Source organism: Gallinula chloropus, assembly GCF_964237585.1.
Source record: "Gallinula chloropus genome assembly, chromosome: Z".
In the NCBI taxonomy this organism is placed as follows: domain Eukaryota; kingdom Metazoa; phylum Chordata; class Aves; order Gruiformes; family Rallidae; genus Gallinula; species Gallinula chloropus.
Window position 1 is genome coordinate 68696374 of NC_140089.1, and position 288358 is coordinate 68984731.

At 40.7% G+C, this 288358-nt stretch overlaps 2 protein-coding genes across 2 annotated transcripts; one reads left to right on the forward strand and one right to left on the reverse strand.

Moving 5' to 3' along the window:
• Positions 1-40770: 40770 nt before the first annotated feature.
• On the reverse strand, positions 40771-158836 carry RAB3C (RAB3C, member RAS oncogene family; the record flags this gene model as incomplete). The annotated part of the gene is made up of 4 exons (XM_084278243.1): positions 40771-40958; positions 56728-56852; positions 108498-108616; positions 158609-158836. 4 exons carry the CDS (start codon positions 158834-158836, stop codon positions 40771-40773), a joined length of 660 nt encoding a protein of 219 aa, XP_084134369.1.
• A 63387-nt stretch (positions 158837-222223) lies between these two features.
• Positions 222224-228364, forward strand: PLK2 (polo like kinase 2). The gene is made up of 14 exons (XM_084278244.1): positions 222224-222490; positions 223007-223114; positions 223279-223395; positions 223598-223727; positions 224006-224093; positions 224498-224593; positions 224821-225019; positions 225112-225259; positions 225680-225777; positions 226406-226529; positions 226785-227025; positions 227124-227253; positions 227346-227456; positions 227578-228364. The coding sequence occupies exons 1-14, from the start codon at positions 222266-222268 to the stop codon at positions 227767-227769; spliced, it is 2007 nt and encodes a 668-aa protein (XP_084134370.1). The 5' UTR covers positions 222224-222265; the 3' UTR covers positions 227770-228364.
• Positions 228365-288358: the final 59994 nt, after the last annotated feature.

The following is a 288358-nucleotide window of genomic DNA, read 5'->3' on the forward strand; positions in this document are numbered from 1 at the left end:
TTCTTCTGCTTTACTCTTCATTAAAATTGCAGTTTTGAGCTTAGAAGTTGGGAAATAGTTGCCTGAGGAAGCTAGCAGACTTCCACTTTGTAAAATTCTGATAAAATGACAATACCAAGATTTCTTAACAAAAGAAGATAGCAACAGCCATTATTTCCCCTTTGGATTCATTTTGTCATAAATTCACAGATACAAAAAGATGAAAATTTAAGTTTCCGAGATCTAGAATAAAAACCTGCTTAAAGATTGGCTAATGAGTCAGCCTTTGAATGCATTTTACATTCTTCTATATCCAGGTCATAGTTTTCTCTGCCTTTAGCCCACAAAGGGCTGTAGCACAAGAAGTGCTTAAGAAGGAAAGAGAATGAAGAGAACTCACAGAGTGGGTTGTTCTGGCTTTTCCCCCATTTTTAGGCTCTTATATTAATATAATTTATCATATTTCTTAATTTTTTCCTGAATCTGATGCATCTAAGAATCCTTTCAGTCCTCAAGAGTGCCTGGAACCTGAATAATGGAAAAGCAATATAAATTCCAAAATAACTAATAGGGACCTGAAAAGGTTTTGTATCTGCAGTAATTGAAAGTAAATGAAAAGAATAACATTATATATATATATATATATCTCACATGTATATATGGTGAGCTCTACACCCATACATGTGGACAATCACATAATAGAAAGTTTTATCTTTTCTTAGAGATGGGGATATAATGCACTGTACAATCTTTTTTCCTCTTTTGCCAAAGTGTGTTTTAGCATTGCACATTGCTTTAATACAATACAATTTATAAGTGGCTTTATGTGTTGTGAATATTTTTGCCATTAAAATGCAGTGTGTATTGAGTGGGTGAAAAAATTGAAATTCACCTTGCTTATAGCAGTACACTTTAGCTTGCAAGTTACTGTACTTAGTAATGCTGTATTTTAATTCTTTGTTTTGTGTCATTAATAAAAAGTGATAATGAAAGACTATAGATAGAACAATAAGCATTAAGAAGTTTAAACTTGAATGAAATGGCTATTTAGAAAGCTTTGTCAGTTCTTTTCAAACGCATTATTTATTTTGTGCCATGCATTTTTCTCACCAAATGACCTTACCTGTAATACAGTCTTGTTTGTCTCTGTTTACAACCATGTATTTATTGTAATGTACATACTGTAATGTTAACTGTAAATTATCAGTTCTTACTATAACATCGTCCTTCTCAGGGTGGTGTTGCTATACTTGGAAACTCTTGGTGAGAGAATGATTGTGTATACATATTCCTTGTACATTTTCTTCTCCTGTAATATATTCTGTGTCACCTTAGAGCTTGTTTATGGAAGATTCAAGAGAAGTATAAAATACATAAAGATATATCAATAAAAAAAAAAAAAAGCTGCAGGTCTTTGGTCCCAGGGCTGTGCCTTAACTTTAAACAATATTTTCTTCTGTTTTGCTGCATTTGAAAGTAAGGTAGCTGTGGGGCTAGGGCTGGGCATTTCTACCATATTTTCAGTTTCTAACTGATGGGGTTACTTGTATGAGCTAATATGCATGATACTACAATGAGCTTTCATTCATGACCATACTGGAAGGTCAAGCTTTTCCAGACTTCTGGGGATATAATTGTATTGCCTCTCTGATTATCTTTTTACAGGCTATCATCAGGGATTATTGCAGCCATTTTTTGCTCCTAAAATAACTAAATAATTGATGCTGTATTTCAGTACTGAATTGCATTGAAATGGCTTTGGAAAGCATCTCTAAGTATTTGTTTTTAAATGCATATTTGCAAATGGAATACTCGGAATTAAAAGGATGTAACTCATACACTTTTAGAACTGTCTAATATCCGTTCTTGGTTTAGTAGCACAAAGTATTACTGTATAAGCAGAATCCATGAAGTAGCACAAAAGACAATTTTGATCTTGGAAATGCTTTCCAATGCTGATGTAAGTGTTACAAGCAGCCAAAGTTTTATTTTATATAGATGTATCTAAGGCTTTGTACAGGTGTGTGTATAGCATAATGCACTATGTAGATCTACAGGAGAGTGATAAACCTTTAGATCTTTTAATAACACTAGTATTAGGCTTGTGGGTTGGACTGAGCATCTCTTGCTGTTTGACTTGTCACTATTGCTCCAGATTGCTTAGATCTGGTATCAGTGAATTTGCCAGAGCGAGGTAAATACCTCTCCTCCATTCCAGTGATGCCCAGCCCTTGTAGCATGCGACTTCTTTCTGAAAGGAGATACTCTTTTTCAAGAAAAAAACAGAGCCTCTTTTTTGACACAAACTGTAGATTTTAGCAGCCCTGGCCCAAAGGAAATCTATTTCTTTTGTTTAAGCGGTATAAAAGGGACACTATAACAACAGAAATCCTGAACAACTTTTTTGTTACTGTTTTAATTTGATTTTTTTTCCTTTGGGGATGTCTCGAGAGTGGCAACTTGTGTGAACATTGCACATGACTATTGTTTCACTGGTTTCTTAGCCTCTCTTACAGCCTATGGGATAGTACTGTACATCAATACCTTCATATGAAATTTTATATGCAATGGAAATAAAAGCATGGGTTGATTCTGCCTAGTTACTGTATCTGATTTTCTTTTGCAAGTTAATTTTTACATGCATCCTGTAGTTGTGTCATCTTAAGAGAAAGCATATTTCTAGAGTAACTTGCTTACTGTATTTTTGTAATCATGCTGTTTTGCATAGATAATACAAAATAAATGTGGGGGCAAATCATAAAAGTCAATCAGGTGTGGTATTTCATAAAGAAGTCTAATCCAGAATGCTGCCATACAGTTACACAGAAAGACATTCAGTTTCACTTTTCAGGTACCTTTTATCACTGGCTTCGGTGGCAGAAGCAGCCTATCCTGAGAACTTCAGCTTTAAATGAACTAGAAGACCTACAGCCTGCCTAGAGGAGAAATACTCTGGGGGGAAAAATAGAGAAAAACAGTACTGTAGTTAAATATTGATCAGACAATCTTGGCTCTATACAAATGATAAAAAGAAAATAGAATTCATCAATTACAGCTGTTGAATAAGAAAAGTCTTAATGCAGGTACAACTTTTGAAATTACTTTCATGTGCCTCTGCTTGATCATAGGGTTCTGTTGTTTTTATTTGTTTCACTGAAATTAGTTTCTGATTGAATACAAAAATTCCATGTCCACTTTTTCCTTAAGTCTCTTAGAACTTGCTTTGGGTTTGGGGTTAGTTAGCAAGGAGTACCAATCCTTCAGACTCCTCATTCATCACATCTTGGTGGCAGAAGAGGGTGGTTAAGTGCTGTGCTGGGAAGATGAACGATGCTGCAATGAGTATGGAGGGGCAGATAAACCTGCCTGTTCCTCTTGGCAGGCTCATCCTTGCAATGCCCCTATTGAGAAAATGGTTTGCATGCATCGTGGCTGTTGGGAAGGGAAGCAGGAATCTCAAATGACTGTTGGCACTACTAAAACATTTTCATTCAGGAGCCTGGATACCACAGCTGTGTACATGGTGAGCTCGAAGCTGGCAGGATTAGCTCACTGCTTCCTACATCTGGCAGCATTTTGTCAGTCTCTCTCTGCATGGCAATAATGCATCAGAAGAGGCAAGTTTCAGAGCAAATCCAAAATGGATCCTGTTTTACTGCAGCCAGCTGCTGCTAGAGGAGTTTAAGGCATTTTGATTTTGAAGGAATGACTCCTCTGATTTCCTAAAGAGGCAAATAACCTGAATAGCTGCAGCTTTGTTTGCTTGATCTCCCAGCTCCATTGAAAACCAGTCATAGCTGCCTGCACACGTAGTATTTACTGTGATGACCAGCCCTATTTCTCTACCAGCTGTGAATAATTTTGCCTAGTTTTTCTGGGGGGAAAAAAAAAAAAAAACCACAATAAAAATGTAAAGTTCAAAGATGTTATAAAAGCCTTTAGTTTGTTCAATTTAGTTAAGCCTAGCGGGTAAAGAAAATCTCCAGCTTCCTCCTGTCAAACTGTTTGAGAGATCTGAAAAAGTAATTAAGGGATGGGAGAGGTAGGAAGTCCAAACAGGAATCAGAGTGACAAATTGGGGGCAAAGCCTGGGCAGGCGAAAATACCCTCCAACTAATGGAATCTTACCTTGTCAAAGGCAATCCTGTGTCTTGGATATGGACATTAGGAGAATGGAGTTTGACTCTGTCTCAGTTCCTCGGCTACAAAGCTGTATTCTTTTCCTTGTCAGAAAGCAAGTATTTTGAGGTCTTTGTAGTTACCATGGTAGTAAAAACTCTGTGTGTGTGTGTGTGTAAGATCGATATTTAGGAAGTAAAATATTGTTTGATACAATGCAGAGTTTAGCACAGTTGTAAAGTCTAAAATGTGTGATGATTATCTTTGCTAAACAACCCCTTAGTATGGAAGGAGAATGATGACATCAAGCCTGGGTAAACAGCCCTTAGTGAGAAGGAGGAGGTATAGGACACATGCCCCAGATAGCATTAGCTGTCTAGTGCTGGTGAGCTGCGCAGACAGTAAATGCTGATGAGAAACTCAGCAGTCACGTTGCACCGTTACCTACACACGTTGAACTTCTCACTCCCTATCCTCCCCCTGCATCCATGGAGTTCAGATGCCTATGCTGTCAGCACCTTGAATGTGTAACAGAGACCATTGTTTATCTGAAGAGGGCTGGAAAGGAAAACAGGTTATGCAGCATGCAGCAATCAAAGTGCAGTTGCTATTGCACAATGTTTGTGTGTAGGAGTTGGCCTACGGCAAATGCCTATAAGCCATCATTACATGGGGCTAAGGACAGTTAAAGGTGGCTTAAAACTTAAGTATGTTCCGATAGTTGAAACTGTCCAGGAAACTAGTACTCCAAATTTCTTAACAAGTTTTCAAAACCTTGACTGACTGTAGTGTTGACCAAACTCAGAGCTGTGCAGAGCTTCTTGCCTTCTCAGACTGTGGTTAGTGGTTTATGCTGACTGTCCTGACCGCAGACAGGGGTAGACCTCCTAAATTGTGGTAGTGGATAAAGCGTGATACCAAGCCTGTTTGATACAAGGAGTTGTTTGTGTGTGGAGACACTGAGCTGTGCTCCTCCTCTGATGAAAAGGGCAGGACCAGCTGATGTAGAGCTGCCTTTATAATCCAGCTGGCTGTGGATCTCCACCGCCACCTGGGTTTTTTTACAGGGCCCCACATATAGCAATTTGTGGTTTCAGGATCTTTGCTGTGATGTGGAAAGAGAACAGAAGAGCTCTGTGGAGTTTTAAAATTGTATGTGTCTGTTTATTGCATATATCACAAAAGACAAATTTTGCAGTGAACAAAGCAGCAGTCCTAGTCCTTCAAAACAATCTTGCCTGCTCTCTCATTTTCTCTATTTTCCTCCCATAAATTGGGGTTGTGTGTCTGTAATAACCTCACACATCTAGGGATAAAGAATGTAGTACACATCAGGTGAGAGATTATCAGTAATCAGCACGTGTTTAGTGATGCTGTGTTGATGTCAGCTGCAGAGAAATGTTCCTTACAAAGCTGTGCCCCTATACGAGCTAAAAACAAATGCTTGAGAAGCAGTAAATGTGCTTGAGAAGCACAACGAGTATTGCTAAGGATGTTACTGCAATCACTGTGTTCAGGTTTGGTAGCAATGCTTGGAGATGCAGTCTGAGAGGAAAAAAATGCAATGGAAAATTAAGTTAATGAACTGGAGTCTTGCTGTCTACTGGGATTCAAGGAACATGTGCTATTTATCCTAACCAAACGAAGGTTAAAATATGGTTTGATCAGGTGAGGACAGAAATGCAGTCGTCCCTCAGTCCATGTTTTTGTCTAGCAGGCAGAGCCAGCTGCTGGCAAGGGAATCAAGTCACCCGAAGCTGACATGCGACAAATTCAGGCTGCAGGATGGAGCAGCTGTGTCAGCTGTTTTCATTCACTCTCTGTGCTTTCAGCCACAATACTGTGGAACAGGACCTGGGGAAACATCACCATTACAAGTGAACGATGTGCTGCTATGTGTGCTGGGAGCTACACACACTGCTTAGTGCCACGTGTCCTACCTATAAAGATATTTGATGATACATGCAATTCACTTTGGCTTAGTTTTGCCTGAGAATGGGCTGGTCCTCTGTGTGAATGTGGAATGGGGGTGTGCGGTGAAGAAGAGGGAAGTGCTCTTTGGAAAGCCTTTTTCTATTACAGTAATCCATAAAGCAATCAGGCTAATTATTGCAAAACAGCAAAGGGGTGTGTGTGTGGGGGGGGGGGGGGGAGGGGGGGCGGTGTTCAGGCAAAAAGTATTTTGTCTCTAATTGCAGTCTCCAAACTGAACTGATATTCCTGCTTAACCTTCTTTGTTCTGCTTCATCTCCACATGCTCAGGGGAGGAAAAGGACACTGCTGGATTCAGGTGTGCTGCCAGTCATGGCCCTCCTAATGCCATTGTAGGGTCCTGGGCTGGTGAGCTGTGCAGGGAGAAGAGATGGGGCTGCAGTGCTCCAATCGTTGCATTGTGTTGTTCATGGCAGCAGTTGTGGTCACCCTGCATTGGCAGCACAGCGGCAACTCAGAGGAAACTCAGCTGAACTCAGACTGTGGGGTGTAATTGCAAATGAGCCACACTCCACTTCTTCAAAGTGCACAGCCCTCATCAAGCAGCCTGCCAGTGGGGTGAATGCATCCCAAAGGCTCATACCGCTCTGCTTCTTTCTCTTACCCAGACATGTTTAGGTTTGGATTGCCTTTTCTCATCTCAGGTAGCTGAGTTTGATGGGGTTGTTTCATGGTAGGGAAGACGATGTTGCTGTTGCAGGAACAGGTGGATGCAGCTCATGGAGGCATACTCTTGCTTTCTGCTTTAGTGGTACAACTAAGCTGTGTGCACAGAGGATGTGTGCATTTTCAAATGTGTGACTTTCACTCCCATGTACACTAAATAACTTTGCACTTGGATGACCTCACCAGCTCCTGGAGTTTACACTTCATGAACCACTCTTCCCCTATTCCTAAGGCAGGCAGTTAGTGTCCTATGGAGGAGCTGCGTAAGCCTCCATCATGCACTTTGTGCTCAGACACCCCCCCCCAACCAACAACTGGAGGACTGTCGGGTCGCTTCTCCCAGTTTCTCACTCTCCAGGTTACACTATGCCAAAATCCCTGCGGGAGGGAGAACTGTGGTCCCAGTGCTGGAAGAAACTCTCCCTGCCTGGACAGAGAGGAAAAGTTCTGCAGTTTGTCTGCAGAAAAGCCAGAGCACTGAATGCTGTGCTGGGCTGCATGACAATGCGTGGCATGATGGCATCCCACCTCACATGCCGCTGGGGGCTACTTCTCAGTGGCAGATGAAAACTTGCCATAAAACACCTGCTCCTTTCTGCACGCTGCAGAGCTTATGAGGCCATTTTTTTGTTTGGCTCTCATTTGTTTTTTTCTGAATCCATAAGCTCCTGGCTGAGCTTACTCATGCATGGGTAGATACATACGTGTGGGTTTTTTTCCTCCTTCAGCTGGCTGTTTATTTTCAAGAAATATTAGAAATTTAGGCCCTTAAATATGGGAAATTTGGCAATGGGTTCAAAAGTTCAACCATGTGGGCAGCTGGCGTTCATGCGTCGACTGTGTTTTCTGGTGGTCCTGGGGGTGAAGACGCCACTCCTTACAATTAGCAGCTGTCTCCTTGGAGGTGTCATTTTTCTGGGAAGTTAAAGCATGACGGTTCCTGGTGCATCCTAAATATGAGAGAAGTGAGTGGCAGATACCCTCCTGGGGGGCTCTGCCTCCTACCTGACAGCACTCGGTGTCTGAGGGAAGGGGCAGGGTGCTGCATAGAGTGGGGAGAGGCCTAGAGCAGGGAGTGCTGCCCTCTGATAGACTTCCATTTCATTAAACAAGTTACTGTCTGTGTGTAGGAGCCAACAGTAGTTGTCAGCCGGCATGTTTGTTTAGGAGTGTCTATGTAACACCTCTAGTTTTGCTGAAGTTTAGTCATAGTGCAATTACCTAATGAGATTTCATTGAAAACTATCCACACTGATCTTTCTGGAATTGCCTTGAAGTCAAGAATGAAACTTTCAGGGAAATACACAAGTGAGGAAAGGGAAGGGGGAAAGGTTTCAAGGAAATTTAGAGCAACCAAAGGGTAAGGAATGAAAGTAAGATTATTGCCATCTGGCCCAGGCTTGGCAATTCTTAGCAGACATAACCTGCTGCTGTGTCCTGTGATCTGGGCAGTTCCCCAGTGCTCTAGGGGCCTGGGACTTCATGCTGAAAAGGTGTGGAGGGACCAGGGAGACTGAGGACGGAGAGGTAGAAATTAATAGAAACCAAAGAACAAAGCCTCAATGTCTCAACCACAGACTGCTGCTCTGAAAGGATTGAAGAGCTACAAATCTCACCCAAAAGCCCCCACTGTGATCTGAGGCTGTTACGTTGTGGTGCATTGGCCTGCGTAGTTGCTCTTTCGCCCTTGCAGTGCCACAGCAGACTTTCCCGAGCTGAGCCAGAGCAGCTGTTCATTGCTGAATTCAGCACACAGGTTGGGGTGCCGGCTGCTCTGGAGCCATCAGAGGGATGGTTCCCCCAGAAAACTGCCAGTGCCCTACAGCATCATGGCTCCCACTGTGTCCTTGCTTGAAGGCAGCCAGGACCAGATGGAGCAGTCTGTAAATTTTAAGGCTCTTTAAATGCTACTTCCCAAAACATGAGCAAGGTACTACACTGTTGTGCAGCCTCTGATCTACAGTGCTCAACATCACTGTGAGGCCAGGGCAGATGTGGTGCCTGGCAGTGGCCCCAGCAGGGCCACAGCTCTCCTGTGGGAGCTGTAAGACCCAGGTTGTCTCCTCCTCTCCCACGGTCAGTAATTAGTATTGATGAACACCATTAGTATTCAAAGAATTTATTCATTAGACTGTCCAAGCTGAAAAAGCCTGCGGCAGCATAACTGGTAACTGAACTGGTCATGGTTTGACTTTTTTAATCCTGCAGTTAGGCAAAGCAGCTCCCAAGCTTGCACTTCATCAGAAGTATTTGGTAGTATTGCCCCTTTTCCGCCACCAAAATTCTCTGTGTGAGCCCCACTTGCATAAATATTAATACCTGCTGGTGCTTCTCACAGGCCCACAGCTGTCCAGAGAGAGACTAATGCCTTTTCAAAACATGTTGTGGCGGATCCCATTCAAACCTCATGTCTGACTCAGGTGGCTTCAAGCCTCAGGCCTTCCGCTCTGCTGGGTGTGCTGGTCCCGGTGTTGTTTCCCCATGAGATGGCTGTGGCGGCAGTGCTGGAGCTTGTCTGTTCCAGATGGGCTGTTTGCACAAGCTGCCAGGCGGGAGGAAGCGTGGGTGGTGATGCAGGATGTTTTTCTGGCAGGTTGATGGGCTGGCAAAATCCTCAGGGCTTCGTGCTTGGTAAGCAGTGAAAATCATAACTGAGAGCAACGGCGGTGCTGTGTGGGGATGAGTGGGAGGTGGTGTGGCGAGCGGGATGAGGTTTTGGTCTACCTGTACTCTTACCCCCAGACAATCTTAAAAGCCTGAAGGTTTATTTTTAGATACGTTTAGGCAATTTTCTGCTGCCTTTTTGCAGAGTCCTGCAGCTTTCCTTGTAGTCACAGCCCTCCCTGACAGCCTGAACAGCAGCTTTTTTCCTGAGGAACAGATGTTAGGGTCTGGCTGCTTTTAACAAAAGGTATCTTCACAGTGGTACACATGCTTTCCACTGCTGTACTGGATTCAGGAAGAACGGGGTTGAAATCCCAGGGTCTCCCCTTCCCAGTGCCTCACAGTAGCTACCCAGTAGCAGGCAGTGGGTTCCTACGACTTTCTGAGGGCAGGTGGTGCACCCATGGGGACCCTTGCTGCCAGGGTGCTGCTGGTTGTGTGTTTGTGGCAGATGGGAAGTGCTGCTCTGGGCACATGCTAATCTCTACTCATTCATTTCACTATAGAGCAGCATATTGTAACAGGTAAAAAAACCCCTTTGAAACAGGCTTTATATCCAAAACCCCATACTGCATTTCAGCTATCGCTGTGGGACTGGTTTCTATATGGTCTGATGGAGTCATATACAGACTGCTCTGCCTCTGATAAATTGAAACTTCCTCTACCAGGGTAGAATTTTGTGCCTAATTTAAAAAAAAAAAAAAGGGGCGGGGGAAAGGGGATTTAATTGTGGGTCACTGGAAATCCAGTGAACTGCTCTGAAAGCGTTAGTGAGAGTGGGTATGAATCGCTCCTTTCTCCTTTGTGCTGCTTCAACTGAACTGCTCCAGTGTTCAGTGTCATTAATAATTAATACATTGGGAAGCAGGGCTCAGCCACATTGTCTTCTGTGACAGCCAAAGGGGAGAGCACATCTGCAGATTTGCACAGCCACTCTTTAACTCAAAAGCTCTGGAAAGGATGGCTGAGTGTGTAAGAGAAGTATACAAAAATATGTGCCTCTTGCTAACAGTGGTAGGTGAGAAAAGATGACTGCACCATTCACGGTGATGTGAAGGTTCCTCAGGAGGAGGAAACAAACACACAATAGGTAACATAACCTTGACATCTGCAGCAAGGCTCACACAGCAATGTAACTGTGCTTGTTAAAGTAGGGGGAAGCATAAGGCCTCTGAGGATCCCTTAATTAATAGCCAAAAGCCTGAGTTTGTTCATAAGGCAGGTCACAGCCAGATGAAGGACTACCCAGATCCTGCCACCTCACAACCTCCTGGACCTGTGCAGTGAATGTGCCTGCTCTGCTGCTCGCCCAGTCCCCACTTGGGCATCTCTTGGGGAGGGCTGATAGGTGGGGCAGAGTGGTGCGGGGTGGGGGCCATAATCCTAGCTGAGGAATAATTTCCAGTAAGCATGTAAAGACAGAGAGTGACGGTGAATGATTGATGCTGGGATCACCCTTACAGCATAGGTAAAGCTCAGCACCCAGCAAATGTTGAGAGACAGCGTCCTCAGCTTGCTTACAAAGCAAAGGAGGGGCCTCTTGCTGTCACGGTCCTGGGACGTCAGGGGAAAAAGTCCTTTAATGAACATCCACGTGAGAGCTTGTGCAGGGCAAGTCAGGCCCCGGTGAACAGCACTGGTGAACAGCTTAACCGTGGGCATGGCAGATTGGGATCCTATTTTAGTCCAGCTACAACTTATTTTGTCATCTCTTCTCACCAAGAATAAACCAGCAACTTCCTCCAACACAGAGGGAAGGTAATGTCTGCTTACTTTGAGCAATTGTCTGTGTCAAGGGGGTGGGTTGGTGTTTGACATCACTAGCAAGCTTTTGTTCAGCATGGAGTTCATTGTACACGTCTGTGATTTCAGGCTTTCCAAGAAGCTTTTGCAGTACAGAAATCGCTAATTCTCAGTGAGCTTTTCAGACTGGTACCTTGGGAAAGCGTTTTATGTTTGTATCAGTAAAAGACATATAAAATAATCATTGCTTGGTGTGAAAAAGGATATATGTGTACACACACACACATATATATGCATTTACACATATCTCTTTTTCACTTGATGAGAAGAGCAAGCTCAATGTGGGTACACCAAGCAGAACAGAAGTGCCCCACACAGCTCATTAGTGCCCAGGCCGTGAGTCTACCTGGAGCAATTCAAGCAGTTATCAGGAGTGAACATCTGGTTGGGCTGCCTGCAAGAAAGGACCTTCCTTGCAAAATTGTCAACAAGAAGCATAATATGAATTTAGGACTTTAGTGCAAGGCCTGTGGGCTTTGACTACACTCACATCTGGGAACATTGCACTGCTGTGGCTGGTCTCCCTCTTCCAAGCTCTGCTGTGAGGAGGCAGAGAGCTGGAGGATGAGTGCAGTCTTGAGCCACAGCCCCCCTGCTCCAGACACAAGCAGTAAAATTCACGTCTTAGAATCAAGATTTAAGATAATTAAGTAGCTAAACTGAAGTGATGATAAGCACACACAGACATACATGTACAAGATGGAATAAGCTCACAGCCCTGTTGCTTGTGTGTTCATCTTTGCTGCTGGAGAAGTGAGCTGGCCAGGGAGTTAGAGAGGCTGACATTGCAGACTAGAGTGAGTGGTAAAATACTGCCTCTTTTTTTTTCTTTCTTGTTTTTCCTTTTTTTTTCTTTCTTGTTTTTCCTTTTTTTTTTTTTTCTTCTCAATTTAAATGAAGAGAGAGAAAGAGACCGGAGCAAAGAAAGATAAAGAAATAACAAAATTGCAGAAACCCATAATTGTTTATGTCTGTTTTGTTCCAAGTCATTGGCAGTAGGTTTTGGCAGTGCCAGCTTAAAAACTACTGAGTGAGTCGAGAAATGAAAGCTGATCAATCCTATGTCCATCTGCAATGGTCAGTAAGTTACTTGGATAGCAGTGAGGACTGTCTGTGGAGACAGGACAAGGGGCAATGGCTGCAAGTTGGAGCACAGGAAGTTCCGCACCAACATGCGGAAGAACTTTTACACAGTGAGGGTGACAGAGCCCTGGGACAGGCTGCCCAGGGAGGTGGTGGAGTCTCCTTCTCTGGAGATATTCAAGACCCATCGGGATGCCTATCTGTGCAGCATGTCCTAGGGAACCTGCTTTGGCAGGGGGTTGGACTCAGCGATCTCTGGAGGTCCCTTCCAACACCTACAATTCTGTGAATCTGTGATGCTGTGCAAACCCGGGGCTTGCTGCAGCAGCTAGGCAAAGGGGTGGACATCATGCTAACACCCTTCTCCTGGGACTCGCTGCCTAAAGCCTTCTTTACTCCAACTCCCTTTGGCTCCAACAATGCACATTAGCCAGGGCAGGTATAATAGCTCAAGGCTTTTTTTGTACCACCAACACCTCCATATGGCATAGTGCAGAGAGCTCCCATTGTGGCTGTGTTAGCAGCATGTTTGTTTTACTGGCTTCCACACCCTTACCCCCAAACTTGTTATCTCGATCTCCTCTCCTTTTCTGTCAGGCACTGAGAAATGGGTCAAGTATCACCTCCCCTTCCAGTGATGAAGTGCTCAGCCTCTTGGAGGAACAGGCTGGAAGAGGTTGCAGAGCTGGAGGGGCTGCAGCCTTAGCCTGCACACCCCCTCCTCCCAGCCTTCTATTGCAGTTCTGCAGAACAAGCCCACTTGGCAACTGCATGCTCACTGCAGTTCATCATATCCTTCATGTTTCATCATCAGCTCTCACCTTTTTCCTCTGAGGAACTCCCTGCGCTCTCACAATTTTGCTGCACTCATGGGTCCTTTCCTTTAGGTCCAAGGTGTTCAATCACTGTCATTTTCCCTTCTGCCACGAGGTTTTTATTTGTACATCATCACCTCAATACTGTCACACTTTCTGCTTCCTTGGTTCAGCACTGCAAAGGACGTCATTCTGCTCATTTTGCTGTTGCTAGTATGGGGCAACTCACCTTTACCTTAGTATGTTGTTTGCAGTGGATACTTACAGTGAGTGATATAGGTAAATAGGTACATAACAGACAAATTTCTTCTCCTCATGGTGCTGCATCTCCCAGAAGCATCTTCTTTAGATGCTCCTTCCTTGTAAGCATCATCCCACAACAACTGTTTTCAACCATAAAGGCTGTATTTGATGCCTCATTAGAAAAAAAGCCCTTGCAGCATTTATGTAAAAGGATTTAGGGCCCCATTCTCCCATCAAAGCATAAACTGCCTCCCTCCAGGTGCCAAGAGATGCAAGATTCCCTCTGGTGACTCTGGATGAAGTAGACTGAGCATGTGGGACCCCTGACCTGCCTCCTGTACCCTTAAGGAAGGTACCTCTCCGACAGCAGAGTTATCCACAGGGAACATTGCTCATGAGTCAACCATTGCAATGAAGACCCAGCATCACCGATGACACAGCCACCAGATTTGTGCAAAGAAGTGGAAGTGTGCACTGAATCGACTGATGTTTGGGTACCTGTTGTCTTCCCCATTTCTTTGCAGAGGAAATGGGCAGGCAGCTTCTCAAACCATGCAGATGATGCTCATCAGAGAATATAGAAGTCAGGGCAAATGGCATACTGTCATCACATACTCCTGCTCATGCAGACAGGTGTGGCTGCGTTCACATTGGCCCTGTCTGCATCTCTGTACAGGATGGAGTGGGACGGTTCACTGTGTGTGCAAACAGGCTCTCTGCTATTCACTGAACTGTGAGGGCTGTGGTCCATCAGTACAAGGTTGATACCTTGTGTTAAAACTCCCAGCAGCCTTCTCTGCTGCCTGGAAAACTTGCAACCAGAACAGAAAAGACGGAGGTAAAAAGCTGAGCTGGTCTTGATGGATGTCAGCATAGAAGAAAGGTTTAAAAAAAACCCCAAAAAACAACCAAAAGAAAAATAAAAAAGAAAAATACAGCCCAAGTGCCCAAATGTAACTGTGGGGCAGCTCAAGGAGGTCCAAGCAACTTGTCAAGGTTGCTTCTCAGTGCATAAGAAGCTGGTGATCCACTTGGAAAGGGATGAAACCTGGTCTCAAGCCTATATTCTGAGCTCCTCTGTTTGGTGGGGGCAAGAGCATCTTCCACCTGCATTAAAGCTGTTTGCGTACACTTGGAAGAGGGGCAGGCCAGAGCAGTGTCTGGGCCAGGCAGAAGTTCACCACTAGGTGCATATACACTGATTAAGTCTAAAATTAAGTGATTTGAACAATGGTCCAAAGCCCTACTTTAGCCTACCTCTCATCATACTATATCTGGAGAGACACGACAGTGGCATATCACAGAATCATGGAATCACAAGGTTGGAAAATACCTTTAAGATCATCAAGTCCAACTGTTTCTGTCCTAAGCTAAACCATATCCCTAAGTACCTCATCTACCCTTTTTTAAACACAGCCAGGGAAGGTGACTCAACCCCCTCCCTGGGCAGCCTGTTTCAGGCCCTGACAACTCTTTCAGTAAAACATTATTTTGTAATATCTAATCTGAACCTGCCCTGGCACAGCTTTGTGCCATTTCTGCCCTTGTGAGGCCCCATCTGGAGTTCTGTGTCCAGATCTGGGGCCCCCAATACAAGAAAGATATAGAACCGTTGGAGAGGGTTCAGAGGAGGCCACAAAGATGATTAGAGGGCTGGAGCACCTCCCCTACGAAGAGAGGCTGGGGGAGCTGGGCTTGTTCAGCCTGGAGAAGAGAAGGCTGCGGGGGGACCTCATTGCAGCCTTCCAGTACCTGAAGGGACATACAAACAGGAGGGGAATCAACTTTTTAAAAGGGTAGATAATGGCAGGACAAGGGGGAATGAATTAAAACTAAAGGAAGGAAGGTTTAGATTAGATATTAGGGGGAACTTTTTTGCAGAGAGAGTGGTGAGGTGCTGGAACAGGCTGCCCAGAGAGGTGGTGGATGCCCCATCCCTGGAAGTGTTCAAGGCCAGGTTGGATGTGGCCCTGGGCAACCTTGTGTAGATCCTGGCCTGGAGATTGGTGTCCCTGCCTGTGGCAGGGGGGCTGGAGCTCTATGATCCTTGGGGTCCTTTCCAACCCATGCCATTCTATGATTTCCCCTTGTTCTATCTCCTGTTACACGGCTGAAGAGACCATCGCCCACCTCTCTACAACTTCCTTTCAGGTAGTTGTAGGTGGTGATAAGGTCTCCCCTCAGCCTTCTCATCTCCAGGCTAAACATCTCCAGCTCCCTCAGCCACTCCTCATAGGATTTGCCCTCCAGCCCCTTCACCAGCCTGGTTGCCCTTCTCTGCAGTCGCTTGAGTACCTCAATGTCCTTCTTATGGCGAGGAGCCCAGAATATATTAGGGAAGCAAAGAAATGAGGTGTTCATGCCAATGCCAAGCCTTGCTATGGGTTGTCTGGGTAGGAATACTGTGCTTGGGCCCACCAGCATCAGGCATGTGGTCAGTGAGACAGGTGTCTCGGTCTCCCTAGAAGTGCTGCAGGGGAAGGTGCCTACAGACAGTTAGATCCAGGTGTTTCCCCTGGCCTGGAAAAGTGGTCCATAAACTGAGTCTGAGAAGTAATTTTGCATGGACACCAAGATAAAACATAGATGGAGCAAACTGATGAGTAACCACAGAGATAGATCACTTCAAGAAGAAAATGGAATCCCAGAACACTGTCTGGCCTGAAAAGCTTATTAGTGTGGCAAAAAAAAAAAAAAAAAAAAGCTGCACAATAAGCTCTGACATGAGTCTCTGTCTACCTTGCAAGGGGAGAGGCTTTACAAGACACTGGAAAAGTGAGAGAGAAGGGGACTGCTGTGCAAGCTGGCTTCCTTTGGCTCCTGGAGACTGCCCAGGGCTTTGCCCTATCTCATAGAGGGATCTCCCAATGAAAGGTATTTCCTCTGCTGCCTGGGTTTCCCTGGAGTATGGGAAAACATGTGCTAGTAGCCAAATCATGGCGAGGGGCCTTAGTGCTAGTCCTGGATATCCTCCCAGTACTTAATTAGAGGCAGTAATGAAAATAACATGCTGTTCTCTGCTGCTGAAATGAGCAGGGAGCTGCCGAGCCGGCAGAGATCACGGCACCAGGTCTCCAGGACACCCATGACTCACTCTGCAGCAAAACACCTGACACAGAGCAAGACACTCCTTGGGAAATCCCATCTGTGTCTGAAAGGATTCCTTTCAGAGAAAAAAGCAAACGGGAAGGGGGGGTGAAATGACAGTCACGAGACCTGTTTTCCTTTAGGGATGCAGCAAAGCAATGTCTATACAGCACTTCTCCCTGCAGCCTGTGCCATCTACCACACTAATAAGCAAGTTTCCTGACCTAGATCAGAGTCCATGTACTAAGATGCAAATTGTGCAGTATGGACCATTGAACAAGCTCTTTGAGGGCAGGTGTGTGCAGCGAGCCAGAGCTATGCTGGGTGTGGTATTCTTCCTGGGCCAAGGCACGCTGTGACATCTGCCCTTCTCTGTCATGGCTGCAGCTGTAGAGACGTGTAAGTAAGAGACATGTCTTTAAGGCCTCACCATTGCAGGGAGCTGCCCCATGCAGAGCCTCTCTGCTCCGTGCCCAGTCCTGGAGGCACGTACACCTCTCTAGGTACTGAATGCCTCACGGAGAACTCATCTCAACAAGCAAGGGATGCAGAGTGAACAAAATGGTGGGGATCCCACGCTGACAGCCAACCCCAGGTGGGTTCAGCGGTGACAAATCATCCATCTCTCTAGTGTGACACATAAAATCCAATGAGCGAATCTGCTACCTGATCTAGGGATATATAAAAGGATAGGCACACTGCCTGTGAGTCGCCTGCTATTCCTGCCTCTGACGAGTCCCCTGATACCTGGTGACATGCTAAACCATGGGAAGCAATGACTGATACCTTCCCCCCTCTTTTCTCACCTATATCGTCTGGGCAGGTATATGTAGCTTGACAAGAATTTGGGGGATGAAGGGAGGCTTATGAAGTAATGAGGTTTTATGGGGAGTTAAAATAAGGTAGAGTTCAGTTTTCTGCTTTCTTGCTGTGACATCTGACAATACGAATGCCTGTGAATAGAAGCAGGGGTGGCAGGGCATGGCAAGCATAGGTAGCTTTGTTAGCCTGCACTGGGTCATGCTGTGACCCAGTGAGTGTGCGCAATGCCCACTAAAACTGTGGAGCTCTGCCAGCCAAGGCAGAATTACAACACCCCCTTGCCTCATTGTTCTGCAGCCCAGGGTCATCATTCTGACCATGGCAACCCTGGGATGCCCATGTTCAGGCTGGTCGGTGCTGGTCAGACCTAATCCCTCATGCTGTGGGGAAAAACTTCCAGGTATTCTGGAAACCCTGTCTCCACAACAGCCTCAGGCTTCACTTCCCATAGCAGTGTTGTATCTTGACCCAGGCTTGTCATTCAGTCACACAGAGGACATCCCAGTGTGAAAGCAAAAATTGTTCCAGGGGCTGTGTTGTTTACAAATTACTCTTACAGCACTTGAAAGTTTTTGAGGGTAGGAGGAAGATGCAAAAGGATGAGGATAACACACAGCTGTAACTCCCTGCTCTCTGCATGGCTCAATGCTGTGAACAAGCATAAACAAGCAGGTACTTTGGCTTGACATGTCGATTTTCCTCAATACCCTGCAAAAGCTTGAGCCTTCCAGCTTGGTCTGCACTCTGTCCTGCACCCAACACGTGTAGGATGTTGGGAACAGAATGGGAAGCTGAAGCGGATGTCTTTACCACATTCACAAGGAGGCCATGGTTAGGGCTCAACCTGTGTTTTGACCTGGCAGGACTGCTGTAAACCACCATGTGTCCAGTGGCTTCATTTCTGATTGATATAAAAGGTGGGTGCGATTCTTCCCCAAAATCAATGGAAATTACTGAGCTGCTCAAAACACTGCTTAACAGCAGGATGTATGTAGAGCACTGGTCTTGATGGGTTCCCCATGTAGGTGCAAATTTCATTCTGCTGTCTTGTAACTAGGATTATAAATGTGCCTTGGAAATTTGGGTTCCTAATGAAAACAACAGGAATTAGAGAATATTATGTCAGCTCACTGCCTCTATTAAACCACCTCCAACACAACCAGCATCACATTGTGGTACAGGCATGGCAGTGACACCTAATCCTAACCTAATTCAATCAATTTAAAGAAAAAATCTTGCTATGCAGACCTTGAAGGGCATATGTAGAAACAGTTATATACCTGGTGGATGTTTTTTCTTCCATCTGAAGCTATGCAGACTTTATTAAAAACATGGAGAGTTTTAAATGCCTGTCATGGAAAACTGATTAAGGTTTGCTTTCAGGAAGCTGACAGCAATAAATTCATTCATGAAATTTTTTTTCCTAAGTACTGAAAACACGTGCTTTAACATGTCACCAAGTGAAAACAAGCAGAAAGCCGAAAATATTTCACAGAACAGAGGGTCAAAATTGCACGTTTGCAGGCATGTGAGGGTTTTTTCATCTTCCCTCCCTCTGATATCTTCAGCTTTTAGCAGCTCCTGCAGTAGGAAAACATGTGAGGCTTTCCAGCCTGGCAGGCAGCAGTGGGAAGCTGGGCACGTTGCCCTGACTGAGATCTGACTTGTGCTTCCAGAGGTACTGGTCGAAGTTGTCATCGTGAAGGAAAATAAAATAGCCCTGAGCCATGGTTGGTGTGCTTGCTGTGTTTAAACCAGGCTGTACTGCTCCAGGAACAAGCAGCTTTTTCAGACTGCTTGAGAATGATAGCATCAGGGAAATGATTCAAGGGGTTTAATAGTGTTTTTCATGCCCTTGTATTATGCCTTGAAATTGTGTGTTTTTTTGAGAGCAGGGCTGAATGGCAGGTGACTCATAAATGCCTTTTCTAAAGATGGACTCTAGTTTGAAAGTCACATATGAATCGAGTAACATGTGAGTCCACTGGTGAAAGCCAGTGACATGATCTGGGGGGGAGAAGGAACTGTCAGTCCCAGTGATGGAAATGCTATAGATACTGAAAGTGGAGGCAGGAATTCTTTGTGGTTTCAACTACGGAGTCATTCAGCTGAGAAGAGCCAAAATCCCCAGCTCCCTCCTCATTTACTTATGCACACGCAAACTTTGAGGATTGCAGAGTCATTAGATCATGTAACATGACCTCTTCAGCTCTTGGAATCACACATACTTACTCAAAGTGACATTTGACTAAAAAAACCCACAAATCTTCCAGTATGATATTCAAGTAGCTGGAAGACTTTTTTTTTTTTTTTTTTACCCTCTTTCATGAAAGTCCTTTATCTTTCTTTTGGAGAAAATGCCTCTTCTGAAGAGACTTCTTCCCTCAAGGGTAACTTTTACCCAGAGCTGGACTGACAGGCTTCCCAGCTGCTTTATGATTCATTCTCTGATTGTCGTCATCAAAAGCGAAATTCACTTTTATGCAAAAGGGAAATTCATTTACATGCAAAAGTCCTGCCTGGACTGGCAAGACAGGAAAGTCCCCAGATTCTGAGCTGCTGAGGATGAGGAAATCCCTCCTGAAGGCGTGTGGAGTGAGGCATCGGTCAGTGCATCTCATGGTGCTGCAGAACAGTGTGCGATTAGACCAGTCTTTAATATGTAACGAGTATATAAGCATGATCAACAGCCTTCCTACATATAACAGAGCATTTCTGAGAGGAAAAAAATAAAGGATCTTTGAGGGCTAGAAGTAGTTAATAGCACGGTGATAACGTGTGTTCCTAGAAAGTTTTTATTGGAGCTTGGGAAGGACACAGCAGAGTGTACGTAGGCAACGCTTCAGTGCAAGCGAGCTTAGGGAAGGCAGTGGATGGTGTAGGTATCTAATCCTGTGCTATGTGACAGAGAGCTCATACAGCAAGGTGGCCTTCCCAAAACAGTACACATGTGGTTAGTTCTGGTAGACCAGAGAGACCATATCAGACCACGGATAGGTTCAGCCTTTATGAAATTATGGTGCATGGACACCTGTTTTGACAGCTGCTGACTGATACCAATGTCATTGTAATTCAGGGACAGCTGAAGGCTCTGAATAGGTACAGGAGTGAGAAGTACATGGATTCCTTCTTGCAGTCATTCCTGGCTATTGCTCAAGTCCTACTTTCTCTCCAAACCAAGCAAAACTGAATGTGATCGTATAAAATCCACCTGCTCTGCTCCCTCTCTGTATTTTTCAGAGGCTTTGGCAGCACTTGTTCCTCAGAGCTCAGCTTTTCATCCTCTTTGCTCTCTTCTGTGCACACTGAGTTTCCTAAATATTAAAAAAGATGTACCTCAGGCACACCCACAGATTTCAGTGAATATAAATAGAGAAGTGAGAGTAATCGTTAGCATTTAAATTAATAAGTATTTTGTGGTTACCTTATCACATCACTACCCTACTCTAAAGCATGTAATACACATACTGGCCAGCAGACTGACCTTCATTCTCCATGCAGCAGCACTAAGATACCCTTTTTGGAAATGAAACACCATGAACTGGTAACCTTGCAGTAGGTAATTTTGGAATTTTATTGACAAATTCTTGTTCAATGTGAGCATGAAAGGTGAATCAGGCTTCACACATTTAATATTCTCTTATCAATGTGCTATGCTGTGTCAGATAATTAGTCTTGTGTTGAACACCTTTATTTATACACACAGGTGCTTTTCTCTTCTCGTGCAGATTCTGACCTTTTTGCAGGGACAAGGAAACCTTTGTTAGCACATAATGACAGTAGACTTTAATTTTGTTGTTGTTCTGCTCAGAAAATATTTTTAAAGAAAATTAACTAGAAACTCATGTAGTGATGTAAAAAGATGAGATGGATGTGGCATTTAACAAATGCTTCATTGGATTATGTTAAAAAATGCTCACTTGAAACTCTGAGAAGCTACTGTCTGCTGGAAGTGGTGTGTTGTGGGGGAATCTGTTTGGGCATTGAGAGCTGGAAGACTCTGGCATAGCAAACCAGCATTATATCATGGTAAGTCCAAGACATTTGTTTCTTCCTCTCTTTGACAGTATGTGATCTAGCTTTAAAGGAATTTGGGAGAGCTTAACAGTCAGAACACAAAAATACAAGGAAGGGGTTTTCCACTAAAGTGATAGGAAAAGTCTTTAATCCTGTGAGGTGGTTCTCCATGCCAGGTTTCCACGGGAGGAACTGCTGCCTGAAGACTTTACATGACTTTATCTTTGCCTTCTATCCACCACCAGAGGCATTCTGCCATAGCAGATGTGGTTACCATCTCCAGCAGTTTCTCATTGCCCTTCAGCTCCTTGGCATTTTGAGGTCCTGCTGCAGAGTTTTGTGAAAAGTCACTCCTGGGCCACCACAGTCCCTGGACCTGGATTAAGGTAGCCTTCACCCAGCATTATGGCAGCCAGCCAGGGAAGTCACCTTGTGAGAACATCGGTACTGTCCCTGGGGGCTGTTGTAGGTACTGTGGAGTCAGCCACAAACCAGCAGATTTCCAAGGTTTCTCATCAAATTAAGGTGCAGGACATGACTGTGGATCACCACGTGTCATGCAACAGTAAACTCTTATCGCCCTGCCTTTCCTTTCCCTGTGTCCTTCCCATCCCGTCTCGCTCAAAAAGGAGCAACTACAGAGCTGCTTGGGATGAAAAATAAGAAGTTTTCATGGTCTGAAGCAGCTCCCATGTTCATCTTTTCTTATTGTTTGCACTTTTCACTCAGTACCTGCAAACTTTCACAACCTGTTCCGTATCTGATACTTACTAATTCTCACATGCCATTTCCTCCACCTAGACACTTCATAAATGGTTCTGTTCACTGCCACATCTCTCAGTAAGGTCTAAGTTTGCAACCACTGCCATGCTACCCCTTACACTTGGAAGCACTTCTCCCTGTCTGACACCTGGAATGTTATCTGCTCTGTTCTGCAGTTAGATCTCGTTCTGCTTCTTTAGGCCTCACCAGTCAGTCCTAGTTTGAGCTGAGAAACCAAGGATGGTTCTGGGAGATGGGATGAGCTCTACCAGGCTACTCCTGGCCCGCCAGAGAAGCAGGGTTTTTACAACACAAATCTCTCTCCCAGAGATGCTGTTTAGAAAGAAAACCTTGACTGGTGTCACAACCCAACTGATGGCCAAGATAGAGCAGGCACATAAGAGGGTGAAAGCAGACATGACACGTCCCATGGCTGATCACACCAGTCCTCCCCAGGAAAAGCCCCTGAGCAGTGGACTCATGCCTGAAGTGAGTTGCTGTGTCTCACCACCATTTCTGGGTTTTGCTTTTCCTGTTTTAATCCTTCACGCTCTTGTGGGCAATGATCACTGTCGTTGCTATAAAAATTACAGCTGGACTATTTCTCCTAATCACTTGCTCGAGGCATATTCAGGCAGGATGCTGAGATCTGGGAGTGCATCCCCAGCAGAGCCAGACATCATCAGAGCTGTCTGTGGCTGTGGGCTGGGCCAGGCTGTCTCCCTTGGGATAAAAAGGAGTACAAAAGAAGTCACATCTTTAAATGAGAAGTGATGGGGAAGACTGTGAGGGAGAAACACATAGCTTTAACAGGTTTTACATGGAAAATGCACATTTTTGGTAGAGGCTTTGGCAGTGCCCTTTCCCTTGGCCCTGCCTCATGGCCACTTTGGCAGACAAAGAGCAAGAGCATGTGTTCCTCCCCCCAGACCCTTCAGAAATTAGGTCGGTATCCTCTCCAGAGTCATAAGGCAGCACTGGGACTCATGCCCTGTGTATGTCTCTACTGAGAAATATTTCTGTGTTGTCTATAACAGAGGTTAAGAAGGGACAACACCAGGCACTGCATGAAGGCTGCCTTTGTGCTTCTGGCCACCCGCCCCACAGACACCCTAAGACCAGGGCCAGGGAACCCACGTGGCTCCCTGGTCAGGGCAGGAAGATCAAGAATTGTCTGTCCAACCTAAGTATCTTCTCTCCCTGTCTTCTGGCTGGACAGGGGTGGAACAGTAAGTTGCAGTATTTTAGATGTGGGGGATCTGAGGATATAAGCAGCCTCATCTTCCATACAAGAATGAGGCAGGGTCCTCCCATATTTTAGATCAGCTGAGCATTTGCAGCTAGCTTTATGCTGTCTCTCAAAGCTTTAAAACTCCAGTTAATGCAAATGCCACCCCAAAATCTCTAAACCTGCTGGCCCCCATCTTTGGGGCAAATGGTAGGATGGACAGGACAGAGATAACCACAGCCTCTGCTGGGTGCAGGGTGATGCCAGTTGTCCTGTATCACTTCATACCACCATGTACTACCCTATATAGGGTATCAGAGAATCATAGAATCATTGAGGCTGGAAAATACCTTCAAGATCATCACATCCAACTGTCAGCCCTACACGACTGTAAGCTCTAAACCATCTCCCAAAGCACAACATCTACCCATTTTTTGAACAGCTCCAGGGATGGTGATTCCACCATAGAATCATAGAATCATGGGGGTTGGAAGGGACCTCGAGAGATCATCGGGTCCAACCCCCCTGCCAAAGCAGCTCCCCAGCACCTATTGCACAGATAAGCGTCCAGATGGGTCTTGAATATCTCCAGATATCCCATCTCCCTAGACAGCCTGTTCCAAAGCTTCATGACTCTTTTGGTGAAGAAATTTTTCCTAATATCCAATCTGAACCTCCCCTGGTGCAGCTTGAACCTGCCCCCTCTTGTCCTGTCACTAGTTATTAGGGAGAAGAGGCCAACATCTGCCACACTACAACCTCCTCTCAGGTAGCTGTAGAGAGTGATTAAATCTCCCCTCAGCCTCATCTTCTCCCAGCTCCCTCAGCTTCTCCTCATAAGACTCGTTCTCCAGACCCCCAATCAGCCTAGTTGCCCTTCTCTGCACCCTCTCCAGCACCTTGATGTCCTTCCTACACTGTGGCACCCAAAACTGCACACGGTACTCGAGGTGCGGCCTCATACTCAGGTGTGGCCTCACCAGGGCTGAGTACAGGGTAAGGTCACCTCCCTGGCTCTGCTGGTCACACTGTTCCTGATACAGGCCAGGGTGCCATTGGCCTTCTTGGCCACCTGGGCACACTGCTGGCTCATGTTCAGCTGGGTGTCTGTCAACACCCTCAGGTGCCTCTCTGCTCAAGCTCTCCAGCCACTCTGCCCCAAGGCTGTGGTGCTACCAGGGGTTGTTGTGGCTGACGTGCAGGAGCCACCACTTGGCCTTGTTGAAAATGATACAATTGGCTTTGGCCCATCAATCCAGCCTGTCTAGATCCCTCTGCAGAGCCTCCAACCCTCAAGCAGATCGACACCTCCATCTAGCTTAGTGCTGTCTGCAAGCTTACTAAGGAGCAGCTTGCTTATCTTGGGTGCCTCCTGTTTCTCTGGGTCTGGTAGTTCAGGTTTCATTCAGGTTTTCAAGTTTACCTCTATAGTAAATGTTTTGGAAAATGTAAATGGTTTTGAGTATTGATAAGTCAATCTTAGGGCTAGATTTAAAAAGAAATCTTAGAGTGAGAACTGCAATAATATGTGAATTATCAGTGGGTTACACCATTTTATCAGACTGAAGCCTCCTGTACCACATGTCTGTCATGTGGTAAAGCAAAGGTAGCAAAGGATTGTTTGTAGCATGCTGAAGGGTGTTCCCTGTGCACTGTGTGAAGTTTCCTTGCTTTGCTATCTTGGCAAAAGCCCTTCCCATGGTATTTCTTGGTGCTTTCTCCACTGGATGAGGGGTGCATTATGGTTCAATGAAGGGGGAAAAGGGATTTCCTATTTCCCCACTGGAACCAGCTCTTCCCCGCTCCTATGCCTGGGGTTACATAGGGGACAAGAAGTGGGGACAGACATGAAATGTCTGCTTACGCAAACAGCACACCCTGCCTCATGGGCCCACTTTAAGCTGTGTTTCCCCCTCCCAGCAACTGCTGTGGATGGGAAGCTCTCCCTGCCTGCCAGCCCCCTGCCTAGGCCACCACAGGCTGTGGGTCCTGTGCAGCAGCACCTCCTGCTTCTGGCTGGGTCTCAGGACTGGAATTGGAAAGGCTGTTTGGGTGGCCCTGTGAGCCCACCTGGAAGTGTTGGCGAATGTACAGCTAACTTTGCTGTCTGAAAAACATGCATTAGTTTGAGTAAGCCTCCAAGCTTGTCAATGCTGAGGTGTTTCTGGCTATGGAACAGTAATTCCTGCTCTTAAAGCTGGTAGGAAATGATTAAAAAGCCTCTCAGCACTAATTCTCCAGAGAGTTTCTAGCACTTGGTATTTGGAGCAAGGCTGACAACATGGGAGGTGTCAGGGACAGATTCAGCACTGTGGTGCTGGGCTTGAATGGGGAGGCAGGGACTGGGGTGCTCAGGAGGGATGGTGGGAGAGCATCTTTGGTCATTTTTCATAATATACATGGGAAAGCTGACAGGATGAAATATGTTTTCTTCTTCTTGCTTTTTCTCCCTTCACCTAAGCAGCAACTCTTAACACGCTAAACACACATCTCAGATACACTTGGCGTACAGACAAAAACCCTGTGCACCAGACAATGGAACGGATGAAACCAATATATTATACGGCTTTCAGGCGCCCATCTCACAGCTCTCCTGGAGTCAGACTCATGGTTTGGGAAATCAGAAGAATGACAATATTGAAATCTGTAATTAAAGACAGAGTTGAAAAGCGTCAGCAGCTGCCGTCAAAATGTGTGCTGTGGGCAAAGCAGGATGGGGTCCGCCTGGGAAAAGGGGAAAGGGCCGGAGCGGGAAAGAAATCGTTCCCATGCTTGGATCCAGAGAGACAGAAGGTTGCAGATAGGGATATCTGCAAGGGATTCAGCCGGCGGCACCGAGCTGAAAAAAAAAAAGCCTTGTCGCCACATCGTGGCCAGGAGAGGCCTCTCCTTGCGGGAGCATAGGAAAGAAACCCAGAAGGACCCCTACGCAGACGTAACGGCAAGCTGCAGGGAATCGTATATGAAAACATTAGCAGAGTATAAAAGGGTCACAGCAACCCCGGGTGCATCCCGAGAGGGGCGGGGGGCGGCTCTGCCCCCGGGATGCGCTGCGCTGGCTCCGGCTCTGCTGCCTGCTTGCGCTGCCAGGGCAGCCCCGGGCCGGGCCGAAGCGGGAGGTACCCCCACGTCCTCACTCACCCGGGACAGAAAACACCGGGATGGGGTAAAGTACACGTTCGTCAGAGAGAGTCCCTGCTGGATTCAGAGCCGGGCTCTTCCTGGGATAAAGTCCTGCTCCTCTGTACAGCCTGTTCTCCAAGCGGCCCTCTGTGGCACACAGCTGTGGGGTGAGGCAGAGGAAGGCTGTCACGGTGACAGCACGGGGTCACCAGCGCAACAGCATGCATTGTAGGCTCACCCAGCCCTCATTTCAGGTCTTGCCCTGATCAGAAGAGCTGCTCTCAGGCATCATCCCCTCCTGGACTCTCTGCTTGCCTTGCCTTGTGGCTCGGAGTGAATGATGTGGCGATGCTGCTGCCACAAAGTGCAGCCTGGCTTAGTGCTTAGTTCTGACACTCAACTACAGAGATGAAAGAGATGGGAAAGGTGAACTGCACACGATGGGACAGCTCAATCTGTTAGCCAGGCTGAACAGCAGCCCAGTGTTGAGTGAGCAGATTAAAAATGTATATTTCTTCTGATGAAAGCTGAAATGACAAAACTGCTCCCAAGGTGAAACACTCTGAAAATAAACTGTAAATTACTGGTTAAAGAAATGGATTTCTTCACTAAAAAAAAAAAAAGAAGTTAGGGTGGTTTATTCCCCATAGCTGGCCTCTGTAAAGGATCACAGTATTTTGACTTGTTTTCTCTCCATTTTTAGGTCATACAAAAATTGTCACATCTTAAAGTATTACAGTCATATTTGCTGAACCATACTGGGCAGCCCTTCCAGCCTCTATGAACATCTCCATGTGACACTCAGCTTCAGAGCCATTTGCTGCTGCACAGGCGTCATCAGCACCTTTGTGGTGAGTCATAGAATCATAGAATCATAGAATTGTAGGGGTTGGAAGGGACCTCAAGAGATCATCAGGTCCAACCCCCCTGCCAAAGCAGCTCCCTAGGACATGTCACTCAGATAGGCGTCCAGACGGGTCTTGAATATCTCCAGAGATGGACTCCCCACTGTTGCTTCCCATCAGTAGGGTGCTCTGCCAGCTCTTCCATCTCTCTCCTCCTTTCCATATTCCTCAGATTGCTTAATTTCAACCCCTTTATCATGTGTTGCCTGGAGTCCATATGTTTCTGTCCTGGTGTTTACCAACTGTCCTCAGAGCTGTACATGTCCCTGCCACCTGCACTGCCACATCCTCTGCTCCAGCTACATAAGCCAAAACCTGCCCATTTTCATCCTGCCTCTTGGCTGTGCCTAGGGTGAGCTCTGGTTTGCACCTTTCTCTGTCCATGCATCAGCCTCTGCCCTCTCCCCTGATTTGTCCCAGTACTGATCTCTGTGCTGTTCCTAAAAACCCCAGCTTTGATGGTTTGAGCTGCTGCTGGATGAGATCAGTTTCTGCACTAGCCTTTTTCTAAATGGCTTTCAAACAGTTAGGTGACAAGTAATCTGGGGAGCTGGGTGGATGCTCTGGTGATCATAGTAACACCCACAACAAATACAAAAGTAATAAATAACAATCACCCCTTTGACAAGCAGATCTCCCCACCTTAAAGGAAAAGGCCAGTGGCGACCCCTCAGCCTGCATGCACAGTCAGGAAAGTAATTTCTGATCCAGATTCATCTCAGCTGCTTTCTTTTAGGCAATTTAATGCAAATAGGTTGATTTTCCCCTCTTTTGTGCCGGTGTCTCCCCTTGCTGCCTGGATGTGGCCCCGTCAGTTGGCTCAGAGCAGACGCACTGAGGTGCGTTTGCAGCACACACACATTAGAGGGCTATCTAATGCAATTATAAACTGCACAGCAGAAAGGCACCTGCCACTTCTTCCTGAGGGACCTGGGGGAAAAGAGAGACTGGGAAGTAGCTGAGAGAGATTTGAGCCAGTTGCACCCATATGGGGTGCTGGGCAACACAAGGCCTTGTTCTTGCTGTGAGACCAGAAGTTGAAAGACATTTCTGGCACTTGATTTTCATTCCAGTGCAAAGAGAAGTACAGCGCAGGACAATGAAAGCGAGTTTTAGATGAGCCCATCAGTGCAGGGCAGTTCAGTGCCATGCCAAAATAACCCAACTAATTTGAGGATTGGCTAGAGGAGCGGGGCTGCAGCAACAAGTGCTAGGAACACCCTTTTGTGACATTGGTACCCAGGCATGCATAGCCCAGGGTGAAATATCTGTGGCAAGATGTACCAATTGCACACGTCAGAGCTCTGACTTGCCAGAAGACCTGGGAACTCTAACATGAACAAAGGGACTAGGAGATTCCTTTACTTAGGAACTTCACTCCTAATTCCTGAAGCATATTGCTTTTGCACCAAGATTTTGTGCAGCTCTTGTAGACCCTCATCTTACCCTTTCCTCATAGCTTCTTTTCAATCTATGAGATGAAACCGTTCTCTGAGTTGTGTGACTCCCCACTTGTTGCACTGAAACAGTGCTTTCTGAGCAAATCATGAAGGGTGACTACAGGCAAACAGACAACCAGGGAAGACTTGGCTGCCCACAAGATCATAGTTTCTGTTGCTCATTCTTACAAGTGGTTTTGTGTGTATCTGTGGTTGTCAAAACCATTCAGGCGCAGTTGCCTTTTCCTGCTGTGGCTTGTCTGTCATCATCATCATCGTGTGCATATGCCATGTCTTGTTACATGAGTGCAACATTTATCCATACCTTTCCTGGTAGAATGAATTGTTCTTCTGGTTATGTGACCTCGTTTTCAAGAAATACGAGTCACTTCCCGGAATTCCAGCACTAAAAGGCCAGAGTTTCTCTTTGGAATGTAAGTGGTGAATTGAGGAGAAAGCATCTGCTTGCGTAGCAGTGAGACACCAGTGCCACTGACTGGGCTCATGAGGTTAGCCCACCAATGAGCTCAATGCAGGTGGAAAGTCTGTTGCCATCACATCTCCAACATGTAAATCTCTGTGATTTCTCTGTTTCACTTTGGTAGCAGATTTCTTTAGCCAAGATTGGTAAAGCAAGAGAGAAGGTTTAGCCAACTAATAAGCTGTTTTTCTGGCTTTCTCTCTGAAATGTAATAGCAAGGCTGATACAATAGGGAAAATCCCTACTTTTTTATTTTAGGTATCTCTATTATTTTATTTCAGGAAAGTAATTAGTTGGAGAAAATGAGAAGTAATATGCCGAGGGGGAATGAAGCAATTTCCAGACTGAAATTCTCATCCCAGGGCCAGGTGCTGATGTCCCTTGTTATAACAGTGTGGAAAGCACCCATATCATAAAAGCAGGTTGGAGCCAATCTCTTGACCAAAAGCATAGGCATCATGAAATGAAAGGCTGTGTCTGAAATCCTGTGCATGCCCTGGGTTGAGTGACCTCCTGTAGCCTTCAAATGGCCACGAAGTACCTCCATCCTGGAAAATGGTACCCCTTCCCTCTGAGGTGAAAGGAGGCTGTAAACCAGCTTGTCAGAAATGCTACCACAGGAGGTTTTATCCTGCATAGATGCAAGGTAATGTTTGTTGCATGCTGACTTAGGTTATACAGGAAAACCTTAGTGGCTGGCTTTCCGTTTTGCCAGGTGGCATGAAGACAGTTATGTGCCCTTGTGTCAGGAAGACATCAGAAAAATCGTCTTGCTATTGTTAACTACTGAAGAGAGAAACTGCAATTTGAAATGGGCTTTATTTCCTACACAATTTCTGATGTTGTTCTCCAGCAGAAATAAAAGAGATGGCCCGGAGGCAAGTTCCACGTCAGACACCCACCAGATGTTGCCTGAACTGGTGGACACCTCTTCTGCTGCACAGCAAGGCTGGCTGGGCCACACGTGGAGCAGCACAAGCTGCACACATTGCATTGCTGACCTGCAAAAGATCTGTTGGTACTGGGGTCAAGGGCTTAGGTTGAAGTTTTTTTGCTTTGTTCAGAAGTAAAGATAACAGTAAAAAAATGAAGACATGCTGTGGCCAGCTTTGCTCTTAGAGCACATATTCTTGAAAGAAGAGCAGGACAGGGTATTTTTAAAAATGACTGCCTGGTGTTACATTCCTAAAACCTTATCTAAGCCGCAAAATTTTGAGAGGCTGTCAAGAGATAGATGTCCCATGTGGCACACCCAGATGTTCTGCAGCTATTCGCAGACTTATGAAATCAAACCACAGGCGCTGGTTTGTGACAAGTGCATACGCACTTCCTGGGACCTCAGAAGACCCAGCACAGGCCATGGAGTGAGGTTGCTGTGCTGTGAGCATGCTTACAGGCACATCTGGTTGAGTGGTATTGGGCTGGCTGCACTACGTTATTAGAGGTGTCTTAATTTGCCTGCCCAAGGTCATTCTTTCCATGTGCTTGGGCATGAGGAAGAGGCAGTATCTCCTCAGGAGAGCATGTTCGTGCTTATGGAAAGCACCCAGATACCTGACCCTGGAGCAGCTGTTAGGAAGTGGGGTGCAATGCTAGAGTTTCTAACTCTCCAAGATGTTTTCTATCTTCCTAACAACAGAGAGTTGGGTGGCTTTTTGGCCTTCTTCAACTTTTTTCTTATGGTTGGTATTGTCTCTGGTCTCATTTTCCATCCTGCAGTGGTGGGTTGCAGAGCTGAGCTCACTCTTGGGCTTAATCACTCATTGGGCTCCTCATGCTGGCACTCCTCCAGCACTCCTCTGGGTGGAGTGCTGGGACCAGACGCTCACGGAGAACATCACGGAGGACAGGACTGCACGCCAGCTTCCTTCTGCCTGTGCTTGCAACTGATCACCTGAGTTCATCATGGCTTAAAGCACATCTTTTCCTGGTGTCAACCATTTAACCTGTAAATCTTCTGGTTTACAGTTTAATACTTCAAGATCTTTCTTGGGTGCAAACAGGAACAGAGATATACCAGGCACTTAATAAGATTTCTGGAAGAGCCTTTGTTTTTCATTTTACAGCTTGAGTTGCACAGATCTGTACAAAACCCAACTAACCCTCCTTGCACCCAACTGCCTCAGTTTTCTCCTAAACTTGAAGAGTCCCTTCTGTTGGGTGTAAACCCACAGTTTGCCTATTGATTTTGTTGGATCACGTTGCTAAGTCACCCACCCTCACTTCACTAGTACATTCTGCCTGCTTGACCTTTCTTACTTAAAGTCAGGAACCTTTTCTGTGCCATTTTATATCTCACCATTCCAGCATCTTTTCTGATGTCTTTTTCTTTGGTAGTTAGGAACTGTCTGTCTCTGTTTCCAGCCTTCTGCCTGAAAATAAGATTAAAATGGGGGGTTTTGAGCAAGAAACACCTGTTGTTGAGACAGTTTTAATCCTAGTAGATCACCATTCTCATCTACCCATCTGTGATTTTCTTGTCTAGTTTTATATGTTAAAAGTCCCAACATATTCAAAATAACAGCGATTCAAAAACAACCTCATTCAAAGGTATCCATCAGAAATCATCTCCTCCTCCAACGTTATCCTCCCCCTCCCACCCCCTCGTTCTCTTGTCTTCCACTCACCCTAGTGGGCAGGCAAGTGCATTAGGGCCAATCACAAAGCAATGGCATGGGGAGGGTAGATGGACAGGACACTACATTGTCTGGTAGCCAGGAAAAATGAGGGTGTTTCATTTTCAGAGGTGATTTGATGACAGGAGCTGGTTCTAGAAAGAGAAACTCTGTGAGAGAGGGCAGTGAGCTGCTCAGACAGCCCCCTTAGCAGAAACCTGCTTGGAGATGCAGGATCCCAAGCAAAAAGCTAGGAAGCACTTGGTGTTGGATGAGAGCAAGGCATTGATCAAGCGACCATTACTCTGCCGATGAGATATAAATTTACGAGAAGGACTGGGGGACCTGACTGAAACACAGTGGAACAAGAGAGAATGGGTGTTAAAGGAGTTTGCAGGTGAACTCCTGCAAGTGTTTGCTGAGGGGACACAGGAGACAGTGTGTTCAACACATCCCTTGAAGGTTAGGAATCCTGTGAAGGGAAGATAAATTCAGGAGTCACAGTAGGGTTCAAAGTAGCGCACAGAGGGATGCATGTCCAGAAAAAAGCAATACCTGGACAGTGATGTATCACACAACTTGTGTGAAATACTACCCACTGCAACTGAGATGGCTCATTTGCACTAAGATTACGTGACCAACTAATAACAGCAGACAAACAGGCACAAGCAGTGTTTAGCACTTCTTATACAGTGAAAAGTCAAAAGAAAAAACTTTGCCCCATTTTGAAAAGTCAGCATGCAGGCTGAGACAAGTGTGCTTTTGGTAGGGAAACGTCAGGCTCTGAGGGCAGGTTCCAGAGAATTCTGTGGGATATAGACAGAACTACAACTCACCAGTGACACTGAGAGGATATTAATGAAATTAATTATTGCAAAGGTGGTACCAATGTCCATTGTTTTTTTCAAAACTGAAGTAATTCTCTTCTAGTTTTATTAAGTGAAAGGAAATAACCAGACACAGGAGGAGGGTAAGGCCATTTATCACAACCGAGATATTCATGAATATAGTCTCTTGAATATTTATTGTAATCGCAAAAGGAAAAGAGAACTTCCAACAAAAAAGTAAACAAAATCCACTTGGTATACAGAAGTCACATACAAACGGAATACCCAATGGAATACACATGGTCTCTACGTTCACATAGAATTAAAACTCTGCACATGGATAAAACTTGTACTTCACATTCAGACAAGAGCTCCCGTAGATGTATGCAGAAGATTCACAAAATTTGTCACCCAGCAGCATTTTAAACTAACATGTTTTTTAGAACCGCAGTAACTATATTGCAGTAAGAGTTGGGTGAAGAGGGACAGATTGAGTCTCACCCCCTCACATACGTATCCTAAGCAAGTACTTCAACTTTTCTTCAAGAACAATTCAGCAAGCAAGTTAGCTTGACAGAGCTAGAACAGCTATATGTTTTCAAGGTAAGCCTTTGTCTTTGTGTACATAATCAGATGTCTAGGAGGAATAATGAAGATACTAGGTAAAATTAATCTGCCAGCCCTTGAACAGTCAGGTCACATAGCAAGAAAAAGTTTGGGTGAAGCATCTTCAGTCCTGTAGTTGTCAGTACATCTGTATTTAAATGGTACCTCATTTTATGACTGTTACTTTGTTTGCTGCTCAGCTATAAAGATATCAAGAATTTCCTTTTTTATTAAAGCAATCTCAAATTTCTCTTCACATACATTTTCATATCACTCTGGTCTGTATTATTTTGCAGAAGTCTTCATGGCAGAAGGTATAAAACCAGGGAGATTTTTAAGGGCTGCTTGGGTCATCGCAAATACCATCCTGTGATATTTAATGCAATCAGGCTACTTCGCTTTCTCAGAGAAACTGTTTAAAAACAGGAAAGGAAATCCATGGTACTGATTTCCAGCAGGCCTTAGAGTTTGATTCTTCTCCTGATTAAGTTAATTAAAACCCAAAACAATCCCTATGTAAATCAACCTTGAACATTGATACAAAAGTGCATCAGGTCAAACTAAAAATCTGCTCATGTACTTTTTAATGTGGTACTAATGAAAATAATTTGTTATGAAAATTGTTCAGCACAACCAGTTCTCCCCTTGGCTCAGATTCAGTGGCCTGTCTCTAGAAAATCCCCAAGGCAGATGATGTATTTCTTTGAAGTCAAACGTGCAGCAAGTTTTAACAGAATGAACTTGTCCTCTGCAGAGACTGTAGGCACAGCTGCGAACTTGTGGCAGAGCAGTGATTCAGGTTTTAAGGTCCAAAATGTAGCCAAGCATTTGGCTGAATAGTCATGGCCTTGTTCATGTTCTTTGAGAACTATTAGAAATATGCAAGGATAACAAGAAAGGAAGAATAAATGACTGGATGTCTCCTTTTAAATTATGGTTAGAGTCTGGGATGCATTTTGTTTCCATTTCTACCTCAAGCTTTACTGCTAACAGTGGGTTGTTCAATATTGAAGGTATGGAACAGCTGAGTGAAGAGTTTGGGTCAATATATTTAAGGGTATATCTTGCGCTTTTAGGATCTAAAAAGTTAAGAAATTTAACTGGCAGAAATGACTAATTAAGAAACACCACCCACTGTGCTGGATCACTTTGACCATGAACTTTAGGCTGTTCCCAAAAATGTTAACTGAGGGCAGCAACTGAAGTTTGCCAAGTCATCTGCAAGAATACTGGGTACTCCTACTTAGTATTTCAGGTAAGTATTAGAAGTTAACTATTTCAGATTAAAGAAAACCATGCCCATGTGGTATTACGAAATGCAGGCAGAGTATGTAAATGATTCTTTAAGCACAAATAACTCACTGTAACTGCTGAGCTCTAGGAGGTTCCTTTAATGCTTCTAGAGAACATGCTTTAAAAATATAGACAGGTAGTTTAGAAATAGCTACAAGTATCTTCTGACTGATTGTACTGTCCTGCTATCATTCGTTGTTATTTTTAAAAGGGACACTCACAATTCTAAAAGTAAAATTGACATGCACTTGCAATAAACATACAAATATCTTTTACCATTGTCTTATATATAATAAATAGTTTAAATGACTTAATAATATTCTTACGCTACACTGGTAAAGTTTTTGCTATATAAATTTTACTACGAGACACATACATCTACTGAAAATCTTAAGCCATGCAGGCATCATCAACAGCTTATCACACACACATGACACTTCTCCCTTTCACACAAGTTTATATACACTGAGTAATTAAATATTGCACTTATTGGCCCATGATTCCTCAGTTTTGAGGTATTCAAAAATAGGAAACTTATCTATTTTTATAACATATATTCATGCAACATTTAAGACATTTCAATTCCACAAACACTAGTATATAGGTTACATATTCTGACAGTCCAACTGAGCCACAACACATTTGACATTACTGACAAAATATTAAACAGGAGTTACAACACAAACATTTCATTTAACACTAGTTGCAGGTACATGTCAAAATTACTCAAGGAAATTTATCACAAGTAGTAGGCAATCCCTAGCTTTAATTTCTTCATGTTTTGCATGATCCTGAAGTTCTTGGAAGTTCCCCCCCCCAATCAAATACCAGGTGCCTTAGTCTACAATTGACATGCCATCTCCATCTGCTGGAGCCATGGATAATAAACCTATGGTCTGCAAATGTAACCCAGCTGATTTCTGGTGCTAATGAGAATATATGGATAAATTCCACTGTAGCATTCAGGAAAGGCTGTACTGAACAGCAACAAGCAACAGTGGGAACTGAATTAGCGTTAAAGATACACTGCTATGTATATGTGTACACTATGTGTGTTTAGTTACAATTTCTGCTTCCATGAATATCCACGGATAAACAGGAAGAAAAAACAAAGAAACCGAAAAATAGCAGCTTAAATTGCAAAGGGGAAATATATTTACACTTTAATAAAGAAAACTGGTAGAAATAATGCAAATAATTGAATTGAGTTGCCTCTTTAAATGTGACGACAGATTATGAATTTGGGAGAATCTGGTGTCAGAGAGTGCTGAAGAGACTGTGTGTATAGATTGGACAGTGTAAACCAACACAACTCACTCCTCTGTTGGCTCAAGAGATGTTGCTTTACACCCCTGAGGGTTTATATCTGAGGATTTACATACTCATGGTCTCACACTGCTGAATCTGCCAGCCTCAAGAAGAACTAGGCTCATACATGGTGTATCTGTCTATATAAAACAGGCCAAGGATGAATCTGCCCACCAGCAGAAATTTAGTCAATGCCCTTAAAAATGTAAGTAATAAAACTTTCCTCTTGCAAACAAATATAGAAAAGAGTAGGGGTTGGGGTTGGAATTTGGGAGGGGGTCTTCTTTTGGAATGCAAATGCAGCATCATTCATCTGCTATTGAAGAAACAAAGGTAATCATCCCCAGGTGTAGAATTTGTACCACCATTTTTGTCCTAAAAATAACGATTAAACTCAAAGAATTTTTAAAGTTAATATCAAACTGCAGCAGATTTTGTGCTGAAATAGCACTTAATTCCTAAAATAAAGAAGGTGCAGGTGATACAGCTGAATGTGCAGAGCTGAGCAGACTGGGAAGAAATCTTAATTTTTTCAGACTGGTGCTCTGGAAAGGCCACATAGATGTAGTTGCTCAGGTAGTTTCTCTAGGCATTACATTAAGTATAAGCACAAAGGAACAAACCGTTCCAGGTAACAGTCACGTACACAGCTGTTCAGAGAGAAAGAGTATTTTTTGACAGAAAATCAGGCTAGCTCATACGTATTCCAAACACCAAACAAACAGGTCTAAATAAACAAACCAACAACAACAATAACAGAAAGATACAGTATTAAGTTAGTTGCACTATAAGGACCGAACGCTTGTGAACATGAACTCTTATCAGAATCAAAAACATGCATCTGAAGGTTCAACCCAACAGTGCTTGCTAGCAGTTCGGCAGGTCATGCCAAGAGGCACAGCAGGAACTAGTCACATCCCCTGCCCCTGTGTGCTCCCAAGGCATTTTCTGAGCCCTAGCTTCATCATGCAGCAAGCGAGACACTGTTGGAGCATGATAAGGCTGGTGCATTACCCATGCACAGGATTAGCTTGCTGCTAAAAGCTTTATTTCAGATCATAACTTGGAAAATGAGTTGTGTAGTATTATTTCAGCTGGCACTATGGAGCTCAAGACCCTTTACCCAAAGACATCTAATCTCTCAGAAATTTAATACACTCTTCGTGCCAACTGCTGTAGCTCATCAAGTGGTCTGAATCTCTAAACCCACTGAAGGGGTTATCTGTGGCTGGACCAGTAAGGCTCCATGACATTCAGTCCTATTTCTCTTCTGAGAGTGACAACGAATTAGTTGAAAGTATGTGAGCACTTTTTTACCCAGAATTGTGGTGAGGCTGAAAATAGTTTTAGATCTCTTATACCTGGTGTCAAGTTAATGACACCATCACTAAAATAAAACTCTTCTTACCCTGGTACATTCTTTTGATGGAATTGTGCTATAACTGTAGATAGATCAGGGATCTAACAAACTCCTGCTTGTCTCATCCAACAACAGCTAATCAATGACTGTTGGGTCAAGCCATCGATTGTTGCAATTTTGGCCCTTGCTCAGGTTGGGATGAGTTTTCCAAAAATGTTCAGCCTAACTCTACCCACATTTAAGAAAGCTGTTTTTCTATCACAAAAGTCAGTTGGAGCTGAACTAGATTGAATCAGGCTGTTTTGGGATATTTTACCCTACATACAGGCCAAAGCATAATTTAAAATAGAATGAAAATCCCAATCCTGCTAGTTCCCCCAGAATTCAAGCTAAATGTTTAGAATGTTTAGGAAAAGGATAGTAAGTTAGTCCACAAAAGCTTTTCCATGTTTCATGTTTCTCTACAATGGCCATGTTAAAGCTGAGAGAGGTACTGAGATAAGGACTCTCCTGAGCTAAATCTGACCACACTTACAGCAGAAAACTCAATCCTGCTGTGAAACATGTGGCTGCAAAAGTCAACCTGTGATGGAAAAAATTAAAGCCTACTTTTCCAGCAGTAGGCAACCCTGATTGTTAAGAAAAGGTCTCTCTGAACTTCCATACATTTTCAATTCCAGAGGAAGGGCTGATAGGATAAATTGGATTAGATGGGGCATCAGCAGGTCATTCATCCCAACCTCCTGCGCAAAACTGTGTCAACTAAGAGGTCTGAGGAGTCTGCCCACTGCTTTAGCCAGTCTGGTCTTGAAAACCTCCAAGGACTTGTGAGCATTTTAAAAATTAGTCTGACTAATTCTGAACTCTGAGGCAATGTCTGAGTGTCAATACGAAGTTCCTAGGGGGTTCTAAATACTGACTGGTTCTGCTGCTGTACTGAAGATGAGCCTTTTCCTTACAAAGCATGGCTGGCAGCCTAATGAATGATGTTACTGTGGCAGCTGCTTCCTCCATCCTCCCAGAAGGTCGGACATGTAGGAGGCCTGGGATGTAGTTGTCACAGAAACACGAGAGAAAGATTCTCCCTCTTCTATTTTTGCCATTACTTCTCTGCCCAGAGTCTTGAGGCAAAATGATAAGCAATTAATCCTATGTAAGTAAAGAACTACTTATCTATTAGTCAATTTATTTAAAAAGATATATGCTAACAATATATTGCCAACAGTGATTATAGTGTGTATGGTCATACAGAGGTGGTGAGGCTCTGGAATTCATTGCAATGGAGTACAAGCAAGGTGTGGCTGCAGCAAGGGGCATCTTGGGCATTTTGTTTCCTTGCTACAGTGTGCACAGGAGATTACCCCTTTGTAGCAAGCATCCCAGAGCAAAGCTGAAAGAGCATCTGCACCTGTAGACATGCTGCATGACCCAAGATACACCCAAGCTCCTTGACTGAGATGGCTCAGACAACCCACACTACTTCTAAAGGACTGAAAGCTTCAGGGCTGAAGCTGAGTGCAGTCTCATGGCTTCCCTGCTCCCTCTTCTCCAGCAGGAATTACTGCACATAAGAAGAAAAAGGATGGAAAACTGCAAACCACACTGCTTCACACATGAAGCTCCCTCGGCTTTTTATCACTTCTTTTTCCAAAGCAGCTGATACCTTGTGGGTGCAGAAGTTACCAATGCAAGTCCTTCAGTGCAGTCATCAACAAGCCGCCTTAGATGGGGAGAGAAAAGTAGCATGGCTTAAAACCCCAGACTGAAGAAAGAACACCTACTCATTAAAGTTAGGCAGCAAATGTAGTGCCTGGATGGAATATGCCTTTTTTGTGTGTCTATATGCCCTGTTTGGAAGCCCCGGTGCCTTGTGATCAGCCAGCTGTATGCATGATAGTTAATCAGTGAAAAAAAAAAGGGAAAAGTGACCATTTCCTCTCAGTGTTTTTCAGGAATTATATAAACTAACTTCAAAAAAAGTAATGTGTGCAGATGGATTTCTTTGTAGTTGTGAGGTTTGCAGTACTTTGGGTTACTTTCTTTCTTTTTATTTGTGTTCGCATGTTTCCCATTGCAGACAGTTTAAAAAATGTCAGCCTTGCTCTAAATTTTATCTAATTGGAAAAATAAAACAGTTAACACTTCTTCAATTATGCCATTTAGTTAAAAAATGTTACTGTGACGCAAGTAAAGCAGTTGTACAAAGTACTCCAGGGCACAGATGTAAGAAGCTGCCACCAATTACTAGAGAAGTACTTTTAAAAGCTGTGAAATTCGTCTATTTTTAACACTCTATTTAAAAAAGAATCTGTGTACTTTATTCCGTTATCTTCACAGCCTTTTGCTGGTCTTATGAATGTATACAGCTTAATTCTAGAAATGTTGTCAAATTTTTATTATTCCTAAAGTTTTTAAAAATCTTGTGAAAATCCGGTTGCCTTATCAAAATAGATATCCTCATCAAAGTAAAAATTAGGTCAAACTCCAGTTCACTGACATCAGCTGCACTTCTGCAATAGGTCTGAGTAAAATACAGGTGTCTGTAGTCAGCATGGTGATGATTGCCTCAGCGACTGAGTGGGTGAGGAGATTCCTGAAAACTGAAGTGTGCAGCTTTGACAGCAACATAAGACAGCTTTTGGCCATGAACCACTGAGGCTAATGGATATGGGTCTCTGAGGAGTAATAGAGAAATTTGTGTTTAATATCTCATGCAAGTAGAAACGAGAAGAGCTAGTCAGCCCTCTGCTACTGGGGTAGCTACTACTGGGATCTCTGTAATGACAGAGTGAGAAATTAAGTCCAGCGTCAGAGAGGTACTAGACAGACATGCAGCTCTCATGCAAGTGTAGACATACTAGCTATCCAATTAAGATGAAGTGCCTTATAACTCTGAGGGTCTGCACTGAATACCCACATCCACAGGGAAACTCTCAGGGAAGTCTGGTGGCTCTGGGACCAGGAACTAACTTCTTTCTAACTCCCGCAATTTCCAATCAGCCACGATGTGTAGCATAATGAGTGTAGATTTGCCGAGGCAATACACTCCGCTGAGTGTCCCTTATACAGACGATCTGGACAACATGAGGGACTGACTCAATGGAGGAACATTTCAATTGATTTCCAGTCATGGGAAAATATAAGTGGCACCAGGAAACTTGCTCTGATACACCTTGGCCACTACCCTAAGGATTCGACCATATAACTTGAAACTGATGAAGCAAGAGAGTTAAATCTAGGCAAATTTGGTCCAAGGACATGGCACCAGCTGAAGTAAGTGCAATGTAAAACAGTAGAAAGAAAACAGAAAGTTACAGCTATCCTGCATGCAAAAGCCAGATGCTAAATGGATCACGCTTTCAAACTAATAATGTCTTCATCCCCATTTATATAGTCAACCAGATGCTGATGTAAAATAAAAGACTTTTCTCCCTAATAAACTAATAAGACAGTATAAATAAAGGCATATAGACCATTCATAAATACTCTGCTGGCAACAGAACACACTGGAGCTGCCTTGGCCGATAGCTGCATTAACAGCCGCAGTTGGGCTGCTGTGGAGGAGGGGTGTCCTTTAGCCGTGTGTTCTGCTTGCTGGCAGCAATGGTGGGATCCGTCTCCAGGCTTTCTGACATCTTGTCACAGATGATATCCACCAGTCGCTCAAACGTCTGCTTGACGTTAATGTTGTCCTTGGCACTTGTTTCAAAGAATTCAAATCCTAAGAAAATAAACCAGCATGCTTATGTTCAATGCACATTCCAGTATTTTCAGTAGATATACAAACATCCTGGGGGCAGGGAAGAGGGAAGAGTGTAGAGGCACTCAGAAAGCAAGCATGTGCAAGACACATATAAAAGAGTGATTTTGGAAGAGCAGATAAAATAGTAACACAATCAGAGTAAGTACACTAGCGTTACTTGCTTTTTACCAAGCCACATAAAATCAGGAGTGTCCCAGATAAAATCCCTTAGACAAATTCGACTTTAAAACAGTTTAATCTAAAAAGTTGATACCACTTGGAGAGTATTATTATTTTAGAAATGCCCTATATATCCAGCCATTGGAAAGGAATCATCTACTGCTCCATCTGTAACTATTACGTTCCTTTGAGCATTATTCAGCTGGAAACAGCCACTTCCAATCGTGTCAAACAGACAACTCTGTGTGGAAATAAATGGGTAGAAAACAGACAACTGTGTGTTGAAATATATGGGTAAAAAACCAAGCAAAACAATGAAAGATTTCTTCTCTACTTAAGTTAGAGGTAAATCCATGGGACCAAACAGTCTCTCAACTCCACAAACCAAGCTGATAAAAAATACAGAAGTGCACATAAGGACAAAATTTCCTTAATTAATTTATATAGAAGGACTTTTATCCATTTTTTCATTCCCAGCGACTACCCCAGAGGCAAAAGTCAGAGCTGTCCTTAACACAGAAGGGACACTGGAAGCCTTTATGGAGCAGAGCCAGCTTTCCTAAGGCCTCTTCTCTTCTCTTCTCCCACTTGCCCATCTACTGTGCCTGCCTCCTTCATCTGCTCCAGGTTTGCAGTGTGCTGGTTAGTTTGCAATCCAGGAGGCTTCTGCTGGCTCTGGGTCTTCCCATGCTCTTGCTTCCTTTGCAAAAAAATTGTCTTTTTAAAATTTGTTTGTTTTCTAAGCCTTTTCCCCCATGCTCCATCTCTTCCCACAGTTACCAAATAGCTCACCTGAGGATTCCCTGGTAATTTAAAACTTCCTCCTACTTCTGTCTTTCCACTACATAAGGGCTCAATATTAAAACAGTTTACAAAACATCTGATTTACTGGTAGTTTTACAGATGGGGCTTAGCCTTTGCACAGCTCTTTTGATTCTTTTGGATTAAACCTGAGTAACAATGTGCAACTATGACGTTTTCTAATTATGAGAAAAATCCCAGAAATAATATGTTAATCACTTGAAACTCTTGAAAAAAGAGCAAAAACCAGCTTTTTGTAGGTTGGGTTTTTCTTTTATGTTGTGTGCATATTCTAGTGAATGGGATAATTGTATTGAGTTAATAATATTTTGAAAGACTAGTTGAAAATTAAATGCAAATACTTTGATCACTTTAGTACTATGTATTTAATGTGACATCTAAGCAGGTTGTGTACAGTTAAGTCCTATAAACGCTTACCATATAGCTTTTGCATGTTTATCAGCCTAGAAATACAGCAGGTAATATTTTTAGTCTGGCATGATTTCCAAGCATTCACTGATAACCAATGCAAAAACTTAACTCTCTGTTCTGAATTTTCTTTGCATTTTTAATTTACATAAGGTGCTTTGTGCTAAGATATCACAACATGCTGAATTGCTTAAATGCATAGGAACTAATCACAGGCAAGTTCATTGTTCCTAGGTAGTTTAGATAATAAGAGCTATAAATACTGTACAGGGATTTGGTCATGCAAATTCTATTAATATCAGCAAGAAGTGAAAGGATAACCTCACAGGTACGAGGTTACATTGACATGAAAACTTTTCCTTTCCACGTTTACCTGGAAAAAAGGAAAAATGTGCATAATAAAAGACCATAGACAGAAATAATATACTGGAGGGAGGTTTGATTCTATATGTCATTGTTTAGTTTAGCTTGGCTTGTATGTCTCCTGTATTCTAAACTAGAAGGAACATGAGGAAGGTCAGTGTAGCCTCACTTGCTGGTGGCATCAGCCCTCCAGCAGAGCTCCATGCAGGAGAAGACTTCAGATTGCTTGGAGACTGCTTGGGGCAAGAAAGATCCTCTGCATTTTCAGTGCTCTATGTTGAAACCTATCTGCACAGTAGCACAGTCACATCCTTCCACAACTGTTAGCATCTGCTCCATGGGAAGCAGGAGGAAAGCAGCTGTTGTAAAGAGGAACAAGAAGGACCAGAGGGCAGGAGGGTTGAGGGACAATGAGGAACCATACACCAAAGCCTTGACGATTTTGAAAGCAGAAAGAATCTTAAGGACATTTCTGAGGGGAGTTTTTACAGATAAGAATAACCGTATATTGGGTCTGGCTGAGATGGAGTTAATTTTCCTGACAGCAGCCCTCACAGTGCTGTGCTCTTATTTTTCTCTCCTCTCCATCCTGCTGAAGGGGGGAGGGTAGTGGGCTGGGGGGCAATAGAGTGGCTTGGTGGGTACCTACCAAGTTAAACTACCACAGTAATTTTTGGTGTGTAATGTGGGGCACAGCAACAGCAGTTTTGTACTACGTGTACTGTAGCTACAGTAGTTACTAAGCACCAAGCTCCCAAGCGGGTTGTGGAGTTCCTTAGCTGCACCGCTTATCTCTTTATTTTTCAGAGCTTGGGAACACATTCATACAAACAATGGCTTCGTTTTGCCCTGGCGCTGATAGCCTTACTGTGCTGGGGGAGGGGTTCGGGGGGAGGATGAAGGAGCTAGGGAACACGCCAGTACTAAGGATGGCTGCGTGCCTGGCCCTGACACTGGCAGTATTGCTGTGCTGGGGGAGCTACCTTGTGGACAGAGCGAGGGAATGCATCTCTCTCTCCCTAAGCAGGACAGATGGGGATGATTTTATTAGGCAGCCTCCCAAGGTACTTGTTCACCCTTATGTGAGCTGATTAATACTACTAATTAACGCTGTTGGCATATTCTGGGTTTTCTGGAATTTGGTCTGGTCCTGATCTAAGAGAAGACAACTCTTGGGTAGGCGATACTCAAATACACCCTGAGGCAGCCAGTCCCTGTGCGCAAGGGTGTGTGGGGTTTAGGCAAGTTCCTAAGACAGTTAATCACCTCCTGTGACCTAGGACTTTACACCTGGACTGGCAAGCAACCCTGGCAAACGGATGTGCCACCTGATAGAAGGGTGCCTTCCCTACATCAGTGAAAACCGGCAGCATCTAGCACTGCACTGGGGCCTGGCCTGTACTTACTGAGCCACAGCGCAGTACTCCAGTACTCTCAGAGGACTGTGGTTAAGCAGGGATCCAAAACACATCTGAGGACACTCTGGTTGAAATAGGAACCTAAGCAACATCTACAGTAATTGCTGCCCCTGTAGTGAAAAAGAAGCAGTTGACAGGGAGGCCAAAGGATCCATATCACCAATTAGTAAAGGAGGAAGAAGAAGAGGATGAAAGGTTTGCTCAGGAAGCCAGACCCTCAGCAAAGAAGTGGGTGGAAGCAGTGAGAAAAATCAGACAGGAAGCAGAAACTACCAGGTCTTTAACCTCATCAGAACTTTGAGGTATGCAGGAAGATTACAGCTGCCAGCCAGGTGAGCAGATTGCTGCCTGGCTGCTTTGGTGCTACGGTAATGGGGCTGACAGCTACTGGAAGGTAAGGAAGCCCCACAACAGGGATGCTTTGCTAGGAACCAGGATGGTAAGAACTGGAAAAGAGGCAGCAATTTTCAGCCTCTGGAGAAGTCTCCTCTCTAGCATAAGGGTAAGATACCCATTCAAAGAACATCTTGTTAGCTCCCCAGGAAAGTAGACTATCTCAGATGAAAGCATCCAGTATCTGAGAGGATTAATGGTGCTGGAAGTCATCTACAGTGATTTAGGTGACAATGAGGCTTCCAGAGATCCAGAGGATGTCCTGTGCATGTGGGTCATGTAGAGGAAGGTGATTCAGAATGACCTAGCATCGTATTGTAGCAGCTTGGCAGCAAAGTATTGCCCAGATATGGACACACTTACTGTGGGGAAGATGAGTCTTCATGGCTTCAAAACTTTGAAGAAAACCTCTGCACCTCCTCATGCCTAACAGCCAGAGCCTTGGCTGCCAGAAGCACTCCAAGAAATTAGTCCTTTCCTTATCTGGTCAGAGTGAAAAGGAACACATGATGTGTGCTGCATTGTGCACTCTGGTTCTTTTTGCATGACCAAGGGGAGGACATGAGGAAGTGGGATGGTGAACCCACCTTTAAGCTGGAAGCCCACATACAGAAACAGAGAGGGAAGACAGCTATTAACAAGGGGTCACCGAAGAATGCGGTCAGCATAGTTATTGTAGAGACATAGGAAGGCAATGAGCCATCTTCTAGATACAGAAGAACTAAAATTACCTCCCTTGGACCTGGAGAGGGGACTTCTGGACTGTCACTGCGAGGATATGATAGTGGACACTGACCAGGAATAGGAAATTGGTAGACACTGATGCACAGTGTATGCTGGTACCATCAGAGTCTAGGGGCACAGAACCCATCTGGATCTCTAGAGTAACAGGTAGATGCCAACAATTGTCTGTATTGGAAGCTGAGGTGAGATTAACAGGGTATAGGTGGGAGAAGCACCCCACTGTGACCAGCCCAGAGGCCTCTTGTATCATTGGCATAGATTACCTCAGGAGAGGTTACTTAAAGGACTCAAAGGGGTAGCAATGGACTTTTGGTGTAGCCACTGTGAATACACAGAATATCAAACAGCTATCTGCCTTATCTTGTCTTTCAGAAGATCCTTTTGCTGTGGGATTGATGTGAGTTTAAGAACAATAGGCACAACTTGCTACAAGGCTTGGTGTGCCAGTGGCAATATTGTTCAAACAGAGACTCCCTAGGTTCCATCCATGAGCTGATTCATCAACTGGAGAGTCAGGGAGTCATCAGCAAGACTCACTCACCTTTTAATAGTCCTATATGGAGAGTGCAAAAGTCTGATGGATGGTGGAGGTTAACAGTAGGCTACTGTGACCTGAATGAAGTGATATCACCACTGTGTGCTACTGTACCAGACATGTTAGAGCTTCAGTATGAACTGGTATCAAAAGGAACCAAGTGACATGCTAGTTTACATTGCCAATGCATTTTAATGAATTCCTTTCACAGCAGAATGCAGGCCATGGTTTGCTTTCATGTGGAGGAGTGTCCAATACACCTGGGAATTGACTGACTCAAGGGGTCCAAGCACAGTCCTATCATTTGTCATGCACTACTCCAAACTGTACTGGAAAAGTGTGACGGCCCTGAACATCTACAGTACATTTATGGCATCATCCTGTGGGTAATAAGGCAGAAGTGTTTGAGAAGGGAAAAAGAATAATCCAGATTCTTCTGAAAGCTGATTTTGACATAAAGAAAAGCAAGGTCAAGAGATCTGTACAGGAGATCCAGTTCTTGGGAATAAAATTGCAGGATGGACACCATCATCTGCCTATGGATGTGGTCAACCCAAACCATGCTGGTACTGGTGCCCAACAACCGAACATACTGCTTCTCCTGTTCTGAACACCCATCCTAACTGATTGGGCCCAAGTCATAGCCTGTCTGTGAACATCTGGAGGAGCAGAAGAAAGAAGCCCATGGAACAGGGGAGTAACATCTACCTGTTAAAGGACTGGGGGCAGTAGTTAATGAGAATTAAGTGCAATGGAATAGTTATAAGATATATATATCAATTAAAGTTTGTGGGACTTAAGCATGATGCAAATGGTACAGAATAAGCAGTGGAGATTTTATTTGGTCTGGCTGAGTTGGAGTTCATTTTCCCCACAGACACCCTCGCAGCGCCAGGCTGTGCACTGGCAGCCAGTGAGGTGCTGGTCGCACACCAGGGTTCTGGTTCCCCCCGAGCAGGGCTGGCACAACCCCAAGGCTGCCTCTCTCCAACAATCCTCCTCACCAGCAGGCTGGGGGTGGGCAAGATCTTGGGAGGGGACACAGCCAGGACAGCTGACCCCGGCTGACCACAGGGACATTCTGTACTGTATGACCTCTGTTCAGCAACAAGAAGCTGACAGAAAGGAGGAGGAAGAGGGGGCATTTTTTTACCAATGTTTGTCTTCTGGAGCATACTGAAGCCCTGTTTCCCAGGAAGTGGCCAAATTGCCTGCTGGTGGGAAGTAGAGCAAAAGTCTTTTGCTTTTTCTTTGCTCCTGTGCATGATCTTTAGATTTTACTTTACTCAACTGCCTTTATCTCATCCCACAAGTCTGAGTTTGGTTGAGGTTTTTTTCCATCTTATTTTTCCTCCCATCCTTTCCCTGTTGAAGAGTGGAGTGATAGAGCAGCTTGGTGAATACCGGCATCCAGCCACAAACTGGCACATGAGATGATCACAGAGTGTCAGATATGACAGGTAGGTAAGAGATCTGGACAGAGAAATACCGAAAGGAAAAGAGTCCCAAAGAAGAGAGGAACCCAAGAAATACTGTAGTATGGGCACGATGAAGAAAACAGGCCTGCTACCATGGTGAGGATATTCTTCATAAGGACAGATGAAAAACTTAGAGGCACCAGTTCTCCAGATAAGGTAGAGGTTTACTAAGTGTTCAAGCACAAATGTATCTATTTAAACAATAGACACTGTAGCTATGGTGACATCTATGGAACTTCAGTTATAATGTTGATATAAGAAGAAAAGTGTAATCTCTGTAGTGGTATAGCTGGGTATCAGGCTATGCCTGTATACACATCCCATCCACTTACTCATTAATTGCCTGAGTGATCTGTGACCTTCCCACCTCCACCCTGCATAGATGAGACAGTGCACTGACCTGTGAGAAGGTAACAGCTCCACAACTCTGTACAGAAACTGTGCAGATTAAAATTTTGGACAGTTCTTCAAATTCCCAAGCAGCCCCTGCTGTGCACAGGCCAGCTGGCAGGAACCACTTATATGCTTAAAGGTGCCGATGAGCATCCGAAGTAGAAAATGGGGTTCTCCCCAGGCAGTGCCTGCTGTAGGAAGGATGTAACTGCACATATGTAGGACACTTGTAGGTGATCTGTGGAAACTGTTCTACAGGTGTGGAAATGCTCACACAGAACAGTCTTTTGAAGCCAGTTAAGAAAGTTAAGCTTTGTACAGAGCCTAAAGTAATCAGGGCAAATCATGGTATGTGGCGGGCACTAGCAGCAATGGGGTTACAAGAATTCTGCAGTGCAAGACTTCAGAGGGCTTCATCTGATGCAGCTGAAGACAACATTGCAAAGACCTTATGACAGAGGGTCCTGTTGCCATCTGGCCAGCAGCTGACTGCTCTGTGAGGGGATTCAGTTTCTCATACCAGTGTTACCTTATCCAAAATATCCCAATATATTATACAGTTGTGTTTCTTTTTTTCTTTGTTTGTTTGTTTGACAGAGACTCTTTCATTGGAACAGTTTCAAAAAGATAGGGAGCATTTTCCCTAAATACCTCAATTTGGATTGTTATGGAATATTCTGTAGACCTTTTTGCCCATAACCTCTCCTCCTGACTCATTTTGTAATTACTTTACTAATAGTGCTTAGAGACCCTAAGAGTCTAAAATGCCTGTGTATGAGGGTCTCAGAGCTATACCTTTTGATATTTCTTCATGTTTTTTTCCCACTGCTCATTATTAATGGAAAGAAAACATTTTCCATGTGAGTACAAGGCTGAATGCGAGGCAGTTCTTGTGATGCTCAGGGCAGCTGATCTTAAAGAACACCAAGTTCCCACCATCCCTGATGATCTGTACTCCTGATGTCAATGTGACTGGGCAGAGACTGCAAAGATATGACTGTGTCCTAGTGGCAAGTGGGTAGGTAAGGCAGAACAGAGCTGAAACTGAGAAAATAAAAAATATCAAAGCACTGACAACATATGAACAATGTGTGTGGAACATGCATCAAGCATTTCTAATTTAAAAGCCTCTTTCATGTTTATTTCAATTTTCCTTTTGCTGTTCTTAACACTGTCTCCCTTATCTACCTTTTCACTAATGGTACTGACTAGAAGAACGTTGGCAAGCTCTCAGCATCCCCTGCAGAGCACTACAGCAGCCAGGGCCAGCCAGGACACCAGCATGATGCTGTTGTTCACCTGGTGGGCAACAATGCACGCAGAGCAGTTTAGATAGCTTCCCTGGAACACATAAACAGCCTGAATTACTGACTTTGCTTCCTCTCTGCCTCACACTTGTCCCAGCACTGCCACGGCTTCTTCATCAATGCTCATTAGCACTTGTTTATGTCTGCTTTCGAAAAATATGGAAGGAGAAAAAAACAGAAAGGAGAGCCATACGCAAAGGGAAGAACATTCTGTACCCTCTCATCTTCCTGAGGAAACACATCAAGAGGACACACTTGCTAGCAAATTTTAACCTCAATTCCACCGACAGACAAGAGCTAAGTTAATGCTTCACCAGCTGATGAGGAAGATCTGTTTTCAGAGTGTTTATCCACAATCAAGACAATTTTATTTACTGCCCCGATGTTATAACAGATGTCCTCAAGGCTGCATAGCTGCAATAACTATCCTTCCTTAAAGACAAGCTTAAATTGTGATCCTTAGTGTTGCTCCCTGTCTAATATAGTTTTTTGAGGAGGAGTAGTAGGAGCCTGCAATGTCAGAGCAAGAAGTGGCTGCAGGAAGCTGCTCCCTATGTAATACACCAGTGTAAACCTCCACCTGTCTCTCAAAGAGATAGACAGACGTGGCATAATTGCAAAGATCATCTCGCCCAGGAAACTGCCCTGAAGGAATCTGGTGACCATTGCTGTTCTTCAAAGTATCTCTGACACTTGCTACTGTGGTTGCAGATCTGGTTATACTGTGCTCTGCTTTGTGGGCAGTCTGGATGGGACCTCTCCTGTCCAAACAAGGGCTGGACTATGCTATGAAAAGTATTAAAACAACATTAGGTCCCTAAATAGGAGTTAGCTAATATTACCTCAGCAAAGAGCAGTGCTGTAGCATCATTCTGGATAGAGCTAGTGTAAAGACTGTTAACAAAATTGCTGAAATATCTATCCAAACTTTATGGTGGCAAGATTAAAAAAATATATATATCTAAAGGGGTACTCTCAGCTGTGACAGAATGGACATGCTTGAGGGGCAGTTACTTGCAATGCTCTAGCAAACACTTTCCTCTTCAGTCTTTCAGAAAAGAAAGCTCTCCGTATAAATTCCAGTTTTAGTGGTTTTGATTGTGGCTTCCAGATAGGTTTTGAATGAGTGCATTTGAACAATAAATGATATTCCTGGCAAAGAAAGATTTTTTTTGTTTGTTTGTTTATATGAGACGTTTGTTGGGCAAACAAAACCCCTTGCTTCTCATTGCCATTAAGTAACTTTCCTGAAACACAGCTCCGGGGGTGTGACAGCAATGGCAGGTTGGCATTTCCTCCCTGTTCTGAACCATCCTGGGGACAGGAACCTTTAATTGCTCTGCCAATACCCTGTGCCTGTTGTAACCAAACAGAAGACCGCGGTGTTTGTCAGCACTGTCAGCCTGTCTCCTTTCTCTGGCACCAACACTTGCCCTTTAAAAAGAGCTAAAAAGCAGTGAAGGGTGGAACTATGAACAGGCATGTTCCTGCACAACCCAATTATTTTCATTTTTAATGCAAAGTTAGACGCAGCCATATGTCTGTGCTCTCGAAGCTGCTGGTGACCCTGCCGTCTGCACCACAGCTTCCAGCCATAGAGGCAAAACAGAACTTGCTGTTCTAGCAAGCTGTGTGCTGAGGTGCCAAGTCCCACTTGGTTCCTGATTTAGATGCCAAAATAATTACAGCCCTAAAAATGTCTCTTCAGTCGCTGCCTAAACTCACAGATGCTGAATGCACACACTACCCCCCGCAGGGCTTATACCCCACCTTCCCCAAGGCAAGTGAAGGTTCACTCCAGTCCTGACACTGGGGAGCTGCTGTCCTGTACTCCAGCCTTGGCAGGATTAGGAAACCGCTCATGTTCCTGCCCCATCTTGCAGCAGGTCTGCTCTTGCAGGCTTGGTCAGATCACACGGAAGCGCTGGGTGCAGGACTGCACTCCGTATAAGCACAAGACATGGACAAAGACTCTTGCTTTCAGTCTTGCTGGGGTGCTAGATGGGTTTAATTCCAAGAAATCTGATCAGTCCTGAACTGGTTCTCTAGGGACAGCCGAGCACAGCCATTACGTACGTACAAGGCTGAGCCAAGAGCAAAATGAAAGGAAAATAGGCAAGGCAGTCTGATTTTGGTTTGAAGTAAGAAATCTTTTTCTCATTTTTTTGGTGGAATTTATTTTCAAAGCACTGTGAATAAAGAGACCAAAAGAAAGAAAATGAAGAAAATGCTGAAAATAAAGACTTTAAGGTGGAAATTACTCAAAAGAAGTGAGAAAAGATGGAGAAGGGCAAAATCAAGTATATGTTAAAATCTGAGGAGTAAACTGAGTGACAAGCTGTGGAGGTACACTGAAGCCCTGGGCACTACTGATTCAGGGACATGTTGAAGCCCACAGCAAGGCTGATGCAGGCACACATTGAAGTCCTGGGCACTACTGATGCAAGGACACATGGCATCCAGAGCCCTTTGCAAGTGCTCTGAATGCAGCATGAGGGTTGGCTTCTGCCAGCTCTTGCAGAAGGGAGTGTGAGATCTCACACAGAAAGGGCCTGTTTTGTTTTCTGACATTGGTGGTTAGCCTCTGAGAAAAACAGTGTGCCAGGATACATTTAGAAAGCAGGTGAGTGTACCCTGAGACATGTTCAGATGTGCTAGGTGCCTGCAACCACAGGTAACCCTGGGTGGCAGAGAGTATGAAATGCGGAGGCACAGAAAATCTGATGGGAAGGACACTGCCCTGAAAACTGCTGGATAGAACATAGAGCCAGAGGTGGATTTTAGTGGGACATCACACTAGATGATCACCAGAGGTCCCTTCCAACCAACATTTCTATGGAATAGCAGCTCCATTTCTCAGAGCCTTAACTAACCTGAGCTGAAAAGGTGGGGTAGGACAACAAGACCTTATAGGAAATGTGGCCAGACATTTGGGACAGACAGTATCCCCTTATTAGCTGGTGGGGCATAAGCACAACAGGCATGGTCTGGACCTAAGGCAGGATGGTACTTTTGCAGCAACCTTAGGGGATGGATAGAACACACTCTGCAATGGCAGTGCTTGCTATTAAAAAATGATGAGTGCTGAAATCATTTCTAGCACACAAATAGTTGTACAGGAGCACATCACCAACGGAAGAACACATATAAAATTATGCATCCAGTTTGCACACACAGCCAAATGCTAAAAATAAATGGAGACTGTATGTCAAACAGCATATGCAACTGTCTGTCTGCGTGTGCAGTTACTCAGAGACTATTCAAAGCCCTGTGCACACCTCAGCTGGCACATCCTTTGCCAGAATGCAGATCACAACGTATCACACAGACTATGAATAAAAGGAACCAAGAAATTCATGCCACCTGTGAGTCATTCTTTTTACTTCTGTTCTGACAAGTGACACCGAACTTTTATGAACATACGAACCTTTGAATTCAGCTGAGATGCATGAGATTAGCGTGTCAGAAAAGCTGTATGAGTAACGCAGCTGGCGATCGTGTGTGCATTTTGCTTGCAAGAAATTACAAGCCTCTTTCACAAAAAATGCTTTAAAGCATGTAAGCAAGCTATAGTGGGGTTTCACTTGGTAGCCAGTGTGTGTAGTGCTTGAGTAAGTATTCACAAAGAGACAAAACATCATAAGCATTATGTTCTACATGCTGTTTTTGTAGTGATGAGTGATGTATGTTTAAATGTTTGGTGTGATTACCATCCCATTATTAACATTACATTGATTGATCCTCTCTAAGGCTGGTTTGTCATGTTTTTGTGTTTTCTTGGTATGATATCTCTGTGAGGTAGTTACATGATTCAACTAGATTTATTTCATCCTGTCTGTTTTCACCTCATTCTAACATTACTCTTTCAATGATGCTTATATGTTAAAAAAAATGATGTGGTCTATGGCCTCCTGACAAGGGGGAGCGAAGGGGCAGGCGCCCCTCTCCTCTCTTTGGTGACCAGTGATAGAACCCAAGGGAAAGTTATGAAGCTGTGACAGGGGAGGTTTACGCTGGATAATAGGAAGAGGTTCTTTACTAAGAGGATGTTCAGGCACTGGAACAGGCTCCCTAGGGAAGTGGTCACAGCACTGAGTTTGACTGAGCTCAAGCAGCGTCTGGATGATGTGCTCAGTCACATGCTCTGACTTGGCTGGCCCTGTGTGGAGCCAGGAGTTGGACTTGACGATCCTTATGGGTCCCTTCCAACTCAGGATGTTCTGTGATTCTAAGATGTACTGCTTACAGAAAGTACTGAATAGAGTGATAAGGAATGTCTAAGGTGTGAGATAGTCTTTGTGTCCGGAATGATGAAATAATTCAGGAATTTTAGCCTGGAGAAAAAGGAGAGGTATGATGGAGGTCTTGAAACCAATGGTGTTGCAAAGCAGGCAACAGCAAACAATTGTTTGCTGTTTCTCAGAATATAATAGTGAAGAAACATGACGTAAAACTAGCAAGTGGCCAATTAAAATCAGAAGTGGATAACTCAGATAAACTGCACATATTTGAAGGATGTTGTGGATGGTAAGATTTTATATGGTTCCAAAGACATGATTAAAGAAGTCCTTGGAAAAAAGTTCTGAAAGGAATATTGAATGTAAAGATACTGCCTTTGGTTCATGACACCCAGAAATGCAATTTGCCACAGTCTGGGAAAGTATCACAGTATGTCTCCCCTTTTATACCTTTCAGAAACACTTAGTTCTGGCTGTGACCATAGGTAAGGTAGTGTGTTGCTTGCAGCCATGATCGGTGGTGATACCGCCAGAGTCATGCTCTGTGTTATTAAAAACAAGCTTGAAAAATGTCTGAAATGGAAATGAGATTAATTCTGTTTTCATAAACATTCTGTTAATTTCCCTTCAAGGTCAGAACCGGTTTCCTTAACCATGCCTTCTCCATTTTGTAAACTCCTGTTAGTGTTATGAGAGAGGTACTCAGAGCTGCCAACAGGATACTTGACTAGTTTAACCAGACCTTTGCAGGTAACAAGCCCTGCTGCTGGTTGACCAAAACCGCTTGTTCGGGTTAGACTGGAGAAATAAGCCATCAGGAAGATTTAAAGAAATGATTGATCATGCCTGATTAATAAAATTGAAGGCCACACTTTTCAAAGAGGTCAGCAGCCACAAAAGAGGCATGATTTTCCAGTAACGCCATTCTCAAGAGGAAACTTTCCCGGAGGGCTACATGCCCACTGTTCTTTTTGACCTTTTGAAAACCCGGCCCAAAATGTATCCATTTTCTCAAAAACTTCAAATAAACCATTTTCTCAAAGACTTCAAATAAGCCAGGGCTGAAAGTAAAACCACGCTTGAGAACAGAGCGTTTCACAGCATGTTCTTCCTGCAGGACTCATGTGTTGCGCTGGCTTGTAATTGTGGCTGTAATAACTGTTGCAGACCATGACATTCAAAGGACCCACAGTCTTAAAACGTCTTGCTGGACACCAAAATTTATATTGTTATTTTTAAAACTTGCCCACAGAGAAAGAAAAGAAAGTCCTAAGTGTTTGACACAGCTCATGCCCTGTCAACTGGTCAACATGGCCAGAGCACTTCAGGGAAACTCATTCTGCTTTTCCTGACACCACCTCCAACAATCTCTGAGCAGATTTATGAAATTATTGCAGCTGTACAGGGAACATATAAACATTTTTGTGTACAGTCTGAGTACAGAAAATGACATACTGGATCAGAGCTACAATTTATCCCACACAATAATCTGCCTTTGAGAGAGCCTTGGGACATATATTTGAGAAAGGAAAACCCCAGAACAGATAAAGTTGGGAATAGAGGATAATCTGCTTCCATAAAGATTGAATTCTAAATCCCAGGAGTTTGCTTTAAAGCCTGAAACATGAGTTTTGATATCTCTCTCATTACTCTTTTTTTTAAATCATCGGTTATTACAGACAAGGATTCTTGACTGTATAACATGCAAAGTTCCTTCTTGTCTTGTTAAATTCATGACCTTAGGGATTCCTTGTCAATTTATTACATTACTCTTTGTATAGAAAAATAGTTTGAGGGATAGAAATTAAGGGTAGTCATGTGACTTAAAAACAAACAAAAATCTTTACACTCCACATTGCCAATTTATGCTTATTACCAGACATTTTAGTCCCAAATTTGGGATAAAAGTATAGATACATTTTTTTATTCTCTTTCTTCATTGAATGCATATTCCTCATTCCTATTCAATGAATAAATATTAGAAATACTGACAAAACAAAGAAAAGAGTATAGAAATATACATAATGTGACAGGTATTTCTGCAAACCTTTGTTAAAGCTCGTGCAATGGTAACTATTTTAGTTTTGTGGCAACCAGTTTTAGAAACTAAGTTCTTCATAAATGTTGGCATTTTTTCTGGACATACCCTGATGTTAAATATTTTCTGTCACCTTTAAAGGACAAATTCATGGTAATTTTTAACTTTGAGGTGTGCTTGTTCTTTTGCACATAGGTAATACTTATTTAGACAGATGTGATAGGAAGATATGTTATTCTGATGAAATTACTTAACAGGAGAAACAACTGCACAACTAGAAAAAGTATGGTCAGCAAGCTATGAATATACATAAATTAAGAACCACCAGCATAGGATTAGATCCAGCCACAGGTATTACACCCTGAAATGTCATAATCTTTCTCTGTTTCCCATGCAGTTACTGTTGCAACACCCTTTCCCCTACACACCTATATAGGAATAGTGCCAAGGAGATCTTAGTTGCACACATGTTCACCAGAATGAGCCTTAACCACAGTTTTAAAAATAATGACAAATCCATGCCCAGTACAGCACAGAAATTGACCTACAGAGATGCCAGGATTTGATTTGCACACCTGCTGAGCCTGCTTTCCAGAGATCAGCAAATTTGAAGGAAAAAACAGGCCAGGTAGTAGTATTGGGAAGATGCTCTGGAGATTTTCCATCACAGTTTGGCCACTGTGAACTCAGAGAGAACAGAGATGTTTACAGCTCTTTATTTCCTGTGTGATCAACATTTGCCTCCTAGTGGGAGACTTCATGAAATAGATGTTCATGCTATTTACACTTGTGAAAACGTGCAGTGAGTAACTCATAGCAGTGGGAGTTTGACATTGTCAGATCTCTGTTTTGAATTATTGGTATTGGAAATCATAACCCAAAAACTCTCAACTTGCAAAAAGGTCTACTTCACATTTTGAGTAAGCTGTTTTTCAGTCTCCCCTCTCTTCATTTTTTGTTTGCTGGTTTGTTGGTGTTTTTTGTTAAATTTTTCATTGGCTAGGACACATGTGCCTATAACTATAATTACCTAAACATACTGTATACATACAGACATACACCTACTCTTGCTGCTTGTCAAAAAACCCCACGTGCATTTCCTATCTGAAAAGCAGCATAAGGAAAGTTTTATCAGATATGTCTTTAGCCCAAGACAGTCTCCAAGTCAGTGCAAGTCTTGTGGACACTTTCAGATGACAGACATATCACAGCTCTGCAAAAGGTCATCCCTGGACACATGTCCATTCTAATGATGTTACAGTATTAGTGATGTCAAGAAGGACAGTTCAGACCTCAGCCTGCAGAAACAAAAGGGTATGACTACTCCCTTACAGTGAATGTTTCATAAAGACTTAATTACAAGTATCATAGCAATGGCATTACTGTGTGCGTTCCCCCATGCAATCATAAAGAGTAATTTTTTTTTCTTACCAAGTTGCTCTGCTAAGTGTTTGCCTCTCTCAGTGAAGATTACCCGTTCATCCTCCATGTCACATTTGTTACCGACCAAAATAACCTGGGCATTATCCCAAGAGTATGTTTTGATTTGAGTTGACCTTAAAAGAGAGACACAGAGAGAGGAGAGAAAGAGAAGTCAAAGCAAAGCAAATTCCTTTAAATAAATTTTGAACCAAACTGTAACAGGACAAAAAAGGCAATAATAATTTTGACATCTAGGGTAACATGATTCTGTTTAATTCTGGATTTCAAATAAACTAAGAATTAACTGTCAAGAATTATTGTTACAGGAATAATACCAACACAGGTTTCGCTTTTTCTTGTTGAAGCAAGATGGTCTTTCCATATTTTCTCCTCCCACCAACATTCTTCCTATATTTTTAGGAAGAAGAAATAACACTTTCTCCTACACAATTAAAAATACTTTCACCTTTTAATAGAAACCTAATTGTCTAAACCCAGATCTTTGAAACAAAATCAACAGATTATTCCTTTTTAAAATATTTCACTTTTGAAAACCATGATGTAATTTTATTGGCAAAATCTCAAAGCCATTCTGTCTTCCTCCTGTTCCTTTTCTCCAGCATGTTCCACTATTGGTTTTTGACTTACCAGGATGACCACAGTGTTTACACTGCGATTAATCCATACAGGGCTGAATCTGAATATTAATTTACCTGCCATTTAAATTATGTTAGCCTAACCATTTCTACAGCTGAACTGGAGTATCTCAGGCCTTGAAACATCATGTGACCTTGAGTGTTGGTGGTAAAATAGTTTAACCTATAAAACTCTCTTCTGCAGTCTGAATACAATGCAGCTAATGGACAATGTTGGAGCACACTTATAGCACCTCCCAGCCACTGACTACCACCACTCTGCTAATAACCATACCTGGTCTGTAGCTTCACATCCTGACTCCAGTCTCAGACAGGAGTGATGCTTCGACCTTCCAAGGACCTGCCCTTGAAGGTAGTGCAGTGTGCATCTGGCTTACTCTAAGCATTTCCCTTTGCCTTGGGTTTGTGACTGTGTCTAGCTTTAGGCTCTGAGTCAAGTGCTTGGTAGAATATCAGTATCTCTTCTGTCCCCGCATGATCAGCGGAGAGCATGTCCCTCTCTCTTTCCTCTGGGACAATACAGGGTGCTTAGGGAAAATCCACTGGAATAGAAACTAAGCTGCTTAGCTATGCAATAAGGAGATCACATCCTGGAAGGGAATCCTGTTGTGTATCAGGGCCCCTAAGCCTCTGCAAGTGAAGATGAAATAGGTTCAAAAAGCTGTCACCTAAGTATTTTCAAAGATGGTCTGCATGAGTACTAAATTCACTAGTTAGCCCTTCTCATAAGACATGTGTTAAGTCTACATACTCAGTTCCCTGTCCGCAAAATGCTTCATGCAGAAAATTGACCATGATGTAGTCTGACAACCATTTCTAGAGAAAGACACAAAATGGCTGAAACCTCCCCATCTAGTTTCACTCATTGCAAGGCCAAAGGGATGGACATGGGCAAAAACTGCTACAGCTATCTTTGTAACCCTGGGTCCAATGACCACAGGCCTAAAACCCACTGCATAAGTGAAAGCTCCTTTAAGCCATGTGTGATGGGTTTACCATGCTGGGCAGAGGAATTTAAGGGGAAGGATCATGCTGCTTTGAGTCTTGTTTTACTTCATCAGGATGACCAAAAAGAATCTGAAGCAAGCCCCAGGCATTTTGTGCTGCAGATTATTCCTTTGGGCCTGCACTGATCTTTCTTTCAAGAAAGGGACACTGTACTATTTAAAATCTATTTTATAGCAATTTGTGTAGGCGATCACAAGGTACTGTGACCAAAGTAGATGTCAGACTTCCCTGTACACTTAAATTTAACTAAAGATGCAATTGTTCAGGGAAAAAAAAAAGGGGGGGCACTGTGAATTCATTTTGGCAGAAATGTTCTTTAAGAACAATGCTGAGTTCTTCTGCAATTTGTACTTAAGAAAAATAGGATTATTTTATTTTTAACCAGAAATACTTTTGTCACCATAGCAACTCTGCAAATTCTAGTAGCTCAAACACCAGAGGATGTTAGTCCATTAAGGGCCCTAAAAGAGCTTAGCTCTGAACAGTTAGGAATTGGGGGTCAATTTGTTCCCCTTATGTCACCAGGAAACTGAAGATGTTTGAAAAGCAAAATATTTAGTAAAATATTAAGCTTTATGGAAGGAATTACTAATGCATTTTGCAAAGGTGAAATACAAGAAAGTGATAAATGAAAAAAAACAACCTAGAGAAATATCATCATAGCAATGTAAAGAGAATTAATTCAGTGTTATTTTGCAGACTTTTGCTCCAGAGACTTACACCAGTTTGTTTAATTAATAATGTAACCTCCTTCATTTTACTGTAGCCAGAGGTGATTTTTCATTTTATGAACTATGAGCCTGTATCTTCAAATGGTTTTCATTCCCAAACCAACTTATTCTCAGAGTTTTAAAATCTTGTTTGCTTATGTCTCTATCTTCTAGTTATAAAGAATTTTTAAGCAAGAAGAGAAGAGACCTTGTCCTTGATAGCAAATTCCAAAGGCTTATGTTTTGCAAAATGCAAATGCAACTGATTCTGAAAATCAGTGAAATGTATCCTTACCCAACACCACATTAGCAGGAGCTTGAATTCAAAGAATATAATAGGCTTATCACTGTTATGTTTTCTTTTCGACATACATTTCCACTGATGGCTTCTACTACATTCTCCACAAAAGTCAACATACAGGTCATTTAAAAAAGAGATTTTGCTATTCCTTACATACATGACATTTCAAATGACCGAGACTTCTGATTAATCCAAAACACAAACCACTGTCCTTGTAAAGAACTTTAGGCTGGGGACGATTGAAGACATGAAAAGGCAAAGCTGATGTTTGCAGTAAGCTGAATACAGCAATTTATGTTCAGTCTCAGTGACGTGGTCTATGTCAACAGTAACTTACCTGTAAATCTTTCACACTCTAGTTGTATGGCAGGCAGGCAATCTGCAACATGCTTGAATTTTTATAATGCATAGACACCAGAGGGGCAGATTAATGCAAGTGTTCAATGATCCATTACTTTCAGTGCTCAACACAAGGCGTGTTCTCCCAGTACTGCAATTCTGCCATATTTCTTGTCAGAAAAGAGCACTTGCTGAATGCTAACTAAAGCAATGCTATTTGCTCATCTTAAAACACTGCTTTATTTTCTACTACTGGTTTAAAGTACTGTAAAGTTACATCAATAAATGTCCAAAGGGGTTTTGACTTTTATGACAGAAGACTGCCAACAATATTACAAGACTTTTTTTCTTTGGAATGAAATACTATGTGAAAGAAATGTCCAAAACATTGTTGGTGAGTTTCACTGTTTGTTTGTTTGCTTGTTTGAACACAAAACTCCTACTGTGTTTCAAATGAACCCTAAAGGAAAGGCAAAGTTAAATAGTTCACACTGACAAATATGCTTATGTACCCTGCTTCCCTATTATTGTGCTACCTAGTTCTGCTCCTAGGAAATATCTTCTAAAACTTAGTTCATAAAACAATCTTCTGAAAATTGTGCCTTTTAGTTCAAAAGGGTATAATGAAGGTTTTTTATTGCTGTCACTCCTAACACTGTCATTTACTAAAAGAGAGAATAAAACCAGTGTTACCTAGGCAAAACTAGCCACGGTTACTTCATCTTTCATAAGCACATAGGTTTCAAAGTGAGTATTACAACACTTAAAAAGGTGAACACACCATTATAAAGGCCAAAGGCATTATTATCAAGCACTACACCCCTCCAAGTCTGCCAAAAAAATTAAATGTCAGTTCTGGTTATAACCAAGCATAGTGAAATGCTGCTTCATGACAAAGAGCAGGCCGCAGGTAAAAGGTCCATGTTGCAGCTCATTATCTTTTGGGAGAATATCAAAAGGCTAAGTCTATTCTCAGATAAGTCTCTGCTTGAGGTCTATAAAAAAATCAATTTAATAAAGAACTTGGTTCTAGCACGAAGACTAAAACCAACCATGAAAGCACAAAACTTCCAAAGAAGCAGGAGACTAGCCTCAATGCAGCACTGTGACAGCACCACTGAACATGCAAGAACTTCAAATAATTGTTCAAGGAACAATGGTGGGGTGCCTGTGTGTGCTTGTGTGGGCACTTAAGTGTATTGCACTGCATGGTGGAGCGGGGTTCAGAAATATGCAGCCCCACATGGCTGAGGAACTTGGGATGCTGGAAGCCAAGGTAGCTAGCATGTAAGTATATGGGAGCACTGCTGTGATGTTATTGTTGTGCAAAATAGCCTGTTCACATAAAATTATGGGATAAAAACTGCTCCACAGAAGAGAGCAGAGAGATGATGGCAGGTGGGAGAGCCCAAATAAGATCCTGGCCCAGGCTGCTTACAGGCCTATTGCAGGAGCTTGTCTTAAGGCCTTCATCTGCAACTCCAGAAGAACACAGGGGCACAAAATCAGGTGACAACTAAATTAAGGACTCAAAAGTAGAGACACCACATCTGGCCCCCTTACAGGGCTGTCCCAGAAGAGCTCCAGTCCCACTGTCCAAGCATGAAACCCTTCACCATACATCAACACTAGAGGCTTGTACATCCAGGTGCCAGCAACTGAGGAGACTGGGATCCAGGCAGACTGAGTATATGAGCTGAGCTGATGCAGGGAACCATACTACACAGATATATAGTGTCTCTAGTTGACCTCCATGCTGCTCTGTCAAGGAGGGGAGCAGGATCTGGTGGTTGGTGCTGTCTGTGTCAGTAGGAATGCTCTGTGTTGGTACCTGTGATCTGCATGGCTGGCCACATCAATATATATGTGTTGCATATGGGTGTGTTGTGTGCACTTGCCAGCTGGGAAAACATCTTCAGCTTCACTACTGGTTAGACCTGGAGCATGGAGCCACAGCAGCCTCACCTCTCTCAAGGTGCAGATCCAGTGTGACATATTTACCCCTAAGAGTTCACACTTAACCAAACTACACCTGGGTAACACAGAATTGTACCCTGGAGAATACAAACCTACTGCTTTTCGTACTCCATCCATTTCATGTTGCACCCACTGACTGGCATACCTGTGGGTTTACTCAACAAACATCAGTCTAACCTGTAATAGTCTCTAGCATATTCTCACCCACATACTGCAGGATAGCAAAAAATATATTCAATAAAGATATACCCATATAATAAATGTGTCAGGAATATGAACTTTTAGAGACAGTCATGATCTATACACCACTGTTTGGAACTAGAGCCCTCCAAGGATGACTGCCATCCCTAGCGGGGCTGATTTCTATTAGTTTTTTAGATGAATTATGTAGTAAGATACTTCCACTGACATCAGAGAAGCACCCTAATGAAAATGCTCCAGAGGGGCCCATGTACAATGTTTATTCCAGCAAGTTCAGGGAACATCATGTACTTCTGATATTCTTGTTTCAAAGGAGTATGCAATTAACTGAATGAAGTGCATCATCTTGCCAGGAAAACAAAGAAGACAAAAAACCCAAAGAAAAATCCCTGCCCAACCACAAACAAATTAGCAAAACATCTACAAAAACATTTTACTTTTCGAAGTTACTGTGGAGTTCATTGATCTGATTCTTAAAATTCTGCCATATCTATCTACAGTATGGTGTCTCCAAAGTGCATTACCTGAACTAGTAGGTGTCACTGTCAAGTGATGGGATCTGGGGTGGAGTTCAGGTTATCTATTCTAAAACTTCCTCAGTTTAATTAATATTCAGTTAGGAAGAGTATCAGAGAAGTAGGTATGAGTTTGGAGGCGTGTCCAAAAACATTCGGTGCCCCTACTTGAACTTCTATTTAGAAGTGAGCGTGCCAAATTACTGCCTACCTCTGAGCAGAAAGGTTTGCTTGCTTTCCAGCATTTTCAGGAGACATGATTCTCCTTCTGTAATTGAGTCAATGGAGGGTATCTTTCCTCCCATTCTTCCAGCCCCCATTCTGTTATCTGGGAAAGTATGGCATTGCCCTTTTCAACCACTGACAGAGACTGAGAAGCTCTGCCTTTGCAATCTCTTTAAGGAACAGCATTGAGTCAGGAGAGCTTTCCCACCCTCCTTATTTATGAAGAGCTCTGGTACGGTCCCCATTCAGGCCATCTTTTCCTCATCATTCCAGTATGAAGTCTCACACATATCATCAAGTGCCTTCTATACTGCAGTGCATACCATATACTCCATACCTTTCCCTATGCCCTCCTTTATGTCTACTAAACCCTTGTTATTACTACCAGTTCCAATAGGTTATACGCCTTTAGAAAGCTGTCTGTATCTTGGAGTTTTCCCATCTCCTCTCTCTATGCCACCCATCTTAAGGATATGATGGAGATGGGGCCTATATAGGATAATTCTATACAGTATGTTAAATGATTGCAATACTCGGTCTTGGTGGCCATTGGGAAGCTGGCTCTGTACCAGCTGCTTTGCACTTGGTGCTCAGACCCAGCCACAGGGAGGGCTGGGAGAGAGACAGCCTAAGGCTTTCCATCTGTTCTTCAGTAAATAATCCACGGTCAGTGGGAGACACACCATCAAAAATGTATAAACGTACCAACCAAAAATCCCAACTCAACTTTCTGATTAGGATTTTGAAGTATGCTTGGTTTGGCTAGAATAGAGTGAATTTCCACAGGAAGCCAGGACAGTACCAAGGTTAAAAAATTGAAGTAGTCTGAGAAAAAACAGGACAGAAGAGTTCTGGAGTACTTGAATACTAGACTTTTCATGGCCATGGTTATCAATTGGCATAGTAGGAATATACTAGAAATAATAAGTAACAACCTGAGTAATAATAATGAAAAAGGTCCTTACATATACCAGAATTCACGTGAACTGATGAGCAGCTGGGGGCATACACAGTGGCAAGAAACAGAACTAGCTTTGAGAAACAGCTTCGTCCCTTACTGATAAGGAAGATCTGGATATCTACAACTCTCAACTCTTGTGGCTAATTTTATCCTTCACATGCTCCAGCTGAGGACCCTAAAAGCTCAATGATTATGGCTAATACAAAGTCTTTTACCTCATGGATTCATGAACCACTTTGTAATAATTGATGCTATTAGTGAAAACCAAGAAAATTGATCACTAAAGGAAATAATTATGAAAAAAGAAAGCTGTGGTAGATGAACCCGTAACAGGAATAGGGAAGTTGCATCTTGGTTCTTCTCATCAGAGCTTTAAATCTAGTGGACATCCTAGCATCTCCACTTCTATTCAGGGTAGATGACGTACTCTGATTTTGCGATGTTTAACTTCAGTGATGGTACCAGCAGCTGCTGACTGCTAGCACTTACATGACAGAGAATAGGCTAAGATATCCCAGCAACAAGGGAGTATTGAACATTGGTAGAGTGGGGCAAAGACGGGGCAAAATAACCAAAATAAATTTCTTCCACCCTCAGTATCAAAAAGCAGCAAGGGAAAAGAATCTGGGGAGAAGCGCATATAATAGCAAAAATGGGACATACCAAACCTTTTACTCTTGCAACAGACTGGGATATATAAATGTTGGCCAGGACTAACTGTTTTTGATGTGTCAGTTATTGTTTATGCAGTATTATGTTTTCTGTCTGGATTGAAAGGCTAATGAATTGAAAAACGCCTTATGATTGTGAAATAAGCTGATACTGAAGAAATGAGAAGAATACCAATGACTCACCACTTCCTTCTGACAGGCTTTATCTTCCTTGTGCAGAGTCAAAAAGAGTGCACACTGTGCAATGGAAGGCTACGTGTTTAACCTTCCCTTGGAGGAAGATAAATCGATGATGCAGAAGCTGCATGACAGGTGTGACAATAACAAATTTCTCTTTCATTTCAGCCAGAAGGCTAGTCAAAATGCACACTGCCCAGAGGTTTTCATTGTTCTGGTAGGAACTGCACCTTCTTTAAGGAAAATACATTTACCTTTCCCAGTGAACAAAACATGCAAGCTACCTTAATAGAAGACTCCACTATAACTTTCTGAGGCCATAACTTTTTTTCAGAAAGCTATGTGCCACATTTCAGTTTTGACAGGTTTTAAAAATAGTCAAAATGAAACCAGTTCTTTTGGAGGATAAAACTGAACTAATTTTTAATATATATATTTTCATAACATTATGCAAGGAAATAGGACGTACCATTTTGTAAAAAGTTTAGCTAAAGAAAAAGAAAAAAGATAACAGCTACAGATGTAAAACCAGATAGTATCTGTTTATGACCTTTATTTTTATGTATGTTAGTGATATTCCAGTACCATAATTGTAATGAGGAAGTATGCTTACCTAATAATGTCCACTCTGGGTCTGCATTTAATGCAATGCAATAAGAACTGACATCACATTGATAACTATGTGACTCTGTGTCATACCCAAGATGGGAAGCAGGCATCACAGAAATTCATCAATCAGAATTTGCCTTCTTTGTAACCAGCCATTTATTTCTATTCTTACTTTGCACATGGAAGTGCCTTCCCATCCAGAATCTTCTGCTGAATATTTTATTGGATTACATCCAATTCTTAATGTAATATACAAATAACTTTCATAATAGTTCATGAATTAGCTTTGGTACCTTTTCTGTACAGTTTTGTTTCAAGTAAGAGTACTGAGTGTCTGTTGTCAAGACATCATTCAAAATCTACTGGGTAACAGTATATGATATCAAATCAATATATATTTTGGGCAAAAGACATTGATGTTCAAACTGTAATTCTTACATACATCCCTCTACTTGGAGTTATAATGCAGGTCTGGAAGCCAACAGAGCATACTTAATCTGTATTAATCAGGTTGCAGATGTCCTCAATTTTTGCATCTTTGGCACAATCTGCATCCTGCTTTCTTCCCACCTGTCAAATATACCATGAAACTACTGCCCAATACCAGTGTAGCAGGAGCACAATTCTGCACTTAGTACGTATGAAAAAAAAAAAAGCCAACCCTACCCCTCCAAAAAAAAAACCCCCAGGAACCCTGTGTAATATACTCTGTATCCCTCCTCCCTAGTACCTGTGGTACCTGGCCATCTCTTCAGAAGAAAAGCCTTCCAGGTGAAGTGTTTTCCCGCACTGGCACAGCCAGCACTCTGGCTGGCACTTACACAGCTGGCAGCAAGTCTATGACAGCCTTAGGACGAGTGAGGTCCCACACACAGTATGTCCCCCTGACATTGCACACTCTGGGGGCTTTTTTCTTTTGCCATGGAGGCAGATGACTGTGCGCTCAACACAGAAGCTGAAGAACTCCTCCTAGGCAAGGTGGACTTTCGCTGAAGGTGTGCAGAATTAATAAAAGTCAGTAAACTCCCCATCAAAATCAACTGCATTTCTTTCCTTTTGTGATGTGCATTATATACTTATTTTCCAGCCTTTTGGTTTACAGAAGTTGAACAGATGTTTACACGGACAGGGGAGAAGAAGCAATAAATACTATGTTAGATACTGAAGGCAGAGAGATCTTTTGACCTACTTCCTTGTATTTTGATCATGATAAACAATATAAAATACATGTCAATGTTTAATTCTTATTCATGGGAGTACAAAATCCTCTCCTACAAAAAGGTTTACTTATGAGCAGACCAACTAATAGAACACATTTTTCACAGTGGGACACAGTAACAACACATGTTAATGAAGAGTTTTTATGTCATGTATAATGCCGCAAGCTGTGTCATACTGTGGGAAGTGATTTAGCAACTCACCACACAGACAAAAGGCTGTATGTTTTAATTTTCTCCCCACTGAGAAGCCCGCCATTAAATTATCATACTTCAAAGGTACTACTACACATGCACAGTGCACACAATCATAAAAAATTACAGTTTGAAAGGAAATGGGAAAAAGTACTTACAGGAAAAATAATATTCATAGAAAGAATAAAAGGCAAAATACAGTCTGCCCTTGTTCATCTTTTTACTATCCCTATGGCTTCATGTTCCAGATGCTTCCAAATAAATGATCCTGTTAATCACCAATTTATGTTGATTGCACAGACTGTCGCTGGAACTCTGAGTAATGACCCTAATCAATACAGCTGATCCTAACTCTGGTATTTGAAAAACATAGCTGTGAAATAAGGGAGTATTAAAGCAACTACAGCATCTGTTTGAACATATTACACTTTTAAGGAAATGAGCAATTTGCTGTGACTTAAAACTATATTTTTTGCTTGCCATATTGTATTCAAATACATATTTATATATGTATACACATATCAGGCAACAAATACCAACACATATGTATGTGCCCTTACATTTGCTCTTTGTCTTTCTCACAATGATGTACTTTTGATAATTAAAAAAAAAGAGAAAAAAGAAAAAAAAGAGGTAGTTAAGTAACCAGTACTGATGCTGAGCAAGTCCTTTTGGTCCTACATGCTCCTATCTACAACTTCCCTCTTCAATGCACCAACAACAGTCCCTTAACCCCAGACTGCACTGCTCTGACCAAGGGCCTCTCTTGCACCTCTGGAGTTATCTATTAGCCTCTTGCCTTCAGACCCAAAAAGCACCTGCACAGCAGTGGCATTTTGGAAGTAGCAAGGTTTTCACAGGTCCAGTCAATTTCTTCTGGTTTGTAACAACACTGATAGTTCTGTAGCTATAATTTAGCTGGGCCACACAGACTTATTTATTTTTCCTTTTTAACTTTCAAATAGCAAATCCAGATTCATATCTGCAAAATATATGGCAAGCATCAGGCAATGAGACTTCCCTATTTCAGGGAATGTCGCATTAAACAATTGTCTGGAATTTTTGAGTGACCCTGACTTTGTAATGTCATATCTCATTATGAAAATTGTTGTGTATTTGTGGCTATTATTCATCAAGAATGCCTTCCAAGTTTCTCTCATTTCTCAGATTCAGTGGTTTGGATCTTGCTTTCTCATTTGTTTTAGTTTTTAGTTTTCAAATTTAAACAGATTATTCAATTTCTTCTCTTAGATCTTGTTTGGTCATTTTGGGTTACTGGCATTCTGTGCAAAGTCTTTCATAAACAACTCAGGCACATATGCACATAAACTGTTGTGTTCTGAAATGCTGGTGTTCATGTTTAATGAAGGGGTTAAAATAATCAAAGCTAATTTTTATAACTGAAAAAGCTTAAAGCTTACAAGGTCACTGAAACCACCTGTGATAAATTATCATGGGCTATCCTTGTTAAGGGTTCCTCCAGCTTGCAGGCCATGTGTCAGGGCTATCGTGGGAGTCATTTTACTTCCTGATAGCATATGTGGCATTGTTTTACTAAATTATCAAAGATATGTTACTTATGTAATAGTACATTTTATACCACAACTGTTATAAAGCCTATCAGCATCCCATCTTTAAAGTTACTTATCTTGGTATCTTCTGGAAGCAGAGCAAAGGAAACATTCAGAGCTGTACTTGAACCCTAGGCATAAAAAATGTGATTCCACCATTATGTCCTTGCATCAGTACCTCTCTGGAAGCAATTTCCTTCTGTGGTTATACACTGGCAAGCAAAACAGATCTGAGATCTGAAATTTTGAGTCAGAATATGTGTGGCCTATTTTTCATCTGAACACTTGCACTTCTGCCTTTATTCCACAGATGCCTGAAACTGGACTGGCAAAATGACAGCTGCCTTAACGTCAGTACCTTTTTTCAAAAAAAAAAATGAAACAACTTTGAGGTCCTGAAGGTAACTTCTTAATTAATCTGTTCACACCTTGCTTTTGGGATACTGCTGACCAAAATTCTTTTTGTGAAGGCTGCCAGGAGCCAAAGAGAACAGTAAAAGCATTTTCACTGTCAACATCCTGCCTGGCACAGGGTGGCAGGATTGTCTTGCTGACTCACACTCAAACCAGTAAACGGCAGGTTCCTTTCTGCTGACTCATAGGGGACAATAGGAGGCATTAGACTTCAGATTTTATTTCTAGGATTAAAAATAAATAAAGAAAAATGCTGTAAAGAAAAAAGTAAGTGTTGTGTTTTCATTCAGAATTTCAGCGGTGCTGCTACTTGCTTCACTAATCAACAGGCTATATGTATGTTTATTTCCCTTGTAAGCCCTATCTGTTATGCATTTTAATTTTGTTCTCCATTGCAATTCTTAAAACAAATGTCTGGTGCTTCTCCCTGACCCCAGACGCCAGATTTAAAAGGAAATCTGGAGTATGGTGGAAGCTGTCAGCAACATATGCAAGCATGAATACAATTTTTTAGTAAAGGACTTGAAGATGAGATTTAAAACTTTCTAACACTTTCAGAAACAGAACACAGTGGCATTTCAATATGATAAGGCATAAAATCTCCTAGGGCTCATGCTGAACTTTCATAAATTAAAGTCTATCTCACTCTGCCTTTGAGCAATTTAAAACATACTGTTTAAAACATATTGGGCAACACATTTTTAAAGTTACAGCTTCTCTCTAGTAATAAAAAAGAAGTGTTTAATATTTGCTTATTGGCACTTCATCACTGACTTCACTGAGCAGAGGCTGCTCTCAGAGGACATAACAGTGAATTATGCAGGTGCTTGGGTAGACAGTCATTGTTGGGACGGAAAGCTTATAAGGGTAAACATCAGAAAATCTAAAGTTCATCAGTGAAATTTTTCTGTATCCCCTAAGTGGTTGAGTGAAGTAATGTACTGGAAAATCAAGAAAGTAAAACATTTCCCATGCACTGTTCCAGAAATGAAAGCCTACGACGGCAAACAAGTAAGTGTGAATGAACGAGTTGGACAGCAGGTCTTTATAAGGCAGGGAGTTGAGGAAATGACTGTGCTTTACCAGAAAGTTTTTCCAGTGTGGATGTAACTATATCAACAAAACTGGAGTTTTCCCTGCAATGTAATAAACTGTTGTGCACTGCCAACTCTGATCCTACAGCAAATCAAAATAAAGCAGTAAAACTTCTGCCATATAACCACATCCCTATTAGAGATTTCTCTTGGCAGAGCTAGACAGGTTAAGAGTCACAGCTCTTCACAACTCTGGTACAGATGGTCTGGTAGAGATCTTTTTTGGTGCTATTCATCTGGTCTATTTATTCTCTGAAGTTTGTAGACATCTACTTTAGAATGAGATGAATATGGGGAAAAGGTGTCTGTGTCTTGCCACTGACTAGAAGCCATCCTCAGATGTTTAATTTGGGTATAGATGTCTGCAAGGTGTCAGTTAAATTTATTACAAGGAATCTCATGACTTTGGATGTTGTTGAGTTCTCGAGGATTACAGAACTCACGGATTACAGACTCACTCTCGAGGATTACAGACTCACTATCTCGGATAGCAGTATCAGGTGAAGGTTCCCCATACACCTCCAGCTTATAGATACAAACTAGTGAACATTATGGGTGGACATGGAGAATTCTGAGAATGTCTGGACACATTTCCTAGGCTCAGCAGACGTGAGATGTCAATGTGATGCTTCTCAATCATATGGAAATCTTCTGGATACCATCTTGACCCTGGACCAAGCTACAGGCCTAGCTTTGCCTTTTCCTCATCATTAGAGATGTGTAGAAACCTCAGCCTGGAGATAGAAGGACTGTAGGTGCATGGACCTGTATTTCACACAGATGAGGCAATGGTAGGGACTCTAACTGTTAAATTAAGAAAAATATGATTCTGTGGATTGCAATCAGTAAGAGTTCCTTGTAAGAATCCTAAATGCTGCAGAAATTTGCTCTGTATGAACAGTTTAACTATTTAAGTTCAGAATTAGCTGTAAAATAAGCACTAAACACACTCAAACATAATCACATGTATTCAAAGAGAAGCAAAATTCTCCTTTTTTTTTTTTTTTTTTCCAAATTGAGTCTTAACCCAACTGCCACAAAAGGGAGGGAGAGGCAGGAGGGACAAAAAGAAGCATCTCAATATTCATTATTTTCTAAAAAAACTTTGGTCATTTTGGTTGTTAAAACTCTGGACAACAGAGGGCAGTAACAGTGCTACTCCTTCTGTCCACAGGGAAACAGAAGCCCAAGTCCTATAAACTCACTGTTGCTAGATGTAACTCAGAAAGGCCTATTAGAAAGTCTACAGGCAGGAGAACTCCTCATCTGGCGATTTGTCTGTGGATGGCACCATATTGGCCTGGGAGTGTATTTGCTTGGTAACCATGTGTTTTCCTACACTGACCAACAGAGCTCAGAAAGACTAAAAAGGAGTGATTGATATGAAAAGCCTGATGATATAAACCTTTACTCTCAATAACAGAGAGGCCAATGCTGTCTTCATCTAGGAAAATTCCTGGATTTCACTGAAGTTAAAGTCTGCATAGCAACATTTGAAAGTAATTTCTTTGCTGTTCACCGCTGAATGGGAGGCTACAGCAAACCTAGCTTCATTTTACATGCCTTTGTCAATGTCTGATGGGACTAGAGCAAGAGATCACTCAGTGTAAAACCTTTACACCTCTGAAGCTTCAGTAAATGCTCATTGTCATTTTAGCAGTGCATGCTCCGCTGAGCTGATTTAACCCTCTAGGCATGGGGGCTGAAGGTCAGAGTCAGAAAAGGAATTTAAGTGGTCAGTTCCTAGCTCCACCAAATCTTCTTGTGGTTTGAGTGTTGAACCTCCTTTTCAAGATTTGCATAAGACAGCTAAAAGGTCATCTCCAGACTGTTATCTATTATGAGGCCTTTGTTGATAGTTCTGCTTACAAGTGCCCTCTTTAAGTAGGCTTTTGTACTGTGGACTGTGGACTTGCAGATTGGGGAACTACCAGTGGGACACATCAAGTGGTAAGGAGAAGGTCAATGGTACTCAACAGAGAAAAAGACATTTCAAGCAGGTGGTTCAGCCTTATCAACACTTGTGTTCAAACACAGAAATGCTACCTTTTCTCTGAGACAGTCCATAAGAAGGAGTGTACACAATCCAAGGCCAACTTGAAGAACAGATGTGGAAGGTTCTGGAGGGGAAGCAGAATAAACTCCAATGCAACCCTTCCTTCTCCTGAGGGCCACAGAATCCCTAGGGGACATGCAGAGAGCTTCCCAAGAAACAAGGCTTGTCCCATGGACCTAGTGCTTCCTGTGGCAATCCCATAACTTCCAGGTGAGCATTGCCACACAGAAGTAGGGAAGAGAATTTAGACAACAAAGTTGAAATTGATATTCCCTTTTCCTATTTGTTGCAGCAGTGCTGAATGCATCAATCATTTCATTGACAAATTTTAACATCTAGCCTCTGGAGATCTGGCAGGGGAAGGGCTTAGAATGGAAGAGAGGATATCAAGAAAGAAATTACCTGAAACCTATCCAGCTAAGTAAAGCGGAGCATGCATGAACAGATGTTAAGGGATAATCAAGTACCTTTTCTAACCTTTCTGGCAGATAATCTCTGAAGTCTGAAGTGCCACACTGGTCTCAAACAGCTTAGAATAAGAAGGTAAATCAGATAAAATATAGAGACAACTGAACATGAAAAAAGGGATGCTATTGATTTATTATAAATTGCGTGTTACATATTTATATACCACGAATGAGTGAGCAAGCAAGCCTGAGACTAAAGCCCAGAACAGATATGCTATATTCTTGTTAATATAATATGACTGCTAAATCAGAAAACCTTTCCTCCATCTCCTCAGTTTTGCCTTGAAGGTTTTTCTAAAATTTTTGCATAGCATTAGAAAACCCTATTTGGATTCTAAACAATGGCTGCCTAGAGAGAAATCTGATGAATAACTGGTATTAAACAAAAAGAAATGTTTAAAGGCAGAAGACACCTTTAAATGATATAAAACCTTAATATAACCTAAACTCTGTTTGCTGATTCACTTCCCACCTAGTCATGCAGAGCAAAAATAAATATTTAAAAGCAAGATAAATTAAGAACATTCAGTCAGTGTGAAAAAAAAAAAATCTGAATATAAACAACTCACCTGACGAAGAGAGATACATGAGAAGGAGATAGCTGCTACACTGCACACCGAAAAGGAGTTGGGCCTATAGCATGTATAAGCAATATGCACAAAGCCATCTTTGGCTGCTTTCAGAAGAGAGGCAGGGGTGCTGCAGGAAGATACCAGAGAATCCTTATATGGAAAGAAGACAGTGTGGCACAGCATGCAAAGCAGGATGAATTAAATGTGCTGATTAAATGAACAGCTTGCTTTTTGTACTTCAGTGAAGTTCAAAGCTTTCTGGCCAACCGCTTAAAGCATACCTAGCAATCAAATAAATGACTTATGTTATAAAACCCACATGCAGAGAAACAGTAGGCAATACAAAATTGATCTCTTTATATGCCTCTGTCCCTCACCTTTGTTCAGAGCTTTAAAAAGAATACTTAATACTTCTTAATGCAGGTATAAATGCTAAAAACTGGGGGAAGGGAGAGACCCTCTACTATACTACTGTGGAATGAAACTGAGGACAGTGATGTCTGTTCTGAAACCTGAAAACAGGCACGAGCAGTTTTCCCCAAAATTATACCTCTGGCATGCTGCATGATCATTCTTTGTGTGCAGATCTTTATCTGAGGAACTCAGATACTGGTAAAGCAGCCAGTGTTGCCTGCCCTGTTAAAGGGATGTCTCCAGACAGCAGGACACCTCGGCTCTAATCTTCACTGAAACAGTCTTACTGCTGACTGCAAACTCTCAGCAGGGAATACGGTGGCAGAGGTAGTCCTGAGTACTCACTGTGAAGAGCAGGAGGTCTTCTGCCTCTGATTGGAGAGGTCAAGGGAAAAGCAAACACACCACAATTTTTAATTCTCATACTGAGGACAAGAGGAAGAGAAGTATTTTTGCTTATAAACTGAAGAATTGCTAAATAAATCACTGACAGATACGAACTGTAGCATCCTAGAATCACAGAATCACAGAATCATATGGGTTGGAAGGGACCTTGAGAGATCATCAGGTCCAACCCCCCTGCCAAAGCAGCTCCCTAGCTCATATTGCACAGATAGGCATCCAGACGGATCTTGAATATCTCCAGAGATGGAAACTCCACCACCTCCCTGGGCAGCCTGTCCCAGGGCTCTGTCACCCTCACTGTGTAAAAGTTCTTCTGCATGTTGGTGCGGAACTTCCTGTGCTCCAACTTGCAGCCATTGCCCCTTGTCCTGTCTCCACAGACCACTGAAAAGGGGCTGGCTGATTCCCCCTGCATCCCATACTTAAGATATTTATAAACATTAATAAGGTCCCCCCTTAGTCTTCTTTTCTCTAGGCTGAACAGTCCCAGCTCACTCAGCCTTTCCCCTTTGGGTAGATGCTCCAGGCCCTTAATCATCTTTGTAGCCCTTCTCTGGACTCTCTCCAGGAGATCCCTGTCTTTTTTATACCAAGGAGCCCAGAACTGGACACAATCCTCCAGGTGGGGCCTGACCAGGGCAGAGTAGAGCGGGAGGATCACCTCCTTTGACCTGCTGACCACACTCCTCTTGATGCACCCCAGGATCCCATTGGCTCTCTTAGCCACCATTGCGCACTGCTGGCTCATGGCCAAACTGTCATCTACCAGAAGATTTTGGTTTGGTTTTATTAGCAATGTATTTTATGATGTGGCACTTCAAGGCTGATAATGATTTTCAGAGAAAGGACAACTAAAACCATGCTATCCCGAGCTTTGAATTTGGGTGTTGAGCTCTACTAAGCTAGGTTTGTTGTTCAAGTGCTTCAACATGGATTTGCAAGTCTATTTTTGGACTGTAAATCGGCATTGTCACAGAACAGTTGAGTTATGGTCTGCTTGATCTCTCACAGATGTACTAAATGCATGCAAACATCATATCACCCCTATTTCTGAGCTTGTCTACAAGCCATGAGGAGAACTGCAAGCTTCTCATTTTCAGTGTTTCGTACAGGTCTCCAACATACTGTGTGATGCTTGGATGTCTGACATCCACATATTTGAACCTGAGGTGATCTTGACATGATCTGGCAAATTTGTTGAGTAACAAAATGGAAGCAAACTGCTGTTCTTTGTCTGAAATCTCAGATTACTACTTCATATGTACAAATGCCTTCACATTGCCTGTATTTCATGATGCCAGCAAGCCTCATCTCTGCCTTACTGATGGCCTGGACGGCCAACATATATCATTATTCTAATAGGAACCTCCACGCATCCTCCAGAGCTTTCCTTTGTAAAAAGCAGCATGATGTCAGTTCCCCTTTAAATCTCAGCTGAAAAACAACCTGTGTAGTGATGTCCCTGTCTAATAAGCCACCAGCTGGGATGCTGTGAATGAAGTTATTACACTAATTCTCACTGTTTCACTGGTTATCCTGTGTTTGTTATGTTGTCTTTTATCTTCATTCCTTATGATTCTCCTGATGCTTTGCTCATACTTTTACTGGTCAGGGTTATTTATTTATTTTTTATATATAATATAATATATATGTAAAACTACATATATTTTATATATATAAATAATTACTTTTCTTAATAATATTGTTGTTTTGTTTTTCATGTGTAGTGATTAAAACAATGGTTTGCCACCTAGTCCTTCAGAACTGACAATATCAGAGACCTGCGAATACTTGAAGGAAAAGCCCAAGGACTAAGCCAGAAAGCAGGTAAGAGCAATGTACGTGGGATTACACTGTAGTATTGTTTTGCATCAGTCCTGCTCTTGGGACCAAAATAGAGGAAACCAAAACCAGATCTAGATGCAAGAGGGAAGCATATTTTATAGACTGACATACATGAACAGCTCTGACTCCTGTTTGCTTCTACAGCGTTCAGGGAAACTAGAGACTCCATGTGTATTTGGAAATGAAAAAGATATTATATCTGAATAGTGTAAGAAACTTCTCCATTACAGAGAAACAGCTGTGCTAAAGGCTGAACATCTACTAACTGCACGTTCTAACGAAGAAAACAAGAATGATATTAAAAGAGTAGTGCATCTATATTTAAAGTCACTTCTAACTATTGCTATAGTGACAGAATGATGTAGGGTGCTTTACAGGCACTATGAAATGCTTCCCCCCACCCCCCGCCCTGGCCCCAGTTCATAGCATTCTGAGGCTTTTGTTATAAAATAAAAAATAGACTATAAACCCTTGAAGCTTATTGTACTTTCAAGTGTTTTATGTGTACTTCTCCAAGACCAAAGAGAAGAACAGGTTTTTTTGCACCGAAACTATGAATGAGAAATTGTACTTATATCAAGTACTCTGAAGAAATGTTCTCTGTAAAGGTCAGTAAATGTTTTTCCTCTTAGTTGTGAACCAGGTGGTTGACATAGTTTATTTGAACTGTTAAAGAGTTTGAAACTTGTTAAAGAAGTTTGAGGATATGGACACATGAATTCCTGTTTGTCTCTCCATTTTTCCTGCTGGAGTTTTAGTGTAACAGCTAAACATGATGTCCTTCAGATGTTTACATCAACAGCAACATATAAGAATATAGTCTGGGCTGTGAGCTGGTTGAGGTCTAAGTGCATGTTGGAGTTGGCTAGGAAATGCAAGGCAAAGAGGGAAAGAAAACCATTGTTTAATTTCATGAAATAAAAGGCATACAGGTCTCTGATTTTTGTGAAACAATAAAAATAAAATTCTGAAAAAACAAGTAAAATGAGAATGCATGGAAAAATCCATGTTAGACAGTCAGGAGGGAAGATGACAAACTTCTGCAGGAGTAAAGGAATCTAAATGCACAGACAGGGTCATGGCTCCTAAAATTTAGTGTTGATAAATTTAAAACATGCACATTAGAAGGGACAATCTGTACTACTCATCTCCTTTAATGAAATCTAAGTGAACTACAATCATTTAGGAAAAACTTCAAGTGTCATTGCAAGCTGCGTAATGAAAACCAGTGTTCAATATGCTGCAACTGTTAAATAACCCAGCAACCTGTTGTCTGCATGCATAACACAATTGAGAATACTAAAAAAGTCTTTCTCACCCAAGGTCATTAGCCAAATTTAGGGTTTTGTAGGCAAGCTTCTTTTGGGTTTTTTTGTTCATTTATTTATTTTTTTCATTTTTGTAGGAGAGTATCAGATATATCTTTGATGCAGTTTTCTTCTACACAAAAAATGTGCTCAAAGCTGACATCATCATAGAAAATAAATACAAGATAGTAGTTTTTCTCACAGCTCCCAAACCTCATCAAACCATCCTATTCCCCAAAGAAATCCCTGCACAAAGAACTCCTCACATTTACTTGGTGGAGCACATTTAATGTTTGTGCTTTTTCCTTTTTAGTTTTAGTTCTTTCTCTGTCTTCTACCTTTAAATACACACAACAGGCTCCACCTTAATCAGAGACATTTATAGTGCAAGTGTTCATGACTGCAGGTCAGTCACTACTGACTCCTTTACTGGAGAGAGAAAGGCAATTTTAAAGCACAGATCACACAACCCATTTCAGATATCTGTCTTAGGATGAGAAAAAAATGAGAAAAAAGTGCCCAGTTCTCTGCAATGACTATAAAACAAGCCTAAAATAACTAGCTCAAGGCAGATGCTGACATCTTGTCAGATGAAAGACAGCCTTATAGGTCATCAATGTCTTTTTAAACTGAAGGACTCAGGAGGTGGGATTTGAAGTAACAGTGCTCACACCACTGCAACCAACTGGGGAGTGATCCAGGCCAACCAGATCTGCAACAAATGCTCCTCAGTTGCCTCCTAAGATGAGAACCAAAAGACCAAATACCTCAAGTGTATGTATACCAATGCACACAGCCTGTGTGAACAAACAGAAGGAACTGCAGCTTCAAGCCCAGACAGAAAATTACAATACCACAGGAATAACTGAAACATAGTAGAAAACTCAAATGACCTGAGGGTCACGATGGATAACTACAGGCTCTTTCATAGAGACAGGCAGGGAAGAAAAGGTCTAGTAGTTGTGGTCTATGTTAAGGAGAACCCTGACTATATAGAAGTCAACTATGGTAATGGTCGAATAACCTTTGGGTTGAGATCAGAGGGGCATCTGTAAGGGGCATCTTATACTGAACTCCAAACCAAGACAGTAAGGCTGATGAAGCAGTATTTGGGCCATTTAAACAAGCCTTGAGCCAACAGAACCTGGTTCTTAGGGGTGACTCCAACAAGCCAGACATTTGTTGGAAGAAAAATACAGCAGCTCACATGTCATCCATCATATTCCTGGAATACAGAGAAGACTGCTTCCTCATACAAATCTAAGATGTGCCAACAAGGAATGTGGCACTGGCTAGACTTGCTGATCCCAAACCAATAAAAGTGGATTTGCAGTATCAGTTAGTGACAGCCTTGACAACAGAAATCACAATATTGTGGAATTCGGGGTCCTACTGAGTGAGCTGAAGAACAGTACTAAGAGAAAAGGTTTTAGATTTTAGAAGAGCAAACTTCAGCTCGTTCATAGCTCAGTTGGTAGGGATTCTGTGGGAAGCTTCCATGCAGAATAAAGGAGCTAGTGAGTACTTGGAGTTTTTCAAGAATGCTTTTCTGGTAGCACAAAAGTAGTTCATCCCCTTTAAAGGTAAGGGAATAGGGTGAACCAAAAGACCCCCTTGGCTTAACTGCAAACTTCTCAGTCTGCTCAAAACCAAAAGGGAAATGTACCAGAGATGGAAAAGTAGATGAATACCTACTGAGAACTATAAGGGCATTGCCAGTGTATACAGAGATATAGTTAGAAAAGAAATTTGAGCTCAGCTCAAATTTAAATTTGCCAGACATGTCAAAAACTAGAAGAAGTAGTTCTTCAGGTACAAAACAACAAGCAGAAGCAGAAGGATAATATTGGCCTACTATTAAACAGAAGAGGTGAATTAGTCACCAACAATACTGAAAACGCATTAACACTGTTCACCTCTGTCTTTACTACTGTTAGGCTCCAGGCCTTTGGAACAAAAATCCAGGTCAATGCAAACATACACCCACTGTCAGCGAAGGAAGAGTTGCCATGTGAACAGGAGCTTGACACTTACAAATAGATGGGTCCTGACAATATCCACCCAAGTGTGTTAAGAAAGCCAGCTGATGTCATTGTGAGGGCACTCTCCATAATCTTTGAGAAGTTGTGGAGATTGGGGGACATCCTAGGACACTAGAGGAATGTTAATGTCACCCCATCTACAAGAAGGGTTTAGAGGCGGATCCAGGAAATTATAGACTTACTTCAGTTCCTGTGAAGGTTATGCAACGAGTGCTCAAGTCAAATGAAGCATGTGACTGGGAAAAGCCAGCATGGATTCACCAAAAGAAAATCATGCTTGACAAACCTGATAACCTTCTACAACAAAGTAACCTGTTTGGCTGATGTAAGGAGGGTGGTGAACATTTTCTACTTGGATTTCTCCAAGTCTTTGGATATGGTTCCTTTGTCTTCTCCTTGAGAAACTGATGTGTTATGATCTGGAGAAGTGGTCTATATGGTGGTTTGAGAACTGGCTGACAACTTGCATCCAGAAGGTGGTGGTAAATAGCTCCTTTTCAAACTGATAACATACCACAATGGGGGTCACTCAGGGATTAATATTGGTCTCACTGTTATTTAACATGTTCACAAGTGAACTGGGTGATGGGATCAAGTGCACCCTGATGAAGTTAATGAATGATACCAAACTGAGTGGGGAAGTAGACACTTTGGAAGGGAGAGCTACCAGACAGAAAGACCTAGGTAGGCTGAAAGCATGGACTAACAAGAACCTTATGAAGATAAACAAGGACAAGGCCTTGCATTTTCGAAAACATAAACCAGAACTGCACCTCAGACTGGTATCCTGGTGAACAAGCAGATGCTCAGTTCTAGTAACTTGGGATATAAGCAGAACTTGAGAAAAAGCATACTGTATGGTAAGGAAATTGAAATTTTTATGTCCTGTTAGTTGTCAGTGTCTAAACCAAATGATGGCTTTATTTACATTTGGGGGTTTTGGGGTGGGGTTTTTTTCAGACAAATGAATATGTCATATTAATTCTTCAAAACTTCACTTATTTTTGAAATTTTAAAAAAAAGTACTAAAAGCTCTTCTGTTGTCTTATAGTGGAGTAAATAACTGAGTAAATAACTGAGTAGACTACAGCTGTAATACTTGGATGAAAGCCTGTCCTGGGCTTTTAGGTGCCTTACCTACAAGCCAAAATTATAACCAGCTTTGGGCACATGAACACAAGATGAAAGTCTACATAAAGTTTGTTGCAACTGATGGATAGAAATAGCAAAAAATATATCCTTATTTAATATCATAGAATCATAGAATCATAGAATGGCATGAGTTGGACGGGACCCCAAGGATCACAGAGTTCCAACCCTGCTGCCACAGGGACACCAATCTCCAGGCCTGGATCTACACAAGGTTGCCCAGGGCCCCACCCAACCTGGCCTTGAACACCTCCAGGGACAGGGTATCCACCATCTCTCTGGGCAATCTGTTCTAGCAAGGAATATGTAGCAGGTGGAAGCCAAGTGAAAATAATACCATCTGAGAAAAGCATATTAGACTTACAAAGTTGTAGATGTAGAAAAAAAAAATTAAAAATAGGTTTTTCTCAGACTTCAGCCTTTTACATTGAATTAATGCTGTTCTTCATGCTCAACATCTATTTTTTCCCATTAAATTCAGTAACTATTACCATAGACAAAATAGAGGTGTCTGCCTTGGTACAGCACTAAGCAAATGAAGGCCTTCCGATAATTATAGATAATAGGGATGCTTTTAAATCTCCCATAGTAGTTATTACCAAAATAAAAAAACCAAACACCAAAAAACAAAAGGTGCTGAAGGGACAAGTTTGCAAATAACTGTAGCTTAGTAGAATAGGCTGTTTAAAAATTTTTATTTCATACACAGCAGAAACCTGATGTGCTATGATGTTAGGAAGGAGAACTCAAATAACTTCTCATGAAAAAAGAGCTAGAGGGCATGAATCTCATCAGTGCCTTCTTCAGCTTTGTCACATAGATAGCTATAGAGTTACAGAAACACTGGAAAGTCCATCCTGCCATGGACTTGTTCAGTGCCAGAGGGGTTTTAGGATAGTTTACAGCAAAAAAATTACATAGTGGGAGACAGTCCTTCTAGTTTAATGTTGGTGTAAGGAGACAAAGTGTGCTTTTTGATTTCAGCTTGCCAACACTTCTCTCTGTAAATATTTGTGATGATGTTGTGCATTTGAAACATACCTATTGGTATCCTGCCGTACTGTGGATTGCCTTCGGAGTGATTTGAGGCAACCCAAAGCCTTCTCTGCAACTTTCAAATGCACTGAGTGGCTTAAAAAAACTAACACCTTTGCATATTCATGACTCTCTGCTTATGTGTTTAGACCAATTACAACAACACTTACATCATTCCCAGTGTATGCTGGAAATTTTGGTGTTTGATTTGTGTATAAAAATGAAGGATTTGCTTAGACCTCCCTGTTTTTCAGTTTTGACACTACAAGTGATTCTACTAATTATACAAAGAATTAGTGAACAGATGCATAAATAAAACAGATCTTCTGTAGGAGGATTAAGGTATTTTGGAATTAGTATTTTGATGTAATATATGTGGTCTTTTTCCAAAATTATTTTTGTTTAGGTTATGACATTCCTACACAGAGAAACTGGGGGAGGTAGAACTGTTAAGTAGGATGAAGAACAATATGGCACAAACTTTAAGTCTGTCGTACTGGGTATGTAAAAGTCTTCCAGAATTTTGCCTGATTTATGTTTGTTAAATCAGAAATAGATGGAAAGTTCTGCAGATCTACAGAGGACGTCTCAGAAGCATGAGCAGCACACACTACTTCAAGGCATGACTGTCTTCCATACATCCATCAGACATCCTTTGACAAGAGGTTTTGAGGACAGTCATCTCAAAGGATTACCATTGTGCCAAGAATTTGTGTGCAAAGTATGACCATTTTGTCTAGACTCTGTCAAAATTCAGTTTTATTACATCTTTAACCCATTCATGTTTTTCTGTGAATATCTGCTAACATACAACAAGTTTCAGTGCATAGGGTTGTTTTAACATTAAAAATGCATACTGATCCACAAAATAGCTCAGAAGATGGCTCTCAGCCACTCAGTTTTAATTGCCCAATCAAATACAGTAGAGAGTTCCTCAACTACCCAGTTGGCATTTGTGTCTCTGAAGACATAAAGTTGTCCTTAATTTAGGTCATGAATTAAGACCATTCTTGAATAAGTTTGCAATGAATATGTTTTGGAAGGAAAGATACTGTGTCCAAATCTGGGGCCTACAATACAAGAAAGATGTAGAACTGTTGGAGAGGGTTCAGAGGAGGGCCACGAAGATGATTAGAGGGCTAGAGCACGTCCCCTATGAAGAGTGGCTGGGGGAGCTGGGCTTGTTCAGCCTGGAGAAGAGAAGGCTGCAGGGGGACCAAACTACAGCCTTCCAGTACCTGAAGTGAACATACAAACAGGAGGGGAATCAACTTTTTAAAAGGATAGATAATGGCAGAACAAGGGGGAATGAATTAAAACTAAAGGAAGGAAGGTTTAAATTGGATATTAGGGGGAAGTTTTTTACAAAGAGAGTGGTGAGGTGCTGGAACGGGCTGCCAGAGAGGTGGTGGATACTCTGTCCCTGGAGGTGTTCAAGGCCAGGTTGGGTAGGGCCCTGGGCAACCTTGTGTAGATCCAGGCCTGGAGATTGGTGGCCCTGCCTGTGGCAGCTCTATGACTCTTGGGGTCCTATGATGGAGCTCTATGATCCTTGGGGTCCCTTCCAATCCAGACCATTCTATGATTCTATGATTAGTTTTCCATCGGAAAAGGTTTGGGTTTTTTTTTTTTTCCCTGAGGAGTTAAATCTTAAGACTGAGAATACTCCAAGCAAAAAAAAAAAAAAACCAACCCAAAAAACTAACTGCTTGTATAAGGAGACCATCTACAGAATGTCAGTTGCATATGGGGAGATGGCCCAAAGAGGTAATATCTTCAATGGGTCCAAGTGACAGAGCTGGAAAACCAGAAAAGCTTTCAGCCATATATATCCTTCTTTAAGTCTCCAGGGAAATCTTGACTCTTTATTCTAAATGTGTTACTTCACCCAATAAATTCAGATTTTATTTGCATTCAATTATAACCTGACTTGGCTAAGTGGTGATCTTTAAAGTTTCCTCATGTAAGGTAGACAGGAATCTAAAAATGGAAATTCTGGTATAGTTCCTCAACATGTTTTCCAGAGTACACAATAAGTAGGATAATGTATCCACACAGAAACTGCATTTGTAGAAATGCTTTCAAGTGATTGGTGAGAAGCAGAAAGGTGTTTTCCATGGAACAAAGCTACCTGTATCCTTCTGGTTTAGTAGTAATCTGGTTCTTACAAAGAGTAAGAGTTGCATCTCCCATAACTTGGGGGGTGGGGGTGGAATATGGTGTATAAAAATAAGAAAATGGAAATAAGAAGTTATATATATTCATTAGAAATAAAGGGAAATATAGATCTTCTGACTGTTTAGGGAAGAGTTATGATGGCCTGACAAAGTCCAAGTGTTCAGTATCCTGTACTTGATAACTTATTCTGTCTTTAAAATAAAAATTCGTTTTCATGCGTAAAGCAATTTTAATAACAGGATAGAAATGAATGACAAAATAGAAAAGATATTAGTGAATGTTCAGGCAATTTAGACAAGTCAGCACAGTTTCCCACTTCCTAAGGCCCTATGGAAACTGTTGAGGTAGTCTTTAAACTATTAGCGATTATCATTGAGTACTTGTGGAGTAAGTCCCAAGAAATTAAACATGGGAAACTTTAGAATACATTAAAAAAAAAAAAAGAAAATGAAAGAAAAGAAAAGCTGAAGTTCAGGAATTATAGAGAAATAATGCCATTTAAAACCTGTAAATCCTTAATACCAGAACATAGCTCCTTAGCTATATCAAGTTCATAAAGCATAGCCCCCATAGATGTGTTACTGACATTGCTATGCAGGTCAGTATGTTAGGCACAGATTTGGTAACAGAGAATGTTAGGCCAATTTGGTTGCCTTCACTGGCAGGCTAAATAACTGGGCTGGCACAGGAGAGAAAATGAATGAGATTCCTCTCTATTTTAGTAAGGTTAACACACAGCAGGAATTTTCTATACAGCAGCAAAGGAAATGTGCAGAAGAGGAACTGAACAAGATTGAAATCTCCCCCAAATTAGTTAGGAGTATCAAACTAGAAAGGCATTTTTTGCTGCTCTATTAGTGACTTTGATGACTGAGTAAGGAAGACACCGATCAAATCTGAAGACATCAAGCTGGAGGGAAGTATTTGCAAGTGCTTCAGAGAATGGGATCAGAATTCTAAACGGTGGAGTGATCTGGAGTCAGTGAGATGAAATTTAATACAGACAAGTGCCAAGTGCTACCTTCTGGCAGAGAGCAAATGCATAAATACAGGATTTGAAATAACTGGCTAGATTGTGTTTCTAGAGAAGATGAGTCTGGGACTGCAGTGACCAAAACTGGCCTACAGGTAACAAAATGACAAGTATGACTCTTGGCAGAGTGAATATAACGGTGTTACAAACAACAAGGATTATTCATTCTACTCAGCATTTGCAGGACTTCTGCTGTTTTGTGTGTCACACTTTAAGACTAATTGGGAGGATTATAGAAGACAGAACAAGGTAGATCGGAGGTTTAGGAACTCATGAACAATTATTAAAGGATTATATTTTTAATTTAGAAAAGGTAGTAGAAGAAAAAACATTGCAATGATACTCTAATACTAAAAAACCCCCAAGCAAACAAGCCAAATTGGAAGAAAAATCAATTACTAACTTCAGCTGGAGAGAAGTTGGATACCCCATGAGAAATTGTGTGCACTGACATGAGCCACCAGGATGAATTGGCAGCCCAGAAGGCCAAGTGCATCCTGGGCTGCACTGAAAGAAATGTGATCAGTAGATTGAGAGAGGTGATTCTGTCCTCTACTCTGGTGAGACATCACCTGGAGGTCTGTGTCCAGCTTTGGAACCCTCAACACAAGAAGGAAATGGACCTGTTGGAAGCATGTCCATAGCAGGGCCTCAAAAATTATCAAAGGGTTGGAGCACCTCTCCTAAGAAGACAGGCTGAGAGATTTGGGCTTGTTCAGCTTGGAGAAGAGAAGGCTCCAGGGGAATCTTATAGTGGCCTGCCAGTACCTGCCTATGAAAAAAGCTGGGGAAGAACTGTCCATGAGGGCATGTAGCAACAGGATGAGTAGTAATGGAGGCCCCATCCCTGGAGATTCTCAAGGTCAGGCTTGATGGGGCTCTGAGCAACCTGATCCAATGAAGATGTCCCTGCTTACTGAAGGGGTTTGGACTAGATGACCTCTGAAGGCCTCTCCCAGCCTTACACATTCTGTGATTCTATGACAATAGCCCACAGAGAATGTCTAGCACAGGGCTATTCTGGGGTTCCCACAGCCCTCACTGGCAGGGAGTATTTTGATTTCATGCTGCATCATTCTTAGTGATGTAGTTGAAAAGTTTGCCTGAAAATCCTTTTCTATGGCAAATCAGTTTGCTGCACCTCTCATTAGAGTGCCCCAGGCATAAGTCAGCATTTCTCATTATGCTTCTTAGGTGTGATATGTGCACTCCATTCCAGAGAAAATTCTTTTGTGTACATTACAGCACCACACTCGAAACTGAGAAAGACTCTTTACATAAAACCCTAACAAAATATATACCCAAGATACTTTAAGGGTTCACACCACACTCCAAGAATGGAATGATGTGGGTGAAATAGCTGTGTGCCCCCAAATCCCCCCAAAATGTCTTTTATCCATGAACAGCTACTAAATGAATACTTGTTTAGCTAGCAAGTTAAATACTGTACCTTGGCATTTTGATCCTGAACACCCAGAATATTGTTAAATGACTTCTTCATGGAGCAATGAGCAATTTTAAGTCCTAAACATCATACATCGAGGCTAGGATTTGGCACTTTTCAGTCCTGGAAAGCATAAGCATCCACTCTAACTCAGTCACTTTGGCTCCTGCTATAGTCAAAGCCAAGGCACGTGACCTCACAGACAGCGGTTCATTCCACTGTGTAATGACTGAAAGTTTGGTAGATTAATTTCCCCTCCCAGGCTCTTATTTCTCTTTGATTATAAATAGAGCCTTGGTGATTGGCTTACTCTAACACCTAATTTAAAATTAGGGGAGATTGATTCTATTATAACTAACAAAGCATATTGCTTAATCATCAATATTTACACAGATCTGAACATTGCAATGCATATAGAGAATAAACAGACTTTTAATAGGGTGAAGATGCTAGATATGAAGAGACAATTAACTTTGGACTGGAAATATAAAGAGAGATGAAAAGTAAAAAAAAACCTAGAAGACAAAAAAATCACCAGTGATCTCAGCAATTACAAAAACAAACACTTACTGACAAGTTCCAAAACTCCCCCAAAGCAGGAATTTAATGAACATGAAGTACATGATCTACAACTTCTGTGTGATCAATAAACAGTTTTTAAAAAGAATAATGTCTTCTCTTATGATCAAAATGTTAAAGGGTATTAAACAAGACGTAAACAGGATACTGGCCTTAAACAACTTCAATAAAGGAATATTGTAAAATAAATACTTTAAAAATGTATATGCCTATCTACAAAAGGTGCATTTTGCTTTCTTGATGATGTAGGCAGAAATGAGCTGCAATATGTTCCATGCTGATCGTTGCAAGGCATTCGCCAGAAGAGGCAGTTAGAGAAACACTCATGACATTCAAAACAAAAACATGAGTCCATTTCACTGCTTCTCCTTGAACTGTGCATCCTGCACCCAGACTCTGCAAAATTTCCTGACAGATAACAATGCCTGTGAAAGTCACCTTCACAGAGTTACCCAAAGCAGTCGCAAGCCTTGAAGTTTAAGCATTGACAGTGACTTTGTTCTTCTAATCCCACCAATGGAATACTAATTACAACACTCTCTCAAACTGAAGTTTAAGATAATCCTGAGCATTAAAAATAGGATGCAAGGCATGGAATAACACAGAATATCTGAATAACACTGTATTCACTCATATATAGTTGAAGAGGCCTTGGCAGAATTGGATTTGGTGTATCATCATTTTCTTTTGTTTGAGACACTGTCTGTCACAGGTAGTATCTTCTAATAAGCTGATTTATCTAAGTGATATAGGTGGTCACTTTTCAGATAATGAAATTAACGTTTTAAAAGATAAACCGAAAGTGTGTGTTAGGCTGCAGGGAAGCGTATTATGAATGATTTAAGGAAGTTAGATATTCTTTGAATAATACTAGTGAATTATACGGTTAATAGATTAGTAGATCTAGAGCATTGCTACTGGATTATTACACAGAAGGTCATATTTCATATAATTATTAAGTCCTTTATTAAAAGTGAGCTAAAGATTTGATACATCTCCTATTGCATCAGAACAGGAATGGTTTCTGTCTCACAGGAATTGCTTTGTTTTATTTTACTCTGAGGAATTCTGAATTGCCTGTATGGCATTTAAATATACCAAAGCCAAAATTTATTATAAAATACTGGAACCATTCAGAATATCCTTAAATTATGTATCTTTCCCATGCTTTTTGCCTGATAAAATAAGGTATTTTTTGCATGGCTTTTTTTCATTGCCTCCCTACACTCTGTACTGTTCTGTGCTCTTGTGACATAAATTTTGTGTTCCAATGCTCTGCTGTCTCAATAGAAAAAATAATTTTAAGAAAAAAAGAATGATCTTTCAGGCCTTTTACAGAAAATATTTTAATGTCTGTAGAAGTGTGTGGAATGTGCAAAGAGAACTCCTCAAATTATGTGTTCTGCTTACATGCTATTATCAGATGTGTGGAGCAACTGCCTAATGCAACAAAGAAGATGACAATTTATGCATTAGGTGGTATTACTGAGTATAATTTTCCTCTATTGACACATACTCATTACTCTCTATAAAATGCAGTATCCTTCCTTTGCAGAGAACAAAGGAGAATACAGTGACCTGACATCCAGGTACCTAGGAATTCATCCAAAATTAATCTGTCTTTCCTGCAAGAGCTATTTGTTCAAGTGCTGCTTGGCACCACTTACAATACCTCTAAAAACACGCTACTGAGGCACCTGCATTAACAGTTTAAATATTAACCACCTCCTATTTACTTTTGTTGTCTCCCGTGTCACAGTGGAAAGAAAGCAGCATGTGGTGTGTGTGTACATGTGTGTGGTAAAGTTCAAAATATATCTCAGGAAATGAAGAAAGCATTCAGCTTCACAAAACAGGTGGAAGCATGGCAGAGATTTATAGAGGATGGGATTGGTTACCTTGGAAACAGGTTTGAATTCTTTCATCAACAACAAGATGCTCAGCGTTGACCTATTTCCAATTGCTGTGTATGGATTTAAGGTGGAACTTTCTGCAAAGTTTATATAGAAAAGTCTTCCTATCAATACCAAGTATTTGTGTACTGCTTTAAATGTGTTAGTTTGTTTTCTCTACACTTCTAAGCCTTTAAAGTGAGAAAGCTAGCTAGTCGACAACAGAAAAGCAGAAGTGTGGAAGGATGTGATAATCTCCTTGACAAGATTTTTTTTCAAGGTATTTGAAGTACTTCTGAACACTTAAAAATGCGTTGGCCAACATATTATCTTCTTTATAATAACTACTTAATGAATATAGGTAAACAAGTGTTTACAAAAACAAGCCAATCCTCCTATTAGAGAACTTGCAAATGTGAGACAAAGCCCCACCAGACATTTAGCATTATTTTGTCTTTCACAATGTCACCTCCAAAGTTTTATTTTTGTTAGAACTGACATTTTGCATGGTATTTTTTCATGAAGCCTATTACAGCTGGAACTCAGTTCTGTAAGACCTTTAATACACTATATTAACAATAGGAGCCTAGTTGTGGCTAATTAATTCAACCTTTCTCATGATACCCTATTTAACTTCCAGGTACAGCTAAGCAAAACCAGCAAGGATCATCAGTATGGGGATGATGCATGCACACAAATACAGATGGACAGCGTGCATACAGCACTATGTGTTACTAATTTAGGGATCCTCCTAGGTAGTCTGCATGTCTAAGTGATACAGTGCAACGCAGCATCACGCAGAGATGTGACATCAGATCCCAGAAGCAGTAAGGTTGCCTGTCTGGTGCATATGCGAATTATCAGTGATTTGAACAATTTTGGGTGAATCTGCTCTCTGTTCCTTGGCATCATGGAAAGTCCAAGCTGGGGAATGAGCAGAAATAAAGCTAAATGAAATTCAGCTGAACCTGATGAAAGAAGAAAACAATTGGGAACTGCATAAAGCAATACTGTGAAAATAGGATCGAGCTGCATTCCTAATGTACACTTATCTCATATCATCATACCCGTCTGGACACCTATCTGAGTGATATGTCCTAGGGAGCTGCTTTGGCAGGGGGGTTGGACCCGATGATCTCTTGAGGTCCCTTCCAACCCATACAGTTCTATGATTTTATGATTCAATTCTATGATAACATAAGTTTTAGAGACATTCTTAAGCTCACTGTATATCTCATACTTTCTGAACCTAACCATTTTTCATTAATTTAAAGGGAGAACTGATACTTTTGATTGTGGTAGAGTATATTTCTTGCAAGGAAAATGCCCTGGGTTTTGGCTGGGATGGAGTTAATTTTCAGAAGAAGCTGGAAGGGGACACAGCCAGGACAGCTGACCCACACTAGCCAAAGGGGTATTCCATACCACATGATGTCATACTTAGTATATAAAGGCAGTTGTCTGGGGAGGAGGAGCCAGTCCTCAGGGACGGGCTGGGCATTGAGTTTTGGGTGGTGAGCAAACTGCACTGTGTATCATGCACTTCATATATTCATTTATGAGCATTGTTGTAATTTTTCTCTTCTGTTGCTGTCCCAGAAAATTGTCCTTATCCCAACCCACAACTTTTACTTTTTTCTTTTGATCAGCCTCCCCCTCCCACTGTGGAAGAAGGAGTCAGTGATCAGCCATGGGATACTTTGGTACTGTCTGGGGCTAAACCATGACAGAAATATATTAAAATTTATGTGTTTGCAGCATTCCAAATGCTAAGATTCTATTTCACCTAAATTTTCTTACAAAATTCAGCACTTTCTTTGAAATTCCAGCTCTTGAGATTGGGATATTACATACAGCTTTTTTAAAAAAAGGGATATTATTGGCCTTCATGGTACTTGGCAAAGGTCTGAAATCATTCAAAACACCAAAAAAGGCAGAACCCCAACCCATGGAAACATACCAAAACAGAGTCCATTGCAAGCTACAAAGACCCTTTCACCACAAAGACTTAGCAGTTTTATAAGAGAAAAAAATACTTTCTTTACTCTGTTACTTTTGACGTGTCCCACTCCCCCCAGTTCTTTGGTAATAATACTGTCCTGGAGATAAAAGAGAAGATTTTTGGACTGACTGAATTATTTTTAGTTTAGCTGCAGAAAGAGGACTTGCCCAGCCCAACGATGTAGGCAGCTGCAGGTCAGATAGGATTTGCTCTCTACTTTTATACAGGGACCTACTTGTCTTTAAAATGCTGGGCACACATCTGTCAGAGCAGAGCTGAAAATTATTAGCAAGGCATTTATTTTTAGGCCCTTCTTCAGTATATGCTGTATTCAGATGAGATAATTATTGACAGTCTTACAATGGAGTTTAAAAATCCATCATAAAAATCATTCATATAGACAAAGTGTCAGCAATTAGGCTGTAATCTCTTTGCTTTTCATAATGCCCCCAAAGTCCAATTGTCTGCTTTTCCTGTTACATATTGACATACAAGTATAAGTAATATATTTTACAGAACTCATTCTCATATCCCTCCATTATTCTAATTGACTCTGTCTAGTTGAAGATTAACACCTTCCTTCCTAGGACATCTGCCAGCGATGTATCATCACAGATAGCACTTTACCTACAGCAGAAACCTTTTGTACGCTAATACGTTCATATGCTGGCTGAAGGGTTTTTCACATACTTTAAAACCCAGTTTCTCTCTCTTCTTTGATGTGTTTAAGACACCAAATGTTGGCTGTGCTTTGCTCAACAGACGGTCTTTTGGGTTTTTTTGTGTTTCCAGTTTATACTGTCTTTGTCACTGCTCAGCAAATTACAGATACATGATTATATAGTGTTGTATTTAAACAAATGGATATTACAAATTATCTCTTCCAAGGAATTCATACACTGAGCAAAGCAGTAAATGTCTGGAAGAAACAAGGTCAGCTCCAGTGTATTTCATTTTCATTTCTCATCTCCACTGTTTCAGATACGTCAGAAGGCATAAATTTTGAAGTATTTTTACCATGAACATGACATTTCATCTTAGAATTTTTCTGGGATTTGTTGAAAACTCCAAAGCCTTATATTCTTGGACCCCACCTAATGGATGCCTAAAGTTATGCTGAAGATGTCAAGGGCACCAGTACCCCAGGCAGCTTCGCCAGTGCTAGCATGGGCCCTGGCTGAGCAGAGAGATTCCTGCAGCTTCTAAATAAAACAACTTGCTCTGGCTTTAAATTGCCCCTGGCCTGGAGACTGAGCAATGCTGCTCTTTTACATCATGGTGAGCTAGCACAAGATGTGCAACAACTGTCAGCTGCCAGTGAAGACATGGGAGTTTCCCCGAAGGGAAGCTGGCTGCAATGACCACAGCCAATGCTGCTGACCTGATGGAAGCCCATCAGAATCACTTTATTTCTCAATTTTCTTCCTTCATAAAAAAATTGGGGTTTTTTTTAACCATTTTTCCTATCATTCTTAAGCATCATTCTTACTATCCACACCCTAAAGCTCCCCTTTCTTATGGAGATTTATTTTGGGCCTTTTATTTTGCAATTGTGACTTTTTTCTTCTTTTTTATATAGGCATCTCCCCAAAAATCAAAGCCCAATGAGTTAATCTATCTCCAACCTCCCAATATCCTAAATTAGTCTTTTATGTGCACAGAGAACAAGCAGAAAAACAACAAAATAGCCACCTGATTTAACAGAAATTATTCGACCTCATTTTCTTCATGCCTTTTGCTTCTTTCCTCCCTGTGTAAATCCTAAGCAAATCCTAAGACATTCCCAGCAGAGTTCACCACTAAGGCCTGGAAGGAAACCATGTACTCCAGGGTAAGGTATGTATACATTCTTTATAGAAAATCTTTTTCCTCTCTCTTAGTATCCTTGGGGTTTTTTTTAAGAATGCAGAATTCAATTAAAAAAATAAATCACCAGGAAATGTTAATCAAAAGAAATGCTAAAAATGCTGATTAGCTGCTGAATATTAAATAAGCAATACTCCAAGCATTCATATTTTTCAAGCACTTAATTAGGAAGGATTGGCTGATCTCATCCTTGATGGCCTTAGATACAGCTGAAAACTGTATTTCCAACTGAGAAAGCAAAAGACATTTAAAACCTGATTTTTAATAGTGTGGAGGAATTCAGCTCTCTCTGCTGTAGGTTCCTATGTACTTGAAATTGGCCATGACTAGAAAGAATGAAAAAATCAAAAAGAACTGCAACCAATGTACTGAATCAATAGTTTTCAATTAAGTATACCTAGGAAAGTGTGACAGTGCCTTCAGCATAAACAAAAACGTCCAAAAAGCAATATAGTAAAAATGAAGGTAATGAAATCTGTATTGACTGATTGACCTAATAATGCTTAAAAGTGAATCCAAACACTTGTATTTGTGAGCACTTCCCTCCCTAGGATTCTCATGCAGAATGCATTGAGTTTGTTTTTCTGTTCATATATTACCATATAAAAAAGGACTGCTGAACTTCCTGGAGATTTTAATTAGTAGTCATATTAGTGATCCCTAATAAAAACAAATATATTCAAACATCAAATAGTTACTTTACGATGCCCTTCACTTCCTTGTAAGTTTTACTACTAGAAGACTCTGTTTATCAAAATTAATATCAGAATCTCTAGTCCAAGTCAGTCCAGCTCCAGGACAGATGGGTGTTGACTCCAATAAAAAAAGGCACTATTAACAGGGTGAAGAGGAAATACAGAAACAAATTGGACATGTACATCATGCAGTAAGACAGTTTATGGTTGGAGTATTCTACTAAATAAAAATGAGCCTACATTGTAATTTGCCCTGACAGATTTTGCAGCTTGTAAAGCTTTCTACTTATTAATTTCCTGCAACATCTTTATTAAAGAAAATGAAATAGAGCAACTGGTTTCAATATAGTGTATTCTGGAGAAACTGCTGCACATCAGAAGGCCTTTGCCTTTACAAAGGCAAAAAACACCCAAACTTAACAAATCTGGAAAAGACCCAGGCAACCTGTGGGATTCTGCAATAACATTTTAATCCAACAGGTGCATAAAGAGAAGCTTCATACTTCCAAAAGCTCTTCCAATTCTGCCTGACTGGCTAGGCACTGGAGAGGCCAGCGGGATCTGTCAATGGCTGGGTAATATGGCACAGGAGACAGCTTTAATCCCAAAGCCATAAAGGCATCTTAATCAGTTCCTCTCTGCATGGTACTACGACAGACGGGCATAGGAGACAGTGTCCAGCTATACTCACTTTGTGCATCTCCATTAAATGAGGTCCCTGCTTAGGGACATGGCTGGGCTTGGCAGAGCAAGGTTACTGGTTGGATTTGATGACCTTTTCCAACCAAAACAATTCTGTGAAATATGAACCACCTTACCCTACTCAGTAACTTAACATAAGCTTTCACTTTTACCATCTTTCTGTTACTCATGGGATGAACTCCACCACCTGAAATTCTTCCTTCAGAAAGCAGCGTGGGTTACCAACCATGCTCAGTGAGAAGAGCTGACTGTGTCCTCAGGGCAGGGTGCTGCCCATAGTGGTGGGGATAACTTTGCTTTGCCGAGCTGCACCAGCACTTCTTGGATAGAACAGCGCGTTGATGTTTTAAGCCGAGCGTGCTTTGAAAGAACATTCTAGCCCTTAGCGCTCAGGAAATTATTTTGTGGAGAAAGGACTGTCATTATCAGCTTCAGTGTTTTGCTATGAATACACCAGATCAATATTGAAATGCCCTTTCTTGGTCTTTTGCTGCACTGTTCTCAAGATAACCTCTGCTGTCAGAAAAGTCATCTTAAGCAGTTTATTACATAAAAACAGACTGAAATGCAAGAGGGCTGCTTCAGAGACTTTCCCGCAATATGTATGTGTCCAAGAGTGGGCTCTGGAGGACTCTTAGTGAAAACAGAGCCATTCCAAGACTTTGGAATGATTTTACAAACTCCCTACTTCATTAATTTCTCTTAGTCTGGAGCTTTCTCCTTCCTAGCAAATGTTTTTTCTTTCCTTCTTTATCCCTTCCTGCGAAGCCTTTCAGCAGCTAAGTGAAGAGAGGATAAACTCACTTTTGGAAGAGGAATCCCAAGAAGATACTGGTGTAATAGACTCATGAGAAAAACATTAATGAAAAATAAGAGAATAGGCTAGAGGGCATGTAAGATATCCAGAATAGTGAGATATTATTTTTAAAGAGCTGCAATGGAGACTAGGGAGGGAAACCAGCATGAGAGGATGTAGGGGTTAAGGGAAGATCAATAGTGAAAATACGAAATAAAGACAAGCTTCCAGTAGCAGTTGCCCAGTGACTGTGGTCTATGAGCCCTCCTGCTCATTCTCAGTCGTAGTCTGAAGGCAGATGCTCAAGCTATGCTGTCTCCTTTCTCAGTCCTCACCCCACTCCCTCTGATTAGTGGCATTCTCTGGTACACACAGGTCCCTACAGTATCTCCTGCAGACCAGTGCTCCCTATTCCTGCTGCAAGGAGTGGCCCCTCAGCAAGAGCTGCCTTTCACCTGCTGCTCAAAGCCCCATCCAACCTGGCCTTGAACACTGCCAGGGAGGGGGCAGCCACAGCTTCTCTGGGCAGCCTGTGCCAGGGCCTCACCACCTTCACAGGGAAGAATTTCTTCAGAATATCTAATCTAAATCTGTTCCCTTTTAGTTTAAACCCATTACCCCTCATCCCTTGTGAATAGTCCCTCTGCATCTCTCCTGTGGGCCCCTTCAGGTACTGGAAGGCTGCAATAAGGTCTCCCCAGAGCCTTCTCTTCTTGAGGCTGAACAAGCCCAACTAATCCCAGACTATCTTCATAGGTTCCAGACCCGTGATCATCTCTGCGGACTTCCTCTGGATTGGATTGAACAGCTCCATGTCCTTCTTATATTAGGAACCACAGAGCTGGATGCAGCACACGAAGAGGGGTGTCACCAGAGCAGAGTAGAGGGGCAGAATCACCTCCCTCAACCTGCTGGCTGGGTTCCTTTGGATACAGCCAAGGATAAGGTTGGCTTCCAGGGCTGCAGCTCATGTTGAGCTTTTTCCAACATGCCCAAGTCCTCCTCATGTCTATTCTCAATCCATTCTCCACCCAGTCTGTAGTTGTCCTTTGGATTACCAGGGAAGAGGAAAATATTCAAGTATAGAATTGAAATTACAAAAAAAAAAATAAAATTAAGCTTTATCTCAAGGCTTGCAGTCTTATAAAAAACCTTTGCAACATATCCCAAATTTCTTGAAAATATGAGCCCTGGAAGTTGTCTCCTTTGGGAGGGTAAAAATTAAATCTAAGTAAGTATTTAACTTTTAAAACCTTAACTTAAATGTGAGAAAAAGATTAGGTTTTGTTTTCTTACTAACACACTGGATCCGGAAGACTGTTTTACTGTGGTAGACAGTACGAAAATCCCTTTAACAACCTCAGATAAACCCAGACTTCCCCTCCAGCAACAATACCCATGCTTTTGTTTATGTATCTAAGCTTTGACTGCAGTAACTAACCCAGTAAAGAGTCTCCATGGAGACTGAAAAGTCATTTTAAACACCCCTGACTTTTGGAATATAAATTTTTCTTAACAGATATTGTATGAATTTTCAGTTAAAGGCAACATTTCCTGATCATTCTTGATAACTTGTATTTTCTGTAATCTACTCACATAAATACATACAAAACTCTGTCAAAATTATAAATTAATGAGTAAATACTGGTATTTAAAGTGAACTACCATTATTGATTTTCCTTGATCTATGAAGGGAATGTCTTTAAATCTGCTTAGAAATGTAACTGCTTTGGAAAGTGTTGAGAATTTATGGTTTAAAAGCTCAAGAAAAATATATAGATCATAAAGGCTGTACTAAATAAGGAGAGGCTAATTTCAATCTGTGAATCTAAAAATATAATGCAACTGTGATATTTATTATTTCTCTCAACTTTTCTGCAGCTTACACACATACAATTTTAGCCTATGCCTTTTTCTTTTTTTTAATTGCAGGTGCAGGTTTCTTGTAGGTCTTAATGATGTCTTTGCTAATTCTCTCCCATCAACTAAAACTGAAAGGACCGATATTAAATATTATATCAAAAGAAACTGTATCCCCATCATTTCTGTCTGCTTCATATTTTGTTCTCTCCTTTTCTCACAGAGGCTGTAACCTCCAGTTCTATTATCCTCCTGTTTGTAGCAAGGGAGATGTAATATGCAGGCTCCTCTCACTGATGAGCAGTGGAAACTGTTCTTTCTTCAGATTGTTTTGAAACAGAATTTATTACTTTTTTTCTTTATTTTTGCTTCCTTTAGTACACTTCGCCTCACTTTACTAATGCATACACATAGGTAAGTGTGAATTTCATTTGTTTAATTATTATGGGTTTCCTACAGAGTTTTGCCCTCCAGGAACAACAGGAAAAACAACCACCTCACATGACAGATGCTAATTTTGTTGTTTAGTGTATGTCGGAAAGGCACAGTTTGAAATGTAGATAGAGAAAAACTGGGAACATCATGCAGATTTGTCTCTGTCAAACTGGGTCTGAAATCAATCAGTTTTGTCAGTATTACGGCCTTCCATTACCTATCAATCGTTTTTTAATTGATGCAACACGTTCTTTTCACTTGCTGTGAACAAAGCACTGTAAATGGAGATTTATAGTGCAAGTGACAGGAAGTGATTCAAGATAAAATACATTTATTTATTCTTTCTCTTGGAGTATGTTCTTCTTATGATGTTAACTCATGGCAGGGCATGTTTGCTACAAGTAGAGGGGAGAGCTTAGGAAAGTCTTCCCTGCTGTGAACATTGTACAGATACAACTCTTGTCATGATTTCATGTGTGAACTGAATTTTAGTTAAATTTTTTAAAATCCCATTGGTAGCAAGAAAGAGGAAATGGTGGAACGAGGTCCCTATTGTCTCTGGTAGATTTAGAGCTGACCTGGTATGTACCAGCACGTGCTTCATACCGCTCAGTGTTTCCAGGAGCTCCACTGAAACCACAGTTCACAACCTCCTGCAAAAAGCACAGCTGTACAGATGAAATACTTGCCATGTGTGATCACTGAACTGAAGTGTCGCTGCCTGACCCCTTACAATGAATACCCCATAACTGCTGAGGATGTGTGCTGTCTTTTGTCACAAGGAGAACTGCATTGACTTTGCAAGAATAACCTGTATTTAAAGTTTATACTGTAAAAACTATGCACTGAACAGTGATGTCCAAGTTTGGGTGGTGCAAATTAGCTTAAGTACACAGTGTCACCCAAGAATCTCCCTGGGGATCCTGGCTAACTTGCATCTTTTAGTGCAGCACCACATGGTACAGCAAAGGCGATATATTCAGCCACTGAGATCGTCTTCACTTATTTGGTGGCCAGCATAGAAAAGGATTAAAGCAGAAAGAGGGTTCTTCTGGGGAGTTTTATAAGCAGCTTGTTATCTCCAAGATAGTTGCTTTACAAAATGGCATGTTATGCTACCCATCTTACCAGCGGTTGGGAGCAGGGAGCTGGCTACTGCTGCCTATCATAACAACAGATTTCCTGATGTAAACTCCTTCTTGAGGGTGTAGCTTTGGGGTTTTTGTAAAAATAAGACAGAGCTAGGCTGTAATGTTTTTATAGGTCTGATGGATTCATAGCAGGCATAGTCCATCAGAAAACACCTGTGTCCTGGGCTTCCTGAGAACCTGTGGTCTGGTGGGCAGCTGGAATATACCACCATCATAGTTTTAAGATCTGTTTTAAGTGACTGTTCATAACTACTTTGAAACTGAAATTTCCAAAAGTTGCATTGTTCATGCCCTGATCTCTGCGTGGATTTGGGGATTTGGTAGTGTCTCAAACAACAAATGAGACTGCGAAAAGTTGGCTGATTTTTTTTAATTGAAAATATTCATTATTAAGCATTCAGTTTGGTGGTAAAGGCCTTGCAATGCTCAGATGAAAGACAGTATAATGGTTTCTTTGTTTGCATGTGAAACCTAAATAGCTTTAAGTTATGTTTCAACAGTAACCACTACTACTGGGCTACATTGCCATGTCACTTTTGCCGTCTGGGTTTAAATGTAAGAACATTAATGGTACTTTTCCTGCTTGATCTGAGGGCTGGATTCCAATAAAACTTGTACTCACCCACATACAGCCTGTATCTCACATAACTATCATCCTTTCAAAACTGGCAGTGCTTGACACTCCAAACAAGCTGTGTTGGAAGTCATATGCAGAAGAAAGGAGAAATCAAAAGCAGAGAAGCTAGCAGGAGAAAGGAAGCAACCCAAGGGAAACAGAGGTGAGGGAGCTAATGAGGGAGAAGGAACTTCTTCCGACTGCCCACCAGGCTGTACACTGTTTTGCCGCTGGCTTGCACGGTCTTGGTTTTGTTGGCTTTTTTAAAAGAATAACCTCCAGGCCGTGTGAATGAATCTGCAGCCTTTAGTGTTACTGAAACATACCCCAACCCACAGAAGATAACTGCAAATCTAAAACTCCCCAAAGGAACAGCTCCTTCAATGAACCTCAGAGTTTGGGTTTGGTGCAGGACCCACGATACTCCTCTGAAGTATTATTAGAGCACAGAGAAAAGTAAATCATCTGCAACTTGAGCAGAGTGTTTAGGGGCACTACAGAGTCACAGACAGGACTCACATGCTGTTGGCTGGCAGAAGAGGTTTCATTTGGGAATGCTGAGTGGCAGCGTAACTTTGTCAACACGCACAGTTACAGGGAAATAAAAAGAATACATTAGTTACTGTTCAGCCAATAAAAACTATCATTACCACAAGATTTTATGACATTTATTACTAACAAAAATAAATATTGTGAGCTGATGATAACACAACAGGTTTTGTTTCTTTTGCTACTGGCTGTGTCTCTCCATAAAATAGAGAGACAGACTAGACTAAATATTTGAATCAGTCTTTCATATACCTACTTTAGCATATGGCTATGTTACCATGCTTAAATTTGTTTATCTCCCTAACAAACTCCAGCTACTCGCCACTGGTGTCTCAGAGGTATTTTCCACTTCAACTTTTTTAAAAGTAAAAGCATTATCATAGGAAAAAAAAACAGACAAGACAGAAAATCTCATTAAGAGTATCTTAGTAAAGTCTAATTAATGGATAGCAGTTCAGCGTGGCAGCATTTAGACGTTAATCTGTTCATCTGGTTTGCTTTCATCTACCTGAGTGTAACCCTTAGTGACCACATCTGAAGAAGAGCAGGACCTGGTACAGAGTAGAAGAAGCCTCCTTTATGTAACAGCAGTTCTCTGGATGGCTGAGTATGCAGACTGCCTCATCAGCCATGCAGTGAAACTCCACTGTGAAACTTACAGTCCAACAAAGCGAGTGTATGTTCACACTGTTGCATCTAGACCATCATCATTTTTATTATTGTTGTTAATAATAATAATTACTGATGCTCAATTACTTGCTGAGGGATAGCTGGCTACAGAACAGGTATGTTCTGCTTTCTTGCTGTGTGATCACAGAGGGCATTGGGCAGAAACTCACAAACTAGAGTATACTCCTGCCAGATACAGTCCCAAGAATTAGAACAGAAGTATGGGGGTAATTGAGCCAGACCTCTCTTCTTGACAGACAGTAGATAGTAGCCAGGCATGTTTTCCTATTTTGTTATATTTTCCCAAATAAAAGATTTTGGCAGTTTTATATCAGACAGGACTGCCACATTTTTATGAGAAAAAAAGGACTAGGAAAGCAGCCTTCCTTATGACTGCCCAGGTCTCACAAGGAGGGGTTAATCCCCAGAACTACAACCCTTATCTGCACGGGTGGAGGTTGTAGTGCAGCTGCACTCATAAACTTGATACCAGTCAACAGCTGGTGCTAACAGAGAGGCTGAAATCCATGATGCTGCAATAAATCCTGTCTACTTATGGCCAACAGCAGTCCTAACCAACAACCATGTGTGCTGAAATGGAAGAAAAATAATAGGCAGTTCTTTAAACCACCCACTAGGCCAGTTAAATCCAGTGGAAGTCAAGGGTGACTTAATCTTGCTGGTGAAGTGTAGAAACGTATTACTGAGATTAGCTCCACTGAGAAGCTCCACTCAGCGCTCAGCAACTGAACGGGATCTGGGTTGGTGACTGCTATCAAAAACTTCATGACTGTGTGTTGTGGTTTAGCCCCAGCCAGCAGCTGAGCTGCCCAATCTCAGGTTTGAGGGAAAAGAGATACGGAGCACCCTGAGAGAATTCTGTCCCAGCAGTACTTGCTCCCTTCTCTTATAAGACTCCCCAGAGGCAGCATTAATATGGTTTGATGCAGTTGAATGAACACCCTGGTACCAGCCAGCTCCCTAGTACCTAAAAAAATGGCACATCTACAGTGAAGGAGGTTCAAGGGGGCTGTAGGACCTTCTGCAGATGTGTTTAATCCCCCAGCAAAATAAACAAAAGGACCAAATGTGAATAAGGGCTACTATGACCAAGAAGCACATATGGATAATTTCAGTTCCACAAGTGTGTTTCTTTCTATGGTTTAAGAACATAAAAATAGGAAAGAATGAAAAATGTCATGAAAACTTAACAGATGTCTTTCCTGATTAACTGCTACAATGCATGAATCATTTTTTTGACAGCAGACCTACTGAAAACATTTTATGATGAGGTTTGAACTTTTAAATCAAAGATTTACTATTTTCGAGACAAAAAACATTTTGATAAGGATTTGCATAAATTTCCATGTGTAATATGCATATTTATATTCAAGGTTTAGTAGAAAGAAAAAGATAAGAAAATATCTTCATCAAAGCAATGTTGTCTAGGCTACTGTGCTGTTTAAGCCTAACATCAGATACCTTATCTGGAGGAGCCTTTAAAAAAAGAGGCATATGTTCTTTTTTGTCACTGAGTTTTCCAGGCAAACCTAAAGCCATGTATTTGGCAATGTCAGTGATAAGAGAGGGCAATACATTACTTTCTGGCACATCCAAAACTTCAAGCAACAAATAAAGAGTTTGGATGACACTGAATATTTTTCTTGGTCTGACATGAGTCATGTGCTGAAAATTATAGAAGCCTATAATTAAAACCAGAAAACAATACATTTGCCACATTGTCCTATCACCCTATATACCTGTTTCTTCTTCTTCTGGTTTGTTTTTTAAGGAAGACTGAGTTGCAGTGTATGCTGTTCTGGCCCTGAGTGGGAAATGGGGGAAATCCTTCTTTTGGGTATGCTGGGAGAAACATTACGCAACACTTTGCAGTGGGTCTGTGAAACTGAAAAGCATGTAGGAGGCTTGAGCTAGCATCAGTTTAGCATTTGTGAGCCAAAGTTTGATGACAAGACTTTTGAGGGAAAAGATAAGATGTAATCTCAGAGAACTAAGCTTTCCGTATGCAATTTACTACACCAGATACTCCATACCAAGCAATGGATGAAACGGGTGAAAAAGGGCTGAGCACACTGACCCGGAATACAGTTTTGTTTAAATATTTTAAACCACGTTTGTTCTACCAAGAATAACTTTTTTGAAAAATGACCTGATAAAATACTATTGTGAATAAGAAAAAGATATGTTTAAGAAAAAAAAAAATCTCATTTGCTACTGGTCTTAGTTCTTCATACAGGATAAAAAGCAAAAAGAAAAAGTGCACAAAATTTTAGTGTTATTTTGTGCATAACAAATGTCCATTTCCAAAGTGAAAGGGAAAACTGTAAATTTCATATAACTGCAACCACTGAGAATATTTCAAATTGTAAAATATGTTTTTGTTTCCTACATTTAAGCCTGTAACGAATACCAGTCCCTCATGCCCTTATATTCATTCATTGTGCACAGGAAGGACTCAGACACAAATGGAAAAATATATCACTGATTCTTTTGAAATATGCATCCATAAATTTCACCCTCTTCTATAATTTATATAATATTAGCATTTCATCCTTTTGTTTTAAATAGAAGAATAACATGAAACTACCCACTAATGTGCAACTTCTTGCACCTGCTTCTCTAAAAGCTGTAAGTCAAAAAAGAGGGAATCTGCTTAAATCCCTGCCAATATCAAGCCCAAGTTAACACACTGAATATCAGCGTGCTCTGCCCAAGTATTTTTCCAGCAGACTCAAAGCTGCTTTACTGTGTGGAAGGTGCTGCCAGCTGCATGGCAGACTCTCTCCATTTGTGTACGGATCACCAGAGGGCCACAAGGCAGCTCGTGTTTGGACAGAGCCCAGCAGGATATTGCTCCTGAGGACACGCGTGGGGAATGACATGAGGGGCTTGCAGCTGTGCTCTGTGCAGCAGACCCACACAGACTGGGCTGCGCGTCAGGTCCTGTGCTTCAGCACAGAGAGCTGGAGGTTAAACCTGCCTAGGAGCACTTTCCAGACCTGTTTCCTGATATACAGGAAATAATGGATGTTTCTTAAATCATAGAACCAAGTTCCATATCGAGAGGTAAAAGAAAAGTAGCCTGTCTGTAGATCAGTCGTGTGCTGAGCATGCATATTAGACTGAAATTTTAGAGGCAAAAGCAAAAAGGTATCCTTTAGAACACATGCCCTTTAGAAATGCATGTAACAGTGCTGACATTAACTTAATGGGTTTAATTTGCTTTGAGGACATCTTACATTCGCCCATTAGCATGCTAATGCATTTTCCAATTTTATTTTTTCTGCTGATGACAATTCAAAAAATGCCATCATATCTTTTATCACCAGAAAGACATGATGGAACATAGAAAAAACAACTTCTAATGCACTGTAGCCATAGTTGCTAACTTATAGTTCATTTTAGGTGTTAAAAGGAAAGGAAAAGCTAATAGTTTGAAAATGGAGTGGAACAATTTTTTCCACAGTGCTGTCCAGCACGACAACTAGTGCAGTCATATCCAGTAAATCTAGTTGCCAAGTGCCATGTTGTAGTGAATGCTCATATTTTTAAAGCCTGAATTCTGAACGTTGTCTTGAATTTACAGTAGCATAGTCACTCTTTAAGGTTCTGCTTTAAAACAATCTCAAATGATACTGTGAAGAATTTAATTCAAGTCATGTAGATTTTAGGAAGCCTCTCCCAACCCACCCCCTGTAATGTCTGAAGTCACATCGTGCAGACATGATCTACTCAGGTCCTGTCCGATGGCTACTCTTTCATGTCTATTGTCTTTGTCCTGACCTATTGTCTTTGTCCAGGAACCACCTCCCACATGTTATGGCCACAGATGAAGAACACAGAACCACTATTTATTCTGTTGGCTGTAATTTGAAACAAACTTAATTTTCATACTATTCCAAGCAGACTGGCTAGTATGGAATTCCAAAAATAATTCCTATAAAAATACATAATTAAACATAGCACATCTGAGTTCTTAAAGTCACAGATTTCCTGCTGTGTCCTAGGTCTCTGAGTCTTTGTAAAATATATACCTTCTGCCAGCTGATTCCTTCTCAAAAGTGATGAGCTTGAGCAGACCAATGAGAGGGAGCTGTTTAAAAACAAGAGAAAAAAGCAAGAGAAAAAACCAAAAAACCCCACGTATTTCATGGAAGATCCTCTGAATTTCTTAAGATGTGTAACCATAATACTTTCCAACAGGGACATTAAAAAATATCCACCTTACCAGTTTTGAGAAAGACTTTAATTTTTAAAGAGTGAGGGCAATTAAAGTTTTTCCTAGGATACTGTCCTCCCCGCTCCTGTAGACCTTGACAGGCTTACAAACCACTGATTGTCTCAAAACTTCAGTAATTCAAAGCCTCCTCGGCATCTTCACCCTTGTGTATCTCACAAGGAAGCATCCCCAAAGACTCAGCAATGTAGAACGGTCGACTTTTGAATTCCTGCACAAGGAAGCCTCCATGGCAGCGCCTTCAGCAGACACGAGACAATGATAAAGACACTGCCAAACACCTGAATATGGGACAACGTTTTCAGGTGCAGAGGATCAACTTAGAGTGAGTGTAAACAACAATACACAATGTACCCTCTGTCCCTGCCTAGCCTTTGGATTTAGCAAAGATTCAAATCTAGGATTTCAACACAGAAAATGAAACTTCAGGCTTTTAGATTATGGTTTATGTTCCCGCTGTTTCTGACCAAATTGGAGACACTGCATAGAAATACCCTAAGTATAACTACCTCTTCAACTTTAATCCAGTCATTATAAGTCTAGAAAGGTTGTGTTTATAAAAACAGGTTTAACTTGGAGGCATTTATTTTCCTGTCACTTCTGTAGAACTCAACATACTGAGTTGATAGCACTTGCAAAGATAGCACAAAGCCTCCTCTCCCTTCCATGGAAAGGCATCACTGCCATAAAGGTAACACTCTACGTGAACAGAACTACGTTGAAGAAAGGGGGCTTAAAGGCTCCCAGTGAAAAGTAACCGTTGAAAAGCCTAACAAGCATAAATACTACAGGTGGTAGTATAAAAGAGGATTGAATGCAACCACTACAACACTATGAACTGAACAAAATATGCATCAGAGTTGCACAGAGCCAATCTCAACATTAATTTATTTCCCCTTCAGGCTTCATAAGATAGAATTTTAAAAGAAAATCACATACAACTAGGCCAATTACTTGACATGTGTGGATGCTGTCTAAAGAATTCAGCTAAAGGGGTTATAAATAGTTATTGCCTGTTTCTTATGTAGACCCCAGCCAGGCAGAAAACAGTGGTTCCTGTTTTTAAGAAATAAATCTGTTCCCTGAATCTGCATGCACGAAATTACTGGTAGGTACATACCTTGCACTTGCACCATTAGCTGGATTTCTGAAGGAAAAAGCCTCCTGAAAAAGGCAGCTTCAAAATCTGGGCAGAGCTCCATAGGAGATCTGCTGAGTCAAAACCTGTTTGATTTTCTGTTAGCAGCTAGATTTTCAGCACACAGGCACTCTGCCTGAATAAAAACAGAAACTGCTGGTCCTTGTGAACTTATGAAGATTTGTATCTATAAAGGAGAATACTGTTCATTGCTGTGACTACTGCCACTGGCATCTTCTTCAGAGGAAACAGAAACTGACCTGAAATTGAAGAGTTACGCTCTTCAATTATTTTATCAAAGTTTCAGACTAACTGCTGATAAAGTCTACAGATGATACAAAAAATGTACAACTGGTAAAAAATTATTTGGGGGCCTGTCAATTTTATAGGTCAGTCTGAACTGTCTGCCAACCTAGGCTCAGTTAAACAGCTTCTGTTGTACCTGTGAAAGCATACAGAGAACACTGCTATTTGCATTCCCTAGAAAGAAGGAATTCTGAAGTGACTGAACAATTCTAGGACATAAGCACTAGTGGTGTATTCTTAGCATCATCCTTGTATGAGGCTTAAGAAGTAAATCACTGGGTGTGCAAAGAGCAGAACTATCAAAAGTACTGACTCAAGATTTCTTATGCCACAAGTTTTCGACTCTCAAAGAAAATCTCTATTTAAGTTAAATCTTTTGTTGTTACCATAATTTGCAATCTTTCATAATTTGCAATCTTTCAGGGCTTTTTTAATTTTAATTAGGGAAGGCAAGATATCAATGTTTCCTGAAGTTTCTGCAGTATAGTTGAAATTTATTGAACCTTCAAGTCATTTAGCTAAGCCCTTAGACAAAATCCTCACAGAATGGTGGGCACTTGGCTACTATGCCGTTGTATATATTGCTAATAGGTTTAGATAAAAGTACAGATACTGATTTATTTTTAATGTAAAATGTTAATAGTCAAATTAGATATAGAATTTCTCATAGCTGAATTGATTCATGCTGACCTAGGCATGGTGTCTAGAAATAGGACAATCCATCTGTTGTTATAAAGGAGAAATGTCAGCCAGACAGCAGACTGAAAAAAACGCCTTTCAGTGTAACAGCTTTGAACTAACTGCTTTTAAAGAATCACCCCAACACACACTTTAAGCCAAATTCCTTCAACTGAATCTAAAAAGCATCTGTAGATTCACTGTCCTGACTGCAGTCCAGCTTTTGACCAAGCCTTGAAACTGATGTGATTTGAACTTGGATTTGTTCCATTGCTCACACATACGAAACGGCACCGCTGCCTTCAGAAGCCCGTTTATCACAGAGAAACACATTTTCAGCTCCCGCTCACTCCTGCCATCTCCTTCACAAACACACAGACACATGTGCACACGTATGCTCACTTGGTTTTCTGCAGCATTGGTCACTGCAAGTTTTCTTTAACTTCTCTTACATTCAGAAGCAAGCTGCAGGTTTGTAACTGCCATCAAAGCCAGAGCACAGGCTAATGAAAATCAATTATCAGCTGTGAGATAGGAGGAATAATGTAGAGGAAGAACAGCTCATGAAATTAAAAATAAAAATAACAAGCAAATCTATGTCTCCTCCTGACAAGTGCGGCTCTCTGCCTCTCTGTCATCCCTTTCAGCACGCAGATGACTGCTCAGTAGCTCTCGGCACGCAATAATGCAGTCCCTCCTGTCCACCAAATTTCAATAACAGCTGCCAACGGTTTGTACAGCCTCTAGATAAAAATGATATAAACATCTGATTTCACAAACCTCTGTTAGAATCATAAGTTTTAAATATTTTCTTGTTTCAGTCTACAAGGACTTTTTTTTTCTTTAAATTAGTATGAAGCCGAGTTACTTTTCACCAGGAGACAAAGAGTGCCAACCATACCAGACCTAGGAAGCTGGAAAACAAACAGGTGAGAAAATTAATAATAAGTACTCATATTTACACTTGCTATAATGAAACCTTTGTGTCAGAGGAAGCTAGATAATACATGGCATGCCATCTGGTTTGCCCAGAGATGGGGCAATGAGATTTGTAGATTACAGCTGGTCCTAGACAGCCATTATCCCCCAGTTAACCCAGTGCTTGAACAGAATCAGCCCAGGGACAAAGAACAGCACAGGGAAAACAAGAAAGTGCTTCAGCTGGCAGCCACAGCTGCAGGTTCAGCTGGGAGGTTGGGTGTATGCCTCCATTCCCTGTTTTTCTACATTTTCACAGCAGCATCTATGAATAACACTTTCAGCTACCTCCTGGTAGGTGTCCCACGCTGTTGAACAGAACAGTAGTCACAAATGTGTAACAACAAGAACTTGGCATGATGCCTCCAGCTTGTACAAAATGGGCAGAACATCCCTTTGGCATAACAAGTCACAGTGAGCAAATGTGTCTTACTCCTTGAGTGTCAAGCAGAGACTCCTCTCAGACACATTCAGTAAGCTCATGTAAGCTCATCAGTTGTCTATTAAATGGAGAGAGATGCTCCTAAGAGCAATTCAGCATAGAGTTGTGCAGCTAACTGATGGAGAGAAGGTGGGACACACTGTGGAGTCCCCCTTTCCCTCACAGAAGCGTGATGAGTACATCAATAGTATTTACAAGGAACTGCTGGACAACCCATGAACCCATTTCTCGTAAAGCAGAATTAAGCTTAAGGCTCTCGGTTCCTAATTTCAGAGTGGTAAATTACCAGCATATACAGGCCAAGAAAAACTCCAGCTGTAGAGAGGGAAGGTGCTCCATGGGTTCTGTGACACTTACTATCACAAAAGTAAGTAGAAGAATGTGAAACAGAGAAAGGCTTTTTTCTTGGAGAGTCTGAGGCTGGGCAACAATCCTTATCAGAGACAGGCATCACAGCCTCACCTCCGTTTACTTTAAGTGCGTGTGTAAATGCCTGTCCTGAAAGAAGTCAACAGTAGTGCAAATCTTATTTGTATATTTTACAAAAGCCAATCTGAAACATACTGAACAACTGTAAACAGTCTGAACAGAACCTGGAGTGCAGCTCTCCTGTGAGAAGCGCATACAAGACAGCACATGTAGCACAGGTGACAACACTATTCCTGTCACTCAGAGCACTGCTAGGATGCTCTCAGATACTAAAATACATTGTAAAGGAAGAGATCACTGAGATTGACTCTAACTTTCCTTTTGGGTCAACTTTACTTAAAAAAGCCTTAGATTATTTGCATCCTGGCTGACCCACATCTGATTAAAATGGCAAACTTCTGTGGAGACATCTTGACTTTCATATAATGGAAGAAATATAAGTTCCAGCCACTTGGCTCAGTATTGTCAGATTTGAGGCACAAGGCTGACAACATAATTTATAAGCAGCTAAACAAGAGCATGAAAAATCAAATTAAAAGACAACCTCCACACACGGTATCTCATTTTTCCCCATGAAACATGGAAACACTTTCTGGCATGTTAGCAGTTATTCTCCAAGCTAGCATACTGCTGGTTTTAGTGGTATGCATAATGTGCATTAACTGAAATCACAGAAAACACAATTGTTACAATGATTTCTTAAGTATTCATTGTCTTTCCAGGAAAAAAAAAAAAAAAACACAACACACCAAAAAAACCTAAACCCAAAACCACCCCCAACCAAACAAAAACCAAACCCACACCCCAACAAAAGCCCTCCATATACTTGGTTATAACAATACTTGGGCACAGCATTGGGAAGTAAGATTTTCCAAATAATTTACACTGTCACAGTAGGTGACATCAAATGTTTTCTGTGCAATTTAATATGAGTTCCAAGTTTTACTTACCAATCCTGCACAGCATTGAAAGACTCTTCATTTGTGATGTCATACATTAAAATGAAGCCCATTGCACCCCGGTAGTAAGCTGTGGTAATTGTTCTGTATCTCTCCTGGCCTGCTGTGTCCTGAAACAATAACAAAAAAAATTCTTACATCTTGCAAATTAAATGAAAAATGGTAATTTTTTTTTAAATAGAAAGAAAAGTGACAACAGTTACTGTAAAACTCTGCAATCCTACTCATAAAACTCATTAAGGGGGATAAAACTGAAAATAACAGGAAAAAGGGGAATTTTGCATTGGAGGTGAGAGTAGAGAGAAGCAGAAAGGCATGGCCCTCTGTCAAGTTGTATTTCCTGAGTCACACACTGTTTTATGTCATTCAACTTGAAAGTCAGGTAAGAACATTGCCTCCTGTTTCTTTACACATACATCATTCATCTCATAAACTAATAAAGTAAAAAAGGAGATTCTACATACATCAGAAACCACTTACAGAATAAGAAACATAACTAAAACAGTTACTGAAACCAAACAAGGTATGAGCCAAAATATCCGTCTTCTGTCCATTCTGGATTACAGCTGCTACTGCTCTGGTGTAGTTTCAGCCACTACAAGCAAAGCTGAGGTGGAACTTAGACCCTCACGGGTCTCAAAGGAGGCCAGGTTGTGTCTTTGTGGGAAAGGCCAGGCAGACCTAAAATTTTTCTGCTTATGCTCTGAGCTACTTGAGGCAGTATCAGCTGGGGTTGAGAGCCCTATTATCAGAACCACTCCCAAATTTCCTGGCGGTATTACTGAGTATTAAGGAATTAAGACCCTCATGAAGCCTGTGCATATTCGAATAGTCAGAAGTCTGTTCTTTCTCACTAGTTCACAGTCTGTCAGTAAGACAAAAGTATCATTTAGCTGAAGAAATACCAAAGTATCACCTCTCTCTTATTTAAAACCATTTTGTCGTATTTGTTTTATGGAAAAAGGTTTACTCTCACATTTTGCTCACTTCATGTATTCGATTTGACATTAGACAAAAGAGCTGGGAGGGTCAGAAGAAAAATGTAGCCTATGGCAAGCGTGTGGCCTTTCTATACGGGAGAGAGACGATTTTCAAACAAGTTTTGTCAGTGTCTATCTGTTTGTTTGTCATTCAGAGACACAGTTGGAAATACGATGGTATGACAAGCAGGAGCCCACTGCTAGTGAAGCAAATCTTGTTTTGCTGCAGGTAATTTCCACTGAGCCCTGTCTGCAAACACGAGGGAACAGCCCTTGCAATGAAGCCGTCAGTGAGTGAAGCTTCCTACCCACGACACAAACTATTTTCTGCCCAGTGTTAAAGGTAGCTAGTGCAGGCTTAGGCACTCTTGATTATGGAGAATGAAAAGTGAGTGTAAAGGAAGACAAATTGAGAAAAAGTTCTTAAATAATTTAATATTAATCACAGAATCACAGAATCACAGAATCTTAGGGGTTGGAAGGGACCTCAAGAGATCATCGGGTCCAACCCCCCTGCCAAAGCAGGCTCCCTATCTCATATTACACAGATAGGCATCCAGACGAGACTTGAATATCTCCAGAGAAGGAGACTCAACCACCTCCCTGGGCAGCCTATTCCACTGCTCCGTCACCCTCACTGTGAAAAAGTTCTTCCGCATGTTGGTGCGGAACTTCCTATGCTCCAGCTTACAGCCATTGCCCCTAGTCCTGTCCCCACAGACCACTGAAAAGGGGCTGGCCAAATCCCCCTGCGTCCCAAGTCTAAGATATTTATAAACACTAATTAGGTCTCCCCTAAGCCTTCTTTTCTCCAGGCTGAACAGACCCAGCTTACTCAGCCTTTCCTCATATGGGAGATGTTCCAGGCCCTTAATCATCTTCGTGGCCCTTCTCTGGACTCTCTCCAGGAGATCCCTGTCTTTTTTATACCATGGAGCCCAGAACTGGACACAGTACTCCAGGTGGGGCCTGACCAACGCAGAGTAGAGGGGGAGGATCACTTCCTTCGACCTGCTGGACATACTCTTCCTGATGCATCCCAGGACCCCATTGGCTCTCTTCGCCACCAGTGCGCACTGCTGGCTCATAGCCAACCTGTCATCAACCAGGACCCCCAGGTCCTTCTCCACAGAGCTCCTTTCCAGCAGGTCATCCCCCAGCCTGTACTGATACAGTCGGTTGTTCCTCCCCAGGTGCAAGACTTTACACTTGCTCTTGTTGAACCTCATCTGGTTTCTCCCAGCCCAGCTCTCCAGCCTGTCAAGGTCTCGCTGGATGGCAGCGCAGTGTTCCTGCGTGTCAGCCAATCCTCCCAGCTTTGTATCATCAGCGTACTTGCTGAGGGTGGATGCTATTCCCTCATCAAGATCGTCAATGAAGATATTAAACAGGACTTGACCCAACACCGAGCCCTGGGGAACACCACTAGTCACAGGCCTCCATTCAGATTCTACTCCACTGATCACAACCCTCTGAGCCCGGTCCGACAGCCAGTTCTCGACCCACCTCACTGTCCACTCATCTAACCCTTGTTCCCTCAGCTTCTCTATCAGGATGTCGTGGGAGACAGTGTCGAAAGCTTTGCTAAAGTCAAGGTAGACGACATCCACTGCTCTCCCTCCGTCCACCCAGTTGGTGATGACATCATAGAAGGCTATGAGATTGGTCGAGCACGATTTCCCCTTGGTGAATCCATGCTGACTACTCCTCATAACCTTCTTCTCTTCCAGTTGTTTGGAGATGGCATCCAAAACAAACTGTTCCATCACCTTTCCAGGGACAGAAGTGAGGCTGACTGGCCTGTAGTTACTGGGATCCTCCTTCTTGCCTTTTTTAAAGACTGGAGTCACATTGGCTATTCTCCAATCTTCAGGCACTTAATAAATTATAATATTTTAATAAATTAAATAATAAATTATAATAAATAATTAGTTAATAATGAAGTTTCAGAAAGATGCAAACACTTTGGATTTGGATCAGTTTGGGAAAGAACCAGGTGTTTGGTTTTGTTTTCAATACAGGATTCTAATATGTGCCTGTAGCTTATATTATGGTAATGTGATGATAAAATGGTACTTCAGTATATGACATAGGTGAATGACCATGAATAGAGTGGACTTGATTAGCATCAAGCAACAGAAATCACATTTCTGTTGGTATTATCTTTCTCTTCACTTGCTGTAAAGAAGAAACTAAAATTTTAATTGGCCTATCAGACAAATTTTGGACTAAAGTGTTTATGATCATCTAAGAAATTAAACCAAATATCAGTAATCAATATTGTCAAAACTGTGTGTTCCACATATTCCTAACCATCTCCTTTCTAGTCAGAATACAGTATGTTCATAAATACCTGAAAGACAGTTCCTTTTTTATGACCATTAAGGAACTTAAATACCACTTGCAAGGCGAAGTAGCTCATTTGAAACATCAAATACTTTAATATTATATATCATATTTAATTACAGTGATTTATTTCAAACTGATAATGCCACTATGTAAGCGGTGTTTCACTCTATTATCTTCTTATTCTTATGGAATAACTGAACAGAAAAGAAATATTTTCCTGATATGTATAAACTCTTATTACAAAAATCTCACTTTTTTTTCCCAAAGAAATTAGATAGTTAAAAAGGCTGTCTATAGGCAGTGAAAAAGGAATGGTAGAGATACAGTCTCAGTGAAAAATACCCGTTTCTGGCTCAGAATGAAGATAGCAATCTGTATGTATTCAGCCAAGCCTCCTTTATCGTGTATGTGTGAAATGGTCTGGACATAGATAATTCCAGATTACTTTCATTTCAGTTGAGTTTAGAGCTGTGAATTTGACAGTACAATAGAATAAAGGTATGTTAGTTATTTTTGCAGCAACCACACAAACTTGTTTCTGTGCTGTGCTTCTCCCTTGAAACAACTCTTAAATATCATGGGGAATTTCCTACAGATCCTTATTATTACGGTGTAATTGCCATACCATTGCCATACTATTCCTGTATGGGGAATGCACCAGCTGCAGGGAGCAATGCTCCCAGAGGAACGGAGAGGTACAATGGTGTCAGGAGAAACAGGAACAGAAGAACCTGTATTCCTCACAAATTTAAAACGTTTATAGGGTTGCAAAGTGTCAAAACACAAAATCTTGAAAATAATTAGTTAGGCTTGTAAAGTGCAATTAGCTGAGCTAACTTAGCAGCTGTAAATCCCCCTTACTGCCTAGTCCTCCTGAGCTAAACTTCACCTAGAATGTGCCATGCTAGGTTAGACCATAGCAGTGTTTTTGAGCAATATGTTGAATCAGGCCTTTGAATTTGTTTGCTGAGCATATGTGCTCCATCCCACCCTTGGCTAGCACTGCAGCACTGGCAGCAACAATACTTTACGCAAGTAACTTTCAAGTGGAGTTGCTCATTATTAATTCACACAGTTTTGAAGGTAAAATCCAACAGTATTAGGCAGCAATAACTTTTAATACACCCATCATGAAGGAATTCAGTCCGTAAAATAAACTTATTTTGTAGCAAATTTGTATGCTAAACATACAAATGCGTGTTTAGATCCACTTCCCCATATTTTGAGTTTTACTCCTATCTCAATACAGCCTGTGTCACGTGGCAAAATACTGGCAGCAGTAGAGGAAGACTTCCTGGATATGTCTGCTGCACATCCACCTTTGAAAAAGGCAAACAGAAGGGTAAAATTGGAAATGTGAATTGGGTAAATTTTCACTTTGCAGGTCAAAATTTTCCATTAAGGTAAACAAAATTTGCAGCAATCAAGAACTGCAGCTCCTTTATGAGTTTCATGTTTCTTCCCTGCTGTTGCTTCCCAAAGGTTATTTATATCTGCCACCAAAGAGAATCTAGGTTTCTCTAATTTCTCTTATTGATACATTAAACAGTATCAAAAAAAAGGACTCGAGGCAGTAATTGAATGAAAATCTAAACTGGCTTTTTTTCAGAGCAGCACAAAAGACATCTCTGATCTCTCCACAAGTATCTCTGGGATCTCAGGGAAGAAAGGATAAAAAGAAAACTATGACAAATGAAAAAAAAAACCAAAAAAACCAAAAAACGAAACAGTAAGACAGCTGTTCAGAGAGGGGCCAGGGATAAACTCTGCAAGACTCTCGAGATGCAGGAGTGGACAGAGGTAAACCCACCTGAAGCATGCTGCTAACCAGCCCTGGGTCTGTAGTAGAAGTAAGTGGGCAGGGTAGAAAGAAAGAGGACAGGGAGGAAAGCTGATGGAGCAGTAGGAGCTGACTATCCTAGGATCACCATTTTTCAACAAACAGCACTGCCAACAGAAAGTGTTAGGCACACAGAAACACAGACATATGAACATTTTCAACTAGAAATGGAAAATACATTCAAAACTGTTTCATTAGCTCATGTGTTCACAGAAGATTTAAAACTGCATATTGCCAACTCAATCTTTGCTGATGTACCTATCTCTAGTAAGCAGCTCTTTCCAGACTTCTCATGGTTTTTGTTTCCCTGGAATTCTGTCCTTATATACATACATATATATCATAAAATTATAGAATCACAGAATGTCCTGAGTTGAAAGGGCCACATCAAGTCCAACTCCTGGCTCTACACAGGGCCAGCCAAGTCAGAGCATGGGACTGAGAGCATCGTCCAGATGCTTCTTGAACTCAGTCAGGCTGGGTCCCTGTTCCAGTGCCCGACCACACTCTCAGTGAAGAACCTCTTCCTAAGATCCAGCCTAAATTTCTGCTGTTGCAGCTTCATGCCATTCCCTTGAGTTCCGCCCCTGGTCACCAAAGAGATCGGTGCCTGCCCCTTTTCTCCCCCTCATCAGAAAGCCACAAACTATGTTGAGGTCTCCCCTCAGGCTCCTCTTCTCCAGGCTGCACAAACCAAGGGACTTGTCAGACTTCCCCTCCAGAGCCTTCACCATCTTCATTGCCCTTCTCTGGACACTCTCCAATATTCTTGTGTCCCTCTTGTACTGTGGCACCCAAAACTGCACACAGTGCTGAAGATGAGGTCGTACCAGCACATATATATATACACACACATATATATATATACACACACACATACACACACGTGTGTGTGTCTGTGTGCATGACTGCATGTATTTATAGAAATATACATATGTATATATATATTTAAAAAAAACATTTGGAGAGTGAAAAGCCAGCTACTCATCTTGGCAGGATACATCTGCTGGACCTCCATGCTAACCCTTAGAACTCACCTCAAAGTCACAACTGACAGCTCATTCATCACACGGGAGGGATGTAGCAGCATGGCAGGGCTGGTTGGAAATAGTTGGGGTCAGAGCAGTGGGGAGAAGCATTGTTCCAAATGCGGCTAGTAAAAAAAGGTCCTGGGAGGGCTGTTCTGGCAGGCAGAAGGTAGGGCTGAGCTTGTGCTAGAGAGATAGCTTGGCTCCTGCTAAATCCAAATTGGTGTTGTAAAAGTACTTTACTGCCAGATTTGCTTTCTCTCACTCCACCCATGCAGCTGCTGACTGTGTCTGAAGCTCATTTCCTTTTAAATTTTCCCTTTTACTCCTTTTCGTTCTACCTTCTCCTTTATTTTTAAGACTCACATAAAAAGTTCAGTCAGTTCAGCTACCATGCCTTCCTAAAGCACAAAGCTTAGGAAAGCCTCCTTTCTAGCCCAGCATAGATTGACCTCAGCTGCTGTTGGCTCTGGAAACCAGGTTTGAGTCCACTGCCATTTCAGTGCATGCCTCCCTCTTTCCCTGCCACGAGCTCCAGGTTTCTCCTTGTCTTGTCTTCACTTTGGTTGCATCCTGTCCTGCTCTGTTGGAGGTGAGGATCGAGATTCCTCTTGCCTTTCTACCCCACCTTTGGATAGCTTTTATAAAGAATGTGTCAGTCAGCAGGACACAGCATTCTCTTCAAAAGTAAAAGGAATTAATTTAGATATTACTTTATATTTTAAATAAGCTTTATGTTAGGTTATAAGAAGAATTCCTTTTTCTGGAAAGGTTCAGGTTTTGCCTCCAAGATTATTATTTTTATTATTTTATGAAAAGTGTTACATAATCAAATGTTAACCTGTCCAGCTGCCAAAAATTTATAGTGGAAATAATGAATTTACACAATATAATTTACACTTCAAGTAATAATTCAAGAATTTAGTTATGAGCAAAATTAAAAGGTAAAATAATTATTTTTTTGAAATCTATGTGAAAAATGTGTCCCAGTGCACAATGAAAAAACAAAAGGCATTTAATATGGACTGAAATGATGGTATTAACAATAAAACTTTGACTAAAACCAAAATAATTTTGGAATGCTGACATCTGGCTCTCAATTCTGGCAAAGCTTTGGATGATCAGAACAACTTGCTATTGAGTGAAAAGGACACAAAGAAGTGTTAAATCTACAACAACATTACAAGGAATGGTAAAACCTGACACTCAACTAAACTATGGGCTTGACAGAAAGCCTACTTAAGCTCCAGGAGTGTACTTGGTAATTTAGACATTAAACAAGCAGTAGTTATCTTACTTACAGTGAGAAAGTTTGCAACAGAGGCAATACTAATGCTATGAGACTTACACCTATTAGTAAAATAAGAAGCAGAGCTGTTTCATCCACAGATGAAGGAGGCATTAAACAGTCTTTCTGTCCTTCTCTCCCTTAGCTTTGGTGACTACTAAAGGTATTTGCAACTTGCCAGTGTTCCAAACCATCTCTCCCACACCCAGAGCACCTGATAGCCTAAATTGAGTGTGTGTGCTTGCTCTGCAATAAATGTGGAAGCATTTTGGAGTTTCTTTTGTTTCTTGTTTTTGGTGGGGTTTTTTTGTTGGTTTTTTGTTTTGGTTATTTTTACAGCTGTACTAAAGCTTTTACCACTCTGTCTGATCTTCCACCATTTTTACAGGCATTTGTCTTTCATTTAGCAGAGCTGGAAAAAAACCACTGAGCCATAGTATAGGCTCAGAGACTTAAGAGTCATGTGGACTTTTACCACATAAACAGAGAAAAATGTCAAGATACACTGGAATTCCAGAGTGCCTTCCCCTTCCCTTTTATGTACTTTGAATATATACTTACAAACCTTTTGCGTTGAATAGTTCTCTCTAGAACTTATTATTCATAAGCGTAATAAGCCTTTAGTTTTCTTTCTCCCTTGCCATTTTGTGCTATTCTACATCTCGAAGACAGCTTTCTCTATTAATATTCATAACTCATATTTAATTAACTTGTCCTTACTATTCAGGATGACGTAGGATCTGTGTATAGAGAAAAGTCTGACCAGCCATTTTGATAATAGCTCTATACTAGTGCCTCATTGCACTGGAAAAATTTGCATAATAGTGTCATCATGTTACAATATTATGCAAATCTTTGTCCACTGACTAGCAAACAGTACCTCTTAGCTATTGAGAGCTTTGAACATAATTCTTTCCTCATGACAGCACTCAGATTAGCACATTTTTGTCCTCAGTCTTTTTTACAAACACCGTTTTGTAACTCTCCAACTCTAAAGAGAAAAATGAATTAGAGGTACAAAGGACCTTTTAAAGCCATAAACCAAGCACTCTTGCCAGAAACTCTCTCCACCTCTGCTTTTCCCTGTGACAAACCCCTGTGTTTAAATCTGAAGTTTCTCTTATTTGGAACAAATTACAGCAATGTTCCTATTAAATATTAATAACCTTCCAAACCTGCCCATAAGTAGAACATTAAGTTTACAAAACACATTTAAAGGCTCATTACTATCAACTGCTTTTTACAGAAGAATGTTTTAAATGTTTTAATGTTTAAATGTTTTAATCTCAATTACCTTAATAAAGGAAAAGATACAATCTGCAACACAGAACAAGCAACATTTTACCGATTTTAAGCAAGAAACCATAAATGCAGTTTTTCTGGAAGAGTTCAGCCATGGTTGAGTTTCAATCCCATTCAGAACTTCCATAAGGGCCAGTAAAAGGCCAGATTAGTGCTTTAGAATACCTGCAGTTTCCTTGGTTTCCCTTTTAACTCCTTGGCCCTCCAACAGTCTGTCACCAAAAAATATTTATGTGACTGTGGGTGAGGTCTTTGAATTCCCCATCACACTGTTTAGTTTTTTCCTTGGGTCTGGTTGTCTAGCCAGAATCATTAAAGAACATCAGTTCTTCAGCCACCTTCAACACATTGAAATGAACCTGTCCAAAATGCTTCTGTGTTAAAGGTAAAGAAGGAGAAAGGATAGATGGCACAGAACAGATTATTTGAGCCATCAGGTGCTGGAAGATTTTTTTAATTATTTTTTTTTTTGAACCGCATAGGAGTTCACTGCTGCATCCAGTCAGCTTCAGAGAATCACTGACTGGTTTGGGTTGGAAGGAACTTCAAAGCCCGTCTAGTTCCAACCCCCTGCCATGGGCAGGGACACCCTCCAATACATCAGGTAGCCCAAAGTCCCATCCAAGCTACCTGTCGCGGTCCTGCCCCCAGCCGGGAGCTGAGCACCGCACTGCTGCTCACTCTGTGGGGGGAAAGGGCATGGGGAAAAGATAAAAAGGCAAAGTCAAACCTCATGGGTTGGGATAAGGATAGTTTACTGGGCCAGCAGAGAGAGAAATAACAATAATAGGACTTTTATGGCAAAAAATTATGAAACTGATGATAGACAATGTAGTTTCTCACCAAACTGCACAACTCAGGCTGTACAGCTCAGAGCTGTCCTGAAGCTGGACTGTCCCCAAAATCTGCATGTCCTGGAGCCATGCACTCCTCCCCCCACCAGCCCCCCTTTATGCTAAGCATGATGTAATTGACATGGAATACACTCTTGGGCCAGTTTGGGTCACCCGTCCTGGCTGTGTCCCTTCCCAGCTCCCTGGGTGCACCCCCCCACCGCCTTTTTGTTAGCAGGGAAGTATGAACAACTGAAAAGTCCCTGACTGCTTTCAACAATGAGAAACATCAGGGTGTTACCAGCACTGCTTTCACTCTAATTCCCAAACACAGCATTCTACCAGCTGCTAGAAGGAAATTAACTCTATCCTGGCCAAAACCAAGACACTGGTCTTGAACACTGCCAGGGAGTGGGCAGCCTGTGCCAGGGCGTCACCACCCTCACAGGAAAGAATTTCTTCCTAACATGTAATCTAAATCTTCTTTCAGTTTAAAGCCACACTCCCAAATAGTCCCTCTCCATCTTTCCTGTGGGCCGCCTTTGGGTATGGGAAGGCTGCAGTAAGGTCTCCCTGGAGCCTTCTCTGCTGCAGGCTGAACAAGCTTGTGACACAACAGTGATTCATGAAAGACCAAGGATCTGGCTGCAAGACTTTTAGACTTTTCTGACTTCTCTCGTTTTTTCAAAGCTGATCTCTAATTAACAAGTCTTAGAACATGCTGAAAAATCTATTTTTCTGTCTTTTAATTATTTCTGTTTCCTTGGGGAAGGGAAGGGATGGGAAAGGGAGAATATTTCAGTTTGAAGGAACCTAAAATGATCATAGAGTCCAACTGCCACAGACAGTGAATAATACGACCCTACAGGGAAAAAAAAAATCACTAAAAATCCTCCTGATTTTATTTCTAAATTAATGGAAGTAAAATATTGCCACTTTGGATTTTCTATGCAATGTTATTTCACTGGAAAATGCTTAATTACCTCAGTGAACTTTTTCTGAAGTTTATGTTTGCGTGAAAAATTTCACTGCAGCAGGCAATTGGATCAAATCCAATCCATCAAGGAATTACTGGCCAACACTACAAAATAACTCCCACCAGAAATAGGTACTAGTTCATAGGTTTTAGAAATCCATGGCGTAACAGAATTGTAAAACATTGGCTGAAAAGACTGTTGGATATGGTAGGCTTGGCTGTCCCTGGATATCTTCTAGTTCATGTTTACAGGCCTGTAGAGCACAATCTACACATAAGCACAAAACATGCCATATCACTTTACACCTGAGAATTATGCAATTATTTTGAAGATTGCCTTCTATTACGTCACCCAAACACAACAGATTTTTTAAGAATCCAAGCAGATAGATTTCTCAGTTTTCTGAGGACCTCACACTAATCTTAAAATGCTGAATTTATTTTCTTTTTGCTTACTTTTTAAGCAAGTCAAACAATGGCTTATGGGATTCAGTAACAGGAAAGTTTCAAGCATAATAGTCAGAGAAAAAAGTCTTACTGATTCTGTAAGCTGCAATAGTCACATGATATCCGTGCTTATTTTTCTTTTAAGCAGCAAAATAGATCTTTCAAGACAGAAAATCTACATCATACAGTTAGTAAATTAACTAACTATTTAGGAAGATCAAAACCCATTTATTCTGATCAAGTAAAAGGGGACAATTCTATCAGTCCTGAAGCTGAAATGTTGTCTCAAATGGTCAAGTCCAGTACAAAAGAAAAAAGGAATGAAAAGATTTTGGCCTGTTAATGTAGGATTGAAATGCTTTCAAAAATATACTATAATTCCTATATGTATTACCAGGCAGAATCGCTTCATACATTATTTGAAAAGTTTTGAATGCGAATTTTTCAATAAACTAAAACATGCTGTTATAAATAATTTCTAAAGGTAGGATTTATATCACGTGTGATGTACTGTAATTAGTGTTATTCTTCAGCTGTGATTTTCAAACTACAGGTATTTTTCCAGTAATCATAGTTATTCTGTCTTAATGCATCATAAAGGAATAGGAAATTACAGTCTAATGGAAGCAAAAAAATGACCAGCTGTGAAATCTCTAGCAAGTATAATTATAATCAGGGCCACATTAAAGCACTAGCTAATACAAAACCAGACATTTGGCTTATACAGTCAAAGAACAGTCTAAAAACAAATTGAGTGTAAATAATGCTCAAAGGACTTTGGTGCCTATAGTGCAGCATTGACTACATTGAAACTGTAGACATTTCATAACAATTCTTCTTTAATTCATATCATGTGCTATTTTTTCTCTAATTTAAACTAAGATGCAGTTTCCTAGAAGTCACCACACTCCACTACAGCTCTATCCCATTCTTCCCAGTCTTCTGTCACATAATTGTGGTTTTACAGTAGTTGTAAGGTTCATTACTTTGTAAACAATATGGTCACATAGGTGCACATTTCTGTGTATATACTCAAAATATAAATATGTATAGATTATAAACATATGCATATAGCACTAATGAAACATCTCTTTTCCTCTATTCCTGTTATTGTACAAAGGTTTTGTACACTTTCCCCAAGTATTATGTATTTATGTCAGGCATTAAGAAATCAAAATTTTCTCATTGCACATTTTTGCCTGAAGTCCCAAAATTCTGACCGACCTCATAAAAGCATGTGAAGAAGAAAATATATGCATTCATAATTTCTCTCATATGCATTTGATTATCTTTAAACAAAAAGGGGAGTTACCTTAAAGCATGACAAACTCACAAGTATACATTAGGAATGCAAGCATATTAAGACAGTGTGGTTATTTCAGATTCACATATTATTTAAAAATAAAAACAAACATAAAGTTAATGTAATGTAAATGACAGCAAATAAAATTACTCTTTTTCGATTACACATTAGACTAAATTAATTTCAAAAGCCAAGTTAAGAGTCCCTTGATAAAGCAGCTATTACATACACAACAGAGTTAACATAATTCAGGTTCCTTAACCATGCCTCTCCAGGCCTCTTTCGCTGCAAAAGACATCTTTTTGGATGGATGTGTGTTTTCCATGCATGCAATCTCTGATTTTTGCTGCTGCAACCTGAACAGAAATCTCCGTAATCTTTTCACTGAATATAACACTAACCAGCAAATTAACTGGAAATTGCATTATTAGACACTCAACCATGTGTTCTTTGATCCTAGATAAAAATTAAAGATTACTTCTACCCTCATTTGATTAGACTGTGGGACATGTTCTCTCACTGTACAGACATAACTGAATTATCATCCATCAGCTGACAAATTGCTACTGTGGCTGATAAGACAATCTGACAGGCAAATAAGACTGAGACTTGAATAAAGATCAGAGTGAGAACTGATCCCAAAAAGGAGATATTTTTTTTTCTGATATAGTTTCTAATATACTGGGGGTGAGGAAATTTTAAAAAAAAAATCTGAATTCTGGTCATATCACAAGCTTGCTCAGAGAATCCTGCTTTAATGAAATAGGAAAGAGGAGGATAATTTGCTTGTTTATTAATCAGATCCGCATAATTTCATAGGGGTTCCTGTTTCAGCCCGCAGCATATAGCTCAAACAGAAGTTCTTGATTTTGCTAAATCTAACTGGTGTTAGCAGAGTGGGCAAGGAGGGGAAACAGCCCTTTCCAATCATCTGCCATCACAAACAATTCTGGAACACAACAGGACTCAATACTTGTACCTGGAAATCATTCAGTTCTAGGAGTGATGATATTTGCTTTGGGTTTCAAAGTCACCTTTACTGATGAGCAGAGGCAGCAAATGCATGTAAAGTACATATGACATTTTCTCCCATTTTTTCCCTTTTAATCTTCAGTATGATGAAATGTGATATGTATGACACACCATTTTGGCTAAGATGGATGTACTACATCAGTAGACAGAATGAGGCATTCAAGACTGAGGACATACCTGACATTGAAGAAATATCAATGATTATTAGGATATAAAATCTGAAAGGAAGGAGGCCAATTATGTCCTTTGTTATACAAAAAAAATTAAACAAGCACAGGCAGTTCAGTTATATCCAGACTGACCCAAACCAAAGTGAAGACCTAACGTACCAAATGAAAGGATTTAAATATTGAGCAATTTATTCCTACTGACATAACATTTATCTTTTCTACGTAATGCAGTGTTGTATTTATGTGTTTCTCCCTTTAAATTGTATTCACTTCTATATACTTCCCCAAAAAAATTGTGTGGGGTTTGAGCTTTATTTTTTGAGAGGCTATTTCAGTGTTAGACCTTTCCGAAAGCAAACAGACCAGGAACAAAACCAACTCAAGTATTTATGGAAAAATTACACAAACCATTGACTCATCACCAGATACTATATCTTAAAAGTTCAAGTGTTTGCAGCATAGATGTTTCATAATAATATATGACATGTACTTGACAATGAGATATAAGGAAATAGTAGATTCAATCAATAACTAGTTAATACTTTTAAATAACAAATTTAAGCAAAGTACACTAAATTTAGTCACTTCATACACCCAAGCATGATCTTAATCTTACAGCACAATGTAACTGAACTTGGAGCAAAATTACTAACCACAAAAATGATTCTCTGCTCTCAAATCTTTTATTAGACCTACCATATGCTTATCTAAAATAGAAAAACTGGGATGTCAGAGTCACCCAGTATTTTTTGAGGACATGCTCTGAATTAACAAATCCTATGAAAACATCGCTGAAAATAACCTGTTATCCATTCCAATAATGTTTAGCAGAAAAGTTTATAGCAACAAACCTGTTATTTATACACATATATACACACATACACATATATATAAAAGTCCCTCCTTTAAAAAAATATACAGGCTCAAACATAAAATTGTCAATTCCATTTTAAAAAGGAAGAATTTACGAATTATTACGGTTGGGTTGAAGTAATCTCTTCTACATGAAATTTTGACTACTAGAATAATTTGGAATTGAAAAAATGGTAGGAAAGATTGGCATGAAGTAATTTACTTTTCTCAAATCAGCATTAATAATTCTTATCCTGGATTTCAGGGCTGGTTCAAAATCCCTGTGAAGATCAAAAACAATCATCTATCACTTGTAAACCATAGAAAACAGAAAAAAATTAAGGTGGGGAATTTTTTGACTGAGACTAGAATCCCTCTGACTGAAATAAATTCCAGTGTAAAGAACTTTGATCAAAGAGACAAACTTTGACTTTGGAATTAAGTGTTTGAAGCAGAAAGACTGACTACAGTCTTTCTATACTGGGAGGTTACACTCCCAACACTTAGTGAAATACTTGTATCTGATCGGCTACTTAGGTCCCAAGAATAAAACCCCACAGCTTTCCTGCCAGGCTCAGGCAGTATGCACTCATCATTTGTCCTGTTCATGATGTCAGTGTGCACTTACAGCACTTCCCCCTCCTGTCTAGCTAAAGGGTCCTTCTTGTTATACATAAATATATTTGGAAAGCACACACTAGAAACCCACGCAAGTGAAAACCAAAGAAGCTTTCCTTACAAGCAGCTTTTGACACATGCTGACCGTATCAAGTTAGCACAAAACACTGCAGCTACTACCACTTCTCTCTTCTAATGAAAACTACAGTTCTGTAGTGTCCACGGTGTCAGTGACCATTTTCACACAGTAACCTCATAGTTATAGCACTTAGACCAGGAAGGTTAAAAAAGTGCCTCAATGCCCTGCTCAGTCTAAGGCCTGAAGAATGTTTTCCACTTCTCAGGAAAATGTTCATATCTCTTGACTTCCCCCACGTAGTGAATGTCCTTTCTTGTTTCTGGCCTTAGGAACTGCTTATTCAATGAGGCAGACACAGAAGGAGAACACTAACGTCATCTGAAGACATGGAAGGAGAAGGTTAACTCACGAGCCTGCAGGTTAGACTTCCTCCAAGAAGATGAGAAGAGGTGCTCTGACTCCTGGCAGCAGTAAGCACTTCTCCCAGCCTGGCTAAATTTCCTTAACCACCACCAGCACCTCCAACAAATTAAGTATAAAGTGGTTACACAACATACAGATAACATAAAAGCCACTTAAGACCAACAGATGGTTTCAGGCTGTGAATCCTGATATCATGAATGTAACTAATTCAGGACTGAAAAATTTCAGACCTATCATTCCCCATGCTTCCTATTGCTGTTTTACAAATAACATCCCTCCACACCCAGCACCATCTGGCCATTTTAAGTTCTGGTCCTACATGTTCTGTCTGCACTAGGAAATGCAGCTGTCTAGTCTAGGTATATGATTCTTGCTCCGGGAACCAGGCCTCTAGGGAAAATCTTGGCACATCTAAATCACTTTATGGACCTTTGTCTTAATTACTAGGAAAAGACAGAGTAAAACCAATCTGCCAATCTGTGTTATAGAGAAACATTAAAAAATAAAAATAAAAATTGAGTATGTAATAAATTTATATGAACGTGAACGGTAAACAAAGTAATGATAAACCTCTCTGGTGTAAAACCCCGTGGTGTGTGCCATCATTTATACACTGGACAACAGCCACTGAGCTGTGGACAGACTTCTTTAACAATCACTGCATTAAACTGCAACCTTTTCCCCCACATCTGACCACAGTTACTTAAATTTTGAATAAAACCAGAATGAGAAAATCCCTAATTTAATCAGGAAAAAAAAAAAAAAAACAAACCCATCAGATTAGAACTTTAATTTATGACAGTGATACTTAGAACAGAAAGGGATTTTAACAGAGACCAAGATTTAAGCTGCTTACTAAAACATGAATTCCTGCCCTGGAACCTGTAATTTTTAACTGGACATTTGAGCAGCCTATTCTGGGTAAGCACTGAAATTTACAGTTTAATCTTTAAATACAATGATTTTAGCATGGAACCTTGCTGCAAATTAGAGAAATATGAATAGCTCATAAGATGCCTATTTGATTTGCATAAATGAGCAATAATCAAAGCATTGTTGCGGCTCAAATCTTTGTCAAAAATTTTGTTCTTACATAAAGAAAAAAGGAAAAACATGCTATTCAGAAAATATTTTTAAAGCACTTCATATATCAAGAAAGAGAGAGAGATTTAGTGACAATACAGACATGCACATGTACATTGTTTCCACATGAAAAGCACAGCCAGGGTTGCAGGAAAAGCAGTTACTCTTACTAGCATGGACTTTGCACAGGACTCTCATTATCCATCACAATCCCCCATTCCTTTTCATATGCCTTTGGCAGATCTGCAGCTTACACTGCGAGGTCAGGAAATACTGCCTCTCAGGGCCATTAGTTGCTTAATCATCCCTTCCAGCCTCATTCAAGTATTAGCTTTGTATTACTGTGTGCAAAAAAATTAAATACCATGCTGGAGAAAGAGCATTTTTCAGACTGAGGAACAGTCATGGAGCATGACTCTCCTGTTACTGGAAACTGAGCTTTCCACACACTACTCACAGCTTCCTCTCAAGTGTAATTCAGTATCTCAACAAGATGAGCTATTTAACAAATGGGAACAACAGATTTAAGTTCAAAGACCTTGAACAGGAAATCACTATGTAAATCCAAGAACATTCTGCATGAGTAATTTGGTTTCTGGTTTCACTAGACTGTTGGACAAAAAAATGGACTTTGAACTTAGAAGGCAGAGCTAAGAGGTGGTTTCTTAATACTGTTTATAGGTGTACCATAGTTGATTAATATCGGTCTTTCCTAAGATAAATATGGATCTATTAATTGGATGTTTTAACCCTTCATATAATTTTTCTGCTTTTCAGTAGGCCTCTCTATTCTGCATTATATATTCCCGGATTTGGTTGATTTTGTAAACACAGTCCTATAAAGTAATCTGTCTCATTTGCTGTCCTTTCTTTATAGCTTCCAAGACCATAATATCACAAAGCAATATTCTCAAAATTCTCAAAGGCAGAAAGTTAATAATTGCAGTTCCCAGAAACCTCTAGATTTCCTAGCATGTTGATCCAAAGCAACTGGTAGAGAAGTCAGGCTTTTAGATTCATATTGTTTTCTTATTACTTCATGTTAGACTTGTATTGCTTTCTGACCTACGGTGGATATGTACTTCTCTAATAGAGCGAGTATTGTTACGTGAGTTTAGCCTCAGCTACAGAGTCCTGGAAACCATTACTCTGCAGAGCTCACTAAACTGGTTAAAATCAATCAGGTTACTTCATAGATTACTTTTATCTTCATATATAAAAACTATTCTAAGACAACTATTATGATCATTTCTTAGACAGCTTTCTTTCTAAATTAGTACAAATAAGTACTTTTCCACATTATGTGTTCAGGAAGAAAACCACATGAAAAATAAATATAGTAGCCAATTTCAATTACACTTTTTGGTTTCTTCTTCCAAACTTTTAATAGGAAATAATTGCACTTAAACCCCACAGAATGAGTAAGTATTTCTGAACTGGACTAAGCACCTAACTTCAGTTTGTTTCTTGGTTTTGTTCATGTTTGTTCACTGTTATTACAGTTTGACTTTCTGTATTTTTTAGTGTGACCGTTTTCGCCACTCACACTGAGTACTTAATTTCTTGCCTGCGTAGATCTCTTAACATTTACTTAAGAGATTTATTTTGAAATGTGAAAATGCTGGGATTTCATAGTATCACAGAATCATAGGATGCATTAGGTTGGAAGGTACTGTTAAAAGTCATCTAGTCCAACCAGCCTGCAATGATCAGGGACACCTTTGACTAGCTCAGGTTGTTCAGAGCTTCATCAAATCTGACCTTGGATGTCTGAAGGGATGGGGCCTCCACCATGTCTCTGTGCAACCTGTTACAGTGTTTCACCACCCTCACAGTGAACCATACAACCAACATTTGCCTAAGATAGGCTGATGAGTTCTGCTAATACTGGCAATATTAAAAAAGAGTACTTCTGTCTTTTGAGAGTCCACTTTTTTCTCTTTGAGGAAGCAGTAACCATTCTGAGGCGTCTTATTCCTATTCTTATTATTATCACTTCTATTATCATTAGTTTATGTTTGTAAATATGGCATAACTAGGCTGATCTATCTTATTTAAAGTTTTCCTTTCTCTACATTTTTTATTTGTTTCTTCTCATGAGACATTGCAAATTCTGTATCTGGATTTCTAGCAAGACTCTCATCAAGCCTACTGAAATACATGAGTCAGAATGTACATACTGTAGAATTAGGCTTACAGCACCTTCAGAACAATTATAATTATGACAAATTGAAGAACCACTGATGCCTATTTTTTATTTTATTTAGTTTGCCTTTTTACTTCTTCAGAGAACAGATCAAACAAATGTGAATTATAGTACAAGGGTGCACTATTATTTCAATTGTGTTACTTTCTTAATGAAATATTTTAAAGGGGGAACTGCTCAGAAGCATTTCATTATTAAGGTTCAGCTACATATTTTTATTTGACAACAGTAGCCTTATTTACTACAGTGTAAATCACTGTAAATATCATCTTGACACCCAACATTTAAAGTAACAGCTTTTTGTGTCCTTTAGACAAGGTATTGTAGGTCAGATGTCAGAGAAATTACAAATATTTGTACCAACATCCACACATTATATAACTTGATAAATGCATCTAATAAGAGAAAAAGAAAGCACCATTGTGGAAAGAGATCAATTTATTTGTATTGTGAACTAACACAGAAATGCTACAACCTGTGTAGCAGAGTTTTCTTAATATGGGGCAGTTTAGGTTAAAACCATTGTTTTTTAGGACACAGGTATTCCTGTGTTAATTTTTCACAGTGAGCAGGGTAATGAATTGATTTCTTCATGCTGCAACATATCTACCCATAGCTTCCCACTAAGGGAGAAGAAATGATTTAGATAGTCTCAATTAAATGTGGGTGATTTATTCCAAATCAGGACCTCCACAAAAGCTCTTATGCAAAAACCTAAAAGCTCTTTACATTTCCTGAGAAATACAGTGTCATAATTCTCAGCTTAAGTATTGAGGCTACTCTAGAGAAATACTGACATTCTATATTTCCCTCTATAAATGAAACATATATCTAAGGAGTAAGAAGACAATAATATGCACTTGCAGCCTTTTTTCCTTTTTTTTTTCCATAAAGAAATCCCCTGAGGATTATAAGCAATTTGCATTATACTTCAATATGGAAAATATCCATCATATCTGCATTTATTCATGTCCCAAGCATACATGCATTTCTATCACTTTCATTGGTGATCTTAAGACTACAAATGGAGAATTCTGATCTTTACATGAAGTCATTTGTAACAAGAATTGTGGGCTATACATGCAGTTATTACAGTAACTGTATTTTGCCAGAAATTTAGTCTTTTTCTGCTACATTTTAGGAACTTTTGAGTTATTTACTCATGACATTTAAGCTTCCGTAAGTACATGGGAATACATTGCAGTATAAATTTGACTCAGATCCAGAACAGGCAGCTTGGCACATTTCTACTGAATTACACAGAATGCACCCTTATAGAAATTAATTTGACATCATGATTGTATATATTTACACAAAAACACAGATTATGGATTTATTATGAGGTTAGAGTGAGTCAGGTAGACATGCTATAAGGCTGTCTCATGCAAAGAGATCACAAGCACTTATCAAACAAACTTAATCCAGCAGAAGAGCTTATACAAGATCAGTGGTTTCTACATGCAGTGGTGTGATGGCAAATGTGATTCAATACTCCGTGCTCTATTTCCAGCATTGTTTTCTCAGAAAACCACAGCCTATCCTGAAAAAAACATTTTATCATCTCAGCCTGGAGCATTTCCCACTTCAGCAGAATTTGATTTTGCACTTAATGTTGGTCTAAAACAAGCTTTGAAGTGGATAGAAAAGGCCTGAGATCTCATCCACGTGAAAAGCCTCTCTTGTACAGGTCCTGATGGGCCTGAAAAATAAAGGTTCAGATGAAGTACTGAGAACAGTTTTGAGCCTGCTGCTATGAAAATAGAACAGGCTTAAAGATCTGGAGATCTTTAGATATGTCCATATAAATAGCTCTCCACACACAGTTGGTCAACTTCCTGTTTGTTTTATCTTTTACACACTGACATCCTCCGAGTTTTGTCTTCAGTTGCTGGTGGAGTTGGGGGCTGAAGGCTAACTGAAAACATAAATTAAGCTAGCACTTGGGGACAGGAAACTTGAAGTGTCGGTGTACTCCAACTTGAATACAGGGCCTAGAGAAGAGACAGGAGTAAAACTCTGGCCAAATCAGAAGAAAAAAAAGCTAAAAGGTCATGCAAAAGATTTATGAGAGGTCTGGCTGAAGTGCACAAGCAGAGGTGTACACATGCTGTAAGGCCAGATGCAGACTGAAGACAGGTAAAAGGAGAAGAATTCCAGCCACAGAGAAATGCAGGGTCCAGAGAGAGAAGCAGGCATGAGAAAAGAAAGGGTAAGAAAGTCAGGCATAAGAAGGTTGCAGGATCGATGTGACAGAAAACCAGATCAGAAATAAGGACAAGGTAAGAACTATGCAGGTTGAGAGAATATGGTGCAGTTGCTGATATACAGATCAGGACAGAGACAAAGACAGGAGCAAGAAACAAAAGCTGAATAGAATATAATCCAGACACTGGCTGAATAACAATGGGAAAGAGTTCAGATTCCCTTGCAGGGAGTCAAAGTCATGTATATAGACCAGTCCTCATCTGGCTTGGCTGTGTTAGGCTGTCAGCTGCTAAGGTTGCTGACTGAAGATAGCTGAAATGCTGATGAAGACACTCTAAATGGCACACAGCTTTCACGTTTCATAAAGTGTCGCAGAATTATTCTTCTAAGAGCTTCTTTATTACTTTAATAAAATAAGGATGCCTTATAAACAGAACATCAGATTCCATTATTAAATTCACTTCAAAGAATCACGTTGCTTCATCTTAAGTCATATACATTGGTTTTATTATGGGAAATGAATGCTGACATTAACTGCTCATACAAAACACTGGACTATCATATGTAAAAGGTTAAGGAAAGAAGCTGCTGCTTCCTTGGGACAGCTGGCAGCAGGAATTCTGCAGAGAAATTTTGGCTCCATAGAAATAAGGGCAAAGTTTCCACTGACTTTAAAGTATAAGCATACACCTCGATTATAAACTCAACCATGTGGCAAGAAAGAGTTGCACATCCCATGAAGTTACTGCAAAACAGGTGTACAGAAACTATGTGCACCTACTGTTGGACTGGATGACAACTGTGTGCATCCCTCCTACTAATGCTACGTATGTAAACGGCTCAAGCACTAAAACATTGCAAGAGTACAATTTATTTTTATATATATATTTAATCAGGTATAAATATTTAATGTGTCTAACTTTGCTCCAGAGAGACAGGCTAGACCTAGTGCTAAAGATAGATGTATATGATGAAAGGTTTGCAGTAGATGAAAAGCTACGACAAGCAGGCAGTAACACAGGCAAAAGTATACTTCAGTCCTTAATATGGAAAATGGCCAAGTTACTAAAACGTTCATTAGGGAAAAAAACTGCCACAAGTCTCCTGGGATTCCTCACAGCTAGAAAAGTCTGTTGCATTCAAGCATCAGCTATTAAATACAGTTGATTGTGAGAATAGGCACTTGTTTTTATGGTCCAATTTTTTCCTGTACTATTAGGAGCTGGAGCACTAAAATTCTAAAATTGTATAAATATAGAGATAAAAAGTGTTTCATAAGATCTAGTTGCTCATTTTTCTGTCCTGTAGCACCATAAGAAAACAAACGTCATGAATACAAACCCTGGTTGGGTGTTGCAGTCGTATCATCAGTGTAACCTGTGGTCAGAATGTTCAGTTAACTAGGTTCCAGAAATTTAAAAGCAATTCTTTAGTAAAATATTTGCTCACTTCTCATGCTGCAGAAGTACACCAGTTATGCATACAAAAATGAATGGTGGATCCCAAGTATTTTCTTCTAATTAATACTGCATTGCTAAAATGTAGGGGGTTTTGACTGGTCTCAGTCATATCCCTTTTTATGCTCTATAGAAAAGAAACCTGAAGGTAACACAGACATGGAATGAAAGAATCTACTGGAGGGTTCTTTAGTAAGGCAAAGCATGTACCTCATAGGTCTTAGGGGAACACAGGACAGCAAAAACAGAATAGGGAATTTCTGATGGGAATATGTCGATAGGAGTCTATGATTTATTAAACCTAGAAGTCCATCTCTGGTTTGAATCAGATTTGCAATCTCAGAAGAAAATTTATGTTCCCCCGAAGATTTTTCTCCTTAATCTCCTAGCTATAATCCATCTGATTTGTGATTCTTCTTTTACCACATCCTTCTTTTCTTACTGTATCCTGCAGCAAGCCATTACTGTGAGAGAATCACACAGACATTTCCTTCCCTCTGCTGTCCTTGAAGGAGATTTTGGTATGAACAGCAGCAGAGCCAAGCCTGCTGCTCATCTTAGCAGAAGTAAGAATTTCATCTTCAATAATTCTTTCCTCCACACCCTTCACAGAGCACAGCTTCCCATCATATGGTAAGGGAGAGTGGTAAGCAGAAAGTACTCATTAGAAACCGTTGGGAGTATGAGTCTACACCTAGTCAGTGTTAGGAAATCCAAAAGGTTTTGTGGGTTTTCAAACTAAGGTTAACAAAATCATCAACTGGTCTTTGAGACCTTCATTCTTGGGTATCAGAAGTTTCAGGATCTGATGTTCCCCATTCATCTTAGCCACTCACAGAACATGAATAATATGTTTTACCTTCCCTTCTGCCAGAAAAGGCAATCATTTTCTGGATGCTCATTGTCCACAGAGTCATTTATATTCCAGTAGAGTTATTCCATGTTTTTCCACTGAAATTAAACACAACTGTTCACAGTGTAGATGGCCCTCTGCACATTCAGAACTAGTATTCAACTCTGTAATATACCCATATATTAATTACAAGATTAGGACTTTCCTCAGTTGCTAATTACTGAGGAACAGATCTGGAACAATAATTCAAATAGTTATTCACAAACAAGTTAAATTAAATCTGATCGGAATGCAATTGCTTCTGTTTTCCTTTTATTGCCTCTTCCACAAATGTCCTTTAACTATGAAAACAATTGCTATGAAAACAATGCAGTATCATATGAATATGTGTAAGGAAAATATAGCATATAAGACCTATGCCATTGCTTGATTAGCTAGCTTTGTGTCTTCAGGCATGTTCTCCTTACAAAATAACCATTTGGGAAAGGCAGAACTTTACCAGCATCTCTGAAAACAAAACCTGAAACAAACAAACAAACAAACAAAAAACAACCAAAAAAACCCAATCACAAAACCTGGCAAACAAAAAACCCCAAACAAATAAACCAAAACCAAACCAAACAAAGAAGGATAATCTCTGGGAGAGAAAATGTACAATGATCCACTGATTTCAATTGTTGATCTGGACAAGATACATCAATGGGTTGGGACTAATTGCATGAGATTCAACAAGGCTTAGTGCTGGCACCTGCACTTGGATCACAAAAACCCCATGCAACACCACAGGCTTGAGAAAGAGTGGCTGGAAAGCTCCCTGGTAGAAAAGGATCTGGAGGTGTTGGTTGACAAACATCTGAAGATGAGCCAGCAGTGTGCCCAGGTGGCCAAGGTGACCAACTTGGCTTATATCAGAGAGTGTGGCCAGCAGTACTAGGGAAGTGATCCTTCCCCTGTACTCAGCCCTGGTGAGGCCACACTTTGAGTACTGTGTTGAGTTCTGTGCCCCTCACTACAAGACAGACGGTGAGGTACTGGACCATGTCCAGAGAAGGGCAACAATGCTGGTGAAGAGTCTCTAGAGCACAAGTCTGATGAGAAGCAGCTCGGGGAACCTGGTTGTTTATCAGGGAACCTTATCACTCTCTACAGATATCTGAAAGGAGATTTTAGCCAGGTGGGTGTTGGCTTCCCTAATAAAAATGGATAGGGCAAGAGGAAATGGCCTCAAGTTGTGCCAGGGGAGGCTTAGACTGGAGAGTAGGAAAATGTTCTTCACTGAAAGGGTTGTCAGTGATTGGAACAGGCTGCTCAAGGAGAGTGATTGAGTCACCATCCCTGGACATATTTAAAAGATGTGTAGATGTGTTCCTGGGGCCATGGTTTATTGGTGGACTTGGCAGTGTAGGGTTAATGGTTGGACTCTATGATCTTTAAAGTCTTTTCCAACCTAAAGTATTCTATGATTCCATGATGCTATCTATAAGCAAGGGCCAGAAACACATGGACAGTTATTTGAGAATTCAAATCTATTTTGCAGTTGATTTTTTCAGCAGTGATGTCTCATAGGATGATGTTTGCTAAACCAAGAGTGGAGATCATTGAGAATACAACTGACCTGTTTGCCAAGCAGACTGCATCAATCAAGAAATGAGATTTAATGTTGCCTACAGCATGTTTCTGCTCATTGTAAATTAAGAACATCAATTTCACTAAGTATTCAGAATGCTATCCACTTATTTATAAGTGGGTTTTGTGCAAAATACATTTCTGGGTCAGAAAACCAGATACAGAGTGTACCTTTTGAAAGATATCACTGGTCTGCATTGTGAGCGTTCTTGGGAACATTCAGTATCTGAAGCAATAGAATAATACTGAGGATTTGTCTTCTGTCCCAAAATAACCATTTTTTGTCAGAGTTATCAGCAAGAAATTTTTCTGAATTAACATTAACTAACATAGCTGAACCAGGGTGAACAATGTTGCCTTGATTGAAAGCACTTTTTGCATTTAGTAGCAAGGAGGAAACATTTTTAAAGTTTCATAAAAGGGAAAAATACAGGTCTTCACTGAAATAATTAATAATAATTTAAAAACCAAATATAAAAATTATTCAAGGAAGCCAAATATTTTTAATTCAAAGAATCCCTTTCCCTGTTGGAAAAAAAGGGAAAGAAAAAAGCCACTCTCAGTTCCTTTCAAATCAACAAAAAATCATGCAGGTAGCACCAATACAAAATAGACCTTGAATTTTTAATGATTATTTTTTCAATAATTAAAATGCTCTTAATTTCTGGGACCCTGATGCAATCAGAGATTTAGAATATAATTTTTACTGCACTGATTGCTCCTTGCTTTATATATATATTGCCTCAGATCAGTTTTCTGACACAGAACTGGCTTGAAAATATTTTATATGGGAAAATACTTCGGTTGTAAAGCTTAAATAAGCTTTTAATCTACACAAGTCAGTACACCAGACAACAGAAATGCCTTGAGAAGTACCAAAAACCTGAAATAAGTTCTCAGTTAATCCATGTAAAATAAGGAGGAAAAAAAGAAAAGGAAATGGACTCTTAGCAGAGAAGCATGACTTCAGCAACCAGAAACATTGGGCAGGTGTTTTCATCTTGCCCTGTTACTGCCTGCACACCTAAAAAACTTGCACTGCTGCTAAATGCCAGACTTCTGTTTTGATCCTCTTTTGTTCCTCTCACAATCCCCCCTTTAAGTATTAAACACATAACCAATGCATATACTGCAAATAGGGATTCAGTTTTAAAATAAAACTCACGATTGTTCTTGCTGCATAAACACTTTACCAAAAATGTTTCTGAAATGTGTGATACTCTGTCCTGAGTGTGAGTAGAATACAGTTTATTTTCTTTCTAGTAGCTAGTGTAGTGCTGTGTTTGTGATTTATTTATTTATTCTTTATTTAAGTGAAGAAAATGAGAACATTCCAATTGCAACACTCATGTCAGGTGACAGAAGAAGTGCCATCAGCACAATTGTTTGGGGGGATGCAGAGGAGAGTATTGCCCTAGATAGCTCAATTTAGAAAAGAACCTACAGAGACCAGGCGAAAACAATAAAACTTCTACTTCAAATTTTGATGAAATGAACCAAAATGCCCCCCCCCCCCCCGCTGATTTTTTTTTTTAATTCTTTTTTCCCTGGACAGAAGAGCATCAAAATAATTACAAAATATCATCCATATTTCACTTTGAATAGAGAATGAACTGTTCCTCTGCTCAACTTAGACTGTCCCAAGAAACATTAAACCTCAAATCCAACTATGAATCATTAACAAAAAAAGGCCTTCTGGAAAGAGTTTTTCTCTTCTCTACAAGGAGAACTCAACTCAAAAAGTTTGGTTAAAAAACCTACCCACTGTATCAAGCCAAGAGCTTGAAGATCCTTCCAAAAGAAACTGTCCTTACAAGGCAAATGAGGAGAAGGGCAGCTGTTTCTCAGAAGGGAGTGACAAATCCAGAAATGGAATGAGATTTCGTGACATGTAACCTACTGAACCCCATCTCACAGCTATTTGTGTTTAAGCCAAGTCTTTCCTATCACTTTATTCTCATAATGCTTACATTATATAGATTTTATTAATATAAAAAAATCCAAGTGGCTCACCACAAATACCAAGTCTGAGAAGGGAGTTAGATAAATCTTTAATTAAATAACATGTTAAATAGAGTTGGTTGCTAAGAACCTGGGTTCCTCTGTATGACATGCAACATACAGGACCATGTCTATGGACCTTACCAATTTGGGCAACAAAATTTGGTTCCCACAAGCCTCTCCACTTGCCTGTTTTCCTATCACAGGCTGCTTTCCCTTCTATCTGCTGGCAGCCTGCCGCATGCTACCCCACTCAGGTTGTTCTTCTATACCCCTCAAACACGGCAAGTGCTTCCTGGGTCCTGCTTTCCTTTCACAGAGAAAAGGAGAGGACTCACACAAGAATTGTTAGTGAAGTCCACCTCTTCAGTACTGCAGCACACAGCAGTGGCTTTCTTAGGAATCCCTGGATGCTGTGCTATCCATATGGGACATATGTGACATGGTTCCGTGGACAGCTTTGCAACAAAACCATACATCTACCACTAAGGAATCTCAGATATTAGTGGGCATGTAGAAAGATTCCTGCAATACTGTTTACTCATAGTTCATACCATAGCTATTAATTCTGCATTGTTACAGAAAAATTTGAGTGCTAAATTTTCTGGATTCGATCTGCTAAATTTGTTAGGTTCAGAGCACATTCTCCCACCCCACCCTCTGCCCTGTTTTCTGAACACAATTTTAGATTTAATATCAAGATCCACACAAATGTTCTTACTGCTCCTTGCCCACCTAACTGTGACAGCTGCAAATCTTCCTTTGCAATAGGCACTTCAGTCATCCAGTCAGGAAATGGAAATGGTACTGGTGCTTTACTAGAGTGTAAATCAACTGATGGAGCTATATGTATACTTTACTATAGTGTAAATTAACTGATTATATTAATAATATTGATTTTTCTTTATAGATTTTTATTTTCATTTTCTTGACTTTATTTTATCTATTGTAAAAGTAGCTGTTTACTACAGTTTAAAAGCTTATGTTGATAGTACCAGTTTTATTATACTGTAACAGTTGGCTGAGGTGTAGTACTTCTCACTTATACACCCGTAGAGATAATTTCCAGCATCCTGTTCCACAGATATGCTCTGTAGTCCTAGAGAGCAAAATTTCATCTTTTTTTGCATGCCATATCAGTGTAAACTTAGACATGGCAGGCAGTGAAAGAAATAGAGCTCACCCCTCTTCACATACCTATTTCAGTCTGAGCTACAGTGTAACTACAGGGACACAGAATTGAGGTAGTTCTATAGCGTTATACCTGAGCAAATGCACCCTGTCTCTTAACGTGCCTCTACAGACATTCCTTAGTCACTTTTCCCCACTACACCATGGCACACAGCAGGAAAATACCATAGCAGAGCTTCTTTACCTGCACACTGCACATAAGAAACTAACGGGTTTATCTGCTGACATACCTATACCTTATCCAAAGCAACAATCTCCATGTTTAGAAGACAAATCTTATGAGGAGCGGCTGATGGAGCTGGGACAGTTTACTCTGGAGAAAAGGAGACTGAGGGGTGACCTCATCGATCTCTACAAGTACCTAAAAGGTGGTTCTGGTGAGGTGGGGCTTGGTCTCTTCTCCCTAGTAGCTAGGACAAAGGGTAATGGTCTGAAGTTGCATCAGGGGAAGTTCAGCGTGGGTATTATGAAAAATTCCTTTACTGAAAGGGTTGTCAGATATTGGAACAGGCTGCCCAGGGAGGTGTTTGAGTCACCATCCCTGAAGTGTTTAAAAGGAGAGTAGATGTGCTTGGTGACATGGTTTAGTGTTGGACCTAGTAGGGCTAGACAGATGGTTGGACTCAATGATCTTGAAGGTCTCTTCCAATTGAAACCATTCTACATGGCACAGCTATATCCAAGAAAAGGGTACTGCTGGGATACTGATGCTAGCTGAGAGCACAATAATAAATTATTACTTCTATCTGCACAAAACAGAACTAGAGCAGAAAAATTTTGTAATTTCTAGTCAAGTGAAAGGAAGTTTTCAGAGCATAATTCAACTTCCAGTTCTACAGAAAACTACTACAAAATTCTAGGAGCTACAAGAATTTAAATGCCACTGCAGCAACTATTTTTCAGTAAATCAGCGCTTCATACTAATAAGTTATGTTTCCATGGTCACAGAATATTTCAAATTGGAAGGGACTTTGGGAGGTCATCTAACCAAACACCCAGCTTCATGCAAGGTCAGCTATAAGATCAGACCATGTTGCTTATAGCTGCGCCCAGTTGGACACAGAAAACCTCAAAAATAAGATTACACAAGCTCTCAGAGCAGCCTGTTTCACTGCTTTACTGTTACTATGGTGAAAAAGGTTTGCATTATATTGAGCCTAATACCTCCTTATAGGTGTGGGAAGTCTTCTCTGAGGTGCCTCTGAAACCTTCTCTTCTCCACGCTGAGCAAGCTCAGGTTCTTCCATTTGTCCTCACAGTCAGTTGAAGATAACTAAGGAATACTGTTGAACTTGAATCCAGGCTAAACAGACACGGATCTCTCAGCCTTTCCTCATGAAAGAGATGCTACAGTCATAGCCCTCCACTCGGCTTTTTCCTTGCCTTTCTTGAACTTGGGAGCCCAGCACTTGCTGGCTACCCTCTTCTTAATGCACTGCAGGTTTACCATTGGCCTTCTTGGCCCAAAGGGCACATGTATTGAAATAATACACATTCTTCAAATGTCTTGCTGAAATTTAGCTAGACCCAGTCAAATTACAGCCAGCAGAAGCACAGGTTGACACATTTAGCTTCATCAGTTTCGCAAGGAAAGTTGAATCTGCGATTTACCTCAAATTTTACTCTTTGCATGAATCAGTAAACATTTCTAAGAAATCATGAAGTTTAAAAAGGAAACCATGAGGGAAAAAAAAACCAAAACAATAAAACTAAACAAAATGGGTTTTTGTGTTTCTTTAATCTCGCTGTCTTGCATAGATTGAATACTTCCATCAAGAAGATTTCTTAAAATGTTTCCTCATCTTATTCCATGAAAACCAAAAGCCCTTAAAAGATTTTAATGAAAAAATACCCCACCAACAAAAAACCCAAACCCAAACCCACAACAGCAGAGAGAAACAGAACCTCTGTCACACCTCTGTTACACCTCTGTTACAAAACTGCTTGTTGTCCATAATAATATACACCTGATCACCACAATAATCATATCAATAATCCTGTTTAGTACTGTCGTCTTTGTGGTTGAAAGGTTGAAAGCACGCAGAAGCCGATGCTGCAAAGTTTGTCAGTCACAATTAGCCTGAGCAGTGAAGGCAGGAATGAGTGCTAAACTGCTCCACATGGTACAGTGATTTAATTATATGCAAGAAACAAGATCTTTCAGTAGCTTATGAATATGGAAAGTTTACCTTGTCCTTGGTTTGATAATCTAATTTGAACTGGTGAGCAATTCTTTCTTTTCATGATAACTATATGACTTTTTATCAAGTCTAATTATTATGTCTAAAATAAATTGGCCCTTCAGAAAGTCTATCTGACTCTAAAGTTTCTACCCATGTGAGTAATGCACCTTGCTCATTTAGAGAGACATAACAACTTTAATGTTCACAGTTTTTGGAATTACTCAGCAGCAATGAGGAGTAAGGAAGATTATTTTCAAGCATATTAACTGATGGGTTAATTGGTACTCCACTAGATCCTATTTTCATGGAGGTTAGGGTCACTCCACAAAAGCCAAAGAAATACCTGATGAAAGAATTTGGAACCACTAAAAAAAAAATTCTATAATGAAGCTGTAACTAAAATGCCTTGAAAAAGTCTTGAAAGGGCATGGCTGGACAGATTTTTTAAGTGGGTAGTAACCCCAAACCATTTACACCTCTGTGTGGATACTGAATGGATAATAGATCTACTTGTTCAGATTGATTTGGTTTTGGCAGAAATGTCTGTATTTTTTATTTTTTATTTCATGGAACATATCATACTGCTCAGACAGAATAAGCTTAAATTCTTTTGACAGAATAAGCAATGATACTTATGTCACACTGACTACCCTTAAAGTTTCTAAGGGATCTGTGTTGCCACAGGGACTTCAGTATGTGTCTCTTATCTACCCTGTACAGAAGGGATTTGTCTACATCAGGTGATAAAAATAACTCCTTTCCAGATGTCAGCAGCTTCACACTAATCTCTGCACATTGCTGCCCCAAATTCAGGAGTGTCATAAAGAAGTCCTGAGGCACTGGTTCTACTGAAGCATCTGCATACTAGTCTTGTTCCAATTGCTGCCCTGCTGAAGACCGCACACACAAAAATGTACCCATGCCATTCACAGTTCACACACACCATCACTCCATATCCCAATGATTGAAAGGCTTTACAGAAAAACTAAAGAAAGCTGTGTTTAAAAATTGAGATAATTTTTAAAATTAAAAGTGCTGCCCTCTCATCTGTGCTATTCCCTGTTTAAAATCCAATCACTGCAAACATAGAGATCTGATGAACAATGATAGGAGGAGGAACCTAATGAGCTAGTTACTGAAAATGGAGCAGACTAAATCAGCTACTCCCAGAACCTATTCAATGGGAATGATTAGTGCTGTTAGTTCCACTTACTACCATTGTGGAGTTTGACCTTTAGGAACTAAAAATGTGAGGAACAAACATTATGTTTGGCTTATAATGAATATGCCAAACTAAGCAGCATCACTCACTATGAAGTCTGGAAAGGCAGCAGGGAAACCAAAACACTGGAATATAGAATTATTTCTCAAGATCACTATTTTCCTTGTCCTTTTTCTCTAATAGTGGCAAACATGAAAATTTGGGGTTTGTTTCAGCATGAAAATAGTTCAGTGACTTTTGCTATTCTATGGGAAATCTTCGGAGATTTAGCTAGAAATTCTTCACTATTTAAATAGTTCCATGTTCTTCTGTTACCAAACTGTCCTATTAGGACTGACACTGATATTTATCCCAATATAAATAGCTAGCATAAGTTCTACACACTGGTTAGGTACACCTAACTTCTACAGAAGTCTTATGGTAAGGCTTGTTATCTAGCATGTCCTCTGTAGCAAAGGGCTAGGGAGAAATGCTGCTTTAAATAAAAGCTATCAAACTTCTCTGTCAAGCAAAGTATTCCCTGCCCACTGAATTTTATATTTTCAAATAACATTAGAGAGTAACACTGCAAAGTTATTAAGCCACAGTACTTCAAAAAGTGCTTGCAGGTAATTAAAAGCCCACTGTAAAGTAAGGCAAACCCCACATGCAACTCTAATTTTGTGCTGCAGCTTTTAATAAGCTCATTAGCAATCACATAGGAAGGCCATATGCTGATTACTTCACAGATGTTCTGAAAAATTAATGGCAATGGGTGGAAATAACATCAAAGAGCAAGAGAAAAGCTGAGGAGTGACAGCTTTGCTGTGCAATCCTGGACAAACTGTGATAATCTTCCATGTCTCAGGTGCTCTGCCAATGTTGTAGGAAAGACACCACTATTTACTTTATTGCGAAAAGCCTGTTGCCAGTTACGAGGATATTCCAAGAGGTTCAGTGATACTTGTCCTAAGAGTGGAAAAGCCATACTGATTCCATGTTTCATATCTGCTAAGTGCTGAAAAATCCCTCCTTATCCAGTGTAACATGAGGCACTCAGAAATAAATAACAATGACAGGAGACACTTGAATGTCTGAGAATATTTTCAGAAGGCAATAAAATGCCACAGCAAACTTCTGCTCCTAAATATGGTTTGCTCTCTCTTATTTCACCCTAACTAGCTGCTATTCTGACTTCACGTTTTTTTCTGTAAAAAGAAGATGCCACCCTAGCCCTAATCTACATGAACAGGTGATGTGTGTACAAACAAGAAGACTAACTTGTCCTGAAGGTGTAACAGTGTGCTCTGAAAAGCTTCTCGAGTCTAAGTGCACTGCTCAGCTAATGTTACTCCTCCGCCTTTCTTTCCCAGCGGGCAACCCAAAGAGCATTAGCATACCTCACAAAACACAGAGGAAGAAGGAAACATGTACGTTCATCTAATATCGATACTTCCAGATACTCCATCACAAATTAGAAATCCAGAAATATATCAATATGAATTTTTCTCCTATTCTGAGGATCTTCCTTCACAGAGTAGGAAGTATTTGATTGCTTTCTCCATGTTAATTCTTATGACTTTGCTCTATGCAGACTCAATGCTACACAGACCATATTAAGTGCACAATGTAACTGCACACAGGTAGCCCTATATGTAATTAATGAGTGTCTCTAAGTGGTTGGACTCTAATAACATTTCCAGGTCCTCTGTCATAATTAACCACATGTGTCTGCAGGCACATGGGTACAGAATGTGATTTGAGAACAGGCAGCTGCCACCAGGAATTAATTGTTACTAGGTAGAAATATATTTAGCTGTGACTCAGATGAGATGAGCTGATGGTAAAATTTGAAGCTGAATGATTGCAGATGCAGATGTCTAAGGGGTAGGTAATACAGACCTGGTCTTTCAGTCTCTCCTTGCCTGTGTAACCTCTGTATTTGCAATAGTCTAATTCATGTGACCAGGCAACACTCACACAGAGGCTGCAGAACTGTGATCAAAATCGGACAGTTATGATTTTCACTTGCAAGTGATTTCAATTCTGGATGCTCCTGACACCAGGAAGGAGTACAAGCACAAAGAACAGTTTCTCTTGAACACATGCTCGTGTATAGTAGAGGCAAGCTTGTTATTTTCATGCAAGTAAGCAGCTTACTGGCATGGAGGCCAAATAACAAAAATGAGTTATAACTCTCCCTTTTGAAGAGCCCCAGAAATAATTTTGAAAAGACAGAGGAAAGCAAAGATTTGTGCCAAAGCCTATTACAGACTGAAAAAGAGAAACCCAAAATGATTAGCATCACATGCAGCTCATTTATTTAAGACATATGCTGCAAAATCTTGGCTTGCATTCAAGCAAAATGCCTGGCTTTTAGGAAAAAAAAAAAAAAGCAAACTCAAAACTATTTAAGATTTCTGATGTAGAACAATATATGGGACAATTAAATTGTAGTTCAGGTAATTAAAAGCAAGAAGAATGGCAGCAGACTTTAGATAGTGTTCTCTGACAAATATAAGCAAATCAGAAATTGGATTGGTGAGTAGAACTCACCACTGAAAGAATTCCTTAGGTATCCTTTTCCGAAACTATGGTTATGAAGCACAGATTCCTGCTCGCTCCCATGGATAACTGAAGGAAACAAAGAAATCTTTGCCAGATCATTTAAAGTTCTTTATTGACCTCAACTATGGCCCTAGGAGTCCTTTGGCTTCCTAGCCCATGCCAAAGACGAAACACACACAGATCTGCAAGATTTGGGGGAGGAAGACAACTATTAGATGTGGTTCTAAAAATAATCATTCTAAAATTTTAAAAGGCTTAGGCAATCATATAAGCTCCTTAGCAAGTTCTTTATGAGGCACTATGCCACCGACTGTAATACAAACAGTTCTTGCTTGTGAAAAATCATGCCCATAAATACTTGATAAAATAACTAATTAAAGGAAGTGCAGCCTCTTTTTTCATGGGAAGCATCCATCACAAATGCCATCTCTGGCAACTATTAGTTGTGTACAGAGTATCTTAGATCAGCCTGAAACAGGTATTTTGACCTGCTGACCTATGTTTGAAAGACTGGAAAACGTAACCTCAATCCAAAACCAAATGTATTCTCTATTCTAGTCTCACTTCTCCAACTTTATGTAAAAATGTATGGTCAGCAACATTTTCTGGACCAAAAGGTATAGAGGCTTCCTAGAGTATGCTGGAGTATTGTGTCCAGTTCTGGGCTCCCTGGTATAAAAAAGACAGGGATCTCCTGGAGAGAGTCCAGAGAAGGGCTACAAAGATGATTAAGGGCCTGGAGCATCTCCCCTATGAGGAAAGGCTGAGTGAGCTGGGACTGTTCAGCCTAGAGAAAAGAAGACTAAGGGGGGACCTTATTAATGTTTATAAATATCTTAAGTATGGGATGCAGGGGGAAATGTCCAGCCCCTTTTCAGTGGTCTGTGGGGACAGGACAAGGGGCAATGGCTGCAAATTGGAGCACAGGAAGTTCCGCACCAACATGCGGAAGAACCTTTACACAGTGAGGGTGACAGAGCCCTGGGACAGGCTGCCCAGGGAGGTGGTGGGGTCTCCATCTCTGGAGATATTCAAGACCCATCTGGACACCTGTCTGTGCAATATGAACTAGGGAGCTGCAAGTGGGTTGGGCCCAATGATCTCTCGAGGTCCCTTCGAACCCCTACGATTCTGTGATTCTGACAAAAAGGTTTTTGAAGATAGACCTGTGATTACAATAAAATTCCAACTATCATTTGGTCTACTTTAAGACATCACACTGAATCAGGTATATAAAACTTTTTTTCCATAAAATGGATACATGCATCTATCATACACAGTGATATTTGAAACCTTTATATGTTTTCTTAAAAAATCAGTCTTGATGTCTACTCTCTTTCCCACCCCTTTCCTAAAAGTTTACAAAAGCTGGTATATTCATGTCTTTGAGCTCTAAACCTTCCTGACTAATTATTATTAGTACCCATCTTAATTTTTCTTCTGAAAAATCCTTTTCTTCACCAGACAGTGAAATCCTGAATGAGAACATAGGCACCTCGTTCTAATTAAACAAAAAATGCCCTAACTTTATTAAACACTGGCGTCATCTCAGCAATGGTATCCAACTAAAGGAGGCTTCTGCATGCATAACACTGATTCATCAGCTAGTGTCTGTCTCCTTAATATCATTTGTGCTATTCATAACCCACCCAAAGTGCTCTGGTGGTCATTAATTTACAGCACACAGATTTTTGCCAAAATTATGAAAAGCCACGCCTAAATCAAGAATATTTCAACCACTAGCTGTTCTCATTGTCAAAGGTATCCCTTTGGTTTTGAGATGCTAAGGGTAGGATTCAGACGTCTAAAATATACACGTATATTTTACTATATTTTAGGCCTATTTCTTTCTCAGTTTAATAAAATTGCCAAAAAGGGAATTTTACAGGGATTTTTTTTCTTTCAGAGATGTATTTTAGCACAGAATATATTACACTCTGAGGACAGGTATTTCTGACCACCAGTTACAGAGCCATGGTGGACTACTAACTTCAAGCTGATATCTAAATTTTAGCTGACTAAGACATTGAGTTTCTGATTTCAACTCTATGTTACCTCTCCTTCCCCCATTTTCCAATATAAAACCTGGATCTACACCTTTTCGTTTACTTGGGTATTTTCACTTTGGTGAAAACACTGATGTGTATCAACCAGCAATCTGTGCTTAGATGTAACAGCTACTTACAATTCCAGAATAGATAAAAAGAAAACTCATTATTGTATACTTTTCTGAAGGGTTTCTTGTTTGAACTACTCAGGAGCAGACATCTCCAGGTTTGGAAGTTCTGTCCACAAGCTTATCAGATTTAGAAAGCTGTGTGGAAGTCTCATCAAGACAGGTCCAGGAAATATCACTTGATTTAGCCATGGAAGAGAAAATCTTCTGATGTAATAGTCAGAGGTGTCCTACAACATAGCTGCTGACACTGTCATAACACTTGATAAAACGGTTAGATCTTGAAAATAACATAATATTGTCAAATTCACCTGCTACCTCATTGTAAGGAAGCAAAAATCTTCACTAAATTTTTACTTCATTTTAAGAAATTTGACTGTATTTCTGTGCAAGAGATGCAAATTACAGGGAAATTGCTAAGTTAGGTTTACAGGTGATTCAATTCTAGATGAAGGACTATCAATCAGTTAAATTAAAACCTTCAAGGGCATTAAAAGTTGTTAAACTTTTTTTCTTTTGTCCCCCCTTAATTCAAAGCCAGTCCACAAAATCCCTTCCAGAAACAGAAAACAGAGCCAATTAATCTCTAAAATGCCCTAAATGGCTGACATCCCTGGAGATACAATTCGGGTTACCAAAAAGATGAATCAGAGTAATTCAACACTGGTTCTCTTAGATTTGAAGCGAATCACTACAAGTAGTCTGCCATAGAGGAAGATTCATTGTGTTATTAAAAGTTGTATGTGATAAAAAACTTATGAAACAGTCAACCACATTTAAAACCCTTGTTCATACACCACTGAAAAAATCCACATGGCAGGCAGAAAAAAATTCCTGTATTATTTAGGTCTGAAGTTATATTTCATGAGACAAATCAATGGAAGATGCAGCAATGGACATTTTATGTGGTTGACCCTACCTGTTTTTTAAATTGCTGAAAGAAAATAAACTTCCAGCATTTAAAATTCATTCTACATAGGCCACAATTACAAACACGTATCTTTGTGTCACTGGATGGCACCTGTGGATTTAACTACGTTTCCAAAAGAAACAGTCATAGTAAAAGATGAAAAAGATGAAAACTTGAAAACTCAAGTTCTCATTAAGGACATAGATTTGGTTTTGTGTGCTGAAAGTTATGTTTAGGCAAATCATTAACACAGCCCCCCCTTCTGCATAATCAGAAAGACAGAAAGGTAGGAAGTGAATTATGGCCTGCAGAATGATCCTGTTTGCTAAGAACTTAGGGAAAAAAAAAACAAACTACCATTGCACTTAGCAGAGTTTATCTAGAGTTGGGCTGTAAATCAGGCAAACCCACTGGGTACTCTTTATGTTTTCACTTTACTACATGGAAGTAAATCAGCTAAAAAAGCAAAAGGGAAAAGAAAAAAGCCCCTAAACTTAAAACAGTTTAGAAAAGCATTGCTTGTTTCTACTTTGTGAGGGCTGCCGTGCCGTGCTCCTGGTTCATTGTTTGGTATTTTAGACCCTTTGTATGGTACAGACACAATGTGCTGGAAACTCTGCTTTGCACAGCACTGAGACAAAACGATGTATTAGATGAATGTGTGCTTATCATTGTCAACATACACAGCCCCTAGCATCTTTCCAGAACATGTACAAAATACAACAGTCCCCTTATTCAAACCTAAGCCAGTCTCACCTGAAAACCTTCTCTCATTTTTATAAAGGTGTACATATTTACTTATTCTTTTACATTCAAAGAGAAGGAAAGTCATACAATATTATTTTACTTCTAGCTGGCAACACAATATGGAAAATACGAATTAAGTCCTGAGGGCTGTACCATCAGCAGAGTGAACCCCATGGTTTATACAAAGGGAGAAGAAAAAAGAAGTTAAGAGCTCAAGAGATAATTGTTATTGCAAGTCAGGTAGGAGATAGCTGTGTTCCTGTTTGCAGAGGGAAAACAGGGGTTTCTAAGCCAAGGTTACTCAATTAATTTTTTTGGGGGGTTGGTTTTTTTTTGTGTTTTTATTTCTAGCAAAATATGGGTTGGACTAGTAAGGTAAACTACTAATTTTCCCTCATTTTGTTTCCTTGCTTACATGTCTGATAACGCATTTTATCTTTAATGCCTGGCTGTCCTACAGGATACCACGGGCCCAAATATGAATGGGTAAGGACCACTGCACTGGGGCCTAGGATTTCTAAAAGAATTCCAAAGGAAATAGGCTGTGATGTTTGAGGCTTAAAAATAAGCAAAGGCAATAGAAAGCTAGCATATACTCTATCAGGAAATACAAGAAAATTATATGAACTTTACCTCTTTAATGATATGTTAAGAATGAGAATCAAAGCACAACAAGTATTACCATAAGATTTCCTGTAATCTACCCAGTTCCTGACGCTGCATCCTTCACCATGATGAAACAAGAGGACTGCAGTCCTGACATGGTAGACCTCCAATGCCACCCATGATTACTTGTGTGCTACTACATGACAGATCTCAGAAAACCCTGTTGTAAGGGACAGGCAGGTATAGTAAATATTTTCAAATTATTAAGGTTCATTTGTACATCACAGAGGCCTGAGTATTAAAATGGCCGTGACTGAATTTTCTTGCACTTTCATAACTAGGAAATACAGCTTCATAAAAAGCAGGGAAGCTTTTTTCTGGAAGAAAGCAAAGAATTAATCTGTTTTGCAGGTAAATAAAACATTTATTTACAGTCTTGTTAGGTCAGACAAAAGTATCAAAAGTTGGTATCCTCTGTAACAGTGTTGATAATTAAATAATTAGGGAAAACTGCAGCAGCAAGGTCAACATAGATGACCTTTTTAACATCCCCTTAACCTCCAACCACATCAACTCTGTGATTTTATGAGCTAAAAGTAGTTTCTATGTCTATAAATACTCACAGTGAGTATCTCTTACATGAATTTGCCTAGACTTCTTTTAAAATTTTAGCATGTGCATTGTCCTTTAGCAAGGACTTCCACTGCCTATCAACATGTATGGGACTGAAAGACTTCATGAAGTTTTCATCTTACTATCCCTGTAAAATCACAGGCTTACTCCTCTCATAGAGACCAGCCCTTAAAATGGTTGCTTTAAAGCAGGACATTTCTGTGTGTAGTCTTTGCCTTTCAAATAAAGCAAGAAGTGCTCATGATTTTAGCTCTAAATACATATAGGCTTAATTCCCAAATCTGATGTCCAATTAAGGGTGTTATATATAAATGTCATCTTCTATCATTACTTCTTCCATTTAGCTTTTAAGACTCCTGTTCCTGTATAATCATAATGGTATTCATTATTCTCAGCGTAAAGGCATTTCTCCTGGACTATCTGACTTTTCTGTAAGGTCTTTCCACCCTTCAGGCTGTTAATTACTGTCTTGCTTCAGGTCTGACATTCATTTTCACAGGATTCCTCATATATGCTTCAATCACATCATATATTTTCTCTCTTCCCCTTTAATTAGCACAATACTGGTTTTGTCAGCCTTTCCATTTCCCAGCCAAAGCAACTATAACCCCCTTGCCATTACATGAGCTTCTAAATGACTTTCTGCCCTGATAGACTCTATACTCCCTGCAACATAGCAAACAGACATGTTCACACTCTGCTGGTATCTACTGACTTTATCTACCAGACTCATCATATCCAATGACCAAATTGATTTCCTGTTAATCACCCTTGAGTCATGCTTCTATTATGACTCTTCCTACCTGCCACTAGCTCTATCTTACAGGACCCAGTCAGCTAATGACATTATTCCAACCCCTCGTTTCATTAAACTGCCTGAAGCAGAGTGATGTGAAAAAAGGGTATCTTAGCACCTGCATGGATAGATTTTCTGAAAGGAATTTAGCCTAAATAAGAATAGGCACAATGGTGGCTCATGGACATGAAGCCAAATACTTGAGTCCCTGAGGTATGGTAAGACCACTGCCATACTCAAAATATCATGCAAGCATTTATTTCTACTGTATGATTGGGAAGGGACTAATTGGGAGCATTCAGAACAGTGCATGTGCCATTTGTCAGCCCAACTCTACACATTTTCTCAGGCAATTCATGAACGATATGTTATACAGACCATCAGTGTATACCCTGTTCACTCGTTACAGGTTTCTGCTAACAGCACACTGATGTCATGGTAAATAACAGCCCTTTCTACATATTTTTCCTGTCTAAACTGCTTCTCAGCAGAGGATTGTGTGTTTTGGACAATAAGTATATCTATTGAGGGAAAAAATACTTCATAAAAAAAAAAGCATTAGCCTTGCTTTTGTTTTCTAGAGTAAAACCCACCCTTTTTGTTTCTATTTCCTTCAGTTCCTCTACTCATTACAATAGTGTTTTTCTGTACCTGTCTTTAGGTGCACCTGTCTTCCCTTCTTCTACTAAGTTTAATATTTGAGTCCTGAAACCTTTCCATAATCCATTCTAAGTCTGATGTCCCCTCTCTTTGAGACAGCTTGTCATTAGTTCCTTACTCATCTCTTTTCATTACTAAACTCCGTCTTCTCCTGGAATTTTCCTGGATTTCTTTTGTTAAAGTATCTAACATTTACATCTAGCCAACTAGGAAGCTTCCACACTTCATGCTCACATTTCCAATATGTTAATATAGGTGAAGCTGTCTCACGTGTGATAATATCCACTAAAATCTAGGAATCCTAATCACAAACAGATTTTCCAATGAAGTTACACTTGAAGAAAATTTCATTTACGGATATTAAGAAGTCTGATATGATGACTGGAATTTTTATATCTTTTGGAGAAGCAGTCCAAGATTTCAGGTCTCTGCAGAAAATATAAATACTAATTATAAGAGAATATAGAGTTACAAAATAATACACTCCCATTTTTATTTTTTTTTTAGCTCCGCTCACCCTAGAATGATTCATTGAGCTGAACATACATAGGCCTTGCTTGCCAAAGGGACAGACTACACCATCTAGAAAGGAAAAACAGAAAACCCAGTGAGGTGTTAGCTCATCATCCTTTCTGCAGGGTTGCCTTTATTTCTAAATAAAATAAACCAAAGTCACTAGTATCCAATCTATACGGGGCAAAAATGTCCACCAAGTATCGTTCTGTCAGAACAGGACAACTGAACCCCTGCAACAGACATGAAGTCCTTGCTGTTTTTATAAATGTGCTTAAATAACAACATTTCTATACCTACGTATCATCCTAATCTTAAGAGTAAAAAGTTGTCTAAATTTCATCATTGACAACTTCTGAGTTTTTGACTGAATTCACTGAGGCAGAATATTTTTCAAGCTGCAATTGCTGAATAAATCAAGTCACAACAGGTAAAAATTATGAAAAGAATTTTTTTATGAGAAGTGAGTAATAAAACAATCTGGGTTAAACCAGAAAATACCTAGAAGATTACAAAGAACAATATATTTATTCAGAAAAAGACTGAAGGAGATTAACCTTCAACTACACTGAAAAGAAAGTGGAAAAAGCAGCTTCTCTACTAGAAGAAAATGCAACCAATCTCCTGATTTTTCTTAGCTGACCAAGAAACAACAATGTAAATACACAGCAATGTCCCCAAGGGATGCTTTTTCTTGCTTCATGTCATCATTTCACATGTAAAAGCTGGGTGCATTGTCCATAATATGTTATCTACTACAAACATTTTCCTGATGAGACACAGGGTCCTTTATGGCTCTGGCTTCTTACAAAATGCACTTAAGGCTACTTCCAGAATATAATGAAAATTGGGTAGCGTTAAATAAAAAAGGGTTGCTTTTGTGTGACCACCATCCTCGCTTCATCACTTGTGCCCTTCTCAACCAAACATAATTTCAGAATGACTTCAAGCTGTTCTAACAGAGCACAGGGAAACAGCTTGCGCTGAGCAGCAGGGGAAGGCAAAAGTGAGCTTTAAATACAGTTTCTATGCTCCTCTTTTCATGGTATTTACATTATGGCTCCTGTCCAAGGCTCTGGTCCTTCCATTTCAAAGTAACAACTGCACAGCAAGAGTGCAACATTTCGCTCTAATCTACAACATGAATCTTATTAAAATGCAGTGAAGATCCTGTATAGGCTTTTTTTTTTTCTCCGTAGATTGACTGCAGCTGTATAGATGTCTTAAATGTGCCACTGAAATGGTTCACAGGACCTGGCAGCACAGTTGATTTCACTTCAAGGAATGCTGTCAACATTCATTTAATTTTAGAAATAAGACTTATTCTTGCTTCTTAAAATGACAACTTAGTAAGTATAAGCTGCATTTCACAGTTTAAAGTAAAGAGACAGATTTCTCTGGATTTTGTTGAGCCTGAACAATTAAAATAGCTTATTTGCTTTTCAATGTTAATGCAAGGTCATTTTTCTTGCTTCAGACCCCTATCACAGCAAAACTGTTCCATTCCGTTCTCACTTCCCATCCCAGCTCCTCACTTTGAGCAAAATCAGAGATCTTGCTATTCAGGTACGGATGTGTGAAAGACTTTTCTATCTTCCCTTTCTCATCACTCGTTTTTAGGGAGTTTATGTAACATCTACTTAATGCCTGCACACATATATGTGCTGCTCCATGACAGAACGTATCAGCTCCATATACCAGAACACGGGTCTATGCTTCCCTGCACAGAAAAAGCTGGTGACTCTCGGATGATGATGGGGAAATCAAAGGCAGATGAAAAAATGTTATACCAGACTGCTTGTTACAGATCAGGGTGAGCTGCAATTACTTTAGGTGCAGCAGGATGATGATTTGTTGGCCTAAACGATGGCAGAATACATTTCCCAGGAGTCTGATGAAGAAATCTGCCTAGGACATGCTACAGGAAGGTGTTCCGTCTCAGTGTTAAACTAGCTCAGCTTCTCTTAAAGAATCGTCATGGAAATGTCCACTTAGATAGATAATCCTTATTACAATTTTATTTATGCTAAATGCCATCTTTGTTTCCCAACTAATCTCTGCTTTGAATACATATCCATTCTTTTACTAATAACAGGAGTCTTTGTCAGAGAATGTTTAAAGTCTGACCACTTTATATATAGTGCTAAGCCGGTCACAGGGACCTGATTTCTATGCTGCAAACAAAGCTATACAGTAAAATTCCTGAAGTAAGGAGGGGAGGGTTTTGTAAAGCACAGAACTTTACAAAGAGTGAAATCTTTGATCTAATACTACAGAAGATTTTCAGAAAACCACTGTAATATTGGGTAAACATAGTGGAATTTAATGCTAGTTGCAGTTGCAGGACTGACATTTACCTCAACTTTCCTCTCCAAGCTACCTGTAGTCAGCAGTTTGGAACAACTTTGCTGTCTATGAGTGTAAGGACAAGCACACGGGATCAAGCCACAAGGGTCTCTAGCTGACAGTGGCCAAAAGCAGCTGCCTCAGAAGAAGCAGTGCAAATACACACAAATACACATTTTCCAGCTATTGTCCCAACACTTGTGGGTCAGGAATTCCGACAGAAAACATTAAGCAACTGGCTAAAAGCCAATTTTAAATCTAACAGAATCAGTGGGATAAAGCATGTGCAAAATGTGCAGAAGTGTTTGCCACATCAGAATTTCAGATTATTTCAGGAGAAGCAAAGTGGACCCATGCTAATTAGAAACCAGTCTAAGACTGCAGAATTCATTTCACGTAGATCAACGAAACATCCATCAGATGGAAACAACTATTGATCAGTTCTGACCTGGATTTAAATCACAGGCCTGAGGCTAAGAGGCTCTACACATAGCTACCACTCCCAGAACCATATAATTCCTTAGCAGTGCAACTTTAATTGGAAAACAGAAAAACAGATGGTCCAACTGAAACACAATCAGAAGTCCCAATACGCATTTACCTAAGTAGAGGGATTCACAGACTAGAAGTAAAAGCAGCAGGAGGGGAAGGAGCTAGAAAGAAACATGAAAATAACCACATTGATTATAGCTAAGTAGTAGTATTAACATTACAACTTCTTGCAGCACTTAAGAAACCAAGGGGTTTTATATGTCTTGATGCTTTACACATCCTGTGAGCTTTCTCAGATGTAAAGATAAGAACATGTGTTTTAATCTGTCAGTAGAAGCTGCTGCTGTGATAACAAAAACATTAAGGAAACTTTAAAATCATAGCAAAGTAGTAGTTTCAGTAGCGAAAGCCAGGGTGATGAAGTGATAGGCACCATTTCTTTTTTAAGTTGGGTTCAGAGCCAATGTTTGAAACACTCAAGACGCACTTTCTGTATCAATAAAATTGTAATGTCAGATCAGTATTTGAAGAGCCAGAGGTACTTCTTAAATAAAAGCATATCAATTTAAAAAGTGCCATCACTGGCCAGTGTGGCCAGCCTTAGAAAGCATATGTGGTGTGCTCTTTGCACTGAAGTCTGTCTGAATCGAATATGCCTTCTACACTGCCAAGCTCTTCTCTGGCAGTGAAGACTGAACCTACTACTAAGTAGATGTCTATGTTTTTATAATGTTATGCACCTATTATTTACACCCCAAGTAGCAAGTTTTACAGAGTTCAACTTTGTGTTTTCCAGTAAAGGACTGCAATATCTCATCTGTTACCACTTCTGCAGTGTGATTTGCAAGGAAATAATACAAGCCATCACGCATAGTATCTGTAACTATTTCTGAGTTTTTACACCATTTATGGTGCCCTGTCTGAAATTTATGTTCCCATTCTCACATTATGTGCTTTCTCTCACATAATGACTCATATGAGCAATTACAGTCAGACTTCAAAAAGCAGCATACATTATGTTTGCAGTCTCTGCTTGTATTTCGTTCTGGTCAGACACCTTTAAACTTCAAGCTATATGAACTGTTTACATTATGCATACATTCTGTAGAATATCTAAACTACTAGCATCTACTGTGGTTTAAAGAAAGAGCAAGCTACCTTGTCTGCTTTATTGGTTAGCAGTTTTTCTTTTCCCCAAAAAATACCTACACTAGCCACCTTCCCTTCCCACCTGCTCGTTCCCACTTGCATGGCTAAAAGTGAACTATTTAACCACTTTTGTGTAACAAACTGATCAGAGAGTGAAAACTTCATGCTTTATCCCTTAAAATTTGTACTGAAATCTGTTAGAAATCACTGAGTTTTGCTCAAATAAATTTTAAACATAATTTATGGTATGGATTGATACACTTGTCAATTAAATGGTCAGACAGGTCAAATGCGTTGACCTGTCTTTGTAAATCTTATCTGTTTTCTAGGAATCAGTATCTGCACTTTCTTTTTTCCCTTTTTTTCTCCTATTCTAATGATTTATTTTGACAAATGTTAGCTAACAATTTGTACTACCCAAACTGGCACATATTTTCTCCATAAGCTCTTGCCATTTGTAAACTCCATCGAGTTCACAAAAGTAATCATAGAATCATATGGGTTGGAAGAGACCTCGAGAGATTGTCCACCCCCCCCGCCAATGCAGGCTCCCTAGATCATATTGCACAGATAGGCGTCCAGATGGGTCTTGAATATCTCCAGAGATGGAGACCCCACCACCTCCCTGGGCAGCCTGTCCCAGGGCTCTGTCACCCTCACTGTGAAAAAGTTCTTCCGCATGTTGGTGCGGAACTTCCTGTGCTCCAATTTGCAGCCATTGCCCCTTGTCCTGTCTCCACAGACCACTGAAAAGGGGCTGGCCATTTCCCCCTGCATCCCATACTTAAGATATTTATAAACATTAATAAGGTCCCCCCTTAGTCTTCTTTTCTCTAGGCTGAACAGTCCCAGCTCACTCAGCCTTTCCTCCTCGAGGAGATGCTCCAGGCCCTTAATCATCTTTGTAGCCCTTCTCTGGACTCTCTCCAGGAGATCCCTGTCTTTTTTATACCAGGGAGCCCAGAACTGGACACAATCCTCCAGGTGGGGCCTGACCAGGGCAGAGTAGAAGGGGAGGATCACCTCCTTTGACCTGCTGGCCACACTCCTCCTGATGCACCCCAGGATCCCATTGGCTCGCTTAGCCACCAGGGCACACTGCTGGCTAAACTTCATTATGTTTTATGATTCACACATCTTTGAGCTTTTAATAATTTTCGTCAGTGTGTTTTTTGTCAGAGTTAGTCAAGCCAATTTTTAAAATTCAATTTAATTTCAAATCTGGAAGTTTGAAAACCTAAGAATCTTACAGCCTTCCAGTCTCATTCCTTTAACATTGTAAGCTCAAATCAAATGGAGGATAAATATCTTGCTGCTTATTATTTGACACTGTAAAACATCCTAAAGCCATCTGGTAGACTTTATCCTATGTACGTATGTGCTGCATAGAGATACAATTCCTTTCTAAAATTTCTTAATAGTTTCTGTTAAGAAATCAGTAAGTTTTATGGCAAAATGTCTTTTTTTATGGATTCCTCTCTCCTTTAGAAGGTAAAGAAAAAACACAGCCCTCTTAATATGCTGTCTTCATAATGTCCAAACCAGGGCTGTCATATTTATAACTTACTGCAAGACAAAATTTCAGGGCCAGGTGGTGGTTCTATGACAAGATAATATGCCTCCACTAATGCATATAGCACTTGAACTCTGAACCTCTCTCAATTTCAGTATGAAATATTGTCCAAAGGTGTTTGGCTCAAAAAGAGAAAAAGAACAAAAAACTTGCAAACATTACAATACTCTTTCTGACCACATGAAAAAGTTGTAACAGTACTAGAGAAAGCCTCATCTTACTGGACATGAACAATGAAAGATAGCAATCCAGTTCAGGTCCTTTGAATCCAAGAATAAGGCACCATTGCCTCAAAGCAAGAAAAAAGCCCTCAAACAAACAAAGGACCTGCAGGGCATCCCAGTATATTACTCAGAACCTGCTTCAACATGTTAACCCTTGCTAGTTTGTCTGTGATAATCACACAGTGAATTTCGTTAGGATTCTGTTTCCTTGAGTTCCCCTGCTGACTTTCAAACAAACTTGCACTCGTCACTGGTAAGCAGGGGAAAATCCTATTCTGAGCAAACTGATGATTCAAGCTCCAACATTCTTCAGGTTGAACACATATTATCATGCTGAAAGAACTATTAAACACAAAGTTTGAATGCCTACCCAAGAAGAATAGATACAAACTTGTGAGAGGACACATGTTGAATGAACTGTGTCTCTACTGAGCAAATTTTAGTGATTTAACATCACTACTATTTAAAAATTTCTGCATCTTACTGCCAGGAAAGGACAGCAGAGCAGCAGCATTCCATGTATGTCTTCACAACAATTCAGAAAAAAGTAAATCAGTTCCAGTGTTTTCATTCAGAACACGTTTTTAAGTTGCATGTACAGTCTCTTCTGAGTATCCAAACCTTTCAGATTTTTCAGATCATTTTCTTTCATATAGGCTGAATATCAGTTACCACATGATGTCACCAACTATTTTGCTAGTGATTTTGAAGGATGTGTTATACACTCATGGATATTTCTACTCAAAAGTAATGTCAAATCACAATCACTGTGATTCATTCAATTTTATATTTTATCTAATATAAATGTTCTTTCATAAATGCCGCTTGAAATAGAAATGGACATGGCAGAAGTACTTTTCACTTCAGAAACACTTCCGCATTATCAAAGAAAAGTAATAAAGTATAATACAATATAGACAAATAAATATACAGATACTCCATATTAAGAACATGGTTGTTGATATAGCTCATGAAACGGGGTAACAGTGCTCTTTCACAATTCATGCACTAGAATAGCTTTCTGAGATACTTACCTGACTTTATTTAAGATCCCAGAGGTGTAACAGTCAACTAATTTACCAGCAAGCATTAAGTGCAATACAGTGCTCCAATGCAGAATAGTCTATCTATGCTCCAATGCAGAATAGTCTATCTAAAAAGTGCAAACAGCAATAGAGAGCTGTTGCAATTTCAGTTAATTTGGCAATGACAAGTCTTTTTAAGAACTAGCATTAGAATTTCAAATGGGAAAAAAACCAGCATCAAAAACCACAACATCCAGTGGTGGCTGGAGTAAAAAGCTTTACCATGAAAGCAAGATCTGCAATTGTGTCTTAAACCTATATCCTGGCAGGTCACATTAAGAAAGTCCCTTCCAATCTAAGCTTCCAGTCCCTCTTGTCTATGGGACATGGAGTCACTGCTTTCAAGTGCAGTTTTTCTCAGGCAAACGCTATCAGGGTCTGCTTGGACTCTGCATGTTACTACCATGGAAAGAACAAGAAGCTAACCATTTTGGTAGAACTGGAAGTTTGTTCCAGCTGGCAAGAATACAGCTAGTATATCCTCTCTATGCCATGGATAGACCTGAACACATTTAGATTAATGGACTGCTTTGAGCCAAGCACATTTGTAGAGTGCCACAGAGAGGCATTATGAGAAAGAGACTGGTGTCAAACTAATCACATTAATATAACATCGTAAACTAACATTGCTGCTTTTGCTGGGAGAAACATGAACAATAAAATTTACTGTAGACTACTCTTAGTGGTTAAAAGAAGAACTGTGTAAAGACTATAATGTGAACACAATTTCATTGCTCCATTATAAAAAAATAATAAGGCAATGTCAATGTGAATTACCATGTGACCTCCAACATTAAAGAACTAGAGTGAAACTAGCAAGTTATTGCAGTGAAAGTATGCACATGACATCCAGTTACCTAATATGTATTAGTGTTACAATAACAGGAAGAATCCCAGTTTAAAAAGATAGAGAAGGTGAGATGCAAAGAGTCTGTGTTCTAGTTCCTAGAGGGCACAGAACAACAAATGACTTGAGATATAAAGGGTTGAAGCCTATCTAAAAAGACATGAATAAGATATAGCCTAGGAAAATCTGAGAAATTCACCTTTGTGTCACATGAAAAACCAATTTATTTGCCGTTGACAACATGTTAGATGAACTGGCCATACTTGACCCAACGTTTCCTGAAATGTAATGGCTCTCCAACATTAAATGATTTTTAAATGACTTGTATTTATGCAAAAAAAAAATAATACATAAATGTGGTTAATAAGGCTGTTACAAACATCTCACAAAGGAAACATTGCTCAAAATCTTCAAGCACTCAAGGAAGATGTCAAAGACCGGAAGCTTTAACTCCAGGTCACATATTATTAGATATTCTGCTATTCCCACTTCTCCTTTAAGTGAATATCACCCTATCACCCAGGAATTAGCAGATGTGAGCCTCAGCAGATCCTGAATACCTAAGTTTTGGCTAGCCTTTCCTTCTAAGGAAAGTTTGCAGAAAAGAATACCTATTTCCTGGTATCACATTTTCCTACATTTGGCAACTTTATATCATCTCTAAGGTATAGGCAAAGGACAAGGACTTTTGTACACATGGGTATCTCAGCTGTAGAGAGTATTCTCTCTCTACATATTTTCGTCCCCAGCAGAAGAACGCAGATGTTTCAGGTCATGAGGATGGCAAATAAAACTAACAGAGCCAAAAATTATGCCTTCTGCTGCAGATCCACTATCACAGCTCCTACATTACTTTATAATTTTTGTAGGAAGAAACTAGATCCCAGCTACTATTCCAAGGCACTTTTTTAATAATGTGCATCACTTGCAATACCCTATATATTGCACAGTTGTTTATACCTCACTGCACAGATACCAGTACATGTCAACCTGTATTATTTCTTAATGGAATTTAATTCAAGATATAACTCTGCTGTATTTCAATACCTTCAAAATACTGCCTACACTCTATTATTCAAGACAGGAAAATGACGTGGGAAATAATTCACTGCTTCTTCATTACTGTGCCATATATATATTAAAAAAGGTTATGACAGTCAATGCAAACCTACATTAGCTTAAATACTATTGATCAAACTACTACAACTCGCTTAGTTCACAGGTTTTGGTTGGGGTTTTTTTTTTGCTTACCCAAATCTGTAGCTTAATTCTCTTTTCATTTTTGAAAACCGTTTTTACTTTGAAATCGATCCCAACAGTGCTTACAAATGCAGATGTAAAGGAATCATCAGCATATCGGAACAGAAAGGAGGTCTTCCCAACACTGCTGTTGCCAATAATGAGCAGTTTGAACATGTAATCAAAGTTCTGATCAGATGTATCTTTCTGGACATATCTGGAATCTTGAGTAGATGCCATCTGTAATTCAAAATAGAAAGAAATAGTTTATTGTCTCTTGTGTACCATATAAACCTGAAATTATTTAATTTTATTGGAGTTTTTGATAAAAGATATGAATGGACTCACGAAGTTCTCAGGGGTTTAATTCTTATATATTTTTAATATAATTCTGGTATCCATGACAATAATTTCAGTTGCAAAAGAGAATGTAAGCATCACTGGTGACTGAATTCCCAAAAAATGACAACTCTAAAAGTCTAGGACAGTTCCTGAGTATATAATTGAAAAAAAAACCTTCAGAAAATGTGATGTATGAAAAGACAGTAAGAATATAAACAAAATTATACAAGGTAAAAAAAGAGATCACTGCTGCATTATGTCATAGGAGGTATATTTCCAAACAAAAGCTTAATATGCCTTATATCTGATAAAATTCTTGAACCATTATTTTACTGTAAATATCCATGTCTTTTTTAATGCCCTGTCACAGTTTTGCATGTCTGGGTTCTGGTGGAGGGGGCTGCAGGGGTGGCTTCTGAAAGCAGCAGCCAGAAGCTCTCTGCAGGCCCCACAGAGCAAACACCAGCCGGCTCAAGGCTGGACCTGTCACTGACCAAGGCCGAACCCATCAGTGATGGTCACAGTGCCTCTGGGAATCACATTTAAGAAGGAAAAAACCCGCAGGCAGCTGCATTTTGCCACTGCAGAAAGGAGTGAGATGTAAGGAACTGTGCAGACACCGAGGTCAGTGAAACAGGAGGAGGGTGGGAGGGTGAAGCGCTCAAGGCACTCCCTGCAGCCTGTGGAGAAACCCATGATGAAGCAGGCTGTCCCCTGCAGCTCATCGATGATGGTGCATCATCTACAGCCAATGAAGGACCCCACACTGCAGCAGGAGATATCTGAAGGACACTGTGACCCCATGGGAAGCCTGCATTGGAGCAAGCTCCTGGCAGTGAAACCTGGGAGAGACCACCCCATTGCAGAGAAATGTCCAGTTTCCTGGGGGAAATCGTGACCCTATGGGGGACCAGGATGGAGAAGTCTAGGCCTGAAGGTCAGCACCCCGTCGAAGCGAGCTACACTGATGCAACTGGTAAGGAGATGACGCCCTGACAGAAAAGATTCACAGAGAAGGCTGTGGAGGACTGTCTCCTGTGGGTGCAGCAGGTGAAGGGTGTGAGGAATAGTGCCCCCCTTGCCCACCCCCCCAGCTAAGAAGGAAAACAACTCAGGCAGAACTGACTGAGAACCCTATTTCCCCAGTCCCTGCCCCACTTTCCCCCCCCTCCCCCCTGGCCCCCACACAATGTGGAGGAAGAAGGGAGCAAAATCATGACTAAAGTGAAGTCTGCTAAGAAGGGAATGGTGAGGGGAGGTGCTTTAAGATCTGGCTGCACTTCTCATTACCCTACTCCGGTGTCACTGGCTGTGCAGGGCAGTGTAATGAATTAGAGAGATTTCCTTCCTTTAGTCTGTGTCGAGTCTGTTTTGCCTGTGACACAAATTGCAGAATGTTCTCTCCCTGTCCTTATCTCAACTCCTAAGCCTCTCATTCTCACCTGTCCAGCCAAAAAAGGGGAGTTATAGAGTGGCTTTGGTGGGCTTATGGCCTCCAGCCAGGGTCAAATCACCACATGCCCATAACCCTATTCAAAGCATTTTGCTTTTACAAGCTTTCAGTTATCATAGCATTAAATAGATAGTTGGGTTTATACTTCTGAAATAAAGTCCAGATTTTTCTAGTTCTAGTCTACTCTACAGTTTTGGAATTTGCAATGTTAAATTTGCAACATTATCATCAGTGGCAGTTGTCAATGTTTGCCAATTTAATTCCTTAAAATACAGTTTATAATCCACAAAAACCACCTGAATAAACACAGATTACTGAATACTGATAAACAGCAACATTATTTTGCTCTACGGACTTCAGAGGTCATGGGTGCCATTTATTAAAGGTACACTCTTGACTTTCTGGAGAGTTACAGACATTAACTTAAAAACCTGAACAAAATGCTACCTGGGATGCTCAGAAAACAGATGGCAAAATTTAATAACTTAGAAGCAGGTATTGGATTAACTCACACACTTTTTAAGAAAAAATCTCAAGCATTTTGGGACCCTGGCAGAATTTTAACTTCTTGGAGTTGGGCAAGACCAAGGGCAACACTTCTGCACAGACCACATATCCTAACATAATCATTTATGGAAAAGCCACTCGCATCAAAGTTCATGCTAAGTAGACATCTCAGAGTGCATTTGGGTGATCCAAGAGGACGCCTGGAACCAGATTGAGGGCTGTACACTAACCCACCTTCTCATTCGAATTCCAGTTATGTAACTTTTCTGAGCCAATTCTGCTGTCCCAGACTACAAATAACAGTATGCCAGTTTCTTTGTGCTACTAAAGAGGCATATAGAAGTGGGTACAAAAAGTCCTGAAGGACACAACAGAAGTAGCAAGCTTTTGAATGAAAATTCAGTTTAAGTTTTATATTTCATAAATAACGGAGTAGGGAATGTTTGATCTCAGAATTACCCTTTTATTTGGTACTGACTAAAGTTCTTGATCAAATGTAGTTTTGTGTGTGTGTGTGCTTGCATCCTGTGCTTTTGTATTTGCCTTTATAATTATTCACTTTCACAGGCATGCAACAAAGAAGTTTTAGAACCAAACCATAAATATTACCAAGCATACACATGACTAATCTTTCATCTTTCTGTTTTCTATTGCAAGAGAGAGAAACAAATTCTGTCCACTTTCATTACTGTCCCTTATTGTAAATCTATTTGTGGATATTTTGCTTCGAACATGAGACTAAGAAAAGTGAGTATTTGTTTGTATCAGTCTAATCACAACTGGCTATAACGTACTGAGGAGCATGAGCATGCTGATGTTGTATACAGCTTGCCAACAGCAAGCCAATAAAATCCAGCAGACAAAAGATGGTGCAGTGGGGGTGCCAGTGTGTAATATGTATATTTTCTCTAGCAGCCTGTTCCGCTGACCTGGCTCTTCTCTGTTATCCAGCAATTGAAACCAGTAGTTGCCACTTCTAGCAATAAAAAGAATAATTTTCTTCCTTGGTGTTTTCTGGTTTGGTTTGGTTTGTTTTTTCTCCTAGAAACCCTTCCATGTAGCTACTCACTTTAGGTTTACAAAACGGGGGTTTAGCTTTCAGTTAATTTGCTGCCCTCAGTCCTATCTATCTTACAGTTCATTCCTTTGTATTTTAATGCATAGCATTTCAGAAACGGTATGATTTAGTGACCACAGGAATCAGGAGACCTGAATTCTTAAAGAAGTCTTGATAAATCTTGTACATTATTTAGCTTTCCTGAATGTGTTTCCTGTGGATGGTTTTAAACATACTTTGACCACAAAAAGATTGCAGTGCTGCTCTAAATTAATGTAATATGCAATAACTTCCTTAAAAGTTCTTTAAAAACAACTTAAAAATTAAAAAGCCACTTTTGCTGTGACTTCAATTTAGGTATTCATGACTTGCAATACCCTAGGCAGAATCATGGGCAAGTTGAACACAGAATTGCAGCCAGCTTTTACCACAGGGTAAACATAAGTCTGCCTATTACAGGATGCACAAAGCATATGTAAGGCATGGGAAAGGGCTAATATCTCCACATCCCACCTGGGTAATCATAAGTTGATCACTGAGGTATTGGTAATGATTCAAACTCTTTGGAGAGACTAACTTCAGCCTTGAGAGCCAGTCTCCCTCAACTACTCATTGTGAGCCTTTCTTGTGTGCAAAACCAAAATCAGTTTTAGAACAGTACTAGTGCCTGCACTTGTCTGAAGTAACATCAAACTCATTATGAGTGCTAAGACTTTTCCATTATTTCCCAAACTCACTCATTCTGTAGTAAGCAGAGAGTACACATTCTTCAGAGCACAATTCACATCACCTACATAAGGGTCCTGTTCTATATGATACTCTAGAGGAGTGTCTATTTTTCTCCTAATTGTAAGGGAAACCTAAATGTTTGGTCTTCTTGAACCTTGTGAATATGCCTGCAGTGCTTCTCTTACTTAAATGCAAGCTGCTGAGTTCAAGGACGGCATGCACTTCAGTTCACTTTCTGATGTATTAAGATGTCAGTTCACTCCTAAAAGGACTTGTCCCTGCTATGGAGGCATTTGGCAAGGAAATATGAAGAAGCCAGTGCTGATATTTTGTTCCTTCTTTGGAAAGCATACTGGAAGTAATCCTCAAGAATTCCATGTTGTGGTGGTTTGACCCTGGCTAGAAGCCAGATGCCCTCCAAAGCTGCTCTATCATTCCCCTTTTCAGCTGCACAGGGGAGAAAATATATATCAAGAGGCCTAGGAGTTGAGATAAGGACAGGGAGAGATCATTCCGCAATCAGCATCACGGGCAGAACAGACTCAACAGGGAACAAAGGAAAGAAAACTCCCTAATTCATTACACTGCACTGCACACCCAGTGACACCAGAGTCAGGTAATGAGGCACAACCAGCTCTTAAAGTGCCTTCCCCCTCCCCTCCCTTCTTAGCAGACTTCACCTTAGTCGTAATTTTGCTCCCTTCTTCCCTCCCCCTGGCCATGACGACACAGTTTGGGGCACAGACTGGGGAAATGAGGGTTTTGGCCAGTTCCTCCTGAGTTGTTTTCCTTTATAGCTGGGGAGGGCATTCTGCACACCCTTCCCCTGCTGCACTGTGGGGTCCCACCCACAGGAGACAGACCTCCACGTACATCTCTGCAAGTCCATTCTGTCAGGGAGTCATCTCCTTACCAGTTGCCTCAGCACGGCTCCCTTCCGTGGGGTGCTGACCTTTGGGCCCAGACTGCTCCAGCCTGGTGCCCCCCAGAGTCACAATTTCCCCCAGAAAACATGCTGCAGCCTGGGTCAGTCTTTCCACAGGCCATAGATGGAATCTCTGCTCCCTGTCATCATCCATGGGCTGCAGGGAGACACAGGCTTCACCATGGTCTTCTCCGCAGGCTGCATGGGAATCTCTCCCTCTTTCCAGCACCTTGAACGCCTCATATCCCCTCACCTGCATGCTTCTTCCCTCGCCTTGGTGTCTGCACAGTTTCTTACATCTTCTTACTCCTGTCTCTGGTGACAAAAATGGCTGCACGCATTTTTTTTTCTCCTAAATGCAGTTCCCAGAGGCGCTGTGACCATTGCTGATGGGCTCAGCCTTGGTCAGCAACAACTCTGGCCTTGAATCAGCAGATGTTTACTCTGTGGGGTCTGCAGAGAGCTTCTGGCTGCTTCATCCAGAAGCCATCCCTGCACCCCCCTTCTCCACTAGAACTCAGCTACACAAAACTGCGACACATCTTCAGGCCTGTAATTAAATACTACATAAATGGACAGGAACCAAAAAAACATGCTAACCTCACTAATGTTGAGATGGTCTATTTCCAAGAAAGAAAAATCTTACCTTCATTTTGACAAAGTTCTCTTCTGAAATGGTTACATTGATACATTAAACAAGCATCACTTTAGCAAAACACACTGCGTTTTCTCTTCAGCAAAATTTTGTCCCAAATTGGTAAAATTTGAGACAGAATGCACAAGGCTATTTCCATTACCATTTTGCATCCTTGCTTTTTTTGTAGAATGAGTCTCTGTTCAGATACCTACACCCATCAGGCTGTTCACACCAAAGGCAGTCTCAGGCCACTGCTTAGAGGACTCTGAACAGGCTTGAGAGTCCATTCTGTCCCAGTTTTGCATGGCTGTGTTCTGGTGGAGAAGGGGGCCTGCAGGGGTGGCTTCTGCAAGAAGCTCTCTGCAGATCCTGGAGAGTAAACTTCGACCAATTCAAGGCCAAAGTCGTTGGTGACCGAGGCCGAGCCCATCAGCAACAGTCACGGTGCCTCTGAGAATCACATTTAGGACAAAAAATCCTGCCAGCAGCTGCATTTTGCCACCAGAGAAGGGAGTGAGAAGGTGTAAGAAACTGCAGACACCAAGACTGCTGAGGGTGGGGAGGAGGTGCCCCAGGTGCTGGAGAGGAAGATTTCCCAGCAGCCTGTGGAGAAACCCGTGGTGGAGCTGGTGGCTCCCAGAGGCCAAGACTGCACCTGCAGCCCGTGAAGAGGCCTCACACTAAAGCAGGGGTGCTCATGCAGGAGATGCTGTGACCCTCATTGGAGCAAGCACCTGCCAGCACTTGCAACCCATGGAGAGAGACAGAGACACAGAGATGAATGAGGGAGAGATCTGTGCTGGAGCAGGTTTGCTATGGGAAGGCTAGTGACCCCATGGAGGACTGGGACTGAGAGACACTGTGATTTATGACTGCCCGACATAGCAGTGACCCACGCTGGGGCAGCTGGTGAAGAGCTGAAGCCCCATGGGAAAGGGGTTGCATTGGAGAAGTTCGTGGAGGACTGTCTCCTGGGGGTGGGACCCCGCAGTGCAGCAGGGGAAGGGTGTGTGGAATGAATGCCCCACCCCGGCCAAGAAGGAAACTGACTTGTGAGGTGCTGACTGAGAACCTATTTCCTCATTCCCTGCCCCTCCTTGTGCCACAATGCGGGGGAAGAAGAGAGTGAAATCATGACTGAAGGGAAGCCTGCTGAGAAGGGAGGGGTGGGGAAGGTGCTTTAAGATCTGGCCCCACTTCTCATTACCCCACTCTGGTGTCACTGGGTGTGCAGTGCAGTGTAATGAATTAGAGAGTTTTCTTTCCTTTATTCTGTGTTGAGTCTGTTCTGCCCGTGACACTGATTGCAGAATGATCTCTCCCTGTCCTTATCTCAACTCCTAAGCCTCTCAATATATATTTTCTTCCCTGTGCAGCTGAAAAGGGGAGTGATAGAGCAATTTTGGTGGGCATCTGGCTTCCAGCCAGGCCTAACCCACCACAGAAATCTAAATTCAAGAGAAGAACAGAAGACCTAAGTCAGGAAGTCTCACATGCTTCCTCCTTACCAAAACCGAAAGAACTATGTCCTCAGCTTGAATATGGTCCAAGGACAAATAAAGGATGCCTTTTCATGTTTCCCTCTTAGAGCTCATCTTTAGACTCCTTAAAGAGGGATTATTTATGGGCATAGGCAAGTTTAAGCATTAAACAGAGTTTTCTGTATCAGACCAAGCACTTTTCAAAGCTCATGTTCAGCTGTTTCCTTGAACCCAAAAAAGAACAGGTTAAAACAGGGCAAGGATGAGAACAAATGTCGAAAAAGTATGTGCTTGCCTGCCACCTTCATGATAATAACAAAACACTTGGCAATGTTACTTTTTATGGCCATAGAGTACCTCATTCTTTGACAGAATTAATTTGTGCAGCTTTCTCACTTAAGCAGTGCAGCTTGCCATGACCTCCCTGGCCTGCACATCACTTCAGCTTGCACTTAATACATGCACCCCACTAAGGGTGCCCAATGCAGAATGAATTGTCTCTGGAAAATATGAGGCAAAAGGCAAGAGAAACTGGAATTGAAAATACTGAGGTTCATTCTTTTGTGCCTTTAACAAATACATTGTTTTCTTGTGCAGACTATAATAACAGTCGTGTCTTGAAAAGATCAATAGTATGCCTTGTTTCTGTCTATAGTAAGGATAGATAGGCAGTGATTACCTAATTTAGGAGTGCTTCAAAGAGCAGCATTCCTTTTGCATACACAGTGTAGAAATACATACATTTCCATTGCTTTCTGAAAAGCAATCTTATAATTGTTTTAGTAAAAAGACTCTGCACATGCATTTTTTTTGTGAGGTGACCTTTTTTCAGTTTGCGAGATATAATTAGGCAAACATAATCAATGGATATTGAAACAATGGAATACCATAGGAAAATTCAATGCTCATAACTCACTAGGCTGCACATAGGACACATTGCGAGTGTCTTTAATGTGCACATCAAATGTCATCATCAGAGTAAGCAAAATGTTACCAAGTTCCTTATACATAAGAAAATTATGACAGTATAACCCAATCATGAAAAAATCAATGATTTTCTAGATAAAATAGCAGACCAATAATTTAGAGGTTGGATTTTGTTCCTAATTATCTCAGAGGTATCCTGTAACTTTTGTTTCCTTTTTTCTATATCCTGGGCAAGCTGCTTAACCTCTTCTACTTTTGGTTTGCTCCCTGGGAATACATCGGTATCCACAGACGCAAGACTACAGCCAATTCTCGCAAATCCCTATCATCTAATTTTTAACTGACTAATTAATAAGACTTAACAGAGTTCAGTGGACAATGCACCAGCCACTTATTTGGAATTTACGGATTGCCAGCCATCTGCAGAGCACAGCTTGTGAACCAATGTACTTGGCAGCATCAGGAGAAGCTTATCTGCTTCAAGGTATTATGAGGTTAAATTCATGAATATGTGTAAGCATATCATAACCCAGTCTAAAGGTGTAGTTAGAAATGCAGAGCTTTATTGTAATGGCATACTGAAATGCCAAGTTGGGGAATATCAGGAACATTTTAAAGAAGCTCAGCTTGCTTCGTATCAGCGAGAAGTAGCATGAGTGTGGCCATAGGGCTGGCAGCTGCCCAGGACAGCGGAATACAAGGTGCTCTAAAGAGCAGTTCTGGTGAATCCACTTGTGGTGAGCTAGGGCATTATCGCTTTGCCTTTCTTTAACCTAAGTTTACTTTCTCCATGAAAAAAGTAGCTTAAGAAACATATTTCTGATTCCCACTCAAGACAATAATGCAAAATTCCCTTCTCCAAACAGTGACAAAACCAGGATAAAGTCTTGTGTGGGTTAATCTAACACAGGATTTAAAAACCCACCAAAATACATCAGCTCTGAAAAGAAAAAATAGAAGCTTTGTCAGACTACTCCAGTAGAAATAAATTTGGATTTAACAGGAGAGTAGGAAAAGGAATGAAAACAAGATGGCTACAGCCCTCTGCCATTTCCCCCATTTAGACTGTGCAGATTCTGAATGCCAGAGCAACTGCATCAGTCCAAGAGACGAAGTGAAATACTAATGCCACTGTCTAAGGCACTTGTGAGATGCCATTAGTAATGATTCTGGTCTAGTGTGTTTATGAAAGCTGAGTTAAAACTGGAAATACAGAAAAATATTATTAGGAAGAGCATGCTAATGAAGAGCTTATTTATGAGAGAAACCTAAAAAAAAAAAAAGTAAACAAAACATGAGCTTGTTTCTCTAAATAGTAATCTGGTATGAATGTTAGAGAATGATAACTGTTTAGAGTGATGTATACTGGAGCCAACACTGGATATTAGGCAGTGAGTATAAACTAGCTCTGAGTGCCTCTGAGCTGGAGATTAGAAAGTATTTAACCTGCAAGGGAAAATGAGTTTTGACAGTACACTTCCAAAAAGGGGCAGTGGCAGAAAGAGGACTACTGACTCCAAATGCAGCTACATCAGCTAACAAAATGATGTATCTAACTTGGGCTGTGAAGTCTGTAGCTTGGCAGGCTTTTCTACTCCAGTGCTTCTAAGTTGACCCAAGACTGACATACCTAATAATTTTGAATATGCCATGCTAACTACTCCTGTGCCTAATAGCTTTGTTTTGGTGGGATTTTTCATCATAATTTTATAATAAACTGCTGGAAACAGCTTTGTTCACTGTGTTTAGAGGTGTCTGTTATAAACCTATTTTGTCTGGGCACATCACTGTCCTTGCCAGTGACAACAGGATAACAGAAAGCTAAGAAGAAAATGTTCTCATTTATTTCCTTGACAAAGCAGATTACTTACAGATTATTTCCCATTTCCTAGTCTTCCCTCACCTTTGTCGCCTTAGTCAGCTCTGAAGTGATCTGATGCCCTGGCAACAAAAAAGAATCTCTAGAAACCTAGCATTTCCTACAAACTGCCACTGTTAGTGCCAGTGTGTGCGGATAAACACCAAGAACAGGTTAAACTACACAAACACTTTTTTATTTTGGCAAAGGAAAGGTATTTGGATAAGTTGCATCCTACAATCTGATAAGGAGTGAAGCTTGGAGTGAATTAGTGTATGAATCAATCAGAATTTCCCATTGAATCTTCACTTTTAAAACTACCACCAAACCCTCAGGGGAAACAACTGAGAATCACAGACTTTTCAACTAAATAAGACTAATTCTTTAAAGAACATGCAGAAGCCGTACGGACTTCTGTGTTTCATGGCAAAAGGAGTTCACAGGTTTTGACTTCTAAACCAAAGCTCTCTCCATGGCCATAAGCACTACTGTGACTTACACCTGTACTTTGAAGACACAGCTAGAAAAATGAAAAATATTCACAAACTCTAACCCAGATCCCATTATATCCATCACATGTTAACAGCAAATTTTACCCTAGGCAACACCTTCTCTGGAAGGGATCTTTGGGCTGCCTTTCTGCTAATTTTTGGCCCTTCTTGTCTACAGAGAAATGGCATGACTTTGAGATTGAAAAAAAAAATTCACAAATACAAAAAGACTGTACCAACGTACAGGCCCTTTTTCTTATCCTGCTAAAATAACCTAACTTTTTAGTTTTCTTTTTTAATTATTGCTTGATGAAAACAAACAAAAAATACTGCTTGCACACTCCTGTGAGTTGTTCCAGTCATGAATAAAATACAGACAATTGATCACTCTTTCTGTTGCTCTACAATTCAGAGATGGTAGCTGTGTAACAGACTGTTCTGTAAATTTGTTATGTGCAAAGGAGCAACTGCATTTGTTTCATGTAATAGAAAATCAGATAACTAAAAGAGATAAATCAAGCAATTAGGTCAGTCAGCCTAAACCACATTCGAACAAGGATCCACTATACTAGCATAATATTGGAAAATGAAAGGACTCTTAAGAAGAAGAATCCACAATAGAATATTGTTTTATTGGAGTCTTTCATGAGAATAATATTTGAGTATGCTGGGTTTAATATAAGTAGAAGAAAGAAAGGAAAAATTAATAAAATTACAGAAACTACAAGTGAAAATCAAACCTCATCTGCCAGATTGCATTTTCACATCCTGGAAAATTCCTGATACTTGTGATTATAATTTTGAATAAGATGTGCTTAAAACCAGATACTGTTTGACCATCTCACTGGCGTTGAAAAAGTGGAATTTGTAGGGGTTTTTTTTCAGCTCTCTCCTGTCTCTTTTTATACAAAGGCTGTGATTTCTGCTCACTTTTATTCAATTACATTTAACAATAATTTAATTTGTACTGACAATCATATAAAAAACCCAAGAAGCTGTTCTCAGATATTTGTCAAGTGCATTTTCTTTTTCTATCTGGACTTTTTCTTTCTTTAGATTTTATGTTAATGTTGGACCACCATTTTGTTTATTCAATACCTGGCAAAAATGTCAAATGCTATACTGACCATTCTGTAGTTGTCATCCTGTACTGGCAAAATTTGCTTTTAATGAAATGCTCTCCAAAGCCAATACATATTGAACATGACTCAATAAGCATATGCAGACAAATGGAAAATACCACGAAAACATTTCCAACATATGTATGCAGCATGCAGAACTAGGCATTTTAATCATTACTGTTGTTCTCCAATCAGAAAACTGAAGGACTTTATTAGTGAGGAATGGCTTTTTTCTAGTGCATCTCTTTGGTTGAAAGATTTCGTGACATTTCACCAAGTGTTCTGAAAAACATTTCTTAAATTATCAGTCTTTGCCCAAGGTCAAGCAAACTCAACTCCCTGTCAAGGTAACTTCAGATTTTAGATTTTCTCTTTGAGCATGCAGGTTGAAGAGGATGCAGATCTTCTCTTCAGACTGAAATTGTATTAGTGCCAAAGTAGATATTCAGCATGAAAAATATTATCTAACAGAGCTGCAGCTCATAACTTAAATTACACTGCAAAAGTGTGCTTTGCATTGTATAAAATCACTGGGTTTGATTGTTACCAATCCACTGGTAACACAACCAACCCTCTATTAAAAGTAATGTGCCGACGTGTACATTCTGGGGTCCCTAGAGCTCGAGGTTATGAAACAGATCCTAATCAATAACTGAAGTACAACAGTTCACCAGCATAAACTGTTTTGAACCAACAACCTAGAAACTGCTATGGACTCTGTGTAATGTAACTTGAATCTGTATTGCATCTGTTTCTCCGCTGCTTAGGGACATTATGTTTTTACATATACAAAAACCGCTGAGAAGGGGCCACCTTTTTACAACTCCCAGTTCCCACAATGAGCCATCTCTCCCTGATGTAGATGGATGACTGCTCCTTCAATAAACAGGTGGAGATACCGTGTCAACTTCCTGCGTGTCCAGGTAGGACCTTGTTACATCTCATCTCCTAACAACTCACGTCCATTCACTCCCAGGGGAGCTGCAACCCATGCTCACGGGGCAGTATCTGTAAAAGACCATTCCGTTTACCCAGATGGGACCCAAAATAAACCCCTGGTCGTGACAGCAGGTGGTGGCAGCCACGGAAGGGCTCTGCCACCCAGTCTCCCAGTCCATCTCCCCTCCCCGGGCCAGGGAGATGTGCTACGAGTGTGACCCCACTGCACCCCTGGCCTTCGACAGGCTGCAGGAGACCCCTGCCCGCTCAGACTGTCGGCCATGGACTCCTCTCACAGGGACATGATCCTCCCCTTCCCCCCGGCCCCTATCGTACGCGCCCTGGGCCTTTCAAGTACCCCTCACACAAGGGGCGTCCTCACGCCCATCCTCCTCACGTCCCCCGGCCAGCAGCGAGAAAGCCCGGCCCGGCGGACCCGCCATGCCGCTGCAGGGCGGAGGGGCTCCTGACCCGTCCCGAGGGCGCCCGGCTCTCGGCCGCACTGCGCCCGCCGACGCCCTCGCCTCTCGCCCGTCTCCGGCCCGGCAGACCGACCTGCATAGGCGCTTCGTGCCTCATGGCCGGGCGCGGCCCGCCGCTCGTTCCGCCGCTGCTCGCCTCTCGCTCCCGCACGCCAACAGCCGCCGCCGCCGCCGCCCGCCCGGGCTCTGCTGACAAACCCGCGTCGCGATCAGCACCGGAGCTGTCCCCGCTCCACCCCCGGCACCGCCCCTCCCTCCCGCGCACCCCCGGGAGCTGTAGTCCCCCTGCCCCGCTGCCCCGCGCCTGCCGCCGCCAGGGCGGGGAGGCAGGACTGCAACTCCCGGGATGCTCTGCGCCGGGCGGCCCACCGCCCCGGAGGACGGCGTGGGCGGGGCGGGGCGGCTCGCGGGGCGGTGGGGCGAGCGCGGCGATTTGCAAACTCGTCTCGGGGCCGGGCGGAGGTGATGGGGTGGGGGACAGGCCAGGCAGTGCGGGGCGTTCTGCCAGAGGGCACGGTGGGGCTTTCCCGCGGGGAGGCCGGACGGAGCTAGCGGAGCTCGGCGGATGCGCTACCCGCTGGCCCAGCCCGAGTGCCGGCAGCCACGGAGGAGCAGAGCCAGGCCGGGGAAGGGACAGCGGTGGGCTGCGGGCGTCGCTCGGCGGAATGGGGCAGGCAAGCGCCGCTCCGGGAGCGGGGCGCTGCACTGAGCCTCCTGCGGGGCAGTCCCACTCCGCCCTGGCGGTAGGGGGCGCCCGCGTGACCGGCCCCGCCCCTGTGCGGTCCGTGTCTGGAGTCGGGCGGGCCCAGCAGCGCGGTGGCCCCAGGGCCGGCGAGGGGTGGGGGAGAAGCGGGCGCGGTCCTGCGCTCACCGGGGATCCGCAGTGCCCGTCAGGCCTCGGGCTTCATCCTGCCTCCTTCCTCGTGCTTTAGCATGGCGAGGGCTGGTTAGCCGTCTTCCTGAGGTGCGGTAGCAGCCCCTGTGCGCGCCATGACCTCCTCTGCTTCGTTGTAGCCCATTGTCCTGGATTCCTCTTACCTCGCCTGGGTCTTATTCGGCCTGTGACAAACCAGCAGCAGGCAGGCACAGAGCCATGCTGTGTTGCGATGGCAGCAGCCCCGATACAGGGACAGTGTCACTGCTTCTGGGTGGGGACACTCGTTTTGGTGGTGGTGTCCCAGTCATCATGAGGGAATGACAGTAAAACACAAAACAAGTGCAGCTCCCTCTGTGTGTGTCCCCAGTGCTGTATTTTCTATTAAAGATGTTTTAAACGTCTGCCTCAGCACTTTCTTCATAAACCCATCCTCTGATCCGAGCCAATACTTGTCTTGGACCAAAAACTACAGGTCTGTTGAAGATAGGAAAAAGTATAAACTGTGTTCTATTCATATTTCAGACTTGGTGTGTTAACTGAAAGGTGTGAGCAGCAAAAGTGACTGACTCTGGGGATATCTGCTGGAGGTTTGAGAGCTGGATGTTGTCCGAGCAGAGAGGGATGAGCAGCTGTGGTGGCTGAGGCAGCATGAAGACATCAGTCTGCTCTGAGGACTACCCAATCCTACGTATGTGGTATATGTTGCATATAGTAAACTGCCTACAGGAGCTATGACGTAGGCAAATTGGATAATAGAGACATGGATATGGTTTAAATTGTATGCCAGAAGTAATTGCATTCTATCTCTCCAGGTTTTTAATTTTGCTTGCAGATACTTGAACCCTCCTCACTATGGCATGAAAATAGGAATTAAGCAGAGTGTTTTTTTTAAGACTTAATAAGACATGTAAGCTGTCATGCATTTTTGCAGCTGATTCTTATTTCCTGCATGAAACCCTGTCTGTTACTCTTTTTCTGCCAGTGCAGGCATGTAGACATCATGAATTTGCTCAACATTTTAGACCATCTGTATGTGTGCATGCATGCATGTGCATAAGCTGAATTTTTTTTAAGCATGTGATCTTTTTCTTGCTATTGATTTGAGGTGAATGTATTTAAAAATTTTTATAACCAGCCATTTCCCTCTGAAAACAGGGCATATTTGTGGCAATCACAATTAGGGAAAAACAGATTCTTTTTTGTATCCAAATGTTGCTTTACAGAGTTTTGTTCTAAAGAAAGTATTATATTACACAATAATGAGTATATTAAACTATAGCTTTCCAAAACCAGTTCTCATTTTGGACCGTTATTTTAAATCTTAGCTAAATGGGTATTCAAAACTTTAATACCCATGAATGGGTATTAAAGTACTCAGAGAAACTTTTGATTACAGAATTTAGAAAGTTCATATTCTGTATTTATTATTTTTTAAGCTTTTAAAATAGATTTACTGCTGATACTGTATTAGCAATTACAAGACTTAAATGATGATGGGTTCCAAGAAAAATTATCTTCCACATATTTTTGCTATATTGGCATTTATCTTAGCAATCTTTCACCTAATACCTCCACACAGGGAATTATTAATAAAACAAAGCAGAATTACTTTTTAGGTTGTCATATGTCCTTCTTTAAAGCATGAGTTCACCTTTTCTTTTACTGAAATGTTGAAGTAACTAGCTCAAAATGCTAATTTTATAGTACATAAAAGATAAACTATAACTTTCAAGGCTACATGCTAAATATATAGGAAAACTTACATTAACAAAGAGACCACGAGACAGCTGGTTTGTCTGCAACTGAGTTGTTTTGGATGAGTGAATTCTGGAATGATGAACACATTAATAAAGCTGTATGTCATTTTTCCTCTAGAGGTCTGCATAAGTAAAAATAACACTAATGCAATTTATGTTTTATTTCACAAGTTCAATGTGTTTATTACTATTTTCTATGCTTTTAAATTTTTGAAGTGTAGGCCTTTGCTATAAAACTGAGTGAGATCTAGAGGAAGACTAAGTTATGGGCAGAATAGTAAGGGAGAGAGAGGTAACTAATGATCATTGTTCCTCTCTTACAATTTTTAGATCAAAACACAAGTCTTTCTGGTTTTGATTTAAGAAAATAGAAGTTCTTTCTATGTACAAAGGGCCAGCCATTTTGAAATACCTATACATCTTGACCATGTTTCCTCTTGTGTTCTCTTCCTTAATGTCACACTGCTTTCCTTTTACCCCTGACCTTTTAGAGCACGCTATTTCCTTTACTCCTGCATGCTGTTTGACTTACCCTAGGATTTATCTTAAGATACAAAGAAAAGTAAAAGAAGTAGATTCATGGGTCTTCCACTAAGCAATAAAGGTGCTTCACCCTGCCTCAGCCTAACAGGTTTGCTAAATCTGGGTTATGCTTGGAAAATGTAAATTTTGAGGTATGCCTTTTTAAGTATGAGATCTTTGTATTTGGCAAGGTAAAGAGCAAAGGTATAGATCAAGAAAATGGTGATTAAAAGATCTCAGAAATGTTTCTTCCCAGTGATAGTTTTAAAAGTTATTTCATCAAGAAGGCAAGCATGAATTCACAAAATCCAGTTCTGAAATGAAACTAGATATTCTGTTGAGACCAGATATGACACTGAAACAAGACAAGATCTGTCCCAAGTACAGATCTCAGGTACAAACCCATTGAAAAAAAACAACTCATGAGAACTTCTTGTCATGGTAGAAGACAGATACATTAGAAAGAGTCTTGTGATGGGGTAAACCATGGAAGTTGTCATATTTGCAACAGATGAAGATGCTTCACTACTGTATAGTGCTTGGGTTTGTGACCTTGCCAGATTCTTCAAGTCCTTAAAATCTCAACAGATGACTCTCACACGTCAGGCCACATGACAGCACACTGCTGATGCCTGAACTGGAGATGCCACAGTGGGGAATGAGAAAGCAGTGACTAAAAGAGCAAGTCTGATGCTTATCACATGAGGCTTGACAGGTCAGCATTACAATGAAAGCCAAGTAAATGGTTCTTGTCAGTGACTTTTTTTTTTTCTTCTGATTCTCTGAATAGAAGATACTTTTGATCTCTTCCCTGTTAAACTTTGCAGCCACTAGAACTTAACACAGAACTGAAATGCAGCTTTTCATTTTGTGGATAAGGGACCAGCGTAAATCACTACAGTTCTGCTGCTGATAGAAATAAGCACTGGGGTAATCTGTCTTTGCACTGTTGTTGCCATGGCTACTGGGTCACAGCACCAGATACACCACCACATTTCCTGCAACCTCATATTCTACATGCACTGTTTTTGTTGGCATATAGGAAAGGGAAAACTTACACTGTGTTTTTCTGTTGCGTAGCACATAGTCTTGTCAGCAGGAAGCTCACTCAGGTCTGTGAAGACCAAACAGCTGTTTCATGCATCTCCCTTGTGAAGGCATCTTCTTTTGCCATGTGTTCTGGGGCTGAAGAATAAAGCCTCTTACCCTTGACTCCTGTCACCACCTAATCTGAGTACTCACACCACTATACATCTGCAGGGCCGGTGACCTCTGCAGGCAAGGGACAAACTGCCACCTGAAGCTGAAGTCTTCCAGCACAAATTTTGGTACAAAGTGTAACTAAAAATCTTTAAAATGTCTGCTCAGATGTTTCCTGAACAAGGGCTTCATGCTCAGAGTGTGCATACCATTCAAGAGGACACCAAAGCAGCGTGTATTCTTCATGATGGGCAGGTTATGAAGGTTATAGAAATTATGGAACTAAGACTTGTGCTTGGAACTGTGCATATATTTGAATAGATCATTGGTAGCAGTGCATGCAACATCTAAAAAAACCCCAAAAACCCAAACCCACTTAAATTACAGATTGAATGTGTTGCTTATGTAATGCTTTTGCCACTAGCTTTCTATTCATGGTAAAGTGTCAGTGTGTCAGAAAAATGTTTCTTTTGCTGTCCATGCATTTCTATACCATTAATCACAAGATCCATTCTAGACAAGAGGAAGGTCTGATGGTAGAGAAGAGCATTCATTAGTTTCTATCAAGCATGGAAATTCTTAAACATGGCAAACAAAACAAGAGTCTTTTCCAGATCCGTTATATACCACATCACAATTCCAGATGGTCATAGGATGACATTGATGGTTCAGTGCTGACATCAGTTCAGATCAATCTGATGACCTAGAAAGAGTGGTTCCAGGGCTGCTGGTCTGGTAGAAATTTTCCTCCTATCAAATCATTTGTGCACTGCCACAATACTTGTTAACACAGCATAGCAGCAAATTCCATGTAATGAATTCACCTGTATTAAGCTCTGCAGAACAGCCAATGCAAGCAGCAACCATAAACAATGTAGTTTAGGCTTTCAGACCTAGCAGGCTAGGGTTTATTCTACTCTTGGTGAAAGGCTGATTGGTAAAGAATAAATTGTCTTACCTATTTATCAGATACACACATGGTCATGCACACATATATACTCTCAATATGTTTGCATAAAGCTTCCAGTCATTAACAGAAATGACAGTGACAGATACTGCTACAGTTCACTAGTTCTTGTACCATTCACTAGATTTTCTTCTGAAAGTTGCTGCCACAGAATTACAGATTAAAGTCAGAAAAAGGCAAAAAGAAGATATATTTAGTTAAAAGAATTGCATGTAGTCAGATTGCATGTTTTCTAGCCAAAAATGTAAAAATTAGTGATGAAATAAATATATTCCCATCTAGTTCTAATATAATTTAATTTTGCTTGTTTTTTCTCATCTTACAAGCATTTCAAGAGAAACACAGTTGCTGCTAATGATATCATGGTGATTTTATCAAGTACTTCCCATGAATAGTCTGCAGCTGTGTTAGAAGAGGCTGTTGTGGCAGGAAACAACCTAATAGCTATTTTTGGGTCCCTTAGCTATACATGACTCAGGAAGAAAAAGAATCATTACTTGATTTTCTATTCTGCCTAGGTACTTAAAGCACCAATCACCAGGCCTACTCAGTGCTGTTTCATCAGAAGATTAAGAATAAGCCTCTGGAGCTGAAATGTGAGGATGTAATTCTGTGAGATGCTGATACTCTGTAGATCTCATTAGCTTTCACTTAGAGGCATACACCTTCTCTCAGGCCTGAGATCTTACGCTGAAATTCAAAATCAAGCCCCAACTTGGCCTTAAATGTCACATCAACTTCATAAGTATCACTTGGAGTCTCTAAAAGCAGCCAGTAATTTTTTCACCACAGGAGAGATAATGAGTGGTCGGCAGATTCCATACATGATTAATGGCAAATTGTCTGCCTTAGTTTTACTCCATCTTTCCAGGTTAAATGCTTCCACACTTCACTGTCTTCCCTGTACGTGCAGTGCATTACCATGCTAGGGAGCTGGCAGTAGCCCCTAGCATTAGGTCGTCACTCATTTCCATTAAATGAGAGTTTTTTAGCTGTTTCAGAGAAATCATCACATCCTATCCTTTTAATCTGCAACTGTGTCTTAATATGTTTGGAATAAAGAACTGGGGAGTTATGGCCCATGTGAATATGTCCAGATTTTAAAAGTACCTTTTCTACTCTTGGTTTTGCTCATTGCAAAATCTTGCCAAAATAATATGTGAGCATCTGAACTATAGAAGGATCAGCCACAGTAACAGGCTTTAGCCTGTTCAGTCTGGCAGTCCTTGGGGTGTGCTCATGTGGCATGCAGGACTGAGGGTGTGGAGGAATTAATCAGGAGGGGACCTGTGCTGTTTATATGATCTGTCCCAAGGGCTCTGAAACCTGAAAAATATGTAAGAAGTGAGACCATAAAGGCAGGTAGATAAAAATTAGATACAGTAGATTAATGTTTTTCAGACAAACCCGGTTCACAGAATCACAAAATGATGGGGGTTGAAAGGGACCTATTGAGGTCATATAATTGACCCGCTCTCCACTAAAGCAGGATCACCTGGAGCAGGGTGTACATGATCACCTCCAGCATTTTGAATCTCTCCAGGGAAGGAGACTCCACAGCCTCTCTAGGCAGCCTGTCCCAGAACACTGTCACCCTCAAACTGAAGAAGTTTTCCTCATGTTCACACAGAACTTTCTGTGTTCCAGTGGGCTCATTGCCCATGTCTGGGCACCACTGGTAATACAGCCTCTGCACATCTGTCCTTCACGTATTTCTAAGTGTTGAGGAATTTCCCTCTTGGTCTTCTCCAGGCTAAACAGACCCAGCTCTCTCAGCCTTTACACATACAAGAGATGCTTCAATCCTCTCCATCTTTGTCACCCTCTTCTGTACTCTCTCCAGTAGATCCTCATCTTTCATGAACTGGGGAGCCCAGAACTGGACACAGCACTCCAGAAGTGACCTCACAAAGACAGAGTAGAGGGGCAGGATAACATCCCTTGGCCATGCTCATCTTAATGTGCCCGAGGAAACCATCAGCCTTCTGAGCCATGAGGGCACACTGCTGCCTCATGGACAGCTCGTCCACCAGAAGTTTCAGGTCCTTCCCTGAAGAGTTTCTTCCCAACAGATCAACCTCAAACTGTAGTGGTGCTTGGGGTTATTCCTTTCTAGGTGCAATTCTCCAGCCTGTACAGACCTCACTGAAGGGCAGCACAACTTTCTGGTGTGTCAGCCACTCCTCCCAGTTTTGTATCATCAGCAAACTTGTTGACAATATGCTCTGTCCCCATGTCCAGGTCATTGATGAATATGTATAATAAACCCAGACTTGTCCTTGGGGCACATCACTGGCCACAGGCCAGACCGGAGCCACTAGACTCTGAGCCACTAGACTGAGCCACTTATCACAGCACTCTGGGCTCTGCCATTCAGTGAACTCAGCTAACTGTGCAGTGATCCAACCCACAATTCCTGAGCTCACCTATGCAGTTGTTAGGGGAGATGGTGTCAAAAGCCTTACTGAAATCAAGGTTGACAACATCTGCTGCTCTCCCTCATCTACCCAGTGAGTTGCCAATAATAGAAGGCTATTCCCCTTGGTAAAATCCATGTTGACTGCTGCCAATCACCTTTTTTTCCTCCACATTCTTATGGAAGACCCCCATCATGACTTCTGCTTATGGTCCTGAGCAAAATACTGGCTGCTGGTCAGAGAGTCCACAGTTAGACATTCATACTGTTTTTAAGACACTGCACAGAGCTGGGTGGTTTCTCAACAGAGTTGATGATGGGCATTCTCACAAGTCAGTCCATTAGCTCTTGCCCTGCAGTAGCAACTTCTGGCAAGGAGGAGTAAGGAACAGTCCTCAGGGAAGGATCCCTTACACTGCCGTGCTGCACAGAAACTCTCAGCAGAGTCAGCTTTCATGTCCTTATTTTATGGTGCCTAAGTGCTGACTAATCTGCATGCATGTTTCATTCTCACAAGTGCAATCAAAATGCCAGGCTTCATATTCTGGAAGAATAAGCATGGTCAGAAATTTGTTGGAAAGTAGGTTTGGGTTCTGCCTTTACCACTGATTCATTGTGTGGCTTTAAGGATTGTTCTTTTTCTCCATTTCCTTTTCTGTAAAATATAATATTTTTATCTCCTCTTGATTAGTTTTGGGAGTCTTAGGGAGGGAAAAAACAAGAGGTGGCAGAAAGAAAATAATAATAATAGAAAAGATCTTGATGAAATTAATAAGATTATGTTATTTTAAAATGGTGCTTACTGTGGTCCTGTAAAAGAGAGATACTTACAAATAAAGATAGAAATAATAAGCAGACATTCCTGAAGCAGCATCTATTTATGCACCTTCTTAAGAAGAGAAAATAAATGTACAGTTGGCACTCTATACTATAAGAAGCCTATTCCTGTATTTCTGTAACTATTGAAATGCAGAGGAATGAAAATGTTGTGCTGGCAACAAATTTTAATCTTCCTTTGGATTTGCTGACATTCTCCAGGATAGCTTTTCAGATAGGATCTTGCCAGTTCAAATAACTTAAAGTAAAAATACTCGTTCAAGAAAATGCATGATTCTAGAAATATGGTTCTTTTACTATTTCTCAAAACCCCAGTACTAGCTTTGCACATCAGAAGGTAAATAAAAGTCTATGTGGCCAAAAATTATCCACTGAGCTACTCCAGTTAGTTAGTTAGCAGAGGTTGATAGTCTGTGTTTAAAATTTCTTCTAGTTTATGAATATTTGTTTTGTTTTGGAGTAGGTGTATTCATAAGGAAGGATTTATTTTAAGCTGTAACTGCTTCCTCAGATTTTAGTACATTATTATTCTCATCTGGCTAGAAACACAAAGGAAGGTCATATGGCTCTAGTTGCAAGAATATGAAATGTAGATTTGTGGTTGTTAATCTCATTTGTCACTAGGATTGCCTTCATAATTACTCACCCGTCAGCCCTGTGAAGTAAAAACATATGTACTGCGGTAACGTCAACCTCTTTGTATTCATCCAGTGTCCCAGATAATTCCAGCCCTATGACAGCTACTGAAATATATGACAAGTTCAGTCAGTCAACAGTGGCAATGAACACTCTGGTTAAGGACACGTAGGCAAAGATCTACATCAAGAGCTCTGCTGTTCAAATATATATTTTTAGGGTGGCCAGAGCTGCAGTGTTAGACATCAGTAAAGAGGGGGAAAAGTGGAGAAACGCTTACTGTAGCTTTCATGCATGGCTCTTTTGGCATCACCCCTCTAAGCAATAATAGCTTGCACGAAGCCAGGGCGAAGGCTTTCCTTGAACTGAGCAGAAGAAAGAATTCATCTGTTATACCAAGGTGGCCTTTTTTTTTTTTTTAGCTAAAGGAACGTGATAACAGAGCTGTATATTTTCTATTTTATTTGAAAGGTCAAGTAGCGAAAAGCTTGGCATGTAACTCAGCAGAAAACTTGTTTTCCATGTTATTTTTAAACATTTTGATTTTTTTTCTTTTGGGAATAATGAGAAGAGCAAACATACTTTCCTGCCTGAGACCTACGTCCATGTGTCGTTACTGAGTTCTGCAGCATGTCCTTCACAAAAGGGAATAGTTTTGATTCAATGATACATTGGCTTTATACAGAAAACAATATAGTGTTGCTTTCTAAAAACAATGCTTCAGGAAGTGAAGACAAAAGCCTCGAGGAGTTTAAATTATACAGAAGAAAACCAGATGTATCGATCAATATGCTGTTTGTATGGTGCAGCTCTTGAGTCAGCCATGCCAAATGGCATGCAAGAGCCTGGCTTCCCTGGCTTCAGAGTCAAGTTTTATGATAGGGAGCAGGGCAGACACCTGCTCCAATTCTGCAATAGAAAATCACATCGTATGCTATTTGATTTGCAGCAGCAGTATTTACCAAAAGCAAGAGGGTTGTCATAGGGAAGAATGTCAAGAAGCCTGCCTGAGCTGCCTCTACAACCCGGGAAATGACACTGGTGCAGTGTCTAGGCTCTGGATGGAAAGAAGAATGAGAAACACACACACTTCAATGTGAAGCACTGGAAATTATATAATTGTGGACTCTCAGAGGAAAATGATTTTTTGCAATGACTTTATGCAGAAGTTGATTTTTGTTTTTTTGGCCTTTGTGTATTGGGACAAGAGGTGAGGGGATAATACAAGAAAGGAAAGAAAGATTCCTGCCAAGTACTCGTGAGCACTCTTCACATATCACCAGGAGAAGGAAGAGATCTTACAAACTTTTCATGACCCCAGGATTCTTTTTCTTTCAAGAATCTTTGATACTTTCTGGAAAATAAAAGACCAGGTGGTACCAAGAATGAACATTGTTTGTAAGTGCTGTACATCATAAATAAACCCATCCCTGATTCAAATCTAAATAGAAATACTAGTGCCTTCTACTTCTGAACACTTCGATTAGAGGACAAATTGGGCTACTGACCATGGACCACAGGACAGAATTAAGTTCTGAAGGCATCTTCAATGTGGGAGATTTTTCTCTGTTCTGTCTGGAATTGTGTATAGATCACAAACACATTACTCTGAGCAGACACAGAGGAGGTTTTATTTTACATTTATATTGCGTATGCCAGTTGTCTTGCAGATACCAGTTCAAGTAACAGAGGGCAGAGTTTGCAGCTTTCTGTTGTGCAATACTAGTAGATGTGCTGTATTTATTCTGCGGTAGATTGTAGCACCCGTTCTAAAAATGGAAGTAAAAAAGTCAATTCATAATATTTATGCGTAGCTATTTTTCCTATATGATAATTATAGAGGTATCTTGTATGTTGATTACAAGATCTTGACTGCTTGAAGAAGACCAGACTACTAAGGGCTTCAAAAATCTCTTGCCACATAGCAAGCAAGCAGAGAAGTCCGAGTTTCAATTTAATAAATTAATGGTTATACTAGTTTAGTAAAGTGTGAATTGCTATTGGCATCAAATCAGAAATCTCTTTAAAAATAAATGTATGGGTATGGTAGTATATTTCCCATTTATTGTCTGGAATATTTGATAAATTGAACAAAGACTTCCTACTCTGGAAGAAGATGAGAGACCTAGTTACTTGGGATAAAGAGAAGGCTGAGGTACTGAACAACTTTTTGCTGTGGTTTTCACTGGCAAGTGCTCTAGCCTCACTGACCAGGTCACAGAAGGCAGAGGCTGGGACTGGGAGAAAGAAGAGCTTCCCACTGTAGGAGATCAGGTCCATGCACAAGTCCATGGGACCTGATGAGGTGCATCCACAATCCTGAGGGAACTGGTGGATGAAGTGGCTAAGCCACACTCCCATCATATTTGAGAAGTCATGGCAGACCAGTGAAGTTCCCACTGAAAGGAAAAGGGGAAAGAGAGCCCTGTTTCTAAAAAGTGAAAAAGGAAGACCCAGGGAACTAGAGGCCGGTCAGTCTCACTTCTGTGCCTGGCAAGATCATGGAGCATATCCTTCTGGAAACTATACTAAAGCACATGGAGAACAGAGAGGTCATTTGTGACAGTCAGCATGGCTTCACTAAGTGCAAATCATGCCTGACAAATCTGGTAGCATTCTATGATGGAGTTAACAGTGTTGGTGGATCAGGAAAGAGAAACTGATGTCAATTAGCTGGATATGTGCAAAGCATTTTACGCTGTCCCAAACACCATCCTTTCCTCTAAATTGGATATTGACATGGATATTGACATGGATATGATGGATAGACCACTCAGTGGATGAGGAATTGGCTGGGTGGTCTCACCCAGACTTATGGTCAATGGCTCAATGTCCAAATGGAGAACAGTGATGAGTGGTATTCCTCAGGGGTTAGTATTGGGAATGTTTTACGGTTTTTTTTTGAAACATGGGCAGTGGGATCAAGTGCCCTCACATCAAGTTTGCCAGTGACACCAAATGGTTTAGTGGAGGGTGTCCCTGACCATGGAAGGGAGTCTGTAACTTTAATGTCTTTGAGATCCCTTCCAACTCAAATTGTTTCCTCTGATTCTATGATAATATCATTAGCTGTGTATAATTTACATTGAGTTCAAGCAAAAAGTGTAATTTTCCTTTTTTTTAAGAATTATTTTCACTAAAATTTCAATAAGATTATAATTATAGATGATTAAAGAAAGGGGTGTTCATTCTGGGTCAGAGTCAAGCCAATTAAACTGTGATAAACATGCAAGTGCTATCAGTACTTTTTAAAATACAAAGCAATTGTTTTGAAAAAGGGTGAGAAGATTGGTAGTTATTTAAGCCTCATGGAGCCAATGCCAGAAGATTGAGTTTCTTTACAATACTATAAAACAGAGTCTTTATCCTCCACATTCCCTTCCTGGCAGCTCTTTCCCAGAACCCTGGTTGATGTCACATCTGGGCTGGCTAATGTCATGATACAGCTCTTTTAGGCTGCTCTCAGACTGTTATTACTTCATTTCCTCTACTGTCTCTTTCTGCATTTGCTAATGGAAAACATTTGTGTTTACTTTCAAATGGATGCTGGAAAAGCTGGCAAGTCCCTTCTCAAAGACTTTCTCTGAAGAAACAGTGTCAACAGCATAGGGCTTCTCACATAGGAGAAAGAATGGAAGTGGGCAGTGCTGTGTCACATGTGCTGCCTCTCTGACATGCTCTCACCCAACAGGCAATGAGACAGTGGCTTAATGTTACCACTTGTGAACACTATGGGATATTTGTCTGAATCTGCATTACTGAAAATGTCAGCAAAATACCGAGGAAGCTCATGACTACATCTACTCATAACTCACTCCTGAGAAATAAGAATTGACTTCTCACTGGTAATTATTCCAGCAAATATATTAAAGTTATATATATAGTGCCTCTGATGACTGCAACATAGCATCAGATGCTGTATCTCTTCTGGTGGACCCTCTGTTGACTGACAGAGGGAAATGAGTTGCAGCAGTGAACAAGAAATTAGTAAGCAGCTAAATTAACCCCTGGCTTGTGTTAACAGATCTAACTTAAGCCATTTCAAAATATCTGTTGCGAAACATTTCTCCTGCAGAAACTGAGATAAATGGAGGGAAAATAATGTCTGAGTATTCTGATCTTTCTGTCCTTCAGTGCTGACCTCCTATTTCTTCTTTCTAGGATGCTAAACTCAGTGTTCCTGTGCTGTGTAACACTGATTGTTAGATCTGTTTTTGACACTGTTTTGTTTGCATCCTTCCACCCAGAGTCCTGCCTGTATAGGCCAAGGGAATGCTTAGCTTGTTTAGGCAAAGCTATATAGGCTAGCCTATGTAGTGGTGAAGCACTGGAACAGTTTGCCCAGAGAGCTACATGCCTCATCCCTGGAAGCATCCAAGGTCAGGTTGGATGAGGCTCCAAGCAACCTGGTCTTATTGAAGATGTCCCTGCTTGTTGCAGGGTAGTTGGACCAAATTTAAAGGTCCTTCCTTTCCAACCCAAACTATTCTGTGATTGGCTTATATAGGCTTGTGTAAGCTAAGCCTTCCCTTATCTTCAGACTGTGCAGTTTAACACAATACCCAGAGGTTTTCAATTTGCAAGCAGACTGTATTGCCATGAAGATTAGTCTCCCAAATTTAAGTGGAGCAATGACTTTCCCCATTTTAGACTAAGCTAACTGGGACTGTTAAAAATAATTTGTAGTTTCCTCCTGCTGTTTGTCTGTTCTTTGGTCAGCAGAGTCTGTTCCAGATAGGCAGGCTAGAAACACGGTTTGGACAGGATTTGTCAGGATCTGAATCATTCTTGTCAATGGCTGTGAAGATGCCTTTAGTGTAATTGGTCCCTTGACTTTTCATATGTTTCAGATCCCTTGGTAGGCTTTTTGTGTTGTAGAGATCATTCCCCTAACAAGGTGCATTAAAACCCAAATGGAGTTCTGCTTTTTAGCTGGTGCAAGAATTACTTCAGTTGGGCAGCTGAGGTGTTGGAGACCTTCAATGAATTTCAGGTCCATAAAGATCAATAGGTTTTTCCACTAGTTCCCATGAGGTCAACATGTCTTTGCTACTGAAAAACATCTTTTGAAATGGGCTCAGGACTTCTTTTCCTTAATTTCTAATAAGCACTGTAGAATAATTTTACAGAATTGACTCTCTCATGTTGTTTGCCCTTTAAAGCCACAGGGATCTTTTTCACAAGGGATTCATTCTTCCTTCTGTGGCTTCACAGGAATTAACTACTACATACAAATCCCTGAATGCACAGAAAGGAAAATAAACACTCCCCACAGCCTCCGATTATATTTGACTCAATCTCATTATCCAACTTGTTTACATTGTTTCAAAGTAAACACCTACTAAAACCAAAGCCTAATGTCTCCAAAAGAATTTTAAACCATTTGCTTCTGGTCATTGCATTTTAGCTACTTAACAAAGATTCTTCTCTTGAAAATATGCCTTCAAAGTAGTCAGTGACAGTTAAATAAGGTAACAACAGCTTTGTACTATCTGCACCCTCCTGTTGTCAGGTATTACTTTCGAATACTCATATTACTTTCATCTTCAGAATATTCCCCAATATTTATTTCAGAATATTTCTTAATGTTGTTATTTAGGGTCTTCAATATGAGATAATGAAAAGATTAATACTATGGCACCATATCACATTTAAAATATACATCCAGGGAACATTTTAACTTTCCTTCTTACATCAGTTGTTCCCAAGTTTGGTGATGGAAAAGCCTAAGCAGAATCTTCCCTCTCCATCCTGTGCTGTAAAGCCAGGTGAAAATCAGAGGGATGAACATCTGTACCACTTGCATCTTCTGAGCTCTTTGGCATGTTATTTCACTGGAAGATCTTATTCATACGTTTCACATCATAATAATTTTTCATGAGATCATTAAATTCAGTCCTCAGATCCTATGCAGTTTTAAGATCTAAGAGTTCTTGGCTTTATGTTCACTTCCATATCCTGTGACCAAAGTGGCACTGCTTCACACCTATTCTTTCTGAAAACTGTGTTGCTGTAGCTAAAGGGGACCAAGAGAGGATTTTCAATATAAAAATTTCATGGGTATGGAAAAATGACCACATTCAACCCCAAACTGGGCAAATATTTTAATGCATTAGCGAAGGCTATGCTGGCTGAGTTTTCACTTTTCTTCATTTGTTTTTAACTGTCAAGTTTTGCAGCAGCCTGATGACTGAGTAATTTCTGCTATCTCTCCTCTTGCAGGTGGTCTGGTGGCTCATTTCTCCTTAGTGAGTAATTAATGTTCTATTGGATCCTTAGTTAGGAGATTGATTTTTCACAAACCTATTAGCAAATGTTTTCTGGGTTTATTCATTTCTGACTGGAAGTTAAACGTGCACAGGGAGTATTGCCAGTACAGTACTTGATAAAAACTTACTCCATCTTCTGGATCAGTGACTTACTAAGAAATGAAGTTCAGCTTGGTGTAACAGACTCTGGGAGGAGAGTGCTTTCCACAGACTGATGTATGGGGGGGGGGGGGGGGGGCGGGGAGCAGGGGTGGGGGGATGGGGATTGATAAAGTTTTTTGTTAAGTTTTTGTAAGGCACTATTAAAGTTCAGATTCCACTGACCACAATCACCCCCTCCCTTTCTCTGGGTTGACCACATTAATCCAGTAGCTCTTCTTCATACACGGATATAGTTTCTTAATTTTAGTTCTGTTAACTTTGATGGACCTAATCTTCCTACTGTCATGTGTGCCTGACCTTCAGGGGAAGTAATAGAGTTTTTCTGAATTTGAAATAACTTTAGAATGAAAGTTAAATACACCTTTTATTAAACTTCTTTTCTAATCTTAATTTCCTGATTAGTTACTTTAGTAGCTTTAAAAATGCTAATCTTGCCTAGTCCATGCTATTTTTATTCTTTTTTCAGTTCTTAATTTTCTCTTATTTTCTTAATTAAAGCACTGATTCTTGCCCTTGTAGCTTGACCTCACAGACATATATCTTCTCTCCAGGTTTATTCCTTTCTTCCCTCAACTTTCTTCTGACCACAGACCTTGACACAGGTTCTTCTGGATGACAGCTGGGAGTGTTTGATGCTGCCCTACTTTGTGCCCTTCATCACCCTCCAAGTCTTCCAGGCTTGTGGCTGAATTAGCCACAATATCCAAAGGTGTGAAACGCAGGAAAACTTCTTAAGTTCTGAGTCATTTCTAACAGCAAGGAAATCCAGAAAATCCTGACAGGACAGGAAAAATTAATATTAGGTACCCAGCATGTCCCACAGAGACATTTTATCTTGCACCTTCCGCAAAAAGGTTTTCTTTAAGGACACCATACAACTTGGAAGGGCCGTTCTTTCCTTTTCATGTGCCAGTTCCTTATTTGATAACATTTGCAATGAACACTTTCTAAAGTGTACTTTTTTGCTTAGATGGTTCATTCAAGGGCTGCACTTAAGTTTTAAACCTGTACCTACAATACATGGAACTAGTGGCAGTCTAGAATTCCCTGCCTGTTTCAAGCATCCTGTTAACTATCAGTAATCTCCCAGCCCTCTAAATCAGATAAACAAGTCTGAACCAGAGCACAAAATAAACTAAAAAGCTGCTCTTGTGCTTTACCACAGACACCAAATTTTGGAGTATTCAGGCTTTGGAAATTATTTTTTACCCACCAAAAGTCCTAAAAGTGTCTCCTGGAAGTGTCCAAGTACCTGCATCTGATGTGATATCGTTTACCAGTAAAGGCTGTCGTTTCTTTGCAGCTTTGCACAGTATGTACTCAGTTACACCAGCAGTTGCAAATGTAACCCACTCCAGGTGGTTTGCCCAAGTGCAGCCAGTCATACATGCTTTGAAGGAATAGAAAATCGGATTCTGCAACTGTGACTACTATCCCAAGTGCCTCTGTTATGTTGGCCAGCTGATCTTCATCACAGCAAGCTTATGTGGTAAATGAATTGATTATATACCATTTCCTCAGAAATACTCAGCAAAAAATAGCTCAATACAACATCATGTGACAGGACATAACCCTCATTCTAGCTTGGAATTTACTTAGCAGGAAAACACTTAGTCCATGATTTTCAACCTGAAGGATATCTCAACCACTTCATTTGAAAAAAAAAAAAAACATCTTTAAAAAGCCTGTTAAGAGCAGGCTTAAACTCCTTGTAAGGCAGTCTGCCCCTCCACTAAGCAATGCTGAGGTGGTCTGCATTTTTCATATAAAAGTTTTGAAAGGTCATCTCTTTTCCATGTGCATAATCCCATTTTTTTCCTTACATTGATCAAGAAATTTTCTTTTATGGCAAGGACTTTGCTAACAAAACAAAAACAAAAACAAACCACAGACACTCAGAATCTATAATTTTAGCAAGCCAAAAGATTTAGACTATTAAAAGATAAGCTAAAAAAATTTCTGTATTCATTTGAGCTAAAAGAATTAAAAAAATATCTCCTTTCATACAATTTATTAAAGCACTGTTGTTTTTTTCCAGCTTGTACCCTAGCAACAACAAAAACAATTTCATTTACTTAACAAGTGTTGATCATTAGAGGCTTTGTCCTACTTTTTTTTACTGTTCATTAAATATGTTTCTTAAAAGACTGGTCAATTAAAATGATACATTAGGCATAATGTTATTGTTACTGAACTCAGGCACACAGTTGTGTATCAAGCTGTTCTCACTAACTGTTAACTTGTGTACATTTGAGCACTGGGGGAAAGTGTATTAAAGTAATCAAAATTGTTTTTCAGAGAAATGTCTTAAAGATCAGATACCAACATAAATTGAAGATCCTGAGATGAGTTACCGAAGTTCAATTCTAGCAGCTGTACCAATTTCAAGAGATAAAGACTGGGAGCTTGTAAGTAAAAGTCTTTCAATTCTTTCCTTGCAAACGGCCATGAATTTCAGAAAAGTCACCAAAATGAAAGCATGAGTTAGCCAGAAAGGGTCTAGAAACATTATGATAGAAGAGTAATCATTTAGAAACAAAGAATCACAGACTTCAAAGTTAATCTAGTTCCAACCCCTTGCCACGGGCAGGGATACCCTCCAATAGACCAGGCTGCCCACAGCCCCATCCAGCCTGGTCTTGAACACTGCCAGGGAGGGGGCAGCCACAGCTTCTCTGGGCAGCCTGTGCCAGGGCCTCACCACCCTCATGGTAATGAATTTGTTCCTAACATCTAATCTAAACCTACCCTCTTTCAGCTGGAAGCCATTGCCCCATGTCCTGTCAGTACACTCCCTGGTGAACAGTCCCTCTTCCACTTTCCTGTAGGACCCCTTTGAGTACTGGTACTGTCAGACACTTGATTTTTTTTTTCTTTGATTTTATTTTTCTTTTACAATGCAAAAAATGAATGAGAGAAGTGAGGAAGCTGTCCTTGTTCTGCTTCACAGCAAGTCCTGTACTTGTAGTAAATGGGACTGAGCTTACCCCAGCACTGCCAGACACCCACCATCATAAGACAGTTGTCAGCAGATTCTGTTTTTTTGTTAAACTGCTAAAATTTTCCATTCCTGTGGGCAGAAAATATCTCAAAACATTATTACACTTTCCTGTTGAAAATGCGATTAAAAATCCAGTGTCCTCTAGTGACACTTTGATTTTGTCAAAACTGAATGTTACCTAATAACAGGGCTAACCTTTAAGTTCATGAATATATAGGATCTGCTTAGCAGGAGCACTGAATCTACAGAAAAGTGCCTAGGTCACAAGAACAGCAGGACTCTGAGCATACTGAATAGTGCTACTTTTCTTTAAATTACATCTAAGAGATCTGGAATTGGGCGTACCACAAGGAAAAACAAAAGACAAAAAAAGAGATGAGTATTGTCTTATATAAATCTTCCTGCTACCAACTATAAAATGGAAATGACTAAATTCTACCAGCAGGGTTTTTTTGGTTTGGGTTTGGTTTGGTTGGTTTTTTTTTTCCTGGTGGGTTTTTTTTGGTGGGTGTTTTTGTTGTTGTTGATGGAGGTTTATTAAAATTTCTCAGGTATGTATAATATATTGACAAGAACTATCGAAAACCAAGGAGAAAATTAACAATATCTTCTTCAGAGCACACTGACTTGTGAATATGAAATAGAAGGTCATTAACTGAGAGCAATCTATGCCCATCCCAAGCAAAGAGAGTGAAGGAATCCACAGTGATGACCATGTAACAACTATTTTGCACTCAAGTGTCACATGAGATACTGTTCTGATACCTCTGTTCTAGGAGGTCACATCAGGGCAAGACCAGTTTCCCCAGTTTTGCCCAACAGTGACATTCCTCTTTGGTGTTGTCTGCAAAAGACCAGGTGCTATTTCTGAGTTTGATCTACCTGAACTACTTCTGCCCACACCTCAACTTTGTCCAAAGGAAAAAGGCTTGTCCAAGACCTCAAACACCCTTAATCTGTTCTTTCTTAAGCTGGACATACATGGACACACTCAGGAAAGGGCCATAAAGACTTAGATGGAAAGGGCTGAAGAAAGTTACTTCAGGCTTTCTTTCACAGCACAGTGTTTTCCTCCAGTGGAAGATGCTGGCAGAGACAAGGCACAGGCAGGTTCTGTCATGACACAGAAGAATGAAATAGTCCACTCCACTGCCTTGGGGCCTGAATTTTCATTTGGACACATTGACTTGATTTTCCTGGAAAATGTCCCTCAGAAGGTCACAGTGAAATCAAGTGAAGCATAAAGGCCAGAACAGCCCCTGCCTTCATTCTGGTACAAACCCCAGCACTGCCCTGGGGATCTGCTTGCTCCTGCCCAGGCACCAACAGTTCAACTCACAATGTGTTTCACATGCAGGTCAAGCCCATGTGCCACAGTGCCTGCACTGAGTGCCCGTGAGCATTGTGCTGTCTGGCAAGGCTGGGGCAGGTGTGCTGGTAGTCCTTCACATCTGTCATGTCCTCCCTCCAGCTATGCCCTGCCACGCTCATCTGGGAGAGCAGCTCAAACATTTTACATATGTTTTTCCTCCCCCTTCACAACTTCATCTATGTAAAGAGAAGGATAATAAAGGAAAGGGAAAAGAATGATTAAAGAATATCTGCACTCCATAAATGTATAACACGGTGGAATCAAAATGCTGACTGATGTCCTCTGCTAGGCATTTTTTCCTATCACAATCCAGATTGTTATTTTTTTGGCCGCTGTTATGCCTCATCACCCCTTGCAATCTGCTTTCTGTTCAGCCAGTATTTCTAGGCAAATCCCAGACAATTCTGAAGCTTCTATTTTCTTCCTTTCACTTGGTCCTGCAAAAGTAGAAAATATTCTACCTTTCTTGCTAATCCTCTAGTGCCTGATATCACATTAATAGCAAAGTACAAGAAGAGGCTCTTATCAGAATATACTCTTTAAAAACTGTACAGGGGGAATATAGACTAAAGAAAAACACAGAGTTGGCACATCTTTATCATGGAACACTTTGTTATGAAGCTTTAAAGAGATCTCGAAGAGACCCTCCATATTAATCATGCTGTTTGCAGCTCACAATCTGTCCACCCCAGATAGGTTTGTTGACTTGGTATCACTTTTTGGAGTGTTACAGAGTAATGTATTTTTTGTCCTGTGGAAACTTAGTGTCCTTCCTTCACACAGTTCTGCCTTCTTTTGTGGTGGTGCTTGCACAATGAGAAATTACTTCATCCTTCATGTTTTAACATTCCAAATAACACATAGCTCTTCTGCTTCTTCTTGTTGGCCTGTGACACAAGGGCTTTTCCGATCTTACCAACCTTATTACAAACTTCTGCTGTGAAATTTCAAAGGGTTATTTTTGATCCTGGGCAAGGTGTGAGCCATTCAAAAGAACTCTCCCTCTAACTTAACTAGTCTAAAAAGTAGTTTAGTCTCCAATTGGGATCCTGTTTAAATTTCTGTATGAATATTCTGGGAACACTAAAGGCCACAGCAGTGGTAACTAATAGTTTTAGAGACCGTACACAGTAAAAAAACTTCAACCCGACAAACAGCTGACACAGGAGAAACATCAGTGACAATGAGATGTTGTGAAAGAAGTGGCAGGCAGTGACGTTTAGGACCATCAGTCCTAACTCAGGCTTTCAAAGTATCAACATTGGGCATTTTAAGGTGACATTTTCTCTCTTCCTGTTGTCTTTGATACATACATTCTTATCGGCCAGGCAGCACTCTTGGCATTGAGGAAGTAGATTCGCAGAGTATGCAAGTCTTTTTACAAGGGAAAGGATAATTTTCCTTTTGGCAGCTGCTTTCCTTGGCGTTTCAGCACATCCCAAGCTCTGCCCTCTACTGCTGACAGCCGGTCCAACATCATATGCTGACAATACATGTTATTGTTAGAAAAGCACCGAGCACAATGAAGCCCTAATTCAGACTGGAGCTCTGGCACAGCAGTAAAATCAGTCTTTTTAATTCACTGTGAATCCCCTTTCCCAACAGTATGTTGGGAAGAGTTATGAAATGAGTCTTACACTTCCATCTAAGCACTCAAAATAAACATTTCCAGGTATGAGTCCCTATTTTCTGGTATTTCCAACCTAATTTACTTTGTCTGTTTGAATTGGGGAGGGAAATACAGTAGTGCTGCCCATGTGCCCTACTGCTGTTTCTCCAAGCTGGGTCCCCCTTTCTGCTTTCCATGAAAGGTAATTTCAGCAGTAACATCAGGAAGAGTACAGAAAATCAGCATCCATGCTTCAATTTAAGCAAATGAGAAAATATGACAAAGAGAAGGGAATGAAAAGATGGGACTGAGTGGAGAGACTTGAATATCAAGGGTGTGTTTTGAATTACACAGCAGACCTGAGAAGAGACCAAATCCTGTCAGAGGTGCCTAACACCGACACGCTGAATATTGCTTCTCAGAGGTGGTTTATCATTGCAGTATCTCCCCTTTGGGTGCACTAAATCAAACCAGAGATGCATTCTACAGTATTTTGGCTGAGCTAGTCTCCTAGACGTGAAGGGCCTCTAGTGGCTGATGGTCTCATTATATCAAAAATAACTCCTAGCTCAGGCTTTCAAAGCATAGACATCAGGCATTTTAAGGTGACATTTTCTTTCTCCTATTGTCTTGTATACAGTCTTAATGAACAAAGAAGTCTTTGGCAGAAGCATACTAAATGCAGGATGCTGATGCTGTTTCACCTGTGATAGAGTGAATGATATGGAAGGTCAGAGACTGAGTCACACCACTTCAGGCCACCGAAGTATTTTATATGCATGGGTCTGCTTTATACAGTACTCCTGTATCCTTGACATCCCTCATGTGCACTGGAGTTAGAAGACCTTACTTTTCAGAAATGTCAAAAAAATGTGTGGGGTTTTTTTCTTCCCCAACAGCTGACAGATGCCTAATTGATTTAGCTTGTGAGAGAGAGGGTAAGAGGTGGTTTAATTGCACTGCAGACATGGCTAACAGAGAGCTGATGGTAGCACATTATTTCAGTACAGCAGAGAAAGGCAAGATGTAAGAAGTTTGAAGCTGATGTCAGCAAAGTTCAGAATGGAAATAATGCGGGATTAACTGGAAGAACATTTAAAGAGATAACAAAGTAGAAAAAATTTAAAGTGTGGAAAAGATGCATCCACACTGGTTGACTTGGAAAAAAACCCTAAGCCCAGCAAGTCAAGAAAAGTAGTTAGGGCTAAATGAAATATCACTAGGCAAAGTTTTCTGATCTATATTTTTAGTATGGAAGAGACCAAATGATGTTTTCTGGCTTGGAAAAAGATTAAAATGTTCATTATCTGAAATGTGAGATCCTTGTTAGGAAGGGAAGAAGAAAATAGGAAAAATTGAAATCACAGTGGGGACAACAAGCCTCAGGGAACTAACAAAACACAACAAACAGGTAAACCACAGGTTTATTTGTCTGAGAAAGGCTTCAGCGGGTGAACTGTCATTGCTGGATGGCAGACAGTGTACATGAATAGAATCATAGAATCATAGAATCATATGGTCTGGGTTGGAAGGGACCCCAAGGATCATAGAGCTCCAACCCCCCTGCCACAGGCAGGGACACCAACCTTCAGGCCTGGATCTACACAAGGCTGCCCAGGGCCCCATCCAACCTGGCCTTGAACACCTCCAGGGACGGGGAATCCACTACCTCTCTGGGCAGCCTGTTCCAGAACCTCACCACTCTTTCTGTAAAAAAACTTCCCCCTAATGTCTAATCTAAACCTTCCCTCCCTTAGCTTTAGTCCATTCCCCCTTGTCCTGCCATTATCTGCTCTTTTAAAAAGTTGAATCCCCTCCTGCCTATAAGCTCCCTTCAGGTACTGGAAGGCTGCAATGAGGTCCCCCCGCAGCCTTCTCTTCTCCAGGCTGAACAAGCCCAGCTCCCTCAGCCTCTCTTTGTAGGGCAGGTGCATTTGCTTCACTTCAAGACAGCCCCTAGAATTAATCGTCCCAAGACAGTGAAGTCAACAAGTCTGATGTAAATGCCTTTGTAGGTTAAGGTGTAGAAGTAGATCTCAAGTCTAACCACTATTGTTGACATGGGAAGTCAGCATGGAGTCACATGCATGACGCACTTGGTAACCACTATGGGGCAGCAGTTAGACAAGGCACCCAAAAAGTGTGCAAAGAAACCATATCCAAGAAGAAAACAGTAAACGTTTTTGAGTAACCAAGTTCTTTAAGGTTAACCTTGGTTTAAATGTTCCCCCAGTTGCAAAAGGAGTTTTTTTAGTTAAAATGTCAAGCTAATTTTAACCTTTTGGTCCTGTTTCTGATCAAATGTTTTGTCCAGGCTGGTTCAGGACTGCTCTTTCCTTTTTAAAAAGAGAGAAAATCTTGCTGAATACAGTAATTATTAATAAAAGACAGTATATGGTCACAGATTAATAAATTACAATGGTAGCCAAGATGTGAAATCCTGAAGGTTTCAGTACAATTCCCTTATTCACAAACACAGCTACTTTTGAAAAAAAACAGGCAAAATATTCCAAAAGGTGTTTGGTAAGACTAAATGCATGATCCCAGAAATTGAGGACTCACCTGGCTGGCTGTGTCTAGAGTACAAACGTATAATAGATATGTATGTGCATATTTTAATAAATGGTGGTTTTCCACTCTGGTAGCTGTTTGTCCTGACACTTTTGTCATTTCAGCTTAGATTTTTTTGTACTTTTCTCTGTATGTCTGCTGAATTAACAGTGTCATCTATGGAAATCAAATTACTATCATGGATCTTAGTGGAAGTGACAGTTATTGGCAGGGGATGGGGGATATAATAACCCTCTACCTATTTCTGGTATTTTAAATGGCTGATGGCTGCTAAGTGCTCTATTGCAGCAAGTAACTCTTGGCTATTTTAATCACCTGCAAAGAGAAGGAATAGCATGTCCTGTAACAGTCCACTTTCAGGGGAATTGACGATGAACCTATAAATTGATTCAAGAACAAAGCAGAGAACTATCTGGTACTATCATCCTCTAGGTCACTGTCAGTCCTGGCTAGCAGAGGGTAGCAAGCTGACTTTATAAGCCGGCATAAAACACGTCTTTACCTACAAGGGGTTGCTCTGTGGATGAATATTATCCTTCTAAAATGGGAATTCAGGTTACAGCTGTTCATATGCTTAGTTGCAATTATCAGGGAGGCTCAATGGTAAGTCAGTATTGCAGAAGTAATTAAGCTAGAAAACACCAAATGGACCTGCAGCTAAATCTTTGCAAGAGACCTAACTAGGCTAGGCATGGGCTTTGGCATGGGAGTGGGGTCTGGCCCCCAGTACCTAAGTATGAAAGTGCTCCCCAGCACAGCCAGGCTGCAACCCTCAGTGCCCAGGCACAGCCTCGGAATAGGATCTAGACCCTTCACAAAAGAACTTATACAGAAGGCCATGTGGCTTCACTGGTGGGATGGGATTTTTGCAATGTAAAGTTCACATCTAAATGCCAGAGGTGGTCTCCATATTTGTCTGTGGAACATCACCAGAGACACAGCCAACTGTGTGTGAGCCTCTACCTTGCCCTCTAGACTGCCCAGGGGTACTCCCTGCTATCAGTTCTCTAGCACTTGCCACTTTTGCCCTAATGTGAAAAGAAAAAGTTATGAAAGAGGACTTATATTCCCTCAGATTCTATTAATGAAAGTATCAGCTGTGAAAACTGTGCAAGGTGTTTTCCATCCTCTTCCCTACCTCACAGAATAAAAAAAACCCCACCCTATTCCCACCCCCCCCGAAAAAAAAGAAAATACAACCCTACAAAACCCAATGATTGGACTGAATCAACTGAAAAAATAAGGTGTAATAAGTGAAAAGAAAGCAGTAACTTCCACACATGGAAATAGGAGCAGTCGAGCACAGGCTCACAGAATGGAACAACTAACTGCTGTTCTGTTGTGAGTATCCAGAGCATCAAATGATTAACACCACCGTACAAAAAAGAGCAATATTTAGAAAAATAGGATCAGCTAAAATATGAAATGTATAGCACAGTTATGAAGAAATACCACACAGTCCTCTCACTGCATGCAAAACTTAGAAACTTTGGTTGCATTCCTAACACGATGACCCTGCTTCTGGAAATATATGGGCAAATTGGAAAGTATCCACAGGCGTCCAGACAGGAAATACAGGCAGAAGTCTAGAAATCATGTGAGGAGAGACAATAATAATTGGGTTCATTTAACCAAGAAGAGACCAGGAGGCAATACATTTTTCAAATACCTGAGGAGGAAAAGTATGAAATTCTTTTATGTATTCACCAGAAATGGTGTTAGGAATGATAAGCTCATAGTGCAGCAAAGTTTCAGCTACAAGGAAAGCTCCAGTGGAGAGGCTAGTTAAGCATTAGGAATATTTGTCTGTGAATAGACTGGACAGTAACCTGCAAGGAACAGTCTTGTTTCACTTCCTAATTGCAACTGGTTCCAGTTCAATGTTACCACCTAGAGCTCTGCCACAAAGCGTAAGTTTGAAATGGGCCCTACAGATGGGGCTGTGAATGCATATACACCAAGGACAGTACTATTTGTATTCTTCAACCTTTGCTTCACCCTTAGGAGCTATTTACAGCTTTCCATAACCTATACCAGTGAAAAAGATGTGTCTGCTTTATTTCTCAGGAGCATAGCTCAGCTGCAGAGGCTGGAAAGGAAGAATTGCTAAGATGCAGTGTTCAAACAGGATGGCTCGTCATAGAGTGGAGGGCGCTGTGAAAGATGAGAAGTAATTGATTATCATTTCAGTTCTACTCATCACTTAAATGCCCGTTTCAGTGATTTTCTTGCTACACACACATTTGCTAGAACCAGAAAATGAATCTGTGGATGTTTATTTGATTGATCTCACATTAGGATGTGAGGAGAAAAGGATATAATTTCATGCTAGCTTTGTGTAGTCAGCCACTTTTTTAAAAGTGTATTTTTAATTTCCTCCCTCCCCCCTATTTTCCTATGTTGCTTTATTCTTTAGCATCACAGTCTCATGCTGAAATGAGATGTTTTCCTCAGTGCTGTTTCCACTTGATCTTAGAGCTTGGAAACTCCACTCGTTAAAGTGAGTCTTTATCACTGTCAAGGTTTTTGATGCTTTAAGAAAGTCACTCTGTTTTTCCAATACCGTGAAGGAAGGCACATGCAAATGAACAATTGAGGCCACACAGCTGAGGTACATCCTCTAAGATGAAGGGAGGTGAAATTACATATCATAGTTTTATATGGACTATGAAATCTGTCCTTGTCGTAATTTAAATCAGAGGCCCTTTGTCACTTTGTTAAAAACTGAGGAAAACAAAACACAGTTGGGCAGTCTCCAAATGTTCTATTGAAATACCTCTCCAGCAAAAGCAAGTAACACCAGTTTGCTGAATATTTCTTTGTATGTTTCTTAAGATGAGGAAATTAAAAACCTAATTTATATCCTTCAGCAGTAGAATAAATACATACCATCTGTAGATGTAAATGTGGGGGATCCTGGGGAATATGTAAACTTTAGGATGAATTAATGGAAGCTCATTTTAATACTGGCTCTTCTCTATATACCAAGCAAAACCAAAGAATGTAACTTGCATATTTATCCTGCCCACTATTTGCAGAAGTGGTCCTGCAAGGTGTCAGAGTTTAGACATGAGAGATCAGGGCAAAGAGCTCATGATCTGCACCAGAGAGCTACAGTTGTTACTCCAACTGTTGGCCAACAAAAGCAAACCTAAATCTGATGAGGAATCTGGGTCACTGATGGGTTTAGTAAAAGAAAAATAAAAATCCTGAAGGAAATAAACCCCCTGAATATTTCATTTTCTCTAATTGTGCTTCAGCATAGTTGCCAATGACTTCAAAGTAATCAGAGACTTGGAAGCTAATTCTGAATAAACAACTAAGCAAGCCACAGATCTCTGCATCAGGAGTCCAGCTTTTATCAGCAAAGCTACCAATTCATCTGTGTATGGAGTTTCTCCCACAGGGAGCTTGCCATGCAAATAAAGCTCAGACATGCTTACAACAACCAGCAAAGTTCATTAAGGAGATGGAAAACCTTTTTTTGGTAAGAGCTACTGATAAGGCTGGCTGCTAAGTGTATAGCCCAAGGGTACAGTGTCAAAAAAGAGGTCTGGATTTTGCACCCTGTGCATTTTACCAGGAAGACCAGAGGCAGAATCACAAGGTTGGAAAAGACCTTTGAAGATCATCAAGTCCAACCATTCCTGTCCTAAGCTAAACCATATCCGTAAGTACCTCATTTACCCTTTTTTTGAACACATCCCAGGAAGGTGAATCAATGCTGCCCCGCCCCCCCCCCCCCCCCCCCCCCACCCCTGCCCCGGCAGCCTGTTCCAGGCCCTGACAACTCTTTCAGTAATTTTTTTTTTTTATAGTATCTAATCTGAACCTGCCCTGGCACAGCTTCATGCCATTTCCCCTTGTTCTATCTTCTGTCACCTGGCTGAAGAGACCATTGCCCACCTCTCTACAACCTCCTTTCAGGTAGTTGTAGGTGGTGATAAGGTCTCCCCTCAGCCTCCTCTTCTCCAAGCTAAACAGCCCCAGCTCCTTCAGCTGTTTGTCATATGATTTGCCCTCCAGCCCCTTCATCAGCCTGGTTGCCCTTCTCTGCACTCGCTCGAGGACCTCAATGCCCTTCTTATGGTGGGGAGCCCAGAACTGCACACAGTACTTGAAGTGCAGCCTCACCAATGCCGAGTACAGGGGCACAATCACCTCCCCAGAACTACTGGCCACACTGTTTTTGATACAAGCCAGGATGTCACTGGCTTTCTTGGCCACCTGTGCACACTGCTGGCTCATATTCAGCCTGACAGCTCTCCAGGCAGTCTCCCCAAGACTGTAGTGCTGCATGGGGTTGTTATGTCCCAGGTGCAGGACTCTGCACTTGGAGTTGTTGAACCTCATCCCGTTGGTCTCAGCCCATCGGTCCAGTCTGCTCAGATCCCTCTGAAGAGCCTCCCTACCCTCAGGCAGATCAACACTTCCTCCTTGTTTAGTTCATCTGCAGACTTACTGAGGGAGCATTCAATCCCTTCATCGAGGTCACTGATAAAGATGTTGACAAAGACTGGACCCAGGGTGGGGGGTTGTGCTTTAAGATCTGGTTGCACTTCTCATTACCCCACTCTGGTGTCACTGGGTGTGCAGTGCAGTCTAATGAATTAGAGAGTTTTCTTTCCTTTATTCCCTGTCGAGTCTGTTCTGCCTGTGACACTGATTGCAGAATGATCTCTCCCTGTCCTTATCTCATCTCCTAAGCCTCTCGATATATATTTTCTACCCCTCCAACTGAAAAGGGGAGTGATAAAGTGGCTTTGGTGGGCGTCTGGCTTCCAGCCAGGGTCAAACCACCACAACTGGTAAAGTAACCATTTCCCACCAGTAGAAAAGCAACTAACAGTACAGACAGCACTGATGATGGCAGCTGGATGATTTGGGGAGGTAACTGAATCACCACACCTCAAAAGAAGTTTTAGTTTTCCTTTATAAGTTCATCGACATTGTAAAAATGCCTGTGAAAGGTTGGTATTTGTGATGGCCAGGGTGCTGAGGAAAGTTGAAGACAGGAGTTGGAGGGAGTCAAAGCACAAGAAAGGTTACTGTGTTCTTGAGAGACTTGTTGCCATTGAAAGGCTTCGGGAAAAGCATCAAGTGTGATAAGTCCAAAAGAAGAGACTTTGGGTAGAACTGCAGTATTTCAAAGTGTTACAGCAGCACATGAATTCTATCCCTTAGTTTCCCAGTTAGCCCCTTTAATACCCAGTCCAAATATTGAAGTAAATCAGAAACTTCTACTTAATCTTTCCCTGATCATTTATCTATTTTTTTTTGCTACATAATACACATTTAAGTACTAAGTTTACTAATTCTGCTAAAAGAAACATAAAGCATGACTGAAGTTCACTGCATCTTGTGTTTTGAGCAGATAATGAAGCCTTCATTACCTACCTGATTAAGACCATTAAAGGAGACTGGGTCTTCCCAGCCAAAGTTGGGGGTTTTTTTGTGAGACCTTCTATTCCACACAGGTGGGGCATTATGGACACAACCCTTTGACATCTCTGCACTGGGGACCTAGGTTATTATACACTGCAGAAGTCTGGCATAGTAATGAACTAACTAACAGAATGATGGCATCACAGTGAAAGCTAAGTTTCCAGTTTCACTTACTGCTTCTTTCTTCTCTCCCCTAGTTTGTTTACTGTAGGCAGACAGCATGCATTGCTATGTGCAATTTTAGGTGAGAAAGCTCCTTCTTCTCTTCAGCATTAGTCTACCCTGTCTTTGAGGTAAGCATTGGTCTGCCTGATACAATTCCACTCTAAAAACCCTAAGGTAGTATTCCAGTAAGGTTTAAGTTTTGCACTTGAACAAATTTCACCTACACAGAAAGGGTCAAAACATGAAATCCTGATACAGGTATGGATCTATACTGCAACTGGGCATCATTTTTACATGGATTTTTAAGAGGTGAACCAGAAGTAAGATATCAGACAAATGCTGCACTAGTGGCCACTGATGAGCGGTGTTCTTAGGGATTGGTATTGGGAATGTTTAACACTTTTTTTGAAACATGGGCAGTGGGATCAAGTGCACCCACATCAAGTTTGCCAATGACACCAAGCTGTGTGGTGCAGTCAGCATGCTGGAGGGAAGGGATGCCATCCAGAGGGACCTTGACAGGCATGAGAGGTGGGTCCATGTGAAGTGCATGAAGCTCAACAAGCCCAAGTGCAGGGTCCTGCACATGGGTCAGGGCAATCCCAAGCACATACACATGCTGCAAAGAGAGTGAATTGAGAGCAAACCTGAGGAGGACTTGGGGGTGTGGCTGGACAAGAAGCTCAACAGGAGCCAGCGATGTGAGCTTGCAGCCCAGAAAGCCAGTCATGCCCTGGGCTGCATAAAAGAAGCTTGGCCAGCAGGTCAAGGGATGTGATTCTTGCCCACCTGGAGTACTGCATCCAACTCTGGGGTCTTCAGTACAAGAAAGACATGGAGTGATTTCAGACCAGTGACACAAAGATGATGAGAGAGCTGGAGTTCCTCTCCTATGAAGACAGGCTGCAAGAGCTGTGCTTCTTCTATCTGCAGAATAGAAGGCTCCAGGGAGACCTTATAGTAGCCTTCCAGTACCTGAAGAGGCTTACCTGCTTAATGGACAAGGGGAAGGCTGTGGCTGTGGTCTACCTGGACTTCAGTAAAGCCTTTGACACGGTTTCTCACAGCATTCTGACTGAGAAACTGGCTGCCACTGGCCTTGACAGGTGGACCCTCAGCTGGGTTAGAAACTGGATGGATGGATGGGCCCAAAAGGGTGGTGGTGAATGGAACGAAATCCAACTGGAGGCCGGTCACGAGTGGCGTCCCCCAGGGCTCAGTCCTGGGTCCAGTCTTGTTCAACATCTTTATCAATGACCTCGATGAAGGGATTGAATGCTCCCTCAGTAAGTTTGCAGATGACACTAAACTAGGAGGAAGTGTTGATCTGCCTGAGGGTAGGGAGGCTCTTCAGAGGGATCTGAGCAGACTGGAACAATGGGCTGAGACCAAGGGGATGAAGTTTAACATGGCCAAGTGTGGAGTGCTTCACATGGGACATAACAACCCCATGCAGCGCTACAGGCTTAGGGGAGACTGGCTGGAGATCTGTCAGGCAGAGAAGGCCCTGGGGGTGCTGGTTGACTGCAGGCTGAACATGAGCCAGCAGTGGCCAGGAAGGCCAGTGGTGTCTTGGCTTGTATTAAAAACAGTGTGGCCAGTAGGTCTGGGGAGGTAATTGTTCCCCTGTACTCAGCATTGGTGAGACCACACCTCGAGTGCTGTGTGCAGTTCTGGGCTCCCCACCATAAGAAGGACATTGAGGTCCTCGAGTGAGTGCAGAGAAGGGCAACCAGGCTGGTGAAGGGGCTGGAGGGCAAATCCTATGAGGAGCGGCTGAGGGAGCTGGAGCTGTTTAGCCTGGAGAAGAGGAGGCTGAGGGGAGACCTTATCACCACCTATAACTACCTGAAGGGAGGTTGTAGAGAGGTGGGCGACAGTCTCTTCAGCCAGGTGACAGAAGATAGAACAAGGAGAAATGGCATGAAGCTGTGCCAGGGCAGGTTTAGGTTTAGATTAGCTATTATAAAAAAAAATTTTACTGAAAGAGTTGTCAGGGCCTGGAACAGGCTGCCCAGGGAGGTAGTTGAGTCACCTTCCCTGGATGTGTTCAAAAAAAGGGTTGATGAGGTACTGTAGGGATATGGTTTAGCACAGGATGGGAATGGTTGGACTTGATGATCTCAAAGGTCTTTTCCAACCTTGTGAGTCTGTGTTATTCTGTGATATGGAGAGGGACTGTTTATGAGGGCATGGAGTGGTATGGCAAGGGGTAATGGCTTTAAGCTAAAGGAGGATAAATTTATATTAGACTTCAGGAAGAAATTCTTCCCTGGGAGGGTGGTGAGAAACTGGACCAGGCTGCCCAGAGAAGTTGTGGCTGCCCCCTCCCTGGCAGTGTTCAAGGCCAGGCTAGATGGGGCTTTGGGCAACCTGGTCTAGTGGAGGGTGTCCCAGCCTATGGCAGGTGGTTGGAACTCAATGACTATTAAAGTCCCCTCTTTTGTTAGACACTGACCCTCCTTGGTCACACATGTTCTGATCTACTTGCAACTTCAAAATCTCTCTTCTCTATCAAATAAACACTAAACCTTTCATGTGAACTTTAAGAAGCAGATCTTAATTCTAGTTATTCTAGGAAGCATGATTTCATATATGGATTGCTCAGTCTAAGTCACCCACACCTGGATAAAGTGTGAGGTATACTTCAGCGTAATTCTGGGCAGTTTTAAGATGGATACTCAGGAGCTAGATTAGGTTGCTATCTCTTTCATATTCAGCTCTGATTTTCAGGTAAAGGGAAATATACATTGCACAAGATGTTTTAAATATGAGCTTCTCAAAAGAGAAGTGAGCTCATTTTGATGATGCCTGCTGGCAACCAGGAAACAGAACTGTTGAAGCCTATGAAAAGTTCAGACAAATGGACATAGATCTCAGACTGAGAGGCAATCTTCACAGCTTCCATCAGCCAGAATACAAATGAGTTCTGATCCTGAAGTCAGTTACTTTAAATACCATTCAGGACCATAACATACCTTTGTTTTATGTTTTAAATTTTGTACACATGATATTGTTAAAAGATTAAAATACAAACCAGGAGATTTGAACATTAATATTTGATAAAATTTCCACAATTGTCAAACAAGAAATAAAAAATATTTTCCCTGCTTCATAAGAGTTAAGAAGAAGGCTGCATTAAGCGGCATGGAGGTTCTCATTGAAACCTAGAGCAATAGGGTGAAGGAGTCCTGAACAAGGCAGAAGGGAGCATTCCAGTGAAAAAAGAAATGTCAGGCCACTGCAGTTTCCTCTCTGCAAAGTTGAGCTGGTGCAAAGGAAGTGAATCAACATGGAGATGACTTCTAAAGCAGTGATCAGGCTAAGACTCCTCCCCTGAGTAATAGTTGTCCAAAGTCACAGGTATTAGTACCTTCCAGAGGCACCAGAACAAGCTCAAGAAGTGGGACCACATGAACCTCATGAGGTCTAACAAAGCCAAGTGCAAGGTCCTGCAGATGGATTGAGGCAGCCCTAGAATCAATTAGGCTGAGTGATAAAAGGATTGAGAGCAACCCTGAGGAAAAGGACTCCAGGATGTTTGTGGACAAGAAGCTCAATGTGACACATCAATGTGCACTTTCAACTCAGAAAGCCCACCATGCCCTGCACTGCATTAAAGAAGTGTGACCAGCAGGTTGAGGGAGGTGATTCTGCCCATCTACTCTGCTCTCATGAGAACCCACCCTGCAGTACTGCATCCAGGTCTGAGGTCTTCAGTGCAAGAAAGAGTTTTTGAAGTGAATCCATAGGAGGGCCACAAAGATGATGAGATGGACGGAGCGCTACAGGAGGTGGGGATAGTCTTTTTCAAAGGTCCTGTAGCAACAGGACATGAGGTAATAGTTTGAAACCATTTAAACCCCAAAAGATGGTAGAGTCAGCCTACATATTAGAAAAGTAATTTTTTTCAGTGAGGTTGAGGAAACACTGCAACAGGGAGGCTGAAGATGCCCTATCACTGGAAACATTCAATGTCAGTCTGGATAGGGCTCTGGGCAACCTGATCTAGTGGAGGGTGTCCCTGCCTATGGCAGCATACTTGTACTAGATGGCCTTTAAAGGTCCCTTCCAATACAAACCCTTCTATGTCTGTGACTACTATTGCCCTGCCACAAGACAGCATTAAAGATAATTGTCCTTGGATCTGACATCATCATCCACAGATAATAAATCATGATGCTGCACAGTGCAAGAGTGACACTGCCTCAGTTGCTTTCAGCTATTCCAGGGAAACTCTCACAGTGCTGTTGCCAACATGGCAATATTGATGACAGAATAAAACCATTACTGCAAAATCAAAGCCAGATTTGTATTTCCCTCAGTAAGATTAATTGCATTCAAGCCTTTATGCTCATCCTTGTGAATAGAGAGTGCTGCTTCTTGCAAATACCATCCTGCTGCCCAGACTACTAAGTAAATTTCCAGCTGCTAGCAGATAGGCTTTTGGAAGGAGGCAGGAGATAATCCAGTTTTGAGGCATATAACCCTCCTGATAGGTGCTGCTAGTAGTTAAAAAGTCTGCTTCCTTCTATCCATACTTTTGTGTAGATGCTGGAAAAATCGTATGCCTGGTCCTTGGGAAATGTGTTAATTACAGTCTCATCATATCTTTGATCCTTTTTAAATGTTATCATCAAAATATTCAACCCATATTTGACTATGTTACTAGACTGCAACAGTCGAAACAATCCATCTATTCTGGAACAGTCACTAATACAACATGTACCTTTCTCTCTCTTTCCTCGTTAAATATAGTCTATTCAGAAGAAGAATAAAAGGTTTATTTTGCCTTGTTTATTCTCATACAGGGTACATACAAACACTGTGAACACAAACATCATCTATTCCTAGCGATTGAGTCATTCCTGCTTCAAAAGAGGTGAAAACTCCAGGTGTTAGCAGCCACACTCACTATGAGAAACAAAGCAGGGCAATCGCTGGACCAGGACTTGGAAAACTACGTTTTATCTGCCCAGAAGTCTTTTTTTTTCCCCATCCAAGTTTCAGTTGCCTAAGGAAAATAATGCAGTCCTTCCTTTCTTCAAAATTTTCTCCTTTGATGCAGTTCAATCCACCTGAGACACTTCATGCTCATAAAAAACCTCACCAGAAAACAAAAGCTCCTTTTATAGTTGACCCTCCATTACGGCTTACCCGAAGAGGAAAAAACACCACCACCCAACTTACCTGTTCAATGGCTCTCCTTAAACAGACACTTCCTTTGCATGCATGTGTTACTGTAGTACTAATTGAAAAATATTAATTGTTGTACTTGATAAACATATTAATCGCCCTTAATAGTCTGCATACAAAGTTGCTATATCAGAGGTACTCTGATAGGTAGGTTTATGTTGTTGCTATTATATTTGTTCTGTAGTTAGACATGGGTATTTATCCCTTAAAAAATAAGCTTGTTTTGTGAAAAGCCAAATTTTTAGTTTCAAAAGGTGAGTTTCAATGTTTTAGTAGGTAATCTGCCAAGTAACAGCAGTAACAGCTGGTCAAGCCCAAGGACAGCACCATTCTGAGCAGCCTCCTAAAGCCAGTGTTCTGGCCCCACACACTTGCATTTAAAGCCTTTAACTTTAATGCTTGCACAGAAGAAGCCTTGAAGGCTGTTGTAGTTAAAACAAAATTGACTGCTGTACAGAGAGGACACAAATCAGCTGTGGTTTACATACTGTGACTGTACATTTACCTAAATTATCTTTTTTTCGCTTCAAATTACATCAAAAAGAGATTTCTGTTCCTTCTTTCTTAACAAGGCAAGCTGTGTTCTTTAGTGACAAGACATTGATTCTGCTTTAGCCTGTTGTATTCCTTGTTTCTGTGGTACAGCAAGCTGCTGGACATCACCAGCAACCATGCAATGTAGGGCAAATGCTGTTAACAGGAGAGAGGCTGGCTGCTGCTGCTTTTTTTTCTGCTATTTGGCCTTTATCTCTTCAATTGTAATTAATAACACATGAAACTGGGAAGGAAAGAACTGAATAAACAAGTTGGAAAATGTTATTTTTAAATGCAGATATTAAACAATGTGAAACCTGATAAGGAACAAACTGTACTATTCATATTACTGCATATCTTGTACCAACACGTTCTCATGAGTGTCCCAATGACTGCCTGCTAAAAATAGTGTCTCTTCTGCTTTAGCTTTCTTACAGCACAAAGGCTGTTCTCTCCTCTTCTGCCATGGATACAGAGGTTTCCTTCCCAGGTGTGCTCTCTGTGCCAGCTACATCAGGTGCATAGGGAGGGAAAGAAGGGGTGATGGCTCCCAGAAGGTCCTTGGCAGTGGGGACTCCTCTGCTTACTCTCTGAGAGAAGATGGGTCTCCCAGTGGGTCTGTCATGCTGGGATCAGCAGAGGTCTTTTAAAATGGTATTATTTTACTTTTATGTTTTTGGTCAAAACAAACAAACAAAAAAAAACCCAACAAAAAACAGGGTGATGGAGCTCTGATTAATATTTGTATGAGGCAAAACACAGAATTCAACAGCTCACCAAAACTGGGCACCCAAAAGCAGATGTTTATGTTCCAGACCTCATTCTCATTTCTAATTCACCACAGGAAACAGGATCACACATGTCAAACTGTGACCATCTTCTCAGGCAACACCTATTTAATAATGTATATTAAAGCTCTTCTGTGTTTTGATGAGCAGGGGATATTGCATGATCACTGCATGTGTATGTAAGTCAATGTTTTCCAAAGTGCTGGTCAATATGGAAGAAAAAAAGCAGCTGAAATTCAGGTCGAGTTACTTCTTGTTGTTAACTGTGGTTGCATCTGGCCTGCGCTGAAAGGGAACCCCTTAGTGATGCCACTTACTCCATTTTCGCTTGGAGACTTGACACATGGGGTCTCTAAATCCATGATTCATCTCCAGAGGAAATGTCCAGAAAACTGCTTTGCTGCTTTCCCTAGCTCAGTTTGGCCCTGCCTCTGGGGAGCTCCAGCCAGCATGCCACACCATGTACTGAGCAGGGCCTGGGCTACAACAGCTGAATGCTCTTTTCCTCTCCTGCTTAAAGCCATTTTTATTCCACAGCCATATTATACCCAAGTCTGGCTTAGAAGTGCTGAATATTCACAAAATCTCTTAACATTTCTGTCATGGTACTCTAGCAGACTTCAGGGATGTCTGGAAACACTGAACTCAACAAGGACAGTCCTTAACACTCTGCTTTGAATTGTGGGCAGAGTAAGGGAGCAGGTGCCTGATGCTAGCAGCTAGGCTGCCTTTCTGGGACAGTGAAGGATAGAAATATCTCTTCCTGCTTTTACTGAGAATTTGCTCTTTATCAAAAATGGCACTTCTTACCGGGATTTGAACTGTATGGTTGTGACTTGGAAAGACTGAAAGGGGAAAAGAGGAAAAAAAAATGCTTCTATATATAAAGAAAGTGTACAGGGTTACATACCACAGGACAAAGCCACCTCTGCACCTCGAATGACTGAATCATAAACTGATGCAATGCACACAACTTGGAACTGATGCAGGCATACAATAGCTTTACATTTTTAAGGCTGATACATGTGCTTAAAAAAGTACAACCAGCTGTCTCTTAAAAGGTCTATTAATCTTTTTGCACCTCACTTGTGTGATCAAAGTATATGATTTGAGTGAAAATACTTGTTCACTAAGTTCCTCTTTCAAAAATGTAAAGATCTTAAGAAGCTGGATTGTTACCCACAAACAGTGATGTGGTAAGTTAGATGCAATATGTGTTTAATAGAGTTATTAAGAGAAACAAATTTGCACAGATGTACTCACAATAATGTGCTGGTTTCTTAATCTGAATGGAAAAGAATAATTAGTTAGCCACCAGATAAATACCTGCTCTGTTTTCTTCCCCTTTGGTTTTAGAAGATAATAGGACAATATGATAAGAACTTTTTAATTAAAAATTAACATTCATCTGTGGTGATGCATCAACTTTTAGATTCTTAAAATTTATTAAAAGTTACTATTACCTATTGCAGCTATATTTTAGCTCTATGAAGATACTTGTCTGAGTGGTAAGTATGAAGATGTGGAAGATGCAGCACTCAGAAATCGAGAAAACTATAAAAAACCTAAAGTTTTCTACTACTAATTCTTGTTAGTTAGAAGAATTGCTTTTCTGTATATTTTCTTCCAAATGTGAGAAAAGCATAGGTCATGCAGGTGAAAGGGTGCAGAGGGAGCTGACTTCAAGAGGGAGCGAGGAGAACCTAAGCTCATTCTGGGTGTCATCCATAAGCCTGTGGAGAAAAAAAACGTTATGAGGAGCAGTCAACATGGATTCATTAAGGTGAAATCATGCTGATGAGTCTGATAGCATTCTGTGATGGCTTTACTGGTGCTACCATTGTCACTCATTGGCTTGGCCTTGGTAAGCAGCAGGTCTAGCTTTGAGCAAGCTGGTATTTACTCTGTTGGGCCTAAGGGAAGCTTCTACCTGCTTTTTGCAGAAGCCACCCCTGCAGCCCCCTCCTCCACCAGAACCCAGCCACACAAACCCAAAACACTATGTAAGGGGAGAGCAGTGGATATTGTCTACTTCATTAAGGCTGTTGACATCGTCTCTCATAACATCTGCATAGGTGAGCTCAGGAATTATTCAATGCATTCATCAGTGTTTTGGATTAAGGGACAGAGTGTACTCTCAGCTGATGATACAAAACTGGGAGGAGTGGCTGACACACCAGAAGGTTTCGCTGCCATTCAGTGAGATCTGGACAGGCTGAAGAATTGAGTGAAGAGGAACTAAATGAAGTTCAACACGGGCAAGTGTAGAGTCCTGCACCTAGTGAGGAATAACCCCAGTTACAAGTACAGGCTAGGGGCTGATCTGCTGGGAAGCAGCTCTTCAGGGAAGGACCTGGGGACAAGCTCTCCATGAGGCAGCAGTGTGTCCTCATGGCCAAGAAGGCCAATGGTATCCTGGGGTGCATTAAGAAGAGCATGGCCAGCAGGCTGAGGAAAGTTATCCTTCCCTTCTACTCTGCCCTGATGAGATCACATCTGGACTGCTGTGTCCAGTTCTGGGCTCCCCAGTTCAAAAAAGACAGGTAACTACTGCAGAGAGTCCAGTGGAGGGCTGTGAGAATGACGGAGAGCCTGAAGCAAACATTTCCTCGTATGAGGAAAGGCTGAGAGCTGGGTCTGTTTAGCTTGGAGAAGACTGAGGTGGGATCTTATCAACGTTTATAAATATCTAAAGGCTGGATGTGCAGAAGCTTGGGCCAGGCTCTTCTCAGTGATGCTCAGTGACAAGGGCACAAACTGGAACACAGGAAGTTCTGTCTGAACATGAGGAAAAACTTCTTCCCTCTGATGGTGACAGTGCTCTGGGACAGGCTGCTCAGAGAGGTTGTGGAGTCTCCTTCCCTGGAGAGGTTCAAAACCTGCCTGGACATGATCCTGCGCAGCCTGCTCTAGGTGATCCTGCTCTAGCAGGGGGTTGGACTAAGTGGCATAAAGAGGTCCCTTCCAACACCTACCACTCTGTGAATCTTTTATATTCATGACGCGCTGTGTCCCAAAAACACATTCAGTTGATAAATTTATATATCTTAAGGAGATGTTTGGTAGCTGCTTTTTGTGTAATAAAGCATCTTTAAATTAAATCTCATTATCCTTGAAAGCTCACGTGTCTCCAAAATAATATCTCCTTATAAGGGTTGGAAATTCCCCTTGTAACAGCAACTTGAAGGCTGTAGCTATAGCCATATTCCTTAATAAGACAGCCTCTAAATAATCACTATTCCAGGGCTGCAGATTCTGACACAAAATCATTATCCTTAATGTGGCATTACTGCTGAGATCTCCCAGCAAATATGGGCTTACTTTGGGTTTTGAGTGTTATTTGCAGAGAAAACCCTAGTGATTCTTGCAGTGGGTGAATTCTTTGCCTGGGGCCATACTTGCTAAGCACTGTCTTCTCTGAGCATGTCTTCGTATTAATGAGTTTTTCCACAAGTAGGTGGAAGTGATAGCCTGCAGATATATGGTTTAAAATTGGACTGCAAGTTGCCTTGCTTATAATAAAGTATGAGGTCTGCTCACTAGTCAGACTTACAGGAACATTGCTCTGTTACTTTTTCATAAGCACTGTCTCATGAACCCTTTAGGAAAAGGAGTCTGTGTCTTATAAAAGGTATTCTCTAATGTCTGTGAGAGACAGAACCTGGAAATTTTAGTAGATATCACTGCTTTTTTTTAAATCTCTTACTGTGTCTTCTCTTCACATTTCTGAGTTCTATGTACATCGACTGGTGCAGTGTCCCCTTGATGACAATATTCTTTATGCAAATATTGTGTCAGATTCTCTAAATCTTGCATGCTTTTTTTCCTGGTGCAGCTTAAGCCATCTGATATCTATTTGAGCATCAAATGTGCTCAGATAGTTGGAACTAAGGCTTAGCCTTGCTGCTAACTTACATGAACTGGAAAGAAAGGTAAGTGTAGTTGGTTATGAGCTAAAATTGCACCTGTAACACCAGGCTGCAACTTTGAACACTGCTGACTGTAAAATCTTCCTTTAATCTTCCTTCAGGATTCACATAAACATTACTGGATAGGAATAGGCAGTAAATCACTGTGTTGCTTTGGCTTCCAGCAGGCACAGTTCCCATAATTAATGAAAGAAGATGGATAACATCAACTGAGCTGTTGGAAGCATTAAAATTAAAGAAATACCTGTCCTATAGACTCTGGGATTCTTAATTACAAAAGCATGAGCCACTTGCTGAAGATGGAAGTATACCTTCATCCCTCAGACCTGCGGGTCAAGTGGGCGAAAGGAAGCCAATGTGCTTGTTAGAGGAACATGCAGTATTCTGCTTCCCACTTCAATGTTCCAGTCAAACGTGGAGAGGCAGAGCTGAGGGAGTTGGACCCAAGGCATTTATTCATGCCTTGAGGTGGATATGAATTCAGGGAGTTGGAGATGGATGATTTTATTTCTGCCAAAGGAAGTTTTTTTTGCATTTTGAGGAAGCCAGAAGGCTGTGCCCCTGGACTGGCAAGCTGCTCAGGTGTCCGTGCTTCACAACAAGGAAAAGCACTGAGACCTATTTCAGAAATAGGCAGCTGAAAATGCTCATTTTTTTCTTAATCTGCCTGCCTACCTTTCCTATTTCCAGGCACCAGAGAAGGAGAATGGATTCCAACTTTCTTGCTCAGAGGAAAGTGCTGGGAAAGAGAAACCTGTGGTGATATTCTGGAAGTGCCCACCCTTCCTGATAAGCTGGAGAAGGGGAAAGTAAGCTGACACAGGTATGCTCAGTATCTATTTGGAATGACTTGCAGTCATTGTAATTCAGTAAACGCTGGTCTCATGAGAACTGTTGAATACACTGTTCCTTCTTAGATAACAGTGAGAGAGAAAGCACCTTGTAGAATCATAGAATCATAGAATGCATTAGTTTTGAAGGCAAGACAACTTGTATCCATTTGATCCCAAACTCACTACCCTAAAATGCACCTAGCTTACTGTTTGGCATCAAGTTCTTGCAAAGCCTCACTTCTAATACAATTTCTCCTCTGGTTTTATTTCAAGTTCAAATTCTAGGTGTTCTTTCGCTTGTTTCTTCACTGCAGAATACAATATAAGGTCTGTTTTATTTTTCCCTCTGTTCAGTTCTTTGTTCTCATCAGTGATGAGGCTTTGCATCAAGTTCATCACTATGAGAAGTCTCTGTTGTCTGGCAGCAGTCTATGGGGAACAGTGATATAGAAGATTTTCCGAGCCTGAATTAGATTGGCATTTTTAAAGCTGTAGCAAGTCTTCCAGTACCTAGTAAATATGGTGAGGTATGACAAGGTCTGTGCAGGAGAAGAAATTCTGCTGGCAGACTCATGACAGATACTTCTGTTCACTGCATTGACAGGGAAGAATACCCTGGTAAGCCTGGGTCTAGCGAACTCGAACAGTTTCTGTCATCCTTGACGGGCATAGTAGACTTGGGCATCTGCACTTCTTGGTCACAGGCTTTGTTTAAGTAGTTTATCTGCTCTGTTTCTTCCTGTACAAAGACACGTTTGGGGACCAGTCCAACTGAACTCAGGATAGCTCTAATGTGGGTTTTTGCTGCAGTGTTCTGTCAGAGACTGGAGTGTGTTTGATAACATTTGTTCCAACCACAAATGGCCATGTATATTTAATGTCTTCCCACGTCTTTTTAAAGCATTCTGAGGTAGCTGCAAAATAACACTCACCACATTGTTTTCCATTTAGGTGACCTTTTCCTGTTTTTTGCAAAGCACACACCAGTGTGAACAGCCCTTCTGACTGCCAAAAGGGCAGGAAACCAGAGTTTCTCATCTTAAAGCTGCTCACCCTTTCTATCTTTCAATCGGTATTGCTCTTCTAGAACCACCCTTGTTTCCCTAAGTGCTGTATGTCAAACCAGAAACACCATCACTGAAGAACCAAAGGGCATGAAAATAAAGTTCTAACTTCTAAAAATATATAGCTTTTGTGTGAGAGTTTTGGAGGATTTCCTTTGCACATTTCACTTATCAATTGAGTACTACGTAGAACTCTGGCCCGGAGTTAGTCACCGTTTGACAGATGACTGAAAGCTGTCCATGTCTGTTAGAGTCAGAAGTTTACTGATTCCATGATTCTCAATTCTGCTGTGTAAGGCTAAAAGCGATGAGCCACTTAACTAAGGGGGAAGAAAATCAACAAGCTTGAGGCAATATCTCAACCATGAGAATCTAAGATAAAAACCAGGCGACAGAGAGGTAATATTTTTTATTTACTTGGCCTGATGTATCTAAAAAAAGGGATGGGTCTTTCAGCACATCAGCACTCCTGGAAGTCTAAAATAGAAGCAGGAACTTTTAAAGCTAAATGTAGACTTCGATAGGAGAAACCTCCGAGTTTGCTGTGAAGGTCACTGCTACTCTGTCACTGCAGGAAGTGCTCTGCTCTACTTGAAATGAGAACTAAAATTAGCTCAGCTCCATCTCGAAAGTCCAGTAATCCTTGTTGTGGGCTGAACTATCACTTCCTGTTCCTAAACTTATATTTGCAATATTTTACATCCCTTCTGAAGGCTTACTCTTTGGCAGGTACCACAGCTTCTGTTGGCACTGCAGAGCCACGATAGCTACTTGTGTTCACGTTTCTGCCTTGTCGTTACTCTTCTGCATTATTCTGTATTTGCTGCGGTCTACGACTGTGCACTTTAGACATGAAAGTGCAATGCACTTGCTACGTAGTACAGGCACTGCGGTTGATCAGAGCCTACAGCAACTGCTCTCAGGACTGAAAAACAACTGCCCCACAACAAGTTACACGGAACATTAAAGGCTGACTGGGAACCCACAACCCAAACCTACTTAAAATGTCAGTTTGAAACAGGGCCAAAGGTTAGATGGAACTAAAGTTTCCCAAAACATCCTCTGCGCTGGGCAAAATGCCTGGGTCAGCTTGTAGCTGTGGAACCAAGTTCTCATTTTCCCTCTTGGCACTCATGATGGGCTCATCTTAATGCAGATATGCAGAAAAGCATCAGCTATGTTGCTGGGAGGCATACATATTTTTTACTCCCCAGCATGTGTCCAGTCTGTGGGGTCTGTAGCTGCACCCAGAAACAATCTCCGTGCTTGGAGGATAACATTTACCCTTCTGACTGGTGGATTTTGCCAGCAGGTTTTCAGTCACAGTTCAGGCTTTGTTTGCACTTGTCAAATACCTTCCCCTGGGTTATTCTTTGCACTGATGAGGAGCTTTATTCGAGGTACTGGTTTCCCTAGCTAAAGAAGACCTGCTCAAGGTCTTTGGCTGCTCGTGGAGTACACAGCTAAGCTCAGGAAGAGGAAAGTACTGCACTGGCCTATCTACCTTCCCTGGGAGGCTGATGTTAATAATAGATTCAATCACAAAAGGCTGCTAGAACAAAAAGATCAAAGGGACTTGCTGGAAAAAAAAAATTCTAATGGGGATTTTCACTTTTACACCTAGCTATTCAGAGCATGTTTTTTGTTCTTTTCTTTTATCCATACCATCTTCACCACCACCTGCCCTCATTTTTATTCTTAGTGGCCAGCACACTGGATTTTGTGGCTGTTTTCTAGATACCTTACCTTTCACTGGAAGCCATCTTTTGCATTTTATTTCTGTGTATTTTTGGTACACTGACTTTACTAATGACATGCTCTTTAGATTAGCACTCAGGACAAGTGTAACTCCTCTAAACTAAATGTAGTGCCATTCATTTAAAAATATTTACATAAATATGGAAAGTACTCTTTACTTGGAAAAGCTGTAGTCACCCATGTCTAAAACAAAATGGAGCTAAGAAACACTTAGAGAAACTTCTAATGTATGCAAGACAGAACACACCTAGTTGAAAAGCATGGTTCTTGGAAGCTTTCCCCAGAATCTCTGAACGTGTGCCTCTGCCATGTCATGTCTGATGAAAAACAACTTCGGTAGCATATGGTGCTAACTCTCCTTTCTACATTTTTTTTAAGCCTGTTGCTTTGCTATTAGAGTGATGGATAGAAGAAATCTAGGACAGGCAATAAATGTTAACTGGGTTTAAATTAATCCCAATGTGCAAAAGAGCGCAGGATACACTTCCTTTGCAGATGATGCGATCGCTTCACTTGGCTTTGACAACATCAGCTTTCAGCCCACTTATCCTTCCTGAGCAGGCTGTCTTCTCTGCCCTGTTGAAGACTGCTTCTGGTGCATCTTGCTTTGGTGGCAAAGAGCCTCCATAGTACCCACAGTGCTGAAAGGAAGTGCTGGCTTCCATCTAGTTACCCAGTAGCTCAGTTTTCTGTAGACCATCAGCTCTTCTACCTTGAACATTGACTTCCTGGAGTTCACGTATATCTAGGCATGTATAAGACATGTGTCACTGTCTTGCTGAGTTTAAACATTACATACAATTGTTGAGGATTAGGAATAATGACTCGTGCTCCTGTCTGCCAGAACATTTAGTTGTTTGTAGCTGTTTTGTTCTACAAGCATAGTTAATTGCAGAAAGTAAGGCAACAGATGCTTTCAATCTCCCAAATACTTGTTCTCTTCTTTTGTGCTTCATATGTATAATATACAGTCTGAAGTGGCCTGTACATGTCTAGTTACTGGCAATGTGCATGAAAAACAGACACTCTTGTTCTTGGCAGAAAGGAGTATCGTGGAAACAGATAACCTGTGACATGGGCTCTTACCCCATGCATCTTACAACTTAGATCCTGCATTGTCTATGTTATCTGAGTACCAGTGACACTGACTTCTGCTCTGTGGATTCAGGAAACTGCTTTTCTCCCCACAGAAAGAAAATAATCACTTAGCCTAACTGGTAGGAAACTCTTGTGTCCCGCAGTAGCTGAAATTGGAAAGGCGAATGGGGAGCAGGAAGGGAAACAAACTGACGGGGGTAGTGAACTCTTTGTTCAGTTTAGAGGATTTTGACTACCCTTTGGCATTCTTTCCTTTAACAAGGAGGTTTTATGTTTAAAATACTTGAGCATTGAGATGGGCTGAAAAAAAAAAGGGCAAAAGAAGCTAGACAGTTCTTTTAGGACACAAAACACTACTCCAATTGTTCCTCAAGTTCGAGGCCAAGTGTCTCTAATACTGGGCATGACACTGTGACATCACACAGATCTTTGTTCCTTCTGCAGGATTGATGCAGTTGCATAATGGACCAAGAAGACTTTTATATGGGAGACGAGCTAATTCTGGGCATAGCCATTTGATCACTGGTGTACGGTATCTTAAGTACTGGTGTCACAAAGTCCCAGGCACCTGCAGCAGAATACTGACACACACACACACACACACACACCCCCCGCAGTGCTTCAGGAGAAGCAGTAGCAGCATCTGGAAAAATCTGCTGCTGGCAGAATGGGTGGCTGGTGCGTTTTGGCCTCATGAGCACTTCACGTGCACACTGCTGACAGCAGTGGAGTGGGCGTGATTCCCACAGGACACTGCATCCAGCATTCAGGTGCATCTGTGGTCATTAGGCTAAACTGTTTCTGATGGATGGGCGCTACAGCTGGCACACTTGGTTCTCCCTGGTGCAAACAGAGGCTGTAGAGAATCAATTATGCAAATGATGTATTTCACAGTATTGTCTGTACAGAAACATGCCCTCAACTACTAACCCTGTGACGTTTGAAATAACAATTTTGATCAACCTTTAGAGCTAAAGACAAATGCTTTCCAGCCTTTACTGTCGTAGTACTGTTAACTTTGACGTAAGTATCATATCTTTGTTTTGGTCTGGCATGTGCAAGAAAAACAAGTCAGGCGGGGGTGGGGGGAACCCAAACAAAAACAAATTGAGAAAAATACCACAATGTGAAAGCCTGTGGGCTGTCCTTACTCTTAGAAGTAAATGCTATATGAAGGCGTTACTGCACTTCCTGGGCGCAGGGGCTAGTGCCTGAAACCATGCTGTGAGACATTGTGCTCACCCAAGCAGCACAGGGAAGGAGTGGGAGAGTAGTGAGGGATAAGAGAAAACTGCCTTCACTTCACACTGACACTTGATTGGACCTATATCATTTCCTATACTTGATCTTTGCACCTTTCAGAGACATCCATCCATCCATCCATCCATCCATCCATCCATCCATCCATCCATCCATCCATCCATCCTCATCCTCCAGGTACTCACTAAACTCTAGGAAGTAAGAGTTTTGTGTCTTTGGGCGTTAATGTAGCAGCCTATAAGCACCACAACTGCAGCCCTGCCTTCCTGCTAGCCCCAGGGAACCCAAGCCACACGGGAAGGTGGGAACAGACCTTGGCACTGCCCCAGAAGGAACTGAAAACTAGCAGAGCCTATAAAACTACTGGCCTAAGCGCCCTCTTCTTGAGAGACTTTTCTGGGAAAAGATATAATTGCCTTAAGCTCTTGGTAGTCTGCCTGCTTTTTAATTAGTAGATCACTTGAAGTGAAACTGCAAAAGAATACAGGACTTTGGAAACTATGCCAAGCTTCAAACAAAGGAAATGAAAGTGCATTAATTAAAGCAGGAACAAGTGCTTTGCATTAGTTCTGCAGTGAGTTGGGGAGGAAAAATTGTATCACACCTGTGTGTGTGCAAAGGAAGTGGTGCACTGAAACTGCATGGCAGCATCAGAGCAAATGCTTCGTTCTCTATCTAGTTCATATTTTATGTGTTCTGTACTTAATTTGGTGAGGATGCCTATGCTAGATACCCTATAGACTATGAAATGAATACGTTACTGGAAGCTCAACAACAAGTGCACTGGTGAACAGGGAAGGCATGGAACACCAAAGCAGAGCAAGTGCAGGCCCACATGAGGTGGTAGGGAAAGGCTGGTGTGGAGCTGGTGAGGTAGAAAAGGTTAAACTAAGAGAATTAATTGGGAAGGAGCTAGGAAAGAAGTCTAAAGGAGAAATGAGAATTATTCCGTCACTGAAACACAGAAAGATTAGCAGTAGTTTCTCTAGACATAACTAGTCTTTCCTCAAACAAGTTCCAAAATACTGTGAAACCCTTTGTGTAAAAGCCGCATTTTTAATAACAGAGTTCGTACCGGGAAATGTTGTGGAAATGCGCTGTGTATTGTGTTATTACCCGCATATGTCGGTACGTATTCCAGTGCCGGTGCTGTTCACGGGGCTCATCCGTTTCTCCCATCTTGAAGCAGAATGCTGTTGTAACTCCGTTTCAGCAGCTGAGGGCACTCCATGACCGGATAAGTGGAAAACAGGATAGGCGCGCAGGAGTTCTGAGAGCTGGAATCAGGTGATGGGACCTTCCCTGCCTGCCAAACCAGCGCGGGCCGCCTCCTGATCCCGCTGCAGGCCGCGGGGCTGCTGGTGCGTGTGACCGCGGGAGCACAGCGGATCGGCGCGGGGTGGCACACCGGGGATGGGAAAGCATTACTAGTGGAAGGAAGTTCAGTTCTGAGATGGTCTGGAGGCCAGGTAGATGGCATTGATACCGATTTCATAAAAAGGCTTGGGCATCCTGGCAACTCCACGGCCAGGCATGCAGTGCCAAAGCTCTTGCTTCTGGGAACTTAAGTCTTCAAACACCTATTTTTCCAATGCTAGGGTAAGACGAGCGGTTCCTGCCAAGACCTTCTTCCCACAAGCCTGTAATTAGGCTGCTTACGACTCCATCAAATTCCCATTCCTCATCTGGCCCAGGGATTTATGTTCCCAGACCCTCAGTAATCAGGCTTTTTGTGAAAAAGCACTACACCTGTGTCAAAATGACGCTGTAGGGCTAAGGGATTACCTTTTCCTGGAGCCAGGGACAAGGCAGGTGTGAAGCCTGAGTTTGGGCTACATTCTCAGTGTTCCTTGGCAGGGTAACTGCAGTGGTGGATACTGATCTGGCTACAGAGCTGCTGCTCTTCGCGCGGAGGCTGCAGGTATGCTTGAGCACTCTGCTGATGTAACTTGGTAGAAAAAGTAGGAGATTACAGATTGCTGGCTAGGACGGCTTTCCTCTTGCAAGCTATGAAAGAATCAGGTTCAAGCCTTTGCATTAATGTTATTTTATCCAGAAGGACAGATCTAGAAAGAAAAAGTGAAACACATTCATTGCGAAATATCCAGTAGCTCCCCACAGAAATGTAAATGCCAACATGGAAGCTTTTAGAGGCCTCTAGAGCACTTAAGTATTGAAATTAGTACCCTCAGCAAAAATTACTGTCCATCTTAGGAGGCAGGACAGAACTTGCAAGGCAGTGGAAACACTGCAGAAGAGGAAGATGACGTAGCAAATTCAGACGCAGAAAAGGCAGAAACGCAATTCATCAACTGGACTAAGAATGCTGTCAAATTCCTATTCTTGCAACAGCTTTTCCTTTGTAAAACCTCACAATGAATCGTATGGTAAACTTGGCACATTGAGGTAAGTGTTAGGTAAATGCTACCTGTGCCAAAGTGGGAGAAGCAATCTCAGAGTAACCGAGCAGGTTGCATGGGGCAGCCGGGCAGCCTTGTGGCCCTTTGTAACTTCATCAAAACATAGCTTAAAGATGTTGCTTCTGCAAAATATATGAGAATAAACTGTCCTAGTCTTGCTTAGCATAAAATTTTGTATATTCAGCTTTAACCGTGTGCTTGTGTCCTTTTAAAGTCAAGTCTAACTGTTTTCTCTAAGCCTTTACCAGACAAAGCGCATTTATCTTGAATTTGCCACTGCTTAAATTGTAGAAGCACCACGTGTAGTACCGCTTCTTTCCAGTGGAGGGAAAACCTGTACTTGTCCACTGCCTATTCCCTCCTTCCCCACACAACTTTCAGCATAGCAGACCAGGGGAACTTACTGTCAGAAAACAAATCATCAAGAAATCACGTTTACACTAAGTAACTTATTTTGCACTAACGGATACTAATTTGAAGAAAGTTAAACTGCGTGAGGGTAAAAAATACTTGCCCGGAAGCCAACTCTTAAGGCTATGGAGTGAGTGGGCACAGAACCGAGTACAGGCTGTGCATACCATGTTTTCCCTCTATGGTTAATCAGTAGCAATACAGTCAAGACTTGACTAGAGTTTGCCGAGTGGGGTAGGAGGCAATATACCTGCTTGCTAGGAGCGTGTGTCCAGTAAAAAAAACTGTGGTTGGGTAGAAGCAAAGTGTACATAATCAAATATATTTAGCACTTGAGTGCTGCTACCTTCGTAATGCAATACTTATGTAGGGAAACATAAATATTTTTGCTCTGTGCTCTTGCTGTTGAGGGGGTCTGATAAACATGCATGCTGCTGTTGACACTGTAAGTATATTTTGCTAGTATTTTAAGACCTGAAATGAGAGGTGTTCAGGGACTGGCACCAAAATAATTTACACAGTTAAATATTCTGAGAGTCATTTGTACTAAATCAACCAGACTTTTTACCACCAATGAAAGCAAGAAAACGTATTCCCAGTGTCTGCCAACAAGCAAACAATGCTTCAGAAATGTCTAACAAACCAAGGAAGTAATGAACTTCAGCATTTTTGCATCTTTGGAATGGGAGAAATGCAGAACTATTTCACACTTCAGAACTTTTCTCCCATGAGCACACTTTACTCTTCAACAACTATTTGTACTCAAACATCCAGATCAGAGGTCTGGTTAATTTGCTTACATGCGCTTGGGCTGTTTAAGGACATCTTTCTGCGTGTGAAAACAACAGTTTTAGAGCTGACATTTGTCAGACGGGTCTGGGGGGGGTTGTCACTTGACCTGGGTTCCCCAAGCAAAAGGAGGGACTCGGTAGCTCCTTGGCACCGGGGTATGCACACTAACAACTCAAACTGTCCGAGTCATTTGCTCAAATGGGTCTGAGAGTCGTGCTGAGGTAAAAACCAGGCCCTGGCTCTCTGGGGCAGATGAGATGCTTAGGCGTAGGTGGGGAAAAACTTCCCTTTCTCCTGTGCTGCAGCAGACACTTGTTGGTGGACTGCTCCTACGGCCACAGCCGCAGCCACCCATGTCCGTAAAGGAACTCCTGCTGCCCCACAAGCAGCGGTCATGAAGGCAGGACAATACACCTCGTGCTGCGGATCCCCTGGCCAAGCTCCCGCCCCGGGGGTGGCGGGGGTCTGAGCTGCCACCGCAGATGGAGCGAGTTGCACGGCGACACCAAAGACACGGGGCCCGGCTGCCCCCCACACCTCCCGCAGGGTTACCGCCTCGCCTGCGAAGCTGCTGCGTCCTGCTCCCGCCGAACGGCTGGGAAGGGAAGGGCAGGGCACGGCAGCGCGGCCCGAGTAGGAGCTGGGCAGGACCGGGCCCTCGGGCCGCCCCGGGGCCGGGCCAAGGCGGATGGGCGGGGCGGGGCGGAGCGGAGAGGCGGGGCGGAGCCGCCGCCCGCGATATAAAGGACAACCCGGGACGCTGCTCGTCGTCGAGAGGTCGGAGCGGGATAAGTAGGGTTGTTGATTGGGCGGGAAGGAGCTGGCGAGGCGATGGAGCTGCTGCGGACCATCGCTTACCCGCCGGCTAGCGGCGGCAGCGCCGCCGCCACCAAGGGGTGCGAGGCGGTGCCAGGCAGAGCGGCAGGCGGCGAGGCGCGGAGGAAGAAGACGGAGGAGCAGCAGCACCAGAACGCACACCCCGCCGCGGAGGTCTCCCGGATTATAACAGATCCCACGACGGGGAAGCGCTACTGCCGCGGCAAGGTGCTCGGAAAGGTAATAGCCGCTGCGGGCCCCGTGCCCTCCCGGGGCGGCGGCCGGAGTGCCCCGGGGCTCCTGCCCTCCTTGGCGGAGCGCGGCGCGGAGCGCCGGTGCGGGCGGCGATCGCTGCCTCTGCGGGGCGGATTTCCTCCGAGCCGTGGGGAGTGCGCTGTACGGCGCGCCCCAGCCTGCCTGGAGCCCGATTTACCCCCGCGCTGTCCCGGTCCAGGCACAGTGGGTCCGAGCACCCTTCCTGTCCCGTGGTTCTTCGCTCTTTCTAAATAGAGGCGCAATCGCGGCTTCAGCTCGGGCAAGCAGATGAAATTGGCTTTGATGTTGCATAGAGGGGGAGGGGGAGTGCGAGCCGCAACGCGGAGCTTCAGATAGGCGATGAACCTACGACCTGTCTCTTTCTGAACTGGCCTGTGCGAAGGAAGTTGCGCTCCTTGACTAATGCGTGAGCTGCAGTGACTAAGTGTGAGGCTTCTTCCATACCTCATGTAATTGCCTTTTTCTCGTGTGTCTTTCCAGGGTGGATTTGCCAAGTGTTATGAGATGACAGATTTGACAACAAATAAAGTTTATGCTGCAAAAATCATTCCTCACAGCAGAGTAGCGAAACCTCATCAAAGGGAAAAGGTGTGTGTGAATGAGTACTTGTATTTTTTTTTCTTCCTCAAGCTCCCTTTGTGTGCTAGATTGCCCAGCCCTCTTCCTGAAATAGTTCTGATAGAGCTGTCTGCTCAGCCCTGTGGATGCAAGGCTAACACCGCTCTCTACCCCCGCCCTCCTTGTCTCTTCAGATTGATAAAGAGATTGAGCTGCACCGAATGCTTAATCATAGACACGTTGTGCAGTTTTACCACTACTTTGAAGACAGAGAGAATATTTACATTCTTCTGGAGTACTGCAGTAGAAGGGTGAGCATCAACTGGGAGAAATTCAGTGTTTACTTACCTGGAATCTGCAACTAATTTAAATGTGTGATGGGTAAAAAGGTTTTTCTTATGTGGCTTCTTTAGTTGCCATTTCTCCATGCATCGATTTAATTTTGCTTAATGTGAGTTTTGTGCGTGAATGTTCAGTGACGTTTTTGCCTTTGTGTTTTTTTTCCCTCTGCAGTCAATGGCTCACATCTTAAAAGCAAGGAAGGTATTGACAGAACCAGAAGTACGATACTACCTCAGGCAAATTGTGTCAGGGCTAAAGTATCTTCACGAACAGGAAATCTTGCACAGAGATCTTAAACTAGGTAAGTTCTGCACCTCACTGACTTCAAAACATGCTCCTCCAGCCCCGCCAGCGCTGTACCACTTTACACTTGTATGGCAATAGCTAATTAATAGAATCGGCTCAGTCTGTCTTTACAGTGGAAACTTGGAGTGCTTAAGGGATGACATTATGTATTCCTACCTTAAAAAAAAAATCTTGGCTAGCTTCTGGCTTTGAACAATGTATGACTCAGCACCTGTGGCAAATGCATTCCTACCTCGCAAGAAAAAGACTAACTGGAATTTCTTTGTCTGCTAGGTAACTTCTTCATTAATGAGAACATGGAACTGAAACTGGGTGACTTTGGCTTGGCAGCTAGGCTGGAACCACTGGAGCACCGGAGGAGGTAGGAGCATTAATAAATGTAAAGACTAGTAGTAAATGAAACCAAATTCATTTAGAAATGAGAAACCCTGTTCCATAGCGAAAGCTAATTGCTTCTGGCATCAAGATTTCCCTTTCCAGAAAACAGGCTGCCATGCTTTGACTTCTGCTTTCATCTGAGCATTTGAATAATAGCAGATGCCAGAGGCAGGGTGCTTGACTGAGGAAAGCTGCAGATAGTCTGCTGGTTGTGTATCATGAAAACACCATGAAGCACATCTACATTATTAAAGTTCATACAGCACTTCTTTAGGCCTCTATAACATTTCCTCCAAACTTGAGAAGAGAACCTGTCCTATGAAAAATAGCTTCTTTCCTCTTTCTATCCAAAATACTAACTGGCTCTGCGGCCTCTTTGATTTGCAGAACAATATGTGGCACACCAAATTACCTTTCTCCAGAAGTCCTCAACAAACAAGGGCATGGCTGCGAATCTGACATCTGGGCCTTAGGCTGTGTAATGTAAGTACCTTGCTGCCTTTGAAATACAATGTTTCTATCATTGGCTTAGACTTTTAAGAGTTCAAAGGGGATGCAGTACTGCATCAGTTTGCAGCTTTTATACATGTCTAGCCCAAGTGCAAAAATTCTCCTTTGTTAGTAGACAAAGGCACTTCAGTAGTCATAGATAAGTATCGTGTGATGGAAAATTAAATAAAATTGGGTTACTTTCCTTTTCTTTTAAACAGGTATACAATGCTGTTGGGAAGACCCCCATTTGAGACCACTAATCTGAAAGAAACATACAGATGTATAAGGGAAGCAAGATACAGCCTGCCTTCATCTCTCTTGGCACCTGCAAAACATTTAATAGCTAGCATGTTGTCAAAAAATCCTGAAGATCGGCCCAGTTTAGATGAAATAATTCGACATGAATTTTTCATACAGGTTTGTACTGTCTAGTGTTCTGGCTGAAGAAATACCCACTTGGAAAAAATGCATTCTGTGATCTAAATATTTTTTTAATCTCATTGCCACAGGGATTTACACCTGATAGACTTTCTGCTAGCTGTTGTCACACTGTTCCTGACTTCCATTTGTCAAGTCCTGCTAAAAATTTCTTCAAAAAAGCAGCTGCTGCTCTCTTTGGTGGTAAAAAGGATAAAGCCAGATACTTGGACACACATAGTAAGTGGATTGTAGCTACACTTGAAACTTGTGCCTGTACTATCCATGTCATGCTAGTAATGTACAGCTATGAGATACAGTAAAGGGGCATGTTTATTCATGTCTCAGAGCTTCCCTGGGGTTGTTTTGACCTTTCATCAATAAGTTTAGATGATAGCCTGCAACTTATGCCCGCTTACAGAAGTAAATGCTTATTATGGCGTGCTGACAATCTATATTGGCAATCTGTTAGCCTACAATATTAAAGTTTAGTCTTAGTGATCTGTGTATAATGGCACCGCTATTCTGGGAAGCTATGGCATGTTTAAAGGAAGCTATGGGAGGGACACAACATGCTTTCTGCAGCTAACTTGTTAGGGTTTCTGTAATTGAAGAGCACTTCTGGGTGCAGCGTTAAGTGTTTTTTTTCCGGTATTACAGACAGACTAGCTAAAGAAGACGACGAAATCTACAAGCTCAGGCATGATTTGAAGAAGACATCGATAACACAGCAGCCCCACAAACACAGAACAGATGAGGTAAATGCAAGTGCAGTTCTATTGAAATCCAATCACAGTTGGGTGGAGTAGCTATAATTAAATTATATTTGACTTGGATATCAGAGCCAGAGCTGCACGCAGCATAATCAAGCTTAAATGATTAGCAGAGTTACTTTAAGAGGGCTTAACCAAGCTTCACCAAGGTATGGTAGCCTTTGTAGGGAGACTATCAATTTTGGCTTTTGAGTAATTATAGTATCTGCCTAGACTGTGCTGTCGTCAGTGTGGTAACTTGTTTGCCAGGTGCTGTTTCCCAATATTCCAAATACAGGGCTTCAGTTCATGATTAAATAGAACTTCTTAAGAATAAATTGCTGAGATTTTACTCTTGCCATTTGGTGTTCAGACCTGCACACATCTGCTCTCTTGCTAGGGTAGGGCAGGCGAGCAAAGGCCTGATTAATAGCACATAGATGCAAATTGAAGATCTAAAGAGTGGAAAGACCTGGCATGCTTCTTTAAGCTTAATCCAACAACATCTCTTTGTACTTGCTGGAAACATTGCTACGAGTTTCCTGGAACTTAATTTTGAGAGAAAGAGTCGTACAAAACTTGTGCATCAGCCCAGGATGTGTTATGACGCTTACATGTCTGACTTCTCCTTTAGGAGATCCAGCCTCTTATCACAACAGCAGTGAAGCCGGGAGCAATACCAGAAACGAAGCAGATTGGAGACTCTATTCGGATGATAGTCAGAGGAACTTTGGGAAGTTGCAGCAGTAGTAGTGAATGTAAGTGCAGCAAATGTAATCCCTAATTCTCAAAAGTCCACTTTTAACTTCTTGTCCCAAGCTTAAGAGTTTGAGCTTGAAATTAACAGTTGTTTTCCTCCCTAGCCCCTATTTTTAATCTAAAATTTTAAAGCAAATATTTTGAAAGAATTAAAACTGGGAAGTCATAAATGCTAAACTTAAAATCACAGTCTAGACAACCAAAGGGATATCTCTTTGTATCTTCTTGTTAGTCTAATAATCTTTCTCTTTCAGGCCTGGAAGATAGTACCATGGGAAGCGTTGCTGATACAGTTGCAAGAGTATTGCGAGGATGTCTGGAGAACATGCCAGAAGCAGACAGCATTCCAAAAGAGCAGCTGACAGCATCCTTCCAGTGGGTTACAAAATGGGTGGACTATTCTAACAAGTATGGCTTTGGGTACCAGCTGTCAGATCACACCGTTGGTGTCCTTTTCAACAATGGGGCACACATGAGCCTTCTGCCAGACAAAAAGTAAGAATGATTACAAAACCATCAACTCATTACAGCAGTTTAAACATGAAATGCTTTTATCTCAACTCTAACTTCAACTTTTTTTTCTCTTTTTACAGGACAGTCCATTACTATGCTGAGCTAGGCCAGTGCTCTGTCTTCACAGCCATGGAGTCTCCTGAACAGTTCATCAGCCAAGTAACTGTGCTGAAGTATTTCTCTCACTACATGGAAGAGAACCTCATGGATGTAAGTGCAGCACTTTTTGGATCTTGAGCTGTAACACCAAGCTAAATGTGAATGGAGTGCTTAATGTAGTGTCCCCTCTCTTTCTTTCCCAGGGAGGAGACTTGCCCAGCCTGACAGATGTACGCAGGCCCAGGCTTTACCTCTTACAGTGGCTTAAATCTGATAAAGCATTAATGATGCTCTTCAATGATGGAACGTTTCAAGTAAGTTTTGTAGCATTGGTGGAGAAAATGTCTCTCAAATACTTTCCTGCAATAAAAGTAGATAAATGCCAGGAACTGAGAGGAGAAAGTATACAAACAGGAACTTGCTTCTCTTTTACAGGTGAACTTCTACCATGATCACACGAAAATCATAATTTGCAGTCAGAGTGAGGAGTATCTCCTTACCTACATCAACGAAGAGAGGATATCCACAACGTTTCGTCTGACAACTCTCCTTGTTTCTGGATGCTCATTGGAACTAAAACACAGACTAGAATATGCTCTGAACATGCTGCTGCAGCGATGTAACTGAAGGGACTGACTTTGTCAAATCAAATGGGGATCTTTTTGTTCACTGTGAAATCTACAGTGGAGATAGTGGAGCAACTAGTATGTTGATGGTGGATGTGTGGTGGTACGAACACATGACTGTCCTAGTGTGCTGGGCACACATCTATTAGAAGCCTAAACCTACTGTTGGACTGAAGTGGTGTGACAAGTTCTTTGGACTGTAGTTTTCCTTGCTTCATGTGTGTGTGTTAAAGAATTTTTGACTTGGACTCTGAGTAGAGGGTGACTGGTTGCTCTGTAAAAGAGAATTAATTTCTGATGGAGTTAAACTGTGAATATGCATCTGAAAAGGGAGGGAATGGGGAGCTCCACTGTTGGGGAAGAGCTGTAATAAGCAGCTTCTGGCTGCTTAACTGTGAACTATGGCCACACTTTTTTCCTTTTTCCTTATTTTTCAAAAATACCCACACTGGTGGCTGGCAAAGTGCATTCCTTGTTAATAATTTTTTTTATTTATTACAGCCTAAAGTGAAGTATTTATTACACAACACTTTTTTTGGACCTTAGCATTTGAAATATAAATCCGTTGGCAATAAAGAATGGAAATCTGAAACATCCTTCACTTTTTACTCTGTTTACTTTATACCATTTTAAAGGAGTCTGCTATAGTTCAGGGTATGAAGGACAAGCTCTATGTCCAAGTCTGCACTCTTGTCAGACACCAATATGCTGCTGTTAATTACAGCAGTAAGTGCTGATGAAGTTCACATCATCACACTATATGCCTTGACACTCAGTTATTGTCTCAGAGGCTAAAAGCAAAAGTATAGATTTTTTTTTTCCAATATCTGGTATCCCAGAATTGACCTTTTATTTCTGGCAGCCTTACACTGTAAGGAACTTCTGGATGATACCTAATGCACAGTAGCTGTGATAATGAGATGTATAAGCTTCCTCCTCTTCCTTACTGTGGATGCGTTAACCAAGGGACTGAAGTTTCCTGACACCTCTGTCATAAAACAAATTGTCTATACCTATCACTACCCCTCTATTGTGCTTTACTATGTGTGTCTTTCTGCCCTTGGTCAAATTAACCCCAGTAAAGTAAAAATCAAAATAGCAAGAAGACTTAAGGCTGACTTTGTCTCAACTGTGGCCTTACTCTATTGCCTTGATAACATTAGAAAATCACAAGTATTAAGACCAAAAACATTTATGGTATGCCATAAGTTCTACCTACAGTAGCTCAAAACATCTGAGGACAGCAGTGAGATGGCTGGCTGCTTCATGCAATCCTGCTGCTAATAAGGATACACTTGCTGCAGCAATTATTCCCTTATACTAAAGGCAACACCACCATCAATTAAAACTGCAAATAGATGGGATTATTGAGGACTCATGACTCAGTCCAGGAGAAAGATCTACTTATGGGCTGGGCTGATTTCTCTAAATATTATGTATTGCATATACCTATAACAACACACAGCAGTCTTTGAGCAGCTGTTGATGCAGCAGCACGTTGTGGTTCAATCACTTATTTGGATTCATCTTCATATAACTGAAAGGGGTCTGTTCTGAAAGTCAGAACTCAGTTGCCATCAGTGTTTCCATCAAAGCAGCTGAACAGTCAATGTAATAAAGCACAGACTAAACAAAGTACAGATGTCAACCCAAAATAGTGAGCAGAGGAGGTATACACTAGCTTGCTTCATCTTGCAGCAAGTATGTATAAGTGTGATTGTTTTCCTTGTATTGAATACTGTACATTAGGTAATATTTATTTACTTCTCAAGTCTAGACAGGAAGACGGATTCATTAATGTAACTCTAGGCAGTTCAGTGAAGTTAAATATACACTTGCTATAGTGAGCAGAATTCAGCTTCCCAGCTGTCTACTGTCTTCAAGGGATAATGATTGATTTTATTCCTGGGAGACCATGACTGTCTTAACTCTGTTGCTCACATACAGCTGCTGTTGAGCCCTTCTCTCTTAAAAAGTAAGATTTCACTTTTTGTTTATAACACCAGTAAGCATACAATTTTTCTGCATTTGAAGCACAAAAATTATTTGAGCTATAGTACTTCAAATGGGAAAACAGTTCTTTCTTTGATTATCTGTGTGCCAGACAAAGTATAAACCTTCACTTCAGCTGCTGTAATTTGAGTATCAAAATCACCTTTCTGTGGCTGCAATTTAGGCTGGTGTATGCAAAGAAACAGACTTCAAGTGCAGGGCGTTTAAAAGTAGATGTAAAGACCCCAGATCCTTTTGTGGGAAGCTAATTGGTTGTGGACAGTTTTAATGCACCTCACTCAAATACAGTTAAATTAATTAATTATTTGTATGCAATGTGTATGTGTTGTACCAGGATGCTTGGTGCTTTCTAAATCCTTCTGTAACTTTATGGTTGATGCTCTATAGCCTTACCTCAGTATTTATTTTCATATTGCAAAACAACAGAGGTGTTTAGATCAGGTTAAGGAGAAATACCTATTTCAAAGTACACTACCTTTGCCCTGGTCCCTCAGCCCAAGGAAGGAAAGCTGCTTTAAAATTTGTAATAGAAGAACTTGCATATGGAACAAAGGTTCTGAAATTCTTTCCCAGGGTGGATCCTGTCTCAAATAAGAGACTGTAATGTACTAATTGACCTCCTTTTCCCAATCACGTAACATCACTGTTGTAATTTCACATATGGGAAGATTAATATTAGAAAAATACTTGTCCACTCATCTATATAACAAATATCTTACCTTCTTTTGAAAGAAAGGTATATGGTCTGGATTTTATGGTTGTCAGGCAATGATCCTAATCTTTTCTATTGAAAACAAGAGCAAACACAGCATAATAGTTTAGTTTAGGAGAATACATACTGGAATGAAAATGTGGGGATTAAAGGATTAGGTGAAAGTTGGCACATAGGTTTCCCAGGTATGTGCAATGGACACAGGAAATAGCATTCCCAGGGAAAAAAAAAAAAAAAAAGAAGTCTCTTGTACTCTTATCAAAACATTTTTATCAAATCTTAAAATTTTTTTTTGCAAATATACATATGTACTTGTACAGCCCAGTGTGCTAACCTGCCAGTAGCAAACAAATCAAGGGAACAATTCAAAACTGTCATGATGGGGAACACAAAAGAGTTAATGAAATGAACAGTATTTTACACATTGGTACCAAAGTGGCCTAGGTGAGAAATTACTAAACACTTTTTCTTAAGAGGTTAAAAAGCAATAAGGTACTTTACAGTTGTATCCATGAAGGATTCTGAGTGGAAGAACTAAATGAACTCCCCAGCACTTTTCTAGAAGGTAGTGCTGCTTTCTTTCACTGCAGGTCAGAAATTAAGATTGCTGTATGCTCTGCCTCCCTTACTTATCTTGAATGATGATGAAAATGACTGCTTTCCATCAATAATTTCAAAAGTCAGATCAAGGAGATGGTGGAACAAGTGTGCTCCATGATTGAATGGGTAAGCCTAGAGCCCTGAACATGCACAATGCTCTTCCTCCTCATCAACCCTTCCCATTGACTTCAGCACAAACTCTGCAGTCTTCCCACCAGAGAACAATCCCAATCTCTCTACTGACATGTTAGACTTAGTCCAGAGAAATACTCATATTCTGACCATGGATACTGAATGGATAAATAGTTAGATTATTTTTTTAAATTCAACTACTTTCTTTATAAAATAAGAATTGGATACTTGTGCCATATCACAGCATATTTAGTGCTTTACTACTATTTTTTCTAGAAGTCTCAGTTAATCCTGTTTCTCTTCCTGGAGATCTCATTTCTACCCTCCCCCTAATTTTCTTTTTCTTAAGACTCCACCCTGGGGAATACACACTAGGTAATTTCAATTATTTACATGGATTTAAGATCTCTTAGGCTGACAATCTATTACACTGCTAGATCTTCCCAGAAAAAGATGATCCCATAGTGCTGCAGGAATTTAAATTACCCATTTAGAACCTGGTCATCTTGGGCATCATGCCTGTGGACCATTTTTCTGAAGGATTGAATTCACAGTATTCCACATCAAATGACCACATCAACATTGTTAGCAAGATTAATAAAAGAAGCTTTGAGGCCATCTTTTCAATCTTATGGCACACTCAGGAAGACTTCACCTGACGCAAGGGTTAGAATCAAATTAATATGTAAGCAATGACAATTCACAAAAATTCTACACATATGAAATTTTGTGCTCTTAAGAGTAGCTTCTGTAATTTCTAATTTATGGTGATAAGGTTTTTTTACTTATTTATTATAAACAAAGATGTTGACAAATTCAAAGGAGGTTTGTGGGTTTGGGTTAGCATTCACAGGAGGCAAGAAAGAGACAGGGCTTTTGTAGTGAGATTCTGGCTCCAGTAAATGAAGACTACTGGCTCTGATGGGAGGAGAAGACGGGTGGTATAGTGTGTTATAAAGTAGGCTATGGCAATGGAGGATAGTCAGTGAAAGCAGAGAAAAGCAAGCAAGGTTATGACAACAAAGCAAGTTTAATCTTCTGAGGAAAAAAGCCCCAATTTGCTTATCATTCTTAAGGCCAGCTTCTCATGCCTGCCACCACATTAACTCATGCGTAGCAGGAGTAAAAAATGCATGAGAGGTACAGTAAGTGGATAGAACAGGAAAGGTGGGACTTACAGTACAGGGAATCCAAGCAGCTGAGACAAGTTCACGCTGATTTAAATGGCTTTTAGTATACGTGTGTGTGTGTATATATATATATGCAGTACAGGCTGCAACAGTTGTGTATGATGTTTTACACAGAAAATTAAAAGAACTGGCCTGATTTTTGGATGCCCTGTGTTGGTGCTGAATACCTGTGGATATGCAGGTGGATGGTCTCTGCTTACAATCAAAGCTAGATATCTCGTAACAGGACACAGATCGTGATAGTGTCAGGCAGGGGTTATGGAAAGGGGAATGTACACAGAGCGATTATAGGATTATTCAGTAGTGTATGATGCTGTTTCTGTCTCTCTAAGCATTTACACTGAGCTTCTCATCCTCACATTTGATCATCTCCACATAATGTGAGTTCCTTCTTGTTATTGTTAATTATAAATAATTAGAAGGTTAGCTTGGGAGGGTGAGTCATGGCACAAGAGGGTATGTGGGAACATTCAGGTTTACAGAGGGGCTCTGGAAAAAGTGAGGGAGCTCGTAACACCAGAAGGATTGGAAGGTGCTGGGGAGCCATGAGCCAGGGGATTGATCCCTGGGAAGGAAGCATGAGGGAGGGATGGCTGGGACAGCCAGTGGAGGAGAGATCATGGGAGACACTCATTTTGAACTCTCCCTCCGATCAAACATGTTGTGAAGGAAGCAGAGGCAAGGAAGAAGCCAGATGAGGGGCTTGGTGGGCAACAGCAGGCCAACCAGAGGCAGGTCCCCAAGAGGAGCTGGGGACAGCCCTGGGACAGGAACTGCCTCAGGACCGGGGCTGGAGAAGGCCCAGGGCAGGCCTCGCAGCAGGCCTGGGCAGAGGAGGCTGTCAGCCATCTTTGCCTCCAGATGAGGGTTATAGCAGGATTGGGGAAAATAAGAGAGTTGTCTTTAGAGGAGAAAATTGTGGAGAATAAAAGCTATAGAGGAATTTATCCATTATAGGTTATTAAAAGGGAATAAGTAAGTGGGAGCTTGTGTGTTTGGAGCAGTGGAGTGAGTTTGAGTGTCATCTCCTGAGTTGGTGTCAAAGAAAGCTGATAGGGACTGTACTCTGCGGGGACAGAAGATGACAGAGAAGACAGTAGCATGTTGCAGTGGTGATAAAAGTCGGCACAGATCAGGCCTGAAATACAGAGTGGAAAAAATGTTGTGACCAGAGAAAAGACAGCAACAGGAACCAAGAACCAAGAAGGGAGTGAGTCAAGTGGAGAAGTTCAAAATCTCAGAAAAATTAGAGCCTTTCCACATTAAATGGAGCTGAGAACAGAAAGAAGATACTTGAACTTACTTATTAGTATCCTTTCCACATCTGCTGTGAGAGCAGTGCTGACGTGGGCCAGGGAGAGGACTGGCAGTGTGAAAGTGAAGACAGTAGACACAGGCAGCATGCTGGTAGGAGGAGGAGATGGGAGCGGGATGTGCAAAAACAGGAGGCACACAGGGAGAGTGAATTCCCATCCACGTAATAAAGAAGATGGCATGTCAGGAGGCAGCACAGTTATTATACACAGTATACATCTCCGAGGAAATTAAATGTGTTTAAAAAATTTTCACATTCTCAGTAAAACAAAGGATTAACAATAATCCAGTTAGATTAGAGGTGCTAGCACTGGGGACCAGTATTGCAAGACAATGCATTACTCATGAGTCACTGGTTTCGTTCTCACATGAGCCTTTATTAACTGCAAATCTTTAGCTCCTGATGGTTGCCTGTGGACCATGTGAAATGAGTTGGTGGCTCATTCCTCTTCATACTGAGAAGGTATCCACATTACAAAAATCATCACTGCTAATTATAAACCATTTGCACTAATTGGTATCCTTGCTGGAAGTCTTCAGAGGGAAGAAGGTTAATGACTAAACAACAGGCATGGCAACTAAACCACCCTGTTTCCATGAAGCTTGGCTCCTGACTGGTCAGGAGCTAAGTGCAGTGGGTGACTAGGACTGGGGAGGTTTTTGCCTGAGGTATATGAAATATAGGTGGCCTTTTTAGAACCAACCACTGATTTTTCAGAATCTAAGCTTTCAGCAGTGCTGCAGCTTTGTGGCTTCTGTATGCTGTACCTTTTCTGAACTTCTGCTTGCAATGGAAAGAGCTTCCCATCTCTAAGTATTTTACCATGATTTATTTTCTGACTTTGTTGCCATTTTCATTTGATTGCACATCATCTATAAAATGTCAAACAACTTCTATTCTCTAATTTATCTGAAATAAGTGAAATTAGTGTCTTCTTAATTGATTGCTTCTTCTGCCTCAGGTTTCCCTTTTCAGATAGTTTCAGATGTAGAACAGTAGAAAGTCATTAAACCATCCATCCTTCAATGAGAAGAGTAAAACGAAGAAGGAAACAGTAAGATCCCTGTCTCCTGTTTTCACTAGTTACTGGCTAACTTAGCATCTGTAGAACTGGATAAGCAGGAAGTAAAACCCCACATATTAGCTTACCTAGTAGCAACATCAAATACACAATACAGCAAGAGCCATAATGTTTCCTGGGCATCCAGGTACCAAAAGTTTGACATATAGAGCTCAGACAATCTGAAACATTTGGAACAGATAAGGAGAAAGACAGTTTATGGGATAAACATATTTCAGGAAGCTGTGTGGACATTGTAAATAGAGTTACATGAAACAAGAAACAACTCAGCAACATGAAACAGAGGCCTTATCCAAAATAAGACTTTGCAGCATCCTGTATCTGTGCCCCACAGTCTGGTTCCTCTACTTGAATGGAAGAATGAAAAGAGTTGGATTGTGTGATCCTTATGGGTCCCTTCCAACTCAGTATATTCTATAATTCTATAATATCCTTCATCTCATAGGGACCATTCTGCAGGACTGCCCACTTCACAAATTCTTCCCATATACTAACACACTTCTACCTGGAACAAGCCTGTCATATAAGAAAACACTTACACATCCATTTTGCAAAAGTAGAACAGAGCTCAGAGGGAATTTCTTTACCAGTCATTTCTTTCATCAGTTTTTCTCACATGTTCAGAGCTCTCACTGGTATGAGTTGCTCCTACTCTTGTTCAGCATTTCTCCTAGTTGGATCCTACGGTCACAAAACAGAAATTGTGAGGATGAAGAACTTGTAGCTAGTGATGACCTTGCTTTTGAGGGAAAAATCCCACAAAATCCCCCGACCAAACCCATGAAAGGATTCAATAGACAGACATGGCATTTTCTACTTAACCCTGATTCTTTTCATGAAAGAATTTATGCTGTAGACTTATTGAAACCAGGATACTGGAAGTGCAAAGTGTGATCTTGTAGTTATATGACCAGCTTATGTTGTACGGATAATATTTGTTCTACCATTTCCTATTGGACATTGCTATTATAATAATGTTCAATAGCAGCCGTTCATAACTACTTGTTTTGACCAGTTTGGACTCTTCTAAACCAGAGGAGAAAAATCTAATCAGTGTATTTTCTACTGTTTTAAAGACTTTTAGAAATGTCATTAAATTAATTGTCTCTCCGATAGCCTCGAGCAAGAGCATTTTCATGTTTGTAATTTCATTGATATTTATAAAAAGCTGTCTGAGTTTGCTAGGGAGAAGGGATCAGTTATCCAATGTTTTATACCAGTGAACAGATGTAAAACAACCATAAAACTATAAGTCCTTTAAGTATCATGCTTTCAAGAATGTTTACAAAGATTATAGTAAGCACAGAGAACATGGAAAATGTTCTCTACCTAGTATTATCTAGGGAAGAGTAAATCCGCAACACAGCTGTAAGTTAAACTTAGAGGAAATTTTGTAGTATTTCAGATACTGCACAGCAAGCTGCAGCACAGATTAGACTTCTTCTAAATAGAACAATAAAGAAGTTTTATGATTTTGGCTGAATTTGACTTACTGAGCATTATGGGTAAATCATGCTCACCTGGGTCACTTAACAGATCCACTGATGTCAGGAGAACTGCACTGATAAAGGGAAGCTGTGTTTGTTGCCAGTGCTTATGTTTGTTAAAGGCCTGAGATAGGAGATCTTTTGTAATGTAACTTTCTAGGGATTGGCTAAGTGTCTTTCTGAACAGAAAGGATATGAGATCCATTTCCCTGAGGGACTTGCCAAGCAGTTGCCACCAGTGGCTGCTGTCCTCTGCAAAACCTTTCTGAGTTCAGGAAATATTCAGACAGGCCCAAGGAGCTGAATTAGTATCTCCTGTTGCAGCAGTGTGAACTAATTATAGACACAGAATAATTTTTGAGTAATAAAGCAGTGAGGAATGACAGCAGGAACAACAATAAGATTATGTGGTCACTTGGTAAGGGATGGTGCTTGGTATAATGCAGTTAAGGGGGGTTGTTTGTTTGTTGTTTTATTCTAATTAGGGCGTATGTCCTATCTGGCTAATGTTAATAACGTATTGTGAAAGGAGTGTGTTTAGGGGGTGGACTTAAGAGAATTCAGGACAGTGAACTTGCAGAACAGCTCAGTACAGATACCCTGTGCAAAGGGCATGATATGGTGAAAACAGAGATAGCTGTTGGACCAAGATACAGAGGCTCTGCTAGCATTACCAAAGTAGGGGATGTTGGCTATTGGGACACACACCTGGGTTACAGGACACAGCAAAGTGGTGATATGGCTCAATCTGACACTACTGAGATCAGTGAACCATTAACCTACATAAAAAGCACGATCAAGACCAGAGACATGACTTTTGAGAAAAGGTCTCCACAAGTAGAAGCAGACAGAGATCATGCTCCTGTTTACTCCAAGCTGGTTAGAAGCAAGCATCTCTGTTCCTCGCAGCTGCCATCCCAAATACATCCTGAAAAAGGCATGGCTGTGTGGCTCGTGGGTGAAGCTGGTTTATGCTCAGGCTGCTTGGAATGGGCAGTGGTGATAGCACCTACTCTTCCTGTCTGTGTAAATGTACTGACTGCTGCTAACTCTGAAATCTTCAATTCCTGACCTGGAGTGCTTTTGCTCGGTGTTTAGATTTGCAATGAATGAGTAACTCTAAACATGTCCTGTGAAGTGTGAATTTATATTCAGCCATACAACCTGGGAGCATACATCAAAGAATGTGCTCTCCCCCACTTCCCTGCCAGTAGCATGGTGTGAATATACAGTGGGTGAGCTCTGAAGCAAAAATTCAAAGCTTATGAAAAGCTGTTTTCTGACCATGATACTTGTGGTTGGAACTGTGTCCCTTAGGAAGGCTATTGCAAAACTTGCCATCTCCTGAGAGGCGTGGAACTTGCATTTTTTGAGCTGTGGGAAGTGGTGGTAACTGCTTGGACCTGACTTGTTTCATGGATGGTCCTAGGTTTTATGATGCCTCCTAACTCCTAATTTTAGACTGGTTTTCTTTTTATCTTTTTTTTTGTTTGCTTTCCCCCTCCAGTGTGAAAAGCTTATGCAGAGAGCTTCCAAACTCACAGACAGTAGCTGTCCAAAATTCCTGGTAAGAAGTTTTGTCTGATACTGTAACTTCATACTTGGGTGAAAATTCCAGGAAAGTCCTGTTTCCTTTCTTAGCTGGTACCTGTGCTAAATCTTCTGACTCTCTCTTCAAAGCCTCCTGTGATATTTTGTTCTTTCCACTGCCAAAGCACAAGTTGGATGGAAGTTAATTTACCTGAAAAAGGTACCTGTTTGCAAGGGTGTGTAGTGATAGGATGAAGGGCTTTAAACTAGAACAGGGGAGATTTAGACAAGACATTAGGAAGAAGCTTTTTACTATGAAGGTGGTGAGGCACTGGAACAAGTTGCCCAGAGAGGTGGTGGAAGCCCCATCCCTGAAGACGTTCAAAGTCAGTCTTGGTGAAGCTCTGAGCAACTTCATCTAGTGAAAGGTGCTCCTGCTTACTGCAGGGGGGTTGGACTAGGTGACCTTTAAAGGTCCCTTCCAGCCAAACATATTCTATGGTTCATTGTATGATTCTATGAAAATGGCTCAGTTTCCTTTTTCTCTTGAAGAAATATTATCCTTAAGACAGCTGGTTTAATGATAGAGAGAAACTATCTTTTTATACCAGAGCATTTACAAGCATTCAAATGAGAGTCGATGTGAATAAACACTCAATTGTATGTACTCAGCAAGCCTGACTCTTTGGTTTTATTGTATGGGAAACATAGTTAAGTCTGGATCAGTGTGCTCTGCACCAGCTAGGGAAAGGTGGGATACTAAACAGTGGGAAAACTAGCCAGTAACTGCAAAAATATGTGGAGTTTTTTGATAGATTTTAAATTTGAAAAAATATTCTAAGATATACCTAGTCATTTAATACAGCACATCCTGTTACTGTATAGGACAATCTGAGAGACATGACTGACATCCTACCTTTTTTGTGCTTCTTTATCAGGTGCTTTCCTTGCCATATCAACTTACTGTAATTTTGGAGTTTTATTCTTTGGTTTTTATAGTTTGCCTACAAAGAGATTACCTCTAGTGTGTCTGGCTTCCCCTTCATCTGACCTGGCTGCAGTCCCTCAGAATACACTGGATTTTTTTTCCCATTCATTACACAGTTTTATTCTTTGCTCTGGTTTGCCAGTGTTGGAAGTAGAACCAGACCAGTGCCGATGCAGATCGTAAGTTCAAACAATTTTTCCTGCTAAATGTGGCTTTTAAATACTATGTGCAGCAAAATATAAAATTATAATAAGGCAACTAAAAATCTCATTAATTACAGAAAAAATTACGCCACTCAGAGCTGAATTTTAGAACTCTTGAATGTAAGCTGTTCATCTTTGTCCAGGTTAAAAGGAAGAGTTTTTCAGGGAGTACATGAACATTTCTGGTTCCTGCAAGAAACCTCATTAAACAAACAAAATTGAGACACTCATAGTCATTATTCTCTTTTGAAAAGCTAAGAATGTTGTCATTATGCTACCAGATAACTTAACACTTCTAACACATTGTTCTGCTTATCTGCAGCTTCTCAGCTAGAATACTCATTAGCTTTTACAGGATAAATATTTCCCATTTTTGTTTTGCGGTCTACACTTCTCTCTTTACCAAATTAATTTTTTATTGAAATTGATGACACTAAAGTCTACTTAGACACTTTCTTTAATTCAGTTTTTGTTTTCTCACATAAAATATAATGCAATTTATTCTTTGTTTATTCCATGAAAGAGGAAAAATTGATATTATTCTCAAGAATAAAAAATCCTATACATCTTCTGTTTCTGTGAATCTACAGAAGTAGGTTATATCTGTAAAGGGAGGGAAAAAAGGGGAGGGAAGGGAAATCCTTCATACTCTGTGGCCAAGGAAAGCTGAAGAGGTGAATTCTGGTACTTTTCTCACTTGAGGTTTGTCATTTTTGATCTGGATCGCATGGGTATTTCCTGCATGATGGAAATTGTGATGATTTATGTGACCTTTTTGTATCCTTTATAGGTAATTTAGAGATGTTCATCTAGAGGAATAGTGAAGAACTATTACAAAATAAATGAGGTGCCTCAAATAGAAGGCTGTTGACTGTGGCAGCAGAATACCCACGCACTTTCCCTACATACTGTTTGGTTTGTTTTTTAGTTTTTAAAATTTATTTTATTTTAATACCTTGTCATCCAAATACAGCTTGGATGACTACTCTGTAGGCTGGTGCAAGCTTCCTATACATGGATAGTCAAATTGTTAATTCACAGAATAAATTGAAGTTTAAAGTGTTCTCCTCAGCAATGGAGCTATTTTGTGTGAGGAACCAAGCTGTGTTAGGGTAACAGTGCAAAAGAAATCTGAAGCACTTTAAACCTAGTTAATAAGACTGTGGTGTATATTGAGTGGATTTCAGGGGTGGGCCGAAAAAGAATACAGCGCTTGCTAGTCCCCCAGTGAGGCTAGGGAGGCATGCCATGTGTGCCATGCCTCAGAGCTTCACTTCCCAGCCTTCTTGTAGCAATTCTCTGAGAATTTTGCCCTGCTGTGCAGGTACTCTGAGGACACGGGAAGAATTTCTTGCTGAACACTTGTACAAACTGCCTATTAATTCACGGTTGGCTAACCAGAGAGGATTTATCCCACTGGGAATAGATTCTTAAATATTCTTGTTGGTCATAAAGGCAATCATTTAGGGTTTTTCTTTTCTTTTTTTTTTCCAGATAGGATGGTAAACATAGGGGTACTACGAATGTTTTCCCAGCATAGAAAATATATATAAATGATAATAACGTAGAGAAGCATTTTTAGAGTTGAAGTCTGATAAAGTCTATTTAGCTCAAAACCAAAGATTAATTCTCATATAGGTTTGAAAGCACTCAGGCATTTCAGTAGGAATTTGACAAACATCACTGTCTCACATCTCAACTGTTTTATGGGCCTTTGCCTTTAGATCACTCATAAGCTGTTCTTTATTTGGTATTTTCTTATATTCAGGCTCTTCAGAAATGTTCTTTAAGTTCATACCTAAACACATTGGCTACATCAGACCTGTTGAAATTACCTGCTGTTCTGCAGTGTCCTTGTAGGGCAATGGCATGCTATAAGAAGTGGAAGTCATGGTTCACATAACATTCTCAAGTAACCTTTCTTTAAATGACACAGGTAACCAAGTCTCTTAAAGTGAGTTTTTGCAGTTCTTGAAGTACTTTCAAAGTAATGATAGAAATCAATGTTATCTTTTTGGTGTTTAAACACAGATCTGTCTTAGATCTGTCATGGGTGGAAAGTAAAACTTTTCTGCACTGTGCCAGGTTCCATTAGCAAAACAATGTAATGAATGATCAGGTGCTTTTCTAGTCTGTGTGAAGACACTGAAGTCCAACATGTCAGAACAATGCAATAGTTTGGTTTTGTTTGTTTGTATGTGACAGATGTCTTTCTCCTGTTGCCTACCCCAAAATGAATGTATTTCTACACATGTGAATTTAAAGTAAGTGGACTCCCTTTCTGGTCATAATAAAGTTTATTATTGTAGGGGGTTCTCAGAGTCTTTGTGAGCTACCTGCACTTTTCAAAGTGCAGTTCTTTGTTTGTTTAATCTAAACTGGTAAAACACAAACTTTATTCTAGGAAATATCCTAGTTCAGGGAAAAGATGCCACTGTGTCTACCAATAAGCCGCTGCCATACATGCAGATATGAAGAATGTATGAACAGAGTCAGAAAAATATAGGATGGAAGAGACTTCTGTAGACAGTTTAGTCCAACCTCCTGCTCCAAGCAAGACAAACTTAACAGGTGGACCAGTTTGCTTAGGGCCTTGTCCACTCCAGTTTTAAAACTCTCCAAGGATGCAGATCCTATGGCCTCCCTGGGCAACCTGTTCCAGTTTTTAACCACCTTCATTGTGAAGACTTTTCACTTGCATACAGCTGTGGTTTCACTTCACATAGCTCTGTCATGTTCTACATTTTCAAAAGTCTTGTCTATAAAAATCTGTCTATAAAAATCCTTCAGATAATGGAAGATTGCTGTTAAATTCTTCTTTAGCAACTTCCCCTTGGGTACTGAGCATTCCCCCAGTTTAGTGTCATCCATGAACTTGCTGAGGGTAGTTCCTCCTATGCTCCCTGTCCTTGATACAGTTCAACAGTACTGGCCTCCCCATGACACCCTGAAGAACCCTGATTTTATCAGTTAACAGCTTCAAAAGTAAATCTCTGCAATGGTAAAACCCTCCTTACTAGCCAATTCTGCAGCCTACCTAATGAAAACTCATCTCAGTTTTGCTATAAACGTGCTGTAGAAGGCCACCAAAGCATTGCTAAAGTCAAGGTAAACAACATCCACTGCGTGCCCCTCATCACAGAGCCAGTAATTTTTACAGAGATGACAATCAGGTTGGTTAAGCATGATTTGCCTTAGGCAAATTCATGCTGGCCACTCCCAGTATATTGAACAAAGCGTTATCCCATGCTGAATTGTAAAAGCACCTGCACAAAGGCTCTCAGATTCTGACTATAGTTTCTTCCTTCTAGTCAGATAAAGTAACATGCATTTTATCCCTCTAATGGACAAGAACTGGTATTTTTTGTCTTCTGGCATGCCTCCTCAACCTTCTCCAGTTATAGACTGCTCACGGAGTCGTAGGCGTGGAGGATTATATACAGACCATGCTGGTCGACGATGCTTCACTGAGCTATGGTATTTTGAGGAGGTTTTACTAGTTAATGGAAGTAACAGCTTATTCAATCCATACTACTACCTGCCAATCCTTTCTGCTAGCCAAGGATAAAATAACTCCTAGAAGGAGAAGCAGTTCTTAGACGGAGGAGTCCTCCCCCAGTGGGTCCAGAGTTGGTAGATGAAGTCAGAGGAGGAACTTCTGATAAATGTAACTTTGGTGCATTGGTGGTGTTGAACCAATAGTCTGGTCTTGGCTCAGAGAGTTGCTGAAACAGGGAGGGAAGATGCTGGCAGGGTTTTGTGAGAAAAGCTGGTGTAAGCAACTACATTGAAGTGAGGCTGCAGATCTCTTGACCTTTAGAAACACAAACCCATCTCTTTACAGATTGAAAAAAGTTGCCTGAGGCCTCTAAAAGGTCTGTGTTTAATACTACTCCTTCTTGACATTTCTTGTTGCTGAGTTTGGCAAGCTTCCATGCCTGGTTTGGCAGAGGTTTTTGGAGATGCCTTGTGTTTGTCCTGGGACTGTGGATTCCACTCGAGGTAAACAACTAAGGGTTAAACACTTCAGTGCTTAGTATGTTAAAAGTTTATTCTGTTTCAGAGTTGCCACCTTCAGACTTTTTTGGACCTTTTTTGCTGATTGAATTCTTTGAAGCAATTAAAAAATTGCATCTCATTTTTGCATTTTAGTGGTTCAAGCTTGACATAAATGTCCACTGCATAATTAGAATATTAATTCCATTTATCTTGTTGCTACTGACTTTTAAGCCTCTTGCTGTAGAGCAAGGCTTGATTTTACTTTGCTTAGTATTTAGTAATAATAAGACCAGGAATCTCAAAGCTTCTTATTAAGCATTGCTGTGAGTTTTATAAAAAACATTGCACTCACAAACCAAGGATGTTAAGTGCTGTATTTCCAAGGTCAAATCTACTGTAACTTCATATTGTCTGTGAAGATACAGGCAGTTTTGATTTTCTATCCGGTATATGTGTTTGTTATTTAACAGCCTGGGTATTTCGGAATTACTCAGCTGTATAAATTAACATTCTCCACAGTAATGCTACAAATATATTGATTATTTTCTACCAAAAAACTCGATTTTTTTGTTTTTTCCACTGAAGTACAGTTATTCATTAGGTAAATGTAATCCACATCATGTTTCACCTCAGCTTTTTGGAGCAGATTTACACATTTGACAGTTCCCCTGTGCCAAACCAACATCAGCATGAATAATGAAGTGTGTCACAGTAAGGTAATTCTCTACAGCAGCAACACCAATACGGTACTTTTCCACCTTCCCTGACCTATTTACCACTGTCTTCCCCTGCACCTTTCTGTAGCCATAGCTGCAATCTAAACAAATATTATATGTTATCAAATGGGGGACCATTTGTAATTTCTTACTTTAAAGAGGACAAACCAACCTTTCTTCTGACATAAGTGCTGCAAATTGAGTGAAAAAAAATAATTTCTGTCTGTCATACTTATATTGTGATTATCTCAGCACTCAGGCTACGGAAATAGGGAAAACATTTAAAGAACAGGTCTAGGATTACTCCTTTAATATTTGTTACTGACACGAGTCCAAACTGTGAAATATTTCTCGTATTTTAGTCAGTCTTTTCTTGAGCCAAACCCCCTCACAAAGAACACAACAGATATCAAGAGAATGCTAGTCTTACTAGGTATAAACTGTAATTGCAATGTGAATTTAGCATAGTAAGGGAGATTTGGTAAGAAAGATTCCTGCTTTTGGGAAAACTGGGGGTTGAACCTGTGTCTGATGCACTTACAATGCAAGATGCTAAGACTGCTGTGATGGCTCAAATCAAAAGACAAATGGAGACAACTGTATTTGTTTTATAAGCAGCCTAATCAGTGAAGCTAAATACATAATAAATATTAAAGACTTATGTTTGAAAAGTAAATAAACAGCCTTTTTTATTTTGTTCATATGTGGTGTTAGACTTCTAAAAACAATAGTTTTAAACTTCACAATTAATTTGTTCCCCTTAACACAGGCACTCATGATCCTTTAAGTCAACCCATGCTCTTCTGAATAGATTATAAATCACAAAGGGTAAAAAAATACCAATTTTATTAAATTCCTAATGCTTTCAGGAACTGGTCTTGGAAGGAAGCTTTTAGCAAAAGCAGTAGATAGCTGAACTAGAAAAAGAATGTAGTCTACTTACATATATCATCTGATCTATTGGGATGAAAAAGTGGCAGGAGAGGCAAAAGAAGTAAATACTAACTACTCTGAAAATGTAATTGCTTTTTTGCAGAGGCAGTGAGAAAACACCAATTTACATGTACATTTAATCTCAACAGAGTGCTATGGCAAAAGGTTTTGGTTGAAGTGGCAAAGACCTGTGTTTGAAAATTGCCTGTGAGGATTTCATTTAATTTACATTCTTTTATGCATGTTTAATGAGTATTCAATCTTATTTTAAAGTATAATGATGAATATGCTAATACACTTTTTGTTCTCTCCAAAAGTAATTGAACATATTATTGCTGTGCTCTGGGCTAACACAATGTGAGTATCTAATGCAGGAGTTCATGCACTCTTTTATTTAAACAACACAGTCTGGACACTGATTATTTGGAATGAAACCAGGCCTGGCACCCATCAGATCCTTGATCTTCCTAGTGCTGAACTGGGCACAGTTCCTGCCTGGCTACAGTGGGATGTCAGTCCCTGTACAGCATAAAACAGTAGGCGAAGCCTCAGTGGAAAAAGGTTGCTGTACAGAAGCCATAGAACAGCTGGGGCAACCCTGAGCCAATACATCTACCAGCTGCTAGCAAAGGAAGCATCTTGCAGGTAGCCACAAGATGCTGTGATCTAGGTTGGGGGCTGTTACGTTCCAGTTCTGCACTGCTACTTCCAGTCTGTCGGATGCTGTGGGTACAGAGCACAAAGAGCAGCCTGGGAGGTGCTTTGCTTGACACCGCTGGTTGAGCTGACTTCTAATCACTGCACAGAATACAGGAAGCCTGTGTGCACATGCACACACACACACACACACACACACACACACACACACAAGGTATTAATTCTCTATTTTTAAATTCTGGAATAGTCTATGCTTCTAATTTCAGATAATTTCAGAATGGTACTAAAGGGAGAGGAAAAACTTTGTGCCTCGTTGATGACTGAGATTGACAGATTGTATCACTTGTCTGCTTTACCCTTTCCTCAGGATTAGGACCTTCTAGTTTATTTAGATTTCTTCTTTCTGTTGTTGAAGCAATATAGCAAATCTGAGGTAATAGATTTCTTTGTCTCATATGCCTAAGTATGATTTATCTACTTTGGATGAAGAGTTGGGCAATTAAATTATTTTATGTTGTTTGTTTTATTTTTAAATTGAAATTTTACAATTAACTTTGAAAAATTCCGTTTATAAGAAACACTTCAATCCTTCTGTGATTTACACATAACACATATGTGGTCTCTCTGTTATATATTTCAAGCACCCTAGAGGAATGCACACATTTTCACTTAAGTACACCATGACTTATTTTTTCATTGTATTGAACTGTCCAAAAATATCTTGCAGTATTTTTTCTTGTGATTGCGTTATTCTCTTACACCCTTAGCACTGCATTTCTCAGCTGACTGATTTGACAGTTCGTGAAAAGGGTAGGAATTATCAACTGAAACTAACAAGCTCATGTTATTTCACCAGATTTTACTCTCTGCAGAACAATGTGAAAAGGATGACCCATTTTCTCCTCTTCCCAGGATTAAAGGCCAGTGCATAAGGAATTCTGAACCTGCCACTAATTTGCACTGATTTCTGTAGACCAGAGATGCTTCTATTTATATATTTAATAGAGGTTTGCTACCTCTTTGATAGAGACTTCCCAGTCTTGCTATGAAAAGAATTATTGACAAAGACAGGGAAGCATGATTGAAAGCAAACAGACATATAGTCATTTGTATACAAATATAATTTACTAATATGGCCAACTGGTTTCCAGTGATCCAGATGCAGATGCACCCTTTGACTGACAAGGTCAAAGCTCCTGCAGTAGTGCTTGGAGCAGTACATCACTTTCCACATCTGTGTGTGCAGTTGCTTTTCCCCACCCATTCACCCACAAGATCAATAAAGTCAAAGACTACATTTTCATTTTCCTGTGCTTCCTGTGTCTCACAGGACTTTTTTAGGTTGTGCTAAGTGTGCTGTAGCATTGCACTTGTTTTCTACATTAAGATTGATGATAGTGGTATGTAGCAACCTACCCAAAATGTTGATGGTTGGTAGTATTAATGATTTATAAATTGGTCTATAAAGTTGTTATTGTTGAGTCCTCTCCTGTAGATGCACCCAAAGTAGAGTAAACTGCCTGATGTGGACATCAGTGGCACAGAGACCAGCATGGGCTGCTACTAGGTGTCAGCAGTATGGAGCTCAAACAGACTCATCACCGGAATTGACCCAGCACTCAACTGGGTCTTGCAGCCCTGGTTGAGTGCTGGGTCAATGGCAGTGATGAGTCAGTTTGAGCTCCATGCTACTGACACCTAATAGTGGTAGTACTGCTGCTCCCTTTTCAGTAGGAGAGAGTGTGTGTGAAGTCTGTAAGGAAAATTACACTGGCTTTGTGCTTTTCCTGACCTAAAGATCTAAAGCACAACATGGAAGAAGAGAGACGGTATTGTGGCTTTTATATTACAATGAAGTCTAGAGAACTTTTATGAAATAAAATGGAATGAAAGCACTCTGATCCCCATGCATGTATTGTGTGTTGGTCCCATTTCATACATATCCTGCATGGCAAAACATTGCACTGTGAAATAGATGAAACAGCAGAAAATCCGTAGCCACCAGGCTAGCTACGTAAATATCTATTTTAAAACAATCATGCTGGTGTGATGAATCATACAATCTCTATCTCTGTATCATTAAACCTCCCACTACTTTAGATTTCAAATCAACACCTCATCTCTGCTTAAACAATAAAAACCACCCCAAATCCTTTTAAATATAGAAAACTACTATTTTTCTACTGTGAAATCATCTTGTCCCTTCCATTTTGATGTACTTGTCACCATTACATTTTCACTGGTGGTTTGGAGTTTCTGTACTTTCTGCCTACAAAAACATAAACAAAGCATGACAAAGTTTTCTTATCTGTGGAAAGTTTTACATCCGTAAATGTGTGTCTAAAAAAAGTCTGGAGAGAATCCCGATAAGGAGAAATCTAGGTATTTGTGTGCAGATTTGTTCCTGATGGTAGAATATAAACCATTATAAATATTAAAACTTTGAGTTCTGGTGAGACCACACCTTGAATACTATGTTCGGTTTTGGGCCCCTCAGTACAAGAAAGACATTAAGGTGTTTCTGTGTGTCCAAACAAGGACAAGAAAGATGGTGAAGGGTCTGGAGAACAAGTTCTAAGGGATCTGGGGTTGTTTAGTCTAGAGAAAAGGAGACTGAGGGGAGACATTATTACTCTGTACAACTGCTTGAAGGGAGGTTGTAGCCAAGAGGGTGTTGGTCTCGTCTTCCAAGTAGCAAGTGATAGAATGAGAGGAAATGGCCAGGGGAGGTTTATTAGCTATTAGGAAAAATGTTTTCACCAAAAGAGTTTTCAATCATTGGAACAGGCTGCCCAGGGAAGTGGTAGAGTCACCATTCCTGGAGGTATTTAAAAGATGTATAGATGTGGTATTGGGGCCGTGGATTAACAGTGGACTTGGCAGTGTTAGGTTAATGGTTGGACTCAAGGATCTTCAATGTTTTTTCCAGCCTAAACCATTCTATGATTCTATGGCTGGGCTCATGCTATGATGATATGAACTTTTGCACAAGTCTCTTTTTGTCAGAATTGAAGGGATGTTTGTTCTCCCTCATCAGCAGCATTAGGGCTCTCCTCTGTCCTGCTTTGCTCTGGATACATATGATTATTCTCCTAGAAGTTATAATTCTTCATTGTTTGAAGCATAATGTTTTTCAGTATTAGGTCTGCCTCTTCAGTTATAGGAGACAAGAGTAATACTTATAGCCATTGGGACTGAATAGGAATGTCACTTCAAGACTTTCTTGAGAGGCTATAGTTGCCGGAGGCCTCCTCTCTGTTGGTATTGCACCCTGCCCAGGAGCCATGTACATTTTTCAAGCTCTTTATAGATATTATTCACTAAAGACCAGCTTCTGATCCTCTTACTCATCCTCATAAATGCCTTATTTTTAAAACTGGTCTGTTGATGTTTGTTTGCAGAGAAAGGAGCTAAGCTATGCTATTAAAGGGATCTAAAGCTGCCTCCTCAGGAACCAGCTTTAGGCCCATAAGATGAACCTTAGCATATCATGCTAAATTTCCTCTTAATATGCTCTCTGGACAGCAGATATTCATGATTGTATTTCATGCTGTTCTACTCTAGGTTGATAGATGGAAAGAAATTAATTGGTATTTAGAAGCTTCTCTGCCTGGAGAAATAGTCCAAAATAGCCATTCAAAGAGGCACCTTTAAGAACAGAACAGTGAAAAATACCTCTTGTGAAGGAGTTGTTTGAGGATATTTCTCTGTGTCAGCAAAACGTTCAAGGTTTATATGCAAGCAGGGCTTGCAGCCTTCTCTCTCACTGCACCAAGCCTCCAGAAAAGAGAAGAAAAAGAGCAGGACTAGCATCCTGGTTTCTTTTTGTCTTCAGACAGAGTGTATAATTGTAATTTGTTTGAAAAAGATTGTTTCCTTTCCATTTCGGATTGATGTTCAGAACATAAAGATAGGTGTTGTATTAAGTATGCATGTGGACAAAGGTAACACATTCTGTTGTCTCGTGACTGATCTCTGTTAATTTCTCTTTTAATTATTGTAGACTGTTAATTATTATTATTTACACCAATTATTGCTACACAGACAATGTAAATAAGACTCCAGTCAACAAAAAATCTCTTTTAAATCCAGTGTAAGATTTTTCACTATATATAAAAAGAAAAGCTCAAAACCCTCAATCACCCCCAGGCACTTTCTAAATTATTACAAATCCAGAGACATCCACACAGATGGTGATTATTTTCAAATCTTCTTGATGCAGAGCTGCAGGGAGTATGTGACATATCCTATCAAATATGTATTATTGAAATAGTTTCCTTTTAGAGTTTGGAAAATGTCAGCAATGCTTAGGCAAGAAAACAATAAGAGGGAGATGGTAGAGATAGGAATAGTTGAGTGAAAGTAAACTACATGGTCCTGTTTCCTAATCAAAGAACATGCCATGGGGAGAGAGTCCAATGGTACTGACATTACAGCTTGCATTAAATGGGGAAAAGATATTCAGCCTGGGAAACTTTATTAAAAAAAATGGAATGAGGCCAAAACTTGGAAGGAATTCAAAAGCCACTTGGCACTTGTACAAATATAATCACCCACAATAACATAAAAAATAGTAAGTTTTCAGGGAAGATATAAAGATTCCTGCTTTAGCATGTGAATCAACCAATAATTGCTGAGAGCAGAATGAAGATTCCTGCTGGAGAAGTTACTCATCCACTTTCTGTAACACGGTTTCTCAGACTTCTTTCTTATTGCACTTAGCAATTCTCAGCGACAGGGCACAGACTCAATAACTTAATAGTTAATCTTTGTTACTAGCATTTAGGCCAAAAAGTATGCTGGGATGATTATTGAAGTGCTTATACAAACTTCGTTGGATTGCACCCTTACCTAAAGGCCTCTTAAATAGTTCATCTAGATGCCCATGCTGTTAACTGTGTACTGCTGTGTAACAAAGTACAGCTATCTGAAGTGTTTAACAATCTCCACAGGACTCCTCTGCCACTGTGACACTCCTGTATGATCACAGAATGCATAAATGGCTAAGCCGCTGCAGAGAGCATGATCTCGTCTGGAATCAAGGACACTTAATGTAATCTACTACAGAAACACTTTGTATGACTTTCATGTCGGGTAAATCAGGGTTTGGCAGTCGGAACTATAGAGAGAAAACTGTGGGTAGTGATTGCAGGATGTCATGGGGCCACTCATGACACAGTGTCTTTGCAGTTCCCTTTCAAATAGTGTACAGTGCTTGGAACAAGACTGTGCATATCTTATCTACTCAACAGATACTCACAGTGTGCTGAAAGGGTGATTTGAGTAGCAGTTCTGTGACTGCAGCACAGAGCTCAGTTCAGACTGCTCAGCCATGCTAGATAGTCGGGATAAATACAGCAGTCCAGAAGTCTCTGTTCTTACTGGTAGATCATTTGATTCCTATATATATAGTTAAATTAAAAAGTGCTAGGCAACATTCCTGGGTAGTAGAACTCAATTGTTCATTCTGTTAGATCATGAGACTTGGGCACACCTTCTGCATGAGCCAGCTAACTCTGGGCTAAATAATTCCTGAACATAGCAAGGAAATTATCATGGTTTGAGGAGCCTTTCCAAAGGGCAGCTGGCATGTGATCGTATTGGGGCAGTGAGGGAATTTAAATTCCAGAAAAGGCTCATTTCAGCCAGTTAATTTCAAGTACCAGTGCTAGGAATGACCCAAGGTGCACAGAAGTTAAAAGTGTAAAGGCAGCCTTATTTGCTTTGGAGTTAACATGCTTAATGCTGGCTTGAGTATACATATCTGTGCAAGAGAGACATACCCAGCATTTTAGTAAAAATCTAATTAAAATTCCTGTGTTCAGAAAGACCACGAGGGAAGAAAATAATTGCCTAGGAAGTATGAAGATGGAGAGATATTCCACAGAGTAGCAATTAACTTCAGACTCAGACCATCTTCAGAAGAAAACACTAATATGTGATACTTAGGTTGCAAACTTCCATGTTTCACAAAACTCACCCAAAAGACTTAACACAAAAGACTTTTCATACAAACCATAAGCCTGCTAGGGAACTTGACACTGCTATTGGAGTTATACTGCGATTTTGGGGTTTTTTTGATGGTGGTTTTTGCTTAGTACCAGTTATGCCACCTATAATACTGGCAGTGGATTGATAAGAGGTGGTGTAAACATTCACTGGGAGTCCTTTTGGAAGAAAAATGTGTTAAAAGGCCAAAAGGAATACCATATAAACTTCAAGAAGAGGTGAAATGACATCTTCTGGTATCTTCTTTTACCTTTATATAACAAAAACATTGCCGGCTATTCAAGCCGTTAGTACGAGTAACATGTAGGAGGGTATGGATCTGCTTTGTGGTAGTCTATTTAATCTCCTTGTGTCTTTTCCATGTCTCTATATTTGAGGCATAAAAGGCTCTGATACAGGAAAAAAACAAATCTCATGAGAATTTAAGTGTATGCTAAGAACTTCGATGAATTAGAACTTAAGAATAGGATAGGGCAGAACATTCTCACATTCTCTAAAAATTATTTTTCAGGGTGTACACCCTGCAACTCAGCCACAGGTAGAGGTATCCGAGCTAACTCCAGAACTGGATGCAGAATTGTTATGTCAGCACACTGCTACACCCTAATTAACTCACACAGAGGAGTTAGGTAAATTAGCTCAGGTAGCACTGTACTAATGCAGCTCTGTATCTCCTCATCCACATGATATCTGAGCTGTGTTGGATCAGGTAAACGTTCCAACTTGTTCAGAAGCTGTAACTTGGTCCTAGACTGCATCATGTATGATGTCTGTGGGTGCCTGACTTTGAATTTCCCTGTCTTTGGACAAGTAGCCTAGTTTTGCAATCAAACCAAAACCAAAATCAAAACCAAACCAACCAAGCAAACAAACAAAAGTAAAAAAGCTTTAGAAGCAGTAATCTTTGAATTGAAACAGAAAATATTTTTATTTTCTGGAATCAAATTCAGAAAATGTGTTTGTGTGACAGACTCTGCGTTTATGTTTGAATGTGTGAAAGTGTTTTCTGAGTAAAAACATCACACCATTCCACTCACTCAAAATCTGCAACAGAACAACAACACTCCATTTGACCAAACTGCAATGAACATGTCCAGAATAAATCTTTTTCTGCCATTGAACAAATAAGATATTAAAGAAATCCAAAACATGGCGGGATGATAGCAGCTTCTGGATATCTACTGGGGCAAAATCACTTTGAAAGGGCTGTGGCTACTTTACATACTTTTCAAATCCCTAAGACATAAAACACACAAGATAGAGGTTCAGATTTTCTGTTCTTCACAGTGAGATATGCTGAGGCCCACTCTAGGCCCATTCTTTTATTTTTGATCAAATTTTGCACCGGCAAACTTGGGAGTCCCATATGTAGACATACTGTACATTACTTTAGATCACAGGGACTTGCATCTTTGGTGCTCATCGCCACACAGTAGGTTGTGGGGTGGTGCCCTGAATTATTTCGAGTCTCTTAAATTGCAATTTAAATATTTCTTGGAAGCCATATGGAAAAATTACAAAGCTTTTGGTGCATAGTTTTGTAGTCTGAATTCCAAGAGAAACAGAGCTTGTGTAGTTAGAGCCTGTCTTCTTTTATCAACAAATTTAAATATTTTGGCCAGTATATTCTGTGTTTAATGTAGAGTGCTTAGAGAGTTTAATGTCCCCCTTCTCTTGTGAAGTAGTGGCTTAAGTACTTGGTGAGAAATGCTCCTGTTCTCACACTGGCACAAGTCCTGCAGTATTATCATTTCCCATTTTCTGTATCTGAGAATAGAGAGTTCAAGCACAGGAAAAGCGTCAGTCAGAGCTTGCTCTTTCTTGGGAATAATCTTACCACATTACAGGAAGCCATGGGCATTGCTTTTTATCCATTCTGTTGCTTATATAACTTGCCTTATAAAACCATCTATTTTTGGTACAGAATGATGACCACAATAATGATATCAGCTGATTCTCATAGTTTACAGTTTGACACCTGGAAATCCCTCGTGGCTTTATGGCTTTACCTGTATCTTTGTGATGGACAACTCTGGAGTGAATCAATCAGTTCATAGGAAGTTTTGATTTCTAGCTGTTGATGAATTGTTCACAGAACTGAAAACTGGAGGTAAGGCAATTGATAATACATTATGATGACAGAATGTCCTCAGGCAACTACAGTCAAGTGAAGCAGGGAGTTATGTAAGAGGCTCAGCCACTTCCTAAAATTATAAGCGTTTGCATTATGTTGTCCAATTTCTATTAGACAAATTAGTTTTACTCATATTTCTAAAAGTTGTTTTATTTGCCCTTATTAAATTGTCCTGATTAAATTACAACAGCAAGATGATTTTCACAGTCCCTTGTGCTAGTGCAGGTAGGGAAAAATGCTTGTGGCCCATCCCCTCTCCATTTTCTAGTGACATTTCAATATTTTCTTACAAGTTCTGCTTATCATTGTCTGCCAAGGTTTACTGCAACGTGATTATAATGAAGAATTATTTAGTCCTGCAAAGTTTAATATGATGAGACCAATACTGAGATTTCTTTTGAGACTAAAAGGATAGATGTCAGTGTGGCATTTTGAGTAAGCACAACCTATTCCAAGTAGTAATAGAATCATAGGAAAAAGCTTTCAGGAAAAGCATTATTTTGCAAACTGGTATGGCTGAAATTGAATTAAGTAGCCAAGTAGGAGGTCTTGTCTTCTCTTGGATGAGACATTATTACCATCTTTCCCTGGCTGAGATAGGTGTACGCCTGCCCCATTTTGTACGTGATACCTCTTGTCTTCACATGATATGGGCTAGCCCTATGGCAAATGACATGTTTTGGCACTAAAATGCAGCTAGGGAAAACACTTCAAAGCAGAGCTCCTCTGAGTATTGGACACAACACAGCACTGTGACTTGTCTCCTGCTTTCTATCCTAGATGCAGACAATTAGGGAATCATCCTGATCTGCAGACGAGTTGCATCTGGAACATGGGATCACAGACAAGAGAACAGCCGCAATACTGTGCTGCATAAATGCATGAGCTACACTCTTCACCATGTGCATGTCAGTTCTCAGGAATGCCAAATACTTGATGTGTCTGCCATCCAGGACAGGTGAGCAAAGCCGCTACACTCCCAAGGGTAACCCCCAAGTCAATCTGTAATAGAAAAGCATTGGGGAAAAAAGTTTTTCAAAACAAAAATTTGCATAATGATGAGCTTCCTTGTGCTTTGAGATTCTTGATATTGATTGTTTCATCTACAGAAACAGAACACAGTATTACATGAACTAGTTGTCTGGGGAGATGCAGCAATCATTGGCAAAGTCTTGTCCAGTACAGGACTAACACAACCTGCTCTTGATGGCCTCAGTTATGCAGCTATCCTCACATATTGCCACTTAGCTCCCTTCCCTTTGACATTGTCACAACAAATTAAAGCCCCCATCCTGCAAGCACTTCACGCATGTGAGTAGTCAGAGTTAATCACATGCATGAGTGTTTGCAGGACTGCTGCCTGAGAGATTAAAATCCAGCAAAGCGACGACATAAAATGACCTATTTTGAGCAGGAGGAGAATCACTCTCAACAGGAGTTCTCTATGGTTTGCTTGGATATTACACTAACCAATATGTTTCCTCTTACCCTTTTTCCAAAACATCTTTCTATTCTATACCACCAATATCTAAAGACATAATAGCAAAGGCTAAAATACGAAACTGGCACTCTGCCAGCACTTTAAATTTGTTGATGTGGCCATGACGCTAAAACCCAGACATAGGAACAGCTGCCTGGCACAGGAGTGTCCTAGACTTGTTCATTATTAAATTCTCAAGCAACATTTGTCAGTTTTAAAGATTAGGAGTTGTGATTATGTGATAGCAGCATAATGAAAATTAAAACAAAGGTAGAAAAACAAAGGGAAATGTTGTTTACCGCTCTCATGCACTCAGCAGCTTCAACAGCCTACTTAGCACCTGCCTCTTTAATAGGTTTTATTTAGCAAGAGTACTGGGACCAGAGCCTTCTTTGTTCCATCAATTTGCAAAACAGCTCTACTGGATTTTTAAAAAGAGCTGTTTATCTGGCTTTCTTTGGAGGGAAAATGCTAAACAATTGTATCTTTTAACATATTTGTCTATCTTTATATATAAGTAAAGAGACTTAACTGAAATAATAGCATGGTGCTTTGTGGTCTGCCATTACGTTGCCTACATGTTGCTAAATATGTTACATTATGTTGCCAGACAGAACATAATGTGGCAGGAAAGAAATCTGGATTTTTTTCAAGCAATTGCCAAACTACTTTTCATTTTTCCCTGCATATCATGTCTTTTGGAATAAAGCATCAATTTAGATACCTCTTTTAGGCTAATTTGATCTGGGATCTTTAAATCCTGTCACTTGATGCTGGAGTATGAAGATGGAAATGCAACACTTATCATGAACAGTTAATTCTGATAGCTGATATAAAATCTGTTTTCTTCACTCTTTCTATCCTCTTTTCACAACAGAGGCACAAAACAGAATAATTCTCTCTGATAAGGGACTGTGGGGAGACAGAACTCATATCCTTGTCTAAACTTATGTGCTTTAAAACCAACCAGAAATGTTTTCTCCAAGGTTTGGAAGGGGCTGGGGTCTGTGGATCCATAGGAGCCCTACGTATTCCTGTGTGGCATACAAATGAGCTTTGCAGAAGGTTACCTCTACCTGCCTGACTTTCACAATAAAGGGTGAAAGCCCTAATAAAGAATGCACTTCAGATAATGACTAAGTTCTCAAATCTTCAGGTTGCTGGAAATTTCCTTAAAACACTGTAACTTGTAACTGGATTTAGTTCTTTGGAAAAGAATTGAAGATATTTCTGTATGACTTACATCTGAATCAGAAATATGGCAAGAGCACTATTTTTGCCTCTGTCTGGCATTTCATCTTCTCGTTGCAGATGGGGAAAAGAGAAGAGCAAAAATATAAAATATGCTTAGCAAACAAGGATAACCAACAGTCTAAAGCTTCAGCAATTTTTTTTTTTTGCAGTATCAATTTCACATCTTCGTTAAGTGCTATAAATGCAATTGCCACTGCAAGAATTCCAGTGTGGTTAGCTTGCATGGGAGTCAGAGCTTTTAAATTGGATGTTGGACCTGAGGTATCTGTTGCAACATGCCTTTAGAAGAAAAAGCTTTTGAGAAAAATTCCTTTTCCATCCACTGTGGCTCTCAATACCTTCATGATGGCACATAAAGACTCTAATGAAACCTGAGGGTTGTGTAAATTTCAGTCTGGACTTGACCCAATCATTTTATGTTGTCCCTCCTTGTAACACCTACAATTAGAAGGATGTGTCTGAAACACTGTAGACTGAGGTAATTCTTTATTGAAAAGCAGCCTATAAGGTCTCTAGGGAATCACCAGTTAGATGCAGTGGGGAGTTATCATGCCTTAAATGTGAAAAGATGGGTACAGTTGCTTAACTAGATTTTTTTCTCAAGCCCTTTTGGGCTAAGCTTTCCATGCTGTTTTTCGTAAGTCATGCAGTTAAAAATGTATGTCCCTACCATGTAGCCATAGAAACATACTGATAGAAGTGTGTGACTGTGGCACAAATTGTGCTACAGGCAGAAAATTAGACATAGGCAGACAGATGTAATTTCTGTGTTAATGAGGACTGAAAAAAAGGCCAAGAAGCAGTTATTCTTGAAAATTCTATAAATAAACCAAACCCAATGGTTTCCTGGTCACTACAGTGTCCTTTTAAATGTTGTGACGACTTTATGTATTATTATACAAGAATATAGTGGGATAGTTTCCTAGGCAAGTTTTGTCTCCATACTACAAGCATAATTCTAATTAATCCAAACCTGAGTTGCATTTACACATCAAAATGGTTGTGGAGATTTATTTTTTCCAGGTACCTCTTTTGCAACAGTAAGTAGTGCTACATTCTGTGGAGGCAGCTATCATATCTTTATTTGGATGACCTAATAATAATTCCAGTCATTGAAAATATACCTTTCCTCTTCAGATTATGATCATGATGCAGGAAGACCTCTGATGTCTTTTGTTATGTGTTGTGGACTGATACTGAAGATAACCACACTAACAAATATTCTAATAGTGGCCACTGCTATCATCTCTGACGCTGATGTAGTCATGTATATATTAGCTATTTAAATGCAAAGTTTTGGGACATAATCACTCTATATTTACAGCAAAAGTAGCTGCTTATCCAAGAAACATTTAAGTGTCAGTAGCATATTGTTTTACTGGAGGTAGAGGTACAAATCTTTAGTTGTCATATGAAAGATTGCTTGGACAACTCTAGGGAAATTTCTTTAAAATCTTGCAGCACTACACACATTTTAGTTACAATTAATGAGGTCTGTATAAAATATTTAGTTCCTTTAAAAACCCATCATGTAAATTAAGCAACAAATCCTCCAAACATTCATTCAAGCACTGACTGGAGCCTTAGTCTCTGTAGGCTTGGTTGCACCCTGAATATCACACTGTGCAAGTATGGAGGGCTTATCTAAGAAGCCATGAATGTGATGGAAACATATTGCAAACATCCTGCAGGAAAGCTGAAGTGCAAAGCCTGCAGTGATGTAGTTTATGAAAGGCTGTAGCTTAAGAAATTTTGCTCAGTCTTTTTCCAATAATCCAGTGATCTCAACAACTTTGCTCTCAGCTGTTTTCTTTTTTCTTTTCCTTACATGTCAATTTGACCAGCCTGGTTACTATTTTGCCGTTTGTTCATGGGTTTTGGCCATGATATTGCTGTTTAATTAGTGATGTGTCACTAGGAAGTGCCTAAGGATACTGAAGTGGAGGATTATTTTAGAGATGAAAGGAAACCAATTGTATTATTTGCAGGGACCTTGGAGTGTATGCAGTAGAAGTTAAAATAATGAAGAAGATGAAGGAAGTCTGTTGTCTTCCATTCCCTTTTACCAGCCAGCCACTGGAAAAGAAATAAACCCTGCCCAGTTGGGAAGGCATAGGTGGTGGGGTTCTTGGTGAATGTGGTACTGGCATAGCCACCCCCTCTTCCTTCCCTGCAGGGTCCAGCACAGGTATGGGCAAGAGAAGCACCCAGCAATGACACTTCATGTCAGAATTTCTGGGGGAATATTATCGATCTGTGCAAGTTATAACCATTTCTCTGCCACACTTTTCCAAGCTTGGGAAAAACTGTAACATAACAGTGAACTTGATAGTATAGCTGCTTATTACTCAAATATGGTACTAGATCTTCTTTACCATTAGGTCTAGTAAAATGAGCAGTTCAGCATTTACCTGCATTTAGCAGGCAGTGAGGAGTCTGAGTTGCAAAGATCAGCCACGTTCTCACAGCGCAGATGGAGAAGCCCAACCCTGTCCCTGTTTCAGCCTCAGTGGATATGTACACAATGAGACAGTGTTTGCACAGGAAGATGGTCTGCTGTAGGAAATTATTTCAATACCTGAGTGCTAGATGTGGCATTCAATGTCTAACTTAGCCTTCTGTGTGAATCCTGTGTTTCTTTTATGAATTCAGTGCAGCACTTGAATGTATTTGCAGTCTTTCTTTTATGTGTCTTTGGGATTTTTAAGGTATTCTTTTAATTTTTGGTTTAAATGTGAAGGTGAGACCAGTGCTGAAGCTGAGACGTGTTGCCAAATGTTACACTGCATTGAATTTTTACAACTGAGCTATAAGGCAAGAAAATAGAGATTTATAGGAGAAGGCTGACAGACTGTCGATGAAAGCAGAGCTTGAGAGTAGTTACAGATTAGAAATACTTCCCTATTGATAAGTATTTCTGTAAAGTACCAGAACAGCTTTGCACTGCATGTTCCCTCCCACCTCCAGGAAGAGCCAAGGCTCTGCAATTTGAAAAAGGAATTCTCACTATTTTAAAAAGTGTTCAGACATGTCCTGCACCTTCTGTTAGGAAATCATACAGTCAAGTGCTTACTAATACAGAGTGACTAACCTTTCATTGAGCTAACAGTGACACAAGATTTGTGTCAAACCTTTCACTGTGCAAGCATAACCTATCATTGTCATGAATTCCTGCTGTGAACTTTTCCCTATCACTGATTTTACTTAATTATTTCCGACCATATTTAAATAAGGCAGTTTCCCTTTCTGATATGAATGTTCCCTTTCAGAGCATAATTATTCCATGCACTGACTGACCTATATAGAGCTGAGTATCAACCAAATGGATAATGCTTAAATAAAGAATTGAGAGAGTTGCAGAAAAGGTCTTGCTGCCTCGAGACTGTCCGTCTCTCTTAGCAAATGTACTCATATTCCAAAATGTTCCCTGGATTAGAAAAATGCAGTGGCTAATACAGTGTCAGAAGTTCATTGAAGCATTGAAGCTTCAAGGCTTTGCTGTCTCATTTCTTCTTGGTACTTAGAGCTTTGGATTTGCCCTGGTTGAAACTGGCACCATTACATTCTGCAAGCTGCAGGTGTGTAATTTTGAGAAGAAGGTACCCTTTTACATATTCATATACCAAAATTCAAGTCTTCAAAAACTTTCTATTGCTCACAGCAGTGAAGATACAGAGAGTTACAGTTCTTTATTACCATGAGGTATTTTCTGTCTACCCAGGCACCACTGTCTCTGCATGAATCTACTGTTTTGTGGTAATAGTTATTAACTGAAAAGGATACAGGCTGCCACACTTTTCAGAACCGAAATATTTATCTTTTCATAGTTGATGCTACAGGAGAATCCAAACTCATCTGTGGCATCAACACAGTATACACAGAGGGCTAAACTAGTTGGGACAATTCTGCTCTATCCCTGGAGTACTTCCACTTGAACTGTGACAACAGAAGTGTGTCTTAAGTCTCATGCATCACCAAGGTTTTTTCACCTTTGTCGGTGATCTCTGTCATCTTTCCACCAAAAGGGATTCAGAACCTGATAACCTAGAGCAAGGTACTAAGCCTGCTCCTCCAAGCCTCGTCATGCTCCAGTCTGTACATGGGGCAGGGAGGGAAAGTTATGGGTCCCAGGACTTTTCTAGGGAAAGTACTCATTTCACGTTGAACAGTCACTGGATAAAATGCAGAACTGTTTTTTGGCACCCAAGGAAGGCACAGCTTACATCTGCCTGTACACGGGAGTAGTCTCACTTTCTTGCCTGATGAAACTTTAATCTCTGCAGTAGCAGAGCTTCAGCTGGAGTTAGGAGTACCCTTTTCTCCCAGAATGGCTTGCAGTTTGTTGTAGTGAGTCTTATATATTTTTAAAATTAATTGCATATACTTTGTAGCAGTTAACAGCTTAACTGCTTATTCTGTTAAGACTTCAGCAATGAGTTTGTTGTCCTCACCTGAAACTTCTTTCTTCCCTAGTCTCAACAGCACATTGTGAGCTCAGTGTAGACTCAAGCACCAAAGGTTTTGAGCTTTGTGACAATTCTGTTATTATAAGTATAAATACAAACTTTCAGTATAACTTTTTTTAAATTGTAATTTGAATGACAATACCTGTGGAGCTATGCTGTGTCAAATGGCATGCTATTAAAAAAAATCTGTTCAATAAAAAGAAAAAAAAAATAAAAGCAACCACTGGTCCGATTTTGTTATTAATATCCACATTTACCTGGATAACATTTTAACATTTTATAGCCCTTCTAGTGCTTCAATGCAATTGCCAGTCTGCAAAAGGAAAAAAGACTGTCAAGGAAATAAATGCCTTACTGTAGAAAATTTAGCGAGATTTCTCATGGAAATTGAGGGACCTTGGAGGGGGAAATGTCATATCTCAAGCTTTCTGAAAAAATACAAACTGACACTTTTAAAACATGGTTGTATGAAAAAGCCATGTTATTAGATCATTGCAATTGTTTCTTTTTTTTATAAAAAAAATATTTTCTGAGGGACTGAACATTTGATTGACATAATTTCATTGTGGGAAGCTCCAGTTCTCCCACTGACTTGCTGTTCAGCTCTGCTGGCACATAATGTCTTTAGGTGGGTTTTTTTTCAGGAAAAGGGCAGACTTTGTGTGAGTACCAGCTGAGGATTCAAATTTTTAAGAAACCTCTGAGTGTTATGAATAGGAATCTATGTATGCTTGTGGTTAAAATGAGTAATTACTTAGGAATAAACTGCTGCTGAAGAGCTGTTGGAAGAGTGCTGACATGTCTTGAACTTGGATAGACTCTTCAGTTCCAAGGGCTCTTGAAACCACAGGCCATCAGGGAGGTCTGTGAGACCAAGTCATCAGTGAGCTGGCACGACACTGTCACAAACCCAGGGAAGTTATTAGGCCTTTAGCTTCACTCCTAAGTGTGAGTATTACAGAATACATCATTGCTATCTATATATGACTACATTTGTCTTCTGTGTTTCTTCCCAGTTTCCTTTAAAGTGAAGCTCTGGCTCCACCAGCATATCTACTTTGTTTTCAGAATGGTTAGACTCTAACCAAGACAACTGTAAATCTGCCTCCTTTCTGTACAATAACAGTTTTTGGGAATTGTTCTGTACAATATATCTATGAGACTGGTATGAGCTAGCTGGATTGAGGGAATGTGTTGAGAAGTTACTCATGCTGAGCAGCGCTTAAGGACTTAGCAGGAACCTGGCCTTTGCCAGGGTCTTGTCTCAGATTACTGACCCTGCAATACAGGTCCCTTTGTCAACAATGATGATGACAAAAGAAAGAGGCAGGAAAGAGTACAGGGAAAGAACATGAGTAAGCATAACCATTTAGAGAGCCACATGTGGCTGTGCACTGTCTGAGGCACCAAACTAACTTGAGGTCCCTCTTAAACTCATGCCTGCTAAAGGCAGTTCACTGCTAATTGGAATAACTTCCAAGTTTTAGGCTTTAAGAACTGTTTGGGATTATTTTGTGGTCCATGTGAAAGCTGAGTGGTCTTTTTTCCCAGTGAACTTAATCAGAGGTGTGAGGAGAACTTCTCCTTTGGTGGAGATTTCTCTACCAAGTGGGTTTGTTCTCTTGCTCTCTGTATCAGCAGCACTGTGTCCTCAAGGTGTTAACCTGTCCTTCTTCTGTCTGTTCATTCATTCCTGAAGTACATCTGTCTTAATCACATGGGAGGCAGGAAGCAGGGCCAGGGCTGTTTTGCTGGCTGGTGTTCAGCTCCCTACTATGTTTCGTCAATGAATGAAGCAGAATGATGGATGACTGATGTGTTGTGCTGATATCTTGCCAGCAGATCAATTGCTCTGAGGGCTTGTTGCCATTCCATAGAGTTAGCTGCAAGCTTTGACAGAGTGGGCTGGTGAATACAGCTTGGACTTACGCAACAAGTGAGGACAGATTCTTATTTACCAGAACGGATAGCACTGAAGAGATCCAGGTCTGTCACCCCAGATCTGATTCTTGCATTTGTATACGAATGACTCAAACACTGGGAAAATTTGGCTTTCAAATCCACTAGTGTGATTGGGACTGTTTCTCTCTCTTGTTTACAGTCAGCTGCAATATGGAAAATTCATGTAGGTTAGCCTGACAGTAATCAAAGTCATAATTTTCCACTCATATTGGGATAAAATGTACTAATTTGTTGTGGAAGACCTCGTGTGCAGACAAAAATGGCTTTTTCTGACAAAAGTGACAATATAAACATGAGTTATCAGCAGGACTTCTTCCCCTGTAAGTGCTGAATGAGCTTTCTGTTCTTAATCTGCAGTAACTGTGTAAGTGTACAGTGAAACCTGAAGACCCATAGCCCTGCAATTGGTTTGGGATACATTGGTTTTCCTGAGGGAAAAAAAAAGAAAACAAAGGTTTTTCAGCTACGTAATTCAAAGTCAAAATAAGCATTTGGCACAACAGATATGGGATAGTAGATCCCATCTGGAGTACTGTGTCCAGATCTGGGGCCTCCAATACAAGAAAGATATAGAACTATTGGAGAGGGTTCAGAGGAGGCCACAAAGATGATTAGAGGGCTGGAGCACCTGCCCTACGAAGAGAGGCTGGGGGAGTTGGGCTTGTTCAGCCTGGAGAAGAGAAGGCTGCGGGGGGACCTCACTGCAGCCTTCCAGTACCTGAAGGGAGCAGAGGAACGGGAGGGTAATCAACTTTTTAAAAGAGCAGATAATGGCAGGACAAGGGGGGATGGACTAAAGCTAAAGGAAGGGAGGTTTAGATTAGATATTAGAGGGAAGTTTTTTACAGAAAGAGTGGTGAGGTGCTGGAACAGGCTGCCCAGAGAAGCAGTGGATGCCCCATCCCTGGAAGTGTTCAAGGCCAGATTGGATGGGGCCCTGGGCAACCTTGTGTAGATCCAGGCCTGAAGGTTGGTGTCCCTGCCTGTGGCAGGGGGGTTGGAGCTCTATGATCCTTGGGGTCCCTTCCAACCCAGACAATTCTATGATTCTATGATTCTATGTGCTACCATCAGTGGAAGCCTGACCTCCTAAAGATTACATCCTCAAAGATGACTTGGAAAATGGCTTAAATGTTTAATGATGGTTTCTTGTTGTCCTTGTTTCAGTCAATCAATCACTGAGACACATCCTACATTCAATAGTACATGAAAAGAAATGTGTCTCTACCAAAGAAAAGGATACAGTATCACAGGTATCAGGTTGTCATCAGCAATTCAAGGTCACTTTTGTGCTTATCCTCATTGTCAGATGATTTATTTCTTAATGTGTTTATTTGCAGATTTAAAGAATTTGTAACATCCACATGCCTTTTGCTTTCAGGCCTAGGAGTTCTGGAGAAGAAACAGTATCATTTTCAATCTTGATGGACAGAATTATCCTTTACAGACAGAAATTTGGGAATGGAAAGATTAGTTGCTTTTAATATGTTTGGCAAAGCATATATACCAAAAAGACTTTCAAACTTGAAGACATGAAACAGTAGTGCATATCTTGCTTCCCTTGGGTCCTCTATTCAAATAGGTAATCGCTTCCTTTGTCAGGAGATTTTTTCTTTTCCAGTCTTCAAATTACTTTCTCTAAATCTCTTCTGTACATTTTCCAGTATTTCAAAGTCCTATAAAGTATCACCAACAACATCGATGTGCTTTTGTAATGTTTTATCAATACCCTGTGTAAAGTAAAATTGTGTATATCTCGTTTCCAATTAAGCTCATACTAGGAGCTCCTGTTTCCTCCCTTAGCTCCTACTTTCTCACTTACATTTTTCGGGAAAGGGTAGTACCAGCTAATTTGCCAATGTCTTCGACCTTCAAGCCAAGGTTTCATAGCTGTTCCACCAGGATCCCTACATCCTCCTCTTGAGTAATTATGCAAGATACAGTCACTCATCCTATGCATGTGGTCTGCATCCATTGTTCTTAAGAACTGTAACAGATTTTACTTTCAACTATATATAATGTATTTTAATGAATCAGCTTAATTAGCATTTGAGATTACACTGAGGGACTGTTACAAATAAAGGGATAGTTGAAGAGGTTCTAAAATAAATCAATATAATGAACACTAATTGCTTTAGGCAGATGGTATTCTCTCTAGAGCGCTAAAAAAACTCAGATATAAAATTGCTGAACTTCTTACTGCAATATTTAAATAAGCCTTACACTGAATGCTCTGGTTCCAGAGCAGGAAGATGGCTAACATATCACTGATTTTAAAGTTATTTCAGGGGTGATCCAAGGAACTAAAGACGATATTGATAAAATTGATAAAAATCACACTGAAGATTTAAATAGCAACCAAAAGGAAACAAAAAAAAATCTACATAGGATGTTTATGTTCAAGAAAAGACGTTATGAACAGTGCAGAAAAAGTCCTTTATAAATCCATAATACAAACATTCCTTGAAAACCCCATATAGTTCCAATTACATCCTCCACTTCTCCAAAAATGTTAGCGAAATAAGAAAAATACAGTAGGAAAGGTAAATAAAGAATTATACACATATACCATCTAGCATTTTTCAACCTGTGAGCAAGATATTTAAGGGAAGATATATGGATATTTATAAAATCATGAATGTTAAGGAGAAGGCAAAGATGTCACTTCCAAATCAAGTAAAGGAGATTCTTGTCCAGATAACATGTAATTGGTTGCTATTGCACACTGAGCTGGTGCTCTGACTGAATTGTTCACAGTGGCCTCAAAATAATTTTTCCAAGTGATACTCATTAATGCAAAATTTTTTTGTAATATATAGCTTCTTAAGACTGTTTCCCTCAATACATTACATTCCATTTATCAGGAATTAATCTCATTTGCTATTTCATAGTGCAGTCACTGATTATGGAACTTCCCTGCAAGACTTTGGATCACTACACAGCAACATATTCACCCTGTGGACTTCTGTGCTGCAAGATATTGAAGGATTACATGCTTTTGGAAGCCAATTAGAGGAAACATACTAAAAATTCCATCAAGAGATATTAATATGAGGACAAACATCTCTGCACCAGCAGTTCCTTAAACTGGAATTGGGGAATGCTTTGTGTGAACTATCACAGTACACTTACCATGTTCTTAGTGCATTTGGTAGGCATCCACTCTGGATCACTGTAAGAAACAGGATAAAAGGCAAGACAGACTTCTGTCTCACTCAGGCCAATTGTTCTTACATTACATTTTTAATTGAAGTTTTCTGCATCATTCTATATATTTAATGCTCAGTTCAAATGCACATCTTCGTCAGTGCTTTTTGGATGTTGTAGTTATGCAGAGTTCGATCCTGAAGTGGTGTCCCTCTGACATTATGAGGCATATGTGCATATAATAATGCTCTGTGCCCTGAGGAATTCAGTTGTGCCTCTTCAAACAGCACAGTAAGAGCTGCTCATCCTCTCATGCTCTGCTGGGATGAACAGCCAGTGCACCTCAGTGAGCAGGAAGAGCTCTCCTCTTCTCACAGCCTACCTTAACTGCTCCCTGCCTAGGGCAGTGGCATAGTTTAGGTTATGATCAGAACACCAAGCACAGGGAGGGAAAAAGCTGGTATAAAGATATACTTACCAGGAAAAATATTTGGTAGTGCCCCTCAAATACTACAGCCTGACTGACCACTTTCATCAGCAGTAGGATTTTTGCTGTTGCATTAACACTGAAAAAACACAATTCTTGATCTATCTTTTGAATGAAGTATTGCTAAACAATAATTGATACCAGGTGGATAAATTTTAAGCTAATATGGATGCACAATTTATTTAGAAAGCTATTGCATTGCATTTGTAGGTGTTCCATACCTTTTCATAGGGTTGGAATCTCTCCAGAAATAGGTCAGAACTCCTCAAGCTTGCCTAAGGAATTAAATTATCTTTATTTCCTTTTTAAAGTTCTACCGCAGCTGCTTTCCAGACAGAAAATTTGCCACTGTTAGTTATGTGTACCTGACTTTATTATATATCTTCTGTGTCTTCCAGCTCCAAGAAAGCCTCAAGAAACCACCTGAGCTTTCTCTTTATGTTCACCTGCATGGCATTATGAAATTGTTTTTGAGATGGGGAATGATTGAAACTGCAAAGCAACGTTTGATAGTCCTTGTTATTAAGCCACTTTACTAAAAAATACCCAGATGTAGACAGGTCTAGTGCAGCTTAATTACACCAGAAAACCAGACCAGGGTGTGCAAGCCTGAGGCATCTGTGTATGCTGTGGGTGTCTTATGAGACAAAGGATTAATCTGGCCCAATTCTCTTTATAATTCAGATTGTATGAGACAAGCCTAACATTTTTCAATTAGTACTGAAATAGGAAGACAGATTCCTCCACTTAGAAGGAGTTTCTTAGCATGGAATTTCTGGATGTGTATTTGATCCCAAATGGGACCAGACGAGTTGCTTCTAACATATTGTCTGTATTAAAACAAAGAAATGAAAAATCTCTTTAGCAAACTTGCAGCACTGGTTTTATGTGGGAATCTATAAATATCTTCATAAACTAGCACAGTGTGCTTCATAGTTAAGACTGAAGTGACTGAAGCTAGGGTGAGGCAACTTTAAAAATGGATCTTCACTCATGAAGAATTTGAAAGAGATCTCATGCTGATCTCTGGAAATATTCTCAGCCTAGTCAGGTGTTGGTTATTCTTTGGTGTACCTCTGCTTGTCAAACCTGAGGATTGAAATTGGGATACTAAACAGATGGGTAGTTCCCATATTTTTTTTTTATTTGGGATAGCTCTGGTAGCAGTCTCCACATATTTTCTGCCAAACCTTTCATCTACTCCATAAATTTCATGGGTCTGATTCCAGGTGCAAATCATATGCTCTGTGATTGTATTTCTATGATCCTGTGACTCCATTTGGAAGCAACAGTGACACCATTATACAGGAATTAACAAGGAGAAGTGGCAAAATTAAAAAAAAAACCAAAACAAACAAGCAACCCAACAAAATTGTATGTAAGGCCAGAACTTCCATGTGAGGTAAGGACAGATGCACAGTGCAGGGTGCCAAACTCACATGTAAAGATCACACATATTTTACATTAAATGACTAAAATTTGTTCCTACTGGAGTCTCCGTCTTCTGTCTTCTCCCTGAGCTCCAGTAATGGGAACAATTCCAGGATTTTGCGTTATGACATGGGCACAGAGAAACACACTGGCCTCCAGAAAAGGAGGCATGTGAAGCAACTGTCTTTAATTGAGGGAGTGGGGATGGAAGGATGTTTGCTTACAAAGTTAACTTGCAGGCCTGTGTCTGGTATTCCAAGACGCATAATCACCTGTCCATGCTCAGAAGGATTTTCCCACAGAACATAAATGCAAGCAGGGCTACAGACAGGTTTGTGCAGGTTGAACCCGTAGTATCTTGTTTTCTGACTTTTTTTCCTTTGAGGACAATAGGATTTGCACTGTTGTTATAGCTTCAAGATAGCATTCCAGCCTTTGGAGGTTTATTCTTCTATTCCAAGGTATTTAGTTGTGTGTGCATGTGTTTGTGTGTTAAGCTCCTCTTCCCATTCATTTTTCCATCAAATCTTTCATGGAACTCAAATTTCTGGTGAGGAAGATCGAAACAAGTGACATTTTCTGCAGGATGGAAATTGCAGAAACTTTTGCAGTGGGACACCATACAATTCTGACTTAGATTCTCTTACTCAAACATTTGTTCCCCTTAAAACCATACTACACCGTTTTTGTAACAATCTTCTGCTAGACTTTCAACTAGGAACCTGACGTATTCATCAAAGATGTAGATGTGTTGAATAAGAGCTTGAAAAGAGTCATGTGTCTTATATCTTAAGAACTACCTTGTGATAATGCATGTTCAGTATGGTATCTGGCAAAAGAGAAGGGCCATTAAAATATGTTCATGGCAATCACCATATTTTTACCCTCTGCTGATCTGCAGCCTTCAGAATGCAAGTTAATGCAATTCCCACCTTGAATACTTTTCAAGAGCAAAGAATATGGGCAGCAAATACTGACAATTATCTTCCTGATTATGATTCCTTTTAATGCATTCCTTGGACATATTCCTGTCATCTAATATAACTGCATATGCACATACATTCCTGCTTGGGTAAGAAAGTGATGAAACCAGAATTATTCCCAAAATACAATTTTGAATTCTGCACAACTCATTAACGGCACATTCAGTTTTTCAAAAAAAATTTTTCAATAAATTTTTCCCCATTGAGAACTACTTTTTTTTTTTCCCTAGAATACTTATCTTTCTCAAAGTTCCATGACCAGTGTAGAAAATGTATTTTTGCATGGAATGCTTTTTCTTCATCTTTCTCGGATTTAAAGCATATTTAGAGATAGTCTCTTTGCTGAAATCCTGAAGCAGAGTTACAGCTTTGGGCAAAAAGTAGCCCAGAGCAATTATAACCAAACAATTTCAGGAAGCAATAAGTAATTTGAACTAATTTTTTTAATGGAAAAGCTGGCACAATCCTTGGCTTGGTCTGCAGTTAAACCTGATATCCTAACTGACACAGCAGAAACCCTCATACCATCATAGAGATCACCATTAAAGAAAATGTCCTTTTGACATCAAAGCTTTTCATTCAAGAAATGAGAGTCATTTATTCCAAGGAGTCCTCTCCCGCCAACGAACTTGTGCAGACCAGGAGAGACCACCAGCATAATTGTATGATGGAGCAAATCTGCATTAAAAGAGTAAGAAGTGAGACTGATACAAGAAGTGTGTGTTTATAACCCCTCATACCTAAATCTCCTTCACATGTTTGCTTTATTTTTCTTTACGTAAAGTTCAGTCAGTCAACAGGAGAAGGAATCTATAAAAGTGTAGTGAAAACTATGAAATAGAGAAACCTATGAAAGTCGTTCCAACACTACTTGTTTGAATGATATTTTATGTAAATCTTATCACCTTTAATCACTAGCAGGCATTGAGATTGAAGGACACAGCGTCAGGTAGGTAGCATGTTAAAGCAGAAGGCACTGTGATTTATTTTAGGCTTCAAGGCAATTTACTGGCAGAATAAGTAATAAAATGTGTTTCCTTTGACCTTTAAGTCAGTGTGCTAGTGTACTGAACCACAATGATTCTTAACAAAAAATATTTTTAAATAGAGACTTAAGCACACACACTGTGCCTTAACTGGGATCTATTTTCAGTTGTGCCTTAAGATGCCTATAGGGAAAAAGCAAATCAAATGAAAACAAAAGATCCTAAGAAGAAATCTCATGGAAATCTTGCTCGAGATTTTATTCTAATAACTGAAAGCATCACCTTTCGTTTCATGGAGAACTGCATTTGCTCATCTCTGACATAATCCACAAAGTGCTATGGTAGACCTGGCTGAATGATTGAAGAAGAGTATTTACCTCTGATCTTGCTTGTCTTTTTTCACTTTGTTCTTTTCTTACAAGCTGCTGGCTAAGGCATGAAAATTCCTAGTAGTATCTTTCTGCAAGTGTTTCGGACTAAGATATTAAGTGTAGCTTCCTTTTATCAAAACATCATTTATGGTAACTGCTATCAAAACAACAGCTCTTCAGAACTGGTTGGATAGATGCTATTTTAACTTTCTCAAAACAGGCACAGTTAGGAAAAAGAACACATTTGAACAGAAGGCATATATTGGATATTGAGATCTTTTATTTTTTTATTATCTAAGAAACAGGTGTCTGTCTTGACATAATTTAAGGTTCTTGGACTGTACCCACTATTGGAAAACTGCTCTAAATTTTGTTGTAAGAAAACATTTTTTATTCTTTATTCCCAACAGGGATCTTATTTTCATGGAGATTCTCTGGAGCTGTTACAGAATTTGGGGCTAAGGAAATCAACAGGTATTTGTGTGATGTTTGGCAGCTTTTGAGTTTTCTTCCAAAATTCTGTATGGCCCAAAGGATGGAATACTGAATCCCATTGGGGTAGGCATCCTACACAGTACAAGAATTTCTGTCTCAGGAACTTAATGTTTGTGTGATGAGTTTACAGTAATGTCACCGGCAACTTTGGGAGACAGAGAATAAATAACAAATTCTGCTGTTCTAAGATATGTTTCCTTTTTTTATTTCCATTCCAAGTTAATGCTAAAACAGATATACTCCAGTTACACCACTAATAATTAAGCAGTATTTGGCCAGCTGACCTGTTTTCTATAATGAGTTCTCACAGTTACCAAAATTTTCAACTATGTCTCCTGGCCAGTAAGCACTGAGGAATTACCAAGCCAAGCAGTGCTAGCAAAACTGGAGGGTGCAGAAAGATTTGCATTATTTCAGTTTCCTCAATAAGTGCACATTCATGTATATTCTAACATTTGATGTCTTGCCTCAACAAATGTAATTTCTGGAGGTAGTTATAGTCTGAATCCTCACATTTGAAAGCTCAGCTATTGGAGATTCCACCACTTTTACTGGCAATGATGGGTACACATACTGGGGCTATTTGCCAGGAAGTTGTTAGGCCTGTGTCTCATTGCTGAGATACAAAGCCAGTAGCAGGTGTGGGGCAGGTCTTTCTCCATGGTGAGCCCTCTGCATCTCCCAGTGTGAGAAATGTCAAACCATAAGGTTGACAGAGATTTTATGCTTTGTAACAAAAGATGACAATCAGTACATGTTTGTGCAGGTCTTCTCAGGCTGCAATTAGAAAACCAGCTAGATGCTCACCACACAGAACATTTCAAATTTTCCTCAGAAATGTCAGCAATAAAAGGACTAATCATAGGTGTTTTGTTAGTCACAGGCATAATGACATTTTTGAAGGGTGCTCACTTAAAATCGGATAATGGATTTCTTCATCCTTCATACAAGGCATTTATAAATACCATCAACTAGAAGCTTGTGACTGGCTGTATTCTTCATACTGTAGAAGTTCCTAAATGCAGTGCATGTAGTATCCATGCAGTAACTTTCTTCTTTGATGGGGTAGAGATGAGCTATTGAACTTGTCTGGGATCAGGTCTCCAACTTGTGTCCAGAAACCGCAGTGACCAGTGTTGCCTAAGTACCCAAAGGGAGAGTCCTCTAGTCTGATAGGAATAGGGCATAGCATGGCTTATGTCCACAAGCCTAAAATCTCTTCCACTGCAAAATAAGGATGCTGCCTTCAAACTGCCTTTCAGGAATGGTCCTTGGTCCTCCTGTTTTTGTGAGACTGCTGTTTGGCATGAGCCAAAGTGTGCCAATATCTATAAAGCAGAATTTTCCATTTCACAGGGACAGGAATGCGTTTGAGTTAATGCTTAGACACTTTAATATAGGGTTAAATGTACTAACTTGCTTTGCTAAAAAGTATCCTTGAAGAAGAGCCAAAGGACCAATCAAGAGTTACCGTGCTGCCCAGGCAGGTACAAGAGCTGGGGTAGGAATGGCCAGGGGGAATGAAGTCCACAAAAATCAGCAGTAATTAGGGGAAAGGCAGAGGTGGCAGGGGTTGATTGTGACCACCCACCCAACTAATGGACTATGCAAATGACCCCCCCACACACACACTTTCAAGGAGCATTACTGTTAATTTGGATATGCTTGACCAGTAGTAGATGATTTACTAAGCGGTAAATGTAAATTTAGGCTTTTTTTTTTTCTTCTAAACCTGCAACAAGATAAATATGTTGTACATTCTGTGTGGGGGCTGCTGGCTTTGTGGAATCACCACCTAGCACTGATCTCTGCATGGACGTGGGACAATTCCTCTTCCTCTGCACTGTGTGTGTAATGACGTGCTGCACACCATGTAATGACTTACTTCTGGGACAACAATGCCAGGAGCCAGACTCCTAAAATAGTAATAAAGAGTACGCTTGTGCAGGTATTTCCATGATGGTGGGCATACTGTTTCACTAACAGCAACAAGGTCAGAAACACAAAGACTGTGACAAAGGGTGGTGTGGGACTCACTTGCCAAAATGCAGGCATACTTGAGAGAGAAATGTACATCTGTAGCAGTTTTTGGAGACTGCAGTCAGTGAAAAGAAACAGGCCTTTCTAATCCATGATTCAGCTCTTCTTAAAGTACATGTCTCAAACAGGTCAGATGAATTTTGCTCTTAAAATGCCAAAAAGCATCCCACTCCATTAGCTATAGAAGTCTGCTAGCTTGGAGACAGGTATCTATATTGTTGATGCCAAAAGTTAGGGAATATGACTACACTTCCTATGCCTACAAATTCACATTAAAGCAGTGTGCTTAGGAGAAGTTCTGAGGTACGAAATGTCCAAGTGCACTGTGAAAATGTGTTCCTGCTAAGGCTTGAGCTACACAAACATGTATCAACAACAGAGTTTGGTGGTTTTAATATACGTAGTCATGCCAGTACAGTCCATAGGATGACTGTAGTTTTCCTTGTATAAAAATTCTTCATTTCAATATATGATTATTGTTTCCCTCCTTGTTCTAGAATAAAAGATGTGAGCTTTTATATTGAAATAATTGCATATATCCTGAGCTGGTTAGATTGCTTCAGCTATACTTGCCTAGTTGAAGAATTACAATTCTTTAAAGCAGAAAAGGGAACAATGTTTTTCTCACAGAGTTTGCACAACATTTCGGTATGTGACTACATTTAAACATATTGTCAAAAAACATTTACAAATTAATAAACTTCAGATGCACTTAAAAATATCACACAAGTATGAAATAAAAAAGATGATGGTGCAATACTTTGCTTACAAAGGACTTTGTCATAATAATGGATAGGTGGGATTCAGCTCATCTTCAGAAATCTACAGTCTAGTTGTCTTTGAGATCTCTGAGCTCTTCTAGCAAATGAAGAAAAATAAATGCATTCAGAGAGTGATTCATCTCATTCTAAGAGATATGTCTAAAATAAGCAAGATTTATTACATTTACAAGTGCCTGTTTCTTTCCTCCCACTGCACAGGGAGTACAGATGACTAGCTCTGATGTAGGTGGCTACAGTGTAGACATTTATAGTTGGGGAAATTAATCCTGCTCCACATTTCTCAAAGAGGTAGACAAAAATGGTTGACCAAATAAGGGATAGGATACTGTCAGAACTGTTCCTCGCATAATCATGGAGTCCTTCCAAAGTAACATAAACTTTTTGCCCTTGGCTTAGCGAATAAGAAACCAAGTTTTGGAAAAGGTCAGGCCAGGTTTGTCATATGTTAGTCCTCAGGGCTAAACAGAAGACAAGACTCAATGTATTTAAATTAAACAGTTCATTAATGTTACGTACATATATTATGTAAGGGGGTGTGTGCTTATGTGTCAAAAGGAATGGTTAAGTAAAGAAATGGTTTCTCACACTGATGTGTGAGAAGAGAACTGGGGAATGGCTTTTCCGCCCAGCTCTGTGGGCATTAAGAAAAGAAACTGTCTTCAGGAACCTTAGGGGAAAGGTTATGTCTGGAGCTTCCAGAACTGCTCTCTACTGCTAAAACTTCAGCTGCATGAAGAGGGCATGTACTGAGAACAGGTCTGGTGATTCTTCTCTTTTTCACTATACACGAGAAATTGTGTGTAGCTCAGGGCAGGGGCCAAGCTATTGCACCAGATAGTAAGGGACATCTGAATACTCTGTATCCCACAAGTAGCTAAGAAGGAGGCTGTTTAAGAAGTAAGCAGACATGAAAAAATTTTTTAAAAAGATCTATTAATAATCATGCTTTCTTCACCAGCTACACCAAGGAAGAGAAATGGCACTGCACTGCACTTCAACACTTACGCCGTCTTTCACTTCTGTATCTACTGGCACCCTTCTTAAATAATCACGATTTCCATCTCACTCCTACAGAACTTAATTTAGAAACAAAAATTCCCGAACATTCGTGAAAGAATGAAGCTGGCTAATTTCTACATCATATAACAAACTGAACTGATGACATGTCTCTGTGTAGAGATTTACTAATAAGTAAAGTTTAAGGAGTTCGAAGCAGCATGGCACTAAAATGGAGACATCTGTGCTGAAGGGAAGATGGTACATCAAGGATGCTTCTGCCCTATTATATGAACCAGTCATGACATCAGAAAGTACTGCAGCCCTATACAGCAGCCTTCCCCCAACATAAATCCTCCAGTTCTGGAAAATGTAGGACACAAATGATGACTATCTAGAGACAATCATTAAACAGTATTTGATCACTCCCAATTTGCATCAATAACATAAATTTCCTCTCCTTCTCTACCATAGGGAAGAAATCTATCTATCTATCTATCTATCTATCTATCTATCTATCTATCTATCTAATCTATCTATCTATCTATCTTTCCATCTATCTAATCTATGTTGTTCTGTGCAGACAGATCGTTACCAGAGTAATCTTAAAGCTGCTGCTGTAAAAGAATTCTTATTCTTGGCTATGTAGTGCACTACTCTCAGAGTTTATCTAATAATACTGAAGAGTCATGTCCTGGGTGGCTAAAAATTGTCACTTATACATCTATTCTGCATCTCTTAATCCTGCAGAAATTTCATTCACATTGAGCTATTTGTGCTAAATCTTATGGATATCTGTTAAACCTCAGACGAATGAGCCTCACCTTTTACATGGATCTGGTACTGTCATGGTTTAGTACCAGATGGTAACTAAGCAACATGCAGACAGTCACCCACCCCTCCCCACAATGGCATACTGGTGTGGTTTTCCATGGCTGGGTTCTAGTGGAGAAGGGGGTCTGCAGGGGTACTTCTGCAAGAAGCAGCCACAAGGTCTCTGCAGGCCCCACAGAGCAAACACCAGCCGGCTCAAGGCCAGAGTTGTTGCTGACCAAGTCCGAGCCCATCACCACCGGTCACAGCGCCTCTGGGAATCATATTTAGAAGAAAATAACCCTGCAAGCAGCAGCAGCAAACAACATATGAGACTGATGAAAATGTAATAAAGAAATTAAATGCGCCACAGAAGAGGTTCACAGATATTTGTTTTGGACATTAAACTTCTCAATTTAACATTCCCACTAGATCTGCTTTCTCAAAACTTCATGGATAATTGAGGCTTCATTCTAGTCCTTATCTGCCAGAAGGTCTTCCTTAAGATAATAAAGTGATGGATTTTTATAATGGTTTGAACCTTAGTTTCGGAAGTCATTATCACTGGGATATAATGCTACCTTCTTACCAGCTAGATGTTAGAAATATTTTTATTTTTATCCTTATTTCTATCCTCATGTTTCATTTTTTTGGTAGTGGATTCATTTTAAATTTTGGAAGACTGTTAAAACTATATTGAAATTAAAATTAAAATTATTGTTTGGTAAAGAATTCTGGTATTGGCAAATAAAAATTCCTGTTTCAAGTGTTAGTGTATCACAGTGAAAACATCAATAGGCCACATTGCTCAAAAAAATCATTTATATAATTCAGGAAAATGTTTGTATTTAGATCAGGGTTTATTTAATGGAATTACAGACAAAACCTCTCAGGTAACACTGGTCCTACATTTGCTGCACACTGCTTGTGATAAATAAGGAAGCATGAGGTCTCTGCTGTTTCTTTGGGTACCACAAGTGGAGATATTTAACAATACAATGTTATTACAATTGTAATTATAGTAATTTACAATTATTTCTTTGGATATGCATATTTTTAATCTCTACATTGTTTCTTATGTTCCATTTTCTCCTTGTAGCAGATGTAAGTGAAATGGGCCACTTATTTTGTCAAGACTTCGTATATCTGGGCTGAAATTTCTGTCTTTCTTTGTCACTATGAGCACTTTCACTTAGTAATTTTCTTACACTGAGAAACCTGAGTTTTCCAAATGTTCTTTGTCAGTTTATGTCTGTGAGATTTCTTAGAGATCCAGGTTTCCTCAAATTTCCGCTGCACGCAGATTTGCATATAATATTACTTGCCCCTGGCATGAAATTTAAAGAGAGGATTAGCGCTGAACTTTTGTAGCAATTCTTTAACTCTCTTTTCTGCATCTGCTCATGATGAGAAACTTAAACGTGAAAAAGCAAAAGGATCAGGCCTCAGGAAAAGCCTGTTAAAAGTTGTTTTCATTTTATGCCAACGAATTCAGCTCAGGGAATAGAATAACCACTTTCTTTTCTTCCTCATCCTCCACATCCCCCATTCCTTTTTATGGCAACAAAGCTATTTCTTGAAATAGAAAAGGAATTTGTGAGGATCCAGGTTATACACAGTCAGAAATAACAAAGGTCTTGGAAATGCAGAAAATTCTTATCCTGTCAGTACATTACAACTTGCTTGTTGTTTTTAACAACTGTTCTTGAAATGCAAGAAGTGGTGAACTGAATCAAAACTTTTAACCATATATTCCCCTGTTGTTCGTACTCTCCCTACACGAAAGTCTTTTAATAAATTTTCTTAGCTGACCCAATGCTGAAGAATGCCTCTCTCCCTTGTTTTGGAAGAAAATATAGCTTCCGATGTAAGTGCTAATATGAACTCCTCATATTCTGTCATCATGGAACTGCAGGTCTGTCAGTCAGTCTCACCTCTGTGCCAGCAAGATCATGGAGCAGATCCTCCTGGAAAATATGCTCAGGCACATGGAGAATAGAAACATGGTTTCACTAAGGACAAATCATGTCTAAGAGATTCTGTGACCATCTACGGTGGGGCTACAGCACTGGTGGATCGGGATGAGCAACTTATGTCATCTGCCTGGATATATGTAAAGCATTCAACACTGTCCAGCAGACCATCCTTGTCTCTAAATAGGAGAGACATGGATATGATGTATGGATCACACAGTGGATAAGGATTCAGCTGGACAGACAGACCTAAAAACTTGCGGTCAACATTTTGTTGTCCAGGGGGAGACCAGTGACAAGTGGCATTCCTCAGAGGTTTGTACTGGGACCAGTGCTGTTTAATATCTTTGTTGGTGACACGAACAGCAGGATCAAGTGCACTTTCAGGAAGTTTGCCAATGACATGAAGCTGTGTGGTGTGGTTGACACACTGGAGGGAAAGGACAACATGCAGAGGGGACACTGACATGCTCAAGAAGTGCACCCATGTGAACCCCATGAATTTCAACAAGGCCAAGTGCAAGGTCCTGCTCATGGGTTGGTGCAATCCCAAGCATCGATACAGGCTGGGTGAAAAGCTTTGTGAGGAAGGGCTCAGGGATACTGGTAAATGAAAAACTCACTATGATCCAGCAATGTGCACTCATAGCCACCATGTCCTGGGCTGCATGAAAAGCAGCATGGCAGCAGGTAGAGGAAGGTGATTCTGCTCTTTTACTCTGCTCTTGTGAATCCTTACCTCGAGTCCTCAGGTCTCAGGTCCTCAGAACAAGAAAGACATGGAGCTGTTGGAGCAAGTCCAGGAGAGGACCAGAGCACCTCTCCTGTGATGGCAGGCTGTGACAATTGGGCTTGTTCAGTCTAGAGAAGAGAAAGTGCTGGGGACATCTTATAGCAGTCTTTCGGTACCTGAAGGGGCTTCCAGGAAAGATGGAGAGGGATGGTTTATCAAGGTGTGTAGTGACAAGACAGAGAGTAATGGCTTTACACTAAAAGAGGGTAGATTTACATGGGATATTAGGAAGAAATTCTTCCCTGTGAGCACAGTGAGGCCCTGGCACAGGTTGCCCTGTTATGGATGCCCCCTCCCTAGTAGAGTTCAAGGCTACCTTGAGGCTTTTGGGCAACCTGGTTTAGTTTAAGTTGTTCCCACCCAAGGCACAGGGGTTGGAACTAGGTGACTAATAAATTCCCTTCCAACCCAAGCTTTTTTCTATGAATCTGTGATCTGATATGAATACTTTTCAATCCCTATCAATACTTCAGAAAGTGTTATCTCAGGTCTAGGCTGGTTTTCAATGTAATGCCTTCAGTTTAGCATAAGCAGGTGGTATAATTATAAGTCATTCTTCCAGTTAACAGAGTATGATGCCCTCTGACAACAACCACTCAAGTCAATACATGGAATGTGCTATTGTCGGTCAATGGAGCTCTTTCAGATATCTAATATAATGTGGAAGCTAAAAGAAAGCCTTGAAGGAGTAGAAACACTAAAGAATGCACAGTAGATAAAGCTTTAGAAAGTGACAAAAAAAGATAAAATTCAGCAAGAATAGGTACTATAAGGTATAATTAGTCTCCTCGCTTTCTTCTTTCTAGCTGCCAGCCAGTTACAAGTGGTTTTCTCCAGAAGGCAATGTTGGAGCCAACACTATTTATCATCATCAGCAGGAGATAATGGATCTGGATAATGGGACAGAGCAAACCCTCCATGCGTTTGTGTGATACCAAAACTAGGGTAGCAGCTGATACATGAGAGCACAGAACTATTCAGGGGAACTTAGCATGGAGAAATGGTGTGCAGAGAACTTCAGGATGTTCAGGATGTCCTGTATCTGAGTGAAATAGCTGCGCTTGACCATACCAGCCAGAAACTTAGTGTCCTGGTAGCAGCTCTGTGATAGAGAGCTGCAGGTCCTGGTACACGAGCAGATTGTGGGTCAGCAATGAAGGGTAACCATACTGCACAAGCAAGGGTGTAGCCAGCAGTTTGGTGGAAAATATTACTTCCCTCTAATCCAAACTCAGAAGCCTGGCTTTGATACACTGGGTCCCTGGTAGAGCACATACAGCCATGCCAAGAGTCTGTCAGGTGAGCAGCTCGATAGTTAGGACGCTCTTAAATACAACATGGGAAGAGACTGGAGGCAATGTGGTTGATGAGTCTGAAGAAGAGGAAGGTCATCCAGCAGCAGTCTTCCACAGCTTCAGAGGAGGTTAGAAGGAAGGCAGAGCTATGTTCTTCTCAGAGCCGCACAGCAGAAGAGCAGGAGGGAATAGTCACAATGGTCACATCAAGGGAAATTCCTGTTGGATATAAAGGGAAAATCTTTCTTCTTGACAATGGGAGTAAGATATTAGAACATAATCTTATCCTGCAAATAGTCGTCCTTAGAGCAGGTTTCTGAACCAGCTGATCTCCAGAGATCCCTGCTGTCTTAAATGTGTCATTCAACCTGTGATTTCTATGGCTGCACAAAAGTACTGCCCTGTTTCTCATGGCACGAAGGAGTAGGTCCAGCATTAGTTTATCCTGCCAGAGTGTAAGTTAGCAGTGTTTCTTACAGAGGTCTGTCCCGGGGCATTCATTTTCCCTTACTGCTTGGCTGCCTCCTCCACTCCCCTCAGCCTTGACCTCACTGGGCTTCCCCTGGCTGGTTGACCTCACTTCACTCACCCATTGCATTCTACTGTTGCCCTGTTACCTCTCTTGTCTTTTGCCCCTTCCACGTCTCTCTGGTTAGTTCAGCCATGGTTAGCTGAACCATTTCATATGCAAATATATACAAGAGAAAAGCAATCCATGGCAGCAGCATACCAATTGCAAGCAGGGATCATTTGTGCTGCCTGCTGGTCCAGGACTTTCTACTTACAGGGAGTCTTCAACTCATGTCACTAGCTTGTTGCTCTGATGGAGGCTGATATGTATAGGCCTGTGCTACCTCAAGAAACACACTTGGCCATGTATGAGTAGGGCTCAGAAACAGAGAGCTCCCTGAAGGAAGGCTCCTGGGTACGGCACTGTGATAAATAACCAGAAGTTACCAGTCACTGATTTATAGCTGAACCTTAGTGCATGCTTCCTTTTGCAATTATTTTTTTTTTTTTGCTTTCCTCCCTCATTTCAATATACTATTAAATATGTTCCCACGTATTACATTTTCTTCAAATAAAAAAAAGGTACTTTATATGCACAGATTCATTTTTAATAAGTTAATAATTAAAGAAACTCCTCTAATAAGTCTTAAATAACTAAAGGCCAAATTCCTTGTCTTCTTTAGTCTTTAGATTTCCATACTAAAATGCATGATTGAGATGTTCTATTATACCGACCTTTAAATGCTGGGTTTAAAAAGAACACTTTTCAGGCTTCTTACAACTGAGCTTAAGAATTTCAGGTTATGGTGAGAGCGGGCTGAAATACAGAAGAGCTCGCAACAACATGCAGCTTTCATAGCTGCAGAAGTACATCTGCACCCACATGTCTTAACTAATTGCTGCATGACTTAGAAATTTTTCCTTCTTAGGCATGTTCGGGCAAAAAAGTGGAAATGTTTATTCTGTGTCAGCTTTGTAAAGCACTCACTCCATGAAGGGATTTTACCATGCTATGTTGTATAGTCCTTGTAAGGACTCAACTCTGGAGAATTCCTACTCTGTGTTGCAAGGATTATTCTGTGCAGTAAATATTGTTGGTGCTAACATACAAGAAGCATCTCCGGCACTGGGCCTTGTGTGGTAAAGACACTCATGTTAGAAAAATGTTGTTCAGTATACAGGGAAGGGAGTGCCTTTAAAGCTTTGCCATGTTCACTGTGGGAGAGTTTCTAAAAGTAACGGCAGAAGCCCTGGTTCTGGAATTCTTTAACATCAGATTTCTACTGTGGAGGTCTACGTGTATATTTAATGTCCAGGGTATTTTAGGAATCCACACAGCCCTGGCAGATGCGACACACAGAGACTAGAGCCATCCCTAACTAGTCTTCAGTCCATAGGGCATCTGGTGTGCACGCTGCCCACTCACAAGTGTGTGGGGTCGCCCAGAGTCTACAAGGTCCCTTCCAACCTTACCCATTCTATGAGTCTACAATTCTACAGAAAGGAGTAACAGCTTTAGAGTAATGGAACAGGTGTTCATATGATCTTCTTTATTTAAAACCCGTGTCTATTAAAATACAGAAAAATGTGACAGATTTGCTTTTAAAGAAGACTGCATAATATTCCATAGCAGACTTTTAAAAAATTTGGGTTGGAGACGAAGAATGTATTTAACTCATTTTCCTGGTGACTAGTAGTGGCTACAAGTGTGTTTGACATTTTACTCTACACAAAGTCTCAGGCTTATTTCAGAGGTTTTTTTTGAATATTCTACATTCATGCTGTTGTCACTGTACATGTTTCTCTCTATTGTGTTTTGTTGTTTAATATAGTAACTACACACTTGAAATATACTTTTTATGAATATATATTGCTGCTTAAATTTACTGTCCTAGTGAATATTAATCACAAGTCGCACTTCATCCATGACTATTGGAAAGTAAGCATATTAGGGATGCAAAACCAGCACCAGTGGTTACATTTAATAGCTCAGATGAGTATTTGCAGGGAGTTTTTATTTGTTTGCTTTTTTTCTCTTGTGTGCATTAGTTATCTGTCTCAGAAAGCTTTATGAATAAGTGGGGGCACTGCGTATCTGCTTTAAAGCTATTGTTCTTAGAATACTGGAAAAACTGTGGTTTTGAATGTCATGAGGGTAATCCCAAGAGCAGTAGGAAAATAGTAACTTTATATAAAATACATCCACATGCATTTCTGGCAATAAGCAGGTATAAGAAAGAACACAATGCTGTCTTAAATCCTAGCCTTTAAGTATTTCCGAGACCAAAGTCTCACATATTACTAGCTTCTCTTATTTTATTTTATTTTATTTTTTTTTAATTCATTGCTTTATCTTTCCTGGAGACCCAAGTTTACTGCTGATTCTCCAACACTGAAATTATCCCAGTGGGTTGGCCTAATACTGCAGTGATATTCTAGAGCTTAAGCAGTTAGTTCAGTTCGTCACAAAGAAAGGGGGTAATTTGCACTTCCATGTGATAAGACAGAAATAAGTCTTTTATGGCTTAACTTTTTGTGTGCAGCCTGCAGCTGCCAACAACAATCTCCATTTCAAAACACAGAACCAATAATACAGGCTAAATCTGATTCGAAAGCCATTGTGTTTGTATTATAATTAACAGTTTAGACGAATAAATTACTGTCTCCTCCTGGAAGCTGAACAGTTTCTCTCCTCAGAATGTAGCCTGTAGTATTAAGCAGCAGCAGCAGACTTAATTGAGAAAGGAAGTAGCATCTGCAGAAGCCAAATAGTTTGTCTGTTACATCACAGCAAATTACAGACAGTCTACATCCCGCCACGTTACATGTCATTCAAAAATGCCAGACCACATCTCTGACTTTGATATCTGGAATATGTATATATATTTACGCGAAGAATATTTTTACAGCCCTGATTGCATTAAGTAAGGAAAAAGATGAAACACATGAAATTATATTGAGGTGATTAGAATCTTTCTGATCTTTCTTTAAACTGAGAGGAAGGATGAGCCAGAACATGATAAGTAGTCCTTTAGAAGTAAAGTGAGAAGAAAAACAAATAAAGTCACTTCAGGAATAAAAATCATTAATTTCAACCCATCAGGAAATAAGTCACTGCAAATGAAATAAAATTTCTGTTGAAATTTTAAGGGAGAATATTGCTGTTACAGAAAGTTTTCAACAGACGTCAGCAGAAGGAGTTCTCTTTCTTACGACGATGACAGTGGAGTTCTCAGTGGAGGTATGTGCACTTTGCTGTTCTTGTTCCCTGAAGCTGTTCTGCTGTGGCTGGGAATGGAGCCAGCTTCTCCTGCTCCTGCATGGGTATGACTGAGATCCGCCCCGGAAGAGCAAATCAAAGATGCTTCTCTGGATGTGCCTCATGTTGTGCCCCTGTCCCCTCCATCGAGCTGTTTTGTTCCAACTCCTCCTCAAGAGCGAATAGCTGAAGAAAAAGAGGGGAGGACACATAATCTGACAGAGCAAACATCTGATAATATTGGCCTGTAGATGTGTCAATTTCAACACCTAGAAGAACAGGCAATGTTTGTTTCTCAGCGTAACATAGTTGTGCCGCTTTATCTGTCTCTACCTGTCAAGTCTATATACTTGGGACCCGACTTTGTAGCAAGAAGGGTGTAATTGTCCTGAACTACTGATTTGCAACATTGAAGTGAACAAGTACAAGTACAACAGAATTTACGCACAGGTCTTCCAGGATAAAAGGCTTCTAACTCTTCCTTATGTTTCTGTATCTGAAACACCCATTCTAGCTTTACAGTAGCCTCCTAAGCAACCGAAAACCAGTGTGAGCTTTTCATGAAAAGACGTATAACGTTCCAAAGGGAAGTGGCTTTTACTTAAAACTACTTCACCCACTAGAATGTTTCTTTTTCTAATTCTGGAAAGTAAACACAAAACAATATTCAAACTAATCCATTTACCAAGAAATGGTAATGGAAAAGAGTACAAGTAGAATTACATCATCACTGAAAATGGAAATGGAAACTCAATTGAAAAATATAATCTAGCTGAATCACGAAGGGAAAAAAGTTGGATAATGGGATTTCTCAAACAAAATGGGATACTTGGCATAATGCCTTGTGATACTATAATTAAGACTTCACTTGAAACATAAGAAAATAGTCAACAATGGCTTGTGATAATATTCTGTAGGGCCATTAAGCTTGCCATTCAGGCTTCAGAACAAATTTAGAACTCTAATTTGCTGCAAGTAATGACCCCATAAAACAAGGTCTGATGGGAGTGTTATGGCTTGAGCCAACTCACTGACCAAAGACACATCTGTCTTTATCTACATCTGCTGGACTTCTGTACTAAGTGCACTGGGAAATAATATAGTACAAAAGGCAGAAAAAAAGTACTAACTGGAAGCAGCCAAGATTTCAAAATGATTGTCTTACCTCATTCCTTCAAGATGCCCTGTATTATATGGGCATTTCAATAAAATGGTATAGACTGCACAAATTGCTCTTCTCTCAGGCACTGCAGAATAACTGCAGGTGAGTTTTTCCTCCAGAGTGAGGAGAAATGCTACCTAAATACTTAATGTCTTCATTTTTTACTCTTCAGAATAATAAAGGCTTCAGTCATTCAGCAGTGGTACATTTAACCTTTTTTGTCCCATCCATTACTTATTTCAGTCATGTATTGAAGAAGGTCGATTCAGATACCCATTTAGGATTATTGAGGAAATAAATGTCTGGATTCCTACACCTGGTAAACCCAGGCATTTCAAAATGCCATAGACAAAAAAAAAGTGGGAAAACCCGTTAAGTGTGGGTGCAAAGACTAAAGCTGCAACAGATTAAACAATGCCCCAGAACGCATTGTTTTTGAAGCCTCAGAGGAATAGCAATAGAAAAAGAAGTAGTGATGACTAGAGTTTACACAGTATATGTCCATACATTGGAATTTGAAGTGATTTGTGTGTTTCAGACAACTGTCACACAGAGTTATTGACTGTTCAACAGATACGAGTTTCTTGAGTGTACAAAATTTGTTCCTCAAACATATTTACTAGCAGCTGGTAATAATTTCATTTTAAAGTAACCATAAAAATAACAGGGATCTTGTTTCAGTTTGTGAAGTGACAAAATGAATGTTTTTCCACCCTAATGATGGTGTTCCTCACAAGGAAAAACTCTAAGTGTTTTCCCCTGAGATCTTATTGAACTGAGATTTATTTTTATTTTTAATTGTTATACAGAACATCAAAATGTTCACTGATCAGACATAACCTCAAAGAGTGCAATTAAGACTTTTTCATTAAGGACAGGCTAAGATAATTATAAATCACTATATAATAAGATGATTATAACTACACTTTCATAATGTAGTTCATAGGACATACTGAGGATCTTTCTTCCCTTTCCTGAGTATTGTCCATATTTCAATGCTGTCTTGATGAATTTTCTTTCACCTCAGAATGGCCTTCTATTTTAAAATGAAAAATTTCAGACTTTCTTTGTGATCTTTTTGGGGGAACATATATTATTCCTTTTATATGTTTTCAATCAATTTTATAACTTTGTAATTTTTTTTCAAAAGGAGCAGAGATGCATTTATATTTGCTGTTTCAAAAGCCATCCTAAGAGTTTTGCTGTGTCACATAACGCCAAAAAGTGGAGGATGCTAGTCTTTGAGTTCATTAAACTCTGAAAGAATGTCATACTACTTTTTAGTATTCCTTTTCCCCTTTGTTCTTTTGATTAGTTAAAGTGAATCACTTGCTCCTTACCATGGTGCCTTGTATGCCAACAAGAGATAAAATAATGGAAACAAAATTTTATCACAATGAATCTTACTAAAATCTGTCAATGAAAGTGGACCAAACTTTCACAAAAATCTGGGGTATTGCAAAAAGGTAGGCAGGAAAATGCTAAAATTTACTGACCGAATAGTAAGACAGTATGCGCAATAAGACCAATCAGAAAGCAATGCCCTTCAAAATACAGTTCTTGAAGAGGTCAAATGGAATTTAACAGACTTCATGCTACTGAGCCAGACGTTTTTAACAGAAACACATGACTGTGTAGCAACAATCATGGTAAAGAGCTGAGTTTAAATAAAATACAGTTTGTTCTTCTCTTGCTCTTCTTGGAACAGTTCCACTTTATATAAAATATTGAATATTCATTGAACCAGAGAAGAGTAGTGAGAGGAGGAACTGTACCACCCAGCAGTTAAGAGTACTCATTTTGGGTTGAAATCTCTGCTCCAAAACCATTCAATTATTTATACAATCAGAACTCCACAGGATAGCTTCAGTCACAACTTGTCAGATCGGCTTAGAAGTTAGAACAGTCACTGGGGAGACACGGGACCAGAGGCTTCTACCACTAAATAATGCATATCAAGGGCTAAAAAACTGTCTTTTGCATCCCAAATCAGACTGCTGATCATTAGACTTTTCTGAATTACTGTGTATCTCTTTTAAGATTTTCATATGCATCTTCCATACTCTTTTGAAATATCTTGGTTTTATAATGTTGTAGAATGGGAAAATAAAAGTGTCTAGAAAATTTTTACAGCAAAGAACCAGACTGTCCTATTTGTTTTCTGAGTGTGTTTGGAGTATATTTCTTCCCCTTCCCTCCCTATCTTTTGTCAGGATATACAGTGACTGTGATAAAATCCTGTGACAAACTCCAACAATTGCAGTTGGAGGATTAGGGGGTAGGGTGGAAGGGGGAGAAGTATACATGTATTCCTGTACCACTTTAGGCTGAAGGTTGATGATACTTGGGCATAGTTCTTAGGTAGGCTGTTGTTTTTCAATGTAATTGTAGTATTTAGGGATTGATCACCTAAGGGGAAAAAAAAAAAGAGAAGAAAACAGGACATCTTCCTGCAATGACCGAAGCACTCCAAACCAAGCCCTAGCTTCATTTCTATTAAAACAGCCTTGTCTCTTCTGGTTAATGTAGAGAAGATTACAGTTTCTAATGCCAAAGAGAAGTCAAGGGATCACCCTTTGTATTTACTATTGTACTAACTCAGTCTGTTAATACTGGGAAGATATTAAACAAATGAGATGTGTCCTAGCCAGAGGTAAGCAAAAGGGTGCTCTTCAGAACAGGTGGCTGTTGCTGTGTAGGAATAAGGCTGGAACATGCAGTGAGGGAGCGTTGCTTAGGAAGAACAGATTAGAAAGAGCACATACCAGTATGGGTGGGTTTTTTCCATTTGTTAGATGCATTTCTAATCAATCCATCCTGATGGCTGTCAGTACAATGATTCCCAAATAACTTTACATTTTTTTTAGGGAAAGAAATTTCTTATGAATCATACTTCCTTGCTATTCTTCCCTGAGAACTTCCATCAGAAAGGGAATGTCATGGCAGTAAAAAAAAATTGAACAGCACATATTATATTACAAATACATTCAGTAGTTTTGATCTCCTGTACTTCAAATATGACACTGAAAAATTACCTGTTTTCAGTTATCTTTTCAATTTTTTTTAAAGTATTCTGATTGTTGCTAGTTGTGATCATTTCCTCCAAAGTGTCGCTGAATTCCATCCATGTTTTCTTGCTGAATCCAAGGAGAAACTCTGTAACATAAGTTCTGTAGCATGGAGGATGTTGGTAAAAGCAACCCTAATGTATACATTTACCTATAGTGTTAATCAGTGACAAAGAGGATTATTTAGTATTTTTTAGAGGAGTGTCAGTTTTAAAACTACTGGAAACCACTGGAAAAATGAAGGTTCAAGATAAAGGACTAAAAACTACTGTGACCCAAAAGTTTTGCCTTACATATTGGAATCCAGAGTTCAGACATCCAGCTTTACTGTACCAGTTGTTACATGCAAAATGTAATGATATCCAAAATCTTTTATATAATTTTTGTAGTTCCATAATAGAAAAGGTTTGTTCATAAATACAAATAATTCCAAAGAGACACTCACTAACATCAGCTGCCTTTTGGGGTTAGGAAGCATTTCATAGCTACCTCTTATGCAACTGAATAAATACACCCAGAGTATCTACATGTGTGCAGATGTGTGCTCTGGATTTCTGGAGCAGAAAATATATATAATGTCTCATTATTTCTTTTCAGCTTCTTCTAATTTCCTTTGCATATGCTAATCTCTAATATATTTGTAGAATTTTAAAATTATTTTTTTATGTATCCTTGTGGTTTAAAATTAGATTACTTGTAGGGTTTTTTTTATATCATACAGTTGGGGTCTGATGGCTGCCTTCAGCTATGTGACTTCCAATTTTCAGTTCTTTCTTATTTTTAAATACTTAAAAAGCTCCTGATAAGTCTTATAGTGCTTACAAGTCTCTTACCCATAAGACACTCTGCACTCTCAATACATAAACTTTTGTTTTGGGAGTGGGTCACACTTTGCTGCTATGCTTTCAACACCTCTTCTTAAATTACAGCTAGCATGGCTTAAGTCCTTGGGCTATCTGTCAAGTGATACTATCTACCAATTTCCAGAGTTTACTGCAGTCTGCTTTTCTGTAGGATGCTATCACTCCTTTGGTGCTTCCATTTCTTGGAATAGCACTTAATTTCTCATTAAGCATGCACAAACAGTCTTCCACATTGAGATACTCAATTCTTTCTTCCTCAATACTTTTTATTTGTT

Excerpts from the sequence above, each read along its gene's own strand:
- PLK2 (XM_084278244.1), top strand. The coding sequence starts at position 222,266 with ATGGAGCTGCTGCGGACCATCGCTTACCCGCCGGCTAGCGGCGGCAGC. Across the intron at positions 222,491-223,006 it reads GCGGCAAGGTGCTCGGAAAG|GGTGGATTTGCCAAGTGTTA; the intron begins GTAATAGCCGCT and ends GTGTCTTTCCAG. Across the intron at positions 225,778-226,405 it reads ACAAACACAGAACAGATGAG|GAGATCCAGCCTCTTATCAC; the intron begins GTAAATGCAAGT and ends CTTCTCCTTTAG.